The sequence below is a fragment of the Pararge aegeria genome, chromosome 11, assembly GCF_905163445.1.
Source record: "Pararge aegeria chromosome 11, ilParAegt1.1, whole genome shotgun sequence".
Lineage (NCBI taxonomy): Eukaryota > Metazoa > Arthropoda > Insecta > Lepidoptera > Nymphalidae > Pararge > Pararge aegeria.
Genome location: NC_053190.1, coordinates 15,825,968 through 16,046,397, shown reverse-complemented (window position 1 = coordinate 16,046,397; position 220,430 = coordinate 15,825,968). Strand labels below are relative to the sequence as shown.

Sequence of the window (220,430 nt, the reverse complement as noted above, 5' to 3'; positions counted from 1 at the left end):
GTGAAACCAAAACGCTTGTAGTTTTTGAGTAAACCATTGCCATAGTTTTTACTGAAAGAAATCATCATACATCATATTATGCGAAAGTAAAATCAAGTGACTCCTGTCACTTTATTAGGTACGCGTCGCGAAGCGTAGGTACTATGCGCGTGTCGGTCTTTTAAAGAATAATAGCCTAGTGGGTAAGGCTTCGGAATTCCTTTCGTTACAACCGAGTTCGAGACTCGGCACGAACCACTAACTTTTCGACGTTTTTAAATTGAGCAATTTAAGTGACTTCGATTCCCACAACTGGAAAATGTTTGTGTGATGAACATGAATGTTTTTCAGTGTCTGGGTGTTTATCTATATATTATAAGTATTTAAGTATATTTTTCATATCATTACTCATCAGTCATCTTAGTACCCAAGCTATGCTTACATGGCGATGTGTGTATTGTCGTAGTATATTTATTATTTAATTTAAACATCATATTATAATTGAAAACATCGTGAGGAAACCTGCATGCCTGAGAGTTATCCATAACGTTCTTAAGGACGTGTAATAGCGTGGTAGGCTAGGGCCTAAACCCTTCACATTCTGAGTGGAGACCCGTGCCCTGTAGTGGGCCGGTAATGAGTTAATATGATGATAAAGTTAAACACTTAGATTCGACGGCCGATTGGCGCAGTAGGCAGCGACCCTGCTTTCTGAGTCCTAGGCCGTGGGTTCGATTCCCACAACTGGAAACTGTTTGTTTGATGAACATTATTGTTTTTCAGTGTCTGAGTGTTTATCTGTATATTATAAGTATTTATATGTATTATATTCATAAAAATATTCAACAGCTATCTTAGTACCCATAACACAAGCTACGCTTACATTGGGGCTAGATGGCGATGTGTGTATTGTTCGTTTGTCGTAGTATATTTATTTAAAAAAGAAAGAAAAGAATGTTTTGAATTAGTTTGGATTGAAAAATAAATAAGTTTCTTTTGATTTAATATTTTTACAGGATAATTCTTAATGAAATTCTATTCTTCCTTCCTTCAACAGTATTTCGTTATTCCGTCGCACTTTATATAATAATAATAATAATCTTTATTGAAAGGTATAAAACCAGTTATTAGAATATAAAAAGATAAATTAAATAAGAAAATAATAATAATAAGTAACAGTATTGCAATATAAAAATATTGCAAACTCACGTCCGTCATAATAAGTACATAATTCGTCATAGTTTATGGGTTATCTTATACCTAACCTATATATCGGTTCGATTCCTGGGTCGAGCATAAAACTGCTAGATAATTCGAAAAAATAATTTTCATTTCGGAGGCTCTTGCCCCTGTTGCCTTGTGACAGCTGATCAGAAAAGTTATATTCCCGCGGGTGTCGTACGATGCGACGAGCGCTTGACTGCAATCACACCTGATGGTAAGTGATGATGCAGCCTAAGGTGGAGCTCGCTTGCCATATCACGAAGATGAGTATTCACTCTTGATTTGACGGTACTCATATTGTAGATACAGGGGAAAATGGGAGCTGGAAGGGCATTCCAGATACTTGCGGTGCGAAACGAAGATGCAAAGCGCTTTGTACGCGTCCGCGGTATATCAACCACGTAGTCACGTAGCAGGGCTCACGGTTCCTCGCGGTTCGATGGTAAAAAGGTGAGGGGGGAACTAGATCGAACAGTTCTTGAGCACACTCTCCGAAATATATCTTATAGAATACCGAAAGACAGGCAACCTTGCGCCGATGCTCCAAACTCTGAAGTTTTTTATTAGCTACCTACGTCACCAATGAGTCTTCTAGCACGGTGATCCACTGAATCCAAGGCTTCAAGCTGATACTTAGCAGAGCCATCTCATAAATGTGAGCAGTACTCCAATCAAACCTGAGCTCGGTACAAGGTGAGAATCTGTTCAGGCGTGAAGTACCGGTTGACCTTATGATATGAGGATGCCAAGTTTCTTGCCAGCTGTTCTTGCCTTGGCTTGGATCGAAGTTGAGGTTGGACGATATATTGACACCTAGAAGTTCTACACTGTCGGTTATAGGTAGGTAAAGATATACTTCGGAAGTCAGGGGGAATGGACTGTTTGGCAGTAGGTAAATAAACACGCTTGCGTTTTGGTAGCATTGAATTTGACCGGTGATTATGGGCAAACGCTCCGTTGGGAAAGACCGTCGATCTAGCCGTTTACTGCTATCGGCTATTGATTCCATGATCCACCGCAGCTCGCGTATTACATTCCTACTTCTCTTATATCATCCAAATCTTCACTGTGTGTAGGAGAGGTGTTGAAATAACAAACATATTTTTCAACTTGACATTTATTTACATTCATATCAACAAAACGGGTGTTGTATAAAACAGTTCTTTATATCGATTTTATACCAATTGTATACCTACTAAATACGGTGCTACGAAACAGTGTAAAAATAAAATTTCACGTTTGTAATAGGATATGCCGGTAGGTTCCGTGACTCCGATAGTCTATAAGCTGTTGCGCATTGTAAAATAACCAAATGTTTTGTAGAATACATTAGTCTAATGAAAATAATATATAAGCGGTCGATGTGAGCAATAATAAATTCAAAGATGATTATTTGAATGGTCATGTCCCATTTTTAAACTTATATTTCACAAATGTGCGGATATTGCATTGTTTTTTAAACAACCATGTTTTGTCTATGGTCTATTTATAATGAGCCAATTTAGTTGTACCGAAAACTCTAATATAACATAAATTGACACCTCTAAAAGTAGTATCTATACTAGAATAGAAGAATAGCACTATACTTAAACACGTCAAACCAGGTTTATGTTGGTACAGCTGACCTGGCACCATTGGTGCTTCACGAAATAAACGAACAAGTCTAAAACGATATGTTCAAGTCAAAGTCTTTCTCGTTGTATAAAAAGTTTAGTATGATAGATTTAAAATGAACTAAAAGGTATAAAAGCGACATCCTGTTTCAATTACAGATATCTGTTAAAAGGGATAGAACTTTGAGAGCTGTCAATTTAGTTTTGTTATGGATTTGTGTATTTTATTAGTAGCCTCACATCGTCGCTTTTAACAATTAAAAATAAAATATATTAAGACTCTTTTACTTTTGTGTTTTGCTCATCAATTTTCAATCAATTTAATAACATTAAGATTCAAAAACGCAACTAGAAGCAATCTAGCAGTTAATAGTTAATTAATCTAGCCAACAAAATGACACTGAATTCTTTATTTATTAAGGTATCTTAATTCATTAACTGTAGTAACACTTCAAAGCCTGCAGCCTGGAAATATTTGTCCGGTTGATCTATGACCATACTCTTTTTATCAGGGAAAATTTAAACGCTTTTCAAACAGTGGTGCCAATTTAGTTGTACATTTAAAACGTCTGAACTAAATTAAATTGATGTGTCTTTAAGTAGTGCCATCCTTGTCACTATATTCTTTGTTGAAAAGGACAAAGCGCCTAGTGGGTAGTTTTATATTTTTCGCGATATCCTTTGATCTTTAACATACGACCAGCTCATTAGTGCTATATTTCTGATCAACTTAGTTATTAATGACAATCTGCACGATTAAATTGAATGAAATAAATAGGTAAGGTAATGAGTATTTATTGAACAAACTTCGGACTCAGATATTTCCAGTCTATAGACTGGATATTCAATTGTATACTGCTTTATGTTTTACACAGTCGACACCAAAATATACATTTAAAAGGTTCAAATTCCTTTTGATGCTTATGTACATCACCCACACATATGAAATATAAGTTACTTTAAACCGTAGACAGAGCAACATAATTGAATTACTTACTACTTGATCAATGAGATGAAAATAAGATTTACTTAGGTATAACGGGAAAAATTAACTGGTTCCCTGGATTCTGCGACTTCATTTGAAAAAAAAAATAAGCATTACCAACCTTTCTAGTAATTAAAAACAAAATATATCCTATTTATTTCTTTTCTCCAATAATTTATCTATTTTTTTGAATGGTTATCATAAGTCTGTTTTCTCTGTCTACAAAGTCAAGTCTCTAGCTATGCGTGGGATGACGTCTCTATATTTTATCTGTACATTTACCATTTTCAAAAGCCAGCTATTTTATTTTACATTATATTTTATTATATTACAACAGAGTTTCTCGCCTTCACCTACGAATTAGCAATAGGTAAAAAAGTCCTCATAATTCAAAAATTTGTTTAATTAGATCACAACTATGAACAGATTATTCAAATTGGTTTTGTCCAGGACTGCTCAAGTAGGTAAGTTGAAAATAGAACAACCACAAGAAAAACTAACTGTAAGCAACTATATTTCAATTTTATACTATTTTGCGTTTTTATACTTTAGTTGGCTTAATTTTTGTCACAAACAAACGTTTATGTTGTACGCGAATTTCTAAACATAGATTAGAGATCTGGATAAAATAATACATGAACATCAGTTTTACTAAGTTCGCAGTGGAAGAGGATAACACCATTTTTTGATCTAACGATTTAATTTAGACTCACTAACATAGACAACCAGTCTATAAAAACCTTAAAGAAGAATAAGAAATTTTAAGATTTATGTTTCTTAAAAAAAATAGATAATACATATTCATTTATACTTTTAAGGTTTAGTGAATGCCAAAGTGTACATTTGCCACCATAAACCCTACATAAATGTGAGATTTTTTTAAATATTTTTTTGCTTTTTAAATTGCTAAATGGCTCTGTAGGCGCAATTAAAATAATTACAAAGATAGAAGTTCTATCTTTATTGGCACGACTGTCAGAAGCAGAAGCTGGCATATCTATGTATAAAGGGGGTAAGAACCCCTCTTCTAATAATTTAAAAATGTTAATACAGTTTTTAGAAAAACATGTGGCTGTTCTTATTTTGAAATTCATCCCCATTCATAATAATTCATTTACTTAGAACAAAGTAAGGGAAAGTTCCCATTTGAACTTTTTACACGGAACTCCCACAAGACAATAATTACACGGAAACTATACGAAATAGTGGTTTTATATCTATACGGGAACTTATTCAGTCTAAATATTGTCCTCATCAGACATCAAAAAATTTACTAAAATTAAACTAAGTTTTTAATAAAGCTGATCGCACAGATTGCCACAGGGAGCTAGAATACACCTACTGTTTAGTAGGTAGCAACTCGAAATACGTCCAGAATGACCATTTTAATTAGCGAATTTAATTTCGAATTCAGAATGATAAATCTCGCTCGGCCGTTATGTGCGATCCGCGAAACATCAAAATCTTTTTGAATTAATACACAACTAAATTTAGTTAAAAGCTAGATAAAGATATTTAAAGTCTCTCAGAAAAAAAATATATAATAAAACAAACAGTTTTTGTTGAATTTTAAACGCATTGGCACGTTAACTAAATACTTGGGGTGATATTATTAATTTGAATAATTTTAGTGAAACATTTATATTAAGTAAATTATATATTAATTAATATAATCCCCGAAATTGAGCGATTTTTTTAACAATCACAAAATTATTCACTAATGACAGTAAAAGGAATTACAATATATTAAGTAAGACTTAATTCATTAAAGAAATTACTAGAAGTAAGTAAATAGAAACGGCCTATAATGTAACGCGTAGCATAGTAAAATATCTTTAAATAGCTAAGAATTTGTAGCAATACAAAAAGACACAAGAATTACAAGAAAGCTTAGGGAGATAATAAGCTCATCGCCACACAGCTGGTGCGATAAGGGTGAAGATCTGGCCAAGTAGGTAAATTGTTAAAACACATATTGACTTTAATACGTTAATGTGATGCCATATAACTCTCATACAATAAATCAGCGTTTAAGGGACGTTGATAACACGAATTTAGTAGCCGCACGATACCTTGTCTCACTTGCCATGTTGCGAGGCCCTTCGAAAAAAAAAAACAAATTGCATAGTGAATGTCAAATTTACACAAAAAACTTATTCTATGTTTAAATACTTATTTCTAACAAAAATGTTTTGACTAAGGGGTCAAGTTCGATGTTTTATAAATAAGTTAGTGGGTATGAATATTAATAAAAAAAAAGAAAATATAATGGTAAAATGTCTCAAAGAAATTTATATTTGGGTTTTGTTGTACCATAGGCAAACAAAATTTAAACAGCTGCTTTATAAAGTTCTGCTATTATCATAATATATAAGCAGTGTTGTTTTAACTTTCAAAAGATGAACGCAGAACGAGAAATACAAGCAAGAAGTGGAAGAAAAAGTAAGCGAGTTTATGCTCATTTTAAAATTCAATCAAACAAAATATGAAACATTTTTCTTAAGAGTCTTTCTCTTATTTTGGCAGCATACCATATCTGTTTGGAATGTAATCTGTTTTCATCATAACATTTTTCCTCTGATTAGATTAAAGTACATATAATATTCTTGTTTTACTCGATAAAAGCGCTGTTTAAATATTATTTGTTTGTGTGAACATTTACTGCAGATACTTGTACAGAAATTTAAGAAAAATATTATATCTAATATGTTTTGAAATTCTTATAAAAATATTGAATAAAATAGTTTCATCGTCGTGTTATTTATTGGGTTAGACAGAATGATTACTTTAGTTAACAGAAACAATTATTAAGTACACTATTGACAACATGTAATTAATAAATACATTGATCACTTTGAGATCATTATATTATTCTAAACACCTTAAAATTTTAAACAAAGATGTGATTAAAACTGCAACTGACCATGGCCACATAGGTTATTTTAAGTGGTAACACAAACGTTAAAAAAAAGAATATCCTCAACGAACGTAACAGTATATAAATCTATCAAATACTAATATGGTAGCTGACGGTAAGCTTTGGATGACAAAAAATTGTATACACGGGCGTAGTCAGTCAGTATCTCTATCAGTATGATAGGATATCTGATTTATATATTTTTGCCTCTAATAAAACGAATAAAAAAGCAAATAGTTTTTTCTCATGATATGTTATACGGCCCCGTACAATCATTAACCCACCCCAGAACCAATCCCTGGCTATGCCCGTGTTTATTCTTTCTCGGTGATTAAAAAAAAGCGTTCAGCTCTTTGGCGCTCATCTAATTAGCAACTGTTCATAAACGCAGTTAACTTATGCTTACTGTGACTAAACTTATCCTTTAAAAAATAATAATATAATTTTAATTAATATATTAAATAAAAGAAATTTGGGGAATACTTTGGAAACGATAAATCCTTTGACACAAACCTTAACCTTTACACTTATATAGATAACAACTGTGCACGTGGACTCGCGTTTTCGAACGAACCTTATCGACTATTCAGTTCAAGTGCACCGGATACATCACAACAAACGTTCAAAAACTTATAACCTCTGCAATAGTTTTTCTCTTTTTTTTTACAATTCACTAGGAACGAGTTCTGGAATATTGTAATTGTGGTATTCTAGTACGGTCTCGATAGTTCTTTCGAACGTTTCAACTGAACTTTGAGTCTCTTGGTACCTATTTGGAAGCCGTTCATGGCTTGTATGGCGGCCTGTGCGGAGGGCGCGTTATCGTAAGAGACAAAACCGAAGCACTTCGAGAGGTTCGTCTGTTTGTCTATGAACACTTTTGCCGATATCACGTGGCCGAAAGGTAGGAACGTGGACGCGAGGTCAGTGTCAGTAAACTCCTGCGGCAGGTGGTATATGAACAAATTTCCGCCTTCAGGACCTGGAATAAACGATGATATTTTTTTTAATATACGTAATTTTTAACTGCTAACGAACTACCCAGCGCGACCGCTGTGGATTTAAGTGGAAGGTTCCGGGTTCAATCCCAAGTTGCGTCTGGCGGGACATCAATGAATTAAGAACATAAAGAATCCTCATTCATTATTGTATGCAGTGTATTGTTTCCAAAAACAGTGAAAACGTCCCGCGCTCGTCTCACTTCACACCCTCGGAATGTTGCTAGCTCATAAACTTTTGCCCATTTTCCCATTTTATAGTAAGCGTTTAGAACTTAAGAGGTAATATAATTACTGTCAACTGCTAAATGGTATGATGTCACTAACCATTTGTTCGCGAAACTCTACTAAAGTGGAGTGGTTCTTAGTCGTGTACATGGATTCTGTGTGTGCAATATTAGTCGTGTACACGGTTTCTGTGTGTGCTTTCTTTGGTTATATAATTAAGTACAGATAAAAAAGTACCTTCAACTTGCTTCCCCGCAGCCGCGGCAGCTGCCGAGCCGAGTACGGAACCCAACGGCGCCGCCGCATACGCTGTACCGAACTGCGCTGCGTATGCCGATCCCAGCGGCTCAGCCGTGGACCCTAATAACATAGTTCGAAGTTTATATATGTTTTCCATCCCTATATATCATTCATTGGTCATCATATCATTGTTTTTTTATCAAAGGTTTTAAGTTACTTAGTTTTTATTATACCTACTCTTAGTGCCTTACAAATACACTTTAAATTATTCAGTGTTTTGTCCCGTTCTGTTATTTGAAAAATGACGTCAGTTGAAGTGAGATAGAACACTGAATACAGAATAACTAATATCAGAAAGCTTACTAGTAACGGGTTAATGACATCTACATGATAGCGAAACTAAGGTAGAAATCGCGGGGCATATGTTGTTATTTATATCATAAATTGTGCGTTGTACAAATTGAATTGGGCTTGGATTACGCTTGGATTAATTTATAGCGCGAATAGAAACCCCGTGCGGGCGTAGGTAGAAATCTGGTGAATGCCCCGCGTTTTATCTGTGTGGACGTCGAGGCTGCAGCTGCTGGCACCATTTAATGAGGTACAGAAAATTTTCTGCGTTTTTCATGTGTGGTCTGTATTGCAGAATGGCCACCTCGTTACGGACATGTACGATTGACGTATTGTTTAAGTATATCAGTAGTGGGATAACATCTGAAGTTTGATAACATCCGAAGTGGGATAAAATTCGAAGTGGGATGAAACTGAAGGGGATAACACTTGAATAATTCTGACAGGTAAATGTACGAAACGTACGGTTTTTATGTATACCAAAATTGGTATAACTGCAGTGAGATAACAACCGAAGGGGGATAGCAAGTGAGTTAACATCCGAAGTGGGATAACATCAGAAGTGGGATAACATTCAAAGTGTGATAACATCTTAAGTGGGTTATTTAATTGTAGTCGTGAGTAGGAAAATTATATTGTGGAGGTAAACCTACGCGATTATTTTATTGTAATTTATTTTAAAGGATAAAATTGATAATTGGGGCTAATGTGGTTAATTAGCAGCTGTCAACGACTGCGTTTGCTCTGCGTCATTATTTAACTTGACGTCAATAAGGAAAACGCCTGCTATTACTAAACTATGCTTAAGTTTAACATACAGTTATGTTTTAATTAGTAAAAAAACAACACATTTAAAACAATTCTTTACACATTAGGACAAAGTATTATTAATAAATTCACACAGCGCTACAGTTAGTACATATTCATACTAAATTAAATGCTTAAAACGTAAACAAAACGGCACAGTCATTATTTAGCATCTATTTCATGGCGTATCTTAACATACATGAAGTACTTATACAAATGGTGCCGATGATATTGTACACAAATCCTTAATTTATTGATAATAAACTACAAGTGATGTAAAGCGGTGATAGCCTAGAGTTTGGGGGGCCGAGTACGATTTCCGGCACCTACGTCAACTTCTCAGATGGGTGTCTTTCATTTAGTCAATTTAAATATAACTTGCTTTTACGGTGAAGGATCTGAGAGGAAATTTGAGAGTTTCCAATGCGTTCTCAAAGGCGCGTGAAGTCTACCAATCGGCACTTGGCCAGCTTGATGGACTACTGCCTACACCATTCTCATTCGGAGAGGAGAGCCGTGCCCTGAAGTGGGTTGGTAATAGGTTGGTAATATTGATGATATTTTAAATGGCTTTTGCTAACGTCGGTTCCCACAGATACACTTCCAGAATTCCTTCCTGGAAAACATTCATTCAACATTCTTCATGGAAAATACATTCCATTTTACCATGACTTTGCAGAGTATCGATAGTCGTACTGAGGGTTACAGATTTCCCGTTCCCGCGAAAAGGTAGCGTATTTCGGTATGCTAGCTATTTTTGTGCTGAAACTGCTCAAGAAAAATATTATGGAATTCACATATAAATGCCACAAACAACATTCCGTCCCTCCTTTCCTTTGATTTTACATAAAAGGCTGTGTAACGAATTTCCTACTGTTAAATCTACGTTACTTCGATACAAATTTTTATTCTCATATCTATACCTTGAGCTTGAAAGTAAAAAGCTTTTTTTAAATCTATTTTTGCTTTTTGGTCAGTCAGGGTAGCGTGTTTATAGAAGATGCTGCAGTGCTAAAAATATACCTAACTGGGATACAAAGTATCTTTATGCGAAACTTTGTCATGATGGATTTGCCTGTTAAGCTTTGTATGTTTTGGGTATTCAACTATATAATAAATACTAACTTTATGTAGCATGCTATCTCTGTGCCTAACTTAATCGAGATCGGTGGCTCAGCCTGAACCTGAGGCACCTACGCAATAATCAAACAAACATACACTTTCGCATTACAAAATTAGTTCGGATTTTAAGAGGCTTTTTAGGTTTATGATTTTGCAATCTGGACTAAGTCAGCATCAGCCCCGGTGTTCTATAGCTTTTCATAAAATAGTTGACCAGGGCTGACCTGCCATTTCCACACAAAATGTGTAGAACCACTGTTTGTGAATTGTTGTCAAATCATTAGCTTAAAGCCGACCGGGTTAACTTATCAGAAAAGTTAAACAATGCGGAAAGAGTGGGAACCACGAACTTAAACCACTTTAAGAGTATTAGACAGTTACTGGTTTTTTGAGTAAATGGGTTTGTTGGGCTGAGCTTGCTCCGTACTTTTATTCCCGAGGTTTGGATCAAAACCACGTCCGAGGGTAATAAGAAATCAGGAACTCCTGGTTCCTGGTTCGTCAGCGAAAACACTTTGAAAGGAGTACCTAGGTATTCATTTCAATCTAATATAACTTATTGCAAGAGTGTTCTTTATAAGCAAGTTTGAAAGTATTATAGTTCTCTTCGCACCGTTTCCAGATTCAAATTCAAAATTAATTTATTTCAAGAAGGCCTAATTTATAAGCAATTTTGAAACGCAAGTCATTTTGTTTGTAGTGACTTTACCACCGGTTTGGAAGGCAGATTCCACTGAGAAGAGCCGGCAAGAAACGCAGCAGATTTATCTTTTCCAACATCATTTTAAAGTTTAAAATGATTTTCAGATGATCGTAAACGGCAACAGTGATTTACTTTTAGACCAATTGATATATTTTGGCATTTGTGTACAGCGAATCGGCACCATTGTATCGTAATACGTTATAAAACAACAAAAATAACTACATACTATTTTAAGTAGTCTCATGCGAAAACGTCAAAAATTGTTAATCACTACATAAAAACTCATCTGTGTCGCAATTATTTATATCTCTGCACACATTTCGAATAAATTTAAATATTAATGAATAACTTTATTCATTCACGACGACTGTAATTTTTAAAATTAGCATCAATTCAATTCTTTTATTTTGTAAGTTTAAATTGAGCACAAATGCAGTAATAATTCTTAAATTATTGCGACTGCAATCTTCAATAAAGAAATGTTAAGTTATTATTTACACGTAGAGGTCAAACCAGAAATAAAACTTAATGACAAAAATAATGTTTAAACAACGACAATCGTAACTTTGCCTTAATAGCTCAGCTTATATCTATAGTTACGTATCAGTATATGATGAACTAGACGCCAAGCAGCTAATCAACTGATATTTTAGTTAAAAAAAGTAAAAACACGTTTTTTTATAACTTCTAAACATGACTGGCGTTTCAATTACATAACAAATCACCATAATATTTTTTTAATTCGTATACAAATATTATTTTAGTTTTCTTCTTAGTAACATACACAGAATCATTATAGAAAATCCTTTGTAAAATGCATATTGCGGGATTTGACAAGAATATAACCACTGGTTAGGTTTTCAAATATTTTTTTTGTTTGTCAAAGCAAGAGTTGGCTGCTTATATGCCGAAATGCGCAAAAGACGTGACTCCCTGGTGCGAAGGTTGCGGGGGAGCACCAACAGTAAACTGAAGATGATTGCTCGCAGATTGGACGAAGAACGGAGTCACGAATGTGCTATTTTAAATAAATTGGAGCGGCAGTGAATCGCATATATACTAATATTATATACATACATATAAACCTAATGTACTTTTACTAACAAAAAAATTAAGTCTTGATGCCTGAAATAAAGATAATTATAATCTTTCTGCATCCATTAGTCCAATTATGAAATATATCAATCTACATTATAATTTCACCTGACTAAAAATGCGAAATCCAGAAGCGATGAAAAAAAAATTAAGGTTTTCCGAACGTGCAATAATTGAAATCAGAATAAAAACAGCATTCGTTTCCAACAAAACTGATACGTAACCATTGTTGAATACACAAATAGAATAAATACAAAAACAAGCGAAACCTGTTGAAACAATATTGGCTCGAAATCCCACAATTTGTGCTTGTGTACGTCGTAAAAAAAAAGAAATTATCTACACTCTAAAAATAAAATGGCGTCTTTTGCCGAATTTTAAAACAGAAAAAGCCTATTGTCACACAAAGCAATTTAAGAATCGATACGATGCAAGATTATAATGCACGGAAATAAAACCAAGCCAGTCCTCGATTTATGCAATAAATACAATAGACAAGTCTTCACGATGAATCAACAAAAAATTTGCAGATAATTTATTTACGAGGTAAAAACTGCTATTAAAAAGGTGTTTTAAGAAAGTCTTTGTAAGTGAAGAGAGGTCCATGATTTTTATTTTTATTTATTGCAACAATCCGCGATACCAACAAGGATAAGTCATTCCATAACATAAACTCTCTATGAATAGGCTTTTTACCTGTGATGTTAGTCTTCCCGAGAAGACCTGAAGTGTGAAAAAGGTTCATCGTTAATATACGTTTTTTTAACTCTCAACGCATTAAAGCCCAATCTGAAAGAGGAAAGTTTGAGGACAAAAAAGATCGTTACGGTTTTTTCACGGCCATCTTATGTGGCAACATTCCAATTAAGATTTGGACAGGTAAGGCAATTAGGCCGGAATTTATAGAGCCTTAATTGTCTCTCGGATGAATTTAGGGGAGGTACGGCCGGGGACAAAGTAAAAACGTCAATTAGGAGTTGGCATTTTGAAAATTGTATTATGCGAATTTCCGTGAAAATTTCTAGGATTTCTTTGGGTCGGCCATTAGGAAAATTAAAAATTTACTGAGCTTATTTGTGCGAGTGCTCCTTGTTTATATACTTACTCCTTATAACGAATCTATATCAATGTTATGTTACTGTTTTGGCACGTCCCCAAACTTATTTGTTACAAATATTTTCATGTATGAGCAGAAGAGCTGGAAGATCGCTCATCGATTTCTTAATATTTTCTATCTCCGGGCTTTGCATTTAGGCTCATCCAAGATTTAAACATTCTTATCGTGTTGAGCGCAATACAAATTGTCCGTTCTTTGCCGAAATATAAGTGCTTTTATAGTTGGCTTATACCAAGTGTACAATGAGAGTCAACTATTATTAGTTAATATCTTTATACAAACAGTATACAGGAATGCTAATACTATGGAAAATCGGGACTATCAAATCCGTATCATCATCGAAATAGGTCAGTCCATGTCCAGTGATGTCTATCTTGCGTTTTTGATTGCCATTTTACTGTCTATATCAGATATGACGTGAGTGACCTGAGTGTCAGTTTTGATTACGAATACACAGCATGGCGCAAATGTGTAGACAAATCTGAGAAAGGCCTAAAAGGCGAGTCTATACTAGCGAGTTAACATCTGATTAGACTTAGGATTACTTGAAGGATGCCTGAATATTAAATGCGCATGGGCAGGCACTTTAAAGGTATTTCTTGTATTTAAAAACCACGGAAATAGTTAAAACATACCATAACAATCATTTTAAATTAATTAATTTTAGAAATCTAAGGGCCGATGTGTTTTCAAGTTAGCAAACGTTACTTCGGAGTTACTTTTCGTTAATCAACAATCATTGAATTTTTAAGACGTCGTTCGTTCTCGTTTCGACGTCTTTTTGGTTCGTATTGACGTCGATGTATCGTTTAAACACTTGAAAACGTACACAGAGAACATGACACCTGCATGATGCATCACAGTTTAATGGCACGGATATTTTAAATCTATCTTTTAACTAAGCTTCTGAATGCGATGCGTTTTTTTTTTAAATATAAGTTCTGTGCTCAATGTTCTCTAAACACCAATACTATTGTTATTTTAATTTTATACTTACACAACTGTGGCGCAGCTGGTTGCGGTTGCGATGCGGGCTGTATCGCCGTAGCCTGCGTTACCACAGGCTGCGTCATGGCCGCAAGCGCAGCTAAGTTCTGCACGCTGACCGGCGCCAAAAGCCCCCCCAGCTGGTCAGCTGCCCCCCCTCCAATACCACCCACCCCACCAACGCCTGTAACACCACTCCCGCTCAGCCCTGCACCATTGAAACCCATATCCTGGTAGTTAACCCCTAAGGCGAAATAAACGAAAAATAAAAAGGATTAGGATAAACTAAAAATACAAATCAATGTAAGGATAGGATTAATAAAAACGATAAATAAATAAACGCATGTTGTTACAATAAATTATCACCTATGATGAAATAACCAAATGTAGAAAAAAGTGGTCAGGACAAACTAAAGACGGTATAACTTAGAAGGATTGGCATAAGAAAATTTTTTTTACATAAATAAAATAAACTCATGACTTAAAAATAAATAAAAATACGGACAGATTTGTAGGCATCGATGGATTTCGATCTTTTAAATATCAATATAAGATCTTTATGCTGTCACAATATCGGTAAAAATGTCAATGACATTAAAAATATTTGTCAGGTAAAGCATAAACCTAACAACACGAATAATTTAGGAATGCACCTAAAATATATTTATTTAGAAAAAAAACAAAAGAACTTCTCATTAGAAAACAGACCCATAATAATTTATAAACTCAATGAATTTTAATGCTAACAAAAAATACATTCAGCCGTATTGCTGTCAATATTTTTAACATATTTAAAAGATCTACAGACTCGCCAACTTCGATCAGAAGTCTTTTATTCTATGCGTTGCACTTATGAAAAAGTGACTTGACCGTAAGAAAAGCGGATGAAAGGTAATCCAAAAATATGAATAACCCAAAAACATACAGAAATTACGAAATACAAGAACTTCATACTAGGGCAGAAGCAAATCAAGACAAAGTTCTTCCAAATGAAGCAAGTTATAGGATTTTAGTTAAGTTGACCCGGCTCAGCTCACAATTTTATTGATCTCAGTAAATAGGTTGGTAGCGTGTAGCCCTATTAATCAGATTATTTGCTGTTTGCCTGTCTTTGTGAGTCCATCGACCTGATATTGTTAAAAAATCGGCGAAGAAAATTCGATTAATCGCACTTTGACAGTATTCAGCAGGTGTACTATCATCGCTTAAGGCAGTATTATTATATTGATGCTCTTGTTTCAGAATGGTCATCTTTAATTAGGGCCAAAAGGTAGGTCTATTGACGCTAATTATTTACATTTTATTTATTCATGAAGTAACTTCGGTATTTTTATTTTTATATTATTTTTTAATCTAATCATTATGTTATTGCTTCTATCTCTTTAGTGGAAATAACCTGCTTCACTTTATTTTATTTTTATATTTCATTTGCTGTAACGTCATTCGGGTGTCAGTTGAAAATCTCTTTCTGTAAACACTTTCAATCTGGTGTTACAGTTATAAATTATTTTACTACATTAACATAAGATGTACTGTTTGTAACACTGAACATGAGTAAATGTAGTTTATTTCTTTCTTAACAAAGTTATTACGAAATATTACTGCTAGCAAGCCTAACGGCTTGATTAACTTTAACGAGGTCGGGATGTGTAGGTTGCCTTTTGGCGTATCTGTAGATGCCTTAAAACCTCTTTTTTAAAAGCAACAGAAACAATGGCACTTAAATGGGGGATAATTAAACGACTTAGCTCTAACTGAATGCATAATTAGTCCTAATCGTAACTGTTTCCAATTACGCTGCGTGCGTAAACTGCTCCAATTGTTTTTCAGTGTTCGAAATTGGGGAGTATTGTTCGAATTTGTATACCTATTGCTGCCTTTTCTCATTTTACATTTACGATAATTCCGTTCTTTAGTTAATGTACGTTCAAGTTACATTGACAGGATTTGTAGTCAATAATGGATGACCTTACATAGCGATATTTAAAAGCGATAATAAACAGCCATATGACGTCTATGGGTTGAAGTCTTACCGTTAACAATACATAATAAATCTCAGGTATGATGCAATTTCTTACAAGCAGGTCGTAAGCTACCTAGCTGAGAAATAATTTGTGCGCTAGATATCTCACATATAACGTGATTGCAGAGAGCCGTGTTGTGACAGCAGATCAGAATACAATTTATTGTCACCACCCCTCCACTTCACCCAGGTGTCGGTCGAGGCGACAAACACACTGGAGAACCTGTAGAAGCGTCCTCTGCCACAGTGTGCCCAGCGTGGTGATTATGGGCAAACCCTCCCATTGGGAGAGGCCTTTACTCCTACATATAGACTATTGATGATTTCCAAAATATTTCCTAACATAGCTATTTAATTAAACCTTGTGTTGTATTACTAGTACCTTCTAGTAGTACCAGGAATAAAGAAACTTAATGAAGGTTTTACTAATGGAGTTTACCTTGGAGCAACGTTGTGCCCTGGCTCTGCAATAGATGCTGTTGCAACCCAACCGCCTGTAGCTGCTGCAACAGTTGCAGCTGAGTTGCCGGCGACAAAGCAGCCTCGGATGCTAGGTACGCAGTCGGGGCAACCGGTGTTGTGAGTCCCCACAGACTCGCCTGCATCGCTTGCAGCTTCTTCTGTTCTTTCTCCTTCTGCGTATCAGCGAACTTGACTACTAGAGGCGCGGAGCATCCTTCCATCGTTTGACTGTGGTGTAACGTCTGGAATGTTTAAAGAACGAATTAACTACTCGTTGGATTAGGTTTTATTGTTAGCCATGCTTTATTTACTCTGTATCCTATGGCTAGGGCTTCATTATCATTATCAACTCAACCGATCGACGTCCTCTGCTGGACATAGGTCTTTTGTATGGAATTGCAAAATCCACGATCCTGGGCCACTTGCTTCCTGCGGCTCCCAGCGACTGGGGGCCGACCACACTGCGTTTACCGTTGCGGGGTCGCCATTCCAGGTCCATCGGTTTTCCGAGCTACGTTCCTTGCCCATTGCCACTTCAGCTTTGCGACTCGCTGAGCTAAATTGGTATTCTGCGGCTCTATTTATTTCTGCGGCTGCGGCTTAATAACTCCTGATCAAGAAAGCGTTCTCTCGCTTGGTGAACGTTACCGTGCATATTAATAATATATATAAGAAGGTTTGTCTGTTTGTCTGTTTGTTATCTATGTTCGGCGCAATCACTGAACATACATTGGTGTAGTTCGGCACACATGTATATAGCTTGCACCTCGGGATGGTGCTACGTTTTTTTATACCCGAAAAACATTTTAAGGGTAACGATCCTGGGGCATTTAAATACAGCATTTGTTTTTTAAGCACGGCTTCATTGCAAGAGTTGGAGACGGGAATAGGATGATTTTAACCCGGCATAATCAACGGTTGAAGCGGTGACAGCCTAGTGGTTAGAGCTTTGGCCCTTTTGGTGTGCCGAGTTCGATACCCGGCACGCACTTCTTAATTTTCAGAGTTATGTGCGTTTCGATTTAAGGATTTCAAAATATCACTGGGTTTAACGGTGAAGGACAAAGTCTCCATAACGTTCTCAAGTCTATCATTTCGCACTCTTTTAGTGGGTTCATAAGAAGGAATACCGACAGAAAAAAGGTTAACAGCTAATGAACTATTTAATATAATGGCGTTCACAATCGATTTATGACAGCGCCACTTAATTAATCTTTCATTCGCGGCTTTCTCTGATTTTTCTCTAAAACTTATATATCCTCTTTTCTTTGGCGGAGTAAATTGTACCCAGTTGAAGTGCTTTTTTGTGACAGAGCTCGTACGTAGGAGTTCTACCAGCATGCTTATAACTGCCGGTAAGCAGCATTGTTTCAAAGCGAGTTTTAGTTGCAAGACCTTTTTACTGGGTGGATATTTTTCTTGCATGGCCTGCGAAGTGTTGCGCTGTTTTTAGCCGATGTTATTCCTCTTACGATCAGGTGGGTCATCTGCTTGGTCTGTCAATTATTACTGTACAAAAAAAAAGTTGGAACAGAAGCGGGCCTTAAATTACACATGCAAAGCTTTCTCCAAGGAGACGTAGATTGATGGAGGACTTACTGGGCTTACCTTGATAGCGGCGATGGCCGCTTGCTTGGAGACGAAGGTGACGAACGCGCAGCCTTTGCTTTGCCCTTGAGCGTCCCGCAGCACTGTGCACTCCTCGATAGCGCCGTGCCCAGAAAATAGCGACCGCACGTCGTTCTCCGAGAGTTTCTTGTTGAGCATCCCGACGAATAGCTTGCGTTCTGCGAACAATAAAATAATTAAATAAATAAATATACTACGAGTCGATCAAAACAGTGTCCAAAGATGTTAGTGTGTGGTAAATATATACATTTAGTTTGCCAAACAGTGTACGCTAATCGATTAAGATGAAATCATATAATACTAGCTTCTGCCCGCGACTTCGTAGCATTAAAGTACCTACTGAAACTGAGCAAACATGCCTGACCTGCCGCAACAAACAGCGATAAACTTAACAGCATTCTGCACCCGCTGTATGAATGCTCAATGCAAGAAAGATTTCTATCAGGCACACAACTTTGTCTCGTTTTACCTTTTTCTTAAGTCTGAGCAACGTCAAAGTAAATTCTATGGATCTCAGCCTCACTGTTAAGATTAAATCCTTTATAATTATACAAATAAGCAAAGGTTTGATTATTATTTAAGTGCCGCTTCCAGATGAGCCTAACGACCTGAGTCGTATATCACGGGCCACTCGCCAGTCGAGGGTTATGTAAATTGTTTAACGAACGATGCCATCCAAGCCTGATGGCGCACTTAAGGCATTAACATTTTAAAACGTTATTTGTGTTAAGCACACAATTACTGGGTTAAAAGCTCAACGTGTTCCGAGTATTCCCTTTAAATATTCTATGCTCCGCGATTCTAAGGTCCACGAATGCCCCTATTTGTATTCAGTGCTTACCTTTTGTTCGGTTTACCTGTTGCTTGAGCAACTAAACTAAATGTAAGTAGGATTTACATTAGTGTCGTTATTCACCAGCAGGCTGTCTAGACCCTGCCAGACGCTGGCGGGGCTGTCAGGCGGGTCAATTAGGCACAAAAATCATAGATACCTACAGCTGTTATGGACTTTATTTACGCCCGTTTCATCAAATCGTTAAGTTAGCAACGATATTCCCTAAAAATTGTATAAATCTTTTTGACACCAGCAACTTTGCTATAGTTACTCCATTTTTTCTAAAATATCTTACAATGTAAACAATGTTTGAATTATTGTTGAGTATACCTAAAGTATGTTTAAATAATAAAAAAAATATGTGTGACAAATTAAAATAAAAAGAGCTTTTCTTTTTTTTAAGTGTGTTTTATTATTTTCTTAACAGTTTAAAATAAACTTTACACTAAAAAGTAACGAAAACATTGTTTAAATTATACGACAGCATCCTATTGGAGCTTCGCTAAGTTAATATCACAGAGTTATAGAAAGGATTTGACTCTGGCGTCAGACAGAGAGTTTCCACTATTATCCATGGGGAGGTGTCGGAAAATGATGGCACTGCTACATTCAATGTGCCATCTGAAAATTTGTGATTAAATAGATTATTAGTTTGGGGCATACGTGTTTCATGTTTTGTAATCGTTAAGTAAAAAATAGTACCTATAGTTCATTAAATGGTGCCAGCATCGTCCCACGAAAGTAAGCTTCAATAATTACTCGCGCATTGTCTATTAATTTTGAGTGAATTCGGAATCGAATTGGTAAGTGTTTTGTTGTCGTATATGCTAACTACGAGGCAGAGAGCAGAAAAGCAATGCACATATACACGAGGTTGCTAATATCATTGCTCCTACACCAGCTATCAAAAATCTATCTGCGCCAAATGTTTACCCTGGCACACTGCCACAAAATCTGGGCTACTGTATCCAATACCATTTAACTACGAAAAAGATTTATAGACATAGTGCCTCTACAGGTACTCTACAAATTTGGTAACTCTGTTTAAACGACATTCAAACAAAGGCGGACGGATTGTCAAGTCTCTAGACCACTGTGCCTAATTTTTACTAGAGGTTATTCTCGATGGATTCTAATGAAAATTTGGCAGCTTTGCTAGGCGTAAAAAAAGTCGTTTTTGTATACACGCCATTTCAGTTGGCTAGACGAATTAAGTCACGAGAGACTGCGCGGAAATCCTTTTTTCAGAATTCAATACCTTTTGATATCGTACGAGAAGGTACGTTGAATGTTTCGGAGAGTTCAGCCAAGTAAGATGGGGATTTCTAAGTATATGGACAGTGCAGCACATAAAATTAAAAGAGATGGTCTTCCAAATTCAATATTATGAATTTTATTTCAAAAATTGAATTTGGAAGACTTTATATTGAGCCCTCAAAAGGTTTTAGGGAAAAGAACTGGCGGTCGGTTGTAAAAAATACGTCATAACTAAAATAACAAATTTATTTATTTTTTATATTTAATTTACTATTCAGTAATTAATTAAACTTATTTTTACTTTATTTACATCTTTACAGTAAGTATTATCTTGTCTTTTATTAATTTGCATATTGTCTCAAATAAACGATTATTATTATAATTGAGGACGGAATTCCTTAAACACAACACACTTTAGTATACAGCATTCTTTTTAACCATAGTAGTTAAACTTTAAAAGTAGCTCAAATAAGCTGGTTACCGTAATTTTGCAGTCTTATATCAAACCGAAGTCTAACATCCTGGACATTTTGCTCCTAATTTAATTATTCATTGTAACTGCACACGAAGCTTTCGGAACCCCGTTGTGAATACGAACAAAGTTTTTGGTTTTGGTTTTGAGGTCGTGGAATTAAATCCTTTTCGGTGACTATTACAATGCGTTGCTAGTGCAATCGTGTTGCTGCTAACGGCTTTTATTACTGCATTCAGAAAACGAGGAGGTTTTAAATTCGACGCGTATTTTATGCAACGAATGGTGACAATAATTCTGTTGTATACAAATTTCTAAATTGACAGTTCTAAAATAGGTCTGTTTTGTTCTACAGAAAGCACTGTGAAAAAGATAGCGCTACTTTTAGATCTGTCAATCTAGTTTGATTTAGCGGCTTGTTTACAGAATTAGCTAGCCTCATAGGTTAAGTAGTGAGCATGTTTAAGTACATATGACGAGATCTGATAAGCCAAAAATCTGTATGGTATTGGATTTTTCTTAAAAACTCTCAGTACTCTAGAGTTGTATTGCAATTAGCATGGTAATCTCCCATGCCACGGAGAGCACGTCAAGGCATAAGCTACCGCTAAATAAAATAGCGCGGACATGATCAGCGGCAGGTCTGATCGGCTTTACTTGCGCGCCTGTACTGTCAATGAATATACAAAGTAGTTCACTCATTAAAATTAAATAAATATGGCAGTGCAGTCTTAGCTGTATCACTGTCTCCTGTGAGAGTGGAGGTCTGTGACTAGCATTGCGATATTAGTTAGGCTGATGATGATAACCTACATACCTATAGTAATGACTGATGTTCAGAATTCATGTCTGGGAATTTGATAAAATGAGGCTGATTTTGCATCGAGCTTCAAATTCGCGCCATTTTAATACTAAATTACCGTGGAGTTACCGCTGATTTCGTGGGCGTGAAATATTTCGTAGAACCGTTACAGAATCGCAACGTACGTACCTTTTCAATTTGCTCCCGCGTTCAACCTCTTGGGATTCGAATATAAATATGGAATTTTACGCGTAAAACATTGCTCCGGGAAATAAAGGTTTTGAGTTTTGACTTCTTAAGTATCGAAATACATTCGCGATAGCTTGGAGCGAATAGGTACTTAGCATTTGGATTTTAGGTACACCTACAAACACCAATATCATCTTCACCCACTGAATATTTTGAGCCATTAGGGCCCATTAAGCGTAACCGATAAACCCCAAAATTTGCAGGAAAACGTTAACTTCAATATTTTGTCACATACATAATTATGTATTGTTCAAATTTAACCTTTTCGGTATTATGCTGTTGCCCACGTGCTTCGTCAGCATTTATTACGGTTTTAACAAATTCAGTGGGGACCGTTTGTTCGAGAAAAAGCCGATTTTACTCTCAACTAACTCTATGCGAAAAATCAAGTTGATAGGTTGCTTCAGAAGAAAGGACATACATTTCACATTATAATTTATGGTGTTAGTAAGAATTTTAATTATCTAGTATATATAATTACAGTGCCACTTTTGTTCCTACTTATGTGATAGGATATATATATATACAACGTGTAAATGAAAACCGAAATAATACTTTAGAAGTACATTATTTAGGGGCTTTTATTTTGGCTTTAGAGGTACATTATGTACTGTCTCTGAGAATAATCTGTGAAACCAAAACTTAATAGTTTTTGAGTAAACCACTGCCATAGTTTTTACTGCAAGAATTCAGATTCAGTCAGGTACTATGCGCGTGTCGATCTTATATCTTCAATAGGGTTGTCATAAGTAAACACTTAGAATGTTTCGAATTAGTTTGTATGGAAAAATAAATATGCTTCTTTTCATTTAATATTTTTACAGGGCGATTCCTTATTATTTCGTAATTCTGTTACACGTTGTATATTATTTTATTGCGAATTATATGATACCTAAGAAAACCACAGCAACGTGTGGCCGGTACTTGCTAGTAATGTAATAAATTACATGAAAATTTGAATTTAATAGCCCATTTAAGTCGTCTGTAGTTGCTTAAAATTATTTCTTACCAAACCTAACAATTTTTAGTCCAACACGTGAATCGAAGCTTCGTGTTCATGTTGGTACATTAACTAGAAATAAATCGTAAAATAACCCGCCGCAAGTCACTGTCGCAAAGCATGGAGCACGGAGCACAAGGTCCGCGCTGTAAACTCCTTCAATTTCTTATTTTTCTCCTTATATTAAACAATAAATCCTCGGCAACATGTGTCCCGCGTGTAAAACACGTCATTCCTCACGTGACGCCGCCACCGTGCCGGTTATTTACCGCACGCTGCGATATTACTACTGAGATTTATTTATTTATAAATTTATTTACTGTGGGCACCAACAAGTTTACAAAAGTAGAGTTACGTTAATGAAAGTACGTTTAGCTATACTACTACTACAGTGTGTGTAGCATACTATATACAAAACTCGCTTTTAGGCTACCACAGCTTGCAATAATAGTGTATCGGTGAGTAACATCAATAGTACCTTAATATATTGTGTGAAATTCAAGTATTAATATAAATTACAGTGGTGAGAACGTAGTAAATAAAAAATATTTAATTCAAAATCAAAAATGTTCGAAAATTAAAACAACTATAAATTTGAGATATTTTTCTGTGCAGTTGTTCTTAAGTTATTCTCTAGTGAATGTCAAATAAGAGCGTGACATAACTGGCTGGATAATTACGTATCACACGACTGCTGTCAAACGTCACTTTTGCATACAATAAAAATATAAAAGTGACGTTTGACATCAAAGATCGAAAGATTTAGGTACGCCTGTCGCAAGTCTATTTAGAGACACAACATTCGATTTCAGAACGTTGCTACTACACTTGATTTTTTATTAATTTTTAATATTTATTACACTCTATTTTTTTTGTCACTTGCCTTATTCATTATAAGGCTGTTTAAAAATATAAAAAAACAAGTGACATATGATGAAGCGAAATAAAAAGTGATTTTCTTAACATGACAGTGTGCTTTTATTATTTTCTCAATAAATTTACCCTTATGAGCCGATCTAACGCGGGCGTAGAAATAAAAAAGCCGGGCGTAGAAATGGCAAAGGTGTGCGAATTGACGCGATGGGGCAGGGTATATAGTATAGATTACCAAGAGAAAGCAAGAATATCCCATGCATGCTTTCTCTCACAGGTAAGAAATTGTACGCTTCAGTAATTAAAACAAAATACTTCGAAATATCCAAAAGATATGAAAATATAACAAAAGCAAATCACCCAAAGCCATACGTGTAGGACTAGAATAAATCAAATAACAAAATCCACGACAATGTAAAACGATCAAACTCCTCCCGGACTTGAATCCGTCAAAGATTTACGAGTATATGCAGCGATACCGGGCGCCTTACAATACCGGGTACGCGATGTCTGTTGTAATATTTGCAGAAGCGCATTGTACTATGCATATAAAGTGTGCGCATTGGTGTTGGAATGTTCCCTGGCTTTAGACTAACATGAATGAAAACTTGGCATTGATCTTAATAAAGTCAGATTAGTATTTTAGCATCATCACGTCCATGGCCGAATGTAGCAGTTTTGCATTTAGTTATATTATTATAACAGATGCGGTGATAGGTAACGCTTCGGCTTTCCTTTTTTGAAAACCGAGTTCGAGCACCGGCACGCATCGCTGACTTTTCGGAGTTATGTGCGTTTTTAATTTTAACCATTTTAATATCATTTGCTTTAAACATTCAAGGAAAATATCGTGAGGAAACCTGCATACCTGTGAGTTGTCCATAAGTTCTCATCGGTGTGTGAAGTCTACCAGTCTCTTGGCCAGCGTGGTGGACATCGGCCTAAGCCCTTCTCATTCTGTGAGGAGATCCGAGCCCTGCAGTAGGTCGGGTACTGGGTTGATGATGAATAGGGCAGATCCCTACAACTCATCATTGCTGTTTTCTCTGCAACTAAGGTCCTTCCTTAGTAGTAGGTAACAACTTGTGATAGTTTAAATAAAAAAAAAACGAATTTAACTAAATATGTCGTGGTGTTTTAAATTCTAAGTAATTTGTCGGTACGTCTTTCTTTCGAAATTCACTTATAGGACCACAGACGTAAACTCACCATTGCATCACAGAGCTCAACAAATAGTAAAGGTACCGTGAGGCCTATTTTAAGGAGATTGGAATATCGTATAAGGACTCTAATTAAGAGATTATAATGAGAGTAATAATAAAAAAAAAACATTTCCAACATCAGCTAAAATTATTTAAATGCCCGTAACACCACAGTAAAAGAGGGATTAGATAAGCATTAAAATGTTGCGAGGAAACGAGTCGAAATCCGGCGGAAAATCAGGTCGAGCGTGGATTTCAATCTCGTAAAAAAGGGTTACCCACATCAAGCTTGCGCGGGAACATGCCCCTCGTTGGACATACCAGACATGCCGAATACGATTGGACGAGTACCAAAACCCTTGCAACAAAAAGGCACAGACGTTAGTTAAAACGTAGAGGCGTTACTGAGTTGATGTCTTTTCGACACGTACGAAGCGCTTCGCTTAATCGTTTCTAATACGCAATGCTAAGATCTGGAACGCACTTCTGGCTTTCGTGTTCCGTGCTACGTATAATATTGGGTTTATCCAAGAGTGAATAGGCATCCTCAAGGCAAGAGTGTACTAGTTTCTTATAAGCATCGCTAAGATCTGAAATACCCCTGAGGCTTCCTTCTTCCGCGGTATGTATAATGTTAGGTATCATCATATCAACCCATTACCGGCCCATTACAGGGCACGGGTCTCCACCCAAAATGAGAAGGGGTTAAGGCCGTAGTCCACCACGCTGGCCCAGTGCAGATTGGTGGAGTCCACACACCTTATGTAGAACTCTCAGGCATGCAGGTTTCCTCACGATGTTTTCCTTCACCGTTGAAACAAGTGATATTTTAATTACTCAAAACGCACATAACTTAGAAAAGTTAGAGGTGCGTGCTGGGATTCGAACTCGGCCCCCCGAAAGTGAAGTCGAGCTTCTACCCACTGCGCTATCACAGCTTCATAGCAGTGGCGTGCACTGGGTTTCTTACCAGGGTATGCATACAATAGTAAAATTGCATAAAACGGCACAAATTCTCCTCCTATATGAGTTATATATCAATGTTAGGGTATGCAGTGATTTTGTGCATGTATGGAGTGCACGCCACTGCTTCATAGGTATATCCTTAAGTGAATACGCGTCTTCGAGGCAAGTGTGTTCCGCCTATATGGCTATAAGCCCACTAATAGTTACTTTTTAACACGCTCTTGTATATTTGTATTTCTGTTATTTTACGCTATCATCGCCATCATCATTATTGAACCATGACCGGGCCACTACAAAGCACGGGTCTCCTCTCAGAGTTAGAAGAGTTTAAGCCGATACGCTGGCCAAGTGCGGAAGTCTGCTAGACTTCACACGCCTTTGAGAAAGAGTTAAACTCTCAGGCATGAATTTTTCGCTATGGTGTCCAATAAAAGTGCATTAATCGGCCACATCACAAATTTTTCACGTATCTATATTTCGTCTGTATTTTTCCTAGTCTGTATGGAAAAGGATTTAATTCTGCGACCTCGAAACCTACTCAGAAAACTCATCCATACGAAACAATGGATCCTCAAAGGAAATGCTACGCTCATTGGCTGGAATAGAATGTACGCCCGTGTTGAGTTCTTGACACAGTTGACTAACTCGACGCTTGCTCACGTGCTTATGATAAAAGTTCCTTTTAAAACCGTGTTTTATGGAGTAAATTACAAAGTCAAATAGGATACACCAAGAAACGATTAAAGTATCGCTGGTATATAAAAAAAGAGAACTGAACAAACTGCTTTATTGAAAATAAAAATTGCGATCTGTATCTCTGATTTTTCAGTGATTGTACTAACTGCTTTTCAACCGAGTTTGCCAAATGGGACCTAGGTACTTATTTAAATTTTTTTTGGGAAACCTAATTGATTTTGATGTTTTGCCAATGTTCCTATATGAATCACGAGAGCCTCTGCCTTCTGGGCGTTTCTTAAAATCAGACAAAAACAGGTCACTCGCAATTTTTGGGCAAGACGGTAAAACTAAGAATTTCTTGACAGTCTAAAAAGGGACTCTTGATCCTCACGCTTACCACTAAACCACCGAGGTTGTCATATAATCTGAGAGCCAGTATCCATGAAACTGTTTCCATATATATTCCGGTCATGGACAATGGGTATAAACCATTTCTAAATTCTACGGCCTTTGCATCTACTGAATGAATGTTTAATATTCGGAAACAACGCGGGCAGGATGTGAAATCATCTCGTAGGCAAAGGATGCTGCGGTTTGTGTAACAACAGGTTTCGTTTGAGGTGGAGCTATGAAATTCACTAATGCTGACCTATTTTATTCAGGCTCTGTCGACCGTGTACCGCGAAGGACTGTATTCTAGAACATGAATGTTATTCGCGCTGTTTATTTATTTACTTACCCGTTTTCCTGTGATTTCATCCGCCTATGATTTTCTGCACTAGCTTTGTTTTATCTTAAGGGCGAAAAAGAATATTTAAAAATAATTAAAATGTCGCAGAATAGTGTTGGCGTTGAGAGCAAGGAGAGTAACTTTAACTTTTTATCTCAGAAAACAAACGATTTCCATGGGATTTATAGAGAACCGCGAAAATATAAAAAATAAGTAAATATTTATCATGAACCTATAAGATTTCAAGCGAGAATTTACCAAACAGTACAACCAAAATAGCAAATAAAACACCATCAAAGTATTATTTAGAGCATAAAAAGCCCTAATGTAACCAACTTATCACTCTAAAACGATTTAAACGTTGTAATTGTGTACTTAAACCAAACTACGTTTTAAAATGTTAATGCCTTAAATGCGCCATTGGCCTGAAAAGGAATAATTCGTTAAACTAATTACATAAACCTCGACTGCCCCTAGGCAATAAAACTATTCGTATAAAGAAGGCTTGTTTTCACCGTTGGATTGCTGTTTTCCCGTAGAACTGAAATAGTTTCTTGGGACTAAAATCTGAACCAAAGGAATGTCAAGTATAATAGGTACAACTTGTAAAAGAAAGTTAAAATATTACTTCACGGGCTTTCCAGGTATATTATTTATTGTGTCTGAGACTTATCTGTGAAAGTGAAACGCTAATAGTTTTTGAGTAAACCTGGCAGTGAGTGGGTCACCCAAAAAATATTAGCGTTTCGGCTATGAATGAATGAATGAATGAATGAATGAATGAATGAATATACTTTTATTGAACACCAAAGAAAAAAAGTAGTTAGAGAGATAGAAATACATATCAAGAGAGTACAATTTGGTGGCTTTATCGCTACATAGCGATTTCTTCCAGGCAACCAATGGCGTAAAAGGAAAAAACATAGAAAAGAGGTAGGTGGTGCAATAAATAAGATTTAAAATTATACAAATATATAAATAAAATATATATATATAAATATAACTATAATATATTTAAATATATTACGTATAAATACAAATAAAACATAAACATATGTATATAGTTTTTACTAAAAAAAAAAACAGATACAGCCTAGCAGCCCTTCAGCAATGGAAGGTTAACAACATATTAACCTTCCATTGCTGGGCACAGGTTTGGTTTGCGACAGTGTGTGCACAGTTGTAATTAACAACTTTTACCACAGTTAAGAGATAACCGGGCCCGACGGCTTTTACGTGCTCTCCGAGGCAAGGGAGTAGACACCGCCAATATCCTAACTCGGGGCTGGTACTGAAAATTCTTTAATAGAAAATACATAATACCTCATATAATTTTTGGGCCGCCCTGAGATTCGAACCCTGGATCCTCGTGATCCGTTGATGAACTTGCTAACCACTAGACAAACGAGGCAGCTGAGTGTTTATCCTAAATTATTGCGAGTATGCCACGGTGAAAAAAGGAATCCGCAAATTTAATAAGTACGACAAAAGCAACTATAATTTCATGAGTTTATTAAGAGCATCGTCTGTATCTTTATTATTGATCAATTTCAATATAATTTACAGCAGATATACTGTTGATGTTTTCTCTAAAACCCTCTCTTCTATGAGAGAGGCCTGTCCCAGCAGTGGGACGCTAATTGACTAAGACGGGGAGTATTAAACCTCCAAAAGTCCAAATATCTTCACAAACTGTATTATAAGTATGTGACGTGAAGTTTGTGGAGAAATTTAGATTTTCATGATATTACTACGATAAGAAGACACATTAGTCTTTTTAAAAAAATTAAACTCTATGATTTTATGTCAATTCAAATAGTATTCACAGACTGTATTCTAAGTATGTGACGTAAAGTTTGTGGAGAAATTTAGATTTTTATGATATTATTACTACAAGAAGACACATTAGTCGTATTTTTAAATTAAATACTATCTGAATGACATCCCAAACATCAACATTAATAGGAAAACGAAATCTTTCTTAGTAACCAATCATCGGATCCTTTGCTAGTCCTAGGTTTATCGTGAAGGCAGGCTTTGTGAAATTTCCCACTAAATATACTCTGTGTTGTGATTGTTACTCTGAATTCTGCACTTTTATGTGGTGCACAATAAAAGTATTTCCATTCATTCATTCATTCAGTGCTTTACATCCCTCCGAAGGTCAAATCTCACCGGCAGCAACAGACACGGTAGGCAGCAGGATGTCAATCATAGAATGTCAAACATGATATGGCTCTCACAGTTAGGCGTAACTGATGTGATTGGTTGATATCTCGGATCGCAGTTAGCACGTAGTTAGTGGTGGCAAGCATAACAACCTACAGGATAACGCACTTCGGTTTGTGGATATGTACAATATTAATGTGTTCGTGTGGTCACAGAATTAGGAATATACAGAACTCTCATTCAGCGATTATTGCATGCCAGGGTATTGTGTTAAAAAAAAAATGAAAACGCCCCGCGCATGTCTCACTTCACAAGTTGACATCACTGTTGCTAGCTCACAATTTTTTCCCATTTTATGGTAAACGTTTAAAACATGAGAGGTAAAATAAACACTGTCAACTTTTAAATACTACTAAAGTGGATTGGTTTTTAGAAGTTCACTATTGGTCGTGAAGTAAAGCTGTTAAAGCACTGAATAATTATTGCGAATTGTACGGTGGCGTTCATTAAATACTAGTAAAAAATGGCATAGACAAATTTAGGTACCTACTCCAAATTTTCGTTAGAGTTAATTTTGTCATTTATATCCATGGAGTAAACTTCACTGAATTGGCAAAGAATGTAAATCATTTAGTCAGAAATATGTTCAAGATAAACATATATTTTTTATCTGTGAAGAACTTTTGTATGTTACTTATTAATTCTTATATGTGTATGTTATATAGTATGTAGTATATATATATATAATTTTTTTTTTTTTCTCTTGCCTGAGTATGTTTCATTGTTTGCACTGTCCCTCTTGTTTTCTATTATTACTTTCACCAAGGGTTGTCTGTAAGAGATTGCTTTTGCAATAAGGCCGCCCTTTGCACACAACTGTATTTAACTTTTTTTTATTATTATTATTTTTTTTTATTGTTTTTAATTTTACTTATTTTTTGTTTTCTTGTGTGTTTCTTGTATTGTTTCTAAGTTTGTGCAATAAAGTATTCTAAATAAATAAATAAATAACTTTTATTAATGGTAGGATTAGCGCTTGTCGACTATTCTGTCTGCTAAAAAGCAAAGATGCCTAGGTTTAGCGCTGTGTTGTTGAGGTCCCTGGTTGGATTGCCTGTGGGTGCAAATTAGGAATTTGTTATTTCTGTATTTTCTTTGGTGTGGTCTGGTAGAGAAAGACGTGCCGCTAAGCGATTTAGCGATCCGGTACGATGTTGCATGGAAACCGATTATGGGTATAGTATATGTAACAGCTATACTCCCTAAAGGAATGTATAAATCTTTATTAGTCACTCTCAGATCCGATCCTTTGCTAATCCTAGGTTTATCGTAAAGACAGGATTTGTCAAATTACTCTACGAAATATAAACTGTGTTGTGATTGTTTCTATGATTAATGCACTTTTGTGTGGTGCACAATAAAAGTTTATTCATCCAGCAATTCATTCATTCATTCAGTGCATAGATTACATCCCTCCGAAGGTCAAAACTCACCGGCAGCAACACACGGTAGGCAACAGGATGTCAATCAAGCACGCAACAATAACGGGGCAATATTCAAACGGCCCCAACATGCCTCCATTATGCCGACTATGGCGACAATTTGAGGCCGCTCTAAATGGACTGTCATGGCTTCCGAGGTGCGAAAGGATCCGACACACATGACACACTTGCATACGATTAGCGAGTACACCGCTGTATAAATTATAAGTGTCTATTTGTATGACAAAAATGAATACAAATGGTTTAGCGATGACGGACCGCTCAAGGTCTTCTTGACGTTGTTTAACATATCAATCGTAAAGCATGACTAGTCTTTTTATAGTGACTTCTGCCATATGTTTAGGTTTAGGTTGTTTTGTATAAGAATTACGTATATAATATGAAAACCGTATTTTTTTTATTAAAAATTTAAAACCCCCGATATTTAATATACCGAACATAATTAAGGGAGTTGTGAAAAAAAATTTAATCCGCCATTTTATGGCGGCGGCCATCTTGAACGATTTTTAACAAACAAAGCTAAGAAAACCCCCGAGTCATTTACCGTTCAAACAAAATAAATAAAATCAAATCGGTTGGGGAAATACGATGCACAGACACAAATACACATACACAGACACGTCAAACTTATAACATCCCGTCGTTTTTGCGTCGGTGGTTAAGAACATAAAATTAACTTCGAAAGCGTTAAGAAAAAAAAAAAAAATTTAGCCATGCCTGAGTAATGCTGGAATTAATAATCTCTCGTTTTTAAAAATACGTGTGCAAACAAAATTTACCTTGTAAAGCTAGGTACTAATTTTGAAGCCAAATTTAAATACAAATTCAAAATATTTTTTTTTTAGCTATTTGTAGAGACTATACTACGCCTGGTTTGGAAGGCAGATTCTACAGAGAAGAAGCAGGCAGAAACTCATAAGTACTATTCTAAAAAAAAACTAAAAAAAGCAAACATGTATTCAAAAAACTTTCATTGGAAACTCTAACAAAAGATTCGGTGTTCGATCACAAAGTCATTAAGATCATAAATACACTCTTTTAGTTCAGTGAACATCTCGGGAAGACGGGGCGCAGAACTTTTAAAATTCATAATTCTTGTAAGGGCTTCTACACATTACAACCTCTTTGAAGAGTTTTTATAAGAATCTTCTTGTGACAGAGCTCGCCCGGGTGCCGTGCGTCGTCGATGCACGCGAATTTTGCGGGTTTCAGTAGCGGGGACACTAATTAGCGTGTGTGTGTGTGTGTGTGTGCGTGTGTGTGTGTGTGTGTGTGTGTGTGTGTGTGGCATCGTAGCGCCTAAACGGATGAACCGATTTTGATTTAGCCGGGAGTTGTAGTTATGTTTAATGGAAATCGGTCCAAGATACAGTTTACATATATTCTAACAACTCCCACAATATGGGTATCAAATTAAAGGGATTGACTAGTATAATACTATACTTGTAGAATAATGTACCTGCACACAGAAGTGAAAATTGAAAATGAAAGTAGTGAAGTTGAAAGTAGGATGGTTTGTTAAATTTTAAATTAATATTTTCATTATTTTTCATACCTACGTACTGTTTAATATCGTGTTACATCGTGTTACTGGCGACGTGTAGGTCTTGGCTAAGTGGTTTAGAGTCGTCCTGTCATACAGAAATCCTCACTAATGCTAACTGATATTATAAATGTGAAAGTGAATTTGTCTGTACCTTCACCCCTAACTAAGCAACCAACCAACGTGATTTTTGGCTTTTTGGATTTTTGTTACTAAGTTAGTTGAAAGGACGGATAGTAAGATAGGTTACTTTTTATCTTAGGAAGAAAAACGAACGAATGCATTTGGTGCCTGTAATAACAACGGGTGCCGTTGCACACCCTTCAGACTAGAAGACGCCATTGCGGCAGAAATAAGCATATTCGTAACTTACTGTCCCGGACCAGCTCTGTCACAATAAGCCTTACTACTATAGAAGGAACCAGTTCATGTTGTCCTAATCTTAAAGTTGCCTGGCAGAGATCACTACTAATCTATATGGCCGCCTTTTGTATTCCAATTCCATCTTTGAATACTTATTCTTGTCTAATTTCCCTGAATTCAAAGTGGTGTACAAAAAAAAAATGAATGAATGAATGAATGAATATACTTTTATTGCACACCACAAAAAGTAGATGCATAAAAACGAAAAGTAAAAGAAAAAAAATAAAAAAGTAAAGGTAGTGTGTAGGTAGTCTGGTAGAGCTTTGTTGCGTTATTTAAGTCGCGCGACCATCTGAAGCTCAGAGCAAGTTCTGACGTAGAAACGCGAACTAATTAGCTACCACCTTATTAAGTACTTACAAATTTGTCTAAACTAGTTAAAACACCAAGACGGCGCCTCTACTCACTGGCGGTACATAGTTTGTTTAATTTCTCGCCAACGATGCAATTACGTACTTCATTACAATTTCGCTTACGTAAAGCTACGAAAGCGAACCGTGTCAAAGTCGTTAGCGTCATATAAATTTATATATTTAGGTATAATACCTTCGGTAATAAAATTTTGTGACAAAGTGCTCTTGTGCTACGCCAGTTTTGTTGTATTCATGACTTAATCTTGAGTTCTACTAATAGAATTTAACTGGCTTCATTTTATGTACGTAGGTATTAACATCTGTAATCTGTTACGGGAAAATTACGGAAAAAATATGCATTACTCAAGAGGATAGTATAGACGGTATTCTCCATACAAATGTGTTACTCTATTTATTTCCTGGACTCTGATCTGTTTCCTCTAGAGCAATTCTTTTGTTTTTCGTAACATTAAAATTTAATGGATACATATCGCTAGTAAAGTTAAAGTACTTTAGAAAATATGACCCTCCAAAATGACCAAAAGTTCACCTTTTTACCGCCTTTTCCGAGGACTCAAAGACCAATGAGAACTAAAAATAACATGAAATTGTCATGGCAAGAATAATTGAATCGGCTCAGTTTTTGATGTGAAAACAGGGGAATACCGATTTTTACAGGTTAAATCGGTCTGAGTTTCAGCTGTCCCTATAACATTCTACGTAGGAAGAAATCAGTAGTTCATTCTCAGCGCGATGACAATACTTTTTTTAAACATTGAATAGATGTTCAATCTTTGTCGGACCGATACCATCAGCTTAAACCTAATCCGGCAACCGAAAGAATGCAGTTTTTGTGGCAGCAGCTAAAGCTTATTTTTTTATTGATATCCTCATTTCTGATTTAACAACGATAAACATTAGGTACAATACGTCATTTAATCTCGGAAGCACGGTTTAGCTAAATTAGAGGCCCAGCTATAGTTCAATAATAATTATGGACGTAATTGCTACCTTCCTAACAGCGCCAATTAATGCTGAGTGCTGGTTGAGCACTACTTGGATAATTACCCGCCCTTTGTAAAACCGTTTTCACACTGACGGCGTGGAAGAATCAACAACAGTAATAATATTAGTGATCTTCATAGCCAACTATGTTGTATACGTGTCCCAAAAGACAATAACCTACGACCACGAAAAAAATAAATTATTCGTGGTCCCTTCCAGTAAGACTGTTGCAGGAAGCATGGCACCTATACCGCGTTCATCGACGTCATCCTATGCGCTCTTGGACAGCAATGGGATCTATTCCATGACGGGTGGACAGCATTGTTCCGTGAATTGTTGAGATACTCTGACAATATTGAATGACCTTTGCATCAATATTCGCAGAGTATCACTATAGTCTATAGTCATCGACATCATCAGATCAACCGATAGACGTCCACTGCTGGACATAGGTCTTTTGTAGGGAGTTCCAAATTCTACGGTTCTGTGCCGCTTGGATCCAGCGGCTACCTGCGATGCGCTTAATATAGTCTGTCCACCTCGTTGGGGGTCGACCAACGCTGCGCTTGCCAGTTCGGGGCTGACAACTAGTAGTCTATAGTACACTATATTAATATTATGTCTTTTATAATGTTTAATGTCATCTTTTATTCATTTTTTATATAGTTATTCAAATATTATTAATTCTATCTAGTGAGTGTATGTGGCCCTGCCGTACTAACAAGATGTAAAATAAATAAACAACTTATCAATTACCAGCTTATCATCATCATCATCACATCAAACCATCACCGGCTTGCTACAGAGCACAGGTCTCCTCCCACATTGAGTCAAGGCCGTAGCCCACCACGCTGGCCCAGTGCGGATTGGTGGACTCTACTCACCTTTGAGAACATTATGTAGTACTCTCAGTGTGTCTGAAAGTGTATTTTAACAAGCATGTATTGTCTAATTTTAATGAAGATCTGATAAATACTGTCGGAGATAAAGGACATAACTCTTCACAGATACTAGCCAGTCGCAAGGCATATGGTACAACGATCGAATGCATGCGTACCATCCTACTGATATTATAAATGCGAAAGTTTGTGAAGATTGATGTATGGACGAATATAGTTTGGAAATAAAACTAGACCTCGTAGATGGCGCTGCAATTCGTTTCTACGTTTTTTTAAGATATTAAAACCTGTAATTAATATCATTTGGTGAAGACGAAGTTGCGCGGGTCAGCTAACTAATAAGATATTTTTTTTATTTGATTCATTTGAAATTTACTGCATTATGATAACATCGTAGAATTATAATTACTAGATGTGCCCTGCGGCTTCGCTCGCGTAATGGGAGGCAGCGTACTGCTACATAGTCTACACCTATAGTCATATTTGAGATTTTTAGATTTTTTTACAAACATTTTTTTGAAAAGTATACTATATTATTTCTAATACTTCCAAGAATATTTACAAAAAGTTTCATGAAGATCGGTTCAGCAGTTCTAGCGTGAAAGCGTAACAAACAAACTTCATTCACATTTATAATATTAGTGGGGAATTAGGGATAGGGATTATTAGTTTAAAGTAAAATAATGATAATGATTTTCCCACGCTATTCTTGGCAGGATATGTAGATCATAACTTGGTACAAAAAGGTAAGGTAACGATACTTGGTACGTTTGGTTAAACGTAATAAATCTATGTTTTTGTACCAAGTTCAAGCAAAACATAATCGTATATAAAAGAATAAAGAATATTTCTTGTAATGTACATCTGAAACTGATTTACAAGTATTACCCGTTTTGGCTAGTTGTAAGTATGCTAAGGATATAAATAAATGAATATCCAAAAAAACTACTTAGCTGGAAACTGAATAAAACTTCCTGTTTCCGCTTCAAAGTAGGTAATACGATCAGCTTTGATTCAGAGATGCTACAATGAAACACTTTTCAATGAAAGCACACCCCGACACTTGTCGCTTCACGGCCGATTATCTTGAGATCTCATTAACTCTTTAACATATTTGGAGCCTCTTGAGCTATGCGTAAGGAAGGTTGAGTTGAGTTTATCAGAATTCCTGTACATACGAAATTTCACTCTGAAAATAGTTAAGTTCTTAACAATCTCTCAGTGGCTTGCATAGAGGGTATGCACAGGGTATGCAGATGATATGAAATGTAGAAAATCTCCAGTACGAGTTATAAAAAAACTTAAGGATAAGCATTGTAAGAGTTATAAAAAGCCTACCCTTAACTCGTACTGGAGATTTTATTCATTTTATATCATCTGCATACCCTGGGCATACCCTCTATGCACGCCACTGCAATCTCTGAGTTAAGAAAACTTAGAACGCTAATATATTAACAAGGAATCAGCACAGTGCATTAATTTATATAATAAAAAAAAATATTCCGGTAAGATAATATTATCGTCCATTTTCTCTGCCATGACATACACGGATCCGTAAACACAGACACACGGACGTCCAATGATTAGTTTTATTATTATTAACTATATTGAACAAGAATAATTGCTTATAAAATATATATCATACTTTTGTGCTAGACATAAAGAGTTTGTTGCCTTGAGAAGTTATAGCGAGCCACACTATGGGAATTAATAGAATTGCTGAGTTATCACATTAAAGTAGGTATAATGTAAAAACATTTTATGCCACCCTAATTAGGTATTTTTATTGCTTCTGGGTCACTTTTCTTTGTGTTGTAGGCTTGTACTTTTTGTATGATATCATAATTGATATCTAAATTTATTTTTAATTTGGTAACTGTTCTGCTCTTGTGTACAACCTAACCCTTAAGTCTGTGTTTTTTTTCCCTTTCCTTTATTTGGTTGCTTGGCAGAGATCGCTTTTTAGCGATAAGGCCGCACATTGTACCTGTGTTTTATTGTGTTGTTTTTGTTTATAATTTAATTTCTGTTAGGTGTACAATAAAGTGTATTTTCATTTCATTTTATTTTCATTTCATTTCATTTTTCATTTCAATGTTTTTCGTTTTTTTATTCTACTACAAGTTAACCCTTGACTGCAATATCACCTGATGGCAAGTGTTGATGCAGTCTGAGATAGTAGCGGGCTAACCTGTTAGGGTGTATAACCATACTCCTAATAGGTTTCGACGCAACGTCGTAGCGGATCGCTAAATCGCTAAGCGGCAAGTCTTTGTCGGTAGGGTGATAACTAGCCGCAGCGGAAGCCTCCCACCAAACCTGACCAGAGAAGATTTACAAATTATAAATGCCCAAATTGATCCCGGAACCTCCACAGCGGTTACAACTGCGTCATGGAGGTCTTGAAATTTATTTTCGGTACCTAAATATTTAGGATTCGCATAGGTACACTTGCGTGCAGTAAGATAGATGCAGTAAGACTCACTTACTGTATCTATCTTACTGCACGCAAGTGTACCTATGCGAATTCCGGAAATATCCGGCCAGTCTTCCGTACAGGAGCGTACGAGCTCGGTGAGATTTGCGAATTTAATATTGTGCGGAACTGGCTCGTAGCCAGCCTGCGAGCTGCGGTGCAATTGAAACGGGGCTCCGAATTTTGTTAATCGCCCTTATGAAATTACATTGTGTACGCGCCGGCGCTAAGTCTTATTGTTATGAACTTATGCATACATCAGTTGGCAGATCGGATTCTGTTTTAATATTGTACATAGTTACGTTCTCATTTCCGAACGTCATCGTTTCCGAACGGAATGTTTACATTAGGTCATACTTCTAGGGTTCATAAATTAACAATTCATATCAAGATACACAGATTTTTTATCTTCGAATATTGTATAGAAGTAGGCGTTACTTTGCGGAATTCCATGATATACTCCAGTGGCGTGCATAGGAATTTGGACCAGGGTATGCATAAAGAAGTAAAATGGCAAAATCCTCCTCCGTTGCCAGTTATATGAAAATTTTAGGGTATGCAGTGCTTTTGTGCATGTATGAAGTGCACGCCACTGATATACTCGTATTATGAAAATTAAGCTCAATTTGCTATACTCCGCGAAATGCAGGAGAATCTGTATAGATAACCATTTCTTCAATATTTAGTTAACAATTATTCAATGTAAAGTCAACATCTCCTGAGGATGCTCCGGTGTCGGAGCGAAAAGTGCGTGTCGATGTTGGACATTAAAAAAATCACGTTATCAATGATCAATCAATATAAGATTTAATGGTTTTTTTTTTTGCTCGACCTTACTTTAATATTAATACTATGTCACAGAATTAAGAATATACAGAAAACGTGTACACGACTAATATTGGAGCATCAAAACCCACACTCCACTTTAGTAGTGTTTTTTGAACAGGCTAGGCGGTTAGTCATTTGATGCCATTTAGCGATTGAGAGTAATTATTTTACCTCCATAAATGCTCTAAGCGTTTACCATAAAATGGGAAAAGTTTTGGGAGCTAGCAACATTCCGCAGGTGTGAATTGAGACGTCCGTGGGGTGTTTTCACTGATTTTGGACACAAAATGTCAACGCACTGCATGCAATTATGTCTTAATGAGTGTTCTGTATGTACCTATTCCTGTGTATGTAGTGTTTCATATTGTATCTCGGTACGAAAAACCCTTGTTTGCAAGTCCAACTCGCACTGAGCCTTTTTATAAATACCCTTTATCTTCTTATCAATAGTCTTGAATCATCATTATCCATTTCACTTCCGGGCTATACTAGATGGTCAGCTGCAAACATATGGCGCCGATAAAGTAAAGATTTACCGTTTTATTTACGGCGAGTCAATCCACTGCCGTTACAATGAAAAGACTCTTTTAAGTAGCATTGTGTAATCTTTACGAATAGCACTGATGATATAAAATGAAGAAAATCTCCAGTAGGTACAAGTTATAAAAAACTTAAGGATAGGCATTGTAAGAGTTATGAGCCTAACCTTTAGTTTTTATAACTCTTACTGGAGATTTTCTTCATTTTATATCATCTTCATACCCTGTGAATACCCTCTATGCACGCCACTGGTGGCATATCATATTTTTTTTGTTTAAAGGTGTATTAGTCGGCAGTGTTCACTAGGTATGTTAGTGAGGTATGTTTGAAACAAATCGGTCCAAGATGCCCGCCGCCACAAAATGGCGTATTAAATATTTTTTTCTCAACCCCCTTAATATAGGTATCAAATTTAAGAACTTTATTAATAGAATACGATACACTATGAAAAATTATAAATACAAGGTGGCCGCGAATAAATACTGACAGTAATTAAAAATGTATTTTCAGTTTAAGCACTCATAAAAACGTATACTGACGCGTACTAAATAGGTATTTTCAGTTTTATTTCACCGCTCAATCCAACTGTTACAATGAGCGGGCACGAATGCTAATGTAGGAAGTGTATCCATTCACGTTCCCACTCAGTTCGCGGCGCGAAATTGAATAAATTTGAAAGAGGAATGAGCCCAGCGACGACAGGAAAGAGAAATCATTGCGAGATGAGCCGCTAAAAATGAGATCGCTCCTGCACGGATTGACGGATTGGCGACAGTTACAAAAGTGGAATTAAAACTTACTATTATTAGGACGGCGATTCGGCGAGCCAATAGCCAAGTAATCTTCTCAGTTCTGCAGCTTTTTAATATATCATTTATGCTATATCAAACCGAAACTGCATTTTATGCTCTAGTTCATCAATTCCGATATATCATCGTCATCATATCAACCCATTACCAGCCCGGGTCTACACCCACAATGAGAACGGGTTAAGGCCGTAGTCCACCACGCTGACCCAGCGCGGATTTGTGGACTCCACACATCTTTGAGAACATTATCGAGAACTCTCAGGCGTGCAGGTTTCCTCACGATGATAAACGGTGATGGAAAACGTTTAAGCAAGTGATATTTTAATAAATTAAAACGCACATAATTCGACTGTACCTTTTTTTTTTTTAATATATTTGTTACGCGAGCACTACGTTAACTAACCGATTTTAAAGATTCCTTTTTTATTTGGAATGTCATAACTTAGAGGTGATCCCATTTTTATTTGATGAATATTTATTACAGGAATCCTGGAAGAATCCGGGGCATAATCTTTTATTTTTTAAGTCGTTGCCTAGTAAAAATAATACTAAGTTTAGATATATGTATTACGTTCCCTTTTATATAGCAGCAAGGAAGTTATCTAGAAATTTCCTACATTTTATTTTCCTATGAAAATGTTGTGGAAAATATTTTTTTCTTGCAAGCATAAAAAAATGAATTATATATCTAGTATTTACAGTCTAACAAAGCCGGTTTTAAAAAAAAAGTTTACCGCTACACGTTAACCTGCAGTCTTAACTGGTGATGATGCAGTCTAGGCTTTACCTGTTAGAGGTAGAGCCCATAGGTACCCTAATTGGATTTACGTGCAATTGTACCGGAACGCTTAAACGCTTGGCTGCACGTCGTCGGAATTGTCGTAACTAGCCGTGGCGGGAGCCTTCCGCTAGAACTTAGACTAGAGAAAATAAAGAAATTATAAATTCATGAATTACCCCCGCGGGGTCGAACCCGCGACCTCCAACTAACCTCGTCGGTAGTAATACGTATGAATTTCTAACTATACCAATCAGTGTTTTATCCAACATCCTCAAATAGACATTCAAAAGAAAAACTACAAAGAGGAAAAGTAAAACCTAATAGCACCAAAGTAACAATATTCGCGAAGTTTCTCATAGAAAATGAGGCACACTGCGTGCCAATAAAAAATGGCTGCGCATTATTTCTTTGACGCCCTTTGATGTGAGAAAAACGTATTCAGGCTTTATAACACAATACAATAAGAGGCGACGTAACACTCTAAACGTGTAACGGGGAAAATTATATCGAGTGGAGGGGAAATTCACTTACAAAAACAAGATAACAAGTGTCAATTATTATTAGTACCCTATAGTATAGAATAAGTGGAGTGGTAGGTACCGAAACACTATCATTTAAAGTTACATAGTTTTAGGATAACAACTTCCTTAGGTAGGTTTTTCTGAATTTAATTTTACAAAAGTTCCGTAAAAAGCTGTAGAAGCGTTACTTTGCGAAATTCCATGATATACTATGAAGATTAGGTAGCTTAATTTGCTATACTCTGCGAAAACCAGGAGAATTAGTACCGTGTAATTTATAATTTCTTGAATCTTTAAAGTCCATTCGCTTAGATACGGTCGTCTTTGTGCCGTGCCTTCTTGGCCCGTGGCGCATTTAGTCAAAGACGCCGTTGCGCTATCAAAAGACGCCGCGTGCAGCGTACATCTGCAGGAGAATTTGGAATTTTATATCGAAGTGCCATGCTGTAGTCAAGGGTTCTGTTTGTTGACTTTAGCAGAAAATGTTTTTTCTAACTTGATGTGTAATGGTCATAGATGCATTATTAAAACCAAACACTCGCGTGATGAAAAATAGTGTTTATTTTACTTTCGTTTATCTACTCATATTTTTCATTTATATTTTCCTTTGACTTGTTTTTATTATTTATATTCGTATTTATTATAACACCGTAAGAATAACTAATAACTCACTAAAAAAATAAAAGCATAAATGTGAAATGCCAAATTCTCCTGCCGGTGTACCGACACTATGCTATCGAACAGACACTGCACACCAAATAGATCTATTTTAACAATGCACTACATATGTAGGAGATGTTGTCATTATTCTCTAATACCTCTCTCCCATAAGAGAGACCGACTGCGCCCAGCGGTAGTACTTTATTGTGCTACACACAAGCATGGACCGAAGATATTTTTCTTCACGGGGAAAGGACAAAATGTTTATCTTCTCCCACAGTTTCATCCACTCTCCAAGCATGTAATACTAAACGGGGGTAAACTACGACAATCTTTTTCGACGGACAAGCAAATGCCCCTTGTCAGTGGATATAAGCCTACTTGAAATAAATGAATTTTACTATGCTAGCCGTATTGCACACAAACAAGTATCTGCTGAGTAGGTAACAAAGTTGAACGTGTACCTAACATAATAATAATTGCGATAGTTTCATACTCACTACGGGCCGTGAGCTCGCAAGACAATAGCAAGTCGGCATTACATAACGCAATATGCCAGTCATGTCGCGCGCGGGAGTGTGGAATTGTAACAATTCAATGCACGGATTTTGCGCGCTACAAAACAAAAAAAAAGATAACACGTTTACAATATGTTATACTTGTGTGTTGACATCGCATCTCTTACATACACATATGCAGAACACAGGGGAAAGTTGTCGCGAAAGCATCAATTGTTGGACCTTTATTAACCTACGTGCTAGACTTCGTTATGCCTGTATAATCAAAAATCAAAAATAAAATCACCCAAGGTGGAGGAATATACCCAATCTTTTGTTTTTTTTTTTTTTTTTTTTTTTTAATAATAATAAGTTTATTTCAATTAACAGTTACACAGCAAATTAAAAATAGTACAAAATAAGGCAAACATAAGGTAATGTGTATCATGAAACCCAAATTCGATAATACTGCTATAGTGCAAGACTGAGTCGCAGTTATTATCGCCCGTCTCTGGAGCGAGAACCATACACTTAAATTAAATCTAGTGAGATTAATAAAAATAAAAACCGAAAAACTTTTTGAATTAAATTCAATTGAAAGCATTGATCAACTCAATTTTTTTTTTTTTCTACATTTACATAAATACATCCATAATTTTTTTTTTTTTTTTTTTTTAAATATAATTAATTGTACTTAAAAAACTAAATATGAGTGTGTGCGTGCGCGTGTGTTTATGTGTATGTGTATGTGTATGCGAGTGTGGGTGAGGGTGAGGGTGTGATTGTATGTATTATTGAATAAGGTTTTCAGTCTCATCATAAGTTAGGTTAAGAAGCCAATTCGTTAATTCAATTTTACATTTTCGTGATGTTAATGAGTAAATGGATATTTTTTTATTAATTTTGTTATAAAGCATTGAACTTATGAAGTAAGAGTGGCGACCAGCTAAAGCGGTTCTGCGTGGTTCAACTTGACAAATCCTATCAAACCTACGCTTATTTTTAACAAACTCTGAATCATAGGTAGTATTGCCGTGCTTACGAAGAGTAATTAACAGCACGTATAGTTTGCGTACCGAAAGAACCCTGCCCTGCTTATATAATTCAGTGGTGGGAAAACGTATCGGTTTCAGCATCATCACTTTCAATACAGACCTTTGGGCCCTTTCCAATCGAAGCATTATAGTTTTGCCGGCACCTCCCCAAACTGTTATGCAGTAACCAAGAACAGATTGCACGAAAGCAAAGTATATAGATTTTAAAGTGTCTATTTTGGCTGTATTTCTGAGATTTCTGAAAATATACATTGTCTTTCTAACTCTGGAGATAACAGATTCAATGTGATCATTCCATGTGAGGCACTCATCAATAACCACACCAAGGTATTTGATGCTTTGCGTACGCGCAATCCGGCTACAGTCACAACTTTTATCAAGTGGGACAGAACATCGATGAGCACAGATTGAGAATGAGGCAGGCGGCAAGGAACGCCTTGATCCAAATGTTACAAATTTTGTCTTTGAAACATTGACTGTTAGTAAGTTGCAAGACAGCCAGTTTATAACATTAGCCAAAGCTAATTCAGCATTACCACGTGCTTCCTCCCATGTTAAGCCATGAACAAGAAGAGCCGTGTCATCAGCATAACTTATTATCTTGCAATTTGGTAGGGTGAACTGACAGAGCTCATTAATGTATACCAAAAAAAGAGTGGGCCCAAGTACGCTTCCTTGTGGCACCCCAAAATTAAGATTCTTATCATGGCTGGTTACATCGTTTACGGAAACACTTTGTGTTCTCTCAGTAAGGTAACTTTTAAATAGAGATAAGGGCAATCCACGCACACCTAACCTTTCTAATTTATTTAAAAGTTTCGGAATAGAGACTGTGTCGAAGGCTTTAGAGAGGTCTAAAAAGATGCCAATAGTCTTTTTCTTTTGGTCTATGTTCTGTATTGTGGTATCTATTAAACTCGTAACTGGTATTACGAGTTAATTGACTACGTTTTAATTGACTATTTTTAGAAAAAAAATTATATTAATTATTCCATTCGCTTCTCAATGTTTTTTGAAAACTTTGAAATTGATATAATATTTTTTTTTTCTTCTCCCACAGTTTAATCCACTTTCCGAGCATGAAATACTAAAGGGGGGTAAACTTCTTAAATCTTTTCCGACGGACAAGTCAGTGGATATAAGCGGGGGATGAAATAAAATTCATTTTGCGATGGCATTTTCATTGTGTTAACACGAAATCCTGCATTTAGAAGTATGCCGAGCACTTAATTTCGCCGTATGCATTCGTACGCGGCTAATAAACTGGAAAGCCAGTGTTTTATGAAAATTAATTAAAACCGCTCGCTGGATTGCCCTCCACGGAGTGCGCGAACACCGTACAATGGCATAGCGCGAAGCTCTTCATTTCGCTTGTTATATGATGCTGGCGGTGCCCCGCGACTTCGTCTGCGTCCAAATTCTGTTATGGTTTCCATATCAATTTTCATCCCTTATACTACTACACACAATATTCACCATTGGTGCCTGGGAGACATCGCTTTGTAGCGATAGGTCACCAAATTGTATACGCCGTGTTGTATATAATTGTGGTGTACATTAAAAGTATATTCATTGATTCGTTCATACAGTATTTCTCAAGAATTGTGCTATAAAAATATATAAATTAAAAAGGACATATATTTTCTGAGTTTAGTGCATTCGGACCAATCAACTTTCATCCCCTATTCAAACATTTTAATTTTTTTCACACATCCTTGAATAAGTGGGTATTATTTTCTTTTTTTATGGTTCCTTAATTATTGTTTTGTAAAAGAACGTCTAAAATTAATAATACAATTTTAATTAATTGTTTATAATAAAAACTAAATAAAAAATAAAAACTATGTCTTCCGCAAAGTATTGCCAAGATTAAAATCAATATCAGTTTAGATCTATCGGATGTGGATTGCGGAATTGATTGTTAAAATGTAAAGAAAACTTTTATTTGAAGAAAAAAAAGCGGGGAACTTCGGTCAGAAACGAAGTTCTTTACTCTACTTTAAACAAAGTAAGAAGACCCATGTAACCAAAAAGAAAGTCAACAAGTTTGCGGCCAGCTTCACATTAATATCCGATATAGCTGGAGAGAAACGAACGTCGGACATGGAGGAGGCGTAACGTTTTTTCGTTATGTGACGATTTTTATCAGTTACTTCGTAGAAAAATGCATGAAATCGGTTCCATTTAAGGCGTGGTCAATTTAATACTTGCCACCAGATGTAGATGTTGCTAGTTTTCTTACCTGTAACAAGAAAAGAAAACTTTAATTAAATACTGGTTTTTTTTTTTTGAACCACAAAAACACACAAAACTTTCTTTAGAAAACAGAATAAAACACAACTTAATAGCCACTGCAGCACAGCTAGCATGGGCAGGAGACAATTATATCCCCGGGGAAAGGATATAAATTTATCTTCTCCCACAGCTTTGTCAACTCTCAGACCACTGGCGCACAAGTGGAAATAATATCCATATAAGATATGTGTATTATTAAACGAGGGTAAACTTCTCCTATTCCATGTTCCAGTGATTTAGCAGGTGGGCACGTTAATTATATCCCTTGCCAGGGGATATAATCGGGGGATATAATTTTTATCTCCTGCCCGTGCTAGCCCTGCTGGAAATAAATCCCTATCCTAACAGTAAGTTTTGTCCATAATCATCACGTTGAGCAGTCAGGTTGGTGATCACAGTATATGTTAGTTGTAGCACAGAGGAATTTGCTGTCCTATCTTCGATATATTCCTTTACGCGCGAGAAGAGGAAGAGTGGTCAAAACGGTCCTGATCATCCGATCACCACACGTAAAATGCGTAAATAAAAAAATAAAAAAAAACCTTTAGTCGTGGGTAGGTAGAACAGCAAATGTCAAAGGAAACACGTAGTCCAGGGGGTAATAACATAGTATATTAGTCCGTTCACGACAAGGGGGGTCCGCCTGCCGCAACGAACAATTATTGTTAATCTAATCTAAGTAGCACTTATTGCCTGTAGAAAAAAGCTGTCAGAGGTAGCAACCAATAAATGGTGATAGGTCCGGTAAAACGTACACAGTCACATTGGGTTACATGACGCATTAAAAAAAAATCTCCACACTATATAGTTTGAGTTGAACACAACGATAGCGCGAGACAAAGAACGAGTGGCGCCATCTAGTTTAAACTAAGGACTAAGGACTAACTAAGTCCGTTACAAACTAGTTTATTTGGGCAAATAAAATTATTGTAAACGCTAATGGCTGGAGCCTTCTTTTAAAGGTAGTATTACTACCCCTGTGTCTGACACACCGCTCTTCCATAACAAGAAATAAACATTAAAACGACGTAAGTGTACAAACAAAAGATAATTTGTGATGCTATTAAAAATAATAGACATGTTACACAGAAGAAGATAAGATAACTAAAAAAAAAATTAAAAGAAGGACATTACAGTAAAATTTTATCGTAGGTACGTTAATTTTCAATATTCTCTGCAAGCGTTTGTTACATAACAATTTTCTATTAAAGCCAGCACGATTCTACGTTAAGTCTGTACTAAGGCGAAATAATTTGAGAGCATCTCAGACGCTTTAACAATCTACACTATCCCCAATTAAGTCGTCTCGATACCTGAGTATTATCGATGGGAATAGATTTTGTATTGATACCTACCAGCTATTTGTCAGCGTATATCGTTTCGCTTTTGTAACTATTGTTGGCAATGTTATTAAATTATAAAATAAAGCTTAATTTGCCGTATTCCGGGGAAAACAGGAGAATCTGAATTACAAATTACACCGTACAGCTGTAATTTATAATTTCTTTTATTTTTATACTCCACACCAAACAGATCTTCGGCAATGTACCCTATACGCACGTTTCGCTCCGAAACCAGCGCATCCTCAGGAGATGTTGACTTCACAATCAACATCGTCAAAATCTCTTGAGGATATAATAAAACATCAATGAATTCCGTAAAGTAACGCCGGCTTTTTTCCAATATTTAATGCTAATACAGAGTAATGTTAATAATATTATAAATGCGACAGTCTTTTGGACATAGGCTATCATTTATAAAGATATTGTGGAATATGACAATGAGTTTGAAGTCGCGTCCCGGTTACGTAGAGTAGCGCAGAGTAGCAGGGCCGTTATATGCGATAAAATACTTCTCACTCACAAGTGATCAGAAATTCTATGCTGTAAGCGCTAGTTCAGGCACGGAACCGTGCGATTATAGAATCGCATGGGAATCGCGCTGGTCTTATTTATACGAGTTATAAGTCATTATTCAGACATAACCGCGCGATTAATCAAGCCGCGCGGTTACCTAACCCAACCGCCCGAAAATAGAAGACACGATGGAAAAATAAAAAATATTAAGTACTTACTTAATATATACCTACTTAGGTTTATTTACCAAAAATGCACAGACAGAATTATTAACTCTACTGCATTTCAAACTGACGTTATCCTAGCAAGAAAATCGCATATAATGAAGCTTGCCGGTGTCTGAAAAGCGTCACAATTTTGCGGTTTCAAACCGCGCGATTCGTTTATGCGCGGTTTCCGCTTATCCTGAACTAGCGTTTTCAACAGACATATATTTTAGAACAAGTTTTTATTAAAACAAACAGCGCCCTACGTTAAGTCCGTCGTAATACAAAGGCACTTTAACAATCTCCCCGATTCCCAATTAAGTCGTCTCGATACTTGAATATGCCAATCTATTTTGTGTTTACTCTCGAGTCGCCGATAAATATTAATAATACTAGCCAGTGCTCGCGTTCTATGTCCGCGTTCATTAGGGTTTTTACAAACCCCGTGAGAAACCGTTTGTTTCCTGGGATATAAATCAAAAAATTAAAAACTAACTAAATTAACTAATGTACACTTTATTGTAAATTTATTGAAAGTAGGGAACGACTTTCAATCAAGTGTACATTATTCTACTAGTCAAACCCTTTCATTTGACACCATATTGACGGAGTAGTGAAAAAAAAATGTAATCCGCGATTTTGTAGCGGCGGCCATCTTCATCTTTTCATCATAGCTTAGAACACTCCCGACTAATTTACCTTTGAAGAAAAACATAATCAAAATCGGTTCCGTTGGGGTTAGACGATGCCACGACATACACAGATACGTTAAACTCATAACACTCTGTTGTTTTTGCGCCGGGGCTTAAAAATTGAGCCTAACCGAAAAGACTGTTGATTGGTTGCTTAGTTATGGTGTAAAGGAAGGACAAACAAACACACATTTTATAATATTATAGCTATTCGCCATTTCAGAGAGTGAAATGAAATATAATTTCACTCTCTGAAATGGCTGAAAATCAGTAATTAAAATATGATTGCTTTGATGCATTTGCATTCGATTGGGCTTTGTATATGCAATTATGTTACAGTCACAGAATACAGAATATACAGAACCCTCATTCAGTTATGTTAGGTTATTGCATGCTGTGCATTGTGTCCAAAAACAGTAAAAACGCCCCACAGTAAAGTAACAGTAAGTAACAGTAAAAGCGCCCCATTTTATGATCAATGTTTTGAATATTAGAGGTAAAATAATTAGTCTCAACTGCTAAAGTGGAGTGGTTCTTGATGCTTCAATATCATTCGTGTACGCGATCTCTGTATGTTCTTAATTCTATGTTTTTTTTGCTACTATAGATAAGCTTGTATAGATACTATAAATTTATTTAATAACATAGTCCAGTAGCAATTTACTGAATAATAATAATCTACTAAGCCAATTTGGTCCCCCTAATACCTGAGCAATATCGACTCGAATCGATTCGATGGTCTCACTTGATTCACAAATATTGACTCTCGATACCCGTTCCGTCCAGTCCTGTGATGGCACGTTTACAAAATTAGCTCTGTAAAACTAATTATTCGCTCCTTACTAAAACCTAGAGTAGTAAGAAAAGCGTACTGTGGATTTCGCACAGGATGCACACACCCGTTCCATCCAGTCCTATGATGGCACGTTTACAATATTTTTTCTATAAAACCTGTGCATTTCGCACACGGCAGCAGTGAAACTTCTTAAAAGTAGCATACCAGAGATTGAGAGAATAAACTTAATAAATAAATGAATATTTTAATGAGTAATATACATAAATACTTATAATATACATATAAACACCCAGACACTGAAAACCATTCATGCTCATCACATTTTCCAGTTTTGGGAATCGACCCAAGGCCTTGGACTCAGAAAGCAGGGACGCTGCCCACTGCGCCAATGAAATTGAGGTAATAGAGTAAATGTAAGGTTTTTTATTTTTTACCAAGCTTCCATGGTAACTATAGCCATATACCTATTCAATGTATTCTATCTCATTCTCTCACCGACTTAATCCTATACATTTAGGTGCTCGTTTCTTAATCGTGTCGCATTTTAGTTGCATCGAATTTCGAATAACAACGTTTTTAAAGAAGTTTCGGCAAAACAAAACTTTAAAAGAGTAATGTTTTCTATCAACTCGCGTTGCAAGGGAGTAAGTTTATCTGGTGGGAGGGAGAATCAGCTAGTATAGTATAATCACATACCGAAATTACATCTCATAAGATTTTTTTTTATCCTATTTTTTGGGACTTTTATCCCATCGCACAATACACAGCGAGTACCTTAGCCTTACCTTATAAGGAGATCAGAAATAATAATATCCTAACGTATTAACTAAGACGTAACAATTTCGTAAGTTCGCTAAGATAGGATAAGTACGAGAGGTTTTAACGCATGTCTCGAGCACGCTCCGTCAGACTTGATCCCCAATTAGGGTCCGCGCGATCCCGACACCTCTTGATACCTGGGATTATGTCGATTGTCGGGAACAAATCGATTAGGCAGTTACTCGTATACACAAGATCTGCTGTGTGAAACTGTGAACACTTAGTGCATGTCGCGTTAAGTTGCGAGCGCGACTGGCGAACATACTCGCGACTAAATTAACGTATTCCGTAGAACCAGAGCGTAGCAATAAGTGTCGCTGGACTGTGCAAATCATTCACTGCCGATCGCTGTCGCTAGTAGGTACGCATCATCATCATCAGTCTATAAATGTCGAATGCTGTACTGAAGACCTCTCCAAACGGGAGCCCATAATCACCACGCTGGCCAGACGGATGGTGATTGCAGTAGAGATTTGAAATAGTCGTAAACAACTTTGTACTTAATCGCCACTGTCGCTGGTTAACTTGACCGCTTGTCTCTGAATATGGCCTTATTATTTTCTACAGTGATGATTAAAATACTTATCAACGTGCCATAATAGAAATGCTACATGCATTTCACGCGTAGGTACACCAGAGCCATCAATATTATGTTATGTAATGTGTAGTATTCATTTGCGGTTTCAAATGTCTTAGTGAGTTAAGAAAAAAATAAAGTCTACCAACCAGCGCATGGCCACCATGGTGGATAATTGCCTAAAACCTTTTCATTCTGAGAAGAGACACGTGCCTTACAGTGGTCCGGCGCGGCGACTGGTTCATAATGTTGATATCAAGGTAATAAGCTATATTTTATTACGACACGAATTTGCATTTATAGGTATAATAACCACGAGTTAAAGCTTGTGACAATTTAGGCTGTGCTTTAGGCTACGTTCAGAAATATTTGTAAACTTTGAACTTAATGGCCGGCTTAACTGAATTACGTGACCGCGTCTCTTTGAACCTGACCTAATGCTTTTCTATAGTGATGACGAATAGACATCAAAATACCTATCAACGTGCCATAATAGAAATGCTACGTGCATTTCACACGTAGGTACACCAGAGCCGTCGCTAGTATGCTGTAATGTGTAGTATTAATTTGCGGTCTCAAATGTCTTAGTGAGGATTTAGCACGTCGCTACGTATTCTAAATACGTGTCTGTGTGTACACATGTGTGGCATTTCAGCTAATGCGGTATAACCAAGGAGACAAACTAAAATTTAAAGTGGATTTAGCCTATGTTTTGATATATTCTAGTATTATTGTATTGATATTTTCTAAATGATTTTGCTCTAGCGTTTATAGGTTGTAAGCTTCCAGGCTTTAGTGATTATCCGATTATCACACTTTAATGGTTATAACCAAGACTCTCTAAAGTACGACTAGTGTTGATGACGTCATAGTACTAACAATTTTATCCCGATCCGAAAATTTCACATGAACTTTCCCACTTTAAGTGAACAACGGATTAACGTTATTTTTTAGATAGAGCTAGAGTTATAAAAGCCAGAGAGTGCACTAGAATATATGTATATGTGTACAAAGTCTAAGTAAAAAATATCTTTATTCAATTTGGCCTATAGATGGCACTTATGATGCGTATGTTACGTGTAAAATGTGTACATGGTAGTAAGATGATGGTGATAACCACATTCTAAAACTAAAGCTACGTGGGTTTCAAAAGCGGTTCGCTCTACTAAGAACGTCACACCAAATTTAGCCGTGTGTTTTTTTTTGTTATCACCATCTCACATTGTAATTTAAAATTACAACAAGAGCAACCTGGTTGAAGAAATAATGCACACCTAAGCTTTTTATCGTTTACGGTATCCTATACTTTTCGAGAGGAATTTTCTGTAAGTGTACGTTTAATACAAACTTTTAACTATTTTCTTTGGCCATCTAGTAGTCGATACTAGAATTACATTTAGGTACATAATAATATATCTATATATATAAAAGAAAAAGTGTGTGGGTATGTTCCGTATAGGCTCCGAAACGGGTCGACCGATTTTAATAAAATTTTCAGGGAATCTCCGGATTGACCTGGCGAGTAATCCTGTAAAGTTTGGTGACGATCGGAGCACTACTATTTTTGAACTGTCAAACTGTCCAATACAGCTTTTATTTACTATTATGATATTCTATTGTTGGGTGTACATGGGTGTAGATAATAATCTTCACCCGCTCGAGAAGAGAATAGAAGAGAATGAATACGGAGAGAAATAAATGATTTAATATATTATGAGACTTAAAATAAAAATTGAATGATGTAAGTTTATTGTTTAAATTAAGCAAAATCTAGGCTGGGTACGCTAGATATTCATATAATTATAGTCTCTCATTATCATATTCTAATGATGGCCCACACCTGGGCTGGGTAAACAGAGATATAGAGCTTAAACTCATCACACTGCTTCAAAGCAGTGTAGCAGGTATAAACGTAAAACTACACCCTAATCGATTAAGTAATAAAGTCACCCTAACCAAGTTACGTAAATAGACCTACATTTGATCTCCATTAGTAAGCAACGAAAGTAGAACGAGCATCAAAAGATATTGATTATAGTTACAACTAACAAAGTCGTCATCATCCTTATATCGTTAATCATCAATTGTAAGCAAATAGCTCGCAGCCCTGAAACTATCCGGGGTCTAGGGTTGCCTGCACTGTATGAGTATTTTATTAAAATAATATTTTTGTCAATTTTTTTTATAAAGCAGACAAATTTTTTCTTTGTAATTTGAAACCTGTTTATACTTTAAATGCCACAATACACACATTTTACAATTACTATGAGTGGCATATAAAACTGTGCATTCTATAGTATTATTTGTCTGTCTGTGCAATAATTTCTGTCAACCCGTACAGTGTTCAGGCTCAAAATTCCTGCCTTTGTTATTTCGGCAATAACTTAACTTAATACATATAATAACAATCTTTTTATATATTATACTAAACATTGCCGAAAAAGAACATTTGTTTACAGTAGTAGAAATTTTAAAAGCATTGAGCAGAGCAGTAAGGCATAAAGTGTTGGGAAAGAAGATTAAGTACATAATTTTTAAAAACAGCAAAGATAAGTATAAAGGTACATGAAAAGTATTTTTTAAAAGATGCAGTTTTAATTTTCTTTAAGGAGCTAAAAAACCGATCCACGTCAAAAAATTAATCGTTATATAGTCTTCAAGCGCGAGAAACGTAACAGAGCTAAAAAACAGGTCCACGTCAAAAAAATGCATCGTTACATAGACTCACAGCGGGAGAAACGTAACAGTTGAATGTGTATTTTTATAGAAAAATGGCGGTAAAAACAAGTTTAGTGTACGATAGTGGCGAATAGGGAGTTTTAATCGGCATGAAAAGTTGCTTATAGGAGAGAGAAGGCTTTTCCACAAATTGGACACTAACAGGTTAAGTTAAGGATGATGGTAATGGCGAGATGATGGCGTGCAATGAAGTATTAATAGTAAGTGAAATAAATTTTTTTTTGTTGGCAAACCTTTCTTTATTAATACAGACTTTTTTAATGGATTAAGGGTAACATCATTTTTAATTTTTTTAATGGCAAGACTATTTTTTTTCTTTTACCCGTATACTTATTTCTAAATAGTTTGCGGCAGGCAACCAGTTTGATGGCAACTCCGTCATCATAGTGGCAGCCCTGTTTTTGAGCGCGGAATCGACGCGATTGTTGTTATCATATTACCACACGAGTTGGCTACTTTAATTTTTTATTTAGCTTTTAATTTACTTCTACTTCGATAATGAAATAAATAAAACAAAAACATTTTTTTTTGTGGTAGCCCTGACATCGAGCATATCAATCATCGTGGCAACCCTGGCCTTGGGCGCGGAATCCGTCGCGATTGTTGTGTGCGTGTATGCGGACGTGTACGCAGCAGGTAGCGCGGGAGTGATAACAATGCATCTGTCATGCCAACTTCACACCTATGAGTTGACGCGATAACCCCTGAACGATGGCGTTACGGTGTTACCACACGAGACGGGAGCTTTTATTTTAAAAGCCTTTATTTTATTTATTTTGTATCTACGACATTTGTAATCCATTAATCCCAGAATTTGGTATACCCGTGTTACTTTGGTAAAATTGCAATAATATGGTATTCTGGAGCTGATCTGATGATTGAGTGGGAAGTTGGTCTTTGTTTTATTATACAGAATTAAAAGAGATACACCATACCTATTGGCGAAGAAAAAATTCGCCTCTTACAAACTTAAGCGTGCTGTATATCATCCAAAATAAAATCTGTTTGCCGTCGAGTATAAGGATTGAAGAAATTATAAATTACTCCACACAGCTTGTCCTGCTTTTCGCGGAGTATAGCAAATTAAGCTTTTAATTTTCATAATATGTCACAAAAAGATTTACTACTACTTATGTTTGAGTTTTAAGTTTTTTAAGAATATTTTAGGTTATTCGTAAAGTTCATTGAACGGTCCCAACGCGTCTCGTATGTCAGCACCCTAAAGGCTATACTTTATATGCAAATAGGTGTGTTTATAGCATAAACGTACGCGTCTGTTTCGTCACCCTACTGTCTACGTCAGCGCATTATGTTGCGGGGGGAAGGGGGTAAGTGAAGGGGGGGGGGGGGGATTCAATTTGCAAATTGTACTTGTAATATTTTTAAAGCCTCTCCACTTTACTGTATCCAGTGCAGTACCTTTGTCATATCGTCGCCTGTAAAGGGGTTGTGAGAGAGTTAGGTGTGTGATGTTTTATCTTGTTTTGGGCTTGTTTCGAAGTGCTTCTTTGAGTTCTCGTACACTATGGACATAATCTCGTCGTGATAGCCCATTGGGTAGGGCTCCGGATTATCTTTCAGTGGGAGCGAGTTCGCTTCTCAGCACGCACATCTTACTTTCCAGAATACATTTTTAATTTATGTAATATCAACGATGATGGACATTTATTTAATCAGTAGTAAAGCATTTCGAGCATTGAGTGCGAAATGTATTATAGCAATAACTATTATACATTTTGAGTGCTTGTCGTCTTACAACGGAGTTAATCTGAATAAATAAAAAAATATATAGGAAATTATTTAATAGTTTGGCGTTTAAGAAGTATCAAATATCGAATGTAAGCGGCGCGGGGCGTCGGCCGGTATCAATTCAATCAACTGCGGTCGTTTGACGCAGTAGAAGAAAGATTGGTGGTGAGTTCCATGATTTGTAACTCTGGGTCGGTATTGAAAATTTCTTGCACAAAAAAAACTGAACTACTTATGACAGTACATCATACATCCATCTTAATAGTTAATACCCACGCTTCGTAAACTTTGTGTTGATGGAAATATTTCATAACTTATCACAGATATTAAGAATACAAAATTGCTCAAAATACAAAGCTTTCTTCTATTTTGAGCTCGGTTAAAAATAGGCCAAAACCCCCACAGCCTCCTCAACTTTGTACAATCTCTTCAACTTTACCCTCTAATATTATCACTTGTAAAGAGTTAAGTAATTGCTTGTTATTTGTCTAGAAGCAGTGTCTTGTTAATATTGAAGTATCTCGAGGATCAAGACTGTTTGCAGAGTCATCTTTTGCTATTTTTTGTAGTGCTCCGGTCGAGTATTGTTCGTGCTTTTGTATAAATCGCGATGATTGGAAGCGACGTCTTCGCTGCTTAAGACTTCTGAAGTCTCGTGGAAAGTGCTTTATTTAAATAACTACCTACTTGCTTTAATGTCATAAATTCCGGATCGTTTGAATAAGTAACCTAAAGGAAAACTATGTTTAAAAGAATATAAAATTCGGTTTTGTTTGCCATTATAGCGTGCTTTTAATGAATATTATAATGGCTATTATAATCTTTACTGTTTCACTAATTGCAGGTGAGTTGCTTGCTCTTTCAGTCAGTTCAGTCATTAACAACTAAAGTTTCTTACCTTTCACTCAACTAATAATAATGAGTTTACGAAAATGCAATTTAAGTAAATGTAAATAAATCATTTTCTCTGCAGTAGTTATTTATTTAATCCATTCTGGCTAGATTAACTATATATATAAATATGTTATGATAAGAAGGCTCAGAATAACTCAGCGGGCGATAGAAAAAGCAATGTTGGGAGTATCTCTACGTGATCAAATCAGAAATGAGGAGATCCGTAGAAAAACCAGAGTTACCGACATAGCTCAGCGAGTTGCAAAGCAGAAATGGGCGGGGTAAATAGCCCGGAGAACCGATGGACGTTGAGGTTCCAAGGTGTTTGAATCGCGACCCCGCACAGGTAAACGCAGTGTTGGTCGGCCCCCAACGAGGTGGACAGACGACATCAAGCGAGTCGCTGGGAGCCGCTGGAAACAAGCGGCCCAGGACCGTGGATCTTGGAACTCTCTACAAAAGACCTATGGTCGGTTGGATACAAATAAATGGTTCTAAAGACAGGTCTACAACAATCTCCGGGGTAAGCCGAGTACCTTCCGGTTCTTAATTTTTTATATGCATTTCAGGATCATAAAAAAAAAACTGACATGTTGGTGATGATATAACCGAGACTGATGCCTTAGCACGTCATTAATATGTCGATCTCGGCTATTTGGTATTAAACTAAATAGAAAATATTTTATTCATGTATACCTTATCACAGACACTTATGAAGTGTTCTTACATTTAACATGTTACACTAATGTTAGTGATGGTGATAAATGCATTCGTAAACTTAAAACTAAAGCTAGGAGGGTTCCAAACGCGCCCTGGTCTAAGAAGAGCCCACAACAAACTCAGCCAGTTTTTTTTTCCTTTCCAGTATCACTATCTCACAGTCGAGTTAATGATTGTTAAGTTAGAACTGTGTTTGTGTGATACACATGGTTACTTTCAGTGTATGGGAGTTTATTTGTATATGATAAGTATTTAATTATATTATTTATAAAAAATATTCATCAGTCATATTCCACATCCACATCAGTCATATCCACAACACAAGCTACGCTTACTTTTGCGCTAGATGGCGATGTGTGTATTGCCATAGTATATTTATTTATTTAAAAATCTACCTTCCATCAGAAAAGAGGTTTCTGCCATGTAATGAAACATTCATAGGCTAGGAATGGTAAATGATAAGTCAAATTTAGTTTTAATGGAACATTTTGGGGTGGAACTGTAATTTAATTTAGAAATCTACCTGTTACACGAATGGTGTTCCGTGGTGTCGGGACGGATGCTAATATTGCCCCTAATTATGACGGTTGCCTTTATTGGAATCCGTAGCCACAATTCATGACAGTGTCCCGCATCCCAGAAACTCCAGAAAGCCCGAATTAAATATTCAAACGCCCCTCTTACAACTTACTCGTACCTACATTTGGTAAATTAATTATTAATAAACTTTGTATCTAGACTATGTACCTACTTATACTCGTACATATATCTTATATTATACATTCTACGATGTATAGGATAAGTCCAAGTGGGTGATTAAAGTACCTACTAAGAACAAGAACAGGAACAGATATTATATTAATCGCCCACACCTCTGTCGTTTGTTTAAATATTATGTTGAACGAAGCTATCTTTTATTTAAATATCTTTGCGTTTGGTATATCATTTGTTTAGACATGTTGAAGAGTATGTAGACTATATAGCAGTACGCTTCGTCCAGTATTTTGCCCGGGCATAGACGCTGGAAACAGCTAGTTTGTAATAAATTAATTCCAATTAAAATTCTAATATGGTTTATATCAAGTAGTCTTACACTGTAAGTACTTTTGAATTCGTAACTATCCTAAAGCTACTAAAGGTCTAATTCGATATAGTTAATTCTTCAAGCTAGCTGTGATATAATTACCATTAAGGATTTTTACAGAATTTTCTGTCAAGGCAAGAATGTTGAATCCTCGTATTTACGTCAAAGTGATTTAAGCTTGATTCCGCACACAAAACTACCAAAATGGCATATGTCTAAATCGATATAGTTAATTCACCGAGCTAGTTGTGATGTCATTAAGGGTTTTTGGAATTTTCCTTCAAGGCGAGAATGTAAAATCCCCGTATTTACGTTAAACGGATTTATGGCTTGATTCCGCACACAAAAAGACCAAAATGTATGAGAGGAAATCTCCATAAGTAATATATGGGCGCGATAAAACGGTCGCGAGTTCGATATTAGGTTTTGATTTATCACTGTTCTTCGCGCAATGGATGTTCCTCTCAATGCGAGCGGATTGCGCGTGAGGAATCGCTTTAACAGGAGATATTGGAATACGTTGTATAAATTTTCATTTTTAAAAAGGATATTCTGATTTATTTTGTTTTAGAACCCCACTCCAAGCTAATAAAGGGGCGTTATACGTTGAATCTGTTTAATGGTGCAGTATTCGTCACATCATCATCATTTCCACAGCTGGGCATATGTGTTTTGTCGGGAGTTCCACACACATACGGTTTAGTGTCGCTTGGGTCCAGCGGCTCGCTGCTACTCGCTCGATATAAGTACGTTTATCGGTTCTCTAAGCCATGTGCTACTATGTCGGTAACTCTGGTACTTCTGCGGATCTCCTCATTCCTGATTTGACTACGATGCAGTAGTAAGCGGATCCTGCGGCCCTGCAGTCGATTGCCAGGGCGGACGGATTACATTTATGTGGGCTTCTTTTGGAATAGATTAGAATAGAAAAGAATAGAATAGAATGGAACCAAATAAAATAGAATGGAAAAGAATGGAACAGAACGGGACAAAACGGAACAGAACGGGACAGAACAGAACAGAACAGAACAGAACAGAACGAAACGGATCGGAACGGAATGTAACGGAACGGAACAGAACAGAATATTTTTTTATTGCACATTTATTATATTTTTATTTCGTTATTTATTTATGTTTTTGAATTAAGTTAAAGCCAAAACGTAATTATTTGAGCCTATGTTGGATTACTACAAATAAATTCAAAATTCAGCATCTCAATAAGTTCAAAGTTTTTATAAAAATTAAACTTATAGAAAAATCTTATTATAATACTGATGATTACTTTAACGATAAAAAGGCTTGGGAGTAAATTTTTCTAACTTCGTAGCTAAATATAAATAAGATAGTGAGAGGGTGATAACAAAAAAATCTGGACTCTTTTTAGACCAGGACGCGTTTGGAACTCCATTAGTTTAAGGTTTAAGTTGGCGACATAAGTACCTGTGATAGGCCTACATAAATAAATAATGTTTTGTATTTTTAAGTTCTTGCCGGAGCTCGACTCGGTCCTCCCCGAAAGGGAAATCGTAGCCTTACCCACTAAACTATCACTCTTTTTTTTTAATAAGTTCAAAATATCTGCTCATCACTACGTACGTGGCCGGTGGAGAAAACAATAAGTAGCCTGGTCTAGAGGCGTTCATGACACGAATTTATGTCGCCCTGCTGTAGGTTATTGCTCCTTAATGTGGAGGCATACTGCATAATTGAAACGCGTGTCGCTCGCACTGTTTTATTTATTAGCCACGTTGGAACGGAGACGGTATGCAATACCTACCTGTGTACCGTTCGGTGTAAGAATTTGTGTGCATGTTTTTTTTATAAGAGATTTTAATCACGTCACCTGGATTGGGGTTCCAGCTGAAATGAGTGTGTCATGCTTTTATGCATTTATCCTGTCGCTTCTATTATACTTATATAAATGTCTATATCAGCTTGAAGCGAATCAAAATCATTGAAAATCATTTAATTTTTATTGCAAATGCAATTAATTGCAAATCTCAATCAAATGGGAAATCATAAATGCAAACAATTTCAAAAACAGTTTTTTTTCATTTAACATTTAAACTAAAGATACGATTATACAATAATACAATAATTCTGTACAAACTTATGGAGAGATTAAGAACTACTAGTACGATTTCAAAAACTGTTAGCGGGAAAAATGGCTATGGCGGGCTAACCTGTTGTTTTATAACTTATACCCATGCGACATCATACCGGAACGCTGAATCGCTTGGCAACACGTCTTTTTTTTGTCTCCTCTAGCCACGACCTTTGCCGATAGGGTGATAACTAACAACGACCTAAAACCACCAGATATAAATGTATACTAGTTTTGTGTGTTTTTTATTGAAAGCGGATGAAATTAACACCCGGTATAAAACAAATTCTAATTTTAAAATCTCGAAATGCGCATAAATCACGGCGCGGTTCGGGTAGAGTTTGTTTCTATTGTAACATACTTGTATCAGTTTTGTTATGCGCACCACGCTCTCCCGCGTCCGCCCGCCGCGCGACGCGACGGACCTTTGAATTCAAACTTATTCAAACAGTGCGTGCATTGTCGCTCTCCAACTTCGATTTTGAGCTACAATACTATTGCACCCCTAAAAAGTTATAAGCGTGCTTTTACCGCCGTTTGTCACCGCACACCAATGCATTTTATATTCATTATGGACTTATAAGAATACAATTTTATATACTACGACAACGCACACATCGCCATCTAGCCCCAAAGTAAGCGTAGCTTATGTTATGGGTACTGCAAATGACTGATGAATATTTTTATGAATAATATATATATGAATAACATTTTCCAGTTGTGGGAATCGAACCCACGGCCTTTGATTAAGAAAGCAGGGTCGCTGCAAACTGCGCCAATCGGCCATCAGAATGGTAGCTGGTACTGAGCATTTCTTTACAGAAGAAACAATTTTTAGCCCGAGCTGGAAATCGAACAGAGGACCTGATGATTCGTAGTTGAGGACGTTAACCACTACGGTAAACTTGGTATATTGGAGGACGTTAACCACTACGGTAAACTTGGTATTTTGAAATTCAGAAGTTTTCTTTATAGTAATAATTGTCCCAACCAACCAACGCCTATGAACAGATCAACATTTCGCAGGGCAGCCAAGGTAAACGTTCTACAAAGGGCCCGCTCTGTATCTACCAACCGAGTCCACCACCACATCTGGTCCTCTATTGAATGAAGGATAAAATGCATGGAGACCCACAATGCTTAGCGTCCACCACCAACCTATCGCCGGGCTGTCACTGAAAATGTAGAACAGAATAAAAAAAAATATTGCAACAAAACACTGGAGGTACAAAGAGAGAAAGACACAAAGAGAACAGTACTAGTACTTAGTGCTAGAGTGCAAAGACGGCCTTATCACTAATAGTGATCTTTTAAAGACAAACCGAGCGTACGAAGCCGATATAAAGGTGAAAAGTGGATGGTGCACACAGTATTAAAAAATAAAAAGAAAACCGAATGAATGTACTACTGTTGCAATATTCTATTGATCCGACCCGGGAATTGAACCTTGTACCTCGTAATCCGTAGTTACAAGCTTTGTTTTCTAGTTTCCTATCGTGGTCTAGCGACTATACCAACGAGTCATTTGAGGTACCACATTTATATAATGAAACCTCAACTATAAGAATATAATTCGCAATAGTTTAAATTGAGTTGATAAGCCTTTCAGAAACTGGGCGTAAGTCCAGGTAAGAGATATTATCACCAAAGTTAATCTGCCGACGCGACGGTACGCCGCTAAGGCGCGTCAGCCCTATTTGGATCATCGGATGTTAATTCTATTATAAATCTCCTGTCAATAAGTCTATTCGACGGATTCGTACCGCAAATTTAATATCCAGGACTCGACGGCACGGATTTGCGACTAAAATATCAATTACCGGCGAGACCTTACTTTCCAACAATGCAACATCAACTTTGTCAATGTAATTATTGAGTTTACTTTCCAATGGCCCTTGTCTTATGCCTGCTTAAAATTGTCTCTGTGGATTTAAGGACGCCGCTTTTAAGTTTTCTGATTTAAGTTCGGATGGATTTAGATTAGGGAGTACAATTTCGAACAATGTAAATTTTGGCCTAGTTTCAGCATTGCTAAACAGTGGATGGCTCTAGTTGAGCAAGTAGTTTGACATTCGAAATTCAAATTAAAAATTCAAATTTGATTAATTTCAAGATAGCACTTCTGAAAACTAAACACTGAAATGTAGTAACTATACCTCAGGTCTAGAAGGCAGATACCAGTTTGAACAAGCCGGTATACTTAAAAACAAACGTACAATCTCTTATGGCTGGTTGACACTCTGCAAGCTACTGGCTAGACAGTGCACAGCTACTCGTATTGTCTAGCTGTATGTTAGCTTTACTTTCCTTAACTGTTTACACAATGTTAGTGGCTGCTCAGCTTCTAGCGATTCATGTCACCGCGCTTTGTTTAAAAATACTGTTATATGGTGTATGACCACAATATTTTGCTTTGAAATGGAAAATATCTACAAAAAAGAGAGAAAGAAAAGACACCGGGGAGCTGGTGCCGAGCGATGTGCGAGCTAGTGCCAAGTGTGAGTCACTGTCAGGCAAGGTGAGCAAACACAAAAAATGGTTAAGTAGCTTGGATGTGACCTACTAAAAAGCTCGCACGTGTAGGTTTATATGAATAATATAAATAAATACTTATTATATACATATAAACACCCAGACGTTGAAAAACATTCATGCTCACACAAAACGTTTTCCAGTTGTGGGAATCAAACCCACGGCCTTGGACTCAGAAAGCAGGGTCGCTGCAAACTGCGCCAATCGGCCGTCCACAGTAGTGACCTGGTAATGGATTGATGTGATGAGGCTTAACACCTACTGAGACGTGTAGGTTGACGAACACAGGGTAGCAACTTGTAGTCCGTGTTTTCGCATACCCTGCTTATAAGCTCTGCTAATACTCTTTTTCCACTCTCCATCAGGTAGACTATCAGTTTATTTATACTCTTGCTTAAAACGAAAAAAGAGAACAAACACTTGAAGAATGAAGCAGGATACAAAAGGCGGCCTTATCGCTAAGTAGCGATCTCTGCCAGGCAACCTTAGGATTACGAAAAAAAAAATAACGAATAGGTGGGGTACACTATTTAGAACAAACATACGAAAACCTGCATACTAATAGATAAACCAGACTACACAAATACAACCATACTATTGATAAATATAAAAAAGAAATATACTAATACTGTATATTTTAACTTACCATAAATACTTAAATATGAGTTCTCTAATATCATTCTCAGCTTGGTTCGTCCATTACAAAAAAAAAACATAGCTCCGAACGCATAGTCCGTTTCCGTCGCGTTGCATGTAAAAAAAACAACGTAGGTACTGCAAATTGAGAGGCGATGCTACAAAACATCTTTTACCGCCTCTATTCGCATTGCAATTCTTTTGCGCGTCTGTTGAGGATTTACGTACAAAATAACAATAGACAATAAAGTAAATCGCAATGAACGCTATTTAGTATCTTAGCACAAACATCCGAAGGCGTTCGCAATTTAACAGCTTTATAATGCCTCGAGCAAGAAGCGCAGTTATTGTCGGTGAAAACAAGTACAAAAAAAAAAAAACTCCTTGTAAACAGCTACGCTTTTAAGCTTTTTAGTAGAGAAGTGGCTAGTGTCGACCAAAAAAGATCTCCGTCGTTTACTTTCAAAATGTTTACTTGCTTCGATGTATATTTCTTGTTACTTTATTTTGAACCACTAGAAACTACTTTGCACGACGTTTATAAATGATGCAAAATAATTATGTTTTTTTTTCAATTTTACTACAATTTACATTTTGACTGCAATCTCATTTTGTTTTAACGACGATGCAGTCTAAGATGGTAGCCGGATAACCAGGAATGGGTATGGCAGTTATAATAAACCCATATCTCTAATTACCTAATAACTATAACCTATAAACATTATACATCTTAATAATTTGTGAAGTTTTTGTAGATTATATTTTATACATCTTGATAGCAGTGTGTGTGTGTGTTTCATATTGTGTTCATATTGACAGCAGTAAAACCTCCCACCAGATAAGATCAGAAAAAATTGAATTAAAAATTCCCAAATTAACTCTGTCAGGGATCGAACCAGGGTTACTTATACACAACTATACCACTGCGCCAGGAATGTTAATTAATTGATGTTAATGTTTATTCGAAATTTCCTTCAAAAAATAAAAGGAAATTATCAATTCCGATATTTGTTTTTTTTATGTATGTTCAAGTCATAGTCTATAATCTTATAGTCGGATTAGCAAATTTTTTTTTGTTCGATAGCGGTATCCGAAATAGTCCGAAAAAAGTTCACATAGATTTAATGTAGAGTTTTGGAGACAATCGTTAGAACTCCTCGCGATTGCGGATGGTTCGAAGTCATTTTATGAAATCGTATGAAAAACCTTTTTAAAATAATACTGCTTTAAGTGATGGTAGTAACTTTCTGGTCAGCCGTATGGTGTATGGCACTCAATGAATATTATTGCCAAGGTGGGCGGGGTTGCAACGGTGATTGATGGGAGAGCCACGCTCTCGATATTAAGATCGCGTTTCTGGCCGGGCTATGTGAGTGACTCGAGTCAAAATTACACTGCCATTTGTATTATCAAAGGGTTTTGACCACCTCACTGAAACATCACTCCAGGACAGTGATCAAAACCTTTGGTGATCTATTTTAAAAACACCCGTCACAAAAACGACGGGGTGGTATAAGTTTAGCGTGTCTGTGTGTGTTTGAGTGTGTGTGTGTGTGTTTGAGTGTGTGTGTGTCTATCTGTGGCATCGTGTTTCCCGAACGGGTGTGCCGATTTGTCGTGAGTGTTGATGAAAATCGGTTCAAAATGGCCGCGGCCACAAAATGTGCGGATTACATATTTTTTCACGACTTCTCGCCTCTCCCTCTAAGTTTTGTGCGTTTTTAGCAATTAAAATATCTTTGCTACAACGGTGAAGGAAAACATCAAGCACAATATGGCCTAACCCGTTCTCCTTGTGGAGGGAGACCCGTGCCCTTTAGTGAGCCGGTACCAGGTGGGTATGATGATGATGATCAATTCTGACCCACGATGAACATTTTTTTGATTTTTAATCCATAGAAAATGGATTAAAATTAACGTGGATTTATTTTTGCACGCCTATAAGGCGGAATGTGTTTGGCTTCAATTAAATTATTATATCTTTAAATTAAGGTACCACTTTCTTGCAATAAATGTATTTGAATTTGAATTTAAAATAAATTGAATAGCTTCATCTCTTTGACCTGTCACGTACCTGGTATTCGAAAAACCTCCTTATAATTCTAAAGCATGTACGGTGCTACTACGTTGCGTGTAGATCAAATTTTAATTTCTCATTAAGTAGAGAGCTACGAAACAAATCGCGTTACCGTTCTCGCCCATTAGTTAAACAAATGTTTATTGTTTTCCATTGTCTTCAAAAAGCTGATGTGACGCATCGGTCATTAGCGTACTCGAAATAAAACATGACCGGCCGATCGGGACCTTTTTAGATGGGAGACGTTGGTCTAAGAGCGGCCACTAACGCTCAGGTGGTTTGACAAGGATTCAAGCTGAGAAAAATAATGTAACTAGTTAAATAAAAAATAATAAAATAGCATAATAATGTTTAAATTTGACGGCCGATTGGCGCAGTGTGCAAGCGACTCTGCTTTCTGAGTCAAATTTCGGTTTTCGATTCCCACAACTGGAAAATGTTTATTATTATTATTATTTAATTCTTTATTTTTACACCACTATGGGTTTAGGAAAATAAAAAAAAACAATAGAATGTGTAATGTGTGTGTGTGATGAACATGTTTTTTTTTTCAGTGGCTTGGTATATTTATTTATATTATTCATAAAAATATTCATCAGTCATCTTAGTACCCATAGCACCAAGCTACGATTACTTTGGGGCTAAGAGGTACGAGATGTCAAGTAGGATGTCACGGGCAGAATCTGACTACCCGCTTTCGTGTGCTTTTTGATGGTATTTCACGAACTGTTAAAAAAAACTACACTGAAAACGTCACATTTAAATTGAGAAGCTGTACGATGCTTGGTTTGCATAATTCTACCTGGATTCCAAACACTTGCTAATTTCAATTAATTAATATTGCTAATTTTTCATTAGCTTCTCAATTTAAAAGTGACGTCAATTTAGTATTTATAACGGTATATGGTTCAATTATTACTATTATAAAAAATAATGGTCTATTATTTAAAAGAAGATTCAACTAATGAGTCTATAAGTTAAAAGTGTTAACTAATATCATATTTCAAGACTTGCTAATTAAAAAAGTCTATTACTCGCGTTTTTCGTCCACGTTTTTTCGAAATCACATGAAAACCGTTTTTCTTAGGAAAAAGTAGCCTATGTTCCCTCTATACTAAAAAAATATTGGTTGGTTAGTTGGAGCGTAAATATTAATTACGATTTTACATAAAAACTTTTTCTTTTTTTGTATTTTAATTTTATTAAAATCAAGGTAAAAATTGACTTCCTTATTTATTTTAGATTCTATTCAAAACAAAGCAAAAAGCCAACATCACGCGGTGTTCCCAGGCGGTCACCCATCCAAGTACTGACCGCGCCCGATGTTGCTTAACATCGGTGATCGGACGAGAACCGGTGTATTCAACATGATATGGACGTTGGCGATAGTGATATTGAATTCAGTCAGAATATGACAATCTGTAATATAAATACCCATTTATGTTAGCGTTTAGTTAGTTTTAACGCAATCTTGTTGGAAGTCGCCATAGAAGTTTCACTTCAAAAATTCTTACTGCTTTAAGCGGCGTTAGTGAGTCCCATGGCCTATACGTTTGCGGCCACCTTAAAAGTATTGTACTTTGGTAGTACCGACGGGGTTCATCATTAAGTGGTTGCGTTTATTTATAGTGTTGTCACTTAACGGCCGGGCATTCGGTTCCCGAATACCGATGCATAACCGATTTGGAACGGTGGCGCGTCAATCGTCACCTATGACGGCCGCAAAGGCGGGACAAAACTTTCGCGTTTATTATTGTGCTACGCGAACAATGAGAACAAGGGTTAGTTTCAAAAAAATTGAGGAGATATTGACTTAGTAGAAAATTCTTTAAGCATGGATAAGTGTTTTATCTGGTTGTTGCCCAAGACTTGACGACCTCTCTGGCGCAGCGGTGAGCGCTGTGGTTTTAAGCTGGAGGTTCTGAGTTCGATTCCAGGCGGGGGCATTTTAGGAATTTATAATTTCAAAATTTTCTCTCGTCTGGTCTGGTGGGGGGCTTTGCCGTGGCTTACCGCCCTACCGACAAAGATGTGCCGCTAAGCGAGTTAGCGTTCCGTTTACGAAGACGCGTAGAAACCGATTATTAAATACCTATAGATTAAATATAACTTTCTGTCATACTCCTTAACAGGTTATGCCGCTACCATCTTAGACTGCATCATCACGTACATCCAATTGGGAATTGCAGGCAAGGGTTAACTTTTTGTGTAATAATAAAAAAAAAGAATACTCACCATAATGCATCGTGTAAAATACCGAAAGACAGGCAACTTTGCGACAGTTTTCCAAATACAATTGCCTCGTCTCGCACAATATAGGGATAGGGTACAAACTTCACATTATTGGTTTCTAAGAGACATCGTACCGGAACGCTTGGTTATACACTTTATCAATATATAATACTAACTACTAACACTTTATAATACTAACAAACCACGGCCAAAGCAAAAAAAGGGGCCAAACCACTCCAGACTTTGAACTAGTTTAAACATTAAAAAAAAAACCGTTTGTTTAACCATAAATCTCAATAAAAACACCGCAGCAATGCAAACTATTGAAAGTGATGGATGTTGCGTGCGAAATATAAATAACATTAATTGCAAATGTTTACCAAACTGGGATGGTTGGCATTGCGCGGGGGTGCCACCGTGCCAAGGTGCCAATAAAGACGCGACGCACCGTGACAGATTCCTGACGTGCCTGTTACGTATTACTAATGCGATTTTTTGAAGGCTACCCCTGGGAGTGTAGTAAATAATATCTGGTAAATATGGATTTATGAGACTGAGACATGGTCGCTAACTATGGGCCTCATAAGAAGGCTCAGAATCACTCAGCGGGCGATGGAGAGAGCTATGCTAGGAGTATCTCTACGTGATAAAATAAAATGAGGAGATCCGTAGAAGAACTAGAGTTACCGACATAGCTCAGCGAGTCGCGACGCTGAAGTGGCAATGGGCAGGGCACATAGCTCGGAGAACCGATGGACGTTGGGGTCTTAAGGTGCTGGAATGGCGACCCCGCTCCGGTAAACGCAGCGTAGGTCGGCCCCCAACGAGGTGGACAGATGATATCAGGCGAGTCGCTGGGAGCCGCTGGAGGCAAGCGGCCCAGGACCGTGCATTGTGGAACTCCCTACAAAAGACCTATGTCCAGCGGTGGACGTTGATTGGTTGACATGATGTTTATGATGATGATGAATTTATAGGTGTTATTTAAAGTTTAATTATTTATTAGGGAAATTAAGCTTAATTTGCTGTACTCCGCGAAAAGCAGGAGAATCTGCATGGTGTGTAATTTATAATTTCAATAATGATATACAGAATACTGCATGGTAAGTGTCCACCGTACCTGTACGAGAAACTGCACTGGCAAAGAGATAATGATACAAGGCGGGTTATTAATAAATGGAAACTAGCCACCCCTAAACACAAAAAGGCAGGGTTCAGGGGCTGCTTTCGATTCGCTGCGGCCAAGATCTGGAATGATCTTCCTCCTCCGTTCCGTACATGTGATAATATTCTTGGCGAAATAGTATTTAAACACAAGCTAAAAAATTTATACCTTAGCTTACAAATTGAAGCAGCGAGATTTGTCTATGCAAAATGAGTACTGTTTGGCATAATTATGTATTTATTTTTTGTTTTTTCTACCATTTCATTTTATTTTCTTTAATTACTTTTATTTACCTACTTGTTTAATTTAAGTTTGTGTTAGTTTTAGTTTTATTGGCTCTCTTTTACAGTTTATTTGGATTTTTTTTTTATTTAAATTTCTTTCTTAAATTTACTCGGGCGTCGCGGTTGTTTGCTCAGTCTGATACTGGTGCAGACTGAAAATCGGCGCTGAGCATTGTTGCTAATGCACAGCATAAGGCTGAGTTTGCGGCCATTTGCCATATTGTTAATATTAATTGATGATTCTTTTAGTTATTAATCTTGTATTAACAATAGTGTATGGCAACAAAGGATTTTTATTATTATTATTATTAATTTCTTCAGTCTTCATACTCCACACCAGACCTTCGGCAATGTACCCTGTATGCACTTTTCGCTCTTAATAATTGTTACGAACTTGTTCTTAACAATTAGTCAACATCTCCTGAGGATGCTTCGGTTTGGATCTGTTAGGTGTGGAGTACAAAGATTGAAGTAATTATTAATTATATTTATAATTACACCATGCAGATTCTCCTGTTTTTGCGGTGTATAGCAAATTTAGCTTAATTTTCATAATTCCGCAAACGCCAGCTTCTATCCAATAACACTATACATGATCTAAACTTTGAATAATATCCATGGTTTTTTAATGTATCGAGTAGCGCATGGGTGCAATCACACCTAATGTAAGATGATCTTCATAGTAGCGAAATCAAATCGAGTAGTTCCTGAGCATTTTTGACGTACTCTTTTTAAGATGGAGGTCCCGGATCCAATTCCTGGAAAAGTAGATTTCGGAATTTTTTATTTCCGAATTTTCTTCGGGAGGCTACGGCCGTGGCTGGTTAACCTACTACAGACAAAGACGTGCCGCTAAGCTTTTTAGGGTTCCTATGTAATGTCGCGTAGAAACCGGTGTATGATTAAATATGACTGCCTTACTCCTTAGCAAGTTAGCCCGCTACCACCTACGACTGCATCATCAGTTAACACCAGGTGAGATCGCGGTCAATGGCTTCTAGTTGTAAATAAAAAAAAACACTCTCCATAATGTATTTTTGTAAATACCGAAAGACAGGCAACTCTGCGACGGTTTGCCTACTATTATTGCCTCGTCTCGTATAATATAGGGACAGAAGAAACTGCATATTATTATGACGCAATAGCCAGATCTATCTGTACCCAGTCGGCGGTACGATCGCACAACAGTTACGGCGCTAACTGGTCGGCGGGATGTCTCTATTAGCGGGTGACGTCACCCATGTAATGGATTACTGCCTTCCTAAGCGGGGCCACGAAATGCGCGATCCAATCGTAATCAAAATTCAAAATTCGATAAATAGAATAAACCGGCAAGAATCTCAGCAGTTGCTCTTTTCCAACAACATTTTACAATTTAACAATCATCGTGCTATCTTGTGTGAGATGAAATCCTTTTTGCTATCAAATGAAGAGGCATTTTAAGGATCTGCACCATTATGTGGTTCATACCGTAAGAATCACTCTTCCAAGATACCACTAAGATCTGGAATAACCTTTTGACTGTTTTATGTTTAATAGTGACTTCAAATTAAAATAAAAAAGTTCTTCATTATTGCGCATAAAATACTAATCGTTACCAAAAAACGAATTTAAAAATAAGAGTAACTTGCTTATAATAATTTATTTTAACTTGTCTTATAATGTAAACAATCTTTTCATGAATTTCAAGTGTAATGTACATTTTAAAAGTATAATAAATAAAAGAGATAATATTAATACAAAACAAACGAAAGAAGAAGAGATTTTGTTAATTTTAGTGTATTTTATTATTTTTCAACTTAATTTCACACTAAAAAGTAACTAAAAGACTGTTTATATTATAATACAGATAAGAAAAAGTCCACCAATCCGCAATGGGCCAGCGTGGTGGACTTAACTACTTCGCATTGTGGGACCCGTGCTCTGTTGTAAGCCGGTAATGGGTTTATATGACGAATACAAAATAGAGTGCAGAATAACTCTGTCCTATAAATCATTTTATTTCGTAAGTAAAGTTTAGGAGATAATGATGAATGAATTAAATTAAAATACGTAAGAGAAGGGAGTTTCCGTCTATAAGTAAAGCACGGCATGCTTAAAACGTTACGAGTCATAATTTACGCGAGTGGAATAGCGGGGCTAGTAAATAAATAAATAGTCAGGAGCTAACTAGTCAGTAGTCTGTTGTTTGCAGGATAATTGACGGCAGCAAATAAAATGGCGTGCGATCGTGCGCGGGGCTGCGGGGTGGCCGTACACGAGGCACACGCAACACACATTACTACACGAACACTGCCAACGGTAATTGCGATCGAATGAGGGTAGTTTTGAATCGATAAACGTAAGCTTAAAGAATTATCCTAATACATCAAAAAAAAAAATTACATACCTAAACGATAAAGATTTCATCGCTAATTGGTGTCTGACGCGGCATCACTTATAAGTTCACCTATAATATTTAGATCGAACAACAGCAAATATAGCTGAGCTGTGTTTGAAACAAGGCTTTACCAGGTATTTACCAGGTAGGCAGGTAAGCAGAACACGAGGATCCCGGGACGGGCCAATAAAGAGTATTAGGTTTTTCTATCAAGAAATCATTAGTGCAAGCTTGGATATTGGTGGCGATCCACAACCGTACCTTGGAGAGCACGCTAATTTGAAGACAGTGGTCGAAATCCATAAGATTATTTTTTTATACCGGCGCGATTCCTTATAGAGGTTATCTTTAAGTAAATATATGAGATTAGTGTTTTCAAACTCAACCTTTTATTAGTTAATTATGCAACTATTACGTAATCAGGGCTATTTTTTTAAATTAAAATTTTTAATATCAAAATGGAACAGCACGAGAACGAAAATGGCTATCTGAGAAAAGAAATGAGAAAATAAATTACTATAGTCGTAAAAATGTAATAGGCCCGTTTTGACATTTGTCATCGCGACGTAACTAGTTATGGAACCATAAGACTCTGTCGATACTCACGATAAATCAATTCAAGTTTGTATCAGTACTTGATTGATATTATTATGTATTGTAAAGTGTTCGTTCGTTCAAAGTATTCCTTTAACTTCACAACCAATACGCGTGACTGGCTGTTGATTATACGTCCACTTTTCAACATGTTGAAACAGAGTTAGTACTATATAACAACAAACACAAAAATCGAGTCAAATCACTATGTTTAAATTAATGTCCAAAATAGAAGAGCTATAGTTAACGTAATAGTAAACAATATATATCAAACTTAAACGAGCGCACAGTCAACTTTACAAGATGAGGAACGAAAAACTGAGCAGTGCGCGCGGGGACGCTTCAGTCATGTGCCGCTTGGTCAGATACATCATCTCAGACTCATTATTTAGAACCCATTTTGAGAACCAAGCTTATTCTTTGCAGTAAAGATAACTACACAATATTTAATTTCGATATTCAGTAAAAAAATGGTTACAGCTCTAGTATAAAAAAAAAAAAGACTGAGAACGTAACTGTTTTCGGAACGTTTCGCAACAATTATAAATTGCATGCTACTATGAAGTAAGCGCAAAAAGAATACTCGCGATATATTCTTTCATATTATTTAACGTCCCAAAAAAATTTACGTATTTTTTAAAACACTGTATGTAATTGATTTTTATTTTTCTGTTTCTTTCAGTTTCGTTCCAAGTTACATTCTATGGTCTTGCACAAATGTCAAAACGGGCCTATTACGTTTTTCCGACTATAGAAAGGTGAAAATCAACGTAATAGGGAAAAAAAATTCAAATACGTGTATGAGTTTTGGTGAGTATGAATATTTGCATGAAACGTAACTGAAGTCAGTTGGTGTATTATCGAATTTGCTGTCTGTTGACGATATCGCCGTAGGCACTTACACTAAATCAATCAACACAAAACCTCAATTTGCCATGCAAATAATATATGTAATAATTAAAAAAAAAAAAAAAAAGACACACAGTCCATACAGTCAGGTATACCGTAATAATTAACATTTACAATAGTTTGAACGACCAGCAGTCAAGTTTTAAACGAAGATGTTTAGATATGGTGTACTCGTATATAGGTGGCTGTTACGATAGTAACATATTAGATCAATGGTTGTATAGGTATTGTCCTTTGCCACTCGTTTTTTTTTTACCTAAGTTTATGAAGACTCGCATTTCGATATTACTGTCAAATTCATAATTAGAACATTTCGATACCGAATTATTAGATAAAATTTATTACTTGCCAGATTGGGTGACGTTCTTGGTTGAAATAAACATGATTTTTAAATCGGGCCGGTAGAGTCTGAGACTAACGGTTTTAAACTTTCGTGCAAAGGAACTTTTTAAATTTATGGTATTAGTACCTAGAGAACGTAAGCAAAATCAAAAAAACCAAGAAAACGATAACAGAGACCTTTTTATAAATTGCTCTTTAACTCAGGGCTAAAAGTATTAATTGTGTGCAAGATACAGCAAAAAAATCGCCTACGTTTGTGGGCTCCTTCGGAGACCAGGCCTTAGAACCCCACTAGTTTTAGTTTTAAGTTAACACAATATAAGTAACACTAACTCTTCCCATTATTGTGAGTGAGGTGATGCTGATATGCCATGTGATGTCGGCTGACCAGACTACAGTTTCTTCCCGCGGGTGTCGCACGAGGACCGAAGGGGACCAAACCCTTTCCTTGGAAGAGGCCTTTGGTCCACCAGTGGACTGTTAGGCTGTTGATGATGATGCTGATATGTAACTTAGAGATTATTGATTTTGAATTTGAACTACAAAGTTTTTTTTTTTTTTTTTAATTATTCTTCCTTTGGGAAAGAATAGCAGGACACCTCCGACATGGTAGTCGGAGACCTTGTAATTCCTTTTTTAATTTCAATATACCAATTTCTTTTTAATTTAAAGTAGGATGTGATAAATAAATAGATAAGGCAAAATTAATTTAGATGAACTACAAAGTTTACACACAAAGAATATATTCACCCCACTGTTTTGACTTAAGAACTAACGCATTAACTAATGGTTAAGAAACTGGACGCAGAAGCATAAGAGACTAAAAAAATAAATATAATAAAACGGTAAAATAATACATATGGAGATTTTTATCCTTATTGCGTTCAGAATACGGATTATATAAGGTGTTTATATGAAGCTGGTAATCTGATCTGGTGACAGATGTGATGTATCTCGGCTGCCGTGGCGCGAGAGGTGTGTGTGTTTACACGTGCTATATATCGCAACTGAATGTATCAAGGCTGGGGTGATGAATTCGTTTGACATGAATTTAGACTGCTTTTTTTAAAAAAATAATTCCTGTTTTGTTAAACTGTGTTTGTATTCGCACTCGACCGATTTGTACGAGTATATTTAGTAGGTATAAGAATAGGTTGTAAAGTGTAATATTTGTAATACCCTTCTTCTTCCTATCTTAGATTATGCCGATGCCTGTTATCTAGACTTGACCGAGGACCTTCTTGATAAACGGGAGCGACTGCAAAATTTATACATTAGATGTATATTTGGCCACCGGAAATTTGATCATATCTCAGAGTATCGGAACAAACTGAAATGGCTTTCTATAAGGCATCGGCGTAATCTGCATGTATTATCTATATCTATCCTGTACTCTACTCTTTTTCTACCTTGGACACCACCCTACCTTAAAGAACGATTCAAATTTTTTGGCCCGTGCACATCACTAGGCTCTCAGCCATCCACCAGAGAAAATGTGCTAAGAATGGTAAAGCGTAACTCTCGCAGTTATTCGGAGTCCTTTACAGTAAAAGCGGCAACGCTGTGGAACGCACTCCCTGATGACATTCGACGCTCTAAATCCCTTGCGATTTTTAAAAGTCGTGTAAGAGGGCACAATTTGTCTATGCACTATAAACATGTTAATATTATATGTATGTGTATTTATGCATATATATATTAATATATATTATATTATTTTTATATATTATATATATTATTTTTTATTTATACATTTATTAATTCATTTAATTATTTATGTATATATTTTTTTTTATATAGAATTGCGATTCCGTCTCTCATTGCCTTATTCCATTAGTTAAGGTAGCCAGGAAGAGATCGCTTTTAGTGATAAGGCCGCCTTTTGCATATAATTTATGTTAATGTAAGTGTTCCTGTGTGTGTTTCCTTTATTAAGCAAAAAAGTTGTTTAAATAAATAAATATTTCATACCGCTAAGTGTCTCTAACCAGAATTTAATTTTATGAGCAACATTTTTATTATTTACTAGATGTGTCCCGCGGCCTTGCCCGTAAATTACGGGACGCAGCGTACTTCTACACAGTCTACAGCTACCTCAGTAAATAAATTACGTTTGGTATCTGACCAAACGTATTTATTTAAATCGTACCGGAAGGGTACTAATGCACAAACCATTGATATTAAGTACAGATACTATTTCAACATATTTAATAATGCTGCGAAAAATATATGTGCTCAGTAAGAGCACATATGGAGCTTAATTCGCTATTGAAACCTTTTATCACGTAAAGATTGTCAATCGCAAATAACCGTCCCGTGTTCCTACTCCCGCTTTGCCATATTTAAAATACTTTGAACTCCCAATAACAAATGAATGCATTAATAATGTTTGGCCTAGAAGCTACAAGTGCGTGCCTTAAATCGAACTTTGTCCCCTAAAGGAAGGCCAAAAGGAAGGAAAGGAAGGAAACGTTACCACAAGGTGTGATTAAATTTTAAGCTTACATGTAGTGGAATCAAAAAAAATATATACAAATACACGATATGCTATTCGAAGATTTATCCCGTACATCGATCCAAAAATCCTCGCCTGAACCATCGATTTGCTCGAACAATGTGATACCATATTTATACAAAGCCTCTGAGAGCTCGTAGGGAATTTCGCGCTCGCGATTCCGTCCTCCATAAATAACGCATTCACATTTCGCATATTCGCGCTGAATAACGATACGGTGTGACCATGATTCATTGCGTTATAATAATTCAGGACCTGGGAAATTACGAGGCCCCGCGAAAAAGTTGCGATATTGCCGATATTAAGCGGAACGGCCGTAGGAAATAGTGAATTATGGCCCCCCTTCGACCATTACCGAGGGCATGTCGACCCAACTGCTAGCAGGGTTTTCAACATAGTTTTTTTTTGTCCTTGTGATATAGTCAAAGTTGTAGTACTTATAAAAAAATAAAAAAAAAACCATTAGTAATATCTATAGTCTTTGGGGCGTATTTTGTACACACACTTCAACTGAGAACACATTTCAAATGTCAGAGCGTGACAGAATACTGAATAGCTATTCCGAAGTTATGCTTTTGAGATAAATATAATTTAATCTAGTTTTATAAAAAATCTGTGTTTTTCTATCATTGGTATAAAAGTTATAATAAAAGCGTCAAAAAAAAAGCTTAAAATTAATTATTCCATCCTATTTCAAATTTAATTTCAAATCTTTAAGAGAGCTCTATTCTTACTTTCGCTAGCACCACAAGATTGCCGATATATTCCGAACTGTGAGTTCTAATTTAAAAAAAAATATGTTACTTGCTCAATCCAGGATATTAACTGATTTAAACTGTTTTAAGAACAAACCCATGTAGCTTGAAATCGATTGAGTTATTGCATCCGTAGGTATTCCGATACAGATTTGTCATAACCATCCCAAGGTAACTTGGAGTAAATCTAGCTCACGTTAGCTTTAGTGGATGATTTTAATCCAATAACATGCGAGTTAGTTGGCAACCCTATAGTAGGGTGACAATGTAACTCGGAAACAAAAGTGCGAATGGTAATGGAATTAATCTGCGTTAGGATTGACGTTTATTGTTTTATTTCTTGGATTATCTTGTTTTCGAAGTTGCTTGTCTAGCAGAAAGTATTGTTAGTTATAGGTGTGTGGTAACATTATTAAGAAATTGAATTTCGGTGAACATTGGGAAAAAAAGGCGAAAAATTAACTTTAAGCATTATCGGGTAATTTCTTAACAAGTTTAAAACTATAAGTCTAGGTTCATATAAAATATTTATAATATTGTAATTATTAAATCTGGTATAGGCTTAAATAGCGTACCTAATACATTTCTCAACGAGACATAATATTCGTAATTCATTGAAATACATACGTTATTAAAATAATAGATATATTTTCGCGGAGTATAGCAAAATAAGCTTGATTTTCATAGTTTCCGTAGGAATTTTTAGGAAGGTAAGAATAAAATATATCAGTAAAGCATTACTTCACATACCTAAAATATTAGGTCCCGTAAAAAAAGGTTTACGATTCCTTATCGGATAGGTAGGTAAGTAAAAGTTTTACGATTATCAGCGTAGCTTATAATACAGTGGCGTATAATACTCCTAATATCCTGTTAGCACGCATTGGGTGTGTCCCACAAAAGAAAAAATGTGGGTGTCCCCTTTTATTGGTATCTTTTATCTTCCCTACTATTATAAAATTATGATAGTTTGTGGGTTTATTTGTTAGTGCGTATCACGCAAGACCCACTGGCAGAATGAGACCAATGCTATGCAGTTTCAAATGAAAATATGGACAAACATCAACAGAGCTATTCTTAGCAGGTCATGAAAGGAATACGACCTATAAATTGCAGCCGTTAACAATCAACCTGAACCGTATATCTTAAGCCACATGTGCCTATAATTATTCTTTCGTTTTTTGAAGGAATTCTTATATTTCACGGTTAGTGCTGCTTCCTTGTAACAGTTTTATGCAGCGAGATCGGAACGCCTTAAATATATATATAAATATAAATATAAATATAAATATAAATATAAATATAAATATAAATATAAATATAAATATAAATATAAATATAAATATAAATATAAATATAAATATAAATATAAATATAAATATAAATATAAATATAAATATAAATATAAATATAAATATAAATATAAATATAAATATAAATATAAATATAAATATAAATATTAATATAAATATAAATGTAAATATAAATATACTACGACAATACACACATCGCCATCTAGGCCCAAAGTAAGCGTAGCTTGTGTTATGGGTACTAGGATGACTGATGAATATTTATATGAATAATATACATAAATACTTAGAATATACAAACAAACACCCAGACACTGAAAAACACTGGGAACAATGGGAAACACCAAGCTCTGTCGATACTCCAAGCTTTGTACTCCGCCAATTATTATATACGAAACGTTTTTAATCCACGATTACGATACGTACCGCTAGTATGTGGAACGCCCTCCCGGCGAATATGTTTCCTGCCAAGTATAACTTGAGTCCCTCAAGGCAAGAGTGAATAGGCGTGCTCCAACCTAGACCTCCTCATTGCTTTCTAACCAACATGATCGTGGTCAAGCGCTGGCCTATCGTTAATAAAAAAAAAACTAAAATTTTACCATCGCAACTCTTTGAGCTCCATCGGTAAATTTAGTTCTCTTCTATCAGCTCTCTGCAGCGTTCATCGGCCCCCAACGAGGTCGACAGACGACATCAAATGAATCGCTGGGAGCCGCTCGAAACAAGTGGCTCAGGAGCGTGGATGATTCAAAATTCAAAAATTCAAAACTCATTTATTTTAAGTAGGCCTAATATAAGCACTTTTGAAACGTCAACTCTGTTTGTGTGTAGTGACTCTACCACCGGTTCGGGAAGCAGTTTCTACCGAGAAGAAGCCGGAAAGAAACTCAGCAGTTGCTCTTTTCCAATAACAACAATTTACATTTTAACATTCATTTTTCTATCTTGTGAGAGATGAAAGATGAGCAGGATGCTTCCAAGCAACCTTATCATTAAGAAATTCATGAATTGTATAGAAACCTCTCTGTAATAAATGTGTTTTAACATATTCTTTAAACTTATATGCATTGGTAGTTCAAAAATTACCTTGGGAATCATATTATAAAAGCGTATACTCAATCCCACAAATGACTTCTGTACCTTTCGCAGACGATATGCAGATGTCACTAATTTATGACCATTTCTTGTAAGTCGACTGTTTATATCCAATTTTGTTTATATAAACTAGTATGTTGTCTTACAAATACTATATTGTTATTAATATATTGTGAGGCTACCGTAAGTATACCTATTTCTTTAAATTTTTCACGGAGGGATTCACGTGATTTAAGTTTATATATTGACCGTACAGCTCTTTTCTGCAATATGATTATAGTTTAAATATCAGCAGCTTTCCCCATAATAAGATCCCGTAAGACATCCCACTATGAAAGTACGCAAAGTAAACAAGCCTTGCTGTTTTCTCTGTCTGATGGAACAAAAGACCTATGTCCAGCAGTTGACTTCAATCGGTTGAAGTGCTGATGATGGACAGCTATCTTAAATCAGAGCCATATTGTTTATTTACTCTGTTTAAGAGCCCCAAACATCAACATGGCAACTAAATGTGTGTGTTTGATGGTTTTTTTTTCGTTTTCAGGCCGTGATGGATTTTGGACGTAACAATGTCAAAAGGCTTTCCGAAAGCGGCCCATTCGACTTTGTGTTGACCGTGTATCCCAGGTGAAATTTCTTGACGATTTTATGACAGGAGCGTGTACAATGGAACTCATATCAGTTTACTGAAAGGCCATTCTTCAAACCAACTATTAAGAAACTCTGCTTAGATTCAGACTTAAATACTCAGCGTAATTAATTCAGACCGATACGACAACGCACGTACTGTAGGGCGATACATGCGTTGTCTTCTCACTCTGTCACTCGCTACTGATTTTATTTGCTGCGTAAACGGCCTGGTCGGATTCTAGAACGAGCTTAGATGTCTGAAAGCGCAATTCCAGGAAGAGATTCTACACTTACTATAAGTGACTTAAAAGAAGTAGAAGAAAAAGAAGACAGACAACTGCTCAAGCATTCATCAAAATCAGAGTATATAGATCTATAAAAATCTCAGTTTATCCAAGAGTTCATAGGTTTAGATCTGACGCGAACGTGTCACAATGGTGAGCACCGAAAAGTGATGCAATCAGAAAATCAACAAAGCGAAAATAATATCATTGGCAAATATTTATCGATAATACAAAATCTTCAACCTTTTTAGAAGGTTGTTTGTGAAAATCGTCCATAAGGTCTTATTACGTATTACGAACTTATCTCTAAACTAACTGAGTATTATGTATGCATCGCAGAAGTTGTGCCATTCTCAAAAATATCCTCATTACAAACCGCGCAGTGTACGCAAAATATATGTTAGCAACCGGATGAATGCCATCTAATGTCGACCTATACTTACTACTTACGGCTTTATTGTATTTACGGTGATCTTGGGTAAAGCGTTACCTACTTTACAGTAGTTTATTAAACAGATCGTTCGACAAGCATATTAAGTAATAGTTTAATAATGGCATTTATAATTATGACGTTGTTTGTGGCGATGAAACATTTTCGTTTCGTTAGAAAATGGCTATAAATTGCTTCATTAAATACTAGCGGGCCCTTGCGACTTCATCCGCGGATAACTCAACCCTAAAAGATAGACATAAAAGAGGAACAACGTTGTCATACTCGTATATGATTTTTATTTATTTTATTTATTTACTTATTTAGCAAAAACAAACCCCCTGAAGTCATTATCTCCCCGAGGCTATAAAAATAATTAAATAACTATAAATAAAAAAAATATAAATAGCTTTTATATTTTAACGAAATTTTAACCGTTCAAGCAGCGCACGCAGCGGAAGTTCTCAAAAGGAAATAAAATACCCCGATTTTGAAACATTCTTCATTGGAGCTTGTGGTCTTAGCGTGATAATATATATAGCCTTCTTCGATAAATGAGCTTTCCAACACTGAAAATTTTTCAAATCGGACCAGTAGTTCCTGAGATCAAGTAAAAAACAAACAAACTCTTCAGCTTTTTATATCACTAGGTATAAGATAAAGACAATGGATATCATTATTGCTTTGCCTCATGTATAAGTGCCAAACGAATAAGAAAAATGTGTATATAACACGTTAATAGTATGATATTTGCCGATGTTTTGAAGTCCTACTCATAGCGTTTGTAGCTTCCCTTTCGGGGGGGACCAAGCTTGATCCCCAGCACCATTTACTTTTCGGAGTTATTATTTATTTATTTAAACATCTTTATTGCGTAATAAAGGAGAAATTACAAATATAGTTAAACAAAAAATTAAAAGCAAAAGGCGACCTTATCACTAAAAGTGATCTCTGCCAGGTAACCTTACCGATAGTACACAACAAAACATGAGAGACGGGAAATCGCAATTAAAATAAACAATACATAAATTTACACACTTAAGTACATACTACTAATAACTAATATAATAAATAATTAAAAGAGATAAATAAAATAAGATATAAATAATATATATATATATATATATATATATATATATATATATATATATATATATATATATATATATATATATATATATATATATTAACAAATATTTACATTTACTATAGATACATAAGTACACATATACGAACAACAAAATTATAATGACAAATAGTGATGTCTAACACGGCTTTTGAAAATAGCTAGGGATTTAGAGCGACGAATATCGTCAGGGAGTGCCGATTCCGAGTAACTTTGCGACTTACATTTCATCATTCGGAGAATATTCTCCCTAGCAGAACGCTGAGATCCTTGAGACGGACACGGGCAAAGGAAATGAAAGCGTTGTTTAAGGTAGGGTGGTGTCCAAGGATGAAAAAGAGTAGAATACAGGATTGAAAGGACATGCAGATTACGCCGATGCCTAATAGGAAGCCACTTCAATTTTTTGCGATACTCAGAGATGTGATCATATTTCCTAAGACCAAATATGAATCTTATGCATAAGTTTTGTAGTCGCTCCAGCTTATCCAGAAGGTCCTCAGTCAAGTCTAAATAACAGGCATCGGCATAATCTAAAATAGGAAGAAGAAGGGTATTGGCTAATAAAATCTTAGTCTTGATAGGCAAGAGATTTTTCCATCTTTTTAAGGACCCAAAGGCACTAAAAACTTTCTGGCTTACATGGGCTACTTGCGGCCTCCAAGATAAACTGCTGTCCATGAGAATGCCTAGGTTTTTCACAGTTTTGCTATAAGGCAGCAGAGACCCATCAAAAGTGACTTGCGGAATACCAGAAAAATTCACTTTCGCAATTTGCCTAGAATTACCCAAAATAATTGACTGAGACTTGCTGGCATTAACCAATAACCCATGAGATCTGCTCCAGTCACAGATAGCACTAAGGTCAGCGTTGAGTCTATTTACAGCCTCAGGAATATCAGAAACCAGAGCAGACACATATATTTGAAAATCATCCGCATAAAGATGATAAGGTAAAGAAAGGAGATCAGTCATGGTATTAATGAAAATGGAGAATAGAAGAGGAGATAGTACACCACCCTGTGGAACACCAGCAAGGAGGCGGCAGTAAGAAGAGAATTTATCTTTGACTCTGATACATTGCGTACGATCATGTAAATAAGAATGGAACCATCTAACTACAGGTGAAGAAATATTAATGGAATCTAGTATGGCCAAGAGAATCTCAAAATCCACAGTGTTGAATGCATTGGAGAAATCAAGCAAAGCCAAAATGGTCACCTGCTTATTATCAATACCTAAACGAATATCGTCACAGACATTGGTTAAAGCCGTGACAGTGCTGTGCCCACGACGAAAGCCAGATTGAAAAGTGCTAAGGATATTATTTTTAGGAAGAAATAAAGATAATTGAGAATTAACAATACGTTCCAGGACTTTAGATAAGAACGGAAGAATAGAAATAGGTCGGAAATGAGAAAACAAAGACGGGTTAAAATTTTTAGGAATAGGTATGACCTCAGCTATACGCCAGGCACTAGGAAAGGAACTAGATGAGAGAGATAGATTAAATAAGTAGCACAGAACGTGTAAGATGTAATCTAAACTTAACAATATCATCTTACGGCTGATACCGTCATTTCCCAAAGCATCTGATTTAACTGCATTTATGTGCTTTATTATTTCGCCAGGACTGACCACGCTAAATTGGAACAATGGAAAATGAGGCTTTGAACGCGAGCTTATCGAAGCCAGAGTTTCAGTTTTGCGACTAATACTAGTTGTCACATTACTGAAATGACGATTCAAAGCATCTATATCCACACTATCAGGAACACTTTTTTGAGTTATGTGCGTTTTAAGGAATTAAATATCACTTGCTTTTACTGTAAATGATAGAACAATGGTTGTTAAATTGTAAAAGAGGTGTGATTTGGAAAAGAGCAACTGCTGAGTTTCTTGCCGGCTTCTTCTCGGTAGAATCTGCCTTCTGAACCGGTGGTAGAGTCATTAAAAACAGACATACTTGACGTTGCAAAAGTGCTTATATTAGGCCTACATGAAATAAATGAATTTTAAATTTTGTTTTTTTATCTCGGGATAAAGAGTTAAATGTATATCTTAAAAAACGAGGCCTATGTTGAGGGCAGCAGCTATTTTATATGTCGTTTATAATTTTAATATACAATATACATATATGCCGGCCGAAGTAGACCTTCTGCCGTGATTATCGTTGTAATGCAAATAAGCACCGCACGAACCGCTGTATTATGTTATTTAATATACAAGTGTAAATAGACGCACATACCTGCTTAGTGTTTACTGATTACGAAACAGGAAATTCTAGACCCACATTCTAAACCGACAGTCTTCTTTACTAACTTAAAAGCAACCTATATGTTGAAACATAATTTGATGTGTCGATTCTTTGCTTAAACCTCCCTGGCGCAACGGTAAGCGCTGTGAATTTAAGTGGGAGGTTTCGGGTTCGATTCCTGGCAGGGATAATTTGGGCATTTATAATTTCAAAATCTTTCATGGTCTCCGACAAAGACGTGCCGCTAAGTGATTTACCGTTCCGGTGTTATGACGCGATGAAACCGATTAGGGGTATGACTACCATACTCCGTAACAGGTTAGCCCGCTACCATCTTAAACTGCAACATCACTCACCAGGTGAGATTGCAGTCAAGGGCTCACTTGTAGGGGAATAAGAAAAAAAGACTTTGCACTCGTCCATTGCATAAAGTAGATATTTACAGAAACTTCGCATTGTTTTCTGAAGTTTGAAACTGCAGTGCTAGGTTAGGTTAGGGTACAAAATTCGCGGACGTGTGCGAAAAAGTCACGTTGGCTTTTAGTCGGAAAAGTCTGTCATAGCCATCGCGATATCAATTTCCCACGAAAACCGACGGTATGGTAGAATATAAATATTTATGTCACTTTTGATTTTATTGGTTAATTAATATCTACTAGCGGTGAAAGCCTAGTGGTCTGGACTTCAGTTAACACTTTCGAATTCCAGCTCTACCTTACCACTAACTTTTCTAAGTTATGTGCGTTTTAATAAAATATCACTTGTTTCAAGACTGAAGGAAAACATCGTGAGGAAACCTAGATGCCTGAGAACTCTCCATAACTTTCTCAAAGGCGTGTGGTGTCCACCAATCCGCACTGGGCCAGCGTTGGACTATGGCCTAAACCCTTCTCATTGTGGGGGGAGACCCGTGCCTTGTAGTGGGCTGGTAATGGGTTGATATGATGATGATGATAGCTTTTTTTATTTCCCAGTAGTGTATTGGAAATAATAATAAATAAATAAATAAATATACAACGACAATACATACATCGCCACCTAGCCCCAAAGTAAACATAGCTTGTGTTATGGGTACTAAGATGACTGATGACTGATGAATATTTTAATGAATAATATACATAAATACTAAGAATATACATATAAACATCCAGACACTGAAAAACATTCATGCTCATCACACAAACATTTTCCAGTTGCGGGAATCGAACCCACGGCCTTGAACTCAGAAAGCAGGGTCAGTGCAAACTGCGCCAATCGGCCGGAAAGAAACAGGCGTTACTTTGCGAAAATCCATGATATGTTATGAAAATTAAGCTTAATTTGCTTATACTCCGCGAAAAGCAGGAGAATCTGTACGGTGTAATTTATAATGTCTTCAATCCTTATACGCCACACCAAACAGATCTTCGGCAATGTACCCTCTACGCACGTTTCGCTCCGAAAACGGAGCATCCTCAGGAGATGTTGCCTTTACAATGATTCATTGTATATTCTCCTGCTATTCGCGGAGTATAGCAAATTGAGCTTAATTTTCATAATTCCCAGTAGTGTGCAACTTGCCCAGTAGAGGAATGATAACAGGCTGACGTTGTAGGAGTGCCGGATAAAGCGAAGTAACATATTAATTAAGTCGATATCAAGGTACATGTATAACGTTTCTACAATATTTTCTGTTACGAATTCAATCCAAACCACAAACCCCTTTGCAGAGTAACGAGCTGCTTTATTAGAAAACATCTAACGTCCTGAAACACGTGAAAATAGGATAAATAAGGTTTTATTTGCGAACATGTCAACACTGGAACCCTTTAATGTCTAAGACAGGAATAAAATAATCCGAGAGACGACTCCAATAACTTGTATTGTATTTGTACAAGAGCTATGACTTAAATGTAGTACGCATATGTATTGAGCGGTTGGTTTGTTCTGATTGTATTCCTCGGGTTGGAAGGCACACCCAGTCCTCCCGGTAAGCCTTCTGAGATTTGTAGGGCCATTTTAGTATGCCTCAGAGGACGGTCTGCCACGGAGCGCACCGCCGCGCCCTCTGGGTCTGGGATATGCGAAAGCGTTCCCGTGGCCCAATCACCAGGTGACTGGTCGAAACACATCAGTCCAACGTAGCCACCGCGCCTTTTCGGTGTACTGTGGTGGCTATCCCAACGAAAAAAAACAGGCTTTTTTAGGACTTCTAAACGGGAATAGTTCCACCTGTAACACAACATAATTTGGTATAGTCCACCATACACTATAATTCTGTGTCGGGTACTAGCCATGTTGGTTAGTCTGTGGTTTTTAATGTGAGTCGGGGCCGCCATGTTGGGAAGTTGACGAACGAGACTCTCCGAAGTAAGGTGCGTAAATTGTGAATCTTAATTTAAAACTGTGATTCTTATAATTATGAACTAGATATTATTGATGTAAAAATGTGAGATTATTAATGAAGTGATACGCAACTGTAAATACATAAATATTGAATCTCGTGAATAATTTATGAGAACCATCACTATGTTCGAGTAAATGACTATTTTTCTCATTAAAACCTCATGCCTTTTATTTTGGCTAACCCTTTTGAGATGCTATTACACCTCATAAGTGGGATTCCCTAACAGTTTAAAATTGTTTTTACCAACGCCCAACCGCACATGTTTACCTTCGAACATAGTGTATTTTTTTTTTTAGTTATTTTAGAAATTCATACGTGCAATGAAAATAAGCAGTAATACCGAAAATACATGTAATATTATTATCGGTTAATCCCATGCACGCTTTAAATATCGCACGATATGTAAGATGCTAACGGATTTCTTAATTTATTTATTGTTATCATTCGTACAATTTGCTGGATTTTCAATAAGATAGTATGCGTTTTGGTTATTTCGTTTTACTTTAATATACCTACGTGCTGATAAGAAAAAAAATAAACATTTTAATTAATTATTTACTTTACATGAAAAAGTTAGTTCATCAGTAGTAAAATTCAAATGGACTTTTGTTTTTGTGCTGATTGGATTGATTTACCCGCATATTTCTATAATACAAGGGGTAACTTAGTAGTTAGCCTAGTCACTCGCTAGTACATGTAAAAACACATTGTTGTAAGTTTCAGAAACATGAGTGAGCGTGAACCAGCGATAAACAGGCGAAGTAGCTCGCATCGTTCAGACGGACGTGGCCGGGGAAGTGAAGTGTCCCGAAGCCATCGTAGCCATCGAAATGATCACCGCCCACGAACACGGAGGTCTCGGAGTGGCAGCCGTCATCGCAGTATGAGTAAAGGTACTCGTATGAGCAGTGTTCCCACCCTTCGCGAGCGAGAGCGGAGACTATCTCACGAGAGACAAAGGCTGAGAGACTTGGAAAGGGAGGTAAGAAGGGAGCGCGAAAAAGTAAGTAGAGGCGACCGTAACGATCCACGGGTTAGGCAGGTAGAAACGCCTAGAACGCCGCCGGGTCCAAGTAATTCTTGCATTATAGACGAGCGCACTGGTCGTGGTCGTTCTTCGTTGACGCCGGCGAAACGGACTGCTCATAGTGATAATGATAATGACCGTAGTGATAGTAAAAAACGTAAAGCTATGGCTGCAAACTTATTTGAAGAGTTCTTAAATATTATTAAATTAAACACGGGGGATCGTGAATCGTTTGCGTCTGTAAACAACGTCATTCCTGAATTTGACCCACTGTCAAAAGAACAGACGGTTAATATTTGGTTAGACAAGGTTGACGAATGCTCCGAAATTTATAGTTGGAGTGAAAAGCGAACGATTCACTATGCCCTGCCTAAGCTTACAGGATTAGCAAAGACCTGGTACCAGGGTCTACCCTCCATTAAGCATACCTGGGTAGAATGGAAAGCAATGTTGCGAGAATCTTTTCCAGCAACCGAAAACTATGCTGAACTATTAACAGATATGCTTAATAGGCGGGTTCGTCCTGGCGAGTCCTTTGAACTTTATTATTTTGCTAAAATAAACTTATTAAATAGATGTAAGATATTCGGAAGGCAGGCAGTGGATTGTATTCTATATGGGATTGATGATAAGGGAGTTCGGGTTGGTGCTCAAGCCGCAAAGTTTGATAAACCGGAAGATGTTCTTGAATTCTTTAAGACAATTAAATTCCACCACAAAAATACAGCAGATTTCCACAAGGATTTTAATAGAGACAAACGCCCTAACACTTTTTCTGTTAACAATTCCACAAGGAACCGGGACAACAATAATTCATCAAAAAATAATAATGTTCAATCCGATATTACATGCTTTAATTGCCGTGGTGTTGGCCACCCCAGTTTTAAGTGCCCTAAGCCGATAGTAAAATGCACCACCTGTAATTTTATCGGTCACGATGCATCAAACTGCGTTAAGGGAACCAAGAACCCTTCAAAAGATAAAGTCGTCCTCGAGGTATTATTGACTGAGCGTAGCAGCGAGAAATACAAAATATTAATAAATATTAACGGAACAGACGTTAAAGCCCAATTAGACTTAGGCAGCGAGGCTACACTCATCCGTAGAAAGGACGCCATGACTATAGGACTAGAGTGGGACAGCGTTGATGGCCCTCATCTGAGGGGATTAGGCAACGTACCATATTTGCCCTTAGGCCGTACTTACGTAAATATAGGAGTACAGGGTATTCTTGAGACTGGTGTTGAGGTTTACATAGTAGACGATAAATTAATAAATTGTAACGTACTACTTGGACATAGTTTTACCGAAAGACCCACATTAAAGATAATAAAAACGCCGACGGACCTTAAGTTTACACGCATTGGTAACGACAACGGTGACAAGATACTTCTTTATACGATTCGAGATGTCAGAGTTGATGTAGGCAAAATGGTCTCTGTACCGGTTAAATCAAATTTGTCACGGGAAGGTAATATTTATGTTGGTGGGTCCATCAGAGGACCCACAGGACAGGAATATTATCTTTTACCTGGTGAATATCAGATTAATGGCACAGAATGCAACTTGTTAATACAAAACGTTAGTACTTCTGTAATTGCTTTCAAGGAGAATACCTTAGTTACCAGAGCGCAATTTTTAGGCCCGCGTATTGATGACCTACGTGTTTTACTGGTTCACAATGGTAATTTAACTTGCGATAAACCTTTAATTAAATGCGGAGAGCAACTTTCAGACACGCAAAAGAAACTATGCGAAGATCTTTTGGATAGGTATAAAAATTGTTTTTCTACAGGCATGAACGATTTAGGATTTACTAATATTGCAGAAATGGAGATCCACCTAAAAGATTCCAACCCAGTTGTTTACAGACCATACCGGTTACCTCATTCTGAGCGCAAATTAGTTCAGGACATGATAGGTGATATGATGGACAATGGGATCGTAAGGGAGTCTAATTCACCTTATGCGAGCCCCATCGTTCTTGTTAAAAAGAAATCGGGAGAAAAACGTCTCTGTGTGGACTATCGTGCTTTAAATAGCCGCACCATAAGAGACCATTATCCTCTACCAAGGATCGATGACTTATTAGATCAGTTATCGGGACATACGTTATTTACATCCCTAGACTTGGCTTCCGGCTATCATCAGATAGCTATAGCTGAAAACTCCCGCGAAAAGACTGCATTGTTACGCCCGATGGGCAGTATGAATACAATCGCGTACCTTTTGGATTGGCAAACGCCCCGGCCGTCTTCCAGAGAGTTGTTCATAAAATTCTAAGCAAATCGAAAGTTGGGTACGTAGTTATATATATGGACGATATCTTGATACCTTCAAAGAGTTTTGAGGAGGGATTGGGACGTCTTGAGGAGGTACTGGGACTCTTGCGAGGCGCAGGCCTAACACTAAAGATGGAGAAGTGTAGTTTTTTCCAAGAACGCGTTAATTTTCTTGGTTTTGAAATCAATAAGGACGGTATTAAGCCTGGGTCTCAGAAAACTGAAGCAGTATCTAAGTTTCCTACACCTCGAAACCAGCATGAAGTACGGAGGTTTCTGGGTCTCGCCAGTTTTTTCAGAAGATTTGTAAAGGGATTTGCTCTGGTGGCAAGGCCCTTGACCAACCTTTTGAAAAAGAACATTAGCTGGCAATGGGGGCAAGCAGAGGTTCAGTCGTTTGAAACCATTAAAAAACTACTTTCCGATAGACCAATTCTCGCCCTGTACGACCATAATGCTGAGACACAACTGCATACCGATGCGAGTAAGTTAGGCGTCGCAGGTATCTTACTACAACGAAAAGGAACCGATCTTTGGCAACCTGTAGCATACTTCAGTCGCCAAACATCTGCCGACGAAATGAAACTACATTCATTCGAATTAGAAACTTTGGCCGTCATTAGTTCGTTGAATAAGTTTCGGACATATTTAATTGGAGTGAAATTCACTATAGTTACTGATTGTAACGCGCTTCGTGCGACATTTACTAAGAAGGATCTCATACCACGTATATCTAGGTGGTGGATCCAATTTCTGGAATTCGATTGTGATATCGAATACCGTCCTGGTGAAAGAATGTCTCACGTTGATGCGCTCAGTAGGGGACCTGTGGAACCACCGGTTACGGAAGATCTACATACTCTGGACATACTCTCTGTCAAAACTGAGGACTGGATTACCACAGTTCAGTCCGCGGATGAGGAGGTGAAACGTATTAAAGAAGTGTTGGAAAATCCTGAAACTTCTAGAATTGCAAATACTTTCAAAGAATACGTTATTAAAAATGGTCGGGTATTTAGAATTCTGGAAAATGGTGACACTAGGTGGGTTGTTCCAAGGGGAGTGCGATGGCATCTCCTGAAAGCCAACCATAATGATGTGGGTCATTTTGGCTTTGAGAAAACACTGGAACGGGTGCGATCTTTGTTCTGGTTCCCTAAGATGCGGAAATTCATAAAGAAATATGTGTCCGCATGCTTGGAATGTGCACACCACAAACTCCCATCAGGGGCTAAAGAGGGGTTACTACACCCAATTCCAAAGGTAGAAGTACCTTTTCATACGCTACATGCAGACCACCTTGGTCCATTCCCACGCAGTAGACGAGGTTATACATACATACTCGTAATAGTTGACTCTTTTACTAAGTACGTGAGTATAACACCTGTCCGCAGCACCAAAACTAAAGAAAGCATTAGAGCCTTCAAGAATCTCTTTAGTTATTTCGGGTCTCCTTCGCGATTAATAACAGACAGAGGTTCAAGTTTTACAAGCAAAAACTTTAAATTGTTCATGCAATCTATTGGAGCCAAACATATCCTTAACTCCGTTGCTACGCCAAGAGCTAATGGGCAAGTTGAGAGGTACAACCGAACGATTCTGGCATCCCTTAGCTCCATGGCCCACGATAAGAATAAAAACTCTTGGGATGAACTTTTGCCTGATGTGCAGTTAGGAATTAATACTACTGTTCACGATGTTACCAAAAAGACTCCTTCAGAGCTTTTATTTGGTAGAATTGCTTCTAATCCAGCTCAAGGTCTATTAAATAATGTAATCGATGATATAGGACAGATAAATGATAAGACGATAGATGAAATAAGATCAGAAGCCGGTGAGAAAATCAAGAAGAATCAGGTGGCTAACAAAAATAGATTTGATAAACATAGGAAAAAGGTTACAAATTATAAAGAGGGTGATCTGATTAGAATAGTGAGAGCAATAGTATCGGAACCGGGTCAATCAAAAAAATTAGAATCAAAGTGCCAAGGTCCTTATAGAATTAAAAAGATCTTACCGAACGATAGGTTTCTTGTGGAAGACACTCCGTTAACCAGAAGGGGTGCGAGGTATGAAACAATTGTCGCTATCGATAAAATATTTCCTTGGTTGAGTTTTAGCGCCCCTACTTGCTCTTCCGGTGAAGACAGTAATGATGATACAGATAACGATTAGTGGTAGGTCTAAACAAAGAAAGGAAAAAAAAAAAGCTACAATAATATAAGCTAAAGTTATTGTAAATAGTTAATTATCTAAATTTTTATTATCTTCTTGTTGTTGCTTCTTAAACTTTGAAAGAAAATATTTTTCTTAAGAATATAAGGTAAAATAAATCATAATTTGTAAGTCTACCATGTGTATTGGATTTCAATTTGAAGGGATTTAAATTTGAATTGATGGTATAGTGATAATTTTGTTTGCATGATTAGGGACATATGTGATTTAAGTTACTGAATTTAATACCTTGTAGCCAGTAAGGCGATGATTAAAAAAACATGAATTTTATGGCTACAGAATAGAAGTAGTTGGGTGAGGATGTTCTAAGTCGGGCAGGATTGGCGTATGAACTCGCCGCCCATGAGTGGCTTAGAGCATTGCAGCCGTCTGCAGGGTGTCGGTTTCGGAAATAACCTGAACTCTGTTCGGCTATAGATCGAGTGACGATGTGACGAGTCGGGCAGGATTGGCGTAGGAACTCGCCGCCCATGAGTGGCTCTAAACATGCAGCCATTGACGGTGTCAAAGCGAAGGAAGTAACTTTGATACCGCACGGCTATCGAAAACTATAGTGATGTTGATGATGGATTTTGAATGAATTGATTATATTACATACATTTTGATTATATAACTTAAGAAAAGATACCTAATAAGTAGTAAGAATAATGATTCACTATTTTGTTATTTAATATTAATGTGAACTCTTGTAATTTAATGTAAGCTCTAGTGATTGCTTTGAATGAAACTGATCTAATTGATGAATAGGAACGAAGGGACTCGTTCATGGAGGATGGCCGACTGTAACACAACATAATTTGGTATAGTCCACCATACACTATAATTCTGTGTCGGGTACTAGCCATGTTGGTTAGTCTGTGGTTTTTAATGTGAGTCGGGGCCGCCATGTTGGGAAGTTGACGAACGAGACTCTCCGAAGTAAGGTGCGTAAATTGTGAATCTTAATTTAAAACTGTGATTCTTATAATTATGAACTAGATATTATTGATGTAAAAATGTGAGATTATTAATGAAGTGATACGCAACTGTAAATACATAAATATTGAATCTCGTGAATAATTTATGAGAACCATCACTATGTTCGAGTAAATGACTATTTTTCTCATTAAAACCTCATGCCTTTTATTTTGGCTAACCCTTTTGAGATGCTATTACACCCCATACATTATTATAACCGTTCACGCATCACATGCATTTGAAGCTCTCAAATCCAAACAGTAGGTACCTAGTTTCAAGCCATTGTGGTAACCTTAAGCTAAAGGCCAAGGTAAAAAAGCAAGCAACAAATCATTATAAATTACGAAAATTAGCGCGATCATCCAAACAAACTTTTAACTTTATAATATTAAGTATAAATTTTATTCTTAATACAATCTTAACAAAAAATTTTAATAACTCTTATGAACAAGTGTCTTAAACGTAACAAAATGCCTAAATTACCTACACATTTAAGATGTCAATGTTGATGTTTAACTGAGTCTCATGATACAGATTGAGGTACGTTTCGGGGTGTAACTACCGTCGATTCATCACATAAAGCTAGTGTTGTTATAAATAACAGTTATATTTCATTATATAACTGTTATTTATAATGTGTTTGTATCTATTTAATAGATACACATACATTGTCTCACGTAGAGGGGGTAGCTTTCAATCGAGAGTCATGCGATGGACAATGTACAGATTGGACGTGCGATTGCACTCGTAACAGTGTAGTAGTGCGCCAGTGGATTTTAAGTACTACCAGCCGTGTACCGGCCATTACACATATTATGTCAATAATTATTATAATGACGTAAAACGAGAGTAAAGGTAAATAAATAGTTATTTATGCCATAATAATTACTAAATTACCTGGTCCCAATAAACATATAATTTTTTTTTTTCTTAACTTACTTTAATGGTGAAGGAAAAACATTGGTGAGGAAACCAGCATGCCTGAGTGTTCGCCATAGAGTTTTTAAAGGGTGTTTGAAATCTACCAATGCACTTATCATTCTCATTCTTAGCTAGAGCGATATCTATAATAAAAATGCAGTATAGACAAATCAATAATTATAAAAAACCTAAAGCAGAGAATAAATTATTAAATGAGAATAGGAAATAATATAACGTGCACTATAAAGAACTTACCGCATTGGAAAATATCTTTGCAGCGGTAACGTTACGTAGAATGGTTGTGACATTTTCATACGGTCGCAATGCAACTGTCAGGTGCGGTCTTAAAATTGTTTATTTTTAAAGCATTTTCCTTCAAATGCTATAAGCGGTTGATTTTAGTTGTACCGGCGCACAGCTTTTGCGAGCCTTTTGCAATTTATTGTTAGTCTGTATGTATTTGAAAAACTTAAATCCTACGAATACCTATTATAAATGAGAAAGTTTGTAAGGATAGATGGACGGGTGTCTGTTACATTTTTACGCAAAAACTACTGGACCAATTTGTATGGAATTTGGATTGGAGATAGATTATACTCTGAATTACGACGTAAGCAATATAGTTCCCGAAGGATTTATGTAAAATTTATAAAAAAACGGACGAAGCCACGGGCACCTATGATACATACAGATATAAAGCAGTGGCGTACATAGAGGGTATGCACAAGAAAATCTTCAGTACAAGTTACAAATACATAAGGGTAGGCTTTTTATAACTCGTACTGGAGATTTTCTTAATTTTATATCATCTGCATACCTTTTGCATACCCTCTATGCACTCCACTGATATAAAGATTACTAACATCGTTTTAAGCAGTATTACTTTGGTAGCCTGTGTTCGTCCGCTTTTATAGCGGTTTTTACAAATCCCGTGGGAATCCTTTGTTTTTCTGGGATAAAAAGTAGCCCATGTCATTCTTCGTTCTTTTAACTAAAAATCGAATTGATTAGCGTGAAACAAACAATATTAGTTAAGATTAGGATATTTGCGATCTTGTTTCAGAATTTTTTTTTGCCCTCGACTGTAATCTCACGTGGAAGTTAGTGATGGTTTCCACACGACATCGCACCGGAACACTTAATCGCTTGGCGGGACGTCTTTGTCGGTAACTAGCCACGGCAAATGCCTCCCACCAGACCAGACCAGAAGAAAATCAGAAATAATAAATTCCCAAATTGTCCCTGCCGGGAATCGAACTCGGGACCTACTACTTAAATCCACAGCGCTCACCATTGCGCCGGGTGGTCGTCAAAAAGTAAAAAAAAGGAATGCCATATAGTTTTTTAATGTTAATATCTACTGCTTTAAGCGATAGTAATAAGACAGTTCCCTGCATATGTATTCGAACAGAGACCTCCCACACGCAAGCCTCCAATGCACAAAATAATTTTATAACCGCAACAGCCATCCGACATAGCTCGTAATTTGGGGATTCCATTACAATTATTTATATCAGAACAATATTTTAAGCACGTATACAATAAACGATTTTGACTATAGCATAACGCATTCCCCCAATATATTGCATATGCATCGCAAAACAGATGAAAACCATTCATAGATATAAATAAATCAAAGGTATTATTTTGCAAATATATGAGTAATGCATATCATCATATCAACTCATTGCTGGCCCACTACAGGGCATGGGTCTCCTCCAAAAATGAGAAGGGGTTAAGGCCGTATTCCACCACGCTGGCCCAGTGCGGATTGGTGAACTCCACACACCTTTTTTTTTAAATAAAATAAATAAATATACTACGACAAAAACACATCGCCATCTAGTCCCAAAGTAAGCGTAGCTTGTGTTATGGGTACTAAGTTAACTGATGAATGTTTTTTATGAATAATGTACATAAATACTTATAATATATAAATAAACACCCAGACACTGAAAACATTCATGTTCATCACACAAATATTGTCCAGTTGTGGGAATCGAACCCACGGCCTTCGACTCATAAAGCAGGGTCGCTGCCCACTGCGCCAATCGGCCGTCAACTTTGAGAACAGTATGTAGAACTCTCAGGGCTGCAAGTTTTCCTCACTTTGTTTTCCTTCACCCTTGAAGTAAGTGATATTTCAATTGCTTAAAAAATGCACGTAACTTAGAAAAGTTAGAGGCTGGGATTCGAACTCGCCCCAAAGCATATCACTAAGACAATAAATTTAAAATAACTTGGACCAAAGGTGGATATTACTATTAAGTTAAATGCGATATAACTCAGTGGATATTCTTGAAATGTTAAGTTTAACCGTTCAGTGTGGTAACGTATAGTCGGATTTTAAAACAGCAAACGTTCAAATCTATTTAGTAAAACTATGTTTTGCCTTAAGGCCTTACTGTCGTTATAAATGTCACCTGACGCACACCCATATGATGTGGGTTTAACTACTACTGCGTCAGGTGCACAGTAGTAGTTACACCCATATGATATGGGTGTAAATACGTCAGGTGCACGCTCAACATGTTGAACCCATATTGGCCCTCTACAGGAAACTGGTTCAGAAAAACAATGAAAGGGAAACAAAACGTTGATCATGACGTGTTCGAGAACATTATGGAAAACTCTTAGGCATCATGCCTAAGAGTGCGATTCGTTAAATCCACTAATATTTGTGTAATTTCTGTTTAAGTATTATTATAACTTATAAACAGTCTCAATATTTATAACTAAAATATATATTTATACATAATTTACGCTTACTTTGAGGCTTGACGGCGTTTATCGTAGTATATTAATTTAAGTATGTATAATTCTGTTACATTTTAAAAAAAGATTTGAAAATTAAAAGCGAATTCCATTTTCAAAAGTCCCATATATATAATAGGGCATACATTTTACCGGTTTGCAAGTGATACGAAAAACCCGTAACATCGATTCCCGTGTCACGACCGAATCTATTTCGATTCCCGTGCGCGATTCGATAACTCGTCGTCGGATTACAATCTGGTAACAAGCTTGCTTTGGTGAATTTGTTGCGATCAAGAGATTTACCTGTTGTACAGAGCGGCTATTGTAAACTTTTATGCAGATTGTAGGTACTAATATACCTACTTATTTCCTGCTCAAAATAAAGGCTTGTTATGGCAGGCAAAAAGTTATGCAAATCTGGTTTATCACCGGCCAAATAAATTTCAAAATGGCAATTTAATGTTTGAGATAAAATCTTCCTCTCCTTTAAATACTCCTATAAAAAGTAAAAGGTTGCTGTCTAAGCTGGTCTCAAAAATTCAACCCTTAACTATAGTATACAAAAGGGAACAAACTGGTTGTTTATAATGGAAATTTGCATGCCCTTTGAGAAACTGAGGTAAGGTAAAGGCAAAATAATTCTAATGTAGTTCCCAATCAATTTTGGCTTAGGAATCTGCGGTCTGGTCCAGTCACCTGTTTAACGGTCTCCATGGTACAATAGTTAACAGTTAACGGGCAAACTCAGTTAAAATACATATGAAAACTGTAAGTAACAAAACCATTTGCAGCACTAAAAACAATGTTACAATTACGTCCTCTCTGACACATTACTTATGTTTTAATATATCTCTGTCTGCGATTGAATTTATATCGATATTGAGTTTTTGTTTAGTCAGCTGAAGAGAATCTAAAACGATTTTTAAAATATTTTCCTAAACCTACATAACTATTTCATAACTTAAACTCATAATTTGCAGGAGTTGGTACCAATTTAATATTTTCATAAATACTCATATTATCTTATTATTATAAGTATAGATGATCAGAAAAAGTTTTTTTTAAATCTAAACCACCAACAGTAGAAATCATATGTATAAAATGTACTCTATTTTATCTTAGTGTTATATTAACAAAAAAAAGTGTGTGCGTGTGCGTACGAGCGATTAAAGTAAAAGTTTTATTATTATTTATTGATGAAAGAGTAAAATGTTCCTGGGACTCCGCCATTTCATTCACTATTCATTTGAAATTCCTTTAAAATTCATTAATATCACTTTCACGGTTTATAAATATTTTCATTTGTCAAATAGAATAATTGAGAGTAGAAAATTGAAGGTTAGATCATGTCACAACCTTTTCATTGAATATTATAGAATGTCACTATCGTCAGAAAATTTATAAATAACTTATTTATTACAAAAGTAATAAATAAACAAGTATATTTAGAGATTTTCAAAAACTTTGCAATTTAAAATATTTTTTTAATACTGTTGAATTTTTCACTGTGCTATTCAAAATGGATCCGTTTGAAAAGATTGGAAATAAATCATCCAAATTGATTATGATATTTGCCACTAGCTGGCGTATAAGTCAAGAAGCGTGGAGTATATGACATATACTTATGACGACTCCAAATTATTATTTTTAAATAGCGGAACTACACGGACAAATACAAACTAGACAGAAAAAAAATCTGTGTTACTCCCTAGTCGCGTCTAAAGAAGTTTTACTTCAAAAAGAAAATAAGGCTATAGTATAAAAATTATGTAAACGACGCTGAAATCGCATACGAATTCGTTGCGCGGTTTAGGAAGAGTTCATGGAAAAGCAGATAGACGCAGTAAGCTACTTACTTCGTTTTATAATATGTAGAGATGTTAATAATTTTATGTTTACAATACAATTAGAAATATTCTCGCCTTACCTTTATTCTACTTTATAAACGTAGTCAAAATCGTCTTACGTACCTGTAAAAAACGAAAAATAATATTATTAAAGACATATTTTTATTTTGAAATACAAAATAAACAAGTAAAACGTTCAAAAATAAATAATCAAGAAATACAAGCTACGTAGTAACTGTTAGGATCTGCATTTTAGAACGAACATCTTACTGTGTCTTTTACCTATTTTGATCTATTTATAATAACTAACATTGAGAAAGCAAAAGAGGTAACTGGACCAGTGCACAGATTCCTAAGCCTTAACTGGTTGGGAACTACATAGGAGATAATATTATAAAAAATATTAATTATCTATTTTTTTGTCTATTTCTGTAAACTGCTTTCAAAGTTATTGCAATTATGAAGCCGCTGGCAATTAGAGACTTTCTCAATTTTCTCAGGGTTGGTCTGGGAGGTGTCAGCTGTGGCCAGTTACCATCCTACCGATAAAGATGTGCCGAAAGAATAAAAATGGATTGTATCCCAGACAGATTAGCCAGCTACCATCTTAGACTGCATCATCAAGTTCAAGTTATTAAGTAAATAAATGATTCCTAAAACCAATGCTATCGTGGTCAAACAAGTGAGTTGAAATTGAAATCCTTAGAGAACGCTTTCTAATTTAGCTCCAGCCATCTACAGATATTCCGACATATAGTGAAATATTTTTACCGTCAGACCGGCTGTTGGCTTGAAAGAATTGAGCCGTCTCAATCCTAACTGTCTGTTAGTCCTTCCTTCATGCCTTAACTTATCATCGAATCAACTTGATTTTCGGATGTTTAGTTATGGCGGAACGCAAGGAAACAAAAAAAGGGTACTATTTAAACCAGGAAAGTTTTGTATAAAAACGTAAAAAACGCGGATGAAGCCTGCGGGCAATAGCTAGTTTTTAAGATATTTTTGAAAGAAAGTTCTTTAACCCGATTTGTAGTAGGAGTTTATGGGAAGAAATCATCACGTTAAGTAAAAGCGTTATGCCCCCTCCATGAGAGTCGTTTGATTTCATCCGGCGTCGTTCGAATATTATTGCCAGGCACTAGCATGCCTACTTGTTTATATCATTGTGTGCTGGTTCAATGTGACTATTTTCCGATGGTTAGTTGTTGGCGGGGGTTCACAATAAAGGGGGTTTTTGCTTTACAGACGCTACAAAAAGAGGTGTTTATGCCATATTTTTAATTATTTTTATTTCGGCTCGAGAAAACAAACCCTTTAAGCATATGCATAAGCAAGTATAATAACGAAGCTAAGCCGATCAACTGATATCACTACTTGATAATTGTTTGTATTATCTATATAAAATAATATGTTAGTAAAGGTAGGTTAGCCTTAGTTAGTATGCTTCGACTTAGTCACGCGTCGGCAGTCGGCACATCTGTAGAAGCTTTAAGTTGTTGTTGGAAGTTTGCTCGTCTGTAGACACTATTCGTCAAGGAAACTTTACGTTCGTTTAAAATTCAACTCTGCCCCAGTTCGGAAGTCGGTACAATTGGTTGAATTCCTAACAGCGGGCCATTATTACTAATGCACGCTTGTCTATAGGGAGGCGCAACGCTAGGGTCACCGCTCTTAAGATTTCGTGCATTATTTGGCCAGTATCCTAGGTGTAAGTTTAGCAACTAAACACTTTAACACAGTACTGAGTTTATTTATTTATTCGTTTTTGTTGCCCAACTAAAAAAACGGTTTACAAAAGACGGCCTTAATGCTAAAGCGTTTTCTACCAGCCAATGTTCTTAAGCCAGATTTTATAAAACCCTGAGCTAGGATCCCAGAAAAAAAACCTTTAAAATAAACTCTGTCGTAACGATTACGAACACATGTGATGCCCCAGGACATATTCAGTGTTTGATCATCATCATCATCAACACTTCAACCGATTGACATCCAAAGCTGGACGTAGGTCTTTTGTTTCAAAATGATCCGTAAGCCGTTGAAGTGCTCCCAGCGACTCCTATGATGTCGTCCACCTCGTTGTGGGTCGACCAACGCTGCGTTTATCGGTGCTGGGTCACCATTCCATCACCTTGGAATCCTAACGTCCATCAGTTCTCCGAGCTATGTGTCTCGCTAATTTCCACCTCACCTTCGTATAGCATAGGTCTCTTCATCGCCCGCTGAGTGACTCTGAGCCTTCTTCAATTATATAGGTACAATAAAACATCATCACTCCAGCCGATTGAAGTCCACTGCTGGACATAGGTCTTTTGTAAGGAGATCCTAAATCCAGGGTTCTGGGCCGTTTGTTTCCAGTGGCTCCCAGCGACTCGTTTGATTTCGTCTGGCCACCTCGTTAGGAGCCGACCAACGCTGCGTCTACCTTTGAACCCCAACGTCCTTCGGTTCTCCGAGCTAATAAAACATATTCTGAACTAAATACAGATCAGAATAAATTTCTCAGTACCCCTCTTCTTCACTTAACCGCTTCGTACACGTTTATAACAAAGGACCGGAAAGAGCGTCCTCTGTGCTACTACTACGTTATACTGTGTTTACCAAAACGCCTGCCCAGCGTGGTGATAATGGCAAACGCTCCCGCTGGGAGAGGACTTTAGTCCGGCAGAGGACTTTAGTCCGGCAGAGGACTTTAGTCCGGCAGAGGACTGTTGTAGCCTATTGATATTGATACTCTAAGCAATCCATTCACATTTCCTATCTTGGAGATCATAATATTCTACGAAGATCTCACCGCGTTACTTTATAGATAAAATGGTAGTTTAACCTTGTATCGAAGTTAACTGTTAAGTTAGACGTCTTGGGAAAGATTAATGGCGAGTGCCAACCCTTCCCCTGTGTACCGCGATAGTGATGCCGAGAGCCTTTTGTTTTAAACTCGATTAAAAGTTGAGGCGCGGCAGAAATGGTTAGAAGGTCGTTAGCGAGTTTCGGAATGGGGTATGTAGATCAAACTAGGATCTTGATTTTGGTTGGGGGTTACCTATACTAATAAATAAGCTTTTATTTTGAAAATAGCACCCGTTTGTACGTCGTGTTTGGCGTAGTTATGATGTTAATCGAAAGGACGCTGCTGAATCATTGGTCGTTCAGACTCATGTGCTGCCCCGTTGGAATGTAACCGAGTCGACTATGCCGGGGATGGCATACGAGAGACATGGGCTGAGATGAATCTACAGGAGTTGCTCGAGTGAGAACTTACTGGTCTCATAAATAGGAGGTCCAGTGTAATAAGCAATTAATGTAGATAAGTGTGTAAAATTGTGTTAAAAAACGTTACAGGCCGCTAACCAAAATTGCAAATTTATTCAAAGGCAATTGTATTGATAACAAATTACCAAATTAAATCTTTGAGATGTCTCTCAATAAGTTCAAAGTTTATATAAAACGTTAGCTTAAAGAAAAATCCTATTATAATATTAAGGATTACTTAAACGATACAAAAGCTTGTGTGTGAATTGCTCTAGCTTCATAGCTTAATAGCTTCATAGCTTATAAACTGTGAGATGGTGATAACAAAATCCCGGCTAAGTTTGTTGTGGGCTCTTCTTAGACCAGGGCGCGTTTGGAACCCTCGTAGCTTTAGGTTTAAGTTGGCAAACGAAGTTATCTCCATCCCCTTACAATTATGTAAGCATATATGTATGAACGCTTCATAAGTGATAGGCCTACATGAATAAAGAAATTTTGAATTTGAATTTTGAATTTGAAGCGGCGTAGTGGGCGCTTGCCCTAAATCCGATGAAAGGATGTCTATATCCAACAGTGAAATATAAATAAATAAATAAATAAATATACTACGACAGTACACACTTTGCCATCTAGCCCCAAAGTAAGCGTAGCTTGTGTTATGGGTACTAAGATGACTGATGAATAATTATATGAATAACATACATAAATACTTATAATATATAGATAAACACCCAGACACTGAAAAACATTCATGTTCATCACACAAACATTGTCCAGTTGTGGGAATCGAACCCACGGCCTTGGCTCAGAAAGCAGGGTCGCTGCCCCTGCGCCAATCGGCCGTCGAGATATGATAGGAAGATGTTGACTTTGAATAATGTCATGTCTGTAGGTAATGGCGGATCAACGGACGAAGCCGTTTTCTTGGACAAATATTCCAGACATATCATTAAAAATGTTACCGTAGGCATTTAAACTGCATCGCACATTATATTAATCCATTTCATGCACGTGTATCATATTTCCAATAGGTAAATATTTATAATAACGGACGCTTTAAAATTTAATTTTATTCGCATATGAACAGCCCTGGCAGCTACTAAGGGTGTGGATGTACTAGCGACTGTTATGTCTACGTAACGCACCTACCTGTAATAGTTTTGTGTGCCGCAAATAAGTTTTAGTATTATAAAATCACACATATTCTTAAATAAATCACACATATTCTTCAAAGCCGTAATGACAATTCAATTTTTCGATTTAATTGATCTTGGACACGGAGTGGTTTTAAACAATAGTTTTATAATAAATAAATAATAACCATAAGTACTTTATTTTTACTAGAGAGGTTAGACTGCAGTTTATCTTTTTCTTACTTTCTTATCTTTTTATTAGTGTTTAATGTGAAGTTTATTTTTAAATTTCTTAAGAAAATAATAAAAACAGACCTACATATATAATGAAAATCTAATTTAATTGTGTGCTTTTTCTGTTTGTTTTTCCGCACTAGTTTTTTATATTTTTAAAACATACTTTACTAAAAACACATGAAAAGATTTTTAACATTATAAGACAAATGAAAAAAATATGGACTTAAATAGAAAACAATGTGTGTGTGTGTGTTTTACTTGTTTTCGTTATGTAATTACATATCATATTTAAGGTTAAAGTGCTATTAGTTACTATTATTTCGATGCAAACTAGTGAAGTGAAGTAAAGAAATAAAAAAAAGTATTGTATTATACTTTTTATACTTTGTGTTTTAATTTTTCCGATAAAATACCCCATTATTATTTATTTAAAAAGTTGGCATCCCTCGGCTCGCGGCAGTGACGTGCAATGTGCATCGATGACACTCTACCGCGCTTAAACTGTTATGCTTACACGGCTCGTTTGCTTTGGGCGTTACGTATCAGAGCAGATTGCGCGAGAGCAATGCATACCAAAGCATTATGGTTATCGTGTTTATTGTTGCAAGCGAGCGTGATTCAGATAAACGATTGGGATTTATATGACACATTCTGACGACACTTCAACATTGGTCCTATGATAAGGCTAGAGACTTTTTGTTTTATGACTTTTTGCCCTGTCGCTGTCTAATTTTGCCACTATGATTGCGGTGGTTAATGCACAAAATGATAAGAAAACTGCTCATTGTATACAGAAATAAACGTAATTGTTGGTCTCGTTTTTATAGTGACTGGGCTCGTTAGAAGTGTTATAAGCAGTATTATTCTAAAAGATCAGTTTATTAAACAATCGTTGACGTTCTAGAAATAAGGATAATAATGCTATAACAAAACGTCAACTATATTAAAATAATGCTGCTTTAAGTGACGGTAGACGGTTAGAAGAGTGTAGGTAACAAGGTTCTAGATATCGATTTCTTCCTTGAAATGACTTTTTTTCGATATTGAGTTTTTCTGCCAAGAAATTACCAGCTCGAAGTTTAAGTTAGGAAATTTACGTTGTTTACTTTATTAAGTGCTTCGCCTTTTATCACTATATATTTACTTATATTATCACTAAAATATTGTGATTAAATCCTATGCTCGTAGCATGATCTATAGATCATATTTCTGTATTAAAGAGAAGGCGTTTGACCAACATAATAATGACGAAATACAATCATCTCATAAATCATGTCGAAAATCATTACTTTCTTTCAACTGTAGCAGGGTATTATTTTTCATAGCAGTGGGAGTAGAATGGCCATTGATTTATCGAAGCTACAAAAGAAAATGGTGACGAAAACCAATAAATAAAGAAACCCGTCGGCACACAAGCGTGTGCCTGTACTTAAATAATTATAACAACAAAATATTACATAAAAATTTTACTGCTAAAAGTTATATCAGTACGGGACAAATCTTACAAAAGTAAAAGCCTTTAAAATATATTTGTTTTCGATACAAAAAGGAGTATAGTCCTAAGTAGCTATAGCAAAGTTTTAATAAACGTTATGACCTATCCCCAATAAGTTTATAAATATACATACCCTATTAGAAAACGTGGCACAACGTCGGAACAGTTACGTGGTGTTTTCTAAAGCTCCAACATTGACAAGGTACTCTCACTTGAAGTGTTTCAAAATCCTGCCTTAAGCTTATTTCATTAATAAGGCCTGGAGAGTTTGTTGGCGATTTGCGTGCGTCAATACTAAAAGTTGTAAAACAAAAAGTCTTCAGTATAGACCTCGCTATCACCAGGAATGCGATTACTAACTACGATACATTGATGTTGAAGTTTAAACTGTTACGTTTACACGCCCCGCTTGTTACTAGTTATGCGACCTAAATGCTATAATGCACTAGCAATGTAAATCCAATGATTATTTGTTTTCGTAGCCATTAGTAATTAAGTCACGGTGTGATACAGGGAGGATATATGAGTCGCTTATTATTCGATGTGCATATTATAGGTATCTTAACGAAAGAATGAAGATTGCAGCGGTTACAATGTTGCATGTTTTGTTTGGTTAACTAGCTGTTGCCCGTGACGTTGCTCGCGAACTACGCTTGTTTGTTGTACGCAAGACTCCAGCGCCCGACAATACATGAATGAAGAATGTATTTAGATACTTTTACTGTGCACCACAAAAAGTACATAACACAAAAACAGAGTATATATGCCATTTGGCGGCCCTATCGCTACATAGCGATCTCAATGGATGAACGAATGGGGTAAAAAATATGTAACCTATGCTATCATATTAATTTTACTGTGAGATGGTGTGAGCAAAAAAAAAAATCCCCGACAAAGTTTGTTGTTGAGCGTTGTCGGACGCGTATTAAACTCCCTAGTTTCAAGTTAACGAGACCTGTGATAGGTCAACATGAATAAAACATATTTGATTTAATTTAAACACAGAAAAAAGGGAAAATTATTAATATTAATATCACTACTGCCTCAGTCACTTCCTCATTACTGAGGATCGTGGCTACTAATCGATTTTGTCTAATGTATGTCGCCATCTCCTCCGATAACACATCCAATTTAAATACATTTAACACACAGGTTAAAGCACAGCATCTTTGTTGGTGAACACGAGGTTGCCGATTTTTTTACGGATTCCGGATCTGGGTCTTTTCTTATTCCGGATCTAGGGCACCGGGGCGGACTGTCTTAATTAATTTTTCTTGTAGGGAAATCCTCATGGATACGCCACGGTGGTAATGTGGGACTCCGGCCTGGTAGCTAAGTCAAGGGGACGCTTTCGCACACACCCATGGATCCAGGACCCTACTGCACGGCTAGCATGGGCAGGAGACAATTATATACCCGAGGATAATTATAAAAATGTATCTTCTCCCACAGCTTTATCAACTCTCAGAGCATTGACGCACAAGTGGAAATAATATCGAACTAATATATGTGTAATAAATAAACGGGGGTAAACCTCTCCCATTCCATGTGTTCGCGTGCTTTGGCACGTGGACACGTTAATTATACCCCCTGTCAGGGGACAGTGGCGTGCATAGAGGGTATGCGCAGGGTATGCAGATGATGTAAAATGAAGAAAATCTTCAGTACGAACTATAAAAAACTTAAGGATAGGCATTGTATGAGTTATAAAAAGCCTTTTCTTAAGTATTTAGAACTCTTACTGGAGATTTTCTCTCTCTCTATGCACGCCACTGTCATGGGATATAATCGGATATATGTGTAATGATAAACGGGGGTAAACTTCTTCTATTCCATGTTCGCGTGCTTTAAGCTCGTGGACACGTTAATAATATCCCCTGTCAGGGGGCACAATCGGGGGACATAGTTTTTGTCTCCTGTCTGTGCTTATTACGCTAGGCAAGTCTTCTAAGGGGTATGGCAGTAATATTAAACACATACCCCTTACATAGGAATCTTGGAAGCGTCGCAGCGATGCCGATTGTCTGAGTCACTGGCGGTGCGTATTTAGAAAACAATGGAGTCGGCTACTTCGATTGTGCCGCATCAAAGCAATGCCTAAATGAATTCCAGTGTATTGAATACAATATACTTATACTCAATACTTTAATGTAATTCATCATCATCATTTCAAACGATTGACTTCCACTGCTGGACATAGATCTTTTGTAGTGTTCCTAAATCCAAGGACAAATCCTAGGCCGCTTGTTTCCAACGGCTCCCAGCGACTGGTACGTGTTGTCGTGAGTCCACCTCCGTGGGGGCCGACTAACGCTTCGTTTTCCGGTATCACTCGTATCACACACACTCACACACACACACACACACACGCGTTAACACTCACACACACACACATACACATACACACACACTCACACATATATACACACACACACACAGGCACACTCACACATATATACACACAAACACACACACACACACACACACACACTCACACACACACGAACAACGTAATAATAACATTCTATTATCAATTATGGTACTAACAGAACATCTACGCATTATCTTAATGATGTAGCGAATTTACATAATCGTTGTACCTAGGTAAGTAAGTACGGGAGAACAACTCAGAACAAGACGATCTCGTGGTTTTCGCATTGTTGTTAGAAATACGTTTAGTTGGTCAAGGATATTCGCAGCTCGCATCGCTACTTCGTTACGATGACTAGATAGCTGATATTGGTGCGATGAAAAACTGCGAAATCTTACTGACTAGGCCGTACCTCCATACAATTTAGGGTTTTTTTTTTCCAAAAAACATTTTTTTTCTTTTATATTAATAGCGGGCAAACGAGCAAGAACCTGATTTTAAGTGATCACCGCCGCCCATAAACATCTGTAGCGCCAGATGAGCCACCGATGTGTTGCCGGCTTTTAAGGAGTTTGATTATCCGCCCCTTGAATAACCCTAGATTTTAAGAACAATATGTACCGTATGCAATTAAGATTTAGCATGTATTTGTATGGATAAGCATTTAGCACTCACCAGATCAATAGGGCAATGTTAAATACCATCTCCATCTCCATACAATTAAGAGTTTCTTCCAAAAAACAATATGCAACATTAAAGATCATTGCCTCGTGTTATATTTTATACCCACGTTTACATATTCGAAAGCCTGAAAGTTAACGCCAATTTGTATGGAATCGAAGGAGCGCCATCTAGTAATTAAATATTATTAACCAGTAGTATTTATAATGAAAACTTGTTTTAATAATTTACATCCTAATGAATTATTAACGTATGAAATAAGACCTAATGTTTATGCAAGAGTTATGACTCAGTCGTTGCGCATTCGTTCAAAGAAAGTCAACAATAAAATTAAATCCTTGATTTTACTTCAAATGTACGCTCCGTATTTTTCGGTTTATGAAAACAAAAGTATTAACTAATAAACTGTTCGCTAATCTTAGGAACGGATGATTTTTTTTTAATTATTGGATAGAAGCAGGCGTTACTTTGCGAGAATCCATAATATATTATGAAAATTAAGCTTAATTTGCTATACTCCGCGAACAGCAGCAGAATATGTATGGTGTAATTTATAATTACTTCAATCCGTAAACTCCAAACCAAAAAGAACCTCGGCAATGTACCTTCTACGCACGTTTCGCTCCGTAACCGGAGCATCCTCAGGAGATGTTGACTTTACAATGAATAATTGTTAAGAGTTGTTGTTGTTTTAATTATTGGTTTAACAAAAGCCTTTTGAAACCTTTACCATTTTTAACCGGTAGAATTTAAAATTAAAGGTGGAACGGTGGGTGAAAATTTGTACGCAAAAATTGGTACTTATCTGTAACCGTAGGATATTGCAATATTAAAAAAATAAATCACGGTACCCTAGGTAGATGTTATACATCGACAAACGTCAAGGAAATCTAAAACGGTGTAGAAGAGGGAGCATGGCTCCATAAGAGAGCGTCGTGCCATATTTCGTGATGGCGGCTCTATTTTATTAAGCTGTGTATTATCAGTGCCTACCGCCCAAACACCGCGTCTGGCTTAACGGACGATCAGCTATTTATATAAACGACGTTGAGTGAAGGCATTTTAAGATTCAAATCAGACTTGTTGTTGCTATAAGTGTTTTTATTTTTGTTTATTACACTACAATTAGCCCTTGACTGCAATCTCACCTGATGGTAAGAGATGGTGCAGTCTACGATGGTAGCGGGCGAACCAGTTAAAGGGATGATAGTTTTAATAAGCCCATTTAAGTTGGTTACTACCCGGCATCGTACCGGAACGCTTAATAGCTTGGCTGCACGTCTGTATAAGTAGGGTAACCAGCCACGGCAGCAGGGCTACCACAGGCAGGAGACAAAAATTATATCCGTTGATTATATCCCCTGACAAGGGATGTAATAAACGTGTCCATCTAAAGCACGGGAACATGTTATAGGAGTCGTTTATCCCCGTTTATTATTACACATATACCTATTACTCGGACATTATTTCCACTTTTGCGTCAGTGCTCTGAGAGTTGATAAAGCTGTGGGAGAAGACACATTTTTACACGCTTTATATTAGCTTCACTTGTATGTTTGTTTGTAACCGACTTCGTTGGGCGCGATTTTGACCCACTTTAAACGGTCAGATTTCTTTAAAACTTTGTAGACATATCGAGGACCGATGACAATACACTAATCTGAAAAGATTATTTCAATTTTCACTATAAAAAATAAGATTTTTTTGTCATTACTACAGCGCCATCTAGACCCAAATGTAAAAAAACCTATGGCGTTCGCGTACCTAACAAATTTCACTGAAAACATTAAGCTACTAGATGGTAGAGGGCGTTAGCTATTACTTTTTAATGGCCTGTTTTAAATAATAATTAGAACTTGCATTTCGAGAGACGGGCACACTGAATAAAAAAAAAAATATTTTATCTCTTTAATGGTGGATGGGTTACCGATTAATTTTGCTCTAATAAAAATAATTTGCTCTAATAAAAAAATTACCAAACCACTGCGCTGTCAGGTCGTCATAAATCGTCCTTTTATTATACTGCGAGTAGATGCTACAAAATACTTAAATCCTATGTAGCGACAGTTTCATATACTGTGTTCCGGTACACCTACGTATTATTATCCCGTGGGCAGCGAACGCTACGTTTATCCATTTCGCAATCATAATAACTTGCATCCCCCCCTTTTCATGTCGCCGTGGTACGTACGCCGTACGGTGTAGTTGGTTATCGGAAATGTCCCCGCTTTGTTTGAACAAGTGCATGCTTCTTGCGTAATCTGCTACAGCTCGGGTTACATACAGTTGGGTTATTCGTCCACCGGATATTAAAGCAAATGTAGTATGTAACTCTTTTTGTCTTAAAAATTTTTAGAATTTTTTTGACGATTTCCCTGGCGCAACGGTGAGCGCTGTTAATTTAAGTAGGAAGTCCCGGATTCGATTCGAATCTGTTCATAGTATTACTTTTTATAAAAATGATTTTTCTAACCGATTGCTTGTAAAACATACGTGTTTGTTTATTTGACTATCATAAAGTGATAACAACCACAATATAAGAATGCGCTTTATGTTGATGCAACACTGACGAGCCATTGTGAATGTATCAAAGCTATCGACATCCGTTTTGTTTATTGATCAACATGTCAGTGTCTTAGTTTGCTACAGTAACTTAACTTTGAGATTTTCACTGACAGACAAGAGTAAAATGAACCTATTGTTTCATATTTTCAAAGCCGCGTCCGCTTTTACGTGCAGCGTTCCTAGCGGGACGTTCGTGAAATCAAAATCAGTTGCAAACTATTTACATCTTTAACGCTGCTTTTTTAAACAAATTAATTAAAACGTACAGTTTCTCGTGCTTTTCGCGGAGTATAGCTAATTAAGCTTAATGTATATTGTAGGTATATCATGGAATTCCGCAAAGTAACGCCTGCTTCTATCCAATAAAAAACCCGCTTTTGAATTTATTTTATCCCTATAGAACCGTGAGTTGATATTTATCTTTTTTTTATTCCTCTACAAGTTAGCCCTTGACTGCAATCTCACATGCTCACCTGGTGGTAAGTTATGACGCAATCTAAGATGGTAGCTTACCTGTTAGGGAATATCGTAGTCATACCCCTTATCGGTTTCTACGCGAAATCGCACTGGAATACTAAATCGCTTAGCGGCACGTCTTTGTCGGTACTAGCTACGGCCAAAGCCTTCCACCAGACCAGACCAGAGAAAATTCAGAAATTATAAATTCCCAAATTGCCGCGGGAATCGAACACGGGACCTCGACCTGCTTAAATTCGCAGCGCTCACCGTTGCGCCTGGCGCAAGGTCGTTAAAAGTGTGTAAATAAAAAGTAAAAATGAAATAAATAGACATTGAAATGATGATCGGTTCATCACTTTGATGATGATGATAAAAAAAAATTATCACGATGTTGTATAAAACTATGTACCTAATATAATATATATAACCACATCTTTATATATATATTCCTTGTGTGCGTGTGTATGTCACTGAACTCCTCCTAGATGGCTGGACCGATTTGAATGAATTTTTTGGTATACGTTTGGGTGGCACCCTGGATGGTTTAGATTCACAAATTAGCCCGACAGATCGCGCTGGGGTCCGCTAGTATAATATATATTTATTAAGATACGAAACCCTCAGTGCGAGCGCTTGACTCGTATTTGACAGTTTTTCTAACTCGTCTGCCTACTGTTTGATCGTGTGCTTTAAATTTGTCTCTCCCAGCCAAAATCCTCAAACAATGAGCCACTATCTCTTATCACGATAAGGTAAACACCCGTGTCATTAAGATAGAGCGAGTGCTCTCTACATTTTTAGGTAACTAGCTAATGAAATTCTGTAGGGCAGTGATCTCGGCTGAGCTAGATTACGAAAATTATAATTAACGAGATATTTCTCAAGATATTTTCTGAAAATTCCCTCCTAAATCGTTTTTATTCCCAAGATAAAAGGTATCCTAGACACGATGCTAGCGAAAATTATTGACATTGGTCCCCGTATTCTTTTTGATAATGCTTTATGCCATACTTCATACTATACAGCGTTATCAAAATAAATTCTCCAAATAAATATATACGTATAAATGCAAATTTATTTAATGTACACCTGTTTCATTTATTATAAACGATGTTCTAAAACGACATGAAATGGATTTAATATATATATAACTAGTTAATTTAACTTTATATATATATATATATATATATATAAAGTTAAATTAACTAGTTATAAAACTTTGTTTAAATCTTTTAATGTTTAGATCTAACTTAACTAGATTACATTTAAGAATTGCAGCAAAGAAGTTGATGGCAGAAAGTACAACTAAACTTTGAATAATATGAGTAAGGTGACTACGTTAAATTGAGTGGTTTGACATAATTTCTAATATTTAGTTATCTAAATGTACTGAAAATTTGAATGTATGTAAATGCCAGGTACAAAAGAAAAGGAAGAATTTTTTGCTGCAGATAGATATATGAGCGCCAGCAAACAATAATTCGATTAGAGGATAATGCAAAACAGGAAAATAAATCGACGGCTGGAATAGACGGTTCCCGGTTAATCTAAAAAACACACTAGGCGCGGTGAAAAACTTTTTTTTTCTAAAAACCACATAAAATATTTTTAAACCGACATAAGTATTCATATTTGGAACTCGTTGCCATAAAATGACACAATTACTTATAACAGAAGTCGAAGTTGAAGCTATAACCACGAAAATGGGATATTTGGCTTTCTGTTAAAAGTCACACATTTGATAGAAAATTAAATTTTCAAATCCAATTTTTATAGATTTCAAGTTAAATCAATAAATTTTGTACTTTGACTTTTAATAACTGTTACCATAGCCTGTAGCTTGGTTTTTTTGGAGACATATAAGCGATATAATTTCTTGATATCACAGAGTATCGGCAGTTGGCCAACATCATCATCATCAAATCAACCAACTGACGTCCACTGCTGGACATAGGTCTCTTGTAGGGCGTACGATTCTGGGCAGCTGGTATCCAGCGGCGGGGCGCCCGACCGACTCGTGCGATGTCGTCTGTCCACCTGGTTGGGGGTCGACCAACGCTGCGCTTACCGGTGCGGGGTTGCCACTCTCACTCAGCTAGTTTCTAAATAATGCTGCTTCTAGCGAGTTAATTAAACCCATAAAGGCCTTTTTACCGTTGTTATGATGCTTTAAGCTTAATTCATAATTTTTAAATGCAATTAATTGTTGCGCAATCGTACCGAGCCATTAACATTAGCGCGTGAGCAACGAGCATTGTGTAATAGTATACGGACAAGGTACATAAACGACACGTGGTTAGCAACGAATCGACAAGAGGATAATGCAAAACGAGGAAACAAATTGCCGTTTATTTTTGGTCATAGAAGCGCATAGAGTAATTCCTACGTAGAGTACTCCAATCAATCATTCAATTGTTACGCGGTCGCATAAGTTGCAGTCGCGACTGTGCCACCAATTGTACAACTTATATTCACTGTGTCATTTTATATTATTGTTGCATCTTGCAGTGGCGTGCACTTCATAAATGCACAAAAGCACTGCCTACACTAAAATTTATATATAACTCGTATAGGAGGAGGATTTTTACCATTTATGCGATTTTCCTGTTGTATGCCTACCCCGGTAAGAAACCCAGTGCACGCCACTGGCTTCTTGGTACTGTACTATAAAAATACTTTCTTTTCTTTTCCATAGCTTCTTCTTGCCCTTATTCCAAGTTATTTGCAGTCGATTGTTTTGGTTTAATGCATATTTTTTACAACCGTTAGCATATATAGTATGTAATACGTCACTTACCATTAGACGAGATTGCATTTAAGGGCTAACTTGAAGTGGTATAAAACACAAAAAAAAATTAAGGAACTGATTCAAAATTATAAATAAATATACTAACGTAATACGTATTCAGTCAGTTTTTTTTTTATTTTATTTATTTTTTTCTGTTTATTTTGTGTTGTTGATGTTATCAGTATGTTGTAAGCAAGAATTAAAAGGCTTTTTTATATTTTTATTTTTTTATTTTATTTATTTTATTATAATATGTATTAATGATTCATCATCATTATACACCTAATGTATATCCTTTGCTGGAGGCAGACTATATCATAGGAGAGAAGAATTCCTTTGATTCATCACGCTGCTCTAATGCGAGTTGGTGGGCTTATTTTACGTATTTGGGTGATAAATATGATAAGTTGACGAAGACCGACGGCTTACGTGTGATCATAAAACTTGATTGGTTGAGCTGAAGTATTACATGATCCTATGCTTTTTTATTTCTAATTACCCAGCTGCATTAATAGTACAAAGTAATAGGTACTAATCATAATTCGTACCCAATTCGTTTTACATAGGTACTTAATTTTAATGCTTTCTCGATCTCAAGAATTTATGTATCTATAAAATTAATTTAAAAAAAAATTAACGGTTCTATAATTGCAAAATAATATTCTACGAGGTTCGACAAATAAAACAATAAACTATTTCTGAACTATCGCACACAAATACACCAACTATATAGTTATTTTTGTTTATGTCATTCTATGAATACTTAAATATACTCTGGATACAAAGTACCCTGTGAACGAGGTAATCAAGACTCGCATACAGGCCTACATTGAAACGTTAATGTACTATTGTACACTTGTATTGTTTCTAGTATTAGATTTGAATAGTTCAAAGTTGAGATAGCGGAGAATAAATGATTTTAGGCTAATCGCATATTACAGCTCGTACCGCACGTGCTCATGCGGCGAAAGAAAACGTTTTGGAATTAAAACAGAAAGATGTTACCTATTCCATCCGCTTTATAACACACTGGCAATGCACGTGTAACTTTGTCCTTTTACTATTTCTGATAAGTAAAGTTTTACGTTACTCACTTTCAACTCTTATTCTAAAACCTTTATGGGTTTTTTTGGCAAAAAAATAAATTTGTGTCATCATCATCAGCCCGTTACCGGCCCACTGAAGGGCACGGGTCTCTTTCTACAATGAGAAGGATTTAGGCCGTAGTCCGGGACTCTGGCCCTGTGCGGATTGGTGGACTCCACACGCCTTTAAGAACATTATGGAGGCTCAGGCTTGCAGTTTTGCACGATCTTTTCATTCAACGTTGAAGCAAGTGATGTTTTAATTGCTTAGAACGCACATAACTCAGAATAGTTAGAGGTGCTGCTGGGATTAGAACTCGGCCCCCCAAAAGCCAAGCCAACTGAAGACTTTATACCAATTAAAAATGTAAGCTCATTCAATGTATTCAAAACTAAATTAGCTTCTTATATATTATGTTTTGTGAAATCCTATCAAAATCGGTCCGTTTATATACTTAGAACCTCCTATTTTACAGTCAGATAACTTAATTTTACCTGTTTTAATTAACTCAAATAACAGAACCTGTACATAGATTCTCTTGTAAAATACTCTCATCCGGTGATGTTTTTAATAATCTACGCAGAATTATAGTAGTAGGTTAGAATTATAGTAATTAGGTTCGAATTTAAATCTTGCTAATGGATGCATTTCATGTAAAATAATGATTTACATATTTTGTTGTGTTAGTAAATAAAGATAACGTAATGATCAAAAACACATAGTTCGAATAGTAAATCATTATAACATTCGCGATGAATTAATGAATAGATGAGATAGTATATAATTATTAGTTATGGTATATTTAGTTATATGTCATACATTGAAAACTGTTATTTCTATATAACTTGAATTGTATCAACAGTACACTGCGTAGTAAGACTACCAGCGCTCTATTTTATTTTACACGTTGTATAGCTTCTTGACATAAAATAAAGTCAGTAATTTCATAGTGTTTGTGTTATTATCCATTTCCTTTTCATAGAAGAAAGGACCATGTTGTTTAAATGGGAATTGATGAGCTTAAACCTTTTTTTTTATATGCAAGTAATAATAAGTATTTTTAGTGTATTGTATGAACAGTACACTGCGTAATAAGTCCAACAGCGCTCTTTTTATGTGAAACGTTGTATAGCTTCTTGTTATAAAATCAAGTCAGTATTTTCATAGTTTTTGTTCTGTTTCATAAAAGAAGGGCCACGCTGTTTAAATGTGGATTATCAGGCTTAAACGAATATTTAGTAGTAGTAAACTGTACTATGTATTTCCAAAAATACTTATTATTGTACATGCTTATCTGTGTCGCCAAGCAGTATTGTATCAATAATGTATTCCGATCTGAAGGACATGGCTGCTGTAGTAATTAGACAAAGCCCCCCATCAAGCTTAACACGTACGCCTCAGGTTTGACGCAGGATGATATACAAAAAAAATAATTAATAAATACAAATAAACCAATAATTTTTTGATGTTAAGATGGCGCAATACTAAGTACGAAACTGACTTGGCATCTAATTTAAACTTCAACTTCTTTCATATTTCTTTTTCTCCCCGCGTACGGTAACGCAGTAGTAATATGCGAACAGCTTTAGTAAAAAAATGACAATTGCTTCAAAGGGCATCGGTTTCCGTTACCGTTGTAACCTAATGCCTGTTTCAAGCTTGAGGTCACAATTTAACTTTAACACATTAATACTAATAGATAAAGAAAAACCACTGAATTATGAATGTTAAGATGGCGAAGTAACGCAGCTAAGTACGAAACCGAGATTGGCATCTAATTAAATCTCTTATCCTTTTATTATTTATTTATCTATTTTAAATCTTGTAAGTACGGCAGGGTCACTTACACTAATTAGATAGAATTTCATAATTTATGGATAACTATTAGAAAAATGAATCAAAGATGACATTAAACATTATAAAATACATGTAATTAATATTGTGTACGATTGTGATACTCTGCGATTATTGAAGTAAAGGTCATTCAATATTCTCATATTTCTTCTTTTCGTGGCGTGCGATGACACAGTTGTAATGCGCGAGCAGCTTTATTTGAAATTGACAATTGCTTCAAATGGCATCGGTGTCCGTAACCGCTGTAACCTGATGCCCGTTTCAAGCTCGAGGTCACACTTTATTTAAGTTTGTACTTGACCTGACGATGTAATATGAATATATATACCTTTAGCTCTTTTTATACTGTAAAGCTAGCATAGGCAAGAGACAAAAGGTATGTGTGTGTTGGAGATAAAAAAAATTGTCCTTGCACCGAGGAGAAAAATATCTCCTAGCTATCAACATAGCGTGTGACGTCATCACTAAGCAATGGACGCCACTTGATACTGTAGGTTCACTGAAATTCCAATGCAGGTTAGAGTATGACAATGTTAAAGTCAAAGTCAAAAATATCTTTATTCAAGTAGGCCCGTAGATTTGATGCGTATATTACATGAGAAATGTGATCGCAATTTTGATGCGTTAATTAAATGTAAAATGTGTACACGGTAGTTAGATTGTCGCGATAGCCTCATTTGTAAACTTAAAACTAAAACTGCGAGGGTTCCAAACGCGCCCTGGTCTTATCTTAAACTTGGTCGGGTGATTTTTTTGTTATCACCATCTCACATTGTCATTTAAAATTATAAGAAGAGCAACCCGGTTGGAGCAATAATTCACACCCAAGCTTTTATATCGATTATCGTCTTACCGGAACGCTAATTATTTTGTCGATATTTCCAAATTGGACTGTCTAGTCCAGTGACTAAATGGGCGTTCTACTATAAAAAAGGTGGGTTTGTGTGTATGTTTTTGTTACCTACAACGATCCTGCTGCAATACAATAGCTACTCAGCATTCATAGTTACTTTATGCATAAGGAATTCCAAGCAGAAGATGTCACGGGAAGTTGCCCGATATAACTTAGTATTAGATAGGTAGGCCTAGGGGCATGCCTAATTATAATGCCATGCGTCATTAAAACAATAAACGCGTCAGGAAAGCGTCAGGCACGTACGTACATAACCACTAACATTGTGTTATACAATAGCATCTAGGTATTATAAAGTATATGAAGATATTATTATTTTTTACCTATTGTATATTTTGAAGTAAAAGGATCATAGTCCATACTCATATTATAAATGTGACAGTTTGTCTGTTTGTTTGTTTGTTTGTTTATTGGTTTATTATATATATTTGGCGCAATAATTGCACTTATCTTCATGTATTTGGCTTAGTGATAGCTAGCATACCGGATATATGTATAGGATACTTCTTATACCGGAAATAAAAAGGGAACCTACGAGATTCATCATAATATATACCTAATAACATATTGATTGGTAGTAATGCTATGTATGACACAATGTAAATTATCTATTATATCGCTGAGCCAAACTTACTGAAAGTAGAGAGAAAGATTGCAACCTCGAGACGAAAACAATAGGTTCTTTTAAATCGAAGGAATTTGAGTAAAATACTTTATTGGCGGCACGGCTAAATACTACGATATAGGCGGACGCATCCGCGGGCATTGCATATAGGTAGTAGAAAATGCATTACAATGCAATTATGTTTAAAAAAAATACTTTATCATGCCTCTACCGTTGCCTAATATACCTAGAATGCACCTACGCAACACAACATTCGCCGATCAAAGCGATTTTGTTGAAATAATTAAAAACGTACCTAATCATTCTTGTATACCTACAGAAAGCACAAGTTTAAAGCAATGTGATAAAACACATTTATTACGGCGAGGCGACAATTGATGAAGTTCTTAATGACAAGAATGCTTGGTCCGCTGCTTTCAGTTCTCATAAGATAGAAAAATTAATGGTAAATTGTAAATTGTTTATGTTGGAAAAGAGCAACTGTTGAATTTCTTGCCGGCTTCTTCTCGGTAGAGTCGGCCTTCCGAACCGGTGGTAGAGTTACTACAAACCTAAGTCTCGAAGCGACAAAGTTAAGTTATGTAACTTTCTTACATTGTGTCAAGCGACAAGACAAGATTCGTGACAAAGCTATCCGGTACTCATCAGAAGGTGTGTAAACAGGCCCTAAGTCTATTTGTTTGCAGTGACTCCATTGACGGCTAACTGGCGCAGTGGGCAGCGATCTTGCTTTCTGAGTCCAAGGCCGTGGGTTCGATTCCCACAACTAGAACATGTTTGTGTGATCAACATGAATGTTTTTCAGTGTCTGGGTATTTATCTGTATATTATAAGTATTTATGTGTATTATATTCATAAAAATATTAATTGGCTATCTACGTATCCATAACACAAGTTACGCTTACTTTGGGGCTAGATCGCGATGTGTGTAATGTTATAGTATATTTATCTTATACTAGATGTTGCCCGCGACTTCGTCTGCGTTTGATTTTGTGTTTTGATGTGGCATTCAACTTAAATGAGGGGTTTGCTGCTGTCCGCTGAGGAGTTCTGTCTTCTATCTCCAACCACATACAAAATTAAACACATATTATAACCTCTATAGTACAAAAATAATTATTTAAATGGTTTCATCCCCTTTCCCAACGGAACCGAGCTAAATGTCGGAATAAAAAGTGTCCTATATTCCTTCTAACACTTCCAAGAATATGTGTACAAAGTTTCACGAGGATCGGTTAAGTAGTTTTTGCGTGAAAGCGTAACAAACAAACTTACATTGACATTTATAATATTAGTAGGATAGGATAGGATAGGATAGGATTTATTTATTTATTACTACACAACAGACAAATATATTTAGACCTGTTTCATCACTTTTTTTTTGGCATGGTGGAAAAGCTTTATTGCTTCCTCCGACCCTTGGGCAGGACGGAGGTTATGTGGGACTCCCCCATCTAAAGGGGGTATACCCAAACTAAAAACCACCACGGCATGCCCCTCTTGTTGGATTTGTAAGACGCCCGGGGAACCCGTTGTATACCTCCCGGACCAATCACCCCAACCGATTGTTGGGGCTTCCGCGCCAACGAGGAGCTTGACCCCCCCCCCCCACCGGAGAGAGGCTTGTGTAGTGACGGGTAGACCTGTTTCACCACCTTCTGATAAGTTTCGGATAACCTAAACGTAAATTTTGTCACATTCTTACTATATATGTCAAGTGAGAAAAGAAAGCTATCCGGCTCTTACCAAAACGTGGTGAAACAGGCCCGTAAAGTTTCAACAGTGCTTATAGAGTAATCTTCTCTAAGTAAATGAATTTTAAATCTGAATTGGTTTATTGTATTTCGAAATATAAACCTAAGTAATGTGACACTTTGGGTAACAGTTTTTTTTACAAAAAAAGCAAGTTGGTTTTATCTTTAAAGACCTTTATGATGTCATTTTCAACCTTAGTATAAACGAAGGTTGTAAAGGCTATCTTTTAATATCTTTAGTGTATTTTTTAATGACACGGCGCAATTTAATATTCTTTTTAAAAGTTATTACTTGACTACGAGTTATCGTTCGAAGCCCTGAGATGTTTTTTACCTATCTATTAATTGGAAAACTATAAAACCTTAATTCTGACTGACTGACTGAACTAACAAATTGAATGAACTCTTTCCTCGCTCAAACATCTCCCAGTTGGAGGAATCGAACCAACAACACAACCTTGCTATCTGAAACAGGGTCGCTGCAAACTGCGACAATCGCTGCAAAGTCCTTCATAAAAATGTCGCAAATTGTCCACAGTCTTTGCACGTATTCATAGCATTTTTATTAATATATCTATGCTATACAGTGACATGAAAATAGAATACCCAAATAGAAGCCCTGACTCCTAAATTAGGTTTATCCGGTTTGTATATAGACTGAGTCAGCTGTTAATTTCTATAGAATCCAAGTACGTATTTTTATTTGTATGATACTTATGCACACAGTGCTTTGTAGTACTAGTTAGTTTGATGACTACGGGCCACGCAGTTCAGGGTTCGATTTCCAGTTCGGACAGTAAAAATGTTATGGATTAAATTGCAGCTGTCAGTCTCTATTATCACATAGGTACTTAGTGACCAGTGCGTTATGAAAGTTTTATAACTAATACATTAATTTAATTATTCAAAAAAAAATGCTCAAAATTGCGTATCAATTCATTAAAGGACAAAATCTCTTACAGACAAAAACATCTTTGAAAAAAAAAACATATTATAGTTTGATTGTGATAAAAGCCCACCAAACCGCAGCAGCGTGAAACAGCGCATGTCTAAGTTCTAAACAAATATCTATCGATGTCTGTAGCAGGTACCTTATAATGAAGTGCTCCTGCATTGAAAACTGTTCTTGATAACTTAGATCAAAACAAGGCTCATAATAAAGCTAATAAATAATAAAAGCAGTGGAGCTTTTTTGTGCCAGATCTCGAACGGATTTGGATGAAATGTTACATGCATGTAGCCTTTGACATGGAAAAGAACATAAGCTCCTTTTTATCCCGATTCCTAAAAGTAGTAAAGGAAGTAGTTCCCGAGGGAAAATTGAAAATAGTAAGCGAGCGAAGCTTTAGACCTAACTCTGAAGTCCACGCAGACGAAGTCGCGTGCAGACGCTAGTATAAATGTAAAACAAGAGTAAGTAGCTGGGAGCCGTTGGATAAAGGTGGCATAAGACCTTGGAATTTGGAAATCCCCACAAAAGACCTGTGCCCAGAAGTCCATCGGCTAAAATGATTAAGCAATGGTCTATTCAAAACTGTAGGGAACTTTGTCTTATATTCGATGTGGTGAGGAAAACGTAAATTTTTGCGTGTGATGCTTCGAGCCACAGCATACATAATTATTATTCAATTTATAACTGAGGTACAATACCTATATTGTTGTTTTGTTGCGCGCTAACAGTCAACTTTGAACTTTAAACGGTAAACAATAGGGTTTGGATTTTAAAAACTCTGACATAAAGATGTCTGCGAGCATTCAAATTGTCTTCGTGAGTAAACCCAACTTATTACAAAACTGTGACGGAAACTCCGTATTGTTTTTCAGCCAGCATCTCGGTCAATGTCGATAGCTTTCGATTTCAAACTCGGTAGCCAAAAAAGTGTTAGATGCAGTAATCGCCGAACTCGGCCAATGCCACGTCTATCAGGTAATTGAACAGATGTAGAAGAGTCATCCCGAATTCAATTAATCCAAATGTAGAAGCGGTGATAGCGTAGTGGTTAGGGCTTCGACTTTCTTTCTGGGGGGACAAAAGATCAATCTGAGGCGTAGGTATTAGGCCTCATGTGTCTGTAATAACACTGGTAACCATGCCCTTCAGATCAGAACACAGCAATGCTGGAATAGAGTAATGGTGCTTCGCGGCAGAAATAAGCAGCTTTATTACAAACAGCTCTTCTACTACTAAAAAAATATATAAAAGTTACATTGGCGAAAACTATGTAAGTAATACTTAGAAATTTTTGTGTAAATAATAGTTTTTAATGTGTATTATTGTACCAATTAATAGATAAACGCGAATCGTCCATTAAATAAATCCAATTTAATCCAATAATTGGTACAAATGTTTGTTCAAATAATCACGTCTATATATTCTTGGTGAATTACGCACAATTTGTAGGTAATACAGCTGAATTTCACTAATGGTATATTAACAGGGCTTTACTAAATAATTTGCGCGAGTGTGTTATTGGTGTCGCGTAAACGCCATGGTAATTGACTCGACACGGCGTTCATATTGTTTGTGTATAGGTTTGAGCGTATGCATACCTCGGCGTACATAGACGCCTTGTCAAATTGACGTGTACCTACCTGTATAGTAACTGCGTATTTAATGTGTTTTAATACTGCGTTTAAACTCACCGTTGCATACATTTTAACAATTCGTTAAACCATTGTTAAACTCATTGATTATGGCTTCATAGAGTTACTTAAAGATAGGTGAATTTCTTTACGACTAACAATTTTTTAACTTGCTTGGAAACAATAGGATCAAATGTTATCACTCGCAAGACAGAATGATAAAAAGTACATTTTAAAATTATTGGTGTTTTGTAAAAGTAACTTCTTCATCCTTAACTTATGAAACGTCAAGTCTTTTTGTTCGGAATCATGTTGTAATTATTTTCTTGATACCAAAGATTCTTAGTAAGATTTGTACGATCGCATTGTAGAGTCGTCATCGAATTCCAAGACACTTTAAAGTCACAGTAAAATATTACTTATACACCGTATTTTGAAGCTTATGCATATACCGGACCCGTGTGTAAATTAAAAATCAATAGTTAACAATTTCCGATTCTAATACAAGTAACGTTAGGTCTATTTTTTTTGAAGTTATCGTGATTTGACAACGACACATACCGCGATTCACCATCTTCATCATCAACCCATTGCCGCGCCAATACAGGCACCGGTCTACTCTCAGGTTAAGTAGGTAGACTTCGCACACCGTTAAGAACGTTATGGAGAACTCTCAGGCATACAGGTTTCCTCACGATGTTTTCCTTCACCGTTACACAAGTAATATTTTAAATTTCGAATGTTAGCAGGCGTTTCTTCGCGGAATTCGATTATATATTTTGAAAATTAAGCTTGATTTTCGATACTCCACAAAAATCAGGAGAATCTTTATTGCTGGTGGCGTTATTCCATCCTTTACACCAAACAGATCTTCGGCATTGTACTGCCTAAATTTTCCCTCAACAATTATTAATTGTAAAGGCAACAGGTTGTATTGAAATAGGTTCTATAAAAATTACACCCCCTGATTATATCCCGAGAAAAGGGATATAATTAACGTGTCCACCTGCTAAAGCACGGGAACAGGGAATAGGAGAAGTTTATTTTTATATATATTATTTGGATATTATTTCCACCTGTGCGAAAATGACTGTGAGAGTTGATAGAGCTGTGGGAGAAGTTATTTTTTTGTTGTTTTCCCGGGAGATAATTGTCTCCTGGCTATGCCAGTCGTGCTGAGAATGCTCTAGAGTCAAAGCGAAACTTGCGTAGAGAGTACATTGCCGAAGATCTGTGTAATGTGTGTAATCAAGAGATTATAATTTACGCTTTTTGAGGAGTATATAGCAAATTAAGCTTCATTTTCATAATATTTTGAATTCCTTTAATTGAAAACGCTCATAGCTCGGAAAAGTTACAGGTTCGTGCCGAAGATAGAAGTCGGTCATCCTGAAAGGGACGCTGAAGTTCTAACCACTACAATATCATCAGACGATTGGCTAGCATGCAAATATTGTACTAAAGGTACACTGCGCTGCGTAGTCTAGAGCAAATGATAAGGCAAATAGAAAACGTGACACCAGTTACTGTGTAGGTACTTTATATTCGTGTGTGTTCATCACGTATTCAAAAGCTTCGGAGAATTTCCGGCCCCTATAAACACTTGGACGCCCAACGGGGCATACTTATTAAATTCAGTTTATTTTCTACCTATCAATGTAGTAATTTATGAGCAGTGTTGTGACGACAGGTCTTAATACAGTCGTCACCACCCTACCTCTTATCGCGGGTGTCGTACGAAGCGACTAAGGGAATAAAACTGAGAACGAGCAGCAGCGTCGTCTGTTCTACTACTACCGTCTACTATGATCACCAACGCCTGCCCAGCGCGCGTGGTGATTGTTGGCCAACCCTCCCATTAGGCCTTTAGTCCGATTTATTGATGATGATTTTTGTCCCATACCGGCTTTCACTCTCACAGGACAGACGTAAGTTCCACGGTATTCTAGATAGCGCAGATCACAAGATAGTGATAGTTTTAGGTTCGATTCACGAGTCGAGCCAAATAATGTTAGATAGTGGATCTTTTGCAAAGTATTTTTATTATCTGTCTAAGGTTACGATATTGCCGTTTTTCTCAGAGAGTAATTTAAGACAGTAATAAGAATATATATAAGATAATCACGACATCTTTGATAAAAATCCTGGCATTGCAGAAGTTTGGATGGTCAACACCTTAAATTCCTTTGTTCTTCAGATGCCTGACCGTTACCTATTCGGACATAGGCTGAGCTTAGATCATTGATTAATAAGATTATTCTCATTCAATGAATTTCAGCTCACAACAATGTGAGTTAAATTCAACAAGTAACATAACTTTTAACAAATAACGCTTCAAACGAATGATCTGTAAATTGTTGTAACCATATCCACACTAGGTATATGCAAATAAAAAAATAGGCCTCGCTTATTCTTCAAATGATTCTTCGAATTATACGATAACCCAATGATTCTTCTTTAATAGCAGCTGAACCGATATTGATGAGATTTTCACGTGTAACTACTAGGTACGTGCAAAAAGTTTCCTGAAAACTGAAAACTACAATACAGCATGGTATGAAGGTCTAGCGATGGAGCTATTCGTTTAACTCATACCCCTGATCAATAATACTTCTAGGCACATAACTCAGTACACAAACATTAGGCTGTGTCATAGAGCTTTGATCCACCGTGATAATAATATGACGTTAACGTGATCGCGTCGATTGGAAGTCCTTAATCTCATCTTTGTATCTAATAAGAGGATGTACACATCTTAGTACAGATATGAATTTAGGCAACTGATAACAGCGAAGGTCGTTTCGCCGGATCGGGAAAATAGTTTGTCAAATCTTTTGGCAAATAATTTGTCACACCTGGAACATGGTAGGGGGTCGGGTTCGAGGGCGGCAGCCAATAGGCGGCGCTGATGGGCGGATAGTTGGAGCTGGACCTGCCTGCAGTTTTGCTGCGGGCGGCGCCGGCCTCTCCGCGCATACTTCACACTGCACACAAACACAGCACAACACACACACACACTGTCAACACATCGCGCGTCTGCATTCAACCGCGGCCGCGACACAACTAACGTAATCTAAGTATACTGATAGGTGCGCGCGCGCCGACTAGCGATCAGTCATTCTTCGGTGTGTCACCTCGAGCTGTCCCCCCCTGCCCGCTAATGAGCTACAGTGCTCCGTGCACGTACGGAGTCTTCGTTTTTCAATTATCGACACAGACGCCAGTGTGTCCTATTTACAGTCGCTTGAAACTCTTTCCAACGACCGTAAATAGGACACAGTGAAACAGAATTTTGTAACTTAATGTCACCTCAAGCTGTTAAACCCTGCCCGCTAATGATCTACAGTGCTCAGTTTACATACGAAATCTCCCTTATTCAATTATCGACATAAGTGCCAATGTCTCTTTAATCACAGTCACTTTCTAACGATCCTAAACAGGATTCAGTGAAGGAGAAGGTCCTTACTTCAAGCTGTCTCCTCTGTCCACCAATGAGCTTCAATACTCCGGTTACGTACAGTCTTCGTTTTTAAATTATCGACACAAACGCCAGTGTATCCTATTAAAAGTCGCTTGAAACTCTTTCCATCGACCATAAATAGGACACAGTGAAACAGAATTTTCTAAATTAATGTCACCTCAAGCTGTTATCCCCTGCCTAATGAGCTATAGTGCTCCATTTACATACAGAATCATACTTTTCAATTATCATATGAAATAGGCGCCAGTATCTCTTAATCACGGTCACTTTCTAACGATCCTAAACAGGATACAGTGGAGGAGACACAGACACAACTGTGTCTTATTTACAATCACTTGAATCTCTTTCTAACGACCGCAAATAAGACACTGTGTAAGAACAAGAAAAGCTTTTTGTAAACAATATTGTTTCAGGGTGATGCAGTCTAAAATGGTAATGATTATTGCTAAGATGAATGATTGCTTGGTAAGTTAGGGTGTGAACGACAAACAAAAAATACACTTTCCCAATTATAATATCAGTTACGATATCATCCGATGTCTAAACGCGAGTTAAAACGCCGGCACGATAAAATAATTGTAATGATGTCGTTCAACATAAGCACTTTAAATTAGGAATAAAAAAAAAATACATAACAATATAGGAATAAAAAAAAATACATAACAATATAAATACATAACAATATAAATCTCAGTAGATAACATGACTGTACTCGTGAGCTACGAGTAAGACCTTCAAACTTCACCTATGATCTGCGTGCGCATGGTAATATAATGCATTCCCATATAATAATAATATCTTTCTGGTGCAGTACGGCAGTGACTAGTGTGCACTTATGTGCTAGATCTGGCTTCGAATCCGATGATGGCCAATTTGGAAGTTAATCCTTTCGAAATTACCTCAGTAGAACTATACGTGTTGTATCAAGACACGACCAAAGGCCTCGGGTCTGGTGCTACAATTGTGTAGTCGATTTGACATTAATATATTAACGAAAAATTTATTAAAATTATGAAACATTAATAATTATGTGCAACATGTAGTAAAAAAAGTATATTGCAATCAGCTTCGCGTGCTTTGTTTCTTAAATAATGCACTGTATAAAAACTTAAAGTAACTGAGCGAGAAATTAAATAGGTACCTACAGGCTGCTACAGAATTGTTGATTGTTAAAATATCTATAGTCCGCGAAAAGCATTAGAATAATTGTTTAGTCTATATCAATACCTTATATATAGTTCAACGGGTACATACCACGATAATATTTTGGATTTGTCGATATTTCGACCCAGTTGCATGGATCGTGGTCACGACGGGATTACGTTCCATGCAACTGGTATTTACCCGTTGAACTATATTTAAGAAATGTTGATTAACCACGAAAATCATACTTTAAAATCTTTAAGTCAATAGCAAATTAAGCTTAATTTTCATAATATATAATATGGATTTCCGCAAATTAACGAATGCTTCTGTCCAATATTTAAACATTATTTATTTATTTTCCATTGTTACTAAATTATTTTTGTCATTGATTGATTACTGAACGCTGGACCTATTAGCAGATGGCTATAAAAAGGTAAAGCTTATGAGAGAAAGGTCTAGTCTTGTTAGATGCATCGCGTTGCTATTTACTACTCTATTAATAAAGGGCCATAAAAAAGTAGGTACACTGTCTCTACAGAGTTAAAGTGGTAGGTACAGAGTCAAGTCAAAGTTGCAGGTACAGAGTCAAAGTTATACAGGCATGAATAGAGGCAGGTACACAGGAATCAGTCCGGTAGCTAGCTTAAAATAGTCAAATCCTCAAATACAAGGTTTATAAAAACATGTCTGGGCATTGCTTCAGTGCATATATGAAGTGCACACCATTGTTCATATGCATATTGCATATAAATTATTTAAGTCGTTAACTATAGATTGCATTGTACACAAAGGTTTGTATACTAGCCAAATCATATGCCACTATATATTTCAAAAATGGATAACAAGTTTAGAACCGAAGCGAAATATGGATAACACAAGCAAAACAAAAGCGTTTAAGTACTATTATTATCACCCGCTGTGGCTAGTTGTATGTGAACAATTACTAATGGTACTTGTGGCCATCATATTCCACGAACAAACTCCGTGTTTGTGTGTCTGTGTTCCCCAAACTCATTAATATTCGTAACGTGTAACACGGTGTAGAAGCAAACTAAGCCACGACTAACGTGCCAGGGACGCGAGCGTTTTAAGAGTGAAGTTGGATACAAGTTTGTCGTAAAAATGTTTGTGAACGTACCGGAAATGACCAAAACATTTCTGAAAATGTAGTGATTTTTTTAACAACATATACGATTGTATTTTTCTATGTTTTTAAATACAAATAACCGACTGAGGTAGAGTCACTAGGATTTCTTTTATTTTAGAGTTAATTCAACTGCTTCACATGCCGGGCTTTTAGCATTATATGTGCCCGACGTTTAAATGGTTAGAGGTAAGTACCGGCGATCAAACTCGGTAGCCCCAAAACGGGGTGGAAGACTTATCCACTTGGAAATCTTTATTGCTACCTCCGACCCTTGGGCAGGACAGAGGTTATGTGGGACTCCCTGCTCTAAAGGGGGTATACCCAAACTAAAAACCACCATGTATCTCTTGTTGGCTCTGTTAGACGCCCGGAGAATCCGTTGTCCCCTGTTGCGTCCTGGACGATTGCTGAGGCTCCTGCGCTAATGAGGAGGGGACCCCCCTCAGATCGTCGAGAGGCTTGTGTAGTGACGGGTAGCTATAAACCGCGCTAATCTTCCTCGTTGGTCTAGAACTATCTCATTGGTCTGGAACTGTCTCGTTGGTCTAGAACTATCTCGTTGGTCTAGAACTGTCTCGTTGGTCTAGAACAATCTCGTTGGTCTAGAACTGTCTCGTTGGTCTAGTAGTGAGCATGTTCAACTACGGATCACCAGTTCTTGGGATCGAATCTCGGATCGGGATATTACTAATCGGAGTATTATTAAAAATTATATAAGGATATTGCATAGAAGCACTCGTTACTTTGCGGAGATCCGTGATATATTATGAAAATTAAGCTTAATTTGCTATACTCCGCGAAAAGCAGGAGAATCTGGTGTAATTTATAACTTCTTCAATCCTTATACTCCACACCAAACAGATCTTCGGCAGTGTACTCTCTACGCACGTTTTGCTCCGTAACCGGAGCATCAACAGGAGATGTTGACTTTACAATGAATAATTTTTAAGTGAAAAATTCACCAAATGCGTCGCCTTTTATACCTTTCTTACCCCCACATTATCCATTTAAGTCAATTAAATAAGGAATTTTCGGTGAATTTTCAGTACCAGCCCGGAGCACCGGGCCTCAGAGAGCACGTAAAGCCATCTGAAGCTAATAGTCATTAAAACCCTATTACAGTGGCGTATAAACAGGGTATGAACTAAGCGGGCAGATGATATAAGACATAAGAGAATTTCTATTACGAGTTATAAAAACCCTTAAGTTTTGTAACTGATAATAGAGATATTTGTCTATATGTCATCTGCTGCGCTTATTACATACCTTGTATGCACGCCACTGCCCACCAACACCACAGCGAGCAGCGTGGTGGGTCTATGCTCTAAAACCGTCTCTCCTATGAGATACCTGTGCCCAACAGTGGAAAGCGACCGAATCACCGCTAGTACCTTGATAATGTAAACTTTAAACTCATATAAGTAACGTACTCAGGGTAGTTGGTACACACTTCTACCGACACTATCGCTAAGTAAGGACCGGAGCCCGGTCTGAAGCTGTAACTTAGTGGAAACTTGGTGGGGATTGAGATATAGTCTACCTTGTTTTGACTAACTTTATCGCCGTCCAACTTTAACTTATAGGTACCTACAGTGTGTTTATTTTGGATTTGCGGTTAGTGCTACGTACACTAAAACTGTATAGTTTTAATATAATATAGAGAAATTTAATCTTAGGTAATATGTACAGTGGGTAGAACTTCGATTTCACTTTGGGGGGCCGAGTTTGAATACCAGCTCGCATCTCCAACTTTTCTAAGTTATGTGCGTTTTAAACGATTAAAATATAAACTTGCTTCAAAGGTGAAGGATAACATCGTGAGGAAACCTGCATGCCTGAGAGTTCTCCATAATGTTCTCAAAGATGTGTAGAACCAACCAATCCGCACTGGGCCAGCGTGGTGGACTACGGGCTTAACCCCTTGTCATTGGGGGAGGATACCCGTGCCGTGTTCTGGACCGGTGTTATGATGATGATGATGATGACGATGATGTAATGACAAGATTTGCTCACATCTCAAACAAAATAGAATAATTCTTCTTGTTAGAATCCTTTCAGGATGATTGTAGAGTCGCTTTATACTTGGTATAGAGTAAGCGGCAAAAGTTAATAATTTTATTTATTTTACGCCCTAAAATTGGCAAGTAAATATGATTTATTAAAAATAATTGTTTTATAAATATAACCTAAAATAAACTATTTAAAACTAAATAAAATCTAAAACGTCCTCGAAACCACCGCAGCGAGGCACAGTTCCTAAGATGCTGGCAGCATTGCCCCTTTGGATGGCCAACGAATTAGGCCAATGTAACTGCCCGCTCTAGGATCACCGGTATCAATTAATTACTATATCGATAGCTTGATATCGTCATCGAGTTGGTCCAATACACATATTTCTTTATTTTATAAGCCAAAGTACAAAGTTTAATATAACTTGAAAAATGACAGACCTTCACACAAACTTTATTTAACTATCTTGGGGATGGATTTTCAAAACATCTTTTACGATTGTTCGCGGCATTTTAGGCTGTGCGATGATTATCAATCATGAATTTTATATATATAAATTCAAAATCAAGTTCAAAATTTCTTTATTCATGTAGGCCTATCACAGGCACTTATGAAGCGTTCATAATATATATGTGTACATAATTGTAAGGGGATGGTGATGATTTCGTTCGCCAACTTAAACCTAAAGCTCCGAGGGTTCCAAACGCACCCTGCTCTAAGAAGAGCCCACAAGGAAATAAGCCGGGTATATTTTTTTTTTGTTATCACCATCTCACAGTAAATTTATATTAAGCTATGAAGATATAGATATTATACAACAACACAACAAATATCGTACATTTGAGATTGGTGATGGTTAATATCGATTTGGAAACTGCTGAACGTAGTCGAAACTTGCGGTTCGAGATACTGTCTACCTTGCCTCGACTAACTTTAGTGTAACGTCTGCGGAACTCACTCAAACTTTCATGTATCGTCTGACATAAGCTGCAATCTGTACTAAGTAGTATACTCAATTATATTTCTACTTATATTAATTCATAACTAAAAGATGGTAAACACTTATTTTGACAACGTCTACTCCGATCCCCTGCATAGGATATTTGATTAGAATTTATAATTTCTAAATTTTCTCTGGTCTTGTCCGGTTAGAGCGAAGCCTTCGTAACTGGTTTTTTTTGTAGTTATAATTGACAGACTAAGCAGATAAATAAATAAATATAAATAAATATACTACGACAATACACACATCGCCACCTAGCCCCAAAGTAAGCGTAGCTTGTGTTATGGGTACTAAGATGACTGATGAATATTTTTATGAATTATATATACATAAATACTTAGAAAATACATATAAACACCCAGACACTGAAAAACACTTAATGCTAATCACACAAACATTTTCCAGTTGTGGGAATCGAACCCACGGCCTTGGACTCAGAAAGCAGGGTCGCTGTCCACTGCGCCAATCGGCCGTCCTGCAGATGGTTAATGGTTAGCGAAAATGTATCTTAGCGGTGATAGCCCAGTGGGCAGGAGCTCGTCGTCACTTTCGGGGGGCCGAGTTTGAATCCCAGCACGCACCTTAACTTTTCAAAGGCCTATAGTGGCCGGTAATCTTCTATACTAATAATTTAAAGAGAAAAGCCTTATTTGTTTGTATGTTTGTTTGCTTGTACCCAACGCCTTTAGTGAGCCGTTTTTTGGTTGTGCAATAAAGTGTATAAAAAAGGAACATAGGCTATAATTTAGCCCAAAGTAGCAAAAAATGTAAGAACTACATCTAAGCAAATCAGTTCTTTTTAGAGCTTCACTTAATTAAAAAAGAGTTCTTTTTAAAAACTATATAACTAAATACTATATTGTATAGTATGCTTTAGAAACAGAAACAAATGCGAACGAAGTCGCGAGCAACAGCTAGTGAGTTGATTTGATGATCATCGAACCCAGGCGATCCGTGGTTAAGCCATGCCAACACTAGACCGACAAGCCAGTCATAACACAGTATAGATATTATGGGTTGATTTGAGTAACTCCTCTTTTTTGATGTCGGCTAAAGTTGAAAAATGTAACAAAGCATGTCACAGCATGTGTTTATGTAAACGGATACCTCACCGACGACGTACGCATTCCGTTCATATCATGCTGTCCTTATCACATTCATCGAAACAGAGAGAGATATACCGAATCTGTCATCAAATAGCATTAAAAAGTCATTACGTACAATCGATAACGTGGGTCGGTATCATGGCTGCATTATTTCCGAATTAATTAGATATTAATTAATTAAAACATGTTTATTAACGCATTAATTGCATTTAGATTATTTTAATATTTAAACTAGGAAATGTTGTATTGTAAATTCAAATTAACGGTAATAGGTAGTTAAATGAACTGAGATCTTTTGTTGTAAGAAAATATATGTTTACATTTATACCTGACAATACTATGGCGTTAGTATCTATGTTTTTGTGTTTTCTTATGACACTTAAAGTAAAACTTTACATACCTACGTTTCTAAGAAAGCATTAATTTAATATGTTACTAGTAAAATGTATATCAAAAATGAGCCTTTAGAGTAATTTGATAGCGTCCTAATTGTCAATTTTAAAAAGTGTTTTAGTTGATGTTTGTATTCTCTTTGATTATTTAATATCGATAAAGTTTAAATGTAGTATTGAAAAATTAGAGGTATTTACACCAAGTTAATAACTCTAGCAGCGAGAGCTTTATGAGAATTTATACAACAAGAAAGATAATATAAAATAACATACCGTTTCTGTTTTCACTGTCAGCCGGTTTCATCTGTATTGGATGGTGCATCTGTAACAAGAAATATCTTCATTAGTTTTTCGGCAATATCTAGATGCAATTATCATTGTGAATATATCTAGCCGACTAACTTCTATCACTTGGTGACTCAAAGATCGATCATCAAAAGCCTGTAACAGTCCACTGCTGGACTAAAGGCCTATCCCAATAAGAGGGTTTGACTATTAATTAATTAATTTATTTATAATGGACAACCAACTGTAGATACATTTAAACTTGCTCTTTTTTTGGAATGAGTCACATAGTTAACGTTCAACTATTTACAGGTTATCACAGCATGCATTCAAATGTAAAAAGTCATTCCTATAAATTATTTACAGTTAATTATTAGTCTGTTAATATAAACCTTTAAAAGTATAAATATTTAAAGCTAAGTTACAATGAATAATTTAACTTCATCAATTATTAGGAAACAAAACAAAAATGAATTAAATCAGATTAAATTAATTGATATTGATGTCTTAAAAATCTATATATATTAAAGAGAAACCTACAATTCAGTTTTTGTTTAGATATTCTGACACCAATGGGTTATTCAATACTAAATGTCTCAAAATAAATATCAGAAAACATAACCCGAGACAATAATAATTATTTGAATCGTCCATTCAGAAAGTAAGAAACTGTAATGTCAGCTGCCAATACATTTCTTGCCGACAGATGCCTGTTAAAATATACCCGTGCCAATTGACACAGACTGGCGGTGACGACTACAGAGGTATACTGTTACAATGTAGACACTTTTTCTGGGAAAACTAATTTACAAAATCTATTAAACTAGGCAAAGTTTTTCGCCCCCTCAAACTATTGCTAATGTATTTCGAGGTAATATTAAAAAAAATATTCTATAACTGGCTAAAGGACCAACAACCCACAGACCAAACTGCTGATGGTAGAAATTTGGAAGTTTCGTGAGAATATTTCATAAGCACCCGAAAGGTGATTATTTTTAAATTCTTGAAGGTTAAATTTTCTTCAATCGAGGAAGAAAATTTGTATGAAATTCTAATATTTCAAAAGTTTGTATTTGAACTTCGAATAAAGATATCTTTGTTTTTATATCTATCTATCTTCAGAGCTGTGCCAGGAGTATCTATACATGATCGTGCCAGAAATGAGAAGATACGCAGAAGAAGCAGAGTTACCGACATAGCTTAGCGAGTCGCGAAGCTGAAGTGGCAATGAGCGAGGCATATAGCCTGGAGAACCTATGGACGTTGGGATTGTAACTTCTAAGGTGCTGGAATGGCGACACCGCATCGGTTAACGAATAGGTCAGTCCCCGGTGGATAGCAGACATCAAGCGAGTCGCCGGCAGCCGCTAGAAACAAATGGCCCAGGACTGTGGATTTTGAAACTAACAAAAAAACTTATATTCAGTAGAGGACGTCGATCGGTTGACATGATGATCATGTTCCATCTCCCTTAAGTAGTATAGTAAAACTAATTTGCACCATTGTATAAGCTTTATCGATAAGCAAACTAAGTTGCAGGATAATAAATCTATAAACTATTTGAAAATATTGCACAATAAAACCGAGTTATTTGAACAAAGCCGGCGATATAAAACTGGCTAATGCATTTACGGCAGGCCGATATTGTTTACTGCGACTAATTTTTCACCTATAAACTAAAAATGGCGTGCATCGATTTTTAGGTGAATGGCACAAAGCCGTATTTTTGTTGGCTATTATTAAAAAGAAAGAAAATAATGACTTAATTGAGAGCTATGCTCGGAGTATCTCTACGCGATCAAATCAGAAATGTGGTGATTCGTAGAAGAACCAGAGTTACCGACATAGCTCAACGAGTCGCGAAGCTGAAGTGGCAATGGAACGGGCACATAGTTCGGAGAAAGGATGGACGTTGGGGTCCCAAGGTGCTGGAATGGCAGCCCTGAACTGGTAAGCGCAGCGTTGGTCGACCCCCTCGAGGTGGACAGACGACATTAAGCGCATCGCAGGTAGCCGCTGGATCCAAGCAGCATAGAACCATGGAATTTGAAACTCCCTACAAAAGACCTATGTCCAGCAGTGGACGTCTATCGGTTGATATAATGAATGACCTTATTATTTCAGTATTACTATTCTAAAACTTTATCACGGTGAAGGAAAACATCGTTGGAAAACCTGCGTGCCTGAGTCTTCACCAGAGTGGTCTCAAGAGCGTGTGAAGCATACCAATCCGCACATGGCCAGCGTGGAGGACGACGGCCTCAGCCTTTCTCATTTGTAATAGAGAATGCATAAGTTTAAAGAATGTGTTAAAACACATTTATTACAGCGAGGTTATTATACAATTGATGAATTTCTTAATGACAAGGTTGCTTGGAAGCATCCGGCTCCGCTTTCATCTCTCACAAGATAGAAAAATGAATTTTGAAATGTAAAATGTAAATTGTTAATGTTGGAAAAGAGCAACTGCTGAGTTTCTTGCCGCCTTCTTCTCGGTAGAATCTGCCTTCCGAACCGGTGGTAGAGTCACTACACACAGACAGACTTGACGTTTCAAAAGTGCTTATATTAGGCCTACTTGAAATAAATGAATTTTGTGAGAGTGCACTTCAAGCACTTCAGATCTTCTGTATTCAAAAAAGGATGGATTTGATTATTTTCACACAGTCCAGGGTATAACATAGGCATACCATAAACCAATACAACTAGTATAAATAATTAATTAATAAAAATTTACGAATAAACAAATTGTATAATCTACGAGTATCTCTATAACAAAAGTTATATAAATAAATAAGACCCATAAAAAAAAAACAATAAAATTTCATTTAAAACAACATTGATATAAAAAATCACATGATTCATTTATATATAATGTATGTTTATAAATCGTGAGACAAGTTTGTTATTTTGAATGTTATATGTATCTAAAAATTTAAGAATATTTTTCAAAATCGACTTTTAATTCGAGAGATTACAAGAACAAACAAAAATAAGCTCATCAGCATTATAATTTATATAGATATAACCACTTTCCACGTTTTTATCAGCTTCGCACGCTCAGGTTGCCTTTAAAAGGCGGCTTTATCACTAAGATAAGGCCGCCTTTGCACCCTAGCACTTAGTACTATTACTTATATCACTGTGTTTTTCCTATTGTGTTGTGTTGCAATAAAGTTTTTTTATTCTGTTGAATTCTTTATATGGTAAAGATTACCATACAGGTTTTTTTAATTCCCTGCCCTCCGGCCGTGTAATAAGTCTAAAAGGTCCTTGATTCCGCCAAAATGTGAGGCCTTTATTCACCTTTGATGGCCTTTACAATCGGTTAATGCCAAATCGATATCCACTTTGACCAGTGCCCGTAATGGCCTCGTCAAAGAGATTTACCCAAACGGTAGAGCGGCCATAAAAAACAAATCCCTAAAAAAGATCAAAGTGTTTTATGGTGTGACAAAAGAAGGGTATATTTCCATAGTTCCAATCGAACAATGAGGTCATTTTGGGCAGATGATATGATCAGTTTTATTCGATTTTATAAGGTCACATTTTTTAATAATAATAATTGTTTGGTAAGTACGACCCATCTACTCTATTATATAACAGAATAATTAAAAACAGTAGGTACTAAACAAAAACTAAACCAAAAAAAATACATGAGATATGTGTGTATGTAAATAGGTCTTTTCGAATGGACACTAACATTTTGAAAAAAATTACATAAAATCGGTTTATTACTTTCTTAGAGGAATGACTTTAATAGAACGGTTTATGTATTAATATTTTATGCATGGTTATACAGATTTAACGATCAAACTAAATAAATATCTGATAATATACAAACTAACTAAAAAAATATATATCTGTGTCTTCTCGAAAAGACGCTTTATCGTCGTATACAAATAAAAAAAAAACCCTTTATTACAATCTGAGAGACAGAAATAAAAATACTACATATGCACAAAGTTTAAATATCTAAGCTTCCGTCGAGCGTACGTTTCTTCGTTGTAGTATATTTCTTATATGTTTTAAGTTGTCGTGCCTTTGACCCTTTTTCCTTGTAAGGGAACCTCGGGAAGGATTTGATGGGATATTGTAAATCTATATTTCGGTATTCCTACTTTAACCCTGTCAAGGAAATCTTTGTAGTTTTTGCAAGCCATTTAGGGTGGTTGGTATATTTTGTTAGTAAAATCTTCCTCTATAATCTATTATTTCTGTTTTTTATTTATTATTATTTATTATATTTTTACTGTGGGCTGTATCTATTGTGTTTAATTTTGTTTGCGCGCTTAGGTTTTGGATGCGCTTCGTTGGATAACGCAAAAAAAAAAACTGCACACTATTTCCCTTGAATATAATGATCTTAATTTTTTCGCGTGTGGTTTATCATTATAAAAAAAAAAGAAATTAAAGGACTGAAGAAGAGCAATACGTAGATTTGCGCCCGCCAGTAATTCTAATGGAGGCATAAAATAAAATAATTAAATATACTACGACAATATACACATCTTATTATATGTATATACTAAGTATTTATGTATATATTTCGCAAAAATATTCATCAGGCGTCTTAGTACCCATAACACAAGCTACGCTTACTTTGGGGCTAGATGGCGATGTGTGTATTGTCGCAGTATATATATTTATTTATTTATTATTACACATCGCCATCTAGTCCCAAAGTAAGCGTAGCTTGTGTTATGGGTACTATGATAACTGATGAATAACTTTATGAATAATGTACCTACATAAATAATTATACCATATAGGTACACCCAGACACTGACAAACATTTATGTACATCACACAAAGATTGTCCAGTTATAGGAATCGAATCTACGGCCTTGGACTCAGAAAGAAGGTTCGCTGCCCACTGCGCCAATCGGCTGTCAGCGAGAAACGCGAGTGATAATCTATTGCTACCAAAATCTAGAGAAAAATACCAAGCGGTCTACAAAGCTTTCACACAATAGAAAACAGCAAAAAGGCTTTGTCCTTTTCTGAATATGTTGGTGTCTATTTGGAAGTCTATTTTTCTTCCTAGCATGTGTGTTAATAAACGTTACATGTATGAATGAATGAACGTGTGAATAGATCATTATTCTTTCTTGAAAAATGACCAGTAAAACACACTCACATCATAATCTACCATTGTTGTACTGTTGAAAATTTAATTTTTGATCATTCAAATTTCAAATTCAAATTTTCTTTATTCATATAGGCCTATCACAGGCACTTATGAAGCGTTCATACATATATGTTTACATAATTGTAAGAGGATGGTGATAACTTCGTTCGGCAACTTAAACCTAAAGCTATGAGGGTTCCAAACGCGCCCTGGTCTAAGAAGAGCCCTCAACAAACTTAGTCGGGTAATTTTTTTTTGCTATCACCATCTCACAGTAAATTTAAATTAAGCTATGAAACTAGAGCAATTCACATCCAATCTCATTTATCGTTTAAGTAATCCTTAATATTAAAGTAAACTGCTCAACGAGTTTATTTTTGCGTGTAATATTAATATTGTTACAGTCCATTTTCTTTTTAATTTTTATTATATTTTTATGGACATAAATTAAATTTTCGAATATGTATTAATTTGGAGTTGTATTATAATAACCTTCGAGTGCTCAAAAATATGATGACATTCCGGAAGGGTCCAAAACACCTCAACATGAAAAGGTAGCAAAGTTAATAAAGTTGACGAGGGACCTCAATGCGGTAGGGTAGCCTCAATTGAGACAATGCGGTACTTACAATTATCTACCCTTGTATCTCGTACCCTCTACGCAGGGACTGTAGGGATGGTTTTTGTTGATGCCTTTTCGCCCGTGAAATAAGTCTTTGATTCCTTCAAATGAAAGGACCTCATTCACCTTTGAACGAGTGTTATTTTATTACTTTTATTCACAAAAGATACTATGAGGTCTAGGTAAGTTCCGTCAATCAGATAATTGAAAAATTACGTCATCTTCATCATCTTAAGCATGCGAACGAGCCGTTGCTGGCACAGGCCAACTCTTTCAAAAGAAAGGGTTGCAAAAGGTTTATGAGGAAGTGCTCAGAAGTCTCTAACGATTACTATGGCTCTGACTTTGACTTTAAATGTCTAAAAACTTTGGCGTGACATGGCAATTTAATTCGCCCAAACGAAATTATATTTTATCCATGTCCTATTCATCGTTTTCTGTTGTTCCTTCTGGGACTACTACGCTACAGCGTGTTGCATTCTTGTTTTTTTTTATTTAATTACAAGTTAACCCTTACCTTATGATTTAAGCATTAGACTGCATAATAACTTACTAGTCGGCTTATGTAGTTACTTCCCTAACAGGCAAGCTTTGCGCCTTTAAGTAAGCGTCTCGCGTACTACCAATCACAAGGCGCGCCCAATCGCAGGAGTCCTGTGATTGGACGCAGAATGCAAACTTCAACGCCGTAATGGACGCAGAATAGAGACCACGCTGTGTCCAGGGCGCTAGAATTGTACAAGATACGAGTATATACCGTTGATACTAGGTTCATGTACAAGACTGGTCACGCTTCCTCGCGACCGAGGAAATCATGAAGTATCTAATTACTCTAGCCCGACACGTCTGCGGGGTGCGTACATGCGTTTAAAAATAAATGAAGTGTAAACGTTTGCGCCATATAGACACAATGCATGACTATTAATTAATTCATAGTTACAATATTGAGGCTAATTAAACTAATACATCTGAAAAAATTAGACGGTTTGACAAACCAAAGAAGACGCTGGACACAAGTAGCACAAAACCGTCAACGTCATCATTAAAGGTTTGAACCTTTACCTGCCAGGCACAGGCCGAAAGACTTTTGCCGTAGTTCACCACGCTGGCCAAATGCCAATCAGAAATAGCGTGGTGGACTACAGCCGTATACTTAACTCACTTTTGAGATCATTATGGGAAATTCAAAGGCATGCAGCATCTTTTACTGTTTTTTTTTTTATTCAAAGTTAAAGCAAGTTTTATTGAATTTTTTTAAATGCACTCCAGAAAATTATAGCTGTTGTGCCTACAGTCAACCTCGGTCCGAGAGCGAAGTCAAATATACACTGCTTTCTCAGACCGTAGAGTGTGGATATCCTTTAAAAGACCTTATTCCAAATATAGCAGTCTATCGGTTGAATATAAAAACAAATGTTAACACACTAACTGATACCGAATTTCCAGCCCAAAGTCCTGGTCCTAAAATCTGAGATTTTGCATTGGTTGATTTAATAATAAACGTAAATATTGGATACATGTAGGCGTTACTTTGCGCAATTCCAGTGGCGTGCATAGATGGTATGCACTGTATGCAGATGATACAGAATTATGAAAATCTTTAATATGAGTTATAAAAACTTAAGGCTTTTATAACTCTTACGAAGCCTATCATAAAGTTTTTTATAACACGTACTGGATTTTTTTCTCATTTTATATTATCTACCCGCTTAGTGCATATCCTGTTTGCACGCCACTGCGGAATTCTATGGCATAATATGAACAATTTGCTACACTCCGCGAAATCCAGGAGAGTCTGTACACTGTAGTTTTTAATTTTTCTACGTTCGTATAGAGTAAAATGCGAAAATTTGTTTGGTGAGGAGTGTGAAGATTGAAGAATTTATAAATTGCATCGTACACAACAAATAAAGCTTAATTTTCATAATGCACGCTTTAGTTTATTCCCATGGCATAGGAATGATAGGAAGCTTTCTTTGAAAATTTCCTGAGATATTATAAAAAGACGTATAAGAAATAATTGTATATCACATGATGATTTTATCCCAGATTCAGACCATGTCGAGAGCAACTGCTAAGGCGAGAAAAAAAGACTTTTTTCTATATTCTAGAATTAAACCTTATTTCACTTCATATTTCTCTTGTGGAATTTGCAATCGGGAAAATTCTTATTAACGCTCCTCCGATATGTCCGCCGGCATCCATACCTATGAGATTACGAACCCTTTTTTCTCGATACCCGTTTATGACCCGACGGAGTCGTGACCATTTTACCAAACTAATTGCATACGACGAGTCCCCACTGATGCCTCAATTTTACATTTTTGTCTCTAGGGTCAGTATTAACGTCTAGCAATTTGGACAAACTGCCAAAATAGGTGGAGGTTCGGTATTCAATGCTACTAAAAATCAACAATAATCAAGGCGGTCATGAGGTTTGGTGTTTTTGGCCTGTACGTCATGATCGACGGTTCAAACACTGTCTAAGCGACACTTTTTTGTATGGCTAAATAAGCCGATGCGCGAGCGACATTTTCGGCCACAAATATGGCAGTTGAACCCTTCGGCGTAATCTGAAGATCCCGTGGTATGCCTTCGTCATAGATACGGCATGCCTCATTAATGCTCTTGCGCCATTCATCTCTTCCTTCCGAAAGCCTCTCCGAATGCCTACGGTCGATGTTGAATCCGGTTATGTCCCTCTTGGCGCAGTCTTTAAACCTTAAGCGAGGTCGGCCCACTGGCCTTTTAGCATGCGCCACCACACCAAGAAGAACCTGTCGAGGCAAACGAGAAGGGTCCATCGTCAAGCGTCTTTGCTTTAGTAGAGCATAGAGACTGGGCATCCCTGCTTGCTTAAGGACTTTCTCATTTGCCACTCCTGTCCTGAACTAGAAATCAGCAATAATATTGTACAAATTACTTAGTTACGTTAATTGCTGTTTTGAGACGGCCGAAAATTACTCATCATCATCATCATCATCATCACATCAACCCATTACCGGCCCACTACAGAGCACGGGTCTCCTCCCACGATGAGAAGGGGTGAAGGCCGTAGTCCACCACGCTGTCCCAGTACAGAGTTGACTCCAAAAAACTTTCAGAACATTATGTAGAACTCTCAGGCATGCAAGTTTCCTCACGATGTTTTCGTGTTCACCGTTGAAGCAAATGATATTTTAATTACTTAAAACGCACATAACTCACGAAAGTTAGACATGCGTGCTGGGATTCGTACTCGGCTCTTCCAAAGTGAAGTCGAGCTCCTACCGCGTTCGGCGCTATCACCGCAAAAAATTTAGCAAAACCAAAATAAATTAGCAATAAGTATCCTATTTTGCATCACATTAATTTCACCTATGCGCAGGATTTTGCAATATCCAAACGATTACGTTCTTGTAGTTTATTTTAGCTTATACAAAAGTCCTATTATAAAGGACTAATTCATTCAAGGGCAATTGTATATTATTTTATAACAAATTACCAAATGAAATCTTAGAGTTGTCTCTCAATAAGTTCAAAGTTTATATAAAATTCAAGCTTACAGAAAAATCCTATTATAACATTAAGGATTATTTAAACGATAAAAAAGCTTGGGTGTGAATTGCTCTAGCTTCATAGCTTAATTTAAATTTACTGGAAGATGGTGATAACAAAAAAATAAATTTACCCGGCTAAGTTTGTTGTGGGCTCTTCTTAGACCAGGGCGCGTTTGGAACCCTCGTAGCTTTAGATTTAAGTTGGCGAACGAAGTTATCACCATCCCGTTACAATTATGTAAACAAATATGTATGAACGCTTCATAAGTGCCTGTGATAGTCCTACATGAATAAAGAAATTTTGAATTTGAATTTGACTACGTAATCGATAAAAAAGCTTGGGTGTGAATTATTGCTCTAACCGGGTTCCTCTTCTTATAATAAATGACAAATATTAGTCGTGTACACGGTTTCTGTACGTTCTTAATTCTGTGTTCCAGAGTGACCGATGTTAGTCTGTCTAATTAGACAAAGGTTTTCCGAGATTATGCCGATACCCAAGTACAGCTGATTCATCGCAGTTTAAATTGCATTGTTAGACACGCAAGTTACTGCCGCGATGGCTATTATAAGGTTGATAATTGTATGTACTATTATCACGCCTTGTAATCTGAAATAGTAATGAGTGCGTTTACCATAAACTGGTATATATATTATATTATTTATATAAATGCACATATATAATGTGCTTTTCTATACTAACGACGACTTATCGATTGGTCTCTGAACACATTTACACCATCACATACATCCATATTTGAATGTAGGCATTTATTCTTTTAGGTCCAGTAGTCAGAAACATGAGATCTTCAGTGCGAATCCCGGGTCGTCACCAAACAATAATTGTAAGATAATTTTAATCTATTCAAAACATTTTTAGTATCAACTCGGATTTTAGGTAACCATGTAAATTTAAAAGAAAAAGGAATAAATATAACAATGAAGAAGGAACAATTGGAACGTTAAAAAATTCATCTTTGTATATAAAGTAATAAAATACTAAAGTTACCATCATAACAGTCCTAAAGATCGTTCTCAACGAGTGGGTTTGCCAATTATCACGCTGGGCATACGGGTTGTTAAAATAGTATTTCTTTATTTAAAATTAAATAAATATTTATTTATCACTCAAATACACGTTGTATGTTACTGTCCCTAACCGGTTAACCTAATCTAAGACAGCTTCATTTATCACAGGTGGGATTGCATTCGAGGGCTAACTTGTAAGAAAATAAAATTAAAATTCAAAATTCATTTATTTCAAGTAGGCCTATCATAAGCACTTTTGAAACGTCAAGTATGTCTGTTTGTAGTGACTACCACCGGTTCGGAAGGCAGATTCTACCGAGAAGAAGCCGGCAAGAAACACAACAGTTGCTCTTTTTCAACATGATTGAACAATTTACTAATCATTGTTCTATCTTCTGTGAGATGAAAGCGGAGCGGCTTGCTTCCAGGCACCTTGTTATTAAGAAATTCAGCCATAGTATAGTAACCACGATGTATTAAAAGGGTTTTTATACATTCCTTAAACTTATGTAATGGTAAATCTTATATTACCTCGGTATCATGTTAAAAACGCATATACTCAGTCCCACAAAGGTTTACTGAATTTTCCACTAATTCATGACCGTTTCTAGAAAGCCGATTGTTTATTTCCACTTTTTTTTATAAAGATTATTTATTGTTATAAATATATTGCGAAGCTTCTGTAAGTATACCTTTTTCACGGAGAGATTCGCGTGATCTCAGTTTGTATATTGATCGGACAGCTCTTTTTTGTAATATAAATATAGCATCTATATCAGCTGCTTTGCCCCATAGCAAGATCCCGTATGACATAACACTATGAAAGTACGCAGAATAGACAAGCCTAGAAGTTTCAATGTCTGTAAACTCTCTATTTTTTCTGACTGCATAGGCAGCTGAGCTAAGTTTACCCGCTAATGCCTCTTAGAGGCACCCCATTGAAGCTTACAATCCAAAGAAATACCCTCGACTACTATAACCATTTATTTATATTCTTATTTAGTTCCCGTTAATTAAAGTCCCATCGCTCCGGCTTTAACGGTTCTCAAGGCCGCTCTGATTACGGGGTGTGACAAATCGTCCAGTTTGTACAACATTTGTCCTGCTGTGCCGTGATTGATGATTGCCCGCGTAATTAGATAAAGGCTTTGCAAGATCTTGCGCCGGTTAAAACGTGATTCATTGGCGCTTATATGTATCTTCTTCCTAGTTTCCAGTAATCCAAATTCACACTCGGAATTACTTCTAAAGCCCTCTAAGCTTCGCTGTCAATCTGTCCGTCCATCCGTCTGTCTGACAGCGGGCTGTATCTGTAATAGGTTGAGAATTGGAGCTTTCACAGAATGTGATATAAAAACAAATGAAAGAAAACTACATATTTATTTCTGGAATCTGGAAAAGATAGCTTTAATCTAAAAGCGTACCTATTGTTTAATAATTTGTCGATACTAATATATTTTTTTTATTTTTTTAATTTCGGGCAATAAGGTGTTTATCTACTTATATATATATATATCTTTAACACGCTACCCCGCGATTTTGTCCGGGATGACTATGCAATCTTGGAAAGGACTATTACATAAACGATACAAAAAGTAGGAATTGCTCTAACTTCATAGCTAATGAATTTATTGACTGTGAGATGTTGATAGCAAAAAATGCCAGGCTAAGTTTATTGTGGGTTGTGTGTAGTTGTGTTAGATCAGGGAAGGTTTAGAACCCTCCTTGCTTTAGTTTCAGGTTAACGAATGTGGTTCACCTCGCAATAATGAAAACATAGATTGCCTCTAAGTGCCTGACTTGAATAAAGAATTTTTGAATTAAAATTTTGTGTTACCTATTTTACTTCTAAGGTTTTGAAGCAAGTACTACTACTGAAGAAAATATAAATCCTCTTTATATATCCCGCGGGAATTACGAAAAAAAAAGTGAAGAAAAATGTACGTTAATTATTCACATGCTAATATAACGAAACACTAAGCAAAATCCTAGCCGACTGATTTCCCTCGGTACTCTGGAATGTAGATACTGATTTACAGTTTACACCCGATTCGCTTTGTATTATTTTTTATTTATTTATAAACGAACCTTTTAGAGAATGTATTATCACGGCCTTTTTTCTCACCCAATCGCCACCCGGTCAAAATATGTAATAGTCTCATACAATTACAACAGAACAAAAAATATAAAATCGCTTATATTAGAGTAAAAATTTATATTCGGTGCGTTAGAAACACCCAGTAGAGATTGCGAGCGACGCGGTGTGTTTGCTTGGGTGATGTATCTAATGATCACCATCAACATGAGACGGGTATTGTCCATCTTGCTGGTCAAGTGAAGATTGGTTTTAAGATTGGGATACCATAAAACCAATATGGTTTAAGAACATAATGGAGATCTCGCAGGCATGCAGGTTTCCTCACGATGTTTTCCTTACCGTCAAAGCATGTGATATTTGAAATTTGAAACGCACATAACTCCGAAAAGTTAGCGTTGCGTGCCAGGGTTTGAACTAGTTACCAGACAGGCTGAAGCCCTAACTACTGAGCTATTAACACTTATCACAATACACTCCAGATTGTATTTGGTACTAGCTTGCAGTTTTAATACAGTCTGTTTTTATATACCTTCATGTTTTCTGCCTATAGTTAGCCTGGATACGATAATTTGCCAGCCAATGCAAGGAAAGGATCGCCTAGGTCCAATGATTTCCCTACGGTGTACGGTAATGTATTGATTCACACTTTTAGATAAGCTTCAGTTCAGTCCGTGGAACTGTAAACACTTATTGATGTATTGAGTCAAGTTTATTCCTGTGGGATACGTAACTGTTTGAATTTGAACACGTTTGTAACATGAAGAAAAGAAACTCACGCAGAAATACCAAATAATATTAAGATTTAGATTTTCTGGGAATGGATATAAGTTGCATACCTATACCCTAAATTAAAGTAAACACTAAATTTTATCCAGGAAAATTCTCGCAAGAATAACTATTTTCGAATTTCACGTGGATAAACAACTAATCTTCATCTACGTTTACTGGTAGTTTGCCGATTAAGCGAAAAATTTTGTGATAGCTTATACCTTGAACTTCCGCACCTACAAAAATTACAATGTTCTCGAATAAATAAGCTATAGCAATATATATATATGTATGTATAGTATATATATATATATATATATATATATGTATGTATAGTATATATATATATATATATATATATATATATATATATATTTATTAATTATTACTCCACCTACATAAGTTCGACGCGTAAGAAGCAACCTACAGAGGATGCGAGCGACGTCGCAAAAAATCGTACTCTCAATTCGTTGTTTCGTCTACTTTATTAATTTATTTATTTATACTCTTCAATTGTACACTACAGGTTAAAAAAAAACTAGAAGAATAAAAAAAACACAAACAGAAGCAGTATACAAAAAGCGGGCTTAGTAGCGATTCCTGCCAGGAAAGCTTAGGATAAGGAAAACATGAGTAGCATAAGGGAAATATGTTCAGTAAACTATACGCATTTTAAATACTGGCTATAGTAGCTCGGATAAATTAATGCTCGGCTTACGAGCCTGTACTATTTTATTTAGCTGATTTCAGACAAATATCAGAGAAAATTCAGACAAAAATCATCATCAAATAAACCGATAGATGTCCACTGCTGGGCAAAGATCTTTTTTTGGGAGTTCCAAATTCGACATACTCTGTGCTGCTGTTCCAGCACCTTGGGACACCAACGCCCATCCGAGTTATGTGCCGCCCATTGCCACTTCAGCTTCGAGACTCGTTGAGATATGTCGGTAACTCTGGTTCTTTCAAATAGAGATACTCCGAGCATATCTCACTCCATCGCTCGCTGAGTGACTCTGAGCCTTCTTACGAGGCCCATAGCGTCTAGGAAGAAAATATTTAAACTAAACATACTACATGCAAATATTAGCGCATAGAAATATCATCGCAAACACGGCACGGCTAGTTAAAGCAAACACATTGAAAAGCGTATGCAAATTTTCTTTGCCAGTTTTCCGCGCGATTCACTCAATTGCGAAATCAAATTTGCCACGCAGAAGGGTTGGAGTCAACAATTCAATGTGGAATCAAATGTTGAATCAAAGCAAATATGGAAATAATAGTTGTCCCGCCGCACTTTTTTTTTTGTTTTCGGCGTTAGAGGTCGGTGTGTGTGTGTGTGAGAGTTTTTTAACAACCTGGAGCAGAGGGGTGGGTATCTGCTCTAAAACTCCCTCTCCTATGAGAGATAAGGCCTATTCCCATTATTATCATGATGATAATGTTTTTTTTCAATCTCACCTGGTGGTAAGTGATGATGCAGTCTTAGATGGTAGCGGGCTAACCTGTTAGGGAGTATGGCAGTCATATTAAAACTCATACCCCTAATCGGTTTCTAGGCGACATCGTATCGTCTTTGTCGGTAGGTCGGTAACTAGCCACGGCCGAAGCCTCCCACCAGTTACAAATGTAAAAACAACGTGGCATAACTTCAGAATCAACATCATCATCTCCTATTAACATTGCACGGCTGGGCAAAGGTCACTTCTCTCATAAGAGAGACGTTTCCAGAGCATGTACCTACCACGTTGCACCAATGCGGCTCGGTGGGCTTAAACGACTATTGTCACAAGTTAGTGATTATAACCGAGACCGACGGCTTAACTTGGCTAACCCCGGGCTGGTACTGAAAATTCTTTAACAGCAAAACTGTACCTAATTATTTTTAATAATTTCAAATTTGAAAGTCAGAATACGTATGCAATATTTTAAGAGCGTCAAAGCAAACCGCATTATCATTCCGACCTCATGCAACGTTTACAAACCTAGCCTTTTGTGTTTAAAAGATGTTTTTTTTTTTCTTAAGAATTCGGTTTTATACCAAAGAAAAGAGCACAAATCAAGTACTACATTCTTCGCGTAAAACATTGTAAACAGAAATCATATAATTGTGAGATACCGTAAGTACAAACGCATCTTTAAGATAGTATATAAAAGTACAGCACCAATAAACGCTTTGCATGATAAGATAGTACGGTTCTATAATAAAAACACAAAGTAGCACACATTCAGCACTAAATTTTCACGTAAAACATTGTAAACAGAAATCATATAATTGTGAGATACCGTAACTACAAACGCATCTTTAAGATAGTATATAAAAGTACAGCACCAATAAACGCTTTGCATGATAACATAGTACGGTTTTATAATAAAAACACAAAGTATTCAGCACTAAATTTTCGCGTGAAACATTGTAAGTACAAAACTTTCCCATTCATTATTATCAAAGAAGACGTTAATGAAGACCAAAAAGGCAACCGCTATCAACGTTCCAACACCCACAATATTAATGCCAACACATTTTTGGCACTGCCATGAAAGGGGTCAACGAGCCGGTCTTGTGTAACGCCCTAATACAGTTACAATATGACCCGACCATTGATACTAAAATCCTAGATACAAGTGCAGTTAAACTATTGGGCAGGAACAGGGAACCATTTGTAATTACGAGTATATAGGCATATCTATAATCATCATCATCGTATTCAACGAGAAGCGGTTAAGGCCGTAGACCACCACGCTGGGCCATTGCGGAGTGGTGAACTCCACACACCATTGAGGACATTATGGAGAACTCTCAGGCATGCATCCTCACGATGTTTTCCTTCACCGTTGGAGCATGAGAAGGTTGGAGGCCGTAGTCCACCACACTGCGAAGTGCGGATTGGTAGATTTCACTCGCCTTTGGGAACGTTATGCAGAAATCTCAGGCATGCAGGTTTCCTCATTGATATTTTATTTCCTCAAATTAAAAACGCACATAACCCGGAAAAAAGCTATATTTACAAAAAAACACACAAAATGAAAATAACTATATCAATGTTGGGTTCGTATATCGGTAGTTAGTAGATGGACGAAAATATTCGCGTTAGTTTACGCGGAAGTAATTGCGAAAAATCTCTGCGACCCTTGTTTACTTTCAGTGGCGCACCGACGATGCGGCTATAGGGTATCCTCGGCCACCAAAAGTTAGAGGATTGGAAAAATCACCCCCAAAATGATCCCAAAAATCGTCCCAAACTAATGGAGCGCACGGTCGGAATGGACCTTTCAAACTAGTCTATACAGCCTTTTTTTAAATCCTAACCGGATCGGTCAGCCAATTATAATGATAAAGTTTATTTCAAGCGAGTTTTAGTTAAAATCGGTTTTCACCTATTCGTTTTATATTCTACTAGCCGTTGCCCGTGGCTTCGTCCGAGTTATTTTGTGTTTCATACTGTACATTACGTAACAACATTTTTTATATAGTTATAATTGGCGGAACAAGCATATGGTAAGTGAAAAACTATCGTGGGCCGTTAATGGGTTGGTATGATGATGATGAATATAGGTTATATACGGCCGTAACCCCATCTCATTGTGGGATGAGACCCGTGCTCTGTAGTGGGCCGTTAATGGGTTGGTATGATGATGAATATAGGTTATATACGGCCGTAACCCCATATCATTGTGGGATGAGACCCGTGCTCTGTAGTGGGCCGTTAATGGGTTGGTATGATGATGAATATAGGTTATATACGGCCGTAACCCCATCTCATTGTGGGATGAGACCCGTGCTCTGTAGTGGGCCGTTAATGGGTTGGTATGATGATGATGAATATAGGTTATATACGGCCGTAACCCCATCTCATTGTGGGATGAGACCCGTGCTCTGTAGTGGGCCGTTAATGGGTTGGTATGATGATGAATATAGGTTATATACGGCCGTAACCCCATATCATTGTGGGATGAGACCCGTGCTCTGTAGTGGGCCGTTAATGGGTTGGTATGATGATGATGAATATAGGTTATATACGGCCGTAACCCCATCTCATTGTGGGATGAGACCCGTGCTCTGTAGTGAGCCGTTAATGGGTTGGTATGATGATGAATATAGGTTATATACGGCCGTAACCCCATATCATTGTGGGATGAGACCCGTGCTCTGTAGTGGGCCGTTAATGGGTTGGTATGATGATGATGAATATAGGTTATATACGGCCGTAACCCCATCTCATTGTGGGATGAGACCCGTGCTCTGTAGTGGGCCGTTAATGGGTTGGGATGATGATGAATATAGGTTATATACGGCCGTAATCCCATATCATTGTGGGATGAGACCCGTGCTCTGTAGTGGGCCGTTAATGGGTTGGTATGATGATGATGAATATAGGTTATTTACGGCCGTAACCCCATCTCATTGTGGGATGAGACCCGTGCTCTGTAGTGGGCCGTTAATGGGTTGATATGATGATGATAAAATAGAGATCCTCAAGAAAAATGCAATAATGTAACCTAAAGTAACAAAACTTTGCCTACACACTTCATTATTTGACGTGCATTGAGAAAACTATTGATTACACATAAAAGTTATCAAGTACTACATGCTTGAAGTACTTAGGTATTAATATCTAAAAAACCCGTAGAAAACTTACGTTTCCTGAAGAAGGAGCGATCAACAGCTAGTATCAAATAAAAATGAGTATACTGTGAGTCACGTTCGCGGTGACAAATATACGCGTAGGTACACAACATGTCTAGGCTCTTGTTATTACAATTTCTATGGGCAGCTCGCGTACGGACCAGATCCGCTCGCGGGCAGAAATCCGCATAACCGGAAAAGGGGCCTTAGAGGATCGAAAAAATCACCCCGACATCGACCCAAGCTAATGGAGCGCACTGTTCGAATGAACTTTTAAACTTGCCCACGCAGCCATTTTGTTTTAAGCCCGGTCCCCACTTGAGAGTTGGAGCGGAAAATTTCACGATCGACAGAATCGTCAATTCTTGTTTGAGGAAGGAAGACGTTGAAAAAAAAAACTCACTCTGGCTTTGAGGTTGATGAATCTAATTATCAGTTCGGGAAGGTATCCCGCGGGGAAACTGCCATTTCAAATGCTTTGATATTTTTTATTGAATACAAAATTAGTGATGGCTGATTTTATAAAATTACTCTTTAAATTAGTCTTTCATCATCATCATCATCACTTCCACCGAATAAAGTCCACTGCTGGACATAGGTCTTCAAACTCACTACGAGTTCAAAAAATCACGGTCCTGAGCCACTTGTTTCCAGCGGCTCCCAGCGAATCGTTGGTGGCCGACCAACGCTGCGTTTACCAGTATGGGTCGCCATTCCAGCTCCTTGGAACCCCAACGTCCATCGGTTCTCCGAGCCATGAGCACCTTACTCATTTCCACTTTGCGACTCGCTGAGCTATGACAGTAACTCTGGTTCTTCTACGGATCTCCTCATTCCTGATTTGATCACGTAGAGATACTCCCAACATTGCTTTCTCCATCGCCCGCTGACTCTGAGCCTTCTTATGAGGCCCATAGAAACTCTCTTAAACTGACTTTAAAAAGAGCAGCGCGGAATATTGTCAATATTCACGCAACACTTATTGAAGTTAATGCATATCAACGTATAATTATTTTTCATTGTTAGAATATGCTCTCAGGGTCATCCTTAAAAAAATAAACGATGATCTGTTGAAGATTTTTGAGGATTTAGGACGTAACTCCTGAACCAACAATTGCAAATCCCGTGCAATGAAAACTAATTTATTAATGGAAATATTGAAATGGATACATAACACGAGTATTTTGAGATGTGTCGATATTATTTCGACCCTTCGCTATTAACATGGATCCTAGTCACGACGGGACTGCGAAGGGGGGCCGTCAAGCTGAATTTCACGAGCGGAATCTAATAATGTCAGTTATGGTTTTGTTAATTCTAATATGTCTAAAAATAATTTTACAAACCACTTTATCTCTTAGATTTTGCATTTTCTCAATATTTAAATTTAGGAATGAACGAATCCAATTCCTCTTATTTCAATGAATGCCCATTGAGTTAATTTAAAATCATCGTTTCTTTTCACGAGCAACAAGTTAGATCAAAGTTTATTAAACTTTCTTAGAGAGGAAACCCGTAACCAGCCGTGGGACGTTGAAAAAATTATAGATCAATTCGAAGGCAAAACAACGCCGCTAAATTGTTAATGTACTTGTAATCCCGGTATTACTGTATTCCCAAACTGAACTAAATCAGTTATAATGAGCTCGTATGTATGAAGTCAACTTTACATTGATTGGGTACTACCCAGGATATTATCCTAACGAGAGTTGGGGGTCGCTTGTCTATTCTCGCGAGACCCCTCGAGTTAGCGCTGACTCGGTATCCCATTTAGTTCTCTTCTCATCGCATGTTGAGAGGTCATGGTAATTTGGCTCATACTATAAAGTGGGTACGTGATTCACATCGCTTGGGATTATATTATGAATTTTGATATCAAACCCTTCATTTTGTATATATCGACAACATCAGCTAGCTTCTATATTAAAAAGTTTTAGATACATTAAAATTGCATCTCTTTTTAAAATTATATCTTTTCTTATATTTATATGATTTTTTTGATGCCGGACTCTGTGCGGTAAATAGCTCTATATACGTATACAAGCTTTTGCCCGCGGCTTCGCTCACGTTAAGTTCAATTTTTGATTTGGTAACTTGTAACTACAAAGGTTGAAAAATGTCTTATTGCAAATAAAAAAATATGAACGTAAATGAAATAAAAAATCAGAAACTTTTATAAAAATTTTCATCATCTTTTGATGCCTTTGTAGCTGGGATTTTCAAAATTTATTAAACATGTATTTCTTTATTTTTAAACGGAAACCTAAATTCAAAGTTTAATGGATGTAACTTGAAAAATAAATTGATAAATGAAGGATTTAATACAAACTTTACAGCTGCATGTGTCGTAGAAATAATACAACAATATTAATAGCAGTTCGATCTTATAAATGTGAAGTTGCTTAGCGATTCCGGACAAATGAGTATTTTTGTACTAAATTAATGATAAAATACTAATAAGCAACGTGTTGTCTTCATCCGTAGCATATTTAAATGAGTTCTGAGCGTAGCTTTAATAATGTCTATAGAGATTGAGAGCCGGTAACGCCTCTATATATTTAGCACATCTTTGATGGATATTGCTTTTTACTATGCATGTTTTGGTAAGCTTTTGGATGCCTTTTAAATTCACTTAACCCCGTCGTTTTCCATCACAAATATTGACTGCTAGTACACTTCATTCGCTGCCTTATTGGTATCATGGTAGCTGATCCTTTGAAAATACATTTCCCAGCTCCTTTACATCGGCGCTGAGCAAATATAGCAAGCCTTGAAGCCTTCAGAGCTTCCTTTGTAATGTTCAAGACCGGAGACTGTGAATAGAGCGATATTCTGAAATGTTTCAAAGCAGATTGCAAATAAGTACAGAGGTCCTTATAACGACAGCGGACCGTGAATAGGAGAATTTATAACTTTGTCAATGCGAGGATCTTCGTTCATAAGACGTACGTACGAGTAAGTAACTGATACTCAGCGACATAAGTGTTTATTTATACAACATGTAAATGATTACCGAAATAATTGATAAACTACTACCGGAGGTATCTTTGCATCGTTAGAGTCCATGTATAACTGAAGTGTATCGAAAATGCAACCGTATCTATATCAAAATACCCACCAGCTGAATGTCATGAACATTGATCTGTGGGTTTGTTCCGTATAGGCTCCGAAACGGCTAGACCGATTTTAATGAAACTTTCAGAGAATCTACGGATTGACTTGGTGAGAAATCCCGTAAAGTTTGGTGACGATCGGAGCACTCCTATTTTTGAACTGTCAAACTGTCAAATACAGCTTTTATTTACTATGATGATATTCTATTGTTGGGTGTAAATGGGTGTAGATAATGATCTTCACCCGCTCGAGAAGAGAATAGAAGAGAATGAATACGGAGATAAATAAATGATTTAATATATTATGAGACTTAAATTAAAAATTTAATGATATTAATAAAATAATATTTATTAATAAAATAATAATTATTAGCATATTTGTAAAAAACCTTATCAATTGAATAAAATATCTGGCCAATATAAATTTATAGTTATCAAAAGTTTAATTATTTAACAACTATATAAAATTTTTGTAGCTGCTAACATTGCCATCGTTTTTACTGAAAGAAATCAGATGCATCCCTGTAAATGCAAAATCCTGTCACTTTATTAGGTACCCGTCGCGTAGCGTAGGTAATATGAGCGTGTCGGTCTTTTATCTTCAATAGAGTTGTAATAAGTAAAAGGTTTTGAATTCGTTTATATGGAAATAGAATATGCTTCTTTTCGCTTATGCTTTTGTTTAGTGAAACCTACTAAATAATAAGAATTTTTATAATACATTAAACTCCCCAATCATAAACTTCTATAATACGTAGTAGGTAGAAATATAATATAAAGTAAATGATAAAACCCTGGCAGGGGTGGTTAGTGGGAAACTAAGACAGTTTCTTGCAATCCGCAACCTTACGTCATAGGTATTAATTACCTAATAAAACCTCGGTGAACCCACAACCCCACCGTAACGTAACGTTACATTTAGTAGCAAACATAAGAATGCAAAATATTTCTTAGTTACCAAAAATTCACTCCTTTACCGATTGCTAGGCTTTTTTGCAGAAACACGATTTGCCAAGTTATCCTACGACAAACATCATGTTATAGCATCCTTTACCCTTTCTAATGGATTCAACCGGAAGCATGTTGGGGCGATCTTAAGACGTTACCACACTAAGCTTATGTTGTGGCGATATTAAGATGCGAACACACTAAGTAGGTAATTCTCTCGTAGCTTAGCGTGAGCGATTTGGTGCTTGTTGCAAATTTCAATGCGGTAAATTAAGATGACGCCGTAGAGTCAGACTAAGAGTTGTGTAAAAATGTCAAATCAGTCGACAAATTATCGAGTTTTGCAGTGAAAAAAAAATAAGGGGGAATAAGGTTCAAAGTCAGCGTTTCTCTGAGTTTAATTTAATCACACCACCTGTTTCACGTTTTTTTAAGTGCGCAGATTAAATTATCTTGTGTTTTTTTAACCTATTAAGAGGGAAAATGTGACTGTAAATGGTTCGTGTTATATAACAAGGTAGCTGCTTCGCCAGTTCTTACTTTGGCTGGAACATTGTCTCAACACTACCGCGTTTTTAGATTTAAAAAATCCCAGAGAAAATTGTTCCCAAACACTTATTCAATTCTCGACAACCGCTAAACCGGAACCTACAATAAAACCTTTTATGCGTAAAAAGAATGGATACGCACAATCAAGATTAGGAAACCTTTTTTCCTCCATACAGTATTTTTTATATCGTATTGTGTTACACGAGAAATGAAAATGTTACCTTCGTTATTTCGTGTCATAAAACCGGACTGGCAATTTACTCGGCAGTGGTGAGTTTTGGGTTCGTCCTGATCGTTCCTTCCAGTTCATTGTCTTATCCGACCCGCTCCATCAATCATGCCCGGGTCGGCCGCGGGACCATCCGGACAAACGAATATCATGATATATGTGCGTAGTATAATGTCAGATGTGAAATGTCTTTCATAAAGATATGTAATTTTGTAAAACTTTTCGTTAAATGTTGGTAGGGTTATATTTTATTACACTACAAGCTAGCTCTTGACTGCAATCTCACCTAGTGGTAAGTGATGATGCAGTCTAAGATGGCAGCAGGCTAATCTTACATCATACCGGAACGTTTAGCGGCACATCTTTTTCGGTAGGGTGGTAACTAGCAACGGCCGAAGCCCCCTACTAGGCTAGATGAAAAAAATGCGGACACAATAAATTCCCAAGTCCCCCCAGCGGGGAATCAAACCAAGGACCTCCAAAGTAAAAACCACAGTGCACGCCGCTGTGCCAGGAGGTTGACACTAACACTAAGGTAATATAACTCTGTATTAAATATTTTACAAGTGCTAATATTATCTTGTTTTATAGACACGGACGTGTTGTGGTTGTACTTTCCTTGTTTGAGGTCATAAGCGTAGTGACAATTAACTCGGCAGTAATGAGTTTTGGGTTAGTCCGCAATTACCGTTCCTTCTAGTTCACGCTCCATCAATAATACCCGGGTAAACCACGGAGCTACCCGGAAAAACGAATATGACAGTATAACACACAGCTGTGTGTAGTGTGGTAAGGAACCATTTATAAAGGTTCATTGTATTGTAGGACTAAAAATTATATTATAGTGAGATTTTTTTACAATATAATAGAAATATTTTTTATTTAATAAATTTGAAACTATGCAGCCTAGTTTCGTGATTCATTAAATATTTTACCTAATTTGAAATGTTTGATGAACTTCCGATAGCTGTTGCATTTAATAGACGACGAAAAAAATATTTTTTTGCGCTGGTATTATAAAATCTTTAAAGATAACCAACTTCACAGGCTTTTGAGGAGTATTATGTACTGTCTCTGAGACTTTTCTGTGAAACCGAAAACAAATTGTTTATGGGTAAGCCACTGCCAAAGATTTTACTAAGAAATCAGGTACAGCCCTAACATCACATGCAAAATTAATATCATGTGACTCCTGTCACTTTATTGGTTACGCGTCGCGTAGCGTAGGTACTATGTGCGTGTCGGTCTTTATCTTTAATGGGGTTGTCATAAGTAACAACTTAGAATGTTTTGAATTCTTTGTATGGAAAAATAAATATGCTTCTTTTGATTTAATATTCCAGCGTGATTCCTTGTGAAATATACTTATGAATCCTTCAACTTTCGTAATTCGGTTACACCGTTGTATAAATCATCAAATGACCTTAAAGCGAGTTACGACATATCGGCTATAAGTTCTCGAAGAATAAGAGAGTCTGCAAGTCCACTTGCGTGCAATATGAGGAGTGTGCAATAGTATGTGCAATATACAAAAGAGATAAACCTGCTGAAACGATCATAAATACTCATCAAACGTAACGAAAAAAATAATTGTATACTTCTTCAAAGAAAATTACTTAGAGTACTCTGAGTAATCACAGATAGGAAGCCAAAGCGGTCGAACTTAATAAAAAATATCCATCCATTTGCGTGAGGGGTTCGAAATATGTAATTATTATTAGTAGATACAGCGAAATTCCATTAATAACTAATTTCTGTCCTGTTCGATTTGGGAATACAACTGGAGGTTATCAATGTGCACATAATAATATAATATGTACGTGTATCGGCATTATTAATTGTGTTTGTGTACATAACTAGAGCAAATAATATTCTCTCCACTATTATTGTATGAATGCTGTAAGTAAAGTTCATAACGATTGTTATCATGAGAATTCAATTACTGATATTAATCTATAAATAGCATGTGTACATATTTTCAGTATATCAGCCGACCAAATGCGCAAATTGAATGCACACATGTCACCTTAATTTTGCAAGTTCCTTTTTATTCTTTTATAGTTAAATCAAGTCAAATATTTCTTTACACATTTAACTTTTGATGCGTACATTACATGTAAATTATGACATAGAAGTGAGTTGATGGCGATAACTAAATTCGTCATCTAAAGCTATGGCTACGAGGGTACCAGATACGCCCTTGTCTAAGAAGAAGCCCACAAAAAACTTATCCGGTTGTTTCTTTTGTTATCACCATCTCACATTGTCATTTTAAACTATTTAATTGTATTAAACCAATTCCCATTAGTTTTTAGGTTTTACAGTAACAATAGATATTTACGTGGCTTCGTATTGGCATATAATTCTTTGACGGCAGGTTGGGGACTAGTTAAAAAGTCTCTCATTAGACCATAGTATTAGTAAAGTAGCGATTTTGCTGCAATAACAATAGACGTGAGTAAAAATGTAGTCTAAGTTAACGAACATTGCGATATCATATCTTTAAGATGCGACGCGACGAGAAAATTTCTTGGGGCAACAATTGTTTATTCTAGACTAACTCGCAATTGTCCTCCACATTTATTACGTGATTTTACAAATTCCATGGGAACCATTGGTTTCCTTGGCCTCGTTACTCTCTGATCTTTTAATTAACTCTATGCCAAAATTCCAGTTGATCGGTTGCCTTTATCAGTTGTGAAGGAATGACAAAGAAACCAGCAAACACACTTTCTCATACATCATATTAATAAGATGTTTGTAACGCTATACGCCGAATAAATAAGATATCGTTTGTTGCTCGCAAGCTTTGTTACCGCATTTATGAAATCCTCTCATCTTAACGTTCTTAACCGCTTTGTTGCCGTAACGCAGTTACGCGACCCCGTTTCATCTCCGGCTCTACGCTTAATAGAGTTAAAATTAAACATTCCTCAACTATATGGCAATATGAAAAACACGTTTGTTTTTAAAATGCCTAAGGACGTTTAAAGTCGGTTTCCTACAACTTTATGTTACTTAAGATTTTTCTTTTTTTAATACTTCATTATTCACTCACCACTCTCATAAAGAAGAGAGAATTAGATAATAGAAGAGAGAGACTTACATCATAGACCGACTACGCTGCTCTAATGTTGGTTGGCGGACTTTAACGATTATTCAACTCTTTTTTTAAATTATTCCCAAACTACTCTCGTATAGGAGTTAGAGGCTTAGAGCATAGACCGACTACGCTGCTTGAATGGGGATTAACAGATTTTTTTAACGAACGAATGTATATTCCACTCTCCACTTTTCTTTTTACCAGCCAGTGTGGTGGACTACGGCCTTAACCCCTTCTCGTTGTGGGAGGCCCCTGCTCTGCAATGAGTTGATATGATGATGATAAGAGATGAGGCTTTTGTCTAGCTGTCGGTTAAAGAGAGAATCTTTACGGGGAAACCATTTTGCTAGAAGGCAATGACTCGTTATGATATATATAATGCTTATTACCTTTCTTAGTGGAAATAATATTCTTTGGTTCATTATTAACCGTAATCTATTATTGAATACGTACCTAGCTTGCAATTAAAGGGTTATATCCCAAGGAGTAAGTAAGTAAGCTACTAGTATTTTCATCAATAGCCTATACAGTCTTGGATTATGGATAGAAGCAGGCGTTACTTTGCGGAAATCCATAATATATTATGAAAATTAAGCTTATTTTGCTATACTCCGCGAACAGTAGGAGAATCTGTATGATGTAATTTATAATTTCTTCAATCCGTATACTCCACACCAAACAGATCCTCGGCAATGTAGGGTACATTACTACGCACGTTTCGCTCCGAAACCGGAGCATCCTCAGAAGATGTTGACTTTAAAATGAATAATTGTTAAGATCATCATCAGTGGATTGTTTATACAGTCCACTGATGTAAGTCCACTCTTACAGTAGCTTCGCAATATATTTATAAAAATATAGTCTTTGTGAGACAAAATATTACTCTTTATAAACAAAAAGCTGAAATAACAATCGACTTACCAGAACCGGACATAAATTAGTAATATCTGCATATCGTCTGCGAAAGGTGCAAAACTCCTATGTGGGGTCGAGTATCCGCTTTTACAACATGATTCCTAAATAAATTGTTGACCTACCAATGCATACATTTAAAAAATGTGTAAAAACGCATCTAGTACAGCGAGGTTACTATACATTTTATAAATTCCTTAACGACAAGGTAGATTGGAAGCTGCCAGCCTCGCTCTCATCTCCCGCAAGATAGAAAAATGATTGTAAATTTTGATGTTGGAAAAGAGCAACTACGGAGTTTCTTGCGGAATCGTCTGGGTAGAATTTGCTTTCCGAACCGTTGGTAGAGTCAATACAAACATACATACTTGACGTTTCAAAAGTGCTTGTAAAGTAGGCCTACTTGAAATAAATGAATTTGATGGACTAAAGGCCTCTCCCAACGCGGGATTGTTGGCCCATAATCAAAAGGCTGGGCTGACGAGTTGGTGATCAAAGTAGGTGTTGTAGTCGTCGCACAGGGGACATCGGTTGTTCTTTGATTCCTGTGGTACACGAAATAACTAGTATATTGCCGACGTTAAACTATATACTTACGTTCAGTGGCGTGCACAGGGCTTTTGACCAGATAATAATAATAAGTTTATTTCAATTAACAGTTACACAGTAAATTAAAAATAGTACAAAATAAGGCAAACATAAGGTAATGTGTATCATGAAACCCAAATTCGATAATACTGCTATAGTGCAAGACTGAGTCGCAGTTATTATCGCCCATCTCTGGACCGACAACCGTACACTTAAATCAAATATAGTGAGATGAATAAAAATAGAATCCTAAAAACCTTTTGAATTAAATTCAATTGAAAGCATTGATAAACGCATTTTTTTTTTTGTTTTTCTTTTTCTACATTTATATAGATACTGGATGTATTTATAATTTTTTTTTTTCTAATATAATTAATTGTACTGATATTATTGTACTGATAGATGGCATAAAATGGAAAAATTGTCCTCCTATACGAGTAATATAAAAATTTTAGAGTAGGCAGTGCTTTTGTGCGCATATGCAGTGCACGCCGCGGCTTACGTTCGAACGACACATAAACAAAAAGCGAGTTACCGCCAACAGCGAAACAAACCTAATCTTGAAGTTACGAGTATTTCCCCACCGCTACGAAATGCTACAATGTAGCGCTACAATACGCGGTTTGTAATACAAAGCTGCGAAGAGCTTATGGGCTTAGTGTGGTCAGGTCAAGGGTAAAGCTTTCCCGGTAATACCAAAAGTATCGACCCTTGTAAGTTGAACCAAACGAATGTATGATGTCAAAGTTAAAGGCATAATGTCAAAGACAAAGTCAAAAATTCATTTTTAATCAGGTAGGCCAATAGACGCACTTATGATGCGTACATTACATAATATATGTGTACACGGTAGTGAGATGATGGCGACAACCATATTCGTAAACTTAAAATTTAAGCTACGAGGGTTCCAAACGAGTCCTGGTCTAAAAAGAAGCCCACGACAAACTTAGCCGGGTGCTCTTTTTTGTTATCACCATCTCGCGTTGTCATTTAAAATTATAAGAAGAGCGACCTGGTTAAAGCAATAAATAACTCCCAAGCTTTTTTATCGTTGGAGTGATATGACGTAGTCCTTTAAACCTACAAACAGTTTTTTTCGCGACTAAGTTTAATAGTACAGATTTATTATATTACAGTCTTAGGCGGGGTCTTTGAACCGAGTAATTAGTGCTACAATTTGTCTTTGTGGGAGGCTTCGGCTGCGGCTAGTTACTACCCTACCAACAAAGACGTGAAGAAGCGATTTAGCGTTCCGCTACGATGTCGCATAGAAAACCATTAGGAGTTTGGCCTTAATAAAACTGCCATACTTCTTTACAGGTTAGCCCGCTACCATCTCAGACTGCATCATTACTTAACATCAGGTCAGATTGCAGTGTAGGGCTAACTTGCAGTGGAATAAAAAAATAAAATAAAATCATTGTAACAAACATAACATACTTTTCATCATTAAATAAATTTTACACAGGCGCGCCCTACTGTTCTAAAAGAACCTCTCAAACGGGATCACCACGTTCACATAGTACGTAATATCGATGGCGCGGGTCGAGAGGGGAAATTGAGAGGTTACCCGGCTTGACCCAAATGCACCTTTCCGGCGCCTTGTCTTATCCGCCATACATCATCCGAGATAGAAACTACCGCCCGCACACGCTAACAAAAATGCTTTGTAAAATTGAATCTAGCCAACGAATTTTTCCTTTAGGAGTGATCCAATGGTTGATAGTAAATCTTGCGCTATATAAAGGTGTTTATCAACTGCCTTTTTCGTTTAGCGGTTGGCATGTTTAGCTATGGATTACGAGGGCTTGGGTTCGTATTCCGGGTCGGGTCAAGAGTAACTGCCAAAAGGTACGGGCCAATTATAAGGTATAGTGTTTTTTTTCTGTTAAAGGAGCCTGGTTTAAGTTACAAGTCTGCAGTTAGGAAATGGGCAGCCCCGTGCTTACCGTTACAAACTTATATGACAATCATAGGTTTTAAGAAGAGAAGAGAGGTTTTTCATATGTATTATACATAGCCGATTGGCGTAGTGGGCAGCGACCCTGCTTTCTCATTCCAATGCCGTGGGTTCGATTCCCACAACTGGAAAATGTTAATGTGATGAACTTGAATGTTTTTAGTGTCTGGGTTTATAATGTATATTATAAGTATTTATGTATCATAGTCATAATAAAATTACAATAGTACCCATAACACAAGCTACTCTTACTTTGGGTTTAGATTAGTTATTTATTTATGAGGTAAATAGAAAGAAAGAAAACATATTTTTTTGTTTTACATTATTTAACTCTAGTAATATACAAAGGAATAAAGCAATAATTTAATTTAAAAAGAATCAAACTAAAGCTTTGGGAACTCCTTGTTCTGTCGCTATTAGTATTGACTACAAAAATCTTAGCAACCGATCGTTTGAAGTCACAAAATATTTGATATTTTCTAAGTTCAAGCGTTGCATAATTTTGTTTATATAGACGTGACGTCATGATTTTGAATTCGGCGTTTCACCTGTCATGGCGGATCGCTAGATTTTGCAGTTTTGTTATTGAAAATAAATACCAATCACCGTTCAAATATTAATAAGAATACATCATTAGATAAATAAAATATTTTAGCGATTCATTTTTACCACGATCATGCTTATTGCAGACGGAGCCGTGAAAAATTGCTAGTAACAAATAAAGTCCGAATTATAATACAGAACACTATTAAGTTCATTCATTCGCAATTTTATTACGCGGGTAACATGCATTACAAAAGGGTCGTGACGTATCTATCATAACATACGGCGGGAGAGATAATGACTCGCAAAGGTTGGTCCGGGCGCGACCGAGCGACCTCCCAATTTCCTCCATTGTACGACTTTATAACACCATCTACATGACAATGATAGTTGGAGAGATATATATCTCGCGCGTGAAACTCCTTATGTTCAAGCTGGAAGCACAAAGTGTTTATTTATGATGCATTAGTATGCCATTTAATAGTAATTAGTCATAATGTAGTGATACAGATAGTGTACCCACTCTATCTTATAGAATGGATAAATCTTGGCGACACATCTATCACGACTCATCGAGCTAGATAATGACTAAGGTCTGAACTCGGTAGGAAGAACTCCCAATTCCCTCAAGTAAACTACTGTTTTCGACAACTGCATGACATGTGGTATGTATGTGAGATATAATATACCTCTTGTACACCTCATTTTATGCTCAAGCTGAATTTGTCTCTTTTTGATTTTGAGGCATTAGAAAGTCGCCTGGAGCTAGTCATATGTATTTGCTCAAATGACAATTTACGCGCAAAAGGGTATTCTATGAGATCAAATTACTGCCGACAACTACGTATTTGGTCTTTATTTTAAACACCACTAAAATTTTGCACACGTTAATTTTACAGAAGCATTACGTCATCAAAGTACTGAGTGTAAATAAATACGGTATACTCATATATTATATAGCGGGTATAAAGGTAAGCGTTCACGGTGACCGGATAAACGCAAAATTGCATTGCAAATGTAATCCTATTGTATTGCGATGCGCCCTGCCTGTAGTGTGACATATCAGTTTATACAAAATGTATAAAAGTGATGACAGCGAAGTTCAATGAACCTCAGTGTCGACATCCCGTAGCCCGTCTCCGTAAAGCAAGCAACAGGTCAGGAAAGATTTATGAAAAACTAAAATTAACGTTTGTATATAGTAGTAACATTTCGATATATTGCAAAATATGGAAGATAATCATATAAACTTTCTTCTTTAGTTTCAGCAATTGCGGTTGCGGTTCGGCCCCGTGTGCGCTAACTATAACGATATTATACACCCAGTTACAACTGAAATCAAATATTTGATTCGGCTCGACCATGTTTGTTTTAATAAAGGTAATCAAACCGGGTTTTAATAAAATATACATTCCGGGAATTGATCGGAATTGTAAAGGTGTTTCACAATGAATTGGAATAAAGCTTTATTATTGAAGAGCTGCTTTGTTGGTTTATTAATTAGCGTATATGACTGCAGATCACGTGTTTCTCTGGATTCGGTTCCCAGGTTGGGACAAACTTTGTTGGGCATTTAATTTTTCTGCTAGGAACTTCTTCGTACCAGCGCAGAGTTAGCACATGGGCAGTGGCGTGCATAGAGGGTATGCCGAGGGTATGCAGATAATATAAAATGAAGAAAATCTCCAGTACGAGTTATAAAAAACTTAAGGATAGGCATTGTAAGAGTTATAAAATGCATACCCGTAAGTATGTATAAATAGTACTGGAGGTTTTCTTAATTTTATATCATCTGCATACTCTGTGCATACACTCTATGCACGCCACTGCACATGGGCGTTTTTTCTTTTTAAAGTCTTCAGTTCCAGTCATTGTCACTAAAATGTGACAATAATCGTTAGAGAACGGCAATTCTTATTGTAGCAGGTTCGTCAGATCTAAGCTCAAATCGGAGTTTCTATAACTATTTCTTTTTTAGATTATTTAACCAAAGTTGTAATATGTTATCTTTTAAAGCCTATACTTTATTACTTTGGACTTATTGAGACGCATCTAAGATGCAGTTCGGTAGTTCATCAGTCAAATATAGATTATTCCGTAGTGAGAACAGACCCTTAATATTAATAGACGTTATCAGAAAACTCCCAGGTTTCAGACTTGGAAGCCAGCAATTAGTCTCGAGGGTGTAATCTTCTATTGATTTTAGATCTGAAGTAGGGCAACCATATTTTTGAAATTTCTTGTTTATTTCTATCTCAAGAACAAATATGTTTCATATATTATTAAACGGTTTTAATTAAAATTCTCGCCATGCTACGTTAGACCTCCTCCTAATTCAAACCGATGGCAATGTTCAAGTAACATATTTTTACATTGGTGCCATTTGAATTTAGTAAGGAATTTGATGGATGGTTGTGTAATGAACACTAATCTTTTTCAGCATCGGTGTGTTTATCTGTTTGTTATAATTATTTATGTATATTAATCATAAAAATATTCAACAGTCATCTTAGTACCCATAGCACAAGCTACGCTTACTTTGGGGCTAGATGGCTATGTGTGTATTGTCGAAGTATATCTATTTACATATTTATAACTAAATTTTGTTAATATATTTTATAGCATAGTAACTCAGAAAAAAAAAATAACTCTCATTGTTGTTCTTTTTTATACCTATATTTCTCACTTTATTTTTTGTAGACTATCACATTTTCTACATTCCTCTGTGCTTAGAAATTAACGAATGTAATATTTTTTTTAGTTTTTAAATTTTGAGTAAAAAATACTTAAAACGAGGATGATTGACGATGGTCACCCTACCGTTGAGGCAGTCAGTCAACGGCTTAGTCCCGTGAGGCTCCCTATATTAATGAAGACGAAAGGGTTGAGGCGGGACCCGGCTGAGACTTGGGGGTATATTACAAACTTTCCTGGATAACTATCCGTGTTTCACGGCCCGATTGAGATATTACAGCTTATGTTCTTTTGTTAATAGTCTGCTTATACACTAGCTCTTTGGTATTATGTAGGGAGGGCAGGAAAATCTATACGATGCAATATATATCTATACAAGTGGTGATAGCTCAGTGGGTTCTAGTAGTGGGACCGGGTTCAATCCCCGACATGCACTTATATCTTTTCAGAGTTATGTGCGTTTTCAATTTAAGCAATCAAAATATCACTTGCTTTAATGGTGAGGAAGACTGCATGCTTGAGAATTGTCCATAATATTCTCAAAGGCGTGTGATGTATACCAATGCGCACTTGGCCAGCGGGTGGAGACCCGTGCCCTGTAGTGGGTCGGTAATGGGTTTATATTGATGAAATCGTATCGATATTAAAAATTAATATTGCTAACGATTTCACACAGTGTTAATGTTTATAATGTTCAGTGAAAATTACACTGGTAAATCTTTGAACTCAGTAAACCTTTTTAATCCAGTTTCGAACCCGGAACTTAGTTTATAAGCGTACACAACTGAGTCAAAGTCGTCAACAGTGTCATGCGATTTTGCCCAAAACTACTTAATCTGGGATATTCTGGAGGATATAATTGACGCGAACCGGGTTTAAGAATTCGGATTATGCCGAAGGGATACGGCCCCTATCATTATTTGCATCGAAATTCCGTCCTAATAAACTATCGGCATTTCAACCCTACATTTTACGTTAGGTACCTACCCCATGACCAATTTCTGAGCTACAAATTTCAAACGAAATTTCGAGAACAATAAAGAAGATTCTGGTATTTTCTACACACCCTTTTTCGTGTATTGAAAATCATTATTAAACTTTAAGGTACTAGTACTATTGCCCTACTTAAGGCTGTACATTAAGGCTGTGTCCCCGGTAGGCAAACTCTTAGCGGCCGACTGAGTGAGCCGCTAAGTGGCGAACTGAAATAATTCGAGTTAGCTGCAAACTCAGATCAATTTTCGTGCGTCGCAAGCAAACTATTATGAGTTAGCCGCTTATTTAGGTCGACCGACTGAATTTTCACTTTACTATTGTTATACGAAGGGTGTGATTGTGTGACGATGGATATTTTTGAAGTGATTGGTATCTTAGAGGCACTGAAAGAGGATAATGAGGATTAAAGAGGATAGGTCGACAGCTTCGTTCCAACTGTCCGAATGAACAGTTTGCGGTTTGCGGACTCACAACGGCAATCGCATCAATGTACGCATCAAAAGTGCCACCTATGGGCCTACTTGAATAAAGATATTTTTGACTTTGACTTTGTCTTTGAACAATCCTATCGCCGCAGCCGACTGCTACCGGTTTTGCTGTAAGTCGGCCACTAACTGAGACAGTCGGCGCACGTGACGCCGCAAACTGCGTACAGTGAGCGCAAAACTGGCTAACTATGGACACTCCATTTCAAATATATGGAAGGGCGTACTAAACCGATAAGCCGCAAACTCAGTTGGCCGCTAACAGTTTGCCTACTGGGGACACAGTCTAAGGGTATACGGTGAAAGAACAGGCACGTGACGCCTACCTACCTATTACCTACCTTACCAAGATTCAGGTTGATGGACACTGGGCGGCATGATATAAAACTTGTTCCTTGCATGCCATGCGAAGTGTTGCTCTGTTAATAGGTGATGGTCTTTTCATTGACCATAATGATTTGTTTTTTGCACTGTCAAGTTCATTTTGACTTAAGAGGTATAGAGCACTGTTGCTCCAGTTTTAAACACATGTTCATGATAATAATTTCGAGATTAAGGAATCTAACACACAGATAGAATGTAATCAAACTTAATAAATTTGACTGCTTCTTTGTTTTTTTTTATAACTTTAATGGACTAGTGCTTGACCATAATCACTTGACGGAAAATGTAGATGCCTAAGACAGGATTTCATTGTTTATATTTAACAAGCGTACCCAGCCCGCTTCGCCGGGTTAGATTTTGCTTTATTTTATTTAAGCAATAACCTTACATCATTAAATTTTTAATTTCAATCTTCAATTTTTAATTTACAAATTCTAAATCATTTATTTCTCTCCGTATTCATTGTCTTCTATTCTCTTTTCGAGTGGGTGAAGATCATTATCTACACCCATGTATACCCAACAATAGAATATCATCATCGTAAATAAAAGCTGTTTTTTTACAGTTTTACATTTTAAAAATAGGAGTGCTCCGATCGTTACCAAACTGTACAGGATTACTCGCCAGGTCATTTCGAAGATTCCCTGAAAGTTTCATTGAAATTGGTCCAGCCGTTTCGGAGCCTATACGGAACATACCCACACACTTTCTCTTTTATATATATAGATAGATAGATAGATAGATGAAAAGATTCAGAACACTAATTTTATTAAATTGCTTTTAAGCATTCCGAAATTCTGTAAAACACATGCCTTCTCGAGTGTATGCTCGCCCCTTACGCTGAGCTATTAGATATAAGTGCTTTTATGTACAACTTTAAGTCTTTCCCAAGTACATGAACTTACTTTTCTTTCCAAGATAAAGTTCCAGACAGTATGAAAAGTAAAAGTAAAAAAGTCCAATAAATAAAAAACTTGAACCGTAGGTATGTACTTTATTAACTAGAAGTCGCACAACTTCTTTCTTATATAAGTTTAAAACGTTAAGCGATAGAGATTGTTAACCTAGAAAGTATTTAAAAAGAGTTTTTAAACTATAATGCTGATGTACTTATCACTACGGCTTTGTATGCTTCAATTAGATATTGTTGAATAAGTATCGACGACGACGACGACGACGACGACGACGACGAGGACGACGACGACGAGGACGACAACGACTACGATGACGGCGACGACGACGACAACAACTACGATGACGGCGACGACCACGAAGACAATGACGACTATGACGAAGGTGACAGCGATGGCGATGATAACGATGATAAAGAAGAAAAAACATTAAATCTCGTGTACCCGCTTTTGAACAGCTTAGTGGTGTTATAAATGTACTACATCAGGGCATAAACTCTACTCTATCACAAGAGAGGTATTATTATTATTACACCTCTTGTGATATTGCAATATTTAAAGTATACATACCTCTCTATTGAATTTATATACTAGCATGACGAAAACTTTAATTTTCAGCCGTTTTGACTCAAGAGGTTTTGGTTGTCAGTCAATAACCCTTTTATAGTTAGAGTAGATTAAACAAGTTAACCTAATGAAGTTACGAAATATATTCCATTCAATAATACAATTTATAGGGCTCCAATCTCAGAAACACCAAAGTACTTTAATACATATTAATTACTCCAATGTACTCAGCGTTCGCAACATGTGGCTCTTCGTATATACTCGTATTTTCAAACGGCTTTAAGTTTCAAGGAACAATCAGGGTTGCCACCTTGTCATAAAATACATCTGCATTCATAATTATTTATTTATTTATTAGCTTTTCAAGGGAAACAGACAGTACTATTATAGATAAAAGTAATGCATTTTTTTATATCACATAAACCAATGAAGTTTTCACAACTTAGTTATAATAAACGATAACATTAACGACAATTGCTTAGGAATTAAGTACCAAGCGAAAATTAAACAATTATAATCTGACTGTATCATTATGTATATCAATTATTATTACTAATATATGTGTATTATTAATAGTATAAAAATGCCTATTTGTGTATTTGTTAATGTAAGTTTATTTTATTTTGTGCAACATCCACTTTCCACGTTTTTATCGGCATCGTTTTTCCTTTATTTAAGATAAGGCTTTTGTACCCTAGCTTGCGATAAGACCGCCTTTGCGCATTGTTATTCTTCTTGTATTTATGTTTTCAATTTATATTATAAATTGTGTGCAATAAAGAATTTATCTATCTATCTATCTATCTTGTATTGTTTCCTTTTTTTGTGCTATTTATAGATAGGATTTGTTTGTAGTATGGTGTAAAGGAAGCATCCTGTATAGAGTAACACAGGTGCGTTGGGGCGGCTGTATCAATTCAACTAATGCAGCAAAAAAAAAAAAATACAAACATCTGCGCCCAAATTTCTTAATGCAGAAATGTTTTTATTTTATGTCATGTATGTAAACTTTCACTATTATGAATGTTGATCAGGTTTTTCTAGATTGGATATATTTAAGGGCCTGCCGAAGAAAGGCGATAAAAAAGCACTGTGTATATAAGTTTAGTATTAGTTTTGTAAAAAAATACATTGTATAGATTATTTTTTAAATATTTCGTAATCGGGCGGTTGGCAACCCTAATAATAACAAGTTACATTATAAAGGCGCCGGTGGGAGCCGTAAGTGCCGGGTTCAGTGCGCTTCATATATCGATATCGGAAGCCTGGCTATTAAAGTTATTGGCAAGGGATTCGAACCCGCACCCCCTCGCGACGTTAATGGCTAAGTAGGTAATGAAGAGGTTTTAAAATAAACCACGATAACGAGCGTAGGTGTCCATTTTAATGAGATTTACTCCAGAATTTATAAATGGTTGTTAATAACTAAGAAAGCAGCATAGAGTTTATGAAATAAACAAAAGCAAACAAAATAAGTGGCTATTCAATTCAATGTTTCAATTCTTTTCGAGTTCAATGTTGTCTACTCTATGGTATTTTATGAATAGACGTTAATTGCTGAGTACATAACAAAGAGTTTTATGTAATAAACAAAGATAAAACGTTATAGGTGCCCAACTAATTATTATGGTTTTTATATTCGGTGTTTCCCACTCTATTTGTATATTATATTTTATAAATAACTAGCGTACCAAGGCCGCTTCGCTGGGCTAGATTTTGCTTTATTTTATTTAAACAATAAACTTACATCATTGAATTTTTAATTTAAGTCTCATAACATATTAAATCATTCATTTCTCTCCGTATTCATTCTCTTCTATTCTCTTCTCGAGCGGGTAAAGATCATTATCTACACCCATGTACACCCAACAATAGAATATCATCATAGTAAATAAAAGCTGTATTTAACAGTTTGACAGTTCAAAAATAGGAGTGCAACGATCGTCACCAAACTTTACAGGATTACTCGCCAGGTCAATCAGGAGATTCCCTGAAAGTTTCATTGAAATCGGTCCAGCCGTTTTGGAGCCTATACGGAACATACCCACACACTTTCTCTTTTATATATATAGATAGATGTAATTAGCTAAGAATGCAAAGTGTAAGATTCAATATCTGAAAAACTTTACTCTGTGACATTTCATTACTCATCAATTTTAAAAGAACTATGGCAAAATGTGAAGCGGTGACAGCCCAGCGGGAAGGAGCTCGACTTCTCTTACGGGGGGCCGAGTTCGAATCCTAGCATCTAGACCGAATCTATGTGCTTTTTAAGTAATTAAAATATCAACGGTGAAGGAAAACATCGTGAGGAAATCTGCTCGCCTGAGAGTTCTCGATAATGTTCTCAAAGGTGTGTGGAGTCCACCAATCCGCACTGGGCGAGCGTGGTGGACTACGGCCTTAAACCATTCTCATTGTGGGAGGAGACCCGTGCCATGTAGTGGGCCGGCAATAGGTTGAAACGCTGAAGGCAAACGTCTTGTAAAAAAACTGTCTGTTTGTCTGGCCAGTAAAGTATAAACGATTTTCAGAACAAACAGATTTTGGTGCAATTTTTACAGAACCTCCCAGTAATGGAGAAATAAAACTTTGCAAGGAGGCTTCTGAGCTACTATCATGAAAAACGGGATACAACAGAGACTTGGTACGGACGAAAGCAATGGTAGAAGTAGATAGAAGTTACATTAATAATTATTATTGACGGTCGATTGGCGCAGTGGGCAGCAACCCTGCTTTCGGATTCCAAGACCGTGGGTTCGATTCCCACAACTGGAAAATGTTAGTGTGATGAACATGAATGTTTTTCAGTGTCTGGGTGTTTATATGTATATTATAAGTATTTATGTATATTGTTCAATAAAAATATTCATCAGTCATATTAGTCCCCATAACACAAGCTACGCCGTATTATATTTATTTATTTATTTATTTATTATTATTATATTGTTATTTATTATTGACAGTATGACTTTCCAAGCTGTCACAAGATATTAATGCATAAATCGAAGATTCGCTTAGTTAATAAATTTAAAATCGCACGACAAGTAGTTATCGTCATAAATTGTTACAGATATATAACTGCCAACGTAAAATTACATTTGTTTGTTTTTAGTGTATTTAATTTTTATTAAGTAACCTAATTTTAAGGTTTTTTTTTTTTATTTTTGATAGTTTAAGTCCTCACACGTCCTTACACGCTACACAAAAACATATCAAATGTTTTTGTGTAGCGTGTACTCTAAATGTTAGTTCCTTTGTGTTGTTTTTTTTCCAAATAAAAGATTTATTAGCAGACCTTTCGGTACATTGTAAGTTTAAAATTCGATACGATGTTAAAATGTCGTGGGAGGTTAGAGTGCGCACGTAGAAACTAGTAAACGATTCTACGTATAATATGACATACACCCATCACGCTGCCCACATACGGGTAAGCTGATATTATGTGGTCCTATCTAGTTAGTGTAAGTGGCACTGCCGTACTAACAAGATGAAAATAAATAAAAAATGGCATTTGAGTTGTCACTCAAATGCCATTTTTTATTTATTTATTTATTATAACTGGGACCGATATCTGAGTGATTTACGAGGCATGAGGATGGACTAATTTCCAAATTTCGAGACAGTAAAAAAAAAACAACATAAAACGTAAAAAATAAGGATCATAAAACCAAATACGCTTTCTGGATTATCGAACGATCGAACTTAGCAACTGGTGATACCTAGTCATAGTAGCTTACCACTAAGCCGATGAGTTTTAAATAATCTCATGAAGGAATAATCATCATAAAAACTGAAGCAAACCAGGTCAAATAACCTGCGAAGTGCAAAAATAACCTGACATGCTTTTTACCCCATACTATTAAAGTAATAAATCCCCGGGGATCCAAAAATCCGGTAAAAACTAATGGAGTTATTCAATTACTTAAGCCCAGGCAACATTTTTACTAATATTATCGAACATTTTAATCACGACCTAACGGATAGTTTGTGTTTGTAATATTCACTCTCACTATACATTAAGTCCTAACCTATAATGAGTATAACATTTTGTAGGATCGTAATGGTAAAGCCTTGTTGGTACGAAACACTTTTAGCATTCTCTAACTTGGATCACAAGGTACGGGATTCGAATTCTGAATTTGACCAGCTGTTATGACCATATTGTTTTATTATTTTTATAGTATAAAGGATAAGAATTACATAGTTATACTGAGTTGCAGACTATACAGAAAACAAGAGTAGTAAAAGTATTTTATGTTTAAATTATTAGTGCATTGGTGAATAGGTGTTCTCATAAATTAGATTTTTTGGACTTGTAGCGTATGTCTTGCACTTGTTATTTTACGCCTGACTGACGTTATTAGCCTTTAATAGTGTCAATTCTCAGATCGCTTCACTACACTAAATTGACAAGTCTTTAGAGATTAAATTCTCTAAACTATTCTAACCCAGGTTGGTGGGCGTTAATGACAATTATAAAATATAAGTGAGAGTAAAAAAAAATGATCCAGCTTAATACCTTATCCAAGACCACGTGTAACATAGTTAGACAAGCCGAACCAATGTTGCTAAACAAATGTATGTGTTACACTTAACAGTAATTTATTTTAAAGTCAATATCTCCTGAGGATGCTCCGGTGCCGGAGCGAAACGTGCGTAGAGTCCATATTCGAAGATCTTTTTATTGTGTGGACTGTGGAGTATATAGATTAAAGTTGTTATAAATTAAACCATACAGAATCTCCTGGTTTTTGGCAGAGAATAGCAAAGTCTGTGATTTTATTTTTTGCGAAGTCATAAATATAGATACCTAGATAGTAAAATAGTGCTGCAGCATTTTTTTTCGAAAAAAATCATTAGGTAGTACATAATCCTTGTTTCACGCAGTAACGAAACAAATGATATATTTTTATTGTTTAGCCCACAGTATAGTCAAAGAATCGAATAGTTGTGAAAACTACTTATTAGCACAGAAAAAAAAACCACCCAGACCAAGTCGCAGGCAAAGACTTAGCAGGAATAGGTAAGTACATTTAATAGCCTTTTGTTGAGGTTGAGTGTTTATATAACGTTTCTCCTTAATATTTTTCATTACCGGTCCCAATAATACCGAACATCATTTTTGGAGTACTTCCCCACTTCGATTGTTATCGAGACAATCGAATTACGGTCCCGGCATCCGGGATCTTGACTCTCTCGTTTTCAGCGGTAATTAAATTCTATTATACCGTCCAGGTCGCGGTTGTTTTTTCCAGATGAATGTACGTATTCTTTGTTCGATGTTTATTCAAAGTGTAGTATTGTATTTGAAAACATAGAAGGTCAACCTAATTCTTAAAAAAAAAATACCAAGTTATCTAGCAAGTTATTGTAAACAAAGTCGTTGAAACCATATTGAAGAAAAGGCCTTGTTAGCAGAGCGAAAATTATCTGGGTATGAGAAATCCATATACTTATTAAAAAAAAAAAATCTCGTGCTCGTAATAATTATGCCAAATCAGTCAAATAGTCACCACCCCATCTCTTCCCACGGTTATTATACCTTAGAGGTTTTATGCCCGTTTTAACTAAACCTAAGCACCATCTAATAAATATAAAAATAAATAAATCGAATATCCAATGGTTTAGGCGACGATTATAGAAAAAAAAAATAATTCACCAACTTATAAGTGATAATTATTGGTAAACTGTCGATATATGCCTAGGAATTTCCTTTGATAAGACGTTACTTATTTAGGCATTGCCTTGTTCCTCGTTCGTGAAAACGGGCATTAGTCGCCTATAATAACGGAGAACGGGCTGTGCAGAGCATGCATGGAGGCAGATGAAACACCGACTTACGTATTGCTCCGATGTAGAGGAGTAGCAGAACAACGCGCAGCATACCTTGGCTCCCCAGCATCACTCCCTGAAGCACTTGACGACCTGGGCGGCCTGCTAAGCTTCTGGAGTGAGCTCGGCTGGCTGGAGTGACTACGTACAACGGAAGGTTCCAGCCGACCAAGTATGGAGACAAGCCCAGGGAATAAAGAAGAAGAAGAAGAAGAAGAACGGAGAAAGGTTAGCAGCATCCGCTGTACTACACAATCTACTGCGATCACTAAGCCGTCTGCCCAGCGTGGTGATGATGATTTAATATGCACCCACTGACTGTTCCCAAAAACGTGCTTAAAGAAAATGATGCAATATATCATCTGCAACTGTTTTTATTGACGACTGAAATTAACCATAGTTATGCTATGAGTTACTTTGAATGCTATCCATTACTAAACTGCCATTACTACCATCTTCGGAAAGCATCACTACATAGTATCAAACAAAGGCCATATCCGCTGTCTGTCTGTCCCTATGTATGCTGAGATCTTTAAATTAAGAGGAAGGGTTCTATGTATGGTACAGGCATAATATAGAAGACAACTACTGATAGTATTAAAGGTTTCTTATGTGATGTCGTAACTAAACTCATTTCTGTGCGTTTATATTGCAAACGCTTGCTGAAACCTACGAGATAGATCAAAATGATGTCCTACAGTATTGTACAAATTAAAAAGGTCTACAAAAATGTTTCATCAAAAAAAGAAAGGTCAAGTCTAGCAATAAAGATGGGTGAATTTCATAGGTAAAGATCCTTGTTTATTTATTTAAGTATTACAAGGTATCTTACACCCTAAAGCCTTGTCGACATGTAAACAGCCTTAGTTTCATAGTTTAGCTGCTGTACCACACTATATATCTGGTGGTACAGCAGCTTTACTGGCGGAACCTTTGAACTGAATGCATTATAATTTCAAAGGTAACGCCAGCGTGATAAATAATTGAGGAGTGCCTGCACAGAGAAAAACCGTTTAATTTACTTCTATAAACGCTAAAGCAAGTACCAATTACTTCGAGATAGGAGATTTCCCGTCCCCCCGTCTAAGAGTCGGAATGTTTTTGTTTACGTAACCTGTTGCTACGTCCATAACAATTTTCATTACCGGGCGAAACGATACCGAAAAACATCCTTTTTGGCGCCATCGATTGTTACCGACACAATCGAATTACCAATTCTACCATCCGAGATCTCCCGCTTCCCTCGTGACTTCGGCGATAATTCAATTCTATTATATTATCGGGGAGTTTTCTCTGTCGATTGATTCCCGTTTTTTTTCCAGTCTGAGAGACAGTGACTTACCTTGGAGATAGATGTCAATGTGTGTATTGTATATATTTATTTATTTATTACTATTTTTTATATGAAATAATTTCCGAAAGAAGAAAGTTGACTGTTTTAGGTTTGACACTGTCTCTGTTGTTAAGCGTATTAGTTTACCTATACTATCGCATCAATCTAAAGGATAATTTCATTTAGTTATATTATCGGGCCGATTGATTCCGTTTTTTTTTTATGTGTTCTCTGAGACGCGGCAAAGTTAAATATTCTAGGAAAATTAGGATCACCTAACTTAAAAAAGCTGTGTTAAGGATAGATGTTAGCCTATTATATCGCATCATTCAAACGAATGGATCGATTTGCGGTTGCGGTTGCGATGCGGTTATTTTCATTACTGTAAATATCAGTACGTATCAGTTCTGGGTAACCTGAAATTCAGCCTCACCATCATAATACAATAAATAAACAGGAAAACGGTAAAATTACTCTGTGAGTTGGTGGTAACAAAAATAATACCCAGGTAAGTTTTATGTGGCTTCTACTAGACCAAGGCGCGTTTGTAACCCTCTTTTAAATTTAAGTGAACGAGTAGGTACATTAATTATCATTATCTATCCATAAACCAACCATTGGTATAAATGATTTTTATGCACTTTTCACACTAACTCTAACAGTTGATGGCTTGGAGGAAATTCCAACATCTGTCAGTTACCCCAATAGAAAAGGTAGTGAAAAGACTCTATCGATTAATTAACACCGTCTCTTAGCCTATTTGCTCGAATAACAAACAGGTAACGCGGTGGTCGAAGGAATTGAGGCTAAATATTTGTTAACTGGTATAGCGTTGTCGCCAGGTCTCTACTCTACATACTTATATAAACCAAATTAAAAAAAAGACAAGTCCGTTAAAATACACAAAAACACAATCAAATGTGATGATCTTTATGAATCTTACTTAGCACGGACCTCAAGCAAAGTTTTGTGCGTTTTAAGCAAACAGAATATCACTTGCTTCAACTGTGAAGAAAAACATCGTGAGGAGCTATAGTTATCACCACCCGTCTGAAAAGTTAGTAAAGTTCTGTGAAGTGCCTGATTTTCTAATGCTTGATACTTATCTTATGACAGTGTTAGAAATACAGTCACTTCCCAGGAAAACAACCTATTAGGTTTAGTAAACCCCTTTTTATGACATACTAGCTGACCCGTGCAACTTTGTCTGCACCAAATCGGTTATTACCGGAAAACACAAATAAAATGACATTTTCTAAAAATGAATCCTAGCTATATCGTTTTATCGCCCCCGAAACCCCCTGCATACTAAATTTTATGAAAATCGTTGGAGCCGATTCCGAGATTCCAATTATATATATACAAGAATTGCTCGTTTAAAGATATAAGATATGATATGCCTTAAAGGAAGTAAAAATTATTTTAAAAAAAATACAGGCCATTGGAAACAGGTACAGGTAACAAATATTCTTTATGTGTACAAATTTTCCGCAGCGCCCATCATTAAATAAATAACAAGATATCTATCCTAATATTATAACGAGGAAATATTTTTTGTTTGAACCGAATTTGCTACAAAAGTATTGGACCGATTTCGACCATTTCTTCGCCTAAGGAAAGCTTAAGTATCAAGAAGTAACATAGGCTATATTATTTATTAAAAAAAATTGCATATCCTTAAGATATGCAATTCATATTAATAATGTAACCAAAAGTCGTACTAGTAGTTAGGTAGTTAAAAAAATATTTTTTAAAACTACACCCGAATTTTTTAGTTTGTAGCGTAATGAGTTTCAATAATACACAACTTAAAAATATCTGTAGAACTACACCTAGATTAAATGCCACGCGTCTCTCAAATAAACTTTTCCTACGGAATGCTTTAAAAACAAAAACAAACGCGGACAAAGTCGCGTGCAAGAGCTAGAAAATAATAAAATTTGAGACCATTGAAAATTTGATAACTTTGAAGCTAGGCGCGTCGGTAATTTATGGAGCTAAGGGGCGCAAAACTTAGTTTTATAGCATCTTATAAAATTTGGATAATGACGCCATTGATATGGTTAATCCTAGATTTAAAGTGAGCGCGGAACAGTGTATCCATTCTCTATTATTTTTATTTGTTTTGGTATGAATACAATGTTTTCATTAATGGATAATTGATGACCCCAGAGACGCAGTTGTGATCGTTGTGTCTTAAAAATGGAAGTCCGGAGTTCGATCCCCGGCAGGAGTAATTTATAAGTTTTTTCTCGTTTTCTAAGTTTTGTCTGGTCTGATCTGGTGAAATTAACGGCCGTGGTTAGTTACCAGACTACCGGAAAAGACGTGTCGCCAACCGTAGAAACTGATTGGGGTGCCATTCCCCTAAACAGGTTAGCCCGCTATCATCTTAGACTATATAATCACTCGCTACCAGGTCAGATTGTAGTCAATGGATAACTTGAATTAAAAAAAAAAGATTAAAAATCATAAAATTATTTTTCATATTTTATTTTGTAATATCAATGTGAGGCACGTTTCAAGTTCAGACCAAAGCTTTTAAACTATTTTCTTTGTTGAATTAAACCACGTCGCCGAACAAATATTATATTACGCTTAGTTAAGATTTAAACTTTATATTATTCAATTTTTTTTTTTTTTTTTTTTTTTTTTTCTTTTTATTTTGTATTGTTGATGTTATCAGTATGTTGTAAGCAAGAATTAAATTTTTTTTTTTTTTTTTTTTTATTTTTTTTTATTTATTATTCAGAGGTGATTTTCCAACTCAACTGGTGGTAATTTGCCTGGAGGTAGATTTTATTTCTATACAACAATTACTGTCAAACATATAATTAGGTTAAAGATTAAAAATTATAAGACTATAATATTATAAATATCAATGTAAGTTTGTTTGTTACGCTTCCACGCAAAAACTACTTAGCCGATCCTCATGAAACTTTGTACACATATTCTTAGAAGTGTTAGAAGTAATATAGGATACTTTTTATCCCGACATTAAGCTCGGTGAGGGGATGAGTGTTTGACGATTTTACTCCATAACTTCGACAAATTATAACCGATTTAAATAATTATTTTTGTACTATAGAGGTTATAAAATGTGTTTAATTTTGCCCAAACTGTGGTTGGAGATAAAGGACAGAACTCCTCAGCGGACAGCGGTAAACCCCTAAACACAACTAAATTTATTTATTTTATTTATTTATTTATTTATTATTTATGTACCATAAATTGTGATTGTGAACATAACATACATGAAGTGTACAAAGGAAAGCTTATCTCCACATCAAAAAACAAAATGAAACGCAGTCGAAGTCGCAGGCAACAGCCAGTAATACTATAAATAAATATTTAAAATGTGATTACAGTCGATTATGGTTGATAATTAGTTATACTGTGTCGACTACAAGTCTAAGTTTGTTGTGGGCTCTTCTAAGACCGGGGCGCGTTTAGAACCCTCCTAGCTTTAGTTTTAAGCAGCTTTAGCGAATGCAGTTATCACCGTCATTTAACATTAGTGTTAACATGTTAAATGTATGAATGCTTCGTAAGTGCCTGTGATAAGGTCTACATGATGAAAAAAAATTTAAACTATTCTAATTCAACCACGCAATGCTAAAAAAATGATTATTTTACAAACGTAAAAATTGTATAAAGTGCGTATGCGCTTTAAACTGATCCTAACAAATGTTGATAGATTAAACTAGACACCAATCTCAGTTTCGTTTTGCAGTCTCATAAATTTTTAAAGCACCGAGTTAATACTTAGTTTGGTCCTACAAAGATTATCCAAAATACATAATTTTCGAAACAAATGAAAACTTTACAGGTAATCTGATTAAATTACGAAACTTTACTAGAACAATATCAAGTTATTAATCTTATTGGACAACAATAAAGATTTTGCGTTTAACTATTTACTTACCTGCAAACAAATATTTATTTACATGTTCGAAAAAAACCATTAATAGCGTAGGTAGTTACGTGACATATCAAAAGACGTAAAAACAGAAACATAAATATACAAATACTACATAAATTATACATACAAGAGGATCTTACAATACGCCACTCGAACTCAAGACACGTCTCGCGTGTTGAGTAAACTCAAATCGCGTTAAAAAATTGAAATTTCTGATACCGCATCTGTGGCGTATTATAAGTGTGTCTCCAGTTTAAGGAAGGAAAACAACATATAAAACGCACTTACCCCGCTCAACGTTTTGATATTGTGCAAAGCGTCCTGCGCTTTCAACGCCGCTTTGCGCGTGAAAAACGTCACAAAACAGCACCCTGCAACAGAAGCGCACACATACATAACGTGACACACAGACATAGCACACACTGGGGTACATACTACACTCATTAAGGCCTCGCCGACTTTACAGCAAATTTACTAAAATTAAAAAAAGTAAGCTTAATGTCGTACGTCATAGAGTAAGTTTTTATAAAAAGTGATCGAAGACGCTTTGCCTATTCGTGAACACCACGTTGACAATGCGCTGACATGATGACAGTCGTTGCCAAGCTATATAAAAAAAAAACAGGCGCGGTAGAAGTAATACTCGTTGCCGATTATTTAGAAAAAAAACTAACCCCGGCTAAATTTATTCTGGAATCTTCTTAGACTAGGGCGCCCTTTGAAACCCTTAATTAATTTAAACCTAAAGCTAGGCTTTAGGTTTAAATTAAGAAATGTAGTTTCATCCCCTTACAATGAAGGAAACATAATAATAATTATGTACGCTACATAAGTTCCTGTGATACATAAATAAAGAATTTTTAAATTTCAATTTATAGTTTGGTTAACGATTCGTTTAGCACTAGTTGACAACTCAACTCAACTCGACGAGACGACGCCGGGCCAACTTCTATTGGATAACTTGTTAACGATAAAGCGTAATTTGGACTTGAACCAGCGTTGAGGTGTTGAAATGGTATTGAGTTAATAAATCAACCATCCGGCTCTGGTGATCTGTGATCGTTATTGCGGCGTGACAAAAATATGAACACAATGGCAGCGGATGTAAAACATAAATGAATTGACTTATGAAAACTCATGCCACTTTCTACTAGTTCAAATAAGTCGATATATGGCCTTCACACATCAACAACCACATTATAAACTCGGCAACAACTCGATTCAAATTAAAGCTTAGATGCTCTGTGAAATAACGTGTGGTTTGAATTGTGACGTGTAAGCAACGAGTCAACACAAAAATATTGAATTTTTTTCTATATGTCACTTGGCTTACGGTCCACAAAAGCGTTGGTATACGACCATGCTTTGACGGCCGATTAGCGCAGTGGGCAGCGACCCTGCTTTCTGAGCCTAAGGCCGAGGGTTCGATTCCCACAACTGGAAAAATGTTTGTGTGATGAACATGAATATTTCTCAGTCTGGGTGAATATCTGTATATTATATGTATTTATGTATATTATTCATAAAAATATTCATCAGTCTTCTTAGTACCCATTACACCAGCTACGATTACTATGGCACTAGATTGCGAAGTGTGTATTGTAAAAAAAAAAAAAAAAATACTGGACTCTTGGTTTGTTTGTAATGCGCTTTGAAAATTCTGGACACTTGTCTTTTCGACTATTTATAATCTCTCGTTCGATTCAGCTCATAATCTAAGCCTGGATTAAACAAACTTACCAACACAGTTTGAGATCTATCTTTACATAATCGATTAAAACATGTAACAAATATCAAGATAAACAAAAAAGACATTTATAATAACAACCAAGGCTACGATTAAAATAAGCTATTGCTGTAAAAACAAACATTTAACACACAGTTATAGCTGTAATAGATAAAGGTGATGGTGTAATTTTTTAAGACGTATTAACTAACTATAAGAAGGTACACACTTTACTGGAATATGCTTTTCGTACCTAGAATCAGAAAACACAGATCTCGTAAGGACGTTCCAAAGCTATAATGCAAATTCGATGGATATTGGATAGAAGCAGGTGTTACTTTGCGGAAATCCATGATATATTATCAAAATTAAGCTTAATTTGCTATACTCCGCGAAAAGCAGGAGAATCTGTTAAGAGTTAACAGTTGTTCATTGTAAAGTCAACATCTCCTGAGGATGCTCCGGTTTCGGAGCGAAACGTGCGTAGAGGGTATATTGTCGAAGATCTGTTTGGTGTGGAGTATAAGGATTGAAAAAATTATAAATTACACCAGACAGATTCTCCTGCTTTTCGCGGAGTATAGCAAATTAAGCTTAAATTTGATAAATTTGATGGAGATACTTACATAGCTATTATATTTTAATTTACTCGGTGGTTATTTTTTTAGAATAGGATGCATTTAAAACCTCTTAGTTTTACTTCAAATTAACATCTCGTTATCACAATGACTCATCATTTCCATTAGGTATAATGGGATATATGTATTTACGCTTCATAAGTGCGAAGAGAATAAATAATATATGAATTTGAATGAGCGACAAAGCACAAGATCGTGTAAACTTAAATCCCTTAAGGTATACATATACTCCAGCACTCCATTTGCCATCGCGACACTCCATGACTCCAAAATAATCCTTTATCTCCCCGTGAACGTACTTAAGCATGTGTATTATGTGGCAGCGTCAAATTTTGGATTGCCAAACTCTCCAAAATCCATTCTGCACTGCTTGTGAGTTTCTTAGCCATATCCATTTGAGCTCACATAAAATGTGGGCTTGATTCACATCGAGCGATCATAAGAATTTTAACGTCCACCACCAATGAATATCACTGTGAAGTAAAGTGCCTGTGAATGTTGTAACAATTTTTCATCCGAAGCTTAGAATTGTCTTAACGTCTATCATATATCTACCTTTAGAAGTCCACTGCTAGAAATAGGTCCTTTGTCTCCAGTTCCAAAATTTACGGGTTTTGTGCCGCTAATGTCCAGCTTCCGTCTAGTCTTACTGTTCATGATCCAATAAATTTGACTGTGTTGTTAGATTGTTTTCTTCGAAACAAACCCAGTGATCCTTTTTAAAACCACTTACTAAAACTACTAGAAGGTTCGCTACCAAAAAATATCGTCAACATAAAATATACAAACGGATAAACGTATTCTTTCGATTCTTTTATCGCACAATATAGATAAGAAACAATACAGCCACTTGAATGGTACGCGGGAAAGGCATTGCGCGTAAAATTAAACAAAGGCTTCTATTCCTCCCATATTTGCATGAGAACTTACAAAAGGTGCTTTTTCATATAAACGTGTAACAAAGCAACAAAAATGTCAACATTCTGTAACGTGAGGGCTTTGTTCCCGGAACAATGATGGCCGACACGTGAAGTCGGATCCCGGGGGAATATATGATTAAACTAGGTAGCTTAGTCCTGTTTCGAGAGTAGAACTCACTTAATGCGACTTAGTGGGTTATTGCGTCAATTCAACGAATTATATTTATAATTAAACCATTTTTATAATACAAGGTAGCCTTGTGTAAACCCTAACCCCGGTATAGCTGTAACGAATTTGATTCATCGGTATTTGAAATACCTATTGCCGTCGTGCTGAGCCCCGTAGTGTGCGATAGGGACAGCTGCAGCTCAGACGATTTCACCAATTAACGTTACGTTACGTTTACATTACGTTTCGCATTCCCTTGTTTTCTGAACCAAAATTGACCCAATTTGATTATTTTAAGCAGGAACATTTTAAGAATGATTTCGAATAGGTTTCGGTTTCTTTCTTCATATTATCTCTTTTTCTTACTTGTCTTTGACTCCTCTAAACATAGCGGAAAAAAGGTGATATACTGGTAGTTTTAGTCGGTCAGATTTTCAAAAGTATTTAGTTTTTCAAGAAAAAAAACTAACTGAATGATTTATACACTAGACTTTAACGAACGATTTAATTGTTCTTGAGGTATTTTCTAGTCCAGAAATAAGTTAAAATGTTTATGTCGAGTATCCCGTCTAAACTTAATCGGTTTCTACGTGGCATCGTATCGGAATACTTAATAACTTAGCAGCACCTCTTCTTCGGTAGAGTGGTAACTAGCGAAGGCCACTAGACCAGATCAGAAAAAAATCTAAGAAATCAGAAATTATAAATTCCCTAATTGCTCCTGTCAAGGAACACGGCACTCCTTCTTATATGACCGTAGGTACCTCAGCGCCAGAGAGGTCGACAGGAGGATTATAAATAATAATCCCTAACGTTTTAACACTTATCTCTTGGCCAACAACCTAGCATTTAGAACGTTCGCCTACGGACCCGATTTGGGTTCCAAATACCATCGTGCTGGGTTCTTCTTTTAAAAACACGTCTATTTTCACCATTGAATTCTACCAATCCACATTGGCGCAGCGAGGTGGGTCTGTGGTCTATTTTATATCAAATATCAGTATTCAAATCAAAGTATCATATATTTAATAAGATAGAACTTTAAACATTGTACCAGCAATGTTCATATTTTTAAGATAATTTTTTTTTACGTTTTTTCTAATTTTATAAAGATATTAAATGCAAAGTAAAATGCTTTCGTTGTCGAGTCAAATAAATGTAACTTCATTACATGAATTTATCATGGCTTGATGTCACGATCCGAGAAAAAAAGCTACTCGTAATCTTATGTTCAATAAGGATAAAGAAATATTTAAGACTTAAATGGGAATTTTCACTAAGTCGGTGAATTAACATTCTCCCCATGTTAGGTACATAATATATTACGAGTCAAATTGACTTTGACAAAGAATAATTTGCCTTTGCCTTTGCTTGAAGTCGAATAATAAATTTTTCTGATTAGTTTATTATTTTGAATATTGTCATCATCATAATATCAACCGATGGACATCTACTACTTGATATAGGCATTTTGGAGGCAGTTCAAAATTTTAAGGTCTTTTGAGGTTTAACAAAGTTACGTTTACCGTTTTTGGGTCGCCAATACAGCACATTGGATCCCAAAGGTCCCAAACGGCTCTCTGGATTATTTTCTTGTACCTACTAACAAAACTACGAGGCGGTGATAGTTCTGTAGTTAGGAATTCGACTTCACTTTCGAGGGGTTGAGTCCGAATCCCAGCACACGTTATGTGCGTTTTAGGCAATTCAAATATCACTTGCTTCATCGGTGATGGAAAACATCTTGAGGAAACCTGCATGCCTGAGTTCTCCATAATGTTCTCAAAGGTGTGTGGAGTCCACCAATCCGCACTGGGTCAGCGTGGTGGACTACAGCCTTACACCTTCTCATTGTGGGAGGAGATCCGTGCCCTGAAGTGGGCCGGCAATGGGTTAATATGTTGAACAAAACTAAGCTACTAAGGCTGGTACTAAGGATTTAGTTACAGTAAACCTCAGCATATAAAGTCATCACAAACACTATAACATCAAACAGCATTTCCCGTCACCAAAATTTGTATCAGCATTTAATTGAGAACTTCACAAACATTTCACTGTTGATATACGCAACTGTATTTCGCTATTTCCACTTCAAAGGCAGTATCTAAACCGTACACCCGTACACGTGTTTTTGTTAGGATATACATTGCGTTAACTAATTTCCCGCTTTGTGTACCCGCGCGATGTAAATAATGCTGTAATACAAATTTGCTTTAGAACGTCACGATTCACAAACATTACCTTAATTTGTTGGAATTAGTAGTATGATTTTTTTTAAATTTATTTCTTTGCGTCATTGTTTGTTTACCAATTTTCTAAAGAACCATCACAGTGAGAGTTAGACTTTTTCCATCCTTAGTAAAAATACAACATGTAACACAATTACGCCGTAGTTTTTTTTTTTTTTTTCTTTCTTTTACGACAATAAAACATCGCCATCTAGCCCCAAAGTAAGCGTAGCTTGTGATATGGGTACTAAGATGCCTGATGAATATTTTTTTATAATTTATATACTTAGAAAATACATATAAACACCCAGACACTGAAAAACATTCATGCTCATCACACAAACATTTTCCAGTAGTGGGAATCGAACCCACGGCCTTGAGCTCAGAAAGTAGGGTCGCTGCAAACTGCGCCAATCGACCGTCGATATTGAAGGGTGCGTTAGTATATTTCATAAGGAATCAGCATGTAGAAATATTAAATAAAAATAAGCATATTTATTTTTCCATATAAACGAATTCAAAACATTCTAAGCCTTTCCTTATGACAACCCTATTGAAGATAAAACACCGACACGAGCATAGTACTTACTACGCGACACGTACCTAATAAAGTGACAGTAGTCACATGATTTTAATTTTGAATGTGACGTTAGTGCTGTATATGATTTCGTTCAGTAAAAACTATGGCAGAGGTATACTCAAAAACTATTAGCGTTTCGGTTTCACAGATACGGTACAGTACCGTCCCTGTAAAGTATTATTTCAGTTTTAATTTACACGTTGTATGCATGCATGCATTACTGCAGCGGCCAGTAAAAGCGGCGTTGATGGACGAACGTGTAAATGTAGGCCGGGTGAGCCGAGACACTAGATTTATTTTTTATTTATTAATTTATTTATATGTATCAAAACAAGGTTTACTATGACGCACAAATATTTGAATAGATTTAGTTAAAAAGTCATAATTTGACCCTGGTGTGGGTGAGTATCTGACTCCTAACTAGTTATAACTGTATTTAGTATATCACATATTCTACCGCGGACTAGTGGCATGTACAGGATTCATATTTTAAATACTGTAATGTAATGTACTTATAAAGTGCACTGTTAAAACACAACACTTATTTCTTAGAACTTAATATCAAAACATGATTAAATAGTAGGTCTATAAACTTAATAAACACAAAACTTAACAAACTAGTATTAAAAATGATGGTAGAAGCATCGCAAAGGTTTCCTACAAGGGTTACGATTATTACCATCGGGCCCTTATCTAAATCGTAGGCCTTAGTTATATTCTGACAAGGGCCTCAAACAACATCGAAGAAGTAGAAAATTCAATCGCAAGTAAGCAATGCCTTGAAGCCCGTTCTAAACAATTAGCAATGTCTACTGTAAGCGGCACAATTAACAAGATTTTTATTGTTCTCGGTGTACCGTTATGTTTTTATTTTTGCTTTAAAATATACGGGCAAGAGCAATGAAAGAAGGTGTGCGTACCTACTGCAGAGCCGGCAAACACCACCAGTTCCTTGTTCGCCTATTTCACAAAATGTCAACGCTCACACTGCTGTATAGAAAATAGGAAACAAATGGTAGGTAGCATATAATATGAACTAACCTTTACTAGCGCCGGTGACCTTATCCCGCAGCACGTTGATCTGATGCACCCTGCCGAACTCTTCGAACATCAGCCTCAGGTCGTTCTCGTCCATACTTCTAGGCACTTGACCAACAAACATCTGGAACATGAAAAAAAAAAATTACAGATAAGTATTTTCATGAAGTTAAAGTGGAAAAAGACCTATCAAGGGACAAGGTATTTTTTTTATTTTCCCCTTGCCTGCAATATCACCTGCTGGTAAGCTGATTATGTCTAAGATGGTATCGTGCTAATCTGCTAGGGGTACGGCAGTTATATTAAACCTATTACACTGGTCTGCAATGAAATCCTCCGTTAAAAAATTTTGACATAAAAATGACGAATCAAATATTCTGAATATATCCCCGTTGGCCGATTTTTTCCAACACGTCTAGGTTTTTCTATGATTTTTTTTTCAAATTTCATAAATTTGGGTTTTTTGTAATTTTTTTGCGCGTCAATGTTACAAATAGTGTATATACAAACAGTGTATGTACAAAATAAGTTGTAAGAGAAAGAAGGGAAGTGCCGAAGGAGATTTTTATGGTAGTAGGTACAGCTTCCACAGCTACAGTAGTAGCGGGAGCTTCTTTCTGTTTGTAAAGCTTAAGGATGCATTATGTCAAGATTCATTTTTTGGACTCTCATTCATGAAAACTTGGGAGCCGTATCAGATGAGCGTGGTGAAAGGTTTCATCAGATATAATGCAGATTGAAAAACGCTACAGCGGGAAATGGTCAGCAGCAATGCTTGCTGATTTATGTTGGTCAATGGAACCTTGTAGTGGAAAAAAAAAACCGATTTTTATGACAAGTTCTATACTAGAAGTAAAATAAAATATAGTGGGGACGGTGTAAGCAACTCGGAATATAGTGGGAAACCTTAAAACAGTAATTTTGCAGCTAGCACGATCTACTAGTTTTACAATAGTAGAGAGTTCGTACACGAGACATTTAATTCACGCAAAATAACTGAACAATAATTTAAGTTCTCAACAAAATTAAAACAACAAATCCTGCACAAATCGTCGTAAATTTACCGATTCGCAAATTAAGTGATTATATATTGATGTAATTAAAAACACTTCGGCCGATCGCGGAACTGTTCCGTGTACCTAATGGATTTACGTAAACTGTCTACAATACCAGAATATGTAGGTACTTAATCTGTATATCATACCATGTTCTGCTCTTTATTATCTACATACTCGTACGGTTGAATGATCTATAAGCTCTTGAGTTGGAAAAACAAATTGTAAATTTACGTATTATATTATTTATTTTCCTAAATATAACTTAATTTTTTTAATTAAGGTTAATAAAAAAAAATCATACCAAATTTTAGCAAAATCGTTCGGCCGATCTAGTGTTGGTGATTATAAAACCGTATTGCAAAAAATCTTACCCAATATAAATATTATATATAATAATAATATATAAATATTATATATAAATATATAAATAATATTTCATAATAAAAATACCTTATTGCAAAAATCTAACCCAAGTGCATATTAAGACTTTAAAGTTTAATAAAAATGCTAAAATAATACAGAGGGCACTTGGGAACGAAAAGCAGTACCTGCATGATTTGCATATACCTAGCAAAGTTTTCCTTTTAAGTTATACTACAACTATTACATTAAGTTTTATAATAAAAACATTATATCACTATGCATTTATATATTCTATATATTCCGTACTAAAAGTATTTATACAACGTGTAAATGAAAACCGAAATAATACTTCACAGACTTTAGAGGTACATTATGTACTGTCTGTGAGACTTCTCTGTGAAACCGATAAACTAATATTTTTTGAGTAAACCACTGCGATAGTTTTTACTGAAAGAAATCAGATACAGCAATAACAACACATGCAAAATTGACTCCTGACACTTTAAGAGGTACGCGTCGCGTAGTGTAGGTACTACGCGCGTGTCGGTATTTAATCTTCAATAGGGTTGTCAAAGTAAACACTAAGAATGTTAAGGTTTCGTTTGTATAGAAAAATAAAAATTCTTCTTTTGATTAAATATAATTTATAGGGCGATTCCTAATGAAATATAGTTATGCATTCTTCAACATTATTTCGTAATTCGGTTACACGTCGTATTATTTGCCGAGTAGTTTAACATAGGTTACAGGTTGTAGGTACATTTCCTCAAATGAATAAGGTGGATGATGGTGAAGTGTCTTTAACACAATATCAGACAGCTGCAAGTTAGAAGGAATGGGATTTTGATCCTCTAATCTATCATAGAGGAGGCCTGTACCCAACCGTAGCACATTAACAAGGGTTCTGATAATAACCATACTCCTTGTCGGTCTTTATACAACATATTACACTGTTCACTTGGCAGTACAGCGCAAAATCTCCCTACAACACCTAACTACCTTTTCAGCTAACCATATTTCCTATCCAGTTGACTTTACAAGAAGTGGTGATAGCTCAGTGATTAATACTTCGGCTTCACTTTCGGGGGGCCGAGTTCGAACCCCAGCACGCACCTCCAACTTTTCTAAGTTACGTGCGTTTTGAAGTAATTAAAACATCCATTGCTTCAACGGTAAAGGAAAAAATCGTAAGGAAACCTGCATGCCTGAGAGTTCTGCATAATGTTCTCAAAGGCGTGTGTACTCCAACTCCGTGTGGTGGTTTGTAGCGATCCTGCTTTCTGAGTCCAAGGCCGTGGGTTCGATTATCACAACTGGAAAATGTTTGTGTGATGAACATGAAAGTTTTTCAGTGTCTGGGTGTTTATGTATATGTTATAAGTATTTATGCATATTATTCATAAGAAATATTCATCACTCATCTTAGTACCTATAACACAAGCTGCTCTTACTTTGGGGCTAGATAGCGAGGTGTGTAATTATGTATTTATTTATTATTATTAATTTGTTACATAGAAAATACATAATATGAAATGACGCATTGCCCTCTTTAAAAACTGTCAGAGTACTTGCTGAATAGTAGAGTATACATAGACTAATTGGTTACCAAATACGGAACATTGTTATTAAAAACGAAACAACTTCACGAATTCAGTGCGCACTCTCGCAATATCTGATACACGGAGCATAAAATTGGGATATTTTCGGTAAATGTGGAATCGCGTTCCGGTAAGCGATAAGTCGTTATCGTGTGAAAGTGGGTCGCGTTATATTCAGCAGCATGTGCGATAACATCTTCAGCACCTGATGTACTGATCATCTGATGACACTTAGTGAAATTAAACCTGTATATTTCCGTGTTCCGTATATCAAATGATTCAAGTGCAAGCATCAATACTTTGTTTTTTTTTTATTCATATTAATTTCTTATTTTCCGTCTACGTCATACGCTTTCGCATGATTCTCGCTAACGTAAAACGCGGCGCGGCGCGCACATCCTTGTTAATTCGGGACTTTAACACTTTTCTATCATCCACTATCTTCGACTATCGCTGCCCGAATCTATACTTGAAACCGCTGATTAGACCTATAGAACCTGGAGCAGGGTACCCCGGATAGGAGAATCCTGAATCGACCGGTAAGTGGCATACGTGCATTCTTACTCTCAGTGTTAGAACTTTAATCCGTTACAAATATTCCTTACAATCTGTGTAAATCATTATTGCTTTTTTGTGTTTTAATTTTGCGAATATCTCTTGATATAGGTCAATCAAACTCAAATGGGTTGGTAAAGGACCATCAATAGCATATAACAGTTCACTGATGGACTAACGGCCTCTCCAAACGAGAGGATATGCCCATAAGCCAGCGGCGGACTACCAAGTTAGGAAATGTATCACTGCGCCCGCGCCCTAACCTAGCTAGTTAAAATAGATAAGTACTTGACAGCTAGCTAGCGTGTGCACCTATCTGGTGCACAATATAAAACATCCTTATTATGAAACTAATAAATAGTATTTTTCAACAAAAAGTTCAGAAAATCAAAACTCCCCCAACAATGTTTTTGACAGATGGTTGGCGCAGTGGACAGCGAACCCGCTTTCTGCTTCCAATGCCGTGGGTTCGATTCCCACAACTGGAAAAATGTTTGTGTGATAAACATGAATGCTTTTCAGTGTCTGGGTATTTATCTGTATAAGTATTTATGTGTATTATATTCACTAAAATATTCATCAGCTATCTCAGTACCCTTACGCTACGCAGCTACGTATAATTCGGGGCTAGATGGCGATGTGTGTATTGTTGTAGTATATTTATTCATTTATTTATAATGTTATCTTCATACAATTTATCAAAGTGTGGGACAAGCCGCGACACCGCTGCACAAAAACTATCAAAATATCATATTTCTTTTAATACAGGATGAGCACCTCGCTGGGCACACCTGTACTTTCTACGGCGTCCAACACGGCTAGCATGGGCAGGTGAAAATTATATCCTCGGGGAAAGGATAAAAAGTTTAAGATTAAGAACACTGGCGCACTAGTGGTTTTAATATCAAAATAATATATATATGTAATAATAAACCGGGGTAATCTTCCCCTATTCCCGTACTTTAGCAGGTGTACACCATAATTATATACTATATAATAAGGGGACACAATCGGGGGATATAATTTATATCTCCTGCCTGTGCTAGCTCTGCAAGTTGGAAAGCCCTGGACTAGGGGATAAAAAAAATTGTGTGATAAAATGGTAGTGAAGTACAGTTTAATATGAATTACCTTTATATAATCAGGGTCCGGCATTTCAGGCTGTTCGTCATTGTTGTTGTTGTTGATACTGGTGCTGTTGTTGTTGTTTATGCTCATCGTCATCATCCCACTGGAACAATAACAAAATAACATTTTAGCTACCTATTTTAACCAGTGATTTAGTGCACTCATGTTACCCTGATCCTTAATCAGCATTATTTTTTGTGATACTTTGTGATAGCTTTGTAAATAAGCTAAGATTTTAATTTTTTTTTGACTTTTTAAAAATAAATTCTCATCTTTAAGGATCTCGTGGCCTTCAGTGCTACGAGTTGGTGTCTACAGTAACATAGTTCTGTTTTTTCGACTACAGTGACATCTGGTAGGGATCTTTGTAGTTCAATCTCATTCTAAAGGCTCATATTTGTAGAAGCGTTTTTGACATTAGGTCATTTGCTGCTGCTTGAATTATTGTACTCAATTAACAGGTTGTATACTCTATAACTTCACATGAAATATTATCGTAACTCAGTGACAAAAAAATTGTTAAACTTTGAAACGTTATCAAGCCTGTCTATGTTATTTTTGTTAAATTTTTCACATTATATTAATATGTGTTAGTATTAGGTTTTTCTTGTTATTATAACTCAGACCACAATTATTGCCTAGTTGATGTTTTCTTACCATGGGGATTCGGGTTTGTGTCCCAGGAAGGCACCGCGTCTATAAAAATATGGAATTTATCGTTAAGTATAATTAAAAATGCGTAACGTGACGTAACAGAGTTAGATTTATCTTCTTTTTTTTGCTTTTCAAGCAATCAAACATCGTTTGCCTTAACGTTGAGGGAAAAATTCATGAAGCAACGTGTCTGATGTTTTTAAAAATGTTCTCATAGGTGTGTGAAGTTTACCAATCCGTTCTCAGCAGCGTGATGCTTAAACCCTTTTTACTACGAGAGGAGACCCGTGCCCAGTTGTGGGCTAATAAAGTTCTGTTGATATCGACAATAAATAATAAATAAATAAATATACTACGACAATACACACATCGCCACCTAGTTCCAAAGTAAGCATAGCTTGTGTTATGGGTACTAACTCATGAATATTTTTATGAATAATATACATAAATACTTAGAATATACATATAAACACCCACACACTGAAAAACATTCATGCTCATCACTCAAACATTTTCCAGTAGTGGGAATCGAACCCACGGCCTGGGACTCTGAAAGCAGGGTCGCTGCAATCTGCGCCAATGGTGTCTTAACTGCCATGTTGCAATTGTATCGATTTTTTCTGATAAGGTACTAGGTTAGAATCCCGGATCGAGCCAAAAATGTTAAGGTATTTCGTTTTTTTCTGTCCAGGAATTCTCTGTAGTACTAGAGACCCAAAATGATAAAAATGGCTTTTTCGTACCACGTGCCTCATTATTATGACTGTCCCAGTTAATATAACCAACCCGAACTGATCAGCGTAATGGAATTAAGCTCACAATTCCGTTTCCCATGCGAGCGGATGTCGTAATTCTGCAGAGGTTTTTAACTCCAATACGTAATTATAATAGAGCTATAAGACCCACGAGGTTGTTCCAATTTAGATTGGTGGGTTTCGGCACGGAGGAAAGGTTATTACCATTATTATCGTAGCTAAGGTAAATATGGTAGCGGTTATAGCCCAGCAGGTAGGAATTCGACTTCACTTTAGGAAGGCCAGGTTCGAATCCTAACACGCATCTCTTACTTTTCTGTGTTAAAGTTATGTGCGGTTTAAGCAATTAAAGTATCACTAGCCTCAATCGTGAAAGAAAACATCGTGAAGAAACCTGCATACCTGAGAGTTCTCAAAGATGTGTGGAGTCCACCAATCCGCATTGTGCCAGCGTGGTGGACTACGGTCTTAAACCCATTTATTTTTGAGGGAGGAGACCCGTGCCCTGGAGTGAGTCGATAATCACTTGGTATGATGAAGTTAAATATAGTAATTTTCCTATTATTAAGGCTCATTCTGATTTCGATTAAATTTAGAAAATGTATTACCTATATATAAAAATAAATTTCTGTTCGCTAGTTACACTATAACTCGCGAGAAGGTGAACCGATTTGGCTAAATCAAGTCTTGAAAATATTCGTGGAAGTCTGTCTGTAAGGTTTAAATCGTGATAAAAAAACGAATTCTTCTGTACGTGTGTTCGTCACATAACTCCTCATAAACAGCTGGTCCATTCTTGATGAAATTTCGTATAAATATTTCAATGTTATCCTGGTTGGTACGAAAACCCAATTTGACCCGGTAGGTGGCGCTGCTTTACTGGGCAGGACGACGTGTGCCGGGTCCACTAGTAACTTAAAATAAAGAGAAGAGAATCTAGGATACATTGTAGCATCGGAAAAATGAATTATCCTCGCGGGATTCAAAAACAGAACGTGTACAACGCAGAAGAATAAGCAACACACAGCTAGTATCTATTTAATACATAATGTACATTGTAATCGGTATGTAACGGTAATTTAAAACCTGGTAATAGTAATAATAAAAACATAATTGTGTTTAAAAGTAAGTAGTTAGTAATATTTATATACGAGTACCTTATTATTGTTCTAGAATACCGGTCGGCCCACACTCCATAGTCGGCGAAGTTCGCCATATTATCGTTATCACTGATAAGAGCGTGCATAGCTCGATTACACTCGTTATCTGTTATCAAACTGAATCTACTAGGACGGCAAAACAACTAAACTGAGACGCGACGCGTGGTTTCTATGGAAAACAAATTGTTTTGGCAGATAAACCTTTGTAATGATGTTTTATGACTTTTTTTCACAACTACCTTCATCTGAGTCTATTATTTTCATAAACTACGTTTCACGGACTGTAATATAGGTACGTAAAACTGACGGAGAAAAACGGAACTATATTATAACTTACTCTGGCAAATGTATTGCCATGCAAACGTGGCACCCGGGTAACAGGTTTTCTATTTCACTGGCCAGGCTTTATTTAATAGAATTTAGGTTATTTGCCTGTTTCTTATTCCACTATAAGTTAGCTATTTTATCTATTTTTATCATTTGGCGGTAAGTGAGCATACAGTCTAAGATGGTTAACGGTTGTCCGTCAAGAGTAAATCAGTTGTGTTAAATTCCTAATCGATTTTTTGAGGACTCATCATCAAATTCAGTATAAGCAAATTTTTATACATATTTTTTTAGTTTGTTTTTATCTACACTGGAATGAAATATCACTAAAAATTTGAGATAGAAAAAAAAACCATATTAAAATATTCGAAACATGTAAATTTTTAAATTTTTTCTATCAAATTCTTCTTACTAAATCATGTAAAGTGGATAACCGGCAAGACAGAAATATGGTATAATATAACTTTGTTTGCTGCGGAGAACTACAAAGGTTATTTATATTTTATATTCTTTTATCATTCTTTAGCACTCAGCACCTATGTATTTAATTTTATATGACGAACTTCCACAAAGTAACATGATAAAGACAAAGAGCCCGAGGTATCTTTGCGCTGTCTGAGTATCTCAATAAGGACTTTTTTTGTTTCTGAAGGTTTGTAGCCGAAAACCAATTGAAGGGTTGTAACAGCGTCACCGCGAGATGGGGGCAAGCGCAAAAGCTCGCCATGAATTGAGCCCCAGGTGTCAACGACATGGGGAAGTCAAAAATGTATCGCTTATAACTAAAGATTTTAAACTAAGATTTACATTTCTTAAATATAGTTCAACGGGTACATACCACGTTAATATTATGGGATTTGTCAATATTTCTACCCAGTTGCATGGATCGTGGTCCCGTGGAACTATATTTGAGAAAAGTATCGCTAATAGACCCGTATTTGTATGAAAATATTAACTCATGAATATTCGCTGTGAATTATAACTAAGTAATGTTATAAATGCAAAAGTGTTTTTGTTTGCTTGTTCATTTGTCCTTCCTTTACGTCCTAAGGAAGCGTTCGATCAACTTGATTTTCGGCATATAGTTAGTTGAAAGGACTAAGAATAAAATTCTACAATAGATATACGGCTAATTTTATCACAAACAATTCCCACGGTATTTATAAAAATCCTTAACGCACGGACGAAGAACTCAAATATACATTTAATTATTACTATATTTCTAGTAATAATTAAATGTATATTTGAGTTCTTCGTCGTTAATTAGAAAATTATATAAGAATTACTAACACATTTTGTAAAAATGTTAATCAATTTAACAAAATATCTGGCAGACAAAGTTTTAGTTATCAAAACCTCTCTTCACAAAATTATTTTAACAAGCGCCCGTTTCTATCCAACTAGGTGCTAATATAAAAAGTAGGTACCTATGTTTGGTTAAAACTGCTGTAGTATCGATCGAAAGATAAAATGAAATGAATGAATCGAATCATGAAACGTCAAAGCAAAATGAACCTAATGCAACAATATTTAGAGTTACGCTTTACGTTTGCTGCTGGCTTTTAAGTGTTGGCGAAATTTAACTTTTAGGCACGTTTGATAAATTCCATTTTACTTTGACGTTACAGAGATTCGAAAGTCGAAACCAACCTTCGATTAAAGGCGTACAAATTTATTTCAAAGCGAACTGGTGTGTTTAAACAATCCATAACGAAAGGTGATTCATTTTTACATGACAACAGAAGGGTTATGTTTTTCAGCTGCGTGTTGTTGTTAAGTTTATATAACTAGCCTATGGTTGCAGCTGAGCATTTTTTTTTTTTGGTTATTTTAACATCCCTCTTATCTCATATATCAACCCTTTACTAGTCATTATTTGTATTTGGGTATGGTGGGTTTGGATACTTTGAAACAAAGGCGTAGGAGGTCCCGTCTCTCACACTTCTTCTTACTCCTTAACAATAAGGTTGACAATCTAGATTCACTTAGCAAATGCTCGTTAGCTGTGCGATTGCCTGGTAAAACGGTACGAACTTGCAGGGGAAGATTACCACTATTTTCACTCGATTAGTTACGCACGCACTATGCTCGAAATGCTCCAACATTTCGCGCGCTCTCGTTTCTTAATAATACGATTGCTCAGCACCAAAAAATTTACATCCCTATCCCTACTAATATTATAAATGTGAATGTAAGTTTGTTTGTTACACTTTCACGCAAAAACTACTCAACCGAACCTCATGAAACTTTGTACACATATTCTTTGAAGTGTGAGAAGTAATATAGAATACTTTTTATCCCGACATTAAACTCGGTTTCTTTGGGAGAGAGGATGAAAATGTTTGACGATTTTACATCATAACTCCGACAAACTATAACCGATTTAAATCATTATTTTTGCCCAAACTTTGTGTAGATCTGATGAATGTGGTTAGAGATAGAGGACAGAACTTCTCAGCGGACAGCAGCAAACCCCTCATTTAAGGCTTAGCGATACCGAATAGGTACTTTAACTTTGTTTAGAACTACAACTAAATTGAATGCTACATCAAAAAAACAATATCAAACGCAGACGAAGTTGCGGGCAACAGCTAGTATTTAATATAAGTTTAGCCAAGTTCCTAAATTATATTCAGACAAATTAACTAATACTTCTGTAATGTACATCTGTAACTGACTTAGTATACGTTTTGGCTAGCTGTAAGTATACTAAGGATATAAATAAATAAATTACCGACATACTACAGGTCTCCTCTTAATATGAGAAAGGTTTAGCCAATCAATCAATCAGTCAATCAAAAATACTTTATTGCACACAAGAACAAAACAGAAATAAATAAAAGAGAACAAAGGTATAAGTCATTTAAATTTGTGTAACAAAGGCGGCCTTATCACTTGTAGTGATTTCTTCCAGGCAACCATAGTGCACCACGGTGGTCAAGTGCGGCTTGGCAGACTTCTTACGCCTCTGAGAATGTTATTAAAACATGCAGGTTTTTTCATGATGGAAATTAAGCTCAGTTTTCTATACTCCGCAAACAGCAGGGGAATCTGTATTGTGTAATTTATAATTACTTCAATCCGTATACTCCACTTCCACACCAAACAGATCCTCGGCAATGTACCCTCTACGCACCATACACCATAAAGATTATCCTGCTGTTCGTGAAATAAAGCAAATTAAGCTAGAAAATTAAATAATATATTATGGATTTCCGCAAAGTATGCACATGTTTTTTTTTTTATCTTCATTATAAGAGATGGTACGCTGGGCGAATATGGCTTTCTGTAATGTAACATTAGGTACAACTACAAACAGTAAGCAGTAGCTAGGACCTACAACGAGAGAGGAATTATTATTGTCTCTTCTGGATACCAATATTGCTGCACCGTTATAGCAAGTAATGTGACCAACTCCCTGGCGCATATATTAATTATCTCATATCATTTAATTAAAATTTAAAGTTAGCTCAATTCATAACCAAGCTTTTTTATAGTTTAAGTAATCCTTAATATTATAATAGGATTTTTCTATAAGGATTTTCCTGAACGTAGAAATCATTGAGAGACATCTCGAAGATTTTATACGGTAATTTGTTATAAAATAATATACAATTTATCTTGAATGAATAACCAATGTTAATGTAGTCTAGTATACCGCATAACGAGTTTATTTTACTCCAGAAAAGTTCATTTACATTATGAATTCTGTTATATTTTTATGACATAAATGAAATTGTTGTAATTGTTTTGCCTTTGTTTATCTGCGATCAGTCATAAAAAAACTATAAGCAGATGTGTTAAAACAGGTTTTGTAAAACCACAAAATGGCTTTTTTTTTATGACAACGCTCTTATGTTATGCGTATCGAATGGGCTTGGCAGGGCTTGACTAGTAAAATAATGTACACCACACTGGAAGTCAGGGGCCTTTTATTTTTTTAACTATAGCATTTAATTTATTTTTTCGTTTGAACGGGCTCATCTCTGGATCTACTACTACCAGTCGGGTATGAAAGAAGATGCTTCCTAATTATTGCGAAAGGCTATAGGCTATATTAATTTCACGCTACAATCCTATGGAGGGTGGAGTGACGCCGTGAGTCAGGGTATATTGGGTATATAAATAAGCAACAATTTGCTGTGTTCACTGAAAAAGTAAAATATATTTTCATCTAAACGAATTTATCTAAACTTAAAGGATTAATGGAGTTCTCATTTTAAAATAAAATCTAATTAGTCTGTCGAGTGCGAGTAAAAAAACCAACATTGCGCATTAATGAACACGCAAACTGGATCGCAATCAAAAAAATACGTAGGTACAAAAATTTGTGACTAAAAATAAAATGGCGCCATACCTACTATTATTAATTTAATTTCACGTTATAATAATTATGCGGAATTTGATTGGGATATTTTTTGTATTTTCATCTTTTATCTACAGCTGTGAAAACAGCGCCATGACTGACATATCTAATAATTGGTGCGTCTGTTTCTAGTCAAGTCAAGTCAAGTCAAATATTTCTTTATTCAAATAGGCACATAGATGGCACTTTTGATGCGTTCTTATATACAAAATGTGTACATAGCAGTGAGTAGTGATGGCGATAACTACAATCGTAAACTTAAAACTAAAGCTACGAGGGTTCCAATTGCGCCCTGGTCTAAGAAGAAGCCCACAACAAACTTAGCCGGGTGAAAAAAGAAAAGGTCTAAAACATCGGAGTCCTTTAAAGCCGGTTTCCTATCACTATTTATTAAAATTATTTATTACATTGATCATTAAACGTTCATAAATATCAACCTAGGCAAAAGGCACTGCTAGGCAAAAGTCTCCTCTCTCATGGAAAAGAAAGATTTCAAGACGCCTATCCAACACTTATGAAAATTAAGCTCAATTTGCTATGCTCCGCGAACAGCAGCAGAATCTGTATGGTGTAATTTACTTCAATCCGTATACTCCACACCAAACAGATCCTCGGCAATGTACCCTCTACGCACGTTTCGCTCCGAAACCGGAGCATCCTCAGGAGATGTTGACTTTAGAATGAATAATTGTTAAGTCAAGTGGTTGGCGGGCTTCACAGACTAAGTAACCTTTCAATTGGCCAAGTTAAAATTACTTACAATTAGTGAAGGAGAATATTGTAATAGAATAACAAGATAAATATTTAAGATAAGATATACGTACTAGTAAATTACGATTGCAAAAAAAAATTTACCGCAATTTAAAAGGCAGGCGTTTTTTATGAGTTCTTGAAGAAAAATTTATAATAGTCCTGAATTAAAATGAACGACCGGCAACGTTACTAAGCTTTTTATATAAAGAGAAAATAAATTTAAAGTGTGATCATTGTAACTAATCCACGATTTTGTCCACATTTTTTAGCTTTCCGTCGCGGTTTAAACTAATGATAGTTTAAAAATGATAAAAGTATGCTCTGTTATGCTATGAACGTAAGTACGCTGTCCCTGTAAAAAAAATCACCAAGATCGGTTTAGTAATGGTGCCGTGAACAAGTAACTAAGGCTATTTACATATCTTCGGCAATGTACCCTCTACGCAGAGATGTTGACTCTGCAATGAATAATTGTTAAGAAAACATCTCCTGAGGATGCTCCGGTTTTAAAATGCCGAAGATCAAGTTGGTGTGGAGTAGGTATGGGGATTGGATAAATTATAAATTACACCATACAGATCCCCTTGCTTGCTTTTCGCGGAGTATAGCAAATTAAGCTAGTTTTCATAACATATCATGGAATTCCACAAAGTTACGTCTGCATTTTTAGTTCTTCATCAACTTTAAACACTAGTAATGAAATAGGTGAAAATTAAACTATCATAATATTATCATTATCGACTCATTACCCACTGCAGGGCGGGCATAGGTTTCCTGTCGGAATGAAAAGGGTTTCGGTCGTAGTCTACCTTGCAGTCAGGCCAAGAGCGAATTGGTGGATTTCGTCAAACGTTATGGAGAACTCTCACCGCTAAAGCAAGTTAATATTGTTAATGCATAAATTAGAAACGCTCCTAGCTCCGAAAAGTTAGATACAAACTCGATCCTCACGAAAGAGAGGCCGAAGCTTTAACCACTAAGCTATCACCCTGCTTTCTGAGTCCATAGCTGTGGGTTCGATTCCCACAACTGGAACATGTTTGTGTGATGAACATGAATGTTTTTTAGTGTCTGAGTGTTTTTCTGTATATTTATAAGTAATTATGTATATTATTAATAAAAATATTTATCAGTCATCTTAGTAACCATAACACAAGCTACGCTTACTTTGGGGCTAGATGGCGATTTGCGTATTGTCGTAGTATATTTATTTATTTTTATTTATCACCGCTAAGATTTACATTTAAAAGTAATAAAATGTATACCAGTTTTAGATCTGTTAAAACAATAAACACCTAAGACCCTTTTGATCGATCTTAATAATTTTAATAGTCTGTGGTGTTTTAAATTGCATTTAAACTATGTTTGAATTAAAAAATGTTACAAATATACCTATCAATTGCACCCATACTCCGGAAAAACAAAATGGTCGCGACTCAGCATATTGCTGTAGGTTTTTTTAATGAAAACCTGAGAGCTGATATTCAGTGGCAGTTAATGACGTCAAATTATACCGCATTATAAAAATGCAGCACTCATTTGATATTAAATGTGGAAGGAAAATATAATATACAGTACTAAATGGCAAATGCAATAATTGGCGACACTTTTCCATTTTTCAGGTAAATAAACTTCACATAAAGCGCACTGAAGCACGCTATTCAGGCGGTGTTTCAACTTGGTTATGCATTCCATGCAGAAATATAGCTATTAAAATATAGCGATGTATAGCGATGGACAACCTTCGGGTCAGGTAATTACCAGGTTTTTGATATCTTAGAAACTAATAATGAATGAGTTATTATAATTATGTAAAGATGGGTAATTATATTACTACCCGTAAACTACCGAAATTATATTATAATGTCGGTTATGCTTGTGGTGAGTTTTTGTTTGATAATTTATTTATTTTTTTAGTATTAATAAGAAATTTTAAAGTTGAATATTGTTAAATAAACGAAAGAAATAATAAAAATGAAAGAAAGGAAATAATACCTTATATTTCATTTATATAACACATTAACCGAATGTATCTTCACTATAGAATTTACGCCTTAAAGAAAACTAGCCTTAATAATTACCAATCTCCAAAAGAAGACTATGCAGCAAGAAGATTGTAGAAGGATTCGATTGATTACTACAACATGATAAAAAAAAAAGTTACCGATATGAAACCGCAGGCTAATCCAACAATAAATTAATAAATTAATGGGGCACTGAACACACCATATCTAGTATCATTCCCCAATATTTTAATAATAATAAGCATCCCCTTGCTTTATTACCTTTCCCCATATGCCGTAATATCTCCAGCGGTGGGTTAATCTTCCACCGAATATACATTGCTATAAATATCTAACCAGTTATTTTAACTGTTTATAGTGATGGTAGAAGCAGTGATAGCCCAGTGGCAGTGGCGTGCACTCCATACATGCACAAAAGCACTGCATACCCTAACATTGATATATAACTCGTAAAGGAGGAGAATTTGTGCCGTTTTATGCAATTCTCCTGGTGTATGCATACCCTGGTAAGAAACCCAGAGCACGCCACTGCCCAGTGGGTAGGACTTCGACTTCACTTTCGGGCTACCGAGTACGAATTCATGAACGCACCTCTAAACTTTCTAAGTTATGGGCGTTTTAATTACTAAAATATCACTTGCTTTCACGGTAAAGGAGGAGGAAGTGAGGAATCCTTCATGCCACTGATAGCCTCTTGGTTAGAGCTGCGGCTTTGGAGTGACCGAGTCCGATTATCGTAAGCACCTCTAAATAATCCGAGTTATGTGCATTTTTAATTATAGGAATTAAAAATATCACTTGCTTTCACGGGGAAAACGTCTTGAAGAAACCGGCATGCCTGAGAGTTCTCCATAATGTTCTCGAAGGCGTATGAATTCTACCAATTCACAATGGGTCAGCGTGGTGGACTACGGCCTGCCTATTCTGAGGGGAGACCCAAGCACTGTAGGATAAGTATTTAAAGCATTCTAGTTTTCATGGTTGAAAACAATCTTAATAAGAAGTAGTCGTAGGTAGTTCAGATTTCTTTATTTGTTGTGTGTTTTGCTGACTGTTGGGAACCAAACATGTGTTTTTTTAAAGCTATACTTTTCATAAATTTGCTATTGCCATACCAGGGTGGCAACCTGTCATTACCATAAATAATAATTTCATAATCAATAATCGCCCTTTTCAAATAATATTTCATGTGCACATATAACCAGTTTTAAACCACACAAAAAAAATAATACGACAGCAGGTGGTACAAACTCCAAACACATCTTTTGTACACTATAATTTTACTTTTTTCAAAGAACTTATAAAGTTCTGTTGTAAAGTTATTTTTTTCTTACATGTCTTATAATGTAAACAAACTATTTTATTTTAAATTTTTGTGTAAAGTTTATTTTTAATTATTAAGAAAATAATAAAAACACACTTACATTAAGAAAATCTAGTTTTATTTTGTTAAAATATACTTTAAACTAAATTATTTAAATAGAAAGATTATTATAAACATAAGACAAAAAAAATTGTGTACGGATATTATATCATTTGAATATTTTCACTGGAAAACCAGTCAATTCTCAAAAGCGTCAGTACAGCTTTTATGTAACAGTAGGTGCGTAACCTTATCGCATTGTAATAAGTAAATAGGGGGTTATTATGTGACATTGCAGATATAATAAAGCAAATAAGCGAGTGACATTTGTGACAGATACACGTTATTAGTTTAGCGTGCGCGTGGGGTGTAAATCAAGGGAATCAAAATAATAAAATTTGCGATTATATAAAGTAACCGTCTTGAACAGAATGTCTAGTTCACATAACTTTAATACCACTCCAGTCGAAGTATATAGCCTGTTACTTGAAAACATATCCGGAGTTGGTTACTGCTGGACTAATATTATTTTAAAAATAATGATTGTTATACAATAAATTATTTTTAAAATAATATTAGTCCATAAATTATGTTCTAAAGTAGTCATTTTCGATTGAATCTATGAAAAATTACAGTCCAAGACTGCAAATGATATTTAGCAAGTAATCGAATACTTATGTACAAAGTTATCTCTAGAAAGTTTAGTTTATTATGACACAATGATAAAATGTATGTTTTTATTTATAGGACATGGTCTTTTTATATTCCTAAAATTTCAATTGAATATATTTCGCCATTGTGGCACGATTGAGCAACAAACTTTAACATCCAAGCTAAGTCTATACTTGCGATAGTGTATATTATATTTGTTTAGATATATACTATATTTGTTTATTGCTGTTTGTATAATTGGCTCAACTACTGTAACGATGTTTTTTTATTAGAAAGCCCTTTGAATTATAATAAGCACGAACGAATTGTTCGTATCTTATCGAATGTAGGTTTTAATCACTAAATATAAATAAAGTATCAACGTTTTCCAAACTACAGGATAATGTCGTTGCGGAAGAAGTATTTTTTCAACAATCACGATAAGTTAAGGACCAGAGTGAAAACGCTATTAAGCCAATAGCTTCCAATGTCTATTTTTAAAGTTAAATTTCGCAAACGTGTCGCAACCTAAGAAAAAAAACGAATACATTTTAAGCACAAAACTCTATAAAGTGCTATGAAATATGAATTTTTCAGAACGCGATTTACATTTGACTTGTGTAATATGACGAAGAAGAAACACGCAATGTTTGCTGAGATAAGCCCATTTAGTGCAATGGCCTGCTTTCATAAGGTAAAGTTCTTTTCAACAATACACGAACACATTATTGTGAACTTAATATAGGTCAATTTAATTGTAAATGCCATTACAGGTATATATTACTACTACTATATTTGATAACCTTTGTGGCGCAGCGGTGAGCGTTGTGTTCTGAAAAGAGGGAGGTCCCAAGTTCGATACCCGGCAGGGCCGAATTTTCTCCGGTCTGGTCGGCTCCAGCTGTGGCTACAGCCGTACCGACAAAGACCTGCCGCAAATTGATTTAGCGTCGTCAGTTTTAATTTATCTATAATACACTTACAGGTGAGATTGCAGTCAAAGGCTAACTTGTAGTGGGATAAAAAAAATCAAGCAACCAGTCACGGCCGAAACCTCACACCAAACTAGACCGCAGAAAAATCAGAAATAAGGCTTTTACCCAACTACCTTTAGGCAAAAAATTGCTGACTTGGGTAACTACTCAGATAGTTAACGTATACGTTTGCTCAAGATACAGTACTTCACTGTGAATGAACGCATTAAAATAACACGTGGATTTAGGTTAAGCGTCATATCAAACAATTTTCTTATCTGATTATAGTGATACCTATCTAAGGAATAAGTGAAGATGGGTTTTCTTAGTCATTATAAAAAAAATACTCAGTAAATTCCTATAATGACCAGGAACGAGAGGCTTCCTTCTTTTTACTTTTAATGACATTTAAAGTTACTATTTTTTTTTATATTTCCGTGTCGTTTTCTTCTATTTTTTTTCGAATCGTCCTTAAATATCTTACCTAAAGTAGATCAAAACTGCAACGTTTCCTACTAGATGGCGCTACAGTCACTTCATTTTATTTCACTACAAGTTACTGCAACCTCAACTGATGTTGATGAAGTGATGATGCAGTCTAAGATGGTAGCGGGCTAGCCTGTTAGGGAGTATGGTAGTCATACCTCTAATCGGTTTCTACGCGACATCGCACCAGAACACTAAATCGCTTAGCGGCACGTTTTGTCGGTAGGGTGGTAACAAGACACGGCCAAAGCCTACCATCAGACCAGACAAGAGAAAATTCAGAAATAATAAATTCCCTAATAACCCCTGCCGGGAATCGAACTCGGGATCTTCTTCTTAAATTCATAGCGCTCGCCGTTGCACCAGGGAGGTCGTCACTATAAGACTGATGTAAAAGGCATAAACTAATTTCGGTATCGACGGTAGGAGGGCCGTAGCTTAATAGGTTAAAGAGCTCAGGCCGCGATTGAAAGAGTCACTGGTTCAAATCCGGTCGGTTCCGAAAATTTGTACATGCATTTTAAATTTATAAAACTTAAATACCTTGCTGTCCTGGGATGAAAAAAATATCGTGTGTTTTCAGGATGCAGCGAGCAATCTCTAGCCCGTTATATGGGTACCCTATACAGTCATTGGCCTAACGTAGGTATATTATTTAAAACCACTTAAGAATTTTTTAAAGATCAAAACAACCTTGTCTATATGCAGTTTGTAAGCTACTTTTCTACCAGTCAAAATTGGTTTTACAGTGAGGCACCATACAGGCGCAATCACATTTATATTATTGTTAAAATATAAAAAATATTAAAATAATCAGATTTATTTTAAAAGGTTCGGCCTTTTCGGGGGACAAAGTTCGATCGACCCACATCTAGATCCTTTTCGGATTAATGTGCGTTTTTCATTTAAGTTACTAAAATATATCTTGCTTTAACGCTAAGGTAAAAATTGTGAGGAAGCCTGCATGGCTGAGAGCTTACTATTTAGTATGTTCTCAAGGGTGTATGAAGTCTATGTATCCCGTACGTGGCCAGTGTGTTTGGACTACGGCCTAAAACGGCCCTTTTCATTCCGTGAACCCTTGCCCTCTAGTGGGTAATGGGTTGATATTTATGATGATGCAATTATAAACTTTTAATACGATGAGATGATACCGAAAATATAATCGTTCATTAAGGTAAATTTACTAAATATGCCTCATTATATATTGAGTAAATATTTGAATAAATAAATATGGTAGACACACATCACACACACACACACTCTTATACACATAATAAATTGAATGTTGATAATGTAAACTTCTAAATATGTATTCTCTGTTTTTTTTTCAGTAATTTCGATGCACATGTATGCAATGCAAGTGTCCCCACGACACTGACCCCCAAGATACGGGATATCCTAGTTTGGGGGTCCAGGGTATAAGAAGAAAGAAACTGTACTTTTAAACTAATAAAAACTATTATTTTTATTATAACTAGCGTACCAAGCCCGCTTCGCCGGGCTAGATTTTGCTTTATTTTATTTAAACAATAAACTTACATCATTAAATTTTTAATTAAAGTCTCATAATATATTAAATCATTTATTTATCTCCGTATTCATTCTCTTCTATTCTCTTCTCGAGCGGGTGAAGATCATTATCTACACCCATGTACCACCCAACTATAGAATATCATTATAGTAAATAAAAGCTGTATTTGATAGTTTGACAGTTCAAAAATAGGAGTGCTCCGATCGTCACCAAACTTTACACGATTACTCGCCAGGTCAATCCGGAGATTCCCTGAAAATTTCATTAAAATCGATCCAGCCGTTTCGGAGCCTATACGGAACATACCCACACACATTCTCTTTTATATATATAGATCATAGGAAGTAATCAAGGTGTATGATAATTTTGATAAATTTCAAGTTTCTCCAACTCCAATTAGTACCTAAGAAGTGCTTTAAATTTTAGATTTCCAGAAAACAAGTAAGTACGTACGTATTCAGCGGAAAACTTGAACTCATTTTCTTTAATGTAAGATTTTAATTAGTTCTCCAGTTACGTTTAATTAAAGGCGCGAGTTTGGTAAAGTCTCGCGAGCAGATCATGTAAGCAGAGTTAGGCGAAGTTGTTTAAAAGTGAACATTATCATAATATTATGGGGCAACTTTTTTAAGTACGTACCTACCTACGTAAGTCTTTATAAAGAACAAATATCAGTTAGTTATAAACAACATAAAAAAATTATTTAATACTAGCGGACCCTCGCGACTTCGTCTGTGTATGAGTCAATCAAGAAGCTAGAATAGATCTGATGCTAACATCATAATCATCGTGGCTGGCTATGTACGTACTATTATTTTTCGTGGTATACTGTGTTAGTTAGTTGTCATTATTTAGTTGATATATACATACATACATCCTTCCATACATCCATCCTCACAAACTTTCGCATTTACAATATAAGTAGGATAAAATGAAATGAAATATTTATTTTGCTAAATATGGGTTAGATATTGGTGTTCAGGATATAAAGTTCCAACATATTCTGTTAATACATCAACATGCAAAATTTAAACATTAAGTTTTATTAATATTAATCTTATTTGTTATCAATTATATAAAATAATGTTCTGAGATTTATAGTATCATATTAAATAATTGTATTAGTTATTTAATCACAACTCTAAGTTTTAATGTCAAATAAATACAATAATAATAAAAATTTAACTAACATGTCAGAAAATTGAGGTCACGCACACATGCAAAATTAAGCAGGAACCACAGATATTTCATGATACCCATAGCAGCTAAGGTATTCTGCGATGGTATAAAATGATCTGTCACAATGATTTAATATAGTGGTACGCATGCATTCGACCGTTGACCCATATGCCTTGCGACTTGTTATTATTTGTGAAGAGATATTTCCTCTATCTCCGACTATTACCAGATCTTCATTAAAATTAGACAATACATGTTTGATGGTATACACTTTTCATTAAAAAAATGAATTATTAAAATCTGTTCAAATTTAACGTAGCTATGAAGTAAGATTCATATAAAAATTCATCCCATTTCCCTGAAGGAACTTATTGATTATCTGGATAAAATATATATATATCCTATATGTTGACTCAATATATCAGCTACAACTATAGCAAATTTTATTTAAATCCGTTCAGTAGTTTTCACGTGATGCCCGGACAGACAGAAAGACAGACAGACAGAAAAGCAATAAAAATCTGTTTTGGACTCAGTATCGATTATAATGCATCCCCCGTTCAAAATTTACAAAGTATATTTAATGTACAGAAATCTTCCAGTTACAGTTTTATTATTAGTAAAGATATAGATTTAAATATTATTATTTATCTATACTACAGTTATAAAAAAGAAAAGTTTGTGAGTTTGTGAATTTATGATATTGTCAGAGGTAATCTCTGGATCTACTAAACCGATTTTGAATATTCTTTCACCAATATAAACATTATTTGTGAGTGTCATTGGCTATATATTAACCTGAAAACTGAAAAGAACTTTTTGTGGTCGTCGGATTTACAAAATAAGTCGGAGGAAAAACGGTCGAACGAAATCGGTTCTTCCGATTGCTGCCTTAACGGAGAGAGATATATGATTGAATTCTATAGAAAAGTTCTAGAGCTTACAAAAAATTATATACACATATTATGTATAACATATTAACATATTAACATTGGTAGTGTAAGTTTTGTATTTCAAATTCAAATTCAAAATTTCTTTATTCATGTAGGCCTATCACAGGCACTTATGAAGCTTTCTGTTTCAATTTTATTATTATAAATATACATATCTTTTAATAATGCTTGTACAAAATTGAGTTATCGTACATACTAACCAATGCGTGCAGTGACTACCTATAAGTGAAATTATGTGTCATTAGTAACCTAAGGCTAGCTTTATTCATAACTATAATACATGTAATTTTGTTGGTAGTCCTAATAAAATAAATAAATAACCATTATTATATATATGTAAGCAAAAACCAGTTTTTATGTTAAAAAATAATTAAAATCGTTAGGTCAACTATAAATTATTATCGAAATAATTAAACTAACATCCTACGGCTTATATTTATTGTAAATATTAATTTTAGTTTGTAATTATTATTACTTATAGCTTAAAGACTGATTTTGAATTGTAATTGAATTAATACATTTTTGATGGAGAAAAAAAGAAGGAAGCTAATGGTTCAAGAGATTATACGAGATAGGTATGGAACCGCGACCATGTCGTAATCTTTTGAGTGATATTAATTATATTAGACGATTTTTCTAATATTTTCAACATGTCAATCTATTTGGAAATAATCTTTGTTGGCTTACATCGGATTGAAATTCCAGAAGGACCCTGTAATATTTTTGTACCAAATAATAGCATTACATGTTCGACAGAAGAAACGCCTTCGCAGAATTACATGATATACCTATTATGAAAATTAAGCTTAATTTTCTATACGCCGCGAAAAGCAGGAGAATCTGTTTGTGTAATTTATACGAAGTCGCGAGGGTCCGCTAGTATAATATATATAATAATTAAATTATATAATTTTTATAAGGTTAGTTATAAGTTGTATTGAAAGATTATAAATAAAATTTATAATTTTTTTAATTATTGTTATTTGTTAATAATAAGCTTAGCTTAGCTTTCAGAAGCTTATTAAAAATTTAATATATTTTATTATTTAAGTTTTCCTAAAAAGTATTCTAGAAGAAATCAAAAAACCGACGTATATAAATATGGAAAGCCCGACATAAAAATAAAAGGTATTTTTTCCCCCTTTTTCGTAAGATATTTCATTGATTACCGGTTTCTATTGGCTGTAGCTTAATGTTATGATATTGTACCGCTTAATAGCCTTTCATAGAATATCGAACACAATTTTTTTTTTATTCGAACCAGTAGTTGCTTAGATTAGCGCGTTCAACCAAACAGACTCAGCTTTATAAAATAAGTATAAAGAAATATCGAGTATATAAGGACATAAAGAAGTATAGATATTATCGAGAGGTTCTTACCAGTGTTTAATATTTATTTGCTTAAGCGTGTTCTTCCGCGAATGAAACCTTGTGATATTACCGCGACGGAATATGAACGTCATGTACCAAGTCGTCTTGCCTAAGTCCTTAGAAGCTGTTATCATATTATACAAACAAACGATGACAACGTCATTTCAACCAACTCAAATTAGTTAAGTGCTGTGTGTGATACTGATTATAAAAGAGTTGGGTAATATATTCGTATGCACGTTTTTTTTTAAATTCCATTACAAGTTAGCCCTTAACTGCAATCTCACCTGGTGGTAAGTGATGAAGCAGTAGAGATAATAGCTGGCTAAACTGTTAGGGAGCATGGCCGACATACACCTAATAGCTTTCTAAGCGACATCACATAACACTAAATCGCTTAGCGGCACGTCTTTGTCGGTAGGGTGGTAACTAGTCGCGCCCAAAGCATCCCACCAGACCGGACCAGAGAAAAGTCAGAAATTATGAATTCCCAAATTGCCAGTGCCGGAATTCAAACCCGGGACCTCCTACTTAAATTCAAATCGCTCACTTTTGCGCCAGGGAGGTCGTCAAAAATGCGTTGTGTAGGTACCAGTTTTTTTTTTTAAATTCCACTGCAAGTTAGCACTCAACTGCAATCTCACCTGGTGATATTAATAAGTGATCATTAATTCTGACATGGTTGCGGGGAAACCGGAAGCCTTAGTACACGATTTCCTAGGTTTAGAGTATGAAACTCTGTATCGTTACAGTAAAATGGTACTAATGACACTCGTTTAGAGCCGCAAATCCCGTACTTCTGATTTTTCCGTATTTCTGTCAAAAGACGGAGCCAAAGAATTGTAGGCAAATCTGAGCTTTAAATGAAAACCAATAAGACCCATTTTACTCCGATGATAAAGTTTTTCCATACTCGAAAACGACTCAACGATAGCTTGTGTTATGGGTACTGAGATGAAGGATGAATATTTTTTTGAATAATATAAATAAATACTTATAATATACATATAAACACCCAGACACTGAAAAACATTCATGCTCAATTCATGCTCATCACACAAACATTTTCCAGTTTTCGGAATCGAACCCACGGCCTTGGACACAGAAAGCAACTCAAACTGCGCCAATCGGCCGTCTAATTGTTAAATATATTCCCTCCAGGACTTTTTTTAAGTTAAACTTAATTTTTATGAATGACTAATAGTTCTCCCAGCGCACGCCTAGTAATGGATTTTATATGCATAACTTTGCTACATTATTGCCATTTTCTTATTTCTCTTTTATGTTTTGGTCTGTAATAAACAATTTTATTAATATTATTATTTTTGAAAATGAAATATAGTCTATGTTACTTCTAAATAATCCAACACTTTCGGCACTTTCATTCCTCCAATTTAGTATATTTATAAATACTATGATACTCATCAGCGTATTATTCTTTACGATGGTAAAGTAGGTAAGTTTTATGCATTTAAATTCTCTTAGTTCTATATTCTCTATTGTTGAAAATAATGGCTTTTTTTTAAAACACAAAATAAGTTATTAATTAAACTTATTAAGCTCGCACACTGAAGATGAGTTAAGGACAGCTGCTGCCATGTCACCTTAATTTAGTCGTACCTACAAACTTACAATATCCTAAATATATACAAACGTGCATACAAACACTTACAATTTCTATACCAACACTTTGAATTAAGTGTAGGTTAACTTTACAATATTTTCTGTGATGGAAAAATACCTAAAAGGATGTCATCCTGTCCACTAACATATCAAAACAAGACTTATGTTTAACGTGGCAAGGCACTAATTACGATGTAAAAAATGCTTTAATTTGATTGACCTTATAAAAATTACGACACTATTATTATTATAAACTGCAATGCATTGCAGTTTTAAGAAAATATCACTATATTGGCACTTTATTCATTTACTCAATGCAACATAATTATACCTTTTTATACCTTCTATTTAATTAAAATCAAAACACTTGCTAATTTGATAAAATTATCTTGAGAGATCCAGGCCAAATAGACTTAAGTATGTGCATAAAAAGTCTCCTACTCCACTTTTCTCAAAAGTGTAACCTGGTTAAAATTTACTCATACTTTAGAAATTGTGTTATATATATATATAATATATATATATATATATATGTATATTTAGCATTTGGAATACTAAAATACAGTTAAAACAAAACTTATGCGAATATAATATCAGACTTTTGACAGGGTTACCTATCAAAATATACATAACCATCACATGTGTAAAATTAGTGAAGAGATTTGCATACAATAAAAGTGGATAATCTTGACTGCAGTTCAGCCATTGAAAGAATGCGTTCCTGACAGATAATAGGTGAAAATTTTGCAAAGGCGATAATTGTTTTTTTTTTTTTAAATTTAATTTAAGGGGAGAAGATATATATTGTTTTATATGACCAATTGGCAGCTGTCAGAAGCGCATTCTTTTTACGGTCGGATTATAATTGATAGGTGCTAGGGACTTACTTCGTCTTGGAGTACGGCGATGATGGCGACGAGGATTTGTGGTTCCTGTTGGGGTGCGAGTGTCGATTCGCGTTTGTGTCAAGGCCGCCGCCCGGCGATATCTTGCCGGCGAGTGCGTTCAGAGAGTGCAGCATGACGGGCGGCGGCCGGCTTCCTAGCGGCCTGGTCACTATGATGCCTCGCCACCGTTTGCGACTCCGCTATCAACCGCCGCCTTATCTCCTGATAAGCGCGGTGGCACGCCCTCCCCCCGCGTCATCGCCAACGCCAACTAACACCTGACGCCGCAAGACCACACTAGCGACTAACACCACAAGAACACGCCGTGGCACATTTTCTATTAAACACAGCACGCGTCATATGTCCTTGACGACCTTGTGTGTGCTAACCGAAGTTACGAACCCACCGGGAAAGGTTTTTCAGGCTTGTGTACGTAGAGCGTCCCAGTTGAAGAAGAACTTATTTCAAAAAGTCAAGACAACTGTCAAAAATATTGTTATTTAGTACCACAGTACCTTTTACACTTATCCATTTGAATAATCATTTCACTGTATAGTCTTTGGCGTGCGTAAAGCGACAAAAAGTACTAAAACTTTTAGTATCTAGTATGGTCTAACGCTTACACCACGTTTAGTGTTCACGTCCCTAATATTTGCTTAAACTTCGATTCAGGTCACCGTCCTGTCCGACAGAGACATCTCAACAACATATTTTTGGTTATCACTAAACTTTCTCACTTATTTTTACACTTTTATCACTGAATATCCTTTATTACTCACTGTTTTATTTATTTTATTAGTTTCTCAGCACTATCACTGTGATAAAATTATATATTTCATAAATAAGAATGGCAGTTGCGATATTTCTCTTCTACAATTATTTTTAATTAAATGAAAAAGGGATAATACACAAGTATATTCATAACCGATTCTGGGTTCATAAAGATTTTCTGGTACAAGGGAAATATATTAAAGCATTTTCTCGATGGAGTTATAAGTACGTACAATATTCTACGGAGCGCCTGATATTAAGATGATAGCAATAAAATTTGATTCGTCGTAAACGATGTGATACGATAAAATATTCTCACAGGAGTTATCCGACAAAATGAGTAACATGAAGTAGCTGGTATGAGATAAAGTTTTTTACCTCGCTTATATATAAATTCGTATAAAAAGAGGCTGGTTCTGACCCTTTAAAATATAATTACGCCTCGTCGTTTTCCCTAAGATTTAATATGAAATTTGTATTTAGACCCCCCCATACGTCTTCCTATTGTGGTTACTGAAATTACAGGCGATTATGATTGGGGCATAGCTTCCAGCTGAGAGACGAGTAGTAGAGCTTTTAGTAGAATTAGAGATTTAAGTGACAATGGAATTTAGGGATATGCTACCACCACGCTGCATACACGCACGAAACGTTTTCTATCCACGTTTCTGACACGTGCCGCTAAGATGTGGAACGCCCTCCCGGAAACTGTGTTTCCTGCCACGTATAATTTGAGTACCTTCAAGGCTAGAGTGAATAGGCTTTTTCTAGGCAAGCGTGCTCCAACCTAGACCGCATCACTGCTTTCTAACGGGCATGATAGTCGCCAAGCGCTGGCCTATCGTTCGTTATTAAAAAAAATATATATACAAGCGGACCCCAGCGCCATCTGTCGGGCTGATTTGTGAATCTAAACCATCCAGGGTGCCATCCAAACGCATACAAAAAAATTCGTTCAAATCGGTCCAGCCGTTTAGGAGGAGTTCAGTGACATAAACACGCACACAAGAAATATATATATATAAAGACATGTATATTTCTGCTAAGCATCATTCTAAATATTGGATAGAAGCAGGCGTTACGTTGCGGAAATCCATAATGCATTATGAAAATTAAGCTTAATTTGCTATACTCCGCGAACAGCAGGAGAATGGTATAATTTATAATTACTTCAATCCGTATACTCCACACCAAACAGATTCCTCGGCAATGTACCCTCTACGCAGTGTTAAGTCTAACAATTATTCACTGTAAAGTCAATATCTCCTGAGGATGCTCCGGTTTCGGAGCGAAACGTGCGTAGAGGGTACATTGCATTACAACAGAATAACCCAATAGGTACCCGATTAATTTGATCTGATCCGGGTGTTTAGCCTCGAGTTTCTTAAACAAACATGCAAAACACTAGGCCAACTTTCATGGGTGTGAGGCTATGAACATCAAGACGAGCTAAGTGGCAATTGTTCCTTTACAAATTTACACTGCAGTACAAATTTTTGCGCGTCTTCCTTACATTCAGTTCCAGAGAGACAATGAGATATTTGGGTATTTTCAATGCTATATTTTTCCTTCATAGTTATTTGATTATAGCATTTCAACGGACAATTGTTTTCACCGGGCTCCGGGTGCCAAGTGCTAAGTAGTTTTGTAGTCTTGCCAAACATTTTCGCTCTGTACGTGCATTATTCACCGTGGCTTAATTCCTGCTGATAAAATGAACTGCATTTGAATATTTTAAGCACCAGAATGCTTACTTTGTTATTTAATTTAAAATGTTAATCTAAAAATGTGTTGTATGTCCATTAGCATTTGCGACTACGAATTGTCAGTCCCAGTAAATACCGATGGAAGTACGTCACGTCATATTAGGGCAGCATAGAGAGACAAAGCTCTAGATTCCTGTCTCATTCTTCCCCTGCGAAAGGGTCTCTGGCGTTTGAACATGCTAAAATTTCAATGCTTCTCTTAGTAATCTTAAATAATTATTAAAATTTTATTGAGACTTGTGAAAGGGGGGAGGGGGACGGGGGGTTAGTAATGGTAATAAACTCCCTAATTGAATTTAGCTGCAACGTTAAATTATTATACACCAATGAGGCCGGCTATTACGGAACGAAATTGTCGCAAAAAAGGTCGCGAATAGGGTGACCATAAGGTACAGGTATTACAAAAATTTATCTACATGCATGTACATGAGTGCGATCAGTAAATTCGATCAATTTCCCACGAAATCCATGCCCTGTAGTGGGCCGGTAATGGGTTGATGTTGACGACGACGTTTTACCCCAGTCGGACATACACAATGTCATAAAAAAAACTCGGTTTCAGTACGGGTCTTTCTTAGAATTACTGTGGATTGGTAGACTTCACACACCCTTGAGAACAATAAGTAAAACTCTCAGGTATGCAGGTTTGCTCACGATTCTGGGAAGTATACAACGGGTTCCCCGGACGTCCAATAAAGCCAACGAGAGGGGCATGCCGTGGTGGTTTTTAGTTCGGGTAAACGAGTCCTACATAACCTCTGTCTTGCCCAAAAGCACAGGGGTAGCCATAAAGCTTTTCCACCACAACAAAAAAAAAGGGTTTGCTCACGATGTTTCCTTCACGTTTCGAAGCAAGTGATATTTAATAGATTAAAATGTTATATATAACTCATAAAAGTTGCTAAGTGCCGGGGATCGAATTTGTTCCTCCCGAAAGGGAAGCTGGAACATTACAGAAATTAACAGCTTACAGCATTTATAATATTAGTCAAAAAAAAAAAAAAAAAATATCGCCGCTGCATGGTGCACCTATCGACTGAACCCCCGCGAATTATTCGCATCGCCTATTACGTGAGCATAAATTGCGTTTTTTTTCATCGAGCACGCGAATTCTACGACGTCACGAAACTGCCGCGCACCCTTTCAAGCATTTGTATCTCTTTATATTAAACGATAAGATATTTGTTGTTATAACTGTGGAAGCACTACCGTCATGTTCATTCCTGCCGCAAAGCATTGCTTTCTTCGAGTCTCAAGGTCGTTATTACAGGCACATGAGGTTTAGCACCTACGACTCAAGTTGATGGACAAAGGGCGTCACTTTGTAACAGGTCTTTCTTGAATGCCTTGCAAAGTGTTAATCTGTTTATGGGCGATGGTTTTCCGTGTACCATTTGCGTCAATTTTAACAATAACATAAAAAACAGACTTTTATTTTTCATCCGTTTAGTGTTTTATTAATCCCGAGGACCTGCTGTCGACTTACAGCTCGGGTCCAAAATGGTAAGCACTAATAGCTGTCGGTTCTGTTTATAATAATATCTGCATATAATTCATCTTGAACGGGCCCAGCGATCGGTTCTTAAAGTCATGGGTCATAAATCCTACCGTTTTCCAACTCACCTACTGTATGAAACCTATAAAGTCCTTACAGTACGTCAACTATTCTTGTTGTCCATTACCCTCAAGATACATTCATCCCTTACATTTGACCCCACATTCCCCGCTAACAAACGCAGAAGCGACATTGTTTGCCGTATCATTTACAAGCCTCGAACATCCTCCTTTAAACACCAACATTCATTCTTAGCTTATATATATAACAAGATCAATAAGAAATTAAATATCTATCCAATGACTAATTACCTAGCTAAAACGAAAATTACTACATGGCTACTGCAAATGAGCTATGATCAAATGGAAGAGTTCATTCTATCAAATATATGAAATCCCTAGCCATCCTGTAGTACGTACGAGTATCTATAATATAAACGCACACACATACACACACACACACACACACACACACACACACACACACACACACACACACACACACACACACACTAAATCTAGTGGAACATTTGTATAATTACTGTACTATAACTTGGAGGTGGGCGGTGGTACATGCAGCACAGTTTTTACTATTGCAGTGCCACCCTTGCTATTTTAAGTGCCATTGTAACTGTTCCAAATAAAGATTTATCATTATTATTATTTATTATAATAAATAAAACGTGATAATAATCTAAGCTGTGTAATGACGGTGTGTTGTTGGTGGTGTGTGTGTTTCTGAGTCCCAGGTCGTGGGTTCGATTCCTTCCTCCACCGAATGTTTTTCAGTGTCTGGGTGTTTATCTGTATATTATAAGTATTTATGTGTATTACATTCATAAAAAAATATTCATCAGCTATCTTAGTACCCATAAAACAAGCTACGCTTACTTTGGGGCTAGATAGCCATGTGTGTATTGTCGTAGTATATTTATTTATTTATTATTGTGAGTGCCTCAGCTATAAATTATTTCGTGAAAATTTTAAAGTTACATCGGAAAACTTTAATATCGTGCAGGCGAAATCTATAGTAATTTATATATGTTAACATTTTTCATTTGAACTTTAAACTCTTAAATTTAATCATTTTATCTGATCCGAAAGCTTAAGACGAAACGGACATTTATTTTCATAAAATTACACGTCTATATTATACTAATTGTTTTGTTACACACATGCCCTTCAAATCAGTTGATAATTTTGTTTACAGTCATATACATCGAGCCAAGAACCTCCTGCTTTTATGACGGAGCGGATGTAAAAATAGTATGTTGCAATATCGGCTACAAAAAATACACACCCTATTTCGTCATATCGACGACGTATCGTTGTCGTATAATTGAAATACCATTGATGCTTAGCGACGAGGGGTTGATTTTTTTCAAGAAATTTCCCATTTGATTGCCATATTTTCGACGGAGCTTTTAATAAAGGTTATTGTCAGTATTTCGACGACGACAAGAATGGATTTTGCTGGCATTTCGTCGAAAATTGAAAAGCCATTATGTGACATTATGAGTCTGTTGCCTAAATAAGCTCTAATTTCACGTAGGGGGACTTTTTGCTTCGGCTGAGGGGTTCGCATTTCACGTAGATATCTAGTTGCCTTTCTTTGTCTTGTTAACTGTTATATAGCTTATGAAAATTAAGCTTAACAACAGCAGGAGAATCTGTATGGTTTAATTTATAATTAATAATTGTTCATTGTAAAGTCAACATCTCCTGAGGATGCTCCGGTTTCGGAGCGAAACGTGCGTAGAGGGTACATTGCCGAGGATCTGTTTGGTGTGGAGTAAACTCCGGATTGAAGTAATTATAAATTACACCATACAGATTCTCCTGCTGTTCGCGGAGCTTAGTAAATTAAGCCTAATTTTCATAATATATTATGGATTTCCGCAAAGTAACGCCTGCTTATATCCAATATTGTTATATAGCTTGCACGAAAGGTATGAGAGTTAGCTTTTTACGAATCACGGAAGATGACGATGAAAGTGTACAAGTATAGACAGATTAATAAATAAATAATAATAATAATAAATAAATATATTACGACAATACACACACCGCCATCTAGTCTCAAAGTAAGCGTAACTTGTGTTATGGGTACTAAGATAACTGATGTTTTTTTTTTTATGAATATTATAAATAAATACTTATAATATACATATAAACCCCAAGACACTGAAAAACATTCATGTTCATCACAGAAACATTTTCCAGTTGTGGGAATCGAACCGACGGCCTTGAAAAACGACCCAGACCCAGAAAGTAGCCCGCTGCCCACTGCGCCAGTCGGCCGTCAAATAGCCTTTATCTGTCCACTGCTGGACTTAAGAACCATGATATATACTCGTGTGCTCGAATTTGCCAACCACACGATTAACGAGGCAGAAACAGGCAAGATAAATTAAAAATTAGTGCTTATTAATATCCAATTAGTGTTTAATAACTCGTAAGTAGGTACGAGTATAAAACTATGCACACTCGCATTAAAGCGAAGTCGTGGGCTTAAGCTCTAGATAGCTTTCTGTAATAAAATACAATAAACACGCGTGGGATATTAATTACGTTGATGATGGTAAAATATGTATGAATAAATTTAGTTATAATTCATAGGTAGGCATTCGACAATTTCAATAATTGCAAAATGGTCTGGAATATTTCGCTAATTATGTTAAATTATTTGAACATAATAATAATAATGATATTATACCTCTATTATATTCCATCAATTATAAATATTAGACTTAACTGCCACGTCGGTCTAATGTTAAGCGTTTTTAACTAAGTATAACGAGGCCCTGGTTTCGAATCCTAGGTTGGGAAAACAATAGATATGCATTATGTGTTTTCTAAGAGCACGGTCTGACGGTCCCGGTTATTTTCACTAAGTTGTGATGATAGTCGTTAAACTCCACCAACCCGCATCGCAGCAGTGTGGTGGGGTATATACTAAACCATCTCACATGTGAGAGAGAAAGCCTTTGCTCAGCAGTGGGACGCTAATCGGCTGCAGATGATAAATATTAGTAATTCTTAATGGCCACCATCCCGCATTGGTGCAGCGTGGTGGGTTTAAGTTCAAAGCACTGTCTGCTATAAGAGAAGAGGCCTGTGCCCAGCAGTGGGACGCTAATCGGCTGCAGATGATAAATATTAGTAATTCTTAATGGCCACCATCTAGCATTGGTGCAAGGTGGTGGGTTTAAGTTCAAAGCACTGTCTGCTAAGCTAATAAGAGAAGAGGCCTGTGGCCAGCAGTGGGTTGTTAATACGTAACTAGCTGACCCGTGCAACTTCGTTGCACCAAATCGGTTATTACCGGAAAACACAAATAAAATGACATTTTCTAAAAATGAATCCTAGCTAGGTCGATTTATCGCCCCCCAAACCCCCTGTATACTAAATTTCATGAAAATCGTTGGAGCCGATTCCGATATTCCAATCTTTATATATATATTTCTTGTGTGCGTGTGTATGTCACTGAACTCCTCCTAGACGGCTGGACCGATATGAATGAATTTTTCGGTATGCGTTTGGGTGGCGCCCTGGATGGTTTAGATTTACAAATCAGCCCGACAGATGGCGTTGGGGTCAGCTGGTTATATATATATATACAAGAATTGCTCGTTTAAAGATACAAGATATGGGAATTAAGATGATAAAGTAAAGCGAAACCAATTGACGCTCCATTTATAAAAACAGGTAAAATATATAACGAAAATACATTACATAAAGGAATTGGGAGGCACTTATGTTATTACTTATGTTATTTAAGATTACTCCTTTGCTTTTCCTTAGTCGGGTTATTAGATTTGTTAAACTCAAGCGATGAACTCCGTTTTAATCCTAATGACATGAATTAAAACCAGATTAACACTAAAAGGAAGCTGAGAAAGACGTTAAGGTGTTATTTAACTAA

At 36.2% G+C, this 220,430-nt stretch overlaps 1 protein-coding gene and 1 non-coding gene across 7 annotated transcripts; both read right to left on the bottom strand.

Moving 5' to 3' along the window:
* Positions 1-5,483: 5,483 nt before the first annotated feature.
* Positions 5,484-212,891, bottom strand: LOC120627240 (CUGBP Elav-like family member 1). 6 transcript variants are annotated; one of them, XM_039895140.1, is made up of 12 exons: positions 212,415-212,891; positions 192,012-192,050; positions 191,358-191,457; positions 186,656-186,776; positions 179,642-179,724; positions 132,456-132,504; positions 18,451-18,638; positions 16,829-17,093; positions 14,377-14,610; positions 12,959-12,985; positions 8,182-8,304; positions 5,484-7,700 (listed from the first exon to the last, which is right to left on the bottom strand). In XM_039895140.1, exons 1-12 carry the CDS (start codon positions 212,546-212,548, stop codon positions 7,429-7,431), a joined length of 1,635 nt encoding a protein of 544 aa, XP_039751074.1. In that variant the 5' UTR covers positions 212,549-212,891; the 3' UTR covers positions 5,484-7,428. The 6 variants fall into 6 exon arrangements, with proteins under 6 accessions (XP_039751074.1, XP_039751075.1, XP_039751080.1 ...); XM_039895141.1 differs by having other exon boundaries at positions 18,460-18,638; positions 212,415-212,888; XM_039895146.1 differs by lacking the exon at positions 212,415-212,891 and adding an exon at positions 193,921-194,086.
* On the bottom strand, positions 66,647-66,765 carry LOC120627774. Its single transcript, XR_005658940.1, has one exon. It is a non-coding gene; the product is annotated as a 5S ribosomal RNA (ribosomal RNA).
* Positions 212,892-220,430: the final 7,539 nt, after the last annotated feature.

What these genes read in the sequence shown, in the direction of transcription:
- LOC120627240 (XM_039895140.1), bottom strand. Translation starts at nt 212,548, where the DNA reads ATGCTGCACTCTCTGAACGCACTCGCCGGCAAGATATCGCCGGGCGGC. An exon ending in CGGACCCTGATTATATAAAG is followed by an intron (nt 186,777 to 191,357) that starts GTAATTCATATT and finishes TTCATGTTCCAG; the next exon opens with ATGTTTGTTGGTCAAGTGCC. An exon ending in TGACAGTGAAAACAGAAACG is followed by an intron (nt 18,639 to 132,455) that starts GTATGTTATTTT and finishes TATTGTTCGCAG; the next exon opens with AACGCAAGCTATTCGTCGGG.